This window comes from Pseudopodoces humilis, chromosome 10 (genome assembly GCF_049639895.1).
Source record: "Pseudopodoces humilis isolate 2021_Gansu_Grassland_sample_001 chromosome 10, ASM4963989v1, whole genome shotgun sequence".
NCBI classification, from domain to species: domain Eukaryota; kingdom Metazoa; phylum Chordata; class Aves; order Passeriformes; family Paridae; genus Pseudopodoces; species Pseudopodoces humilis.
The window spans coordinates 2,928,378-3,186,267 of NC_142209.1; the positions used below are offsets into that span (position 1 = coordinate 2,928,378).

The 257,890-nt window shown below is 46.4% G+C and overlaps 8 protein-coding genes and 2 long non-coding RNA genes across 23 annotated transcripts; 3 read left to right on the top strand and 7 right to left on the bottom strand.

Moving 5' to 3' along the window:
• The first annotated feature begins 324 nt into the window (after positions 1–324).
• Positions 325–82,000, top strand: ACBD6 (acyl-CoA binding domain containing 6). Its single transcript, XM_005528695.2, has 8 exons — positions 325–522; positions 6,879–6,943; positions 7,448–7,544; positions 25,847–25,932; positions 35,607–35,712; positions 42,012–42,101; positions 77,570–77,600; positions 81,398–82,000. The coding sequence occupies exons 1-8, from the start codon at positions 325–327 to the stop codon at positions 81,550–81,552; spliced, it is 828 nt and encodes a 275-aa protein (XP_005528752.2). The 3' UTR covers positions 81,553–82,000.
• LOC148183646 (uncharacterized) lies at positions 47,478–48,774 on the bottom strand. The gene is made up of 2 exons (XR_015773378.1): positions 48,681–48,774; positions 47,478–48,210 (listed from the first exon to the last, which is right to left on the bottom strand). It is a non-coding gene; the product is annotated as an uncharacterized LOC148183646 (long non-coding RNA).
• Positions 82,001–85,659: 3,659 nt separating the features above from the next.
• Positions 85,660–96,111, bottom strand: LHX4 (LIM homeobox 4). Of its 2 annotated transcripts, XM_005528696.2 has the most exons (6): positions 95,984–96,111; positions 90,500–90,671; positions 87,526–87,728; positions 87,225–87,379; positions 86,148–86,319; positions 85,660–86,057 (listed from the first exon to the last, which is right to left on the bottom strand). In XM_005528696.2, exons 1-6 carry the CDS (start codon positions 96,057–96,059, stop codon positions 85,660–85,662), a joined length of 1,176 nt encoding a protein of 391 aa, XP_005528753.2. In that variant the 5' UTR covers positions 96,060–96,111. The 2 variants fall into 2 exon arrangements, with proteins under 2 accessions (XP_005528753.2, XP_087916547.1); XM_088060421.1 differs by having other exon boundaries at positions 85,660–86,319.
• A 5,189-nt stretch (positions 96,112–101,300) lies between these two features.
• Positions 101,301–111,711, bottom strand: QSOX1 (quiescin sulfhydryl oxidase 1). The gene is made up of 12 exons (XM_005528697.3): positions 111,444–111,711; positions 109,209–109,309; positions 107,821–107,869; positions 107,614–107,716; positions 106,747–106,837; positions 106,387–106,532; positions 105,826–105,963; positions 105,572–105,701; positions 103,613–103,735; positions 103,358–103,502; positions 102,935–103,114; positions 101,301–102,579 (listed from the first exon to the last, which is right to left on the bottom strand). The coding sequence occupies exons 1-12, from the start codon at positions 111,709–111,711 to the stop codon at positions 101,846–101,848; spliced, it is 2,208 nt and encodes a 735-aa protein (XP_005528754.2). The 3' UTR covers positions 101,301–101,845.
• A 6,960-nt stretch (positions 111,712–118,671) lies between these two features.
• On the bottom strand, positions 118,672–189,933 carry CEP350 (centrosomal protein 350). 11 transcript variants are annotated; one of them, XR_001331847.2, is made up of 40 exons: positions 187,850–187,980; positions 177,503–177,588; positions 175,897–175,940; positions 174,850–174,964; positions 174,093–174,225; positions 172,517–173,133; positions 171,879–171,989; positions 169,354–169,467; positions 165,978–166,121; positions 164,515–165,170; positions 164,065–164,186; positions 161,760–162,811; positions 161,003–161,156; positions 159,647–159,810; positions 158,553–158,742; positions 157,005–157,225; positions 156,728–156,891; positions 155,975–156,085; positions 155,608–155,739; positions 153,990–154,126; positions 153,497–153,616; positions 152,886–153,052; positions 152,244–152,440; positions 151,537–151,721; positions 150,520–150,607; positions 150,017–150,163; positions 149,041–149,198; positions 145,379–145,501; positions 141,598–141,797; positions 139,691–139,902; positions 138,347–138,491; positions 135,577–135,737; positions 134,839–134,978; positions 133,950–134,032; positions 131,280–133,336; positions 130,608–131,009; positions 130,374–130,520; positions 129,151–129,273; positions 122,131–122,689; positions 118,672–121,190 (listed from the first exon to the last, which is right to left on the bottom strand). XR_001331847.2 is itself a non-coding variant. In XM_088060149.1 (39 exons), the coding sequence occupies exons 2-39, from the start codon at positions 177,573–177,575 to the stop codon at positions 122,525–122,527; spliced, it is 9,474 nt and encodes a 3,157-aa protein (XP_087916275.1). In that variant the 5' UTR covers positions 177,576–177,588; positions 189,913–189,933; the 3' UTR covers positions 118,672–122,524. The 11 variants fall into 11 exon arrangements, 10 of the variants coding, with proteins under 10 accessions (XP_087916275.1, XP_014113035.2, XP_087916276.1 ...); XM_088060149.1 differs by lacking the exon at positions 187,850–187,980 and adding an exon at positions 189,913–189,933 and having other exon boundaries at positions 118,672–122,689; XM_014257560.2 differs by having other exon boundaries at positions 118,672–122,689; positions 172,517–173,103.
• Positions 189,934–192,537: 2,604 nt separating this feature from the next.
• Positions 192,538–203,921, bottom strand: LOC102110987 (torsin-1A-interacting protein 1). Its single transcript, XM_014257523.2, has 6 exons — positions 203,507–203,921; positions 203,180–203,248; positions 200,163–200,258; positions 199,240–199,299; positions 196,049–196,108; positions 192,538–194,999 (listed from the first exon to the last, which is right to left on the bottom strand). The coding sequence occupies exons 1-6, from the start codon at positions 203,919–203,921 to the stop codon at positions 194,206–194,208; spliced, it is 1,494 nt and encodes a 497-aa protein (XP_014112998.2). The 3' UTR covers positions 192,538–194,205.
• Positions 203,922–203,990: 69 nt separating this feature from the next.
• On the bottom strand, positions 203,991–206,656 carry LOC148183647 (uncharacterized). The gene is made up of 3 exons (XR_015773373.1): positions 205,755–206,656; positions 205,340–205,627; positions 203,991–204,208 (listed from the first exon to the last, which is right to left on the bottom strand). It is a non-coding gene; the product is annotated as an uncharacterized LOC148183647 (long non-coding RNA).
• Positions 206,657–206,796: 140 nt separating this feature from the next.
• Positions 206,797–215,089, top strand: TOR1AIP2 (torsin 1A interacting protein 2). 2 transcript variants are annotated; one of them, XM_014257613.2, is made up of 6 exons: positions 206,797–206,950; positions 207,767–207,967; positions 209,977–210,306; positions 210,430–210,726; positions 211,111–211,275; positions 212,086–215,089. In XM_014257613.2, exons 2-6 carry the CDS (start codon positions 207,934–207,936, stop codon positions 212,844–212,846), a joined length of 1,587 nt encoding a protein of 528 aa, XP_014113088.2. In that variant the 5' UTR covers positions 206,797–206,950; positions 207,767–207,933; the 3' UTR covers positions 212,847–215,089. The 2 variants fall into 2 exon arrangements, with proteins under 2 accessions (XP_014113088.2, XP_005528755.2); XM_005528698.3 differs by having other exon boundaries at positions 211,111–211,209.
• A 13,493-nt stretch (positions 215,090–228,582) lies between these two features.
• LOC102111166 (ADAMTS-like protein 2) lies at positions 228,583–242,411 on the top strand. 2 transcript variants are annotated; one of them, XM_014257541.2, is made up of 17 exons: positions 228,583–228,699; positions 230,778–230,853; positions 231,379–231,481; positions 232,130–232,275; positions 232,517–232,640; positions 233,897–233,977; positions 234,283–234,458; positions 234,725–235,151; positions 235,846–236,236; positions 236,984–237,090; positions 237,273–237,402; positions 237,744–237,957; positions 238,609–238,764; positions 239,135–239,305; positions 240,921–241,097; positions 241,743–241,887; positions 242,000–242,411. In XM_014257541.2, exons 1-17 carry the CDS (start codon positions 228,668–228,670, stop codon positions 242,116–242,118), a joined length of 2,775 nt encoding a protein of 924 aa, XP_014113016.2. In that variant the 5' UTR covers positions 228,583–228,667; the 3' UTR covers positions 242,119–242,411. The 2 variants fall into 2 exon arrangements, with proteins under 2 accessions (XP_014113016.2, XP_087916598.1); XM_088060472.1 differs by having other exon boundaries at positions 228,608–228,699; positions 237,276–237,402.
• A 2,791-nt stretch (positions 242,412–245,202) lies between these two features.
• On the bottom strand, positions 245,203–247,038 carry LOC102102275 (protein FAM163A). The gene is made up of 3 exons (XM_005528699.2): positions 247,016–247,038; positions 246,420–246,534; positions 245,203–245,611 (listed from the first exon to the last, which is right to left on the bottom strand). The coding sequence occupies exons 2-3, from the start codon at positions 246,510–246,512 to the stop codon at positions 245,210–245,212; spliced, it is 495 nt and encodes a 164-aa protein (XP_005528756.1). The 5' UTR covers positions 246,513–246,534; positions 247,016–247,038; the 3' UTR covers positions 245,203–245,209.
• Positions 247,039–257,890: the final 10,852 nt, after the last annotated feature.

Here is a 257,890-nt window from a genome sequence, read left to right on the forward strand (position 1 = left end):
TGACAGTTTTTATACGGAGAGGGCAGTCAATCTTTGGGACAATCTGCCCAGGGCCGGCACCATCCCTGTAAGCGCTAAAAACCGCTGACATGGTTTAGTGACGAACACATTGGTGCTGCTGGGGGAAGGTTTGGGCTCGATGTCCTTGGAGGTCTTTCCCAAACCTCAGCGATTTTGGCATTTTCCTTCACGTCTCCGCCCGGATCCGCGGCAGCCCGGAACCCTCGTGCGCGGCGCGCGTTTCCCGCGGGCGGCGCGGCCGCGCGTACCGAGGCGCGGCGGGGGAGCGTGTTGCCGGGCGGACCGGGGCGGGCGCGGGCCGCCATGGCGTCGCCCCCGCTGTCGGCGGCGGGCGGGAGCGGCGGCGGGCCCGGCGCGGCCTCGGGGGCGGCGGCCACGGGCGCGGCGCTGCCGGGCCGAGACCTGTCCTCGCTCTTCGAGCAGGCGGCCGAGCGGCTCCCCTCGCTGCTGCCCGCCGCCAGCAAGGAGCAGCTGCTCTACCTGTACGCCCGCTACAAGCAGGTGAGGCGGGACCGGCCCGCGGGCTGAGCGCGGCCCCGGGCCGGGCGGGCCGGGCTGAGGGGCGACACCGGTGCGGTGCCCCGAGGGGCCGGGCCTGGGGCTCTCCCGGGGCCACGTGCCTGCGGGGCTGCGGCCCAAAATGTGGCAGCGGTGCCGAGGAGGAAAGTTGCGTCCCGGATGATGGCGGGAGCGGGGGTGTTTTCCTCCGGGACAACGCCGGCTGTGCTTGCTGTGGAGGTGGATGGAGTCCGGTGGGATAGAGCCCCGCGAAATTTGGGGGAAGAGTGGTTGGGAAGTGCCCCAGCGGGAAAGGAACTGGCGATGCTGACATGAGCCCGAGAAGGCCAAGGGCATCCTAGGCTGTATCAGCCATAGTGTGACCGGTGATAAATAATACAGAAAAGAGAAATTTTCAGTTCCAGCAGGACCGGGGCAGTGACTGACCTACTGTGCTGGGCCTGGGTGAGGCCGCATCTCAAATTCTGCGTTCAGTTTTGGGCTCCTCGATTCAGGAAGGACATTGAGGTTGTGGAGCATGTCCAGGAAAGGGATCAGAGCTGGGGAAGGGTCTGGAGCACAAATCTGGTGAAGAGGAGCTGAGGGAGCTCAGCCTGTAGTAAAGGAGGCTCGGGGGGAACTTTGTTGCTTTCTACAACCACCTGAGAGGAGGTTGTGGCCAGGTGGAGGTCGGGTTCTGCTCCCGAGTAACGTGTGCCAGGACAAAAGGAAATGTTCTGGAGCAGGTGCAGTTCAGGTTGGACTTCAGGAAGAATTCCTCACTGAAAGGGTGATCAGGCATTGGAAGGAGGGCGGTGATGGAATCACTGTTCTTAGAGGTGTTTAAAAAACAACTGGACGTGGCCCTTAGCGCTGTGGTCTGGTTGTCAAGGTGGTGATCGGTCTAAGGTGGGACTCGGTGATCTCAGAGGTCTTTTCCAAACCAAATGATTCTGTAAATCCATCACCCTGGTTGTTGTTCCTCTCACCCTCACTCACTGTGGGCGGCCCTGACGCTGCATCCTTTGAACAACAGGAACCAGACTCAAGTTCTGCCAGCAGAGGTCCAGGTTGGATATTAGGAAAAACTTCTTGCCTGAGAGAGTGGGAAAACACTGGAATGGGCTGCCCAGGGAATGATCATCCCTGGAAGTGTTCAAAAACCAAGAAGATGTGGCACTTTGCTGTATGGTTTTGGTGGGAATGGTGGTGTTTGGCCAAAGGCAGGACTGAGTGATCCTGGCGGTATTTTCCCACCTTAATGATTCTGTGGCATTGATTTGGCTTCAGCACAGTCTGTGGTGGTTGAAATTGGTGTGGAGAACCAATTTCAAAACTGAGCTGGTTGATTCTGGTTATAACTTTGAACACAACCCCCATTTCCCTTCAGTCCCTGTGAGCTATGGGATGCATCCTGTCAGAGCACACAATGTAACTTATTCCTGCTCCTGCAGGAGAACTTACATAAAACAAACCAAACAAAGCACCAGTTGCAAAGGACTGGAACAATCGCTTAACTTGGATAAACAGATAAGTGTTGTTACACCCGGAAGATGAAAGAGTAAAACTACAAATATAGGCTGGATGGAGCTCTGAGCAACCTGTCCTAGTGGAAGGTGTCCCTGTCCATGCCAGGGGGGTGGATCTAGGTGATCTTTCAACCCAAACCCTTCTGTGATTCTGTGGCTCAAGCGTGTGGCAAGAGGAGCTTGAGAAGTGAATCCCACTCATTTGGATGAACAGACAAAGTTGGGTGTACACATATTCCATTTGTTTCCCTCCCATATGGATTACCTGTGTCCTACTACTGCCATGTAGATAGAAGTGCTCTCAATGTTTTAGTGCAGTATTTAATTATCCTCTAAGCTGGCGGCTCCCAGGCTGTGGTTTGTGGACCAGTAATTATGTTAAAAGCAGGCTGGTCACGTGAGGTTTTGTTTTCAGACTGTGCTTAGCGCTTAAACAGGACTCCAGGTTTCTCTTTCCCTTGTAAGAAAAAGGAGGGTAGGAAAAAAAATACGAAGAGAATTTTACAATGCCCAGGATGAGAAGAAAACGGTGTCTTTTCTATATTTTTTTTGTCTGTATTCTCAGGATGCTTGTTGCAAATAACATCTTTATTTTTTGCTCTGTTTCAAATGCTTAGTGATTATCCTGGGTGGAAATGGGAAGGGATTGCTTGTTTGTCAGCTCATGATTGTGCACAGACTACAGAGGGTTTCCTGATGTTAGCTCTGTAAGACCAATAAGGAGTTTAATGCTAAAAATTGCAAAAATCAGAAGCTGTCTCACAAGAGTCAGGAAAAGCTGACAATTAACACTTTGTCAGCACGGATTTCCAGTTGCCTTTCACTGAGAAGAACAGGGCACTTCTGTGTCCTTCTCCTGTGTCCCTGACCAAGCAGGATGTGACAGCAAGTGCTTTTGTGCTCCTTGGTTTCAGGCTGTGCTTGGCTCCTGGATTTCTGTGCCTTCCCAGTTCAGAAAGGTGCCCCCCCTATTACAGAGTGCCTGGGAGTGCAGGGCTGCCACTGGCAATGGGAGAGGTTTGCTGCCACAGCCACTGCAGGATTATATGCCCTGCTACCTTTAAGTTTTGTAGCATTTTGTGCTTTAAATGAAAACAAGGGCACTTCATGCAAGTTTTCTGGATTTAATTGCAGCAGCTGTATCAGGATGCATAATGAGCTGCTAATCTATTACCCCGGTGGACAGTGGAATTGCTGGCACACAAAAGGTGCTGACTCAGATCTGTCCACTGTCCTTGATTTGGCATCCTTGTCTTTTCCCAGTTTAGTGGTTTGTGTCACTAAAGGCTTTGATTTAAGATACAGCACCGTCATAAAAAAGGTGACAGTAACAGCTGAGCTCTCTGTTAAAATACTGGATATTATTTATTTCAAACTATTTGGGTATATAGGCATTTTCCTGGAATTTTATTACCTTTTATTGGAGGCCATTTCAGGATTTTATTACTTTTCTCTCTGATTTTGTTTATGTGTCAGAGACCTGAAAATAGGGGAATTGCTTAGTTGTCATCTCCAGTGAGGTTTTCAGAAGATGTTGCTGAGTTTATGACTCTGCCCCACAACGGGAGGAACAGACTAGTCATAAGGCTCTGGACTGGGAGTGATTTTTCTTTCCTTCCACTGCTTTCTGTGTGGCTTTGGGCAAATCACTAGTCTGGGCGTTGAGTGTGTAGTGGTGAAGTGAAGGGAGCGCTTGCCCATCAAGAGGAGGATGTAAAAATCTGATGTTCAGAAGACGCAGTAAGGGATGTAGCAGTGGTGATTTAGGTAGGGGAGTGGATCCAGAACTTGCTGGGAATTATTGGACTGGGAAAACTGCCCTGCCAGGAGGAGGAGGATGTGTCTATGGAAATGCTGAGTGGTGCTGGCAAGCTGGAAATCCAGTGCTGATGGCAAAACGGGGCCTGTAGTGTCTCCAAGCGTGGGCTCAAGGATATAATACCAATTCTGCATGATGTCTTACAAGTGTTTTGGAATGTCGTGCCACGAGCCTGCCCTGAACACAGGAATTTCTGCCTGCAGGTTCCAGTGTGATGGCACTGACTTGGTTGTTACCAGTGTCACTTTCTGTGTCTCTGGGATCTGCAGTCCCTTGGCCATCATGACCCCTCCTCTGTGGCTGGTGTTTGCTTGTCCTTCCTTACACCCCATTTTCAGTCAGGGCTTTCGCATGACTTGGGGCTGAGCTGTGGGCAGGAGCAGGCAGGAATTGCTGTCTTGAAAAAGCAATTTAGCTTCCTTGGCTTGTGTACAGTGAGAGCTTAGTCCTGCTGTCCATGGAGGTTCTGTTCCTGTTATTGCTCCACAGGAAGGCTGCAAATACAATTCACCTTACAAGATTTACAGCCAGGTAGGAATATTTGGCTGGAACACCCTGTTGTATAAATATATTGGCAGAAAAATTAGCAAAGAGACATTTAACCACCACCAGGGAGGGAGAACCAGTGGTGGAGTAAGGTGTGAGGAGAATCTCAAGGTTTCTCACGGTGTGGAGCAGCAGCTGAAGGTGTTTGGGGATGGTGAGCAGCATTAACACACCTCTGAGCATCTCTCCCTCTTGTGAATGTCATTGACCTTCAGCTCTCAGGTGAAGGCCTCATCCAAGGTTTACAAATTTATTTTGGCCACAGATGGAGATGACTGCAGACACTGCCTGGATCACGTTTGTGCAGCTCAGGAGAATAGTGCCTGCAGGCAACTCTGCATGCAGAAGCAATACCAGGAAGTTTTTTATGCATTCTGGCTGTCATGTTCTTTTAATGCAGCTGATGAACTGTAAATGAGGAGAGCTGAGCATCAAGTAACCAGTCAGCACCCTAGAGACCTTCAATAATTATTTTCTGGACACAGAATGAGAAAGTCTTAATTTAAAATACTAATAGAGGCTCTTGGCTTCGTGCTGGCTATGGAGTAAAACACATTTTGAGGTCCTCTAGGGAAGTAGCAGGAGAACAGAGTCCTGCACAAAATTTTGCCGTTTTTGTCAGTATTGACATGTTTAACTCCTTCCTCAGCTGTCAGGCTCAGGTGTCCTTATATATTAAATTCCTCGTTGGTTTTACCTGCATTGTGAGTCTTGCAGCAAAAAGAGAGGAGCCAAAATCTTGTGTTTTATTCTTTCCAACAAAACCACTGCAAGCCTTTTTAATGTTCCTTAAAATAGCAAGCAGGGCACGAGTGCACTTTTTTCCCCTCTTGATGGATGAAATTTAACTACTGTTCCTTGATTTGTATTACTATCAATGTTACTAAGAGTCTTCCCCAGTGCTAGAACAGCCTTTGAGTGCCAAATCTCCAGAGAGGAAACTGCTGTCGTGTTTTGATGATGGCAGTGGAAAATTAGTATTAAAACAGATTTATTTTTTTATCTATCTTGGCCAATTTCTGCAGGTTGGCTGTTGAACTAAAGAATTGCCAAGCAGGCATTTTCCATACACATAATGAATTTGCATTTTATTCCCTAGCTTGTTTTGCTTTTTAAAACAAGTGGCCCAATCCACCTCAGAGCATAGAAAAAAAACCATTTAGACTACATGAATTGTGACTGATTTATAGAACTTAACTGTTGCTAGCCTATTCTCCTATTTCTCCATGAAATGCAATATGTTGTTTTAAAGGCCAGCTAAGATGTTCTAATTTGGATGAATTGCTCACTGGGAGACAGTCAGATGTACAGAAAATTAATTTCAGTTACAGTCACTCATATCCTCTAACACTTTAAATGAAAACATAGTGTAACTAATAAATATCTCTCAGCATGGGCATGCTCTCTTTAAAGCCTGATTAATGCTTCCATCCTCAGCATAAAATCCCCACCCTGTTAAGGTGAAGAATTGTTAGTTGATTTAAGCACTTCACCTGCCTGAACACTTGAGCATATTTCATAAAACATTTGCTGGATGCAGTTTGGTTTTGCTTGGCTAACAAAACATTTCTCCAGAAGCCTTTGCCCACCTCCAGGATGTGCCTGTGTCCCCTCCCTGGGGTCCCCGTCTGTGCTGTGCCCTGCCTTGCTGTGATAACTTCTTCGCAGGAGCTGCTGCTCTGCTTCAGCTCTCATTTCTAGCCTTTCACCCATCATCCTTGCGCTAAAAAAAAAAATTTTACATGTGGAAAACTGCCTGAATCTCACTGACACCAAGTCTGTTTTACACTGGCTATGACACTTTTTTCCATATATCTGTCCCTGGGTTCTGGCTCGTTCCCTTTCTTCCTTGTGGTTTTTTTTAATTTCACCTCTACACACACACACATTTTAATTTCTGCCTTGCTTCTGACAGATTTTTTCATCTCTGGCACTCAGACCTTGACTTGTCTCTCATGCAGTGCTTCCTGCAGCCAGGTGCCTCGGAGCAAATTCAGGAGCTGCCTGGCATTCCTTTGCTCCAAGTTTGTCCCCTTGCCTTCCTGGGGACCTTGAAAATAATTAAGCAAAGTCTGTTTACTCGAGCTTTGTGCGGAAGCAGGTGAATTTCAGCCGTAACGAATAATCATCTCTGTAGAAACCCTAATCAACAGAATTTTTCTTTATACTGGTGGAGGATGAGGCATTTGGCTGGGTAATAAACATAACATTAGTGAGAAATCACTCACTGGTTATCCCTGTGGGTAATGCATGCAAAAGAAATGAGCTGCACAACAAAATTGCTTCCCGTGCATGATGCAAAGAAAACCCAGGGATGCAGAGGTGCTAAAGCAGGGGTAAGATGGGGTTGGTGAAGTTGTTTCCCAAAAATCCTTTCTTCTGGCCTTATGACACTATTACACTGAAATCATCAGAACACAGAATTTTCCTTGCACAAGTCCCCTTTGTTTTGTTCTTTTCTCTAGGTGAAACTTGGAACCTGTAACACCCCCAAGCCAGGCTTCTTTGATTTTGAGGGAAAACAGAAATGGTAAGAGGAAATCCTTGTCATTCCTAGCAATTCTGGCTCTCCTTTTTGTTGCCTCTTGTCTCATCTGTTGACAAATTATGGACCTAGGGGATGTCAGCTCACAGAGCCACCACTGAAATGGCTTTAAAATCCTTTGTTTAACAGGGAAATCTTTGCTGCTATGCCTGATGGAGATGTGAAATACCAGACTCCTGTATTTACTGTCTTCATCCAGAACTGATGTGCATACAGCAAAAATGTGAAAATAGCTGCAGCTCTGTGAACACAAAGTGTGTTCCAGCCTGGATCAGGATCCCCTGAAAGATCTTTTCACAACAGAGCTGCACTGACAGTGGCCATTCATGGCCTCAGAGAAAAGTTGACCATTTCAAGCTGAATGAAAGATGCCTTTGCATGCCCTGAGAGGACTTTGATGAATCTGTTTGCTGTGTTCCACTGATGTCGCTATAAAAACACCTTGTGCTGTCTCTGAGGGGCTCACTGGTGTTTTGCTGTTGCTCCTAGGGAGGCTTGGAAAGCCCTGGGAGATACCAGCCCTCACCAAGCCATGCAGGAGTACATCGCTGCCGTGAAAAAACTCGACCCCAGTTGGAATCCACAGGTAGGAAACGTGGAAATGTCATTCGGAAAACAAACCAGCGTTTGTCTTCGTGAAGCTGACAATGGTTCAGCTTCTCACAGGCTTTAATTGCTGCATGGAAAACTTCATTCTGAGCAGATTAAAGTCTAAATTCGTTTTTAAAACTCTCCTTTTGTTATGACTGAAGCATGAAGAACCATCTCTTTCATTCATGATGGTCTTCATTTTACAGCGAGCGCATGCACAGGGTTGGTTTGGTTGTAGTGATCTAATTTATTTTGCTCTTATTGGTTCATGCTGTATTTAGCATGTAAAGATACTTTTTATCCTTTTCTCATCCTTCTCTTTTCAACTACTATTTAAAATGTTGATCAATAGAAAGCAATCTCCATGAAAGTGACATGAACTGAATGATCAATTCTAAAAATGTTTCCTTTTTGTTTCCATGCAGCAAATTACCAAATCTGATTATGATTAGGTACTCCAACATAACAAGTCTGTAGCTGTGTGTTACAGGGAGACTGTACTGTCATTTTAATTAATTTGTCTTTCATCTACCAGGTTTATTACTTGATTGAATCCTTAAGGATATCTCCTGTTTACAGAGTGACTTTTATACAATTTTTAAAGAGGATTGCTCTTTAGAAAAAGTATAGCTTTTGGAAATAGAGTGGAGATATTTCAGTAATAGTAAATTTCTGTAGGCATGGTAATTTCTTCACATGGTAGGAAATTTGTTCTCTGCTCCTGTGCTTTGGAAGCAAAATCTTGTGTGGGCACATTCCTATGAATCAAGAATTTGATTTTGAGTTGTCTTCTGCTGATGTTCTTGAGACTTAAGATTAATTTTTTTTTCTTCACTAATTCATTTTTCATGCCATTCATAGTGTTTTTGCAGCAAAGAAAGGTTGTCATGTAGAAAAAATCCTTTTTAATGCCCTTGGAGAAAATAGTTTTATGTGCTGTGCAGTTAGCTAAATTTGGCTGCTTTCTGGGTAAATTCTTGTCCAGGCTAAAATTCTCATACAGAAATAAAGTAATTTGTAAACATCCGTGTATAATCCTGAATGAAGTAAGTGTCAAGTGAAACACATGAATATTAATTTTTAAATGAAAAAAATAATTCAAACAAAACACTCAGTGCTTTCCTGAACAGATTTTTCAGCATGGTGAAAGGCTTAGCTTTTTTGGGTATTCACTTCCTTGCCTCAGAGAAATCCTTACTGTCAGAGTTGTGAGCTTCAGGCTAAAAAATTGTGCCAGGAAAAAGGAGCAATATGTTTTTACAAAACAAATATTTTAAAGAACCCATACAGCAAACAAAGAAAGGTTGGCAGCACTCTTCCTCTCCTCTTCCCCTAAGGTGAAGAGGTTACCTTAACAGCAAATTCTTCACAAGAATTCACCTGTCCTTATTACATCTTCCTTTTAATTCCACTTTTATAGGACCAAAATGCTCTCAGGAGTCCTCTCTGGAGCTTCTCGTGCCGTTCTCCTGGTTTCCCTTCTCCCCCCCCCAAATCCACGTTCTGGAGCCACGAGAGGGAGCTCTGTTCTTTAAAATGATGGAGACGCATCTGTCAGGGGATGGAGATAAAATAGCTACTTTAGTCTTCAAATTTCAAATTGGATTTATAGAAAAGAGCTGTGGGTACATTACAAGGTGCTTCATCACTGTCATTGTGTCTCCTTTACGTGCTCATCTGCTGGGTTCCTTCAGGTTTTTCTTACGTTCCATAGATTGTGAATTAAATACTCCAAATGCTTGGTTAAAAGCAGCATAAAGTGCACGTTACAAATTTGAAAAGTTTGGCTTTCATATCATTATGAATCATAAATAGTAATTGTAGTACAACAGCCTTCAGTTTCTTATTCTGCATCCTCGTGGATTTTGCTATTTTAAAGCTTTCTCAATGTTCCCAACTTACTTTTTCTTCAGCCGTTCATCTCATCCATTAAAGTTGTTCTTTTGTGTGATTTTAAATCCTCCTCAGTCTCCTGTTCCATATATCTGCAAAAGGGCTTTATTATTTTGATCCTTTAGTAATATTTTAAGCTTAAAACTGCTTATTTTGTTTTTCATAGGTTCATTTTTCCTTCAGCAGATTTGCTGCTGTTCTGCAGCCTTCAGGCTGTTAATAAATGTTAATAAATAGAATGGAACTAAATGCAGTATTTCTTGTGCAGTCCAAATAGATCCACTTCTTTATTCCTTTATCTTGTTTCACCATTGATTCATTCTTTCATATTGAAGTTTCTTTATTATAACACTTCTAGCATCAGAGTAACCTGCTTTAATTTGGTATCTTTGTTTTGGATGGTAAAAAAAAAGAAAAAAATCAAAGTAAAAGAGTTCTGATGCAGTGAATTTGTGTCCAGAAGCAATGAGAACTCTAACAGCAGCCCAAATCTCACCTGCTGCTTCCTGTTCCTGCACTGACTTTGGAGTACCCAGACTTCATTAGGCGACAGCTGAATGTGGAGAGGCAGCAGCCTAGCTGTTCTCTTCTCCCTGAAGTTTCTGTGCCATTTTTGACAGAATCTTTTTGACAGTATCATTGTTTTCAATGTGGTTTCGTGGTTTTTTTCACCCTTGCTGCCTGCAGGTTGTCCCATAGTTCTGGCTAATCTTCATTTTCTGAGCTTTGTCTAAAACCTGGGAAGAAATGATCATACTGCAGTTACTTTCAGCAATTTTATTTGCTGGAAAATCCTTAAAATTAACAAGTAACCTCAAGGATATTTGAGGTGAGGTCCATTGTCTTTACATCCATGAAGCCAGGGAATCTCATGGCTGTATTTGTCTAGAACCAGTAATCACAAATGCCTTTCAGGATGTTTTGCAATTCAGCCCTTCTCTGTTGGCATGGTCTTACTACGTGTTGTGGGTTGTTTTGTTCCTTTTCCCAAGAACAGCTGTTAGTAGGAGGTCAGGAATATTCTTTTCCATGCTGTCTCCATTCTCCTCTTGATGCAGTCTTCCTTCGTCATCTTCTACCTTTTAGCACATCTTTTGTTTCTTGTGAGTCATTCCTTTCAGTCTGAAGTTCCAGGCAGTGGAAAGGTAATTGCTTGGACCAGCTCAGCTCTATTTGCATATTTCAGAGACATCACCTGTCCTTCAAGTCTATTCACTCTTCCTTCAGAGCAGAGAATAATTTATGAAGCCATTCTTTTGCATTCTTCAGCCTGAAACAGAAACATTTCATGCCATCAACACCTCCCACTGCTTCTGGACCTCTACAAAGGAAGATGTGTTCCCGCTGCTTCTCTCCTCCTATGTTCACCTGTCCTCTTCCTGCTTTACTGGCAGTAAATGGAGCTTTACTGGCAATAAATGGCAGTAAAAATCTGCTTTTGGTGGCTTTGGCTGGCATGAGCGAGGTGATGACACTCACCTGCCCTCCCTTCCAGCCACCACATGTGTGTCCCTCTGGCTCTGCATTCCCACTGCAGCCTCAGCACTGGGCTCAGGGATTTGGGAAGTGTCACCTTCAGAAGATGGGTGTCAGGCACCTTCATGCAGTCACTTTGTTCTCACCTACATTGCTGCATGATCGGGCACTTCAGTGCGTGGTAGTGACTGTTTGCAGTCCCCCACACATTCCAAAATCCTCATCTCTCTCGTGTCTTGGATATCACAAATCCCCACTGGCTTCAAGCATCCAGGTTTTTCAAACCCAAAGAAGCAGAAACAGGCCAGCACTTCTTTTCTCAGTGGAGTTGAACACATCCCTTCCACCAAAATCCTGTTGGAGGTGTGACACGACACTGCAGCGGGGTGGCCGGGAGCTGTTATTGATCCGTTCTTGTAACGAGATGGTTATATGGCACAGCTCAAACAATAAAAATAAATAATAAAAAAAGCATCCAGATTTGCTCAGCACATTTAGCCTTCCATTTGCTGATTGCAATTTTGGCATCGCTCGGTTCTAAATATTTCCTTTTCCTATTTCTTATATTGCGTATTTACCAGTTCCAGTCTGAACAGCTTGTCACTACTAACTTCAGTGGCATCCTTTCCTAAACACTTAAATGCCTCTTCCTATTTGGTTTGAGTGCTGAAACTCACAGGAGGACTTGAAGATTTTCTATTTATATATCAAAGTTTAAAAAATTGGCATTTTAACTTGTTTGACTCGGCTTGACCAATAATGCGGTTAGTAAAATTTCTGCTGTGTAATGAGGAAAGTTGGAGATCAGGGATCTGAAGAGCAGAGACTTCTCTCTAAGGGAAAGAGAGCTCCACCTGAAAGAAAATAGGCATTTACAAAATATTTTTTTAGGCTTTTAAAGGTGTGAAGTCCCAGTTCTGATGTTTACAGGGGAGAAAGTTGCCTGTGTTTTTTTTAAATACTGTTCTGTGCCTTGTTTGAGTAGGGCAGGATTTAATTCTCTTTACTCTGGCCCAAATAGTGAATGGGAATAAAATCTCTCCTTTGGTGGGTTGATGTAGGAGCACCAGTTCATGCCAGGAGAGGACCCTTGGGGGAACAAAAAGGCTCATGAAACAGAAAACAAACTTCAGAGTGAATAAAATAGTAAATTCACGATTGCTGCAGGCTCAGAGCAGTCCAGTAAGCTGGAAAACCTTCAGGAGTAAAACAGATGGATTTGTCCATTGGATGTTTTTGCAGGAAGTACTGCAGGGGGCAATATTTGATAAGGTGGGTGGCCAGGTACCCTGTGCCCAGGGCTGGGCTCCATCCCTTCTGCCTTCTGGTGAAATAACCTTTCTCTGTCACATTTATATGCAATAAGCAGGTTGAAACTAAAATGTGGAAAAGAGAATTTGCAGTTCAGGGATAACAGTGAAAAGCAGGAGAAATAATTCCCAGATTTGCAGAAGAGCTGAGGTCTATGTGCTTTTGGCAGGTTGTACCAGGTGGTAACTGAATTATTTTAACAATTTATTTAAATTGATGAGCCTCTTGTATTTAAGTAAGCTTTCCAAGGCAACTTAGAATCTCTGTAGTGTAGGATCTCCAAGAGAACTGAAAAATTTCTGTAATGACTCAAATACAAGCTGTTTCCAATGACATTAAAAAAATTGGAAATCAAAACTTGAATTTTTCTTAATTTCAGATTCATTGCTCAAGTCTGCTCTGTTGATATCTGGAACGAGAAGCTTTGATCTTTTGCAGCTTACAGGTTTTATGTCTGGTCAACTTATAAGAATTAGATTAGTGTCTGGTAAATGCAGTTTCAGGCTGAAATCTGTAGATTTCTTGGTTAGTTCTACAGGCCAGCAGAATTTCTTCTGGAAATTAAGAGATGAATTAGAAAAACTGTTGTCTGTAAACAAAATGAGTGCGCCCATCGTGTTTTCCTGTTTTGTCTATCAGTCAAACAGATGTCTCCCTTGATAATCTGGCCCAGCAGCCACTGTTTGTGGTTGGGAAAGAGCAGCAGAGTGGTGTGGGCAGGATTACAAGGGGGATGGGAAGAGCAGGAAGGGAAAAGACCTGTTTGGGTCTCTCTCTGCCTGTCACCAGCAGCAGTGAGCTCACATACCTGCTTTGTTTGGGGAAATATCTCAATTTATGGCTTGCCGTGCTACGAGGTCAAAAACTTTGAAAAAATAGCAACTTTATTTCTTTTGTAGTATAGAAGCAATTTAATTGCATCGTGTAAAGTGGGCACTAATCAAATTATGGCTGTGCTCCCTAAAGCTTGCTGTCCTGTGCTAATGCAGCACACTGGGAAGAGGAGCCACAGTGCTGCAGTGGCTTTGCTCTGCACATTTTTTATATGGATCCTGCTGTGGCAATTCACCTTTAGGGAATTTAATATCTGATTTCTTGTTTGGTTTTTTTTTTAACCCAAATGTTGATAACAACAATAATAATTTCTAACAAAATATGGAAAACAAAGATCACTCTTTGCTCTACATTATTTTTGAAAGCTCTTATTTCAGTGGTGACCACACTGGAAGAAGCATATCACTGAAACAATTTGTAGACTCTAATCAAGCTCTTCCCCTTTGAAAACAAAGCAGAGCAAAGCCAAACCATCAAGCATGTATTTTTCGTTATTATTAATTTTTTAGCAGAAAATGAAACACTAGAAATTAAGATTAAAACCAGAAAATTGATCCACCCCAGGCCTCTGGCTTTGGGGCGTGTAAGACTACAGGGTCCTCTGGTTTTAGACAAACTGCTGAGTTGTTTTTTTGAACCACATTGGGGTATGTAATAGCTTTTGAGGGTTTTTATATCCTGAAAAGGTTTAGATCTTAGCACACAGAAGGATTCTTCTGCCTTTTGCCAGCTCTGTGAGGGACAATCTCTAGCATGCAAGTGGAGTTAGTGGAGGATGCAGTTATTTGCTGTGCATGGCTCCCAAAACCTTGCAGTTTGGGTACATTTCACTCCTACATGTGAGACTGGAGGTGGAGTGACCCACCTTATTTTATCCCAGTTGGAAAAAAGGCACTTTATTATCTGCAAAATTAGGCTTTAGGTGCTTTGCTTTTGGAGCATGCTTTCAGAACTAATTTTTCTTATTAGCAAGGGGATGTTTTGTAGTTCCTTTTGTGTCAGAAACAAAAATACCACCCTACAATACAAACTAAATTTCCCCATTCTTCCTCAATAAAGGTGGGTAGCATTGCTTTGCTGCATCTTCTCACGAGGAGTGTGTGCTGATGCTTTAAGTCCTTGATGTAGATAAAGCTGTGTCCATAGGTGATTTGCTACCTTTCTGTCCCTGTCTTTGCAAGTAACTCACCTGCCAGGTGTTGGGGTGCTGTGCTGGTGGGGCTGGGATTTCAGCTGTGGACAAATTTGATCAATCACAGAGTTGTTTTTTTTTTCTTCTGCAGCCTTTTATTGTAGAGCACAAAACGAAATGCCAGACCCACACTGGTATTTTCAGTTGTTTGGAATTGTGGCTCTGGCAATCTGTGCAGAAGTGAAGAAGTTAAAATGAACAAGCATCTCATAGCAGAAATATAAACAGCTGGAATATGTGTCAGCCTCCTACCCCCTGGGAGTCTGTTGGATTGTTCCCTTTGGTTTTACATCTCTGCAGAAATTTATGGTCTCAGCTTCTTTTATTTATGACATTCTGATCCTCGACCAAGCGATTGATTGAAATACAACAGTGCAAGTCTGTATTTCAGAGAGGCTGAAGCTTAGGCAGCAAACCAGCAATGCAATCGTGGATTGAAGGCTGCACTGGAATCCTGTACAGAGGTTGCCCACATTTCTATGCCCCAAAGCTTCTTCAAAGGAGAGAATTATCATGACAAGGGTTATGCCTCTTCTCTCTCCCTCCTTTCAAGGTGGCTGTTCTTGCTGAAAACATACTGGATGTTAAATATGCATTCTTACCAGCACTCTAAGGGCTGACTTTGGCTTGTAGAGATGCTAGTCCTCATTTTTCCAGCTCAGATCCAGCAGTGTCAATGCACTCTGTTGTTACTAGGCTGTGAGTAGCATAACATATCCTCTTGCAGCTACTTGGATGTAACAGTAGTGGGTTTTGATAAATCCAACCAAAAAATTGGGGGGAATCACCATTAGTGATTTTAGTTGAATATTAAATTATTTTTTTTTTAATACATCACTTAAATAATTTTCACTATCTGGTTACAGAAAGATTACAGAATATACTGTTTGGGATGTATACAGAAAAAAAAGAAAAATTAGAGGTGTAGCTCTGCCTTGCTGAGTGTGCTGCTGCAGCAAAGTGATGTGTGTGACATCCCAGTATCATGATTCCTGGCTTGCAGGTGGATGAAGACACTGCATGCTGGCCAGATACACCAGAAGCAATTGAAAAAAAAAAAGAGCAAGTAAATTTATGTATATAAAATCTCAAACTACTGGCATACAGTGATGGCAAGATGTAGCAGAGTGAGCCAAAACACTTTACTGTGTAATTTTCTGTGCAGCAGGGAATTTGTTGCTTTTTTTCTTATCAATGTAATCATTGTCCAGAAGTAACAGGTTCTGCTGTTTGGCTGCAGTCCCACAGCACCTGGTTCTTCTGTCATCCCACGGCTGTGGGATTAGAAGCACGGGATGCAGCTGAGCTCTGGGATCTCAAAACTTCACTTGAGCAATTGCTCTCCCAGCTGAGAAAGCATCTCAGTGTCAGGGAAGGATCACCAGATCAGGTGTCAGTTGCCACAGATCCTCTGCTGAAGGTTGTTGCTTCTGTGGCTGAGTTGACAGAAAATGGTTAAATACTGATATTTCCAGGGAGGGCCCAAGATCTTGGCTTAAACTGAGATGGCAAGTTTGAATTTGTTAAAATTTCAGACCAGAAGCTGAAATGACTGAGATGCAACCAGAGGTGCCCTCTGTCATTTCTGCCTTGAGGTGGCAGTTTCTGGCAAGGCAAAGAAGGTGTTTAAATGCCAAGTGCAGTTTTCATTTGTTGCAGATTTTAGCAGCAATGCTGCTGCACCTCAGCCACAAAAATGTGAATGATGAAAGCATTGAAAAGCTCTTTTTTGTGAAGTAGCTGTGTGGGGCTGGAAGCAGGAAAGAGCAGTGTTGTGACATGAGAAGTGACTCCACCAGCAATCAAAACTTTCCTGTGAGGTTCATTTCTGTCCTGAAAACTCCTCTGGCTACAACAAATTAGTGCATTATGCTTTTTGGTAGTGCTGACATGACCAAACTGAGGGCTGGGAAAGCTGCAGGATGGGCTGGCAGGGCAGGGGTGTTGAACCAAGCAGGAATATGCCATGGGCAGTTCAGGAGCTTGGGGCAGAGAGCAGAGCCTCTGGTGGAACAGGAGGTTTGGAAGGGGAGGAAAAATAAATAGGAAATTGCAAAAGGTGAGGAGAGGATGACCAGGAGGGCAAGATCTGCCTTCTCTGCCCAGATTTAGCTGGGGTTGGAAGTAGGTGATCTTTAAGGAGCTTTCCTACCCAAACCATTCTGTGGTTCTGTGATGATTCCTGCTGCTCACATTGCTTCCTCAGCAAGAGAGAGCCTTCCTGACACCTGTGGACCCCAATGTTTCCCAGAGTGCCCAGAAACACGGAAAAATCCCATCTCTTGGGATAGTCAAGTGAGGTGGTGAGTGAAGGTGGGAGGAGCAGGGACTGACTCCTCTGTTTGTGGCACCTGGTGGACATTCCAGAGGGGGGCTAAGACTTTCTCTGCTGCTCTCCTGGGAGCTGTGGCAGCCCATCCTCAAACTCCTGCTCCTGTTTTGGCCAGCAACCCACCAGGCTGGGCAGGCAGCTTGACTGCTTTAAATGGGGAAGGGCTTAACCTCTCATTTAAGAAAAAAAAAAAAGGAAAAAAAATCTGATTTTTCCAAGTAATTGAAGGTGTAAGATTCTCAGCTTGCTGTGTCAGAAGCTCTTAAAAAAAATCAGGAACTTGGGTAGAAATTGCAGCAGGTTTATCTTAATGTGGAATATGTCATACATCGATGTTTAGGCGTGGAGCTGTAGACATTTCCTTGAGTATTCAAACACAGGAAGGGTCTGTGTACCCTGCTGCTTCACATGGCAAGGCAAAGGCTGGTTTAAAAGAAGGAATATGTGTTAATTAAAAATAGCATATGCTTTTGGGTAGGAGAAACCAGCTGTAATTGTTTTATGTATAACATAAGCTGTAGCATAATTAAGCTGTTTCTTCAGTGAAAATACTGCTTTTTGAGCTAGGAAAAGGTTAAGTGGTTATGTTTAGCTTGCTCTTTACAGGAAATATCAAGGAAGTATTGAGTGTAATTACTGGAGATTAAGATTTTGTTTGGATGTTAACTCACACATTGGTTAATGTCATGTAAACACTATTTGTCTCTTAGATTGGAAAAAGTTTTCCTTTAAAAGGGCAGCTATTGTTTCCTGCTTGGATACTTGGACAGTGTTGTACCAAATTACTCGTATTCTAAGGAGAGGTGGCGCTCCTCAAACGTCTCTGGAGCATCCTGCAGGTACTTTGAGCTGAAGTAACCAACATAAAGACAGGGAAAGGCTCAGATACAGCCCCAGTGCTCAGCACTAAGGGCTGTTCCACAGGCAGCTGCATCTAGATCGTGCATCCCTCTGGCTGAGTGTTCTGGGTTGCACTGAACATTTGGAATCCTTCTTGTTCCTGCTTATGACCAGCGAAGATCTCTTCATTTCTGTGCCTGCAGACCTCATAAATCCACTCTCTGCCTTCACAACTGAGATCTGCTGCAGGAGACAAATGTCTATGGCACTGGTCAAGCAGCCTCGGAGCTGTTCCTTTTGCCAGTGGGGATGTTGGCCACTGCAGTCATGTCTGGCCCAGTGTCACTTCAGAAAGCAGAGGATGGCTGCTGATGTCATTTATTTATCAAAAATTAGGGTTACCTGCAGTTTTCAGGCTTCAGAGCCACCTGTATCATCCCAAGCCACAGAGTTGTTCAGTATTTCCAGCTTGGCTCAGAATATATTGTTCCTACAAATGTCTGTGTAAATCTCTATAAATATTTTGTATTAGATTAATGAAAACCCCCAACAATTACAGGCTGTGTTTGTAGCTTGGTTCCCTCTGCTTGGGCATCCATGGATTTTCATACAGGTGATGGGACAGAAGGGATTGATTGCTCCAGGACTGACCTGGTTTCCTTCACCTTGGAAAGGTCCAAACAACACTGCAGACTCTGGGAATCTGCAAGTTTTGTCAGAGCCCACAAAAAGTACGTGAGGAAAGGAGCCTGCTGGTGGTCTTGTGTTTGGCACCTCCATGACTGCTTTTCCTTTTAAAAAAAGAGCTCCACAAACCAAAAACTGGGAAGTCACTGCTTCAGGGCTTTTTATTAAGTATGGTATTTCCTTCCACGCATATGCTAAAATGTGTAGTGAGTCACAAAATCACAGCTCCTAGCAAACATAAGACTTGCTCAAAATTATGTTATGTGTTTTACATTTATTTCCCCTCCTCTGAATGTCTTTACTACTAATTTCCAGCTATGATTATGGTGCAGTTATTAATTAAGTCGTTACAGTTAAATGAGTAATCTGCCAGGCTTTGCTTTAGATTGCAGTGCTATTTAACTATGACATTACTTACAGTATGTTTGTTTTTATTTTTTGACTGTAATCTGGAAAATATTTTCCCTGTCTTAAATTGTTGGTTTGTTTTTTTTAAAGGGAAATTCTGTGATGAGAACTGGAAAACTTTACATAGACATTATTGGAATATTAACTAAACTTTCCCTTCAATATTTAAAACAAACCAAAAAAAACCACCTCAACCCCATGTTATCTTGCAGAGTGTGCTGCTATTTTTCACGGGCAGTTTGCTCAGATTGTTCAGATCCTCAGTGGGTTCTTGAAAAGGCTCCAGGTGCTGAGTCATGTGCATGCTGCTGCTGGGAGCCAAGAAGGATTTTGGACAGAGGAATAATAAAATATTCTGTTTATGACAGTTATTAATAGGGCTGGTGGGGAGGGTACAGCAGCCTTTTGTGAAAGGTGGCTTTGCCCTCAGCCAGGAGGGATTTGTATCTTATTTGGGTCTTACTGCCTTACCCAGTGTTGTAGATACATATTATATTGTTGGCTTTTTGCAAATATTAAAATGAATGTTATATGTATAAGGTCAGAAAACTTTGTTATATTAATATAGTTCCTTCTATTTCTGTTATTGACGAAACTTAGAAATAGTGGTATCATATACATATATGTTGAGCTATGGCATAGTATTAAAACAAAAACTACTTTTGTTTGTACAGCCCAAAGACTGAAAAAGATGGTTAGAGATCCCCCCTCCATTCTTAGATTATCTTGTCCAGATGAGGACAGCAGTGACCAGAGCTCTGGGGGAGGAATTTATTGCATTTCTGTTATCAGGGAATGTGAAACTCGGTGGAGCCAAGAAGATCGATTTATTGGGAAGGGAGTGAGTCAAAAACTAAACAAAGAAACATCCAAAACTTAAGAAGAATGTTTGAATATGTATGAGAATTTATGAATATGCAGTAAGGTTCTGTTTTTAAGGGACAATCCTTTGTCAGTAAGGTGTGCTCTCTTGGCTGAATGCAGAGACAGCCGGCCGTATCTGTACACTTTATTTTTATCTCCTAATTGTCTTTCTATTAAACTTTTAAATTCTATAAAAAATATGTGAACCTCGTTTTTCACACCAGTAAAGAGCTGGGAGAAATGCTGAGCTCATATCTTAGTCAGGAAGGAAGGATTTGATCAATTTAAACCATGTAAAACGATGCCTAATTTTATAAATACTTAAAGATGTATTTCCTATAGTAGCATCACCTCCAAAGGGTTAATATTTAGGGTTAATATTTCGCTCCCGCTGCAGGTAGCCTGAAGTTCAGCCGAGCTGTAAAGTCAGAAGGATACAGGTGGAAAATACCTTTGGAAGAGAACATTGTTTGTCCTCATTTCACGCCTCATTAGCGGCACCGCCGGAGGAGCCTCCCGCATTGTTCCGGGGACAAGGGACATCTCCTCCCCATCCCAGGGCACTCATCTTCGGACCACCTGGGGGACAAGGGACATCTCCTCCCCATCCCAGGGCTCTCATCTTCGGACCACCTGCGTTTGGGGTGGAGAACACCCTCCTCCCCTCGGCTCTCCTGGCACTGGCAAAGGAAAAGACGGCAGCAATTATGGCACACGCAATTAACGAGCTTCTAATCTCCAGCCTTGTGTGTAATTGCTGCTGTCAAATACAATTAGTCTCTACCCAAGTTCCCTTCCCAGGGGGATGGCCAGGCCAGGCACACAGGAGAGGAGGGGAGTGAGTGTCTGAAACTTTAGGAGAGTTTACATTTTCTTGTTGTCGTCCTGATAATCCTCACTCCTCAAATAGAGAAATGTTAATCCAGAGCATTAAGGGAACATGATGGCCAGCAGAGCAGGTCTGCTCTTGTGTCTGAAGTGTCTTCTGTGAGATTTCTCGCCTGAGATGATACCAGCTTAATTACAATTCAATCAGCATATGTCAGGGATTTACTGGCACTTTCCTGTGAGCCTGTCGGGTTCCAGCACATCACCTGTCCTGCCAGACTGGAGTTGCTGCACCTCTCAGGTGTAGTTCAGGGAGCTGGGACGTGGGCCAGGGTTTCTCCTACCCCTGCCAAACAAACCTCTGTGAGCACCCAGCAATTGCAGCTCCTCCAGGCATGGTGGCTCAGCACCCTTGGTTGCACTTCAAAGCCCTGCAGCAGTTTGAAAGGCCATGACAGATTTTGGTGGCTGCTGAAGGCTGCCACATTCCTGCCAAGGAGAGGGTTTCACCACTCTCCTTGCTGTGTGTCCACCTTGCAGACAGGTATGGAGCAAAGTGGTGTGTCCCTGTCCCCAGGGAATGTGCCAGTCTGACACCTGAATTGTGAATTGTGAATTGTGCAGCACAAATGCAGACTGGACTCTGCACTACGCAATTGCTGCTGCTGAAATGCTTGAGAAGCTTTGAGTAGAATCATTTTGTTTGGAGTATTCCTTGTCTGCATCCCACAAAGCTGGATGCAGCTGCTGCTCTGACTCAAGCTGCATCAGGCTCAGAGGAAGAGGAAAATAATACAATAAGTAGTGCAGACTTCTTCTGTGTGGTGTGGTGGCTCAGGTGTGAGATCCTGATACATCACTCTTGTTTAAGTTGTCTCACTTTTCTATTTCCAAGGTGTGTGATGATGAAAAACCTCAGTCTTGACCATTTTAAGGCATTACTCAGGGTAACTTTGAAGATAAGTATTTTGATGAGATGAACCTTTTTTTGCTGATGCCTTTCTCTTCTTCTTAATTATGTATTTATGAGAAGTTATTTAAAGGTTTTGGGTGTGGAAAAAAGCCAGAGCGAGATGTGAGGGAACTGGGGGGATGATAGATGTGCAGCACAGCCACGTGCCTTGCCAAATGGCTATTGCTGTATTTGCTGGGTGTCTGGCCATGCAAAACCAGCCAGGCAGAGTTCCCATGTTGCTCTGCATAAAACTGGGGTGGCCCTACATTTAACCCATGCTTGGGATCTAGCTCTTCTGTTAACTCGAAATTATGGTCTTCCATTTTTGTAAAGGCTTTACTGAAACTTGTGCTGTTCCTGCTGTTTTGTAGTATTTCTGTAGTCTTCTCTGTACCTTCCTTGTCCGAATCAGGAGTCCCTTGCCCTGCATGTAAATAGCTGTGCCCCATTCCATCCCAGCTAATCACTGAAAGTGAGTTCATTTGCATTTCTATGGCTACTTCTGGCTCTCCAGCTTGAAGTGGGTCATTGGGAGGACCCATGAATTTGCCATCTTGTTAAATCTGTTGTAGCTTTGTAGATTGGAACAAAGCTTGGGTGTGGAAATGAAAAACAAACCATGCCAGTCCTTTCTTCAGGGATAGAGCAGGAGAGTGATCCACCAAACCAACCCCCATCAGGAAACTACTGCTCCTCCTCTTAAATGATAATTTTCATCCCACTCCCCAAAAATGCCAAAGGAGAAATGGATCATTTTGCAATCACAGGAGAGTTTTGTGACAAAACCCACACAAAGAAAATGTTTGTCTCTAATTGTTTTGCATTTCCATAATGCTTACTATGATAAAACCATCTTCTCTTTCTCCTTTATTTTTCAATCATGATTAGGCTTTAATGCTGTTAAAGCTTATAAGTGAGTTTGAGTCACTGTCTTGTTGAAGAGAAGATGGAGCTGAAATTTTCAGTGAGGCATTGGACAGGGTTTTTAATGTGTCTGTCATTATATGTTAACCTCTGAACTGAGACACGACGTCTGTTTTATGGCTGACAACAATTTAAAAGTATACATCTTGACATGGTGGATAAAGGAAGAAGGGGGAGTGGGGGGAAAAAAAAAGAATTAATGATGTTAGCAAATATTAGTCCCTGTATTTCCATTTTGTTCCAAAAGTGGTTGTCAGGCTTTGAGGCTGCCTGGAGCAGCATTGCCAGTGACAGCCAGCCGGGATGCAATTGTCCCTTGGATCGAGCTGGGCTCTTATTGACAAATCCAGTGCACTGAGGCAGGGAGGAGGATGCTCCACTGTCTGTTCCTGGAGGACTGTGGTTTTATTCCTGGCATTCCTGGTGACATTTGAGAAGGATCGTTCTGGGCTTAGTGGAGTTCTCTGCACCAGTCCCTGAGCCCATCTGGAGTCAGGGGAGTTGAAGATGTCTCTTCAGCAGTACGTTTGCTGCATACTGAAGCCCCGATGTGCCCCTGATTTATGCTGGTTTTGGCCAGCCAGACCCGCCCACCAAAGTTAACTGTCACAGCAGCAGTGACTTTGACATCAGCCCTAATTGTACACCAGCCACAAAGGATCAGTGGGCAAGGGGAAAACATGAGAAATTTCACTGTTTAAGGCATGTCTTACACTTCTCTATCGTCTTTTCCCCTATTTCTTACATGCCACTGCCTGTGCTTTGGCACACAGGTACAATCCTCCAGGGTGTCTTCACATGTTGTCACAAATTCCTCTTTATTCCCACAGTTTTTAACTGGCATTTTAAGAGTAATGTCTTGTTCTTGTGGAGTCCACAGCAATTTTGCCTTTCCTACAGCACCTCTCTTGCGTGGTCCAACTGCAGATCTACAGCTCTCATCTCCCTTGGGTTCAGGTTCCAAATTATGGACGCCCTGGATTGTCCTGTTCCTTAACTATCATTACCTGTGCATCTGCAGTGCTTCTGGACAGCGCTGCCAGCAGTGAAAGAAATGGAGCTGGCTTAATTGAGAGCCACATAGTTAATTATCAGTGCCTTTTTAACAGAGGAGACAGGAAATTTGCTGTGTCAGTTTTTAATTTCATTGTGGTTTGCAGGGTAATGTGACTTTAAACTCATTAGTCATTATCTGCATTAGGTAGCCCTAAGAACCCTTTTTTGCTGTACAACTGTCAAGAGATTTAAGGAGGAAAAGGGCATCTGTGTGTTACTGATCCCTTCAGCCAGGATGAGCAACAAATAAAAATACCAGTTGCTGTCAGTGATGTCAGTAGCTGTGACGTGATTTGGAGGGAACTGCTGCTTCTTCCCCCTCTTTTTGTGTCACCGAGTTTGGAACATCGTGCTCAGATATTGCGTGGAAGTTCTGGCAGGCTGGGCAGCAAGGATTTTGGAAGTGGTCAGATGAGCTCATGGACAGGCAGGTTGTCAAAGGCAGCTGGAAAGAAACCAGTTTGTATCTGTGCTGCAACAGACTCAACTTTTTTGGGAAGCCTGGACATATTCCCCTTTGAAAGCTCAGCGAGGATGAATGGTGGAGCCTTTTCTCTGTCTTCATGGCTAAATACTGAGAAAACAGAATATGAAGAAGGTCCAGGAAAATAAACTTGTTCTACATATCAAGGACTGTGATGGAATAAGCTTGCTTCAACATTCATAAATTGAATATTGAATTACTTATTTCTGTGTGAAAGAGATGAGATAAAAGCTACTTGGACAAAGTAACTTGTATATGGATTAAAAGCCAGAGAAGTTTTTGCCTGAGTGTTTTTGGGAAAGCCTTTATCACTAAGTTTCCCAGTGACCTTATGTGTACTCAATCAACATGATTAATCCTTGGTAGAAATGCATTTGTTGTGCAAAAAAGGTGAACTTAATCCTAGAAATTTTTTTTTTTTAACAATTTCTGCCTCTAGAAAGATTAAATGTATTTTTTCAAATGTTTTTTCTGACTAGGAATAAAAGCAACAACCAAGAACTAGAGTGGGAAGAGATGAAAGAATATAGATTAAAAATTTTTTGCAGTTCCTGACACTGATTGAATGGCCATCATCCCTCAGTATCAAACAGGATAGGCTAGTAGTGAGTATAACTTCATTGTATAGGAATAACTCTTCTGTGCACTTTCAGGTGATCTGAAATTAATTTTATTTTATTAGTGGAATCTAATTGATGGACAGTAAGGTTCCCTGCTAAATAATTTTTTTAAGAGGGGCACTGCACTGTAAAGACTCTGAAGCCCTTTCCTTTGAAGAAAGGAGAACTTCATGTCACCTTCTACTCTAAATTAGAGAGAGCCTACTTGCCATGGAATAGTCACCAAAGGCAATTTCCTTTCCATGTGTTTTTATAAAGAAGCATGTCTGTGATATCTGCAAACCCAATGTTATGGCTTTGGGCTGCTACAGGAGAACTGAAAGGTGGAACTGGTTGGCTCAAGCTGGGTAGAATGTAAAAATAAATGTGCTATAGGGAACTAGTACACTGATTTAAAACAAAAGCAACCTGAGGAGCAGGAAGACAAATGTAAGAATGCATTATTAAAAATAAAAAAAATCAACATCTTTCTAGGTAGAATTCTGATGGGACAGCAATGCTTTTGGGTGTAATGGAGCTGATGAGAGGGATGGGGAATTTCTCCTATGCAGAAAGGCTGAGGGAGCTGGGATTGTTCAGCCTGGACAAGAGAAGGCTTTGATGTGATCCAGTTGTGGCCTTCCAGTACCTGAAGGGAATCTACAAGAAAGAAGTAGAAAGAGTATTTACAATAGCTGGAGTGACAGGACAAGAAGGAATGACTTCAAATTGAAAGAGAGTAGGTTTAGATTAGATTATCAGAAAAAAATTCTCCCCTGGAAGAGTAAGGAGACCCTGGCACAGGTTGCCCAGAGAAGCTGTGGCTGGCCTGGGAGTGTTCCAGACAAGGTGGCACAGGGCTTGGAGCACCCTGGTCTAGGTGTCCCTGCTCATGACAGGAGAGTGAAACTAGGTGATTTTTAAGGTCCCTTCCAACCCAAATCATTCCAGGTTTCTGTGATACAGCTACAGAGAACTTGCAAGAGGCTGGGACTTTCCTCCTGACCTTTTTCACCCTAGGTGTGACACTGCCATCACAGAAAGCCTCAGACCTGTCCACTGGCAGCAGCAAGTTGCAATTAATGGGTTGGTTTTGTAAGAAATTGCTGCTGCAAATTCCAAACGAGTTTTGGCTGCTTATCTGAAAACCAAAATACTTAATGCCGTGGAAGAGTTGAGGTTTCTGGTTCCCTGCACCCCCTAATTGGGTCAGGCTTTCAGACAGCAGGCACTTACCCCTGCTGAAAGTCTGGCATCAATGAAGAGTCAGGCAATTGAAGATCCCAGGCTGCAGGAAGGTTTTTTTGAAAAGGTAGGCCTGGGGCTCCATATCGATCAATCATTATTCTAATTGTTCATTTCTATTATGGTGGGAATCATTCAGAATCCTAGAGTTCCTGGGAGTAAATCATTTGGAAATGCTGCCCATTATAAAATTTAATTTTAAATCTATATTAAATAGATTTATAAAGGCAAGTTTTGCAATCTAGTAACAGAATATTATGCTGCCTCACAGAGGCTCAGCTTTTGGGTCCTGAGGGGCCAGGGCTGGGAATGAGAGTTGGGAATATGGTGGGAGCTGGGATGCTGGACCAATCTTTCTTTTTCTTTCAGACAACAGAGAAGAGGGGAAAGGAAAGCAAAACTGTATTTGGAGGCCCAGTCATCAGCTCATTATATCAAGAAGAAGAAATAATCAGGTGATTATCTGTGTTGGAATTCGGTTAAAAACAGTGTTTTTCTAATGTCATTTTGTTAAGCTTTTTTTTGCTTTTTTTTTTTTTTTTAATATTGCACAAGTGTGGTGGCAGCTACAGTAGGATAATAAATGACAGGAAAGAACTTTTCAGGTCCATAATCATTTAAATCAATATCTGCCTGTATCATTGCCAGGTAGTAACCTTTCCCTAGCACAAGATGTGGGGGAAGGGCAAGGCTTCCCATTTTTCAGTTATATGGCTTAAAAAAAAAGGTAATATTGGATATTTTTAATAGAAAGCTATTCAGGCACTACCTTTTCCAAATAGTTATTTCTTTACCAATACATTCATTAGGGACTGTTCAGTGAAGGTTTTAGTGTTGGACAATGTTTGCCTTCAGGGACAGTTTGTGCCTTATATCAAATTAATTTTTTTCTGGGCTCTCCAGCTAGAAAAGCCAGCTCTGCATTTACTGAACTAGAGTGGCTGCTACTTAAAACTGTCAAGGTGCAAGTAGTAAGTGACATTAGCTACTGAATAAGGACACCTGGATGGTTTTTGTTTGGTTTATTTATTTTTTTTCTGTTCCAGGCTACTAATCATGGATATAATATTAAACAGCGATATCTAAGTGATTTTGTGGAGGAAGTTTTAGAATACCGTCTTGTATTTTTAGTTAAAATGAGCAGTCAGAGAAGACTAAATTTTTGACAGTGTTTCCTGACATGTGTCACCCATTTACATGTGTATGATCCCATTTTTTAATTAATGTCTTGCATCTTTTTACATCCAGGAAGTGTAAACACTGATTTCAGGACATGCAGTCTCCAGCTGAGAACTTACCTAAAGAGTTAAAACTCTAGCACAGCATTTCTTTGACTTGTTGTCACAACCCAAAGAACAGAAATCTTGATCAGGTGGCTCCAAACCCTTTGCAAAGAGCTCAGGTAGGAATGGAGGCAGCTGTTGTAAGCAGGCAGGGTGGCAGTTGTGGTGCTTGGCAGTAATGCAGGCATTTCCCTCAGGATTGCAATCCACTTTAGAGTGGAGTACTTGGCCAGGAATGGTTTCCTTCCCCTGCTTGGAGAGCCAACACGTCTTTGACTTGCCCTGGCCCTTGAGCAGAGGTGGTCAGGTGTGACCTTGGTTTAACACACTGAGGAATGGCGCTTCTGCAGCTCCTTTTTTGGCCCTGCTCTAGCAGTGCAGGTCTCAGCCAACATCCTTGATCTCACAGTTTGACTTTGTGGTTTAAATCCTGTTCAAGCTCTCCTTTTAGGGGTAGAGCACATCCCTAAAGTGCTGTCAGAGTCTTGGGTATCCCAAGTGCTGCCTATGCCCTTTCTTGGGTTTGAAATACAGCATAATGTACAGAAAAACAGAATTTGCTCTGGTTGACCTGACCAGCCTAAATCTTTTCGTGGGTTTGTTTTTATTTCCAAGAATACAGCTGCAAATACTTTTTTCCCAAACATACCATGGGGAACATAAGTGCTGTTTGTTTAACACAGCACAGCTGTCCTTACAAATGAGGCCGTAGGCAGGTGTAGTCTCCCACACAACTGGAAAAGGGTGATTCTGCTGAAATTTGTTGAATGAAGTGTCCTGACTCTGCTGGCAGAGTGGAAACTCGTATAGTCTGTCAGCACAATTTGACTCCCAGGCATCAGTGTCTTCCTTGCAAGACAGGAATGAGCAAGTGGCACCATCATCTACCCACAGAGTTTTACAGCTTTGCATTTCCTGGTTCTTTTGTCTGTTGTTCATTCTCTTCCTGGAATAGGGAATAAACATGCAAGTATAGGCACATCTCTGGTATGATAATTCCACTAATAAGAGCATAGCCTTAAACAGCAAAATTGCTCTGATACCAAACCAATCAAGCAGATAAACCAAAGAGGGAGTGGCTCTAAACATTAGGTTTGGTGTCCAAGTTTGTCTAGAGCAAGTATTGGTTCAACTTAGAAGGGTGACTTTTGTGAGGCTGTGAGTGGTTACTTACAAAAACATAAGCTTAACATTCAGTAATACTTCATAAAACAGAATATTGCCTTAAAAAAATTAAGGCACTTTCTGTAGAGGTAGAATGTGAAATATTTTAAGGGGAAAGGAAACTGATTGGCTTGAGCCAAGATAAGCTTTCACACATTGGTAGTTTCGGGTAAGTCTCTTGCTGTCAGTTCAGTGTGTGTATGTGTGTGCTCTCTCAACACCTGCTATCTGAGAAAAGAAACTTTGATGCAGACTCTTTTGTTGACTCAGTTGCATGGTGGGGTTTGTCTGAAGCTTTGCAACAAGCTTGCAAAAATGTAAATAATAGAAATCAAACCACTTTAGTTTGTTTCCCAGCTCTGTTGATGGGATAAGTATCTTCTTGTTACAGGATCACTAAAGAAGCCCAGAATAAGTAAGAAAAACCCCTTATTTTGTATACTAAAAGCTAAAACTCGAGTCCTCATCAGCCCTAACAGATTGCTGGGAGCAATTTCTCAGCAGGTATTACTCTGCCAAACACAGCCTACCGTGTGCCCTTTAGGATTCTGCTGATCCAAAGGCAGGAAAAGGCTGCTGATTTATCTGGAGCCACAACCTCAGCTTGCACCAGAAGATAGACAAGAATCCAGGTGCAGAGTTTTGAAGGGTCACCTAAGCAGGTTCACTTGTTTTATTCTTTACCAGAACCTTTTGAACAGTTTTATCATAAATGATTAAAGCCCTTCAAGCTGTTGCTGTGTTGTTTGAAGAGCAGAGGTTTTGTTTTAAACAAAATAAACCCCTAGTTTGCCATCAGCAGTAGTTAGCAAAAAAGCAGTGGTGCCATTGATTTCAAACTGGGTGTCTAAAATTATGCCTAAATAGTACTTACATTCCTTTTGTGGAATGAAATACTTGGGGATTTAGGATCCAGATCTGTAAAGGATGGACAAAGTGAAGTTACCATACCCTGCCCTAACGTGGATTAGCAATAGGAGGAACATGGCTGGTGCCAGGGCCACTTTTTTTTTTCCTTATCACTAATTATCTCAAACGTTTCTAATTGAGAACAAGATAGAAAAATGGTCAGTCTGGCTCACAGCACATTGCACTGATTCTAAATAAATTCAAGAGCATCCACAGAAACAGGTTATACCGATCTAATTAAATCAATTTAGAAAGAGATTCGGTTAAATCAGTGCAATTTGTGTGTTCATAGATCAGCTCTCAAATCAGGAGAAGGTCTCTTGAGCTAATGAGGCGTAGCAGTTATTTACTTTGGGGTACTGGGCACTGGTCATCAATTAGAAGTCATTAATAAACCCTTGCAATAAAGAGCTCGAGTACCCCCAGTGAGTAATGGGGAGCAGTTGCAGGATGTATTAGCATAGTGCTCTGCCTCTGGGTTTCTCTGCAAATCACTTCTCTCCCCTCGGGCACTGCATAAAACTCCTGCATGCTGGTGACTGATGATGGGACTCCGAGGTTCCCTTGGAAGGAAGAATTTAGAAGTTATCAGTGATTTCAAGCTGGGTATAGTGGTGGTTTGTTTGTTTTTTTACTGCTTCATAAAGCTTTTATGTCCCTTTTCTGGTCTTATTACCAGAACAAAGCAGTAGTAGTGGAGCTCTTTTGTGATCCAAGCACTATCATTGGAGGTTCACAAACCTGGGACACGACCAGTGATCTGAAGTTGACTGATGTGTTAGCAGTATAAATCTCATCTAAGACACAATCTGAGAGATACGCCAAAAATGCCATAGCCTTGGAAATCCAGCTTTATCTTTCAGTATTTCTTTTAAAGCCGAGGCAAAGAGTAAGCAGTTTATAAGTGTTTTCAGGAAACAAATACATTGATTTGGCAGCTGGAGAATGAGAAATAACGCTGCCAAATGTCCGTGTTCCTTTCCACTTCCACTGGAGGAGCCCTCCTGCGCTCTGCCACGATCTGCTTCCTCAGGGCCTTGGCATGCCAGGATGGGAATGACATCTGCCAGTCAGCACAGAGGCCTCCCTGAGCTGTGTTTTACACTTCTCCCATCCACAGGGATGCTGAAGAAGCCCTTTCCTGGTCGAAACTACCACCCTTCCCCAGACATTTGGGAGCAACCCCAATCGTGAGTGGGGAAACATTTAGGATGTGGGTGCGGAGCGGGCACCCCTGGTGTGCAGGACCTGCCTGATGCCGTGCAATCCATCAGAATTGTATTAATCCCACTAACGAAGCCGCCATCTGGTCCTGCTGCCGGGCCGGCTCGTGAGAGCCCCCATGATGGATGGCCCTGGGAATTGATTAGTTGTTGTGTGAGACAAATGAACTGTTTTGGCAGAAAATACCAGAGGTCGCTGCATGTGGTCAGGCACAAAGGCTGCTGAATTTTAAAGAGCTGCTTCCAGCATCCATTGCAAGGATGCTGTTTCAGAGCAGCAATGGCTTTTGGGATGAGCCCAGTGCTCCAGAGCAGGGCTGGGGTTTTGTTGTCTCCCTCCAGCCCTGCTTTTGGGAACAGCAGCACTGGAAATGAGTGGAAAGCTGCAGAGACATGCGATATCTGTATTGGGAATTACAGGCTGGTGTTGTGCGTGTGGGTAGCTGCACCACACGTGTCACTCTCAAATGCTGGGCTATGGAAGAGCTTTCCTGGTTCTGTGGAGCCCAGGCAGCCCACAGAGTGCTCAGGCAAAACACCTGCAGCTGGTCCTGACAGCTGGGATTTTGGGGTTTTTCAGGTCAGTGTTCAGCAGACCAATGTTCAGCAGACCAATCTTTTGACTTCAAGATGATTGCCAAGTTTATTGCTTCCCCCCTTTTTACTGTCCCTGGAGCAGTGACCTTTGGGGCTTTGCTTTGTTGTGCAAAGGGTTCAGGACTGCCTTCCCTTTGGAGAGCACATCCTTCCGTGGTGGCTCCCACTCGGCGTTTTCCCGGCCGCCTCCTCTGCGGTGGGGAATTGGATGACACGCGTCCCGCCACGTCCCGGCAGCTCTCGGAGGGATGGCACACCAGTGTGCCGTCAAGTGGGCAACACTTCCCTCGGGACGGCCTGCCGGCTCAAAATAAACTTGAGTTATGGATTTATTCAGCTTGTAAAACCTCAGCTGGCATAAATAATTGAGAAAGCAAAGGTTTGTCTGTGGAGCGTACCTCAGGGACCTGCTCCTGCCTCCCTCCCTCCCACCACCCTTTCTTATGAAAATGATCCCAGTTGCACTGATAGATAATAACAACACCAAGCAATTAAAAGCTATGGGTGGCTGGAGAGAGGAGAAAAGGTTCAGTTAATGAGCTTTTCCTCTTCCTGTGCCCAGGAGAGCCTCCGAAGTGACGAGGCGATTAAAGCGAAGAGATAATTATAGATTATGTGAAAATGGGTCCCTTGGGGGGGCCGAGGGCCCTGACATAAACAGTGAGTGTTGCGAGCCCTCTCGGCTCCCCGCACACGTCCCGTTCCGCTCCGCCGCCGCGCCGCTCGCTCGCCAGCGCCGTGCCAAGCACACGGGCGAAGCCACCTGTTAGCGGCACCCGGGGCCACTCCACAGCAAATCCATTGGGATGTGCCTTGGACCAGCCCCAGGAAAAGGGGAAAGGATGCCCAAAAAACCTGGTCTCAGCCCTCTGCCCTGAGCTTTGCGCTGGAGGTAACCTGCGGAGGGGGAGGAAGGGGACAGGGCAAACCTGGAGAGGGTATTGTCTGCACAAGGGTAAAATAATGTGAGTTTCAGATCTCTTCTTTGACTTTTTCAGTGGCAGCCCTGGTGCTGTTTATAAAGCAAGGAGTTTTACAGCACTCCAGATAAGAAGGAAATGATCAACTGGCAGCAGATCTTTTCCATGAGCTGTTTTAAACCTGTTGGCTCAACACGTGTGTTTTGGACAGCCTATGGAGAAGGCTTGCAAAGCCTTCTAAGCCCGGGGAGAGATGACTTGGTTTAAGTTCTTCTAAATCCTTTTATTCAAGGATGGAAAAAGCTGCCCATGTGTTACTTGCAGGCAACAGGTATGCTTCAACTCATCTTTAAATCAGAATTACCGTCTCTTACTGGGGATGGGGGAGAGCACAAGGAAATAGCTTTGGGGACCATCAGCAAGAGAGAAGAGAAACCCTCTGGCCATCCTCAGGAAATAGATATAAAAACTCTACCTGCCTTTACTGACAATCAGGTGCTTTTGCTGACTTGAAGACTCAACATTGTCTTTTTATCTTTTGACTTTTTATCTCAACAATCTGACATGGAGAGAAAATTGCATCCAAGACTTCCTTTTAGCTGTAGGTTTTGCATTACTGTGCATATCTCCATTAGGCTGAGTTTCATGGATGTCCTGAATGCTGTATTTATTATGTAAATTGAGATTTTTCTGAAAATACTGATAGAAATTCTATGGGTTCTCTCCCCCATAGCATTATCTATGTCTTTGCACTGTCACTTCTGTTTTTCTCACATGTTTCTGTCTGTTTTTTGCCTGTTTCTACCACTTTCTGGGCCTTGCTGCTAACTCTTACCCGTTTTTATGAGGAGTGCAAATTCCTGCTCGGAACAGGTCTGATAAAATCATTGCATCCTTTTTCTTTTCCTGTACCTACTATGGTGGAGGTATTATTCTGTACACATACACACATGTGAAGTAAAGGAAGGGGAAAAAACGAGTTGCCAAGTTTTCAAGCTGTTTCTTATTTGTACTATGTGGTTTTCAATGCAGAGACAAGTAACAGTAATTTGTCATTATTCCATTCACACCACGCAAGAAGGATGTCTCCCCTAGTATTGGTCCCTCAAAAAATCTAAGTTTTAACTCCTCTGAGCTCTTTCCTCAATTTCCCTTCCTGGTTTTAGCTGGATCAGATTATTTTAAGTGTGTGGAGTGCAGCTTCATCTGACTACTTTATTTGTAGTCATTGTGACCGGAAAAGGCTTGTTTCTCTTTGTTAATATTTATAGAAAAATTTGATATAATATATGCTTAATTTAAGCATATATTTATATATATGCTTATATATAAGCATATATATTTTTTAATATATAAAGGAGGGCATCAGGAGCAATATATTTTAATATATTAAGGAGGGCATCAGGAGCAAAGGGATGGTTTAAAGATAGAGAAATAAATGCAGAGTAGAAGAACGAAATTTCCCAAAACCTTATCTTCGGGTGGGGAAATTGGTATTCTGGATTAATTCCATTGTGGAGACTTCTGAAAGAAAAGTGGTTTTTTGGAATGGGGATATATAGAGCATTTGCAGAGTTGGTTATTCCAGAAAACTAAATCATATCCAAATAGCTGTGTCAGGTCATTTTCCCCTTACAGACAATAATATCCTTGGGAAAAGACTTTAAAAGTCCTGTCTGGAGGCTGTGGTGGGGAAATGGGCTGGTTGTGGTAGGTGAGGGCTGCTGTGCCCTCTCTGCTGGCACAGACCCTGCAGATGCTCCCTGTGGAGCACAGTCAGGTGCTTTGTGGCTGCCACATCCCTGCTGGTACCTCTGGTGCTGCCCTGTGGGGTCTGTCAGGGCTCTGCAGCATGTGGAATGAGCAGGTGGCATCACTGCCAGGGAGGGAAGGGCACAGCCCAAGCTCATGGTTGTGACATGGAAAACCACCCAGGAGTAACTGGGGATGGCTGTGGGCCCCTCCAGTGAGAAGGGGCTGGGGTTATGGAAGAAAGAGGGATCTGTAATAAATGAGGGAGTGCAGTGGGGAACCAAGTTCCTGTACAGCGTTGTCTGAAAAGCAGCTTCTCCCAAAAGGCTGCTGTCAGCAGCCAGGGTTCTATTGGAGAGGTTGGACTAACAAGGTAGGACTGGAGGGACTTCCCAGCATATCATATCAGCCTTTGTTAGCAGGGGCAGACATGTCTTGTGACCTCCATCATGAGTCTGTCAAGCTCCATCTCGAGCACTATAAGCTTTTGCCTTTTCTAATCCCGCTGTGAGGTTCTTTTTTTCCTGGAATTCAAGGTAATTGCATTTAAAGCATGCAGTGATCTGTTTCCCAGGAGCTTGTGTGGAACGAGCGGGCAAGACCTCCAACGAATGAGTTCATGACAAACTGGTCAAGAAACTGGGAGCTTCCTGTGAAGTCCTTAGGCCTAAACACAGAGTGTAAAATCCCATGTGGCTCCCAAAAGAGCAGCAGCTGCAGCTCGGGTGTCTCTGCAGGGACTGTCTGTGTATAAAGAGGAGGGGTGGTGTGATGGAGAGCAGTGCTACTGAGGGAGGGCAGAGGAAAGTGGCTTCTTTGGAGAAAGCAGTGATCTGTCACTGGAGCAAAGTATCAGTGCTTTTTCCCACCTTTTTCTGGCACTGTGGCAGGACACGGATGCTTGAAGTTTGAAGAATCAGAGTGTAACTCAGTAGATGCATGACAATAAAATACAAAGTCAAAGTTGGATCATGGCTCTGCCTGCCCTGATGGGAGCAGAGGACATGGCCTTGCTGGCATTTCATTTTTAGGGGACTAGAGTGACACTTTGTTTGTAAACCATTGCTCAGAAACACAGATGTTATCTAGATTTTACTTTTCCTTGCTGGAGTTCTTCAGCCTGCGAGTTCAAGAGCAATGCAGATTAATAGAAGTGCTGTTGCATTTTAGCATCAGGGGATTGGTTCTCAAATTTCCCTGTTGCATTTCTCCTGCCCACAGCAGACTGACCTCCTTACTGGGTCTGACCAGCTCCAGCAAGCTTCCTTTTTTCTGAGTGACTAAAGCTGTCAGTCCGAGTTCTGCTGAACACCCAGAAGGTCTTTAGTTAAGGTGATTGAAAACTGGGGATGTCATGTGAGGCAACGACTCTGTGTTTAACTCTTGTGAAGCTGCCAAGTTCCTTAGCAGTGCTGATGGGCTCATTTGAACCATGGTTTTTATCTGGAAACTAGAAAGAGAGAGGATTATATGGGCTTTTGGCTTACTTCTGGAAAACCAGTGGCCTCTTTATTCCCTGCTAACAGTGCACTGGTATCACTGTACTTATGCCTAAAGATATTATTCTTAATAATAGAATCCTAAAAAGAATCTGTGAAGGGTCTTAACTTTGCTAGAGGTTCTGTTTGTTTGGTAGATAAGGATGGAAGTTTTACTGTGTCTGAAGCCAGAGTATTGCTTTTAGCTATACGAGGAGCTGTAGGTGTGACTCAAGCACCTGTAGCACCATCATTTGATTTTTCTGCCTGCAAGCAGTTCTGAGTGAGCACTTACTGTGTTGTATCCAGGATCCAACATGTGCTTAGCCAGGGACAGATTGTTGCAGGTGTCCTGTTTGTCCTGCTGTTTTCTCCAAGCCACATTAGTGGCCTCTGTCCAGGATGGATGGGGCTTTGGTGTGACCCAGAGTGGCTCTTACAAGAAGAGTAGCTTTAGCCTTTTCTCATGCGTGGGATTGCAGTGATTTATACCAGAACTCAAACATGGATTTTTCTGGCTAACTTCATACATTTTTTGTGCCATTTCGCAGGAATAAACTGACATTTGTCCGGACATAATACTGTTAAAAACAACCTTTATTTTTTTGGAAGCAGAATCTTCTGTTTCTTAACTTGGTGGGGGTGGGGAAAAGCACATTATTCTGCATGTGCAGTACTAGGTGCCTGTTTCAATCCAATGACAGCACTGAAATGTCTGTAACAAAGTTAGAGCATATAATGTGCATGTGGCCTTTGTGTTGTGCAGTAACATGGTGCTTCTTTTGCTTTTGTTTCCTGAATAGGGAAGAGGACAAGAACATTTTTGATTACTGCAGAGAAAACAACATTGACTATGTAACCAAAGCCATTCAATCAAAAAAAGTGGATGTGAATGTCACAGATGAAGAGGTATGGAGAAAAGATAAGGACCATCAATCTTTCATCTGTTTTGTGTATTAATTCACTGCTACTCCTTTTTAGAATTCCATGGTTAGGATTTTTGTAACAAGGTGCTGCAACAGTTGGACAAACACTTGGTCATTGAGACAGGGTAACCTGCTTGGAAACAGCTTTCCACTGGATTTCTGGTACTGTGGATGTAGCATGTGACATCAGAAGCTTAGTTTCTACATTATTTTCAGCAATAACAGCAACCACTTGCAGAGTAAGGTCTCCTGAGTACCTCCCTTGCCCTAGTTTGTACATTAAGTGTGGTCAAATTGATGTAGAAAGTGAGTGAAACAGCTTTTTTTGACCATGAAGTCTGTTCAGGTTGAAAGAGGATTTCTGACATGCCACAAGCTTTTCATCATCCTCAGATGGATGGGAAATGAGTGACACTGGCTTCCCAAAAGCAGTGACATTGTCCAGTCTTTCTCTGCTCATCAAACTCAAAACACCATTTCCCTACAAGGAGGTAATACAGGCATTGCCAGAAACCCCAAGAAAAACCAGTCTAAAACTGAATTGGCTTCATCCTTTTTTTGGCAAGTGTAAACACGTGGTGGGTGCAGTTTCCTGTTGATCCTTCAGGAGTTGTGGGTGTACCAGGTTTGTTACCTTGTTTCCCTGCTTGCACACTGCCACCTAGCCCTGCCCCTGGTCCAGCCTGAGCACAGCTCCTTCCAGCACGGTGTGTTTTGGTGAACAGATGAAGTGCTTAGACATTCATAGACTGAGACGCCACAAATTCAGTTGGGTTCTCCTGTAGCTCTAAGCAGATTTCTGCCCTCTGAGCCATGACATCCCCGGCTGGGGCTCTGAATGCTGATGGCAGGGCCTTTTATTATTAATCAGGAATTCATGTGAATTAATTTTCAGAGGAGAGAAGGGAGGGGTGTTCACAATCAGGGCTGGAATTTCACATCATAAATCCAATGAACTGAAACCATCATGTGCCACACAGCTGCTGCACCAGTGCTGTTTCTGGGCTCCATCCTCCTTCTGCAGATCACAGGTTACAGAAGGAGATGTCCAAAGCAGCCCCACAAAAAATACAGCTGGAGTCTGTTAATTAATAAAAGCTCATTTTTAGGATCACATGCTTGCAATTAAGTGCATGTTAGCATTGCTTTGTTTCCACTGGCAAGGTGCACTTTGTATTTTCCTTTCCATTCAAGTAACAAATGTGCTTGTTTTCAGACAAAGAAAATACTGTTTAAAAAAAAAAAAATCAAAATATTTTGTGGAAGCTTAAGTGTCCAAACTGTATAAAAAACTACCAGATTGTATCTTCTTTGGGAATTATCCATGATTCCCTGATGTAGAAGAAGTCTTATTTCTAACTGATGGATATTAGCAGATGGATGTTACAGAGTATGGGATTGCTTCAGCACAGGCAGGAGCCAAAAACATCTGCCTACCTGTGAAGGACTTGTGAGAGGATTCCCACTGGGACAAAATTTTCCTATAGATGAAATTCTCATAGCTTCAACAATTTTGGTTTACCTCAACAAATGCAAAAAAAATAGCATACCAAAAGGAAGAATCTGAAAGAAATAATTGTTTCATTTTATGTTATGGAACTGAAAGCATCACCAGTGTTTGGTACTCAAACATATTCTTCCCAGTGTGGGAGGTGACTTGTTTTCCTATATCATGCAGGTTGATTGAAGTTTTAGAACCCATTTTAGACTAGAGATAACCCAGACTGAGCCTTTTGTGAAGTGTATGCAAGCATAATCTTGTCATTTTTATTGACTATTTTAGTGTTACTGTGTAAATACATCCTGCCAAATCCGAAAGTTGCCTCACCTGGCTTCTGGACATAATTCACACTATCAATCCTTTGATTTAAATGCCTATAAATTTAAAATGTCAGCAGGGTACATACAAAGAGTTAACTTCTTGTGAAACAAAATCTACTGAAGCACCAAATAGGCTCGCGCTAAGCTGCAAAGACGCTCAGCTCAGCCTTTCCTTGGACAATAAAGACTTGGCTGGAGTTGTAGGGTGTTTAGATTTTATTTTTATGTGATATGGTAGTACTCCATCTAATTGTATCCCACCCCCCATTTCATGCAAACCTGGAAGTAGTCAGTGAAAGGAGAAAGGAAATCAAGAATAAAAATATAAAGTGGGGATGAGCCAACTTAGTCAAAGCAAAAGGATTTCAGAAAGGGCAGCAGAAGATTCTGGGGTTTAGATAGTTGCACTTCCAAAAACATAAGTGGAAACTTCCAAAGCATAAGTGGCCTTCTCCCCACAAGAAGTAAAGCTCTTCATGTACAACATTCAAGCCAGCATACCTGCTAACAGTTTGGATATGATAAACTTCAATTTAGAATTAAACAAAGAACCTAATGACAGTAATCATGTACAAGCTTCCATTTACTGTATCTAAATTGCCCAGAGTTCAGCAGAATCGCATTCACTTATAAGAAGTAGCACAGACTAAAGCAACCTGTTTTCCTTGTGTATGTCAGCAGGACTAATGGAATAAGAAATGGACTGTGGCTGTGAAGTCACCCCAGGCACATCCTGGGAGTGTGGCTCACTTGCTGCCTGTTTGAAAATAGTATTTCTTCAACTTGGAACAAACCAGGAGCCGCTCGAAGGCAGAGATGAGTTGCTTTTGTAATTTGTGCCAAGGGCTGTGGAGGTTGTAGCTAGATAATATTTTTTTAATTGTTGGATAAATCCCAGTAAACAAACATGTTACCTGTGTGCAGTGTTTAAGCCCTTGCCAAAACTTTAATGAAAGGCATCTGACAGGATGCTCATTTAGACCCCGATCCTTGTGCTTTTGAGACAGCAAGAGCCAAACCGGTGCCAGCTTGCCAAGAAAAGGACAGGGGGGGAAAATGGATTTGAAGAAGGGTCACTTACTTCTGGATTTATAGGCCTTCTCCCATTAGGAAAGCTTCACCAAACGTTTCAGAGCTCTGAAAGTGATTGACTTCCAAGTCAAATTTACCTGTGTAATTGTAACAACAACCCTTCCATTCACTGTTTCTGCTGTCACAGGGGGATGCAGCCATTCTGTAGATATCTGTCTTTTCTTAATTACTGCTCATAGAACACTTGCCACAAGTTAGAGTGGCTCATTGCTATCCAGCCATTACAGCTGCAAACATCGTGCCTGGAAGTGCAGCTTTATACTGTATCACATCCATTCGGTTTGGCTTTGTTCTCCCCTTTCTGTGCTCGAGCTAATTGATGTGAAAATCATTCCCATCCATTTGTCTGCCAGCTCGGTGTATGGGAGACAAATCCCTGTCCTGTGCTTTGTTTGTGAACACCCTGTGACTTGGAGCTGAGCAAAATTGATGTGCTGTTGGCTTGAGAAGCTGCTGCAGGAGCTGGCCAAGCTGGCAGCGGTTAGCCAAGCAAAGCACAGAAGATTTAAGAGGCAGGGTTAGTGCACTGGGGCTATTTTTGTGCTTTTTTTATTATTATTAAACACTTCAAAGGTGGGGGGGGAAATGCATCCTCTCAAGTAACTTCTGCAACAACTGTTGTGTTTGAATTGCAGGGAGGGAATACCTTGATGTTTGACTGCATCTAGCCAAACCTCACTGGTGCAGCGCTTTCCTACATGAAATTATTCATGTTGCTTTGAGTCTCTCTCACTGCTTAATGAAATAGTCACGTGGGAATTGTTTTGGGAAAGCTCAATCTGTGGCCCTTAAGATTTCTGCCACGTTATTTAAACACACAAACACATGCTATATGCTGATATAAAGCAGCAGCTGTGCAGACTAAAGAGTTTTTCAGCATGCAGAGGTGATATCCTCTCTATAAAGACTGTGACTGTACGTTCAGTTTAAGCTTGTCTTATCACTAAGGTTTATTTTAAGAAAAACATGGGAAACAAGTGGATTTTGTAGCTGTATAGCTGCCTAAGTATGTTAGCTAGAACTGTTGACCATTGCTAACTTGCCTGATGCTCTGCAAGTAGTTTTAAATATTACCAAAGAGCCATAAAGGTTGAAAAAGACCTCCAAGATCATCAAGTCCAACCATTTTAAATACCAAATTTGTAGCAATGTTTTTTGTTATGCAATAAGTAGGTTGAGATTATTCTGGAGGTATTTTTTCTTCCCCATCTCCTGGTGTGCTCCTGCACAGAAGGTCTCCAAAGCCCCTTACACCCCATGTCAAGGGTATAGCATGCTGCAGATATTTCTTGGGTGGAACATGTCAGCTGTTTAATAGTGCACAATTACAATGCAGAGCCATTTAAGGCACTAATTAGAAAATATTGTATCCATTTAGAGTTGCAGAGAGAATATATAGGTAAGCAGAGTGTAATTACCCAAAGTGGAATTGGCCCAAGACTTGAAATCCATACTCCTGCAAATAGCACAAGGAGATTTTTAATGACTATAGATGTTCAAGCTTCAGGGTTTTGTCTTGTTCAAAAGGCACCATGTGTAGCAGCACCAGCCTGCCAGTGTCATGGGCTGGACCAGTTGCACAGTGCTCTGGTACTCCTGAGTATTCCTGGTACTCCTAACTCACAATTAACTGTTGATTTTCCTTTATTGGTCTCAGGCACCAATAAAATAAGATTCTCCTTGTCCAGAGGCAAATGCAAACCAACATATTTTAGCCACTAATCTGTAGCAATCTGTAGTTTTGATACAAAGGATAGAAGTGACTTTATTTTATCATGCAATTGTGCAATAAATACATTGAATAATTGCAATATTATTCCTCTACACATATATCAAGACCCTGTAATCATCTGTTGAGGTATTCATTGCTATTGTGTATATTGCAGATGTGCCCCTTCCTTTTGAGATAAACATCTGTGGCTTGAAAAAAGTTGGTATTTGTCCAACTGAAATACTAAGTAATTACCAGTCCAGAGATAAATTAACGATGCTAAACATGAATTAAAGATCTCTCCATATTTACCAATTGTTTTAAGTTGTACTCTTTCCCCCTTGTAGACTTTGGTAGGGGTGCTGAGTGCAAGAATATGAATCATTAAATGGCCTGTGCATGTCATCAGTGCATCCATAGAAAGTCACTGTCAGAAAATACATTCTAATGCAAGGTTAATTAGTGTAACATTAAAATTGCATGTTAAAAAGTTAATTAGTCTCTGGGTCAAAAAGTGTGAATTTCCTGACTTAAAATCATGCTCTACCTCTGCTGCCCTGCCCAGGAATATCCAGCAGAAGCAGTGTGAGCTTTGGTCACAGGTGTCTTCTGCCCCTCCTGCTTCCTGGCACCGTGGCCAGGAAATTTGGCTCACAGTTCCCATTAGCAGATAAATGAGTTACTCACCTTGTTCCCCACTGCTTTGTGAAGAGATTTATAACCAGGCATGGGCTAATTTAAATGATTTCTTCTCTGAGGGTCTGTGACTGTTTTCTGTGGCATATTGAAAAACACAGGTTAGTCTGATGGTGTCACAGCTTGAGGGAGGTGATTCCTGCTCATCTGCAGGGTGATTTCTAAGAAATCCCCTACAAGTGTGCTGTGTGCTGTCCTAAACCAGGAGAGACTAATAGAACATTAAGGCTAATTTACTAAGTGTACATAGAAGGTTTTCTTCTTTGTTTGCTATCTCAAACTACTTTGAGTTACCTTTCTCACGGATCCTAAGCTACTTCTCATGCCCTTGGGCGTGCAGGAAGATCTGAACTTCCATTACATCCCACCCCATGGTGGCAGACACCTGTAGAAAGGGGATGGGAAGAAAACTGTGGAGGTTTGGGAGTTATGGATGCAGCAGCCTGCCCAAGAGAGGAGAGTGAGGGGTGCCTGCCCAGACACCCAGTTTTAGTCTTTTCTTCCAGCAGAGACAGGTTGAGTGTTTCAAACTTGCCAGAGGAACGAGCTTTTGGAGACATGGCATCCAGGTGACTTAGGCAGCACTGAATATCCTACCCTTGCTGTGTACGTCATTGCTCCCAGAAAAGTCAGAGGTGCCAAAATCCTAAATCTATATAGGAAAACAAATAATGTGCTGGCTCCTGTGTTTCATACATTGCTGCTTTTCCCCTCTAAATTTTTTGCTGGCTTGTGGGTGTGGTGCTAAATTAATAAAAAGTTGAACTATGTGTTGATTTTGACATTTCTAGCATTATTGTATAAGTCCAAATCACCAGTAAGTGGCATACTAATATTATTTTGGGTTTTTTTTAAAGTCTGTTAATTTTGGTATAGATGCTTACTAATTAATAGCAAGACTGATTTTCCATGGGCTTTTTTTTTTTTGCTTGGCTTTGTTGATTTTCTCCTGGCTGTTTCAGGGCCGAGCTCTGCTCCACTGGGCGTGTGACAGAGGACACAAGGAGCTGGTTTCAGTTCTGTTGCAGAACGCTGCCGACGTGAACATCCAGGTAAGAGGGAACACAGAGGCAAATTGATGTGCTACACAGCCCCCTGACCAAATGTTTCCATGAAACTTCTTCCAAAACTCCACAGCGAGTTCTCTCAGGGTATTTATCACAGAAGAGCTGCTCCATTCTGGTGAGACCCCATCTGCAGTGCTGCATCCTGCTCTGGGAAGGAAGGAAGGACATGGACCTGTTGGAGCAAGTCCAGAGGAGGCTACAAAGTTGATTAGAGGGATGGAGCACCTCTCCTATGAGGCTGAGAGAACTGGGATTGTTCAGCTTGGAAAAGAGAAAGCTTCAGGGTGACCTAATTACAGCCTTCCAGTACCTACCAGATGGATGGAGTGAGACTGTTTACAAGATCACATAGTGACAGGACAAAGGGGAATGACTTAAACTGAAAGAGAGTAGGTTTAGAGTAGATATTAGGAAAAAAATTCTTCCCTGTGAGGTTGGTGAGGCCCTGGCACAGGGTGCCCAGAGAAGCTGTGGCTGCCTCATCCCTGGAAGTGTTCAAAGCCAGGTTGGACAGAGCTTGGAGGAGCCTGATCTCGTGGAAGGTGTTGCTGCCCATAGCAGGGGTTTGGAACTAGATGATCTCTAATATCCTTTTCAACTCAAGCCATTCTGGGATTCCCTTGTAAGAATATCCAAAAAAGGTAACCTGGGAAAAAAAAAAAAATAATTTTGAGCCACTGAGATTTGCAGCCCAGATGTCTGAGCTTAGCTAGCACCAGTTTTAGGGTATCTAAATAGACCAGGTTTTGACCTAAACTGGTTCAGCAACCACTTTGCAAATGGTTTCTTCCAGCCAACCAGCCTGGGTCTGCCAGTGCTCCTGAGTCAACACTCCCAGTTTTGTCAGCTTGTTGTAATTAAGGGTTGACCTGTGTAAATTTGGTCATATTCAGAAATAATTGTCCAACACATTTCTGTCAGATTATGATTGCCTGCTCTTTACCATCATGGCACGTTTTGGCTCTGCTCTCCTTCCCAGTTTGGACATAGATACACCTTTGCTGATGAATCTTTGAGCTCTTACTGATGAGATCTTGAATAAATGCTTCAGGAATTTGTAAGAGGTGGATGTGAAGCAGAGCTGCAATCTGAAGGCTTATGGGCAGAGCTGTAATGTTCACAGGCTACAGAAAGCTGTGTTGGTATTTACACACACAGAAAATTATTGTAAAAAAGTCTGTCTTGCCCTTTCCTGGGCAGAATTTCTGGTGGGATGGATATGAGGAAGAACAGCTCTGCGGTGGCTGGTGAGATGTGTGTGTTTGTGCTTAGGTCTTTTAATGGATTTAATAGGAGTTCTTCCTTACCCAGAAGAGGGGTAGAGTGAAGCCAGTGCAAATGTGGGGCTTTGCACATCCTGTCCATCTCCTTTCAGTCAGAGCTAGTGAATGGTGTGTTGGATACAGACAGAACAGCTTTGCACTGAAATTGGGAAGGAGTGGAATCAGGCACATGCCCATTTCCTTCACCCTGGCAGCCTGGGAGATGGTTCTGGGTTCTCTCTGAAGCATTTCTTCTCTTTGACACTTGTCTCATTCTTTTGAGGTAAAGTCTGACTCTTAGAAGAAAAAGCAGGAGAGAGAATTATTGTATTTTTTTTCCCCTGAGTATTAATTTTCTGTTAAATTCTTCGCTTTTCTTTTTGATGCATTGCACATTTTCTAACCAGATTATTTTTGGCCGGTAACAAAAGGTTAATAATAGCCATAAAAAGAAAAATCAATCTTTGATATGTTTTTCCCCACCAAGGTAATAAAGGAGAATTTTTTATAAAGGTCTCTGTTTGCACGTAGGTGTGTTCCCAGAGAGAACAGACACATTTTTATTCTCAGCCATATATAAATTGCAATAACATTCCAAGACTTTGTGACTTCATTTTTTTATTTTTTTTTATTTTTTTTTTAATTTTGGCCTTTACCTGGGAAGAATTCACATCCAAAACAGGAGAAATTTTAAGAGAAACCCAAAGAAAAAGGGAGAGGGAAAAACTCTGGTTTCCTAACAGGCCATAAACACCACAGCACCTGCTATAACACATTACCAAAGGCACTATCAGTTAATGTGTAGGCTGTAAAGAACAGTGGCTTCAGTGTGAGGGGATATCTGGTGAATGGGTGATGCTGTTTTTCCAGAGTGATGTGCTCCCAGCAGAGGTTTCCTTCACACCTCTGTCCAAGCAGCCTCCACAATCCCACCTCTCCAGGTCTTCAGGAATTCTTCTGTCTTGTTTAATTTTGCAGCAGCACCTTCATGCAGGTTAGCATGAGAGATAAAGAATAAATTAGGGATTACGAGGGTCATGAGCAGATAGTGAAGGAGAGGAATGTTACAGACCACTTTTTTTTTAATTGCCTATGTTTTAGTATGCTTCTAAATAGTTAGTCAAACAGCATGACAGATTTATTGTCTTTTCCATTACCTTTTTAATAAATGATCTTCCATCTTGGCTCTTTTGCAGTGTGCTAAGGGATTTAGCTGCCCTAAGCAGGCAGTGACAGTGGTGCTCTCCTGGGTGACCTGCAGCAAGTCTTACCTGTTCACTGTGCCTGTAGATGTGCCTTAATACCTTTTTCCTGCCTTATTTTAGTTACCTTTATACTATCTATTGTCAAAGTACTGCAGTCTCTCAATCAAGAGGATCTGCAAGAGTCAGTTTATTGCTCTTTATTGATAAACAGACAGCTTTGGGAGCAGGAGGAGAGGTCTCCTGGCTCTGCTCATTCTTGTAGCATGCTCAAACCCGCTTTAATTCTGGGAATAACCCCATACCCCTGGACTGCAGTGGTCCAGTGCCTGTGCTTTTTGTTTCAACAGTGGTGCTGCAGTTTCCACAGGGTGGTTTGCTAATGTCACTGAAAAGCTGCAGCCACTGAATTCTTTGCTTGTTCATAATTAGCTCTAATAGCACATTTGAAAAGAGGTGGTAAAGCAATTGCCATGGGCGAGGGGATACAGAAAGGCAACAGGCTGCTCTGCTTTGTTGAGAAGGGGCATTTGTGTAATGGAATTACCTAAATCTCCAGTGCCAGGGGCCATGTCAAAGTGGGTGGTGGGATGATGTTTTGGAGCTCTGCTGGAAAAACCCAGAGCTTGGGACTCAGTCTGAGAGCAGCTTCCTTCACTGGAACTGTTTGCCTAAACCAGCAACATAACAGTAACATAATGTAAAGGTAAAAGGTTTTAAGCATAACAGTGGTAACATAAGATATCCATTAATATCCATTTCTAGCTTTAAAACATAAGAAGACATGAATTTTCCTTGCAGAGGATGAGCAACAAAGGAAAACCCCTTTCCTCTATGGGGAGAGTAGCACCTGGATGTGAGGTGCTGCTCAAGCAGCTTTCAGAGGAGCTCCTTTAGTGTATTTGGGGGACATAAACCATAGACTTTCCTCCTGGACTTCCTGTGGCTGCATTTTGTTTTGTTTGTGGGTACTCCATACTTCAAAATAATAATCCACGTGTTCATGTCATGCCCTTGGGAGTGTATGGGGAACTATCTGGGAGTGGTGCTAAGCAGCTCCACTTACTGTGGTAAAGCTTATCTGGCCATGTGAGCAAGTCTTAACATTAATATTGTGAGTTGTAAAGGGAACTGGATCATTAGACACACAGTATAATTAAGAGCTGTGTACATACCTGTGAGCAGCTGAATTTAAACCATATCTAAGTATTTTATGATTTTTAAACTGCATCATTGTGCAATTATCAATGTTATGGTAATAACTTTCTGTGCTGAAATTTTTCTGTAATAATGGCTAAAAGGATGAAAAAAAGCTATAGCTGATGTTCAGTTTTTATTTCTTGACTTTTCACTTTCCTGGTAAAGTGCAGATCAGTGCACTAAGACTTTAAACCACTGGTCAGCAAGTTCTCAACAGTCACTTGTGGACCCTTCAGGTGTTTGAGAAGGAAACGTGAGACCAAAGCTGAAAATCATCAGGTTAAGAAGTCTGTTGCTAGTATGTGGGGTTTATTTTATTCATTTCTATATAGTAGTAATGGTGGTGAGAAGCATCTGGTGTCTGTGCTGTCTGCAGAGAGCATTGGTTGATTTTTGGTACCAGTGTTGGATTTGTATCTTGTACTGATTCATGCAAGGCTGCTCAGTCATATTTATGAACTGAGATTATGCTTGTCAGCATATTTTGAGTTAGATTGGGGTTTTTATTCTTTTTTTTTTTTCTCTTCTAAATCACTTAGGGTAACAGGAAGAGCATGGTTGCTTCCCCAGGCTGTCTTTTTCCAAGTTCCCAACTTCCCTCCTCTGTTTGTATCCTAACACTGGTGATCAGAGTGTTCCTGGACACATGGAGCAGCCATCCCCTTGTAATACCTTCCCTGACTGGGGATAAAAAAAGAAAAAAAAAGAAAAAAACCTTTTCAAATGAAGACAATACAAACATAATAAATGGCAGGGAGGGTTCATCTCCTTCATGACTCAATCCTTTTCAAACAACATTATTATTGACTGACCTATTGGTTGCCAAAAAGGAAAATCAATTGTACTAGAAGTAGTTGCTGGGCCACAGATCACAGTACTAACCCAGCAGAATCAGGTTGATTTTTATCAACTATCCAAAGACTAATTTCCATCATTAGCTAAAAATGAAGTAGAAATTATGGATATGTCGAAGATTGCTAAGATTGGTGGTCTGTTAGTTTTGTGTGTTTGTGTGGGTTTTCTGTTTTCCTGCCTGACTCTTAAAAGGTTTGTGTCTGTAGAGGATAAAAAGAAGCAAGGAATAGTCAGGCCTGCTTGCATGCCTGGCTTTTTTTCTTTTCAGCTTTCTTAATTTGGATTTCACAGCAAGGGTCTTGTGTTGGAGGCATGTAGATATTTAAAAATTAAGCTGGTGTCAGCAAATGTGCATCCCTTCCTTGCCTCCTGCACTAAACATTAGTCATGCCTTCATGATCCTGTGCCTGTAGGGAGATGGAGAAATTGGTGTGGATGTTTTGACTGTTGTGACCAAGGACCACAGGCTCCATCTACACATCTTTCCCCCTCCCCAGTGGGATGGGGGATGCAAACACACTTGTGGGTAGGCTGCCAGCTGCCAAAGTCCTCTGCTGTTATGACCATTCTCTAAACCTGGCTGAGATTAAATAGGAATATGACAGCCTCATGGCCTTGCAGTTAATGTCCCTAGGATCAATTTCTCCCTAAATATACTAAAAGCCTGACTCAGAAAGCTGGGAGGGGCCCTGTCCTGGACCTGATACTGCAGCAGAAGCTTTGGCATGGGTACACTCACAGCAACCAAAGGATGTCACAGGCAATGCTGAATTGATCACTGCTATGGGAGGGAGCTACTGTGGCAAACACATGGGGGACACTAAACAGAGATGAAAAGCAAAGCAATGAGAGCAGATTTATTAACCACAGTAGTGTTCTTCCCTTAACCACCCCCCATCCCTGTCTCAGTATTTCCATGGTCAGTTTTGTCAAGCAGATCTCTGAAGACTCTGCAGCCTCGTACCCCTTCAGTCTTGACAGTGCTGCCAGTGGGTGTGAGAGCCATTAGCCAAAAGAAAGGAGAGGTCTGCTTAGTGACAGAGGGTAGCATTCTACATTAGAGCATTGACATGGTGCCAGTCACAGTTATTACAAGTGGCACAGCTCCACGTCTCTCCTGCAGGTCTCTCTGTGGAATGTAGGTTGGCAGCAGGTTGAATGTTAAATGGTCACCACTCAGCAGATGCTGTTTTTACCTACTGGGAGAAAAGTCCCTTTCAGCAGAAACATTTGCAAAGTATTTGCACACTAAATATATGCTGGGAAAGGCAGAGATTTATCCGCGGTTTGCTCCTTAGCTTCTGAAGCCACCTCAGGCCTCACCAATGCTAACCATCAGTTGTACAGATGAGATGTTTCCTTCTGCTTGTCCAGGCTGGGCTTTTTAGCATTGTTTCTTCCTATCTTCCAGCTTGACATGTCCATTCTTTGTTTCTTCTGCTCCCTGTAGACAGATGAATCATTGCTTCATGGCTGATGCAGCACAAGCAGTTGGCATCCTTGCACAGGCAGCCCATGTGCAGCACTGCCTGCAAAGCAGCTCACCAGCCAGGAACTGCTGCAGGCTCCTGTGTCCTGCAAAACCAGTGTTTGAAAAGTGAAATCCAAGAGCTGGTCCTGAAGAAACTCACAGTGATCTCTGCTGCTTTGCCCTCAAAATCTAAAGCTGCTTTTGGGGTAATCAAAAGGCAGGGTTTAAAAAGCCGGGACCAGGGACAGTGGCACGTTTTAGTGGCTTGTGGGCATCACCTTGTACTGAGGGCTGTGCTGTGCAGAGGGAGGCACTTCCCATGGCCTGTGCTGGGGCAGGAATGCAGTCTGGCAGAAGGCACATAATTTTAGCTCAGGGAGCCCTGTGCTTGATTCCACGCCTGACAGCACAGCTCTTTTGTGGTACACTCCCTGTCTATGCTCACAGTAGACAGAAGCCAGCAGCAGCAGCAGTGAGCTTTCAGGTCAGTGCAGGTGGCACCATGGAGGAGAAACAAGTTATCTTGCTCCCCACTGTCTTCATGTGTCCCTGTAGAGGCAAGAAAGAGTCTTACCTTGAATGCCTCCCTGCAAGGACATGGGATGGCCCCATGGCCCTTGGTCCCAGGGTCATCTTTGAAATCAGCATGTGTTAAAACACCTGTAATTCCTGAGGTCATTGTTGGAAACGCTTTAGCCCCTCATTAAGGTGTTTGGTTAACTGCACAAACAGGATGCCACTGGCAGCCAAGCTGGTTCTTCAGGTGAACACATCACCCTAGAAATGGTCTCTAATCACCCTAGGAATGGTCTCTAATCACCCTAGGAATGGTCTCTAATCACTCTAGGAATGGTCTCCAGCCTTGCTTCATTTCCTATGGCTTTGGCTTCACCTGTCCCTGCCTGAGGAACCACCAAACCATCAGCTACTCTTTGCTCAGGAGAGATTGTTCTTTGCTCAGCCTCTTGGAAAAGCTTTCCCTGTTTTGAAGAAGTTCTGCCACTCACCTTCTCCCTGAGGACTCCTCAATTTGAAAAAAGCCTCAAGGCTTTACTTTCAAATGGAATTTTGTATTCATCTGTTGTCAGCAGTTGTTTCTTCCAGTTTGTTTTAGAAACCAAAACCAAACAAACCCATACAGAACAAAAAAACAACAAAAAACCCTCCAGTTCTAGGTAAATCATTGGGGCATCTCAAATTTGAAGTCTTCAGTACAAAGTTATCTGTTAAGTTTTGGTAAATAAGATTGTTCTAATACTTTAGATGCTGGGGCAGTAACTCTTGAAGCTTATTTTGGTTAGATGTTAAGATTTTTCATGATTATAGCTCCATGGATTGTAAGTGGCAGAGCAGCACTGAAAATGGCAAAGCTAACTTAGTAAGTTCCCATTTCTCAACTGGTACATGTTACTTTTGCATCCATAAGGACAGTGTTGGTGCAGGAGACTTTCTAGCTCAGAATCGTGTCTCCAGTGACAGGGAAGAGTGAATGCTTAGGAGACAGAGTAGGGTAAGCATACAGTGATAATTTCATATATTTTCCCACAGTCCATGGCTTGTAGGCTTCCTGAACCACTGTTACTATCTTTGCACTTCTGGATTTTTCTTTGATGAATTTCTTTCATCTCTCTTTGGATCCCCTAACTTTATGCTAGTGGGAGTCTGTAGTTTAACTGTGCATTTGCTTTGCACTTGCCATGATCATTTCATGTGAGAGCCCTTTCTTGTGTAATGAGAAACATTAATTGTTCCCCCAGTTACCTCCTCTGTCCTGCTTTTGACTTTATTGGCCTCCTTGATTCCCCTTGATCACTTCTTTTTCAGGCTGAGGAGTTTTACCTGTTTAATCCTACCCCATTTGGAAGCAGCTCAGTAACTTTGCCACTTGTCATTCTTTGGGTCATTTCTAGTTCTTCCTTATTGCTCTCAGATGAAGAGAGCAGCACTTCTCCCAGCACCCAAGCTGTAAGTGCAATATCAGATATAATGAAGCAATATAGTGATGTGTTTTCTTATTTCCCCTTTTTTCCCCCAATGCCTCCTTGTTTGTTTTTTAACTACCTTAAATACTGAGCTGGTGTTACAGAGCTGTCTGTAATAACTCATAATCTTTCTACACAGTGGTAGTAATAGCTAGATCAGAGCCCCTTGCTCTGGATTTAGACTGAAGATTGTTTTTCCACATGTGCATTACTTGGTGTTTATTAGAACTGAATTTCATCTGCAGGCTTTTCACCCTGTCACCTTGAGATCCTTTTGTAGTATTTTATAGGCAGCTTTTGGTTTAAAGGACTTGGATGATTCACTCCCAGCCTGCTTCCCCTGTTCCCTTCTGTGGGCTGAAGAACCCAGGCCTTTACACAGACCCCTCAGAGGCTCCAGCTCTCAGCAACAATTGTGCAAGCTGGTTGTTTACTCCTATTCAATTTCTAATTTTGTAATCAGTTTTCAAGCAATGGCCTTCCCTCTTGCTCTATGACAGCATCATTTAATAGTCTTTGGTGAGAGGGTGTGTCCAAAGGCTTTTGGAAATCCATGTGAACAGGCATTCCCACTCGTGTGGGTGTTGTGGTTTTAAAGTATTAGCTAAAGAAATTACTAGAAAATTTATTTATTTTTTGTTGTGAGTTATGGATTAGAACAAGAGCAAAACAGGTTTAAAACTTAAAAGGAACAAAGAAAGTTTATTAACAACAACTATAAGAATAAGAAACCAGAATAAAACTTACAGAAACCTTTTTTTCTTCACTACTTAACCATTCTTTTGTTTACATGACAACATAGAGACAAAAAACTTGTCTCAATAGACAAAAAAATAGTCTCAATTTTGCTATAGTCTTTTTACCAGTTTTTGTAGAGAAAAAGAAGGGTTTTTTTGCTAATTTATGGAGTTTTTCACAAGAAAACTATTTTCTTCATGGCTTTTTATTTCTTTGATGTCAGCTGCTTGGAAATTCTGTTATCAGGTTTTTTCTTCCCATTTCACATTATTCTGAGGTGTGTTATGAGTTAATGAGTTAAGATGGGGTGTCATTTTTTAAATTAGCAAATCTAAACTACTACAGTGGGATAGCAGAAGTCTTGGTGGGTAGCAAAGGCTGGTGCCATCCTCTCCCTGCCTGTCACAGAAAAACTACTCAGTTGCTTCCTTTTGTAGCAAAACAAGTAAATCCTATCTTAGAGAAATCTAGTTTATCTAACACACTAATGGACTGTGCCACCTTAGACATTCCATGTTGCAATGAGTCTTCCCTTGTATTTTAACAATGCTCAGCTAGGCTGGAATAGAAGTTTGTTATAAAACAAAGGCCTGAAACACACCAAACACAAAGGTGTGTTGAGGCTGTCTGTGGTGTTCATCCTCAGGTTAGGAGGTGCCTGTCTACAGCTGGGTACCAGCATTGGAACAACTGTTGAACTTCCATCATCTAAATCCGTTTCTGCCGTTCCAGCCAATTAAGCATTAAAATGAGCGTGACAAATAAGTGTTTGTTTATGGGTCAGTAACTCTGGAGTATGGCAGTGACATGGCTGCTCGAGACAATCCATTTCAGTGCAGGCCTGGGCAGCCCAACATCCTCAGCTGTGTAATTGCTTTTATAGGGAAAGCGAAGTAATAAGGATAATGCAGCTATCAGGCCCCGACTCACTAGTTCAGAAACTTCCCCTTGCCAATCAAATTCCTTTGGTATTCAACCAGTTTTAGGCTTGTTCCAAAGGCATTATTGTGCTGTCAGAAAATATCCTGATGGATATATGCATTCTCTCCAGTGTTGGATGTTACCTTCTTGGTTTTGTCCACCAGCCAGCCCTCAGTGCACACTCTATGGCAACAGACAGGCATGTCTTGTCCCTCTCCCTCCCTTCCCCCTCCCCTATTATATATATATTTTTTTTTTTCAGCACTATTAGATTATTAAATGCTTAATGACTATTCCATTCCTGCTAACTATACTTTTGATGAGCCGCAGTAATAAAACTTTGTAACAGCGAAGCGTGTGTCTGGTTCTTTTATAGGAAGGGCACATTTGGGGAGCTGAAGTAATGGGGGATAAAACTCAATTAATGAATAGAAATAAAAAGAAGTAAATGAGGTAATCAAACTCAGAGAAATTAGTATTGGCAGGTCCTGAATGATGCTCTTGGATGAACAATCTTTCAAAATCCTTCCTTGTATGCCGCTGCTGTCTCTTTATTTATTATTAAAATAACATGATCCATGAGGCGCTCAGGGTGACTCCCAGCCTAGCTAATTCTAATTAATCCAGTCAGGGAGAGCAGCAGGGTAAGTGGAGCAGTCTATCGGATTGAAATTCATAACTTAATTGAGGTCAAAGTCCTGGGTTGGGAGAACAAAAGTCTTTCACTGGGACCAGGCAGATCAATAGCAATAAATATCTGGCTTGGATGCAAGTAGCTTACAGTGACGGATTATCTGACACTGGCCAGAGGTCTTGGTCTTGTTCAGGGCAAAGTCCTGTGGTATGTACAGCAGAGGCTGACTTTTGCCAGTGTTCCCTCCAAAACCCCAAACAACTCTTGAAGGACTCATGGGACCCTCAGGAGAAGGGTGTCCATACAGAAGTCCACATGAGTCATGCTGAAATTTGGTTTCTCAAGGTACAGGTGTCTCATCAGTAGCGCAAGGGCAAGTGTCACATTAGTGCTGATGGAGGCTGGAAGAAGTTGCTCAGGCTTACAGGAACTTGGAGCTAAATCACAAGCTTGTCCAGAAAAAGACCTTTAGGATCAGGGGAAGCTGAACCATGGATGGATGGGCTTTAAGCCAAGTCTGTATTTATAGCACGTTTACATAGGAGGAGAGAGGAAAGTTGGAAGTGTAAATAATCATTAAGGTGGGTTTGTAGTGTGAGAGAAAACAGCAGAGGCAGATGTGGTGCTGCCTGTTGTTCAGAAAAGCATCCAGTATCTACTGTGACCTCCAAAATGTTCTGTTCCAAGGGGTTTGCATGTGCTAAGGATGGCTGGTTTCCCAAACCCTTGCCCAAGCAAGTTTGGGTGTTGCCTGAACTCCTAAACCAGAGAGGAAGCCCAAGGTCCTGGCCTGGGATCTGTGGCCTTGCACTGTGCGCAAGCCTTCCCTGGGAGTGGGCACTGAAATCCTCATCAATACCAGCAACTGAAGAAGTTTCTCTGAACTTTGAAACAAGCAGGGTCCTTCAGCTGGAGCTCAGAATTAAAATGCAATCTTCCCCTAGGCCGTTATTAATGCGAGGTTTATGCAGATTGGACTGTTCTGCTCGTATCCTCTTTGCAGAGGACAAATACTGCTGTGGTCAGCACTCGATACATCCCAGATGGATGTTGTTCTGCCAATGCACTTCAACACAGCTTGGAAGAGAGATGGAAACCGCAGCTTGGACGCAGCCAGGGACTTCGTTTGACACACCTGCTCCTCCCATTAACACTGCATGAGTCTAAAGCATCTCCTCTTGTCCAGCTTGCCAGAAATGTTCAGAAGGCTCCACAGGTCAGGTTTCCATGTGTAGGGCAAAAGCCTTAGCTGGTCAGGTGTCAGGTTTTACTGTGATGAGCAACTGTTGGGTTTTTTGGGTGTATAAATGGTACTTCTGTACCCTCACACCCTATTGAAACTGTCTCTGGGAAACACCTCTTGTTTTCCACTGCAGGACATTTGCTTTGTGTGGACAGAATGCAGTGAACAAGGCAGCTCTTCAGTACAGACACACATCTATATAATTCTTATATATATATATAATTATTTTTTTATATATTAATATATTAATATTATTTTTTTTACTATATACTACTGTTATTACCTAATACTTGCTGTTCCACTACTTTCCTCATTCGTGTCCCATCCATGGCACAACCTCCTCCTTCTAAGCTGGTGGTTTCACTCTCCAGATTCCTGTTGGATTATTTGTATGCTCCTGCTTCATTCCTGCCCAGCCTGTTCAAGAGCAAAAAATTCCTGAGGCTGTTAAACAATGCAAACAAAACTGAGCTGGCAACTGTCATCAAGGGGAGAAGGGGCTGAGTGATTTATTTTGCTGTATATAAAAATTTAACAGAAAAATCCAAGTACTGAACAATTTGTGACTTAACAGCAAGAAGAGCAACACATCTTGAATATACAGAACTTTGATATTGCACTTTAGCTTGAGTTATGGCTCTGCTAAGGTTTAGGAGGAAAATAAATTAAAATATGAATATAAGCAATTTTTCCTCTTCATAGAGCCACACCTGTGATGCAGGTGAGAGGATTTGCTTTTTTTTTTTTTTTAATCTGAGAGAAATAACAAGATCTGTCCATTCAGAGCTGGGTTTCCACAGTTATATATGTTATCAAAAAACATAGCAGTAGATGCCCAGATCTGTAGAATATCTGTGGATTCAGTGAAGAAATTCTGTTTATGGTTCTTTTCAGAGTCAAGTTTAGGTTTCTAATCCTCCAGTTTTGCTCCAGAATCCCAGCGTGACCTTGAACAAGTCACTTGATTTCTTTCTGTCATGGTTTCCCATTTGGGAAATGGTGGGGCAAATAATCGTTTTTTATCTCATGGATATAACAAGATTATAAAAATATGGTACTTTTAAGAACCTTAGAAAACTGATGAAATGAAATTAAACAGATCCTGCAGTCCGGATAAAATGAGATGAAACAAGCATGAAACTATTAGTGAAAGAAATGTTTCTTTATCTTCTGCAAATAAAAATGCAAAGTGATTAAGTGGGTCTTTTCTAGCTATTAGCAGTAGCAGCTCTAGCCAGCTGACTTCTGCCTTGTAAATTAATTTGTGGGGTACAGTCCTGAATTTAGTATCCTCACAATAAATACCCTTAAAAATTTTGTCACCTTCTGTGATGCTCAATGTTACTGCCACGATAGTACTGCAATTAACTTGCCCTGCAGATAAAAAGTGGCCACTTGAAATGAGATGCTCTAACACAATGGTTTGCAGATTTCTTTTAATTGATTTTTTCCCCCCCTCCCTGTGATATTTCCTGCCTTTACTGTATATCCAGCAGTATTTTTGTGAAGCAGGGGAAAGGAATGGGAATAAAGTTAAAGGTTATTCTTCTCCAGGACTGGTTTGGAGGTCTGGTGGAGCAAACCCTGCATGTCCCTGCTGCTGGCAACAAGGCTGAGCACAGTTAGTGATGAGCTTTGTGTGTTTGTGAGGTGCTGGAAGAGGAGGAAAGCCCAGCTCAGACTGTGGGCATTTTCCTTCCCTGGCTTGGTGCCTGGATGAGAAAGTCTCTCTTTCAGCGTAGCTCTCAAATCCAGGTAGGGATTAATGAACAAAACAGGAAGGAAGGAGTTTGAACTGGTTGACTTTATCTAACACAGAAGGAAGACAAGCAAAGTATTTCAGAAAGCAATAGGCTGGAATGTGCTACAAAGAAACTTTGACATGTGTGCTGGGACTCAGCCAGAGGCCAGGTTACCTGTGTTCAGGAACACAATTTACTCTTCTTTTCTGTTTGTTTTTGTATTTTTTAAACTCAAGTTTTAATCACACTTGGACTGTGCAGATGAAATCTGAGTCAGAAGCCAGATCTGCCAAAGCTGCCTGGTTCCCTTCTCTGTGATGTCCTATTCCTGTTGCTATTGTGGGGATATTTTCAAGCAGTGCTCACAGATTACATGGTAATTTGGCTTCTGAAGTGCTATGAAATTGAGCATTACACTTTGAATTCCAGTGGTCAGAAGAGATTTGTAAAGTTACGGCTCAGCAATTGCAAATGATCCATTTTTCACAGCTTAATGACCAAGGGCTTGTTTTTGGAGTGATGGGAAGGAATCACATATACACCCTCACCTCCAGTGCTAATTGCAGAGTAAAAGAGGTTAATTTAAACCTTGGAGGCAGTTTTGATCTGGATCTTTCACAGCAGCAGGAAAACTCAGAGCTGTGGTGACTTTAAATCATTCGTTTTACTTCTCAGATGGAAAAGTTAAGCATGGATGTGGTCACTTTGCTCTCATCAGCTGGAAAGAAACAACTTGCTAAGCCCAGTCAGTTGGGATAAACCACAATGTAATGTGGAGTAAAAAATGGAAGATTATATAAACTAGTCATTTAGACATGGTTTAAATCATCTTTTTTTTTTGTCTGTCAGTTCAAGTGTTCCTCTTGTGCCCATTTAAATTATAAGTCAAAGCATTAAGCAAGAGCAAAGACCATCCCTATCCCAAAGAGATGATCTTGGCATCAGATGCAGTGCCACAGGTAGTGCAAATGGAAAGGCTGAGTGAATGGAAGTAAGAGAACAAAACAGAGATCAGCAGAAAAATGGTTTTCTTGGCTCATGGCTTCCCCAGGCAATGCCAGACAGCGGTGACACGGAGGGTCATGGCAGAAGGAATCTTACTGAGGATTTAAAGGATGGGAAGGTGTCATTACTGAGGACTTCTGGCAAAGGATAAACACGTGAATTCCTCGCTTAAGTCAATGGGACTTTTACTGGCATGTGTCCTAAGGCTGAGTGTGTCTTTTGCTGGGATGTTAAACCCTGCAAGTGCTGCATTTTACCAAGTCCATTGGGAGGAAGAATCAGTGATGGAGAAGAAATGGGAGACTTTTCATAGAGAAAAAGAGAAAATTGCTTCATTTGCATAGGAATGTGTCACAGCTGTACCCCATGCAGAAAATATTTCCTTCTGGGATAGGGTGGTTTAAAAACACAGTCACCCAGCTGCAAAATTGGTTCTGACTCAAGCAGACAATGGCACTCTTTTCTGGATGGATGATGCTTTCAATCTTGTGCCCAGCTACTGAAAACACCTGCTAGAGTTCTGGTCTCCAGGACATCATCTTCCAGTTAAACGTAGGAGTTGTTGTTTATAAACAAAGAATTTCTGAGCACTATTCCCAAACTGGGGGAATTGTCCACCTAGATTTGCCAGCCACAACCCATCTTGTTTGAAGTGGCTGCTTCAATGGTAGCACCTCCTGCATCATCAGATAGCATAGAAATATCTTTTCTGTCATCATTTGGTCTTTGAGACACTTGGTTTGTAGCTGGTGCTACACCTCAGTGGCTCAGCTGTGTCTCCTGGGAATCTGGAGTTGTAGCAAGTCACAGGTTGTCCAAGAGATCAAAAATACAATATTGGGGGTGCCTGGTTTTAGCAACACTCCTCATTTCCCAAATTCAGGCAGGTCAGAGGTTCTTTTATCATGTTGGCTTTCAGGTAACATTGCTGTGGAGAAGTTACAAGGCACAAAAAAAGGAGGGTTTCACCCTGTTTTGTTGGCTTAATAAATTCTCTTGAAAATGTGAGTTCTAGTTATTGTTACTGCCACTATTCTAACCCTAATCTAATCCAATGTCTGAATTGTGGTGTCCTGGCCAAGTTGGTTTTCCCTGTTCCAGCAAGCACTTTTTTGCTTCTTCTCTTTTCAAAACACTCAACCAGTTTTCACCTCCATGTCTCTCCCGTGCTCTTCGTAGCTACTGGGCAGCTGACCTACAGGTCTACAAAATATTAGGTGTTGTCTCTTTGATAACATTTAGGAAAAAGAGAGGAATGCAGGAAATATCTGATCTTTAGCACTGGGGGTTCTTTTCTGCTAAAATAAAAAAACAAAAACAAAAACCAAAATGCTAAGCAGTGTTTTAGCATAGGATTCAGAAGGTTTCAAAGAGACATCAGTTAAACCTGCCTGCTCAGTGAGAGCCAACAAGTGGATCTTTCGGATGTCTGAGTGTTCCCTGGGGGTTCACATTATTAATATCTGCCTTATGACAAGGTGGCTGTGCTGATGCCAGGCTTTTTTTCCCAGCCGGCATGATTAATTTTTCCTTCCTTTTTTAATATCTCCAAGCCAGATGCTTCTAAATGTCCTCATAGGGTGCTTTGCTGTTCTTAGCTACTCCTCCTTCCCCCCTACCCCTTTCCAACTAATTCATGTAATGGCTCTGGAGATGCATTTTGTAGCGTCACAAAAAGCAAAACTTTGAAAGCCTCCTAAGGTGATGGACTTGACACGTGCAGATCTGGCCTCCCTGCATTCCTGGTGGGCTTGAAAGCTTCCTGCCAGGTAGTCTGTCAAGAACATTTCCCAATTCAGAGTGTGCTTATTTGCCTAGCACTTTACAAATTATATCCATGCAGAAGTGCTGAAGTGCAAGTATTCCTGGTGGGGAAGGTTGACAGCGGGATGTTGCACCGACGTTTTGGAGGCAGGAAATTTTGGCTGAGGTAGAGGAGGAGCACTTGCATTATTTATGGAAAGTGCAGTGGATCTTCAAGCACTGATTTATTTTAAGGGCTTCAAAACATTGTGGTACTGAAAAAGGTCTTCTACAAATGGAAATTAGTTGTTCTTCATGGCTTTGGTTCCATAGAGCAACTGCATGGGCCTGAGTGGTACCAACGGAGAGGGAAGACCTTAGCAAGCCCTACAGCAATCAGCTTCTTCCTAAAGCATTCCTGCTTAGCAACATATCCATCAGTTTCCTCCATATAATAGATTTGTGGATCTTCTGTATTTGTCTTCAGCTGTTTTCAGTCATTAGTGCATTCACCTGCATCTCAGGAGGAAGCAAAACCCATTAAGAGAATAGTTAGTGGTTAATAAATTAGGATTAAGTTGTTTATTTTTTTGTAAGTGTTAATATTGGCTGTGCTGTGTAGATCAGTGGGTTTAATGATGGAAGTCTTAATTTAAGAAGTCTAGAAAATAGCATTTCTTAATTTCTTACAGGACAAGCTAAAATCTCCCACCCATTATATTCTGCTGTTTGGGGTGTTCTTGCAATATAACACTGACAGAAGGTATAATATAAAACAATTAATTTGCCAGTGCAAATAGAGCTGTAATTGGGGAAATCAAGTCTTCAGTTTTAGTCTGAAGCTCAATTTTTATTTTTTTTTTTTTTTTTGTGGGAAGATGAGGATACTAAGAATATCCTGAGAGTAAGGATGCTCTTAAGAGCATGTGTATTCCATAACAGACAGCTGGCCATTTAGCCATGTGTAAGGCAGCCTCAGACAGCCCTTTGGCCCACAGCACTGTGGGAATTAAGTTAAAATTAACCTGAGTTTGGAAAACAACTAGCACCACTTTATTTGTCCATTTAATTGAATTATATGACGCTGTGTAAGTATGCTGACCCACAGACGTAAATTGCTCTACCCTACCCATTTCCCTCCTTAATTCTCTCATGCTAATGGAGCTGATGGGATGTTGACTGCAGAGAGAGAGGTTGGAAATAAAAGAGGTTGGAAATAAAAAGGCACTGTTCCAGCCTGGTGCAAACCTTTCCCTTCGGTGAAATGCTCTGAGTGTCACAGCTGCACTAACTGCACCGTGATCTTTGTTGCCATTAAGCTGATTATATCCACAGAAGGATTCATCCAACTAATCCCACAATGCTGCAACCAGTTGCTTTACATTTAAACACAATTTTTTCTTTATTTTATTCTTTTTTTCCTAATAAATGAAAATCAGTCAGGCTTCACCAGACTCTCAAAATAACTCAGGCTCTTACAGGGACCACTTTTTTTTTTTGTTTAATAGAGGAAAATAGGACAAATTAATGGGCTCCATGCATTAGGGGATATGCTTAGTTTGGGAGCCTGTGGTGTAATTTGGGCTGGATGTGCTGGGAGGATGCTGTGTGTCACTGTACCTTTGTCACTGCATCATTTTGTGTTTGCCTGGGTGGCCATACCATGGAGCAGCAGCTCTGCATCCAACAGTAACTCTAATGAGGGAGATTCTGACAGGTTAAGATTGACTTAATTGATTTGATAATCAATTTATATCTAGTTCTTGCTTATTTTTCTAAGGAAAGGTTGATTTTCATTGGTTACTAGTCATTAAAATATGTTCATTTGCAGTTAAATATAGACTTTATATTTAATTCTTTACTTGCTAATCAAGTACACAGTGTCTGCCCATGTTTGCTTAATTATGTAGTTTAACCTAGTCTATTAACATTCTTAATTTTTACATTTGAATCATGATAGAAAACAGCAAATGAGACATTTCTTCTCTTTTAGACTATTAGGTTTTTTATTTTGTCTTGTGCCTAAGTGCATCTGAATGGAATTAGAATTTCATTTTTAAAACACCTTTACTAGGAAATTTTTAAATGCTTCTTAAAAATAAATTAAAATCACATCAAAAGTATGGTGTGTTTGGTTTTGAAAGGGAAAACGAAATAGAATTTTCTTTGTATTTCTGAATTACATACTACTTAAAGGAGATGATGTCTGCCATATTCAGGTAGTCAACTTCTCTCAGGTTTTGTTAACAAAAACCAGGGATTTCAGGAGGAAAAGCAAGGAGCAACTGGAGAAAGATGAGGACCAAACATATGCCACAATTCTGTCATTAAGCATTCAGTGTTGGATAAATTTTTATCCTCTCTTTTCACACTGTCTGTTGTCTACCCTGAGACTTTGGGCTCGACTTTGGCTGCCTGAGCAGCAACGCTTCCCGTGTTCCAGGCCAGCTGAGAGTGGACAGAACATCCAGTGCATTCAGCAGCATAAATCACAGAGAATTGTGCCTAGAGCCTTGCCATGATTTTCCCAAGGGGTTCTGCAGGATTCTCTGAATTCTTTGTCTTCTAAAAGCCATTCCTTCAGATTTAGTCTGTATTTATCACTCAGATGCTTTAACTTTTTTACAGTTCTCCCATACTACTGGCAAGGCTGTTGTATACAAAAGCATGTGATCATTCTTTCCAATTCCTCAGCATTTTAAAGCCAGTAGATCTGTTGTTGTCTCATACTTAATTTTTATCCATTAGGAGTCCAAAGCTGGTCTAATACCTCAAAAGGATGCTTAGGGTGACTTACCTGGTCAGTAGTTGGACTTGCTTTAGAAAGCAGCTGTCAGATGTGTGCTGCTTGAAAACACACATCCTTTTTCATTGAACATAAGGATTTTATGGAATTGTATTCTGTTGGGTCATCACTTGGGGTGTTTGAACTTTGAATCTATTAGGGAAGTATTTTTTATTTTAGAGAGGCAAAAAAGCATTGGATTTCACCCATCCTAGGCATTGATTGTCACCAACATTCTTTGCTCTCATGGAAGCTTCTAAAAAAGAATTGTTTCATGATTCCAAGTACAACTTCTTATATAAACTTGAAGGTCCCATTAAAAGCTGGTGAAACAAATTATATTAATTCCTTTGAGTTTTTTGTCTTTAACACTTAATTGTTTCATTAACCAAGAGTGGTTAAGCTGCCTGCAAGCAGAGGAGGAAAAAGACTGAAGATAATTGTGCAAAAGCAGGTGCCAGCCCAGTCATGGTGGCTCTCCATAGTCGCTGGGAGAGTCTGAATTCTCAGCTTATGGTTTTCAACTTCAGTGTTTCCTTCCCATATCACAAAGTAAAAGTAAGAGTGTCCTTAAATGCAGACTTAGGTGAAGCCAGATCTTAGAAGTGTGGAAAAGGACAGTGTGACCTGAGAGTCACAGCGCTGGGAGCTCAGCATCCCAAAACTAATCCTGGCTGTGGGTGCTTTTCCTCGTTTGACCTTGAGCAAGTCAGACAGTGGGGGTTTTTTTTGTGTGTCTCAGTCTCTGTAACCAACATGGGAATACTGTGTGTATATATCCCTGGGTCTTGCCTAGATTAATAAATCAATATTTGTAAAGTAAGGCTTGATAAATGCTAACTGTATTACCACGTGTACTTGAACCTTGTGCAGAACTTTGGGAATTCGCCTGAATTTCTGCTCTGTGAGTAGATGGAGCCCAGGTCAGGGTGGTCAGCACCACACAGACAGGTTTGGGTCATTTTCTTCCTCCCAAGGGACTGCCTGTAGCACATATCTGCAAGAAGGTCTTGAATACAACTTTTCCACTTAACATGCTCCCCCATCACCCACCGTCAGCAATGAGATTAAATTCTGTGCGACTGCAGAGGACGTTGCATGATTAAAATCCTCTTTTAGAAATTAATATGTACCATCTCTCCCCACTACTGTGCCTCCTCTCAGAGAAGGGTATTGTCTCCTGAGCACTCAAGGTGTGAAAAGCCACCCAGGGAAGCCGTCTATCTTTGAATTTTATGCTGTTGCACAGTTGCTCTGATGGGAGCTACAACTGCATAAAAATCACAGGGACTTGGGGACTTCTCCCTTCACATGGTCATGAGATGTGGGAAGAGTTTTGCAGAAAAATTAAAAGAATAGCAAAAGGAATGTGGGAACTTGAAGTTCTGTAGAAAAGGTTTCCTGAGGGGGAAAGTCAATAATCACCCATTTTCCTTAGGTAACCTTGGGTGTCCTGGGAAGAAAATAAAACAAAACTCTGTTTCCAGATATTTTCCCGACCTTGCTGCCTGTATCAGCCCAGAGAAATCCAGTGATCAGGGCATTTGTAGATCCAAGTTTAGTATTCAGTAGGAAACAGACATTGATGCAGCCCACAGAAGGGCTTTACTTGCATAAACTCTTGGTAGATGGAATTAGGTGTTCGGGGCTGCTGCATTCAGTACAAACTGAAGCTCTTGAGCCATCATTTCCAGTCTGCTTTAGGTCCTGGGAGGTTTTGTGGCATGACCAGGATGTGCAGTAGGGTGAGTTTTCCTGGACTGATTGATGGCTTTCTGATGGATCTTTTGAATATTTAAGGTGCCTAGGATACATATGTATAAAATTATTTAAATTTATATTTTATATTTTATAAAAATTAATATATTTTATATATTTATGTAAATAACTGTATTTTATATAAATTTATACATATTTATATATTTTATATATATAAATATGGATTATATATATCCATATTTAATGTGACTAGAAGCCTTCCTGTTGCTTTGAGGAAGGCTGCAGCAGAAGTGACTGACTGCTAAAATACCTCCCACTCACATCCTTGGTGTCTGCAGCACAAACCAGTAAATATTAGTCAGTGCCATGGGTATTCCCTGTTCACAGACACCTGAATGTGATTTCTGCCAGTTTTAAGCCTGAAATCCTCTATAGGTACCCTGGATCCCTGTTTAAGGTTTCAGGTCTCCTCACTGAGGAGGACGGTGATCTATTCCCATTTATCATTTGTTTATGGCACATAAAGAAAACTTTGAGGCTATTTACTTACTTCAAAAGTAAGGGGGAGAAATCATCTTCTTTAAAGACAGAAGTTGTTTTTATCTGTTAATTTTTTTTCTAACATATATTCAGGAGTTTATAAAAATATGTATTTCAGAGGGAAGAAATTTCATTTAGTGGGACGATTTTTCATTTGAGGGTGTGTAAAACTGGCTTCACCTGCTCTCACTGTTTGCTTGGCATTTGAGTTGGAAATGCTGCTGTTAGAGCACTCTTCCACACTGCCTTCAGACAGCACTTCCACTTGTATTGCCAAGGCTTTCAAAGAAGATTTCCTGTGAAATTAGGTTCCATGTTAGATTTTCATGGCTTTTTCTAACCTAAAAAAAAATAAAAAAATAAGGCAGGAACTTCTGAAAAAAGTCTTTAGAAAATATTCAAGTTGCACATGTTTTTCTTTCCTCCATCAGTAATAATGAGTTTTTTAATAAATGAGATTTTTCCTGGACTGCTTTCCCTGCCACCTTCCCATTGTGTTTGACTCTTTTTTTACCCTGTGCTGTACAGAGGGCCCAGAAGGACTCCAAGGACTTCAGATCCATTGTTGTTGTGTATTTTTGTGCTTCAAGCATCCTGATCTTGTCTCTCACTTTCCTAATTTTCTACAAGACTGGAAAATGAGGAAGACCCTGAGTCTTTTATCCAGGTCTGGGTCTGAAATGCCTGCTGGAAGGAAAACACTGATGTACTTTTATTTATTCCCTCCTTCTGTCTGATAGGATCTTTGGATTCTAGTGCAATTTGGGTGTTGTGAATGGTGGCTTTAAGGCATCTGTGTGTTTTTAGACTGTGCTTTTTCAGGTACAGACAATGAAGTTATTCAGGAGCTTTACGTGGTGCATAGAAGCTGCTCTCAGCTCACCATTCAGCCCCTCTGGCCTCAGCTCCTGCTCTCCTGACCTGCCTGAGAACAAACTGCTGAGCCTCACTCAGACTCACAGCCCTGATCCAGCTGAAAATGCCCTCCAGGAGTTTGAGGCACAGGGACAAGTGCCCCAGCTGGAGGGCACATGACATTTTACAGGTGTGGAAGCTGAGACACAGGGTTTGTCCCGTTCTCTGTAGCAGAACACCTCCCAATGCTGAGCATTCCCAGGAAAGACAGGCTGGAGCCAAGACTCTGAACACAGATTCTTTTACCACAGGGACTGGATTATGTGGCAGACTGGATTTGTGCTTGCTGCTTCATGTTCTGAGTGTGTGTTTCTGCTAAAGCCTTGCCCTGGCTGCTGGCAGGCTCCTGACTTCCAAGAGCTCAGCCCCGTTTTTCCTTCAGAAAAGAGAGGATCTGGAGGAATTTATAAGAACGCTAACTCAGAGCAGACACGTGGTTTCCAAAGTTCAATCTGGCTTTCTAAAGCTTTTAGCAGAAGGGTTGATTTGGGTCAAAATTAATGCAAACACTTGTGTAGACCATTTAATGTTTAGGTTATGGACCTGTTAAGGCAGCAGGATAATCCCTTTAGATTACCCGTGTAATTCCTAGTGAATATTTATTTTAAAGTGACTTCAGTGCCCTTAGTCATTAGTGAAGGTTCCTAATGCCTCTCACAGCTGCCAGGCTCAATGCAACAGCATTTGTCAATGGGAGGGCTTCTCCTTTTGTTCCCTGTTTTTTGGTTTGTTTGTTTTTTAACATCTCTCCAACTCTTGCCAGCTTAATCCCGTGGGCTCGCCTCTAATCACAGGGAAGCATCCGAGCTTTGCTGTGCTGACTTCCACTGGAGTGAGGCTGAGGAGGGAGCCTAATCCTGGGTTTTTCTGCTGCTGTCTGCTGAGGGTGTGGGGTGCCCGGGCTGCATGGGCTGGGGGGGAGGACGGAGAACGCGGCGGGTTCAAGGACGCGCTCCCGCTTTAATGTGCGCAGACATGCTCCCGCTCACTCCCTGATTGGCAAGGTTAACTCAGAGAGGCTGCAGCTTTTTAAACTGATTTGATTAGACCCACTACTTTATCCCATTCCCTCCCCCACCGCTTGGCCCACCACCTCCTGATCCTTTTAACACAGCCCCTGGTCCAATAACCAGCCAGTCTGATTCTTTTCCTTTTTTTCCCCCTGCTCCCTTTTTCCAATTTTCCTGCTGGATTTTGACATTTTGTAAAATAGATTATGCAACCCTACAGGGAAGATCAGTAGGCAGTGTCTTGGTTTCAGGGCTGGGTTTTATTGGGACTGTTGAGAGGCTGGGATGTGCCTCCTCTTCCTCGATCTCCTGGGCTCTGCACCTTTCCCAGCTCTCGGTGCACCTGTGTGAATTCAGGGACGAGAGACTGGAGTCTCACATACCCCAGCCTGGAAGCTCATTGCCCTCCAATTCCTCTTTTCTCTGCTAAACCAGGTTTGGGGAGAATTACACACTCAGCCCAAAATGATTTGGCATCCCAGGTCCTGTTCCACTGTGGTATGACATGTTCACTGTCTTCAAAAAGAAAGATGGGCAGCATGGATAGGGAACTCCCATATCCCACAGCACTGAAATAATGGTGTATTTTGGTAGCAAATGTTACTAGTTGGGATTACTTTGGGAGGTGGGATCACCCATAGCTCCAGGCTGACTGAGAAGTGGGATGAGCTCCAAGGGGCCCTGAGAAGCTATTTTGGCATTAATGCCCTCAGCCCTTGGGGGACAGCAGGGTTGGAGTGAGCACCAGCCCAGCCTTCAAAGGCTTTATGGTCCTGTTGCCATCTTTAACCGATGTGCTTTAGTGTGTTGTGCACTGCCAATTTACAATCCTGGCCTCTGCTTGTGATATTGCCCTGTTTGTCTTATTAAATATCCCTGGGGAATGTGGAGTCTTATGTACAAAAGTGCCTCTTGACAATTCCCCCTGGTTCTCCTATAAATAAGTGAATAAAGCCTAAAAAATTACAGGCTTTCCCCAAACCTGAGGGTCTCAATTCATAGCAAAAAATCACTGGAGAGTGAGCAGCACTGCTGAATTTTTGGTAGTACCAGACTGGTCCAGGGAAAGCTGTGTCTCATCTCGTTTTCACTTTGCCTGTTTGTTCAGCAGACCTGATCTGAAGTGGTGTGGGCTGTTCAAGCAGCTCAGTGCTGACAGGGACCAAATCCAGTGACCAGGACCGACCCTATGGAGTCACCCTGGTGAAACAGCACAGAGTACAGACAATCCCCTACACACAAGGTATTAAATCTTGACATACTGCATTACTTAAGAGGTCTCAGGGAAAATTAAAACCCTTTTGACTGGGTTTTGCAATGCAGGGAAAATTTTAGTGACATTTAAAAGGTTTCTCTTGTGTTCCTCTAATGGGATAAATAAAAAAAGGCTTGTTTTAGGCCAGCAAATGGGGGGACAATCCAATTTCCCTGATTCCATCAAGACACTCTTAAAGCATTAGCTTGTGCAGTTTTAAAAAAACCCACAACAGACTGACCCCTCTGCCTGATGGCTTTGAAAAGTGTCCTGATGTGGAGGTATTTATCCTACACCACATGCTTCATCGAGGCACTCCAGCAGTGCTTGGAAATATACTCCTTTGTTATTAAACTATTTAGGAGGGCAGCATGCACAGCAGGAAACACAAACACCAGTTTATTATTTACTGCAGCCATCCACACCGGGGCTGTGCTCAGACTAATGCGTGATGGCGTGCTCTTTAAATTCGGTATTTGGAAGGGAAAAAGGGTGGCATTAACCAGGAACATTTCTGATGGAAGGCTGAAACCTAAGCCTGCCCTTAACTTTTATGTTTTTAAGCATGATTTGGGCTCAATATAAATAAAAGATTCCCCTGTGGAATGTTATATTTGCAGTTTGTTTCCATCAGTCAGAAAGATTAATGTATCAACACTTACTTGGGAGGGGGCTCTGGGGATTGATAATGGGAGATGTGGAGCCTTTCACCTCTAGGTCACTGGTTCAGCACTGCCCCACGTCGGCTGCCACCACCAGCACCTGCCATCTGCTCCAATGGGCCGGGCCCAGTTTTAGGCCCAGCTGGTCCCAGCGGGCTCCCAGGGCTGCTTTAGTAGGAAATGGGATGGAGCTGCTCAGCCCAGCCCCAGATGTGACGGCAGCTCGGCTCAGACCGAGCACCACCAGGGAACTTGACCTTCTGCCACGCTTGTACAACCCATGAATGGAGAACCTGTTATCCCTGCCCTGTGCAGAATAACTCATTCGAAGAGCAGGACACCCCTGAACATAAATCTGTCTGTTATAAAGTTGGCTGCGGTTTTCCCTGGTTGCCTCCAGTTCCTGCTGAATTTCATTAGGAACATCTCTATTATACAGCACAAGGAGAGAGCAAGTGCTGCCTCTAGACTTTGAAAGAGCCCTTTAAAGTGAAGATCAATTTTGCATCTCACTAAATATCTAATGACAGACCAAACTGCAAGTACTTAGTTCAGCTGTATTTTAATAGCACTGTGGCTCCATCGAGAAATCCCAGTTACTGATACAGTTTGATATCCTGAGGCAGTTTTCTCCAGACATTTTTCCTTTTCCTTTCTTTAGTAGTAGCACTTCATTAATAGCTGTTTGGAAACCTGACTGTCTGTGAATAAGCAGTACCAATAAACCTTTTCCCTCACTATTTATTCCTCCTTTATTCCACTGGGAAACAGCCCCAGTGATCACAGACTGAGTTTTCAGAGTCTGACATGTAGTTGTACTTGGTGGTGCGTGAGCAAATGAAAGAGCAGCTTCATGCCTTATAAAATAACAAATGGTAAATCAGCTACTAATACAATTCACAGAGGCTGCTAAAAGGCTGCTGGATGTCACAAAAACAGCAACCCTTGGAGGTGATGAGATGGGAGCTTCTTAAGTCAACACATGCAGTTGGCTTCTCCCTGGCAATGGTCCACTTCAGGGCAGGATCCAGGCTCTGATACCTTCCCCCCTCTGGCAGACGGCTGTGAGTGTGTGGAATGTCCTCTCTAATTCCAGATTAGCCACAAAGAGGAGTCATCATCCTTAAGAAACAGGCATGCATGGAAACGAAAGGCTGTCTGGAGGCTGCAGGGCACAGCACTATCCTCAGCTGCTTTGAGATGTCTGAGCAGGGTTCCCAGAACTAAAGGAGAAGAGAAAAAAATGTGCCTTTCATGCTGAGGGCTGTGTGGCACTGGAACTCAGCTTCCCTGCTAGCCCAGGCTTTCTCAAGCTTGGCTTAATAAAGTCCAGGTCTCATCTGATGAGTTCAGAGCATGTTTCAGAATGTCTCAAGGTGGAAAGTACTGATTTTGCATAGCAAGCTGAGGAAGGTTTATGGGACTAAAAGAGTCTCCATAGTCTTTATCCTCGCTGACTTGAAGGAGAAAAAGCTCCCTGGGCTGTTAGCAGCACCTCTGCACCCGCTGCAGCACATGGTGACCTGACTTTTATTGCAACTGTGCCTCTCTGACAGTGCTCCAGCTCTGCCACTGCATTCCTGGGCATTTCAGCTGAGCCTGCCTTTGCCCAAATCAAGGGAATCAAACCCATGGGTTTGGGACAGGTACTGCTTTAGCCCACACAGGGGTGGTTTCTCTGCTTTCTTCTGGATTTCTTTCTCTCTCTTGGTCGCTCAGTTGTTGGATTTAAATGTTTCTACAAAGAGGACATCTGGAAAGGCAGAGAGGCAGCTCTGAGCCATTATAGACAGTATTTAAAAGTGCAACATCTCTTTCATCATGCAGGGCTTTAGGTTCAAGCCTACAGAGGAAAAGGGGTTACTTCCAAAGCCCTGAATCCCTTTAAATAAATATCAGCCAGCATTTGCCCTGCAGTCAGCAAGGGCTGAGATGAACCAAGCAGTGGCAGCAATGCTCTCGGCTGACTCCACCATCTCCCATCCAGCCTGCTAAATTTAGCAGCCTAATCAACCTTCCTTCTGTCTCTTTATTCAGGTGGAGCAAGTGGCATGTTGACTTGCTGCTTGGTGCTGGATCTGGCCCTGCTCTGGAGTTTGCAGCCCCTGGGCAGTGCCCTGGGCAGCCATCTGTGGGGCAGCAGCATTGATGGGGCTGCCTCCTAATCTCCCTGCTCCCATCCACACGTGCTGTCCTGATATCCGACAGCCGGTCCCATGCGGGCATCGTGCCAGCAGTGACTTTACAGGCTTTGTGGCAGAGATTATTTAAAGGAGATTAACCCTTCTAAACCCCTTAGATTTTAATTATTTCTGTATGTATTTATAAAACCTCCAGTCTGCTAGTTCCAGGGCACAACTGCCCCAGTCCCCATCCTTAACCTGGATTTGTGAATATACAACGCACCCGTATTGCAGGACAGGGGCTGGACTGGACAGGGCTCCTTGGATTGATTTATTTATTTATTGCCATTCTGGAACAATTCACATCTGGAATGAAAATTAAACATTATGGTTTCAAATTGTAAAAAGAGCTAATAATTTGAACCACTTTAAAATACTATTAGGGCATTAATTGAATTGTTTGAGTCGATGAGGCATCTCTGGCTAATTATTTCAGTTAGGGCAGCTCTGTCATTAATGCCTCCCCACTGCCCGTGTTGTAAGCACAGAGATCCCCTGTTTCTCTGAAGACAGGACTATCTGTAAGGTTGATGTACTGGAAGCCAGGAGAGGGAAGGACTGTTTCATTCAGTCTCCTAGCAAGTTTATTATATGTATAATGACATTATGAAACCCTGTAGTCTAGAGAACTGTTGTGACTAGCAGGTATTGGTTGTAGAAGGGGGGAAAAAGGGTATGCACTTCCATCCTTTCATGCTTTCTCTCCTATTAGTCATGTTACTGCTGGACTAACTAGTTTGTTAGAGTTAAGGAGTGATGGAGGGAGCGTTTCCACTCTGCACATGAGCTGTAAAATGCAAATAAAACTAGAAATACCTTATTTCTTATTTCTTTACAGCACAACCTGGCTTGTCTTGGGTGATGCACACATTCAAAAGTACATAGAATCTTAGAACGGGTTGGAAGAGACCTTAAGGCCCATACAGATCCAACCCCCAGCTATGGGCAAGGACACCTCCCACCATCCCAGATTGCTCAGAGCCCCATCCAGCCCAGCCTTGAACACTTCCAGGGATGGGGCAGCCACAGCTTCTCTGGGAAAGCTGTGCCAGGGCCTCCCCACCCTCACAGTATACCTGCCTGTTTTGTAAATGCAAGCAATAAAAGGTGAGTGTTGGAAGCAAAAAACCCCACAGCATTATGGACCCCGGTGATCTGAGAAAAAAATAGGGTCATTTTGAATGAATTCCTTAAAATCAGATGATTTTTATTTATTCTTGTCTCCTAAACAAGGAAATGAACGCAGACAGTGCCAAGGAGCCCATAAATAAATTTTGTTCTTGGAGAATCTCTTTAATATGCACACAGTCCTGCTTCTGTGGTAGTGAACATTTGACCAGTAGCAATTAATTTCTTATCACAGTCTTTCTATGAGGTAAGAAAACATTAGTGTCTCCATTAGGAAGTGGAGAACGGGAGCAAATGACGTGCCCAGCTTCATTCCCCTGCCCCACAGCTTGCCAAGAGCTGCAGGAGGGAGAGGACATTGCAGGGATGCCTCTCCTGCTGCACAGCTCAGTGTTCCCTTCCAGGCAAGATCCATCCTCCTGATCAAATGATAGACTCAGAAAACGTTCAATATCTGTATATTTCAGGATAAGTATGATGAATTTTCAGCAGCTTACTGTGAAGCATACAGCATTCCCTGTATTGGCAGGTGGGGGAAAGAGAGAAGAAAAAATAATAAAGGTCCCTGCTATTAATCTCTTCTGAAAAAGAGGGTTTCTTACAGAAAATACCATGTGATCCCATGGCATGTCGATGTGTCCCAACGGTTAATAAATCTTTTTCTCATTCAAATAGGTAGGATCTCCAGCTGAAAGTGCTGGACCCTGCATCCAGCCCCGGGGAGGGGGGAGAAGGGGAGCAAAGGGTTAAATTTCGGGGCTGTAGAAGCAGATTGTGTTTTCCTTCTATGATGTGGGCTGACAAGACATCAGTATTCTATTCATCTGTTGGGAATTAGGCTGTTAATCCAATCAATGACTCTTGAGCTAGCTGCAGCCTGCCTCCCCACTGGGGAACAATCGGATCAGACGGGAGATTGTTTAAGAGCACAGAGCGGTCCCGGTGTCAGGTGGAATTTCCAAGCGTTCCCTAGTGAATTGGGGATGGGAAAGCTGTCTCAGCCCATTTATCCTGCCCCTTAAATAAGCAGGTATCTGCCTCAGCCATGCTAAAGTGATAAAGCAGTAGAGGAGCACTAACTTTTATGCAGGGAGGGGGCAGGGAAGCACCCTGAGAAGAGCGGTTTTAGCATCCTGCCCTTTGGAATATCATCCTGTCCACAGTTTGGGATGGCATTTGCGTGGTTTGTCGGGAGCTGGCTCAGCCACAGCGCCGTGCCACTTGTTACAGCTTGAGGCATTGACTTCTCCAAACACAGTTTTTGATCCCTGCAGCTTCCTGGCAGCTTTTCTATTGCACCAACACACTTGTTTGATGAGCAGCGAGATGCCTGGTGCTGAAAGTAACAGGCACTAGCAAATATTATTTGGATAACCTATAAATATGTCCAAATACACAGCTGGGCACGGAGTGCCAGCTGCAAAATGGGTTGAAAATGCTCAACAGCAAAACATCCCTGAGAGTTTCGGTGTTGCTGCGTGAGCTGCTGCGTGGGTTCAGAAGTCAGTTTGTTCTGCAATTAATGACAGCCATGTCTGCGGTGGGATATTGAGAGCCTGTATCTGTGCCAGCAGCACTACATGCTGATCATAGGAGATGTGATAAATCCCATTGAAATTGCACTTGGAAATTTAGGTACAGCACCAGTTAGAAACTAGGGCGATGAGGGATTAGCGTAACCCTGGCACACTGAACTCCTCGGGCTGGGGGCGTTTGGGAGCATTAGCAGATGCAGGCTTCAGGAGGGAGCCAGTGGTGCTTCCTGGGCATCCTCTTCTCTCTGAGCTTTCTTAGATCTGCTTTTAACAGCAGCTTTGTGAGCAGAGGCTTCTCCAAATTAGTGCTCCTAAATGAACCACGAGTATGAGCTCCAGCAGTGAATACAAGCAGGGAGGTCCCCAGACAGAAAAATCCCCAGCTCAGAGGCTTGGCTTTAAAGGGCTTCAACATCCCTCTTTCCTTGATCATAATTTTGAATCAAACAAAAGCTAATGCAATTTTCTTTGCCTTTCAGTAGCAGATTCTGCTGTAAGGGTTCATGCCATTAGAAATGTAATAATTGCTTCTCTATGCAGATCTAATTTATCAGTGAGGCACTTAGAAGATAGGCCAAATGATAGCCTGGCAGTAGGCTCTGGAGAAGGGCCCAAGAGGTGATGATAAAAATCTGTCTAGCACCTTCCATCCTCGGGGATATCTGCCTGGCACAGTGCAGGGAATGGTCAGAATGGGAGGAAGTGAGCAGAGGAGAGAGCTGAGAACTCTTGGAGAGGGACAGCTCGGTGAGAAAGGGATCCCTGCCAAACCTGCACACAGGGGAGGTGAGAGTTAATTGAGGAACCGAACTTAAGAGGATGCCCTGCACTTGTCAGCTTGGGTTATTTGCAATCCCTAAAAAACAGCTGTTCATGACCAGTTCGTGCTCTTTGGTTTTGCCTCTAGCAGAAGTTGCTCTCTATCCTTTGTCCCATGGTGTTGGTCCTTGGGGAGTGCCTGAGCTGCCTTGGAGCTGGAGCCAAGGATGCACACGGGGATGTCTCCTGCTGAATCATCTGGTGGAGTTCAGACTGGTTATATTAGCCCCCATTGCCTGGTTTTAGTATTGAAGGGTATGAGCATGTAAATTCTGGTGTGTTGAGCTGTAGCCTTACCCTCTGTCTTCTTGGAGAGAAAATTTCAGAGAGAAAAATATGACAATGAAGTTAATGTAAGTTGTTGGGAAGTTGAAGTCTAAAGTAGAAACAAATGAGAAATAAAACCCTTTATAAAAGTGGAGGGAAGTATTTTCTTGCTATTTTTCATCTCCGGGGCTTGAGTGAGTGTGTGTCGTGAGGCTGCAGAGATTTATATTACAGCTCCTAAGCACCAGTGCTTGTTCAGGGTCTGTATTATTCCAGCCCTTTTTATTCTCTCGCCTTCTAAAGATGTAGTGTAAATATTTATCTTCCCTCTTGCCCATCGTGCTGCCCAGGACCCAGTGCTGTTAAACACTCTTATCACCTCATCGTTCTTATCTCCTGCGATCCCTGCCAGCATTTGGAGTCTGTCAATGGGAACAAGCCGAGCACCTTAAAAGGTGCCACAAATGAGCAGAAAGCAGAGGTGATAGGGGGAAAAAAAGACCTGAAAATAAAGAGCACACGTGGTACCCCTCAAAGGGCAGGGCTAGTGTAGAGCTTTGCTGCTGTGCTTTTCACATGCACGGTGTCTGTGCTTGGGGAGGTGATTGAAGGCATCAAGGTGAGGTCTCGGTGTGAAGCAGCACTCTAGGAGGTGTGGGGTCCCCTACAGACCCTTGTGCTGGTGTGGAGGGTCCAGCCCCAGCTTCATCACCAATAGAGGGTCAGGCTGGACCAAAGCTCACCCAGGTAACCAGCATGGATTTGTTTATCCTCTTTCCTTCGCTGGTGCTAAAGAAAACAGGGGAGATGGAGGAAGAGGCTGTGTCTCCCTCCAGGCCACCCCACCACTGCACACAGCCTGGAGAGCGAATGAAGCAGCTCTGAGCTATCAGTGTTTATACAGCACTGCTTTTAAAACTGTCCCATGAAACCACGGTCAGACACTGGCCAGTCAAAGTCTACTTGAAATGGCAAAGCAGCAGCAATCGTGTTACAGAGTGCACAGCATCTCAGCAGGTTTAGCCAAGCCATTTCCTTGTCTCTGCCCTTCAGTCCAGAACTTGTGTGAGGTTAAGCAGGGAACAGGAATTGCCAAGGAATGAACATGGGATGGCAACACCGATATAATCCTATCACTTCTAAAACAGAATTCACGTGCAGCAGCCATAGAAGCACTTAGCAGATAAAACAGTTGGTCCATCTGCGCTCGGTCCATCTTCTCCCATTTCTCTTGCTTAAATTTCTCAGGAGCAGAACAAAATCCTGTTATCCAATAAGTTATCCACTGGTAGTTGGATTTTCATTGAGTGACATCTGTCACAGACCATGCATGTAGGAAGTACCAGTGATTTTGTAGCATCTTTGTTTAGATGGGTTTGGTAGACATGGACGTTTGGGTTTTCATCTCCCAGCTCAGCTGTCACCCTGACACGGACAGATGTGCCAGGAGGCTGGAGAAGCCACCAGGGATGGCACAATGGCATTAGGAGGCAAGAGGAAATCTTGGAATCAGATCTGTTGTTGGTCAGTAACATGTCTGGGACTGAGCACTTCTACATTTGAGTGGTCGTGGTCTTTCTTTCCTTCCTGGTCACTTTCTGTCTGCCTGTGTGGGTTCTGCCATTTCCACGAGCTCCTCCTTTTTACAGATGGAGAATTGCTGAAAGGGCTCTGGAACAAGGGCCTACCAGTGCCCTGTAAGCCTTTACAGAAGGTGTGTTGCTGCTCTCAACCTGGCTTGTCCCCTCTTTTATGTTGAAGTTTACCGAATCAGAGGAGATTTCTTCTTTTTAACCCGTGACAGTGACATTTTCCCAGCTGATACAGAGGCATGAAAGGGCACTCCTCAGAGGCATCCTGGCTCAGTGTTGGCCCAGAGCTGCCTACCTCCTCTTCCCCACTCACCAACATCAGCTTCTTTACTCAGCACCTTCTCTTTGGTCCATCTGCTGAGAGGATCCATCTGATCACTGCCAGCATCTCTGTGTTCCTTCCAGCTGCAGAGGATGCTCTGTTCCTGGCTGGTGCCAGTGGGCTGAGGACAGAGGCTTGTACCTGACCATTTATTGTTTGGGAATCATTCATCCCTACACAGACACAGCTCAGGAGAAAGACCTAAGATGCTCAAGAGGCCGCTGCTTTCTGTTGCACGTCAGGAAATATCCCTTGCATCAAGGCCAGCTACAATTCATCTTCACTCATCTGTACAGAGTGTTTGATTACAAAACAGACATTTCCAGTGCCTGACAGGCAATATTTGTCTCACATAATTCCCACAAAGGGAGCTGTAATCCTGACTTTCACAGCCCATCTTTGATTAGTCTCCAGGTGTGACCATTTTGCTCCAAAGCTCAGCGTTGCTGTACTGGAGCAGCCGGGTACATCAGGCTGCAATTAGCCACGGTGCTCCAAAAAGCCAAATCAAAGAGGGATTGAGATCAGCAGCTTCCCGAGGGCTTTCAAGGCCTTTAGTGAGTGACCACACTGGAGCTTTTTCCATTTACCTGGATTAAAATTTGTCACAGAGGAAAATAGAAGCAAACAGCACGGCATCTGAGAAGTGTAACAAATAGCATTTGACCATTGGGCAGGCTCAAAGCAGGGGGAAAATCCGCAGTGTAAATAAAGTGCAAACCATGTTTGCATAACATTGGATTAATAGTTCTTTTTAAAAACCACACTGGGATTAAAGAGAGGCATTTCCTATGCCAGGACCTGCGCTCCCTCCTTAGCCCAGCAGATGCCAGGAAGTACATCTAAGAGGAATAAAAAACCTTGTTATCCCCAGCCAGCTGCTGAAACAGCAGTGCTTTCTGCAGGCCCTTGGAAGAGGAACAAATGTCTGTAGGATTCCTGGAGCAGTCCTGTGTGTTTTAATAGGGAGTTCTGCAGCAAAGCATTCCCGTGGGAAGGGGTTTCTGCTGCACAGCTCCAGTCCCATTCACCTGTGGGTTTTGTTGGCTGCAGTCTTGGAGGTGGTGATGCAGAGGGGAGCTGGATTCCCATCCCCCAGCCCAGACATTTGACATCCTGCCTTTCCAATAACTCATTCAGAGCACTCCCACCTCTCCTTCCCCTGCCCTGCTCCGTATTTTGCTGAACTCAGTGCTGGCCCTGTCACTCCTCAGAGCAGGCATGTGCTTAAGGAGAGCTCAGGGGCACTGGCTCACATTGGTTACCTTATTAGTGTGGAATAATCAATGGATGCTGTCCATGATTCCCTCAGTTCTTTGGTTTGTGGTACCACCTAAAGACACCAATTTGCATTCCGCTCCCCTCAGTCTGGGCAGAAATAGGCTCCTGAAACGAGGTGTCTTCAAACAACGTAGTGACACTTGGAAAGAAAAATCTGACCCTCCCACCTCTTTGCTTGGAAAAGATATGAAGTGGCTATTTAGGCCTGTTACATCTGGCTTTTTTTCCCTGCTGCTGCCGTGGTTGTCGTGTTGGTGCAGTGTCCCAGAGTAAAGTATGGTGTCTCCCACCCCAAAACACAGGTCATTCCTAATTCCTCAGCTCACAGCTTAATGTCAAACAGAATAACACACTGGGAAAGCAGGAGACTTCCAGCTATGAGTGGAATTTCTACCTGTTTTCCTGTTCTTTTTCACCTGCTCCAGAATCTGTAGCAAACTGTAGAATTTGCACCTTAATCACAAAGATGATAGTAATTAAATCTTAAGTCTCCATAGACAGATGCAAATAAATTAAGGAGGCAAAGAACTGAATTAGAGGCTAATCCTGGTTGGGTTAGTGAAAGCAAAGGGGCCAGTAATTCTTTCCTTCTGTTATTTCACCTGTTCTGGTGGCAGGGTGAGGCTGTGTCAGGGTGAGCTACCTGGAATTGCAGTGCTGGATGTGAGGCATCAACTGTGGCAGAGCCCTGGGGAGGGGACACAGGAATCTGGGATGGGGACACACTTCCCAAAGCATTGCAGCTGATGCAGTGGCTTAAATGTTCTCTGAAACAGGGAGCTGCATGCCAACACCTACAAATCACACAGTTCGCTTTGCCCTTGCACTGCAGGTGTTTCACAAGGATGAGTTTGGCAACTTGCTCTCATCCCTGAGCACTGTGCCCTTTCCTGACTTGACAGAGCTTAACCTAGGTATTGGGGTAGACCTAAATTCTGAAGGCAGGGACCTAAGATGTATTTAGGTGGAAGGAACTGAGTTTTTTTCCCTGTGTGCTCCCTTGTGCTGAAGAGCACAGTGCACTGAGCTGTGTGAGCATCCCAGTGCTTTACCCTTCTCTCAAGTAGTTGGCCAAAGCTGGGTTTGCACTCAAACATCTTGCACTAAAGCATCAGGAGTAGTGAGACTCCCAGAGTGAGGCCATAGGACTGAAATCCTTCATTTTTATGTGCTGGAAGTGATAACGGTGTGAACTGAATTATACTCACGTCATGCCGTGGTCCACGCACTCTCACGGGTGGATAGATATTGATTATCCATCAATAGGGAGTCATGGTGGATGATGATTCAAATCACAGCTGTCAGGTAGCTGGGTGTCCTGGCTGTTTGTCTAGTCAATTAAATCATTGCTGTGATTCATTCCTATTTATTTAAAACTGGGATTTCTTTGTATTGCCACGATGTTACCTATACCTCTAAAAGCAAGTCTCTCTCTTTTTCAGGATGGGGAAGGGCAGACTGCACTCCATTATGGTAAGTTGCCTCTAAGCTTGGCTGTTCCTCCTTAGCAGCGTGGATTTGCAGCTGGGGTAAATGTTCTATACACAGAAAGCAAATTTCAGGAGAAAAATGAGCAAGGAAACTGGATTTGATTAACCAGTGGCTCCCTCCACTAGCAAATCCCAGCATGGCAGGGGTAGGAGCCTTGGGAGAAGCTTGCTGCCCTCCCTTCGTTCTCCTCTGCAAATGTCACTTTAAAGCCCTTCCTTTCCCCCCAGTTAATAATGCAGAGTTCCCCTGTGCACCTCTGTGTCTCCAGGATGTTGGTGTGCCACCTGCAGACCCTGGATAGGGGATGCCAAATCCCTTGGCCTTCAGGAAGGGTCTGTGCCTGTTTGAACAGGTCAGAGGAAGGGGACAAGCAAGGTGGCCTCCACCTTCATGTGTCCTGGTTTGATCACAGCTGAGAGAGCAGCAGCTTCTCTACTACCAAAATCAGCAGAGGCAAGTCACAGTTGGTGTCCCTCCTACAATTACAGGCTAATTAGATACGTGATTTAATTGAAAGATTGTTCTATCTCCAAATGAGAAAAGTAAGAGACTGAAGTGACGTGTGCGGTGCTGATGTGCAGGGAATAGGAAAAAAAAGTATCAATTTAATCTGGATCATAATCTTTTTCCCAAAATTAAGACATAGCCAGTTATTATCTTGTACTCTCTCTTGATGCCTGTCACTGTAATTAAGAGCATACTTGTCATTCTGAAGTGTTTGTGTCTTTCTCTCTCTTCTTGATCTCTCCACAAGGACATTAACAGGATGGCAAAATTGCTTTGCAAACATCAGTCCAAAGCACAGCATTTGGACCTGGAGCTGAACTCCCAGATTCCAGGGCCCCTGAACCGAGACTGTAGATACTAAAATGTGTCATTTCATTTCTCCCTGTGGGACCTTTCCTGTAGGATTCTCAATTTTTCAAATTCCTGTCACTGTGACTGGAATGGTGAATCTGTTGCTTAGCACAGCTTTGTCCGCAGATGGACACCACTTAAAATGCCACATTGCCTCTTTCTCTTCCTTAGCCATTCCACAGCTTGGGTTTTCTCTCTCCTGGGAAGATGCTTTCCCAACTCCAGGACTGAGGGGTGTACAGTAGATTATAATAGGTTGTGCAAAAACTTAGCACACGTGTAAGTTATCCAAGAGCACTTGCTTCAAGCAAGCCCAGTATGTGAAAGGAAAATTATGTGAAAGGAGAAGGTGGATGCATCACCTGAGTTTAATTTCCATGCAGGTGGATCCCTCTGGCTGGGGACTGAGGCAGGTTGTTCAACACAAGCAAACAAAACTGATACAATGAACATTATTTCAGAAATGGTTTCTCTGATCCACCCTGCCAGTTCAGATGTTTCAATAATGACAGTTTCCCAGAATTTTCTTCCCAAAAGTTTAAGTGTTGAAACTTTTTCTTCCCCCTGAATATTATCCCCTCTCTACTCCTTGTTTGTCATCTTTAGGAATCCTCTCTGAGTCACTGGCACATGGGCTTGGTGTTCCCATGGGTGCCCAGCTGTTCCTGGGGCACATCACTGCCCCCAGGACATCCTCATTCCCTTTCTTGCTGATCTGTCCATAAATCACCCCGAGGTTGGAAGCAGCTTCTCAAATGGGTGCCTGGGTTTGATTCAAGTGGCTGTTGGCCTAAAACTGGAGCTCACTGTCACTTCCCAGTCCCATTTCAGTCAGCACTTCACCATCAAGTTGTTAATTGCAGCAGAGAGGCAGGACAGCTCCTATGAACAGTTTCATGGAGTTCAGGGAAGGGTTAAATCCCATCAGCAAGGCAGCCCCTGCTTTTTAGGGTGTCTGCATCCCTTTTTATGAGCCAGCATGGCCTGACAGCTGTCCTTGTGGTGACAGCTCTCCTGATTACAGCCGGTGTCAAACCGCATCCTGCTGGGGGTTATAAATCCCGGCTCCTTCCGATCGCCGCTGACCCCGGCTTTAATCGGGGGTTAAGTGGAGGCCAGCGGCAGCACGGCCCGCCAGGACCCACGGCTGTGTGCACGCTGTCCCTGCTGAACAGCCCCTTCTCAGCTCCTCTCCATCCACCCACCCACTGGGAATACTGAAATCATCGCTGCTGCCTCTCCCAGAGGAAATCAAGGCTTCTCCGAGCAGTGCCGGCCACGTGGCCGCGGAGTGGGCAGGTTCTGTATCCTCCTGGGCGCTCCCGCTTCCCTGCAAAGCGCCATCTGTTCGGCTCTGTCTGCGCCCTGGCAGGGCAGTGGGAGGGGATGCTGCAGGGAAAATAAATAATAAAAAAAAATTCATCATCTGAACCCTGAGGATTAATGGAGTCGGGAGGCAAACTGCGCTGAATGGAAATTCATCTTCACCCGTGCCAGTGTCAGGGCTGCCGCTCTGGCCCTTGACAAATCGAGGGTCCCAGGGTGTGATAAATCCAGCAGCTGTGCTCGTCCCCAGGGATGTCCCCAGCCTGCTCAAGGACACAGCACCAGAGGAGTAAGCCACCTTTCCCTGTGGGGACCAGCTCCCCATCCCTAGAAGCTGCCACCATACCCTCTTTGGCACCTCTGGAAATCTATTTTCTTCAGAGGGACGTGCCCCACTTCAGCTCAGCCTCACCCACACCCCCACCTGCTTCCTCACCAACCTGTTTCCCCTTTTTGACCCCTTTTTTTATCTTTTCAATATAAACTCCAATCACACACTGAATTTATTTTAATGAGACATTACTGCTTATCCTTTTGGATCAGTAGAAGACTGCAGAGTAATGCAAAAGACACTTAATCACTAAAGGAGTCAGTCGGTTGCTTTATAAAAACACCCAAAATATGAATAAAACCAATTGCTACCAACGCAAGAGGAAGCTGCCAGCTTCATGGCCTTGTAAAGCAGGTTTTGGCTTCACTAGGGTCTGAGTTGCAGAGGCTGAAGGGAAAATCCAGGATCTGGGACTTCTGCCGCTGTCAGCCAAGTCCAGCATTAAGAGTTTTCCTGATTTTCCTGGCTCTATTTTTTAGCATCCTTAGGTAAGACATCCTAGGACTGAGAAGAGCTCAGGTCAAACCTGACTCTATCTTGGCAGAGGAAATGAGGCATGCAAAAACAGTTCCTAGTAGAGGTGTGAGGAATAAAATGTGTGCCCTGTCCAGGCCATGGGCACAGTCACCTGGAGCTGGTGCTGGAGGAAGTGGTGGCCAGCAGCTATAAACCATCTGAATTTTGTCCAAAGAGAAGCAATGGACAAAAGTCAGGAGCACTGAAGCTGTAGTGCCTGGGATGTGCTGCCTGCTCCCTGGGAGATTCAGGGGGCAGGTGAGGGGCAAAGGCTCACAGATCCATCATAGATGGTGAACACATTACAAATCCCAGGTACAAAAGCAGGCAGGGAATGCTTTCCCAGGTGGCGTTTTGGGAGTCCCTGCAGTGCTGCAGTAGCACTCTGGGGCCCTTCCCAGGGTCAGTCTCCAGTCCTGGACGTGAAGAAACCTTAGCCAAGCTGTTTCCAGGCTCCCTCTGTGTCCCAGGTCCCTCTGTGTCCCTGCAGATCCCTCCCAGCGCCTCTGACTGGGCTGCGGGCTCTGGTTGCACCAGTGGCACCCCCTCAGGACTTCTGGCTTTGCATTGCTGTCACTCTGTCTTTTCTCCTTCCTTGGCACTATTAAATCCAAAGCGATCCGGTGTGTCCCGAGCGCTGTCCCAGCGATGCTGCCTCGGGCCAGCGACAGCCACCGCTCCAAACCCGCCCGTCACCGCCTCCTGGGGCCAGCATCGCCACACTAACCCTTCCCTTTCTCCCCCACAGCTGCCACCTGCGAGTTTTTGGACATCGTGGAGCTGCTGCTGCAGTCGGGAGCCGACCCCAGGCTGCGGGACCAGGAGGGCTGCCTGCCCGAGGAGGTGACGGACTCCAAAGCCATCACTTCGGCTCTGCAGCAGCACGGCACCGGCGAGCCCTGAGTCCCCGGGGCACAGAGAGGCTCTGCAATAACACCTCTATCCCCCTCCCCTCCCTGCTGCCCTCCCCAAACACCCCGGGGCTTCGAGGGGACCTTTCAAAGCACAGGGTCTGGTTGGGCTCTCCAGCACGAGGGCCAAGCGCAACCCTGAGCAGGATGGCATCAGAGTTTGGCGTGCTCTGACGTTTATCAGTATTTGGCGGGGAGGGGGAGAGGGGAGAGGGCCTGGAAGAGGCGCCAGGTATTATTTTAAGGTTTCAAACATGAGTACTGTATGGGCTGTCTCACCAGAGCAGCATGGGCTGACCAGTCAGCTCCTCCATGGGGATGCAGGGCCAGGTGAGATGCTCATCTCTCCCATTCAGGTTGAATTTTGGTTGGGTTGGTTTTTTTTTCCCCCCCCTGGGTCCAAACAAATAATATAAATAAAAGCACAGTGTTGGGATTGAGCCTCAGTGTGTTTGTTTGAGTTTTGGGGTTTTTGGGGGTTTTTTTGCAGGGGGTGATTTGGAAGCCATGAGAATGGGAGGCAGCTCAGTGCAGCCATAAGGCTTGGGAAGTTCTGCTTGAGCTCTTGTCCTGGGGAGGGAGAGCTGCAAAGACAGCAGGGTCATACAGGTGTCTGTCTGTCCCTCTGCTTCTCACACAACACGTGCTGCTAATCGGCCTCTCCAAGCTGACAGGACTTTTACCTCTTTGCTGAATCAAATGGCTTTAAACCCCACCTCTGTCAGCGGCTCCAGGGCCTCCCGCTGTGTGTCCATCCCTGGAGCGGCTCCTTCAGGGCTCAGCTGAGCACAGATAAACCTGCACCCACCCTGTCACCCCTCTGGGTCTGGCTCAGACACTTCATGATCTTCTCAGCTGGCCAAGTACCCAGAAAGGGGGGAAAAATGTGCCTCGTGGCCATCCATGCCCGAGTGCTGGAGTGATGTGGGATGATCATGGGGGTTTAATGTTTCCTTTTCAGCATCCCAGCTGTGCCCACGGGAGCTGCCAGGGGTGGGTTTGTGCCGTGGGATAGCTCCAAGCTGCAAGGGAGGCTGCTGCTCTGGGTGGCCAGAGGAGACTGTGGCTGCCCTGCAGGATATTGCCACGAGTTTGCTTTTCCCAGATGAGATTTACAGCCTGGGGGGAGCAGAGGAAATCTCCATGGCTGTGACAGGAAGCTGCTTGCCATCAGGTTCTGCAGCACATCCAGCCTCAGGAGAATAAATGGGAACATTCCCTTGGCTAACTGGCTGGGCAGCAGGCACACGTGGGTTTTGGCCCCTCACAGTGTCTGTGGCTCCTGCCAGCATTCGCTGACGCTGACAAAGTCACTGCGCTGGCTCCAGCGGCCACTAAACCACACACAGCACAGGCCAGGCTCTGTGCTGGGGACAAAACAGCTTGGACAGGTTATTTTCCATTAACTTAGTATTAAGTAAGACTCCCCCAGTGGCTTCTGCTCCCCCTGCTCCTGCGCAGGGCAGCTGCAGGCTGGCAGTGGCCGGGCTCATCACAGCCTGGCGCTTTTACATCTGGATTCAGATGAAGCAAAGATGCCAACCCCAATATTGCAGTCGACTTTGTGAGGGAGACACGGTGGCACCAAGGTTGGGGACAAGCAAGGCCACCCCTGTGCAGGGCTGTAATGCACAGCCACTGCCTGGCTTGATGGACACGCTGGGTAATAAAGAAATCTCCGTTAAAGCCGGGATGAAAAGCAGCAGCCGCGGTGCCGGTGCTTTCAGAGAGCACATTTGGGGCCTGAGCGCTCAGCCCTGAGATGTTTATAGCACTTTAGGTCTGTTTGTGAGGTTGGAGCTTTTCCAAAAAAAAAAAAAGAAAGCGGGGGTGGGGGGCGGGAGGAGAGAAAGACATATATTATTGTTTATAATCTGCTTTATTCAGCCAAACCTTTCCCCAGCAGCCTTGCGGATTGCTGTTAAATCCCTCGGTGCCTTTAACTACTGATACAGAAAGTGGTTAATGTGCATTCGCCCTAAGCTTGGCATCTACTCCAGGAAATCACTTTAATTGAGAAGCATTAAATGTTAAAATGATTAAAATACAGAAAGCCAACACACCGGTGCCCACGGAGGGGCTTGGACTCGCCCCTCCTGCCTGGCATGGCCCTTCCATCTCACCTGTGGTGGCACAGCCAGGCTGTCCCTGCGTGGTGGCAGGAAAGCTGTGCCACTTCAGGGTGCCAGCCACGGACATCCCCACCCCAAACCTCTGGGTGCCAGCAGGAAGCCAGGGCACCACGACCGGTGGCACTTGTTCCATCAGCCAGGGACGGCAGTTCCACCATCCAGGGAATCCTGACCCCAAAAATCCAGCGGTGCCGGAGCAGGCGATGCCAGTGGTGACCCACTGCCCTCCCACTGAGGAAGAAAATCTCAAAGACAGCAGCTGCTAAAGAGCATCCCGAGTTTATTTGCCATCGCTTTCCCTCGCGGCGGAGGGGGTGACTGTACACATCTCATGCCAACACACCAGAGGCAGGGTACAAAAGCAACGCCCTAAGCCCAAATCCAGGGGCAATTTGGGGAGATCATTTCTCCCCGAGACATGGCAATAAATAATTCTTTAAAATTTATTATTATTATCATTATTATTATTATTATTTGTTGGGTTTTATTTTGTTTTCCTTTTTATTCCCCCAGGAAACAAGACTCTCACTTTCTGGAACTGTACAAAATTTACACAGCGAGGGGAGGAGGCATTTGGCCTTGTCGAGGGGGGATGGAGAGCAGCAGGCACAGCTCTCCCCCGTCCCCCTCCCCACCAGCACCGGCAAGGCCGGGAGCTTGGCACAGAGCAGCACCCAAGGCTGGGGAGGGGAGAGGCACATGGATGCAGCTGGGGCAGCTCCTGCAGCACCAAGGCACCCAGCTGGGGGGCAGGGGGGGCAAGGAAGGACAAGGACAGACCAGTGATGTGCTTTCTCGTGTGGCTTTTTTTTTTTTTAATTTTTAATTTTTATTCTTTTTTTTTTTATCTCTGCTTCTGGAGCTTCCACACCTCTGGAAGGAGCTGACTAACTGGATCCACCCCCAGCCCTCCCTGAAGGATCAGCATCACCCCAGAGACAGAGAGGATGGCAGGGCTTCCCTGTGGGGCTGGGGCAGAGCTGGGCACCCCGGGCAGAGAGTGTGGAGCTGGATCTCATCCATGGGGCTGAATGCCTGAGGGTAGGGGTGTGGCTGTGCTGGGGGAGATGGGCATGTGGGTTTTGAGCAAGGGCTAGTGCTGAGTGAGCCTGGCCAGCAGCAGACCCCATGGGCCTTGTGGCATGTGCCAAAGCCACCGCGATCCTTCCTGGCCGCCTGCACTCACCCTTCGGTACCATCAGAGCCGCGGCACCAAAGCAGGAGGGGAACCCATGCCAGGAGCATCTCACGCCCCGGTCGCCTCCCCTTCCCACCACGCTGGTGCTTCTGCGGCTGACGAAATTCCCTTCCCCCTATTTGAGAGGGATTTTTTTGCGCCTCCCTCAGAGCAAAGGCTGCTCTCACCCACCTCTCCCGTGGCTGCCCTGCAGGTGCCAGCCCCGGGCATCCCGGGCCGGAGGCAATTTTTTTAAAATTCCTTCCCCTCGCGTGACCACGGTACAAAGCAGCGATGCTCCTGCGTGCCCAGGGATAAATCACGGCCACTAGGCCAGGAGCAGGCAGCTCCCGCAAATGGCCCTGCCCCGGACGTGTTCCCGGCAAAATAAACCCTTCTACAATATAGACTTCTCTTTCCGCGGAGCCTCCGGGCAGCGCCGAGTTGCGTTTCAACACCATATGGAAAAATAACTCTTGAAAATAGCAGCGGTGCTCGGCAGGGGGGGGTGCGGGATGGACTCTGCCACCCCTGATTGTCCTTCTTGCCCTCCCGCCGGGGTCCCCGTGAGCCGCCGCCTCTCTTGTGCTTACACCCGAAGGCATCCGTGCCCCCCGCCCGAGCACAGCCACCCCAGCACCGCCGCTGCTGTCCCCCCACCCCTCCAGCCCTCCAGGGCCAATTCCCTCGGGAAAATCCTGGAAAGGTCAGCGGCCGGCGGGCGCCCTCAGTGCTGCTCTTGCGGGCCGGGGGGAGCGCGGGGGGGGCCGGGGCGGGGGGCGAGCAGCGCTTAGAAAGGGGGGTGATCCATGTCGTCCAGCCAGGAGGCCGGGCTGGTGGGAAAGTCTGGGTACCCGACGCTGCTCCCCGTGGAGATGTCGGAGGTGGGGCCCCCCCCGGCCATGGCCCGCAGCGTCTGACTCACCCCCTGCGCCCCGTGGGCCACCAGCCCCAGGCTGCCGTCCATGGCGTAGTCCAGCCCGTTGAGCAAGGGCGGATGGGCCGGCAGGGACGAGATGGAGGAGGGCGACTGCGGGAGGCCGTAGGGGCTGCCGTCCCGCAAGTCCTGGTACGTCTGTCCCGTGCCCTCCATGGAGAAGCCGCCGTTCAGCAATTGTCCGCCCGCCACGTCCCCCACGGAGCCGTACACCCTGTTGTTGTGGCCGAGCTCGGAGAGGATCTGCTCTTCTGCCGGGGACAGGAGGGAGAGCGGAGGCGGGGGGTCAGCGGCGGGGGGAGCCCCGCGGCCCCCCGGCCCCGCTCGGGCGCCGCGCTCACCGCGGAAGCTGAGCTCGCTGTCGCTGATGCCGCAATCCTCGGCCGAGCTCCCCTTCTCCAGCTTCCCTCCCCCGCGGCTCCTCTTCACGCTCTTGTAGAACTGCCCCCAGCGATGCCGCCCCGCGTCCTTCTTCAGCCGCTTCTCCTTGGCCCGCCGGTTCTGGAACCACACCTGGAGCAGGCAATGGGGACGCGGGTGGCACCACGACACCCCCGCCACCCTGGCAGCACCCCTGTAACCCAGCGCCCATGAAACCCTGTGCTCCAGCATTCTGGCACCCCCAAGTCCATCCCAGCACCCCCGCATCCATCCCAGCACTCCCACATCCATCCCAGCACCCCCGCATCCATCCCAGCACCCCTACATCCATCCCAGCACCTCCACATCCATCCCAGCACCCCTGCATCCATCCCAGCACCCCTGCATCCATCCCAGCACCCCTACATCCATCCCAGCACCTCCACATCCATCTCAGCACCCCTACATCCATCCCAGCACCTCCACATCCATCTCAGCATCCCTACATCCATCCCAGCACCCCTACATTCATCCTAGCACCTCCACATCCATCCCAGCACCCCTGCATCCATCCCAGCACTCCCACATCCATCCCAGCACCCCTACATCCATCCCACCACCCCTATATCCATCCCAGCACCTCCACATCCATCTCAGCACCCCTACATCCATTCCAGCACCCCCACATCCATCCCAGCACCTCCACATCCATCTCAGCACCCCTACATCCATTCCAGCACCCCTACATCCATCCCAGCACCCCCACATCCATCCCAGCAGCCTTACATCCCAGCCTGCCAGCACCCTGGCACACCAACATCCTGCTATGCCAACACCTACACCCCCATGCAACCCGGCATCCCTAAAGCCCTGCAAACCCATGTGCCAGCACTCCTTCCCCCCTGCTCCCACAGCCCCACCATCATTCCCTCAGCCCAGCTTCCAGGCACCCACATCACCCCAAAAACCCCTGTCACCCCTAAAACCCAGCAGCCCAGAGCAGCTCCTGTGTCTCCCTTCTCTTTGGGCAGGGTGGAGAGGGGCACCCGCGGCCTCACCTGCACGACCCTCATGTCAAGCCCCGTCTCGGAGGAGAGCTGCTCCCGAACGTGCCGGGCGGGCTTGGGGGAGTTTTTGTAGGCGTTCTTCAGCGTTTCCAGCTGCTTGGCAGTGATGGTGGTCCGGGGCCGCTTCGCCCCCGCCTCGGAATCATCTGCAAGCGAAGGAAGCGCTTGCAGCCCCAAGCAGCAGCACAAACCACCGGGGAATATCTCCCCAAACCTGCCGCCCTTCCCGCAGGGAGCCACGGGGGCACCCTGCGCTCGCCGTGTCCCTCGCAGCCTTTTTGGGGGCTCCTACCGTTCTGCTTGGCAGTCTCGTAGTCCTCCTTGCAGACCAGCCGCCCGTCCTCCATCAGGTAGAACTCGTCTCCCGTGGCCAGCTGCCGGCTGCAGATGATGCAGGCGAAGCAGTGCAGGTGGTACACGAAGTCCTGGGCTTTGCGGACCACCTGAGTCGGGGGGATGCCCTGCTGGCACGCCGTGCATTTGGTCCCGAAACGCCTGCGAGGAGAAGCGGGCGAAGCCTGAGCCCCGCGGCCAGGTGAGGTTTGCCGGGATGGGGGAGCAGGAGACGGGGCAGAGTTTAAACCAGCAATCAACCTTATTATGCATGACACTTCACACGGCGGGGGTTTATCTTCCTCAGAGTGAGAGACCGGCCTAATGGAGCCGAGGAAGGTTTTGATTTTAATGATTCTTTTAACTAATGCTTATAGGCTGCCTGATTTTTTTCCCCTGCAAGGACAGTACATATTTCATCCACATTAATACCAAATAAATTAATTACACCGCCCCTCTGGCATGATGAATCCCAGATTAATGCAGAATGATGGGGCTCTTACACCATAAGGACGGCCTGACAGGGGTGTGGGGCGCCAGCAAAGCCACCAGCAGGGCTGCAGGGAGTGTGCAAGGGACGTGAGAGAAGCGTGGCAGCAAGGCAAGGGTTAAGAGTGGGAAAAGAATTGTGCAAGGAGCGTGCAAGAATGGTGCAGGAAGTGTGCAAGAAGAGAATCCACTGAATTAATGGCACAAGGGTGACATGTGCCATGAGAAGTCAAAAGGAAGTGGACATTCCGCTTTGCTTTGGGCAACAGATGCTGTGGGGCTGACCTGGGGCAGGTCCCGTGCTCCCACTGGCACCACAGGGCTCTGTGAGGTCTCCCCTGCTCCCCAGAGCAGCCCCAAACACCCCAGAGCCCACAGAGCCATCCTGCTGCTGCAGCAGCCCAGGTGACAAAGCTGTCAGAATAAATCTGCCCCCATCTCCTTTGAAGGAACCCCCAAATCCCTCCAGCCCCCTGCCCCAAGGCTGCAGGGACAGGCAGCGGCATTGGGGAGTGCCCAGGGAGTGCAGCCGCTCCGGCCACCTCTCACTGTCCCCTGAGGCCTGAACATCCCCCAGTAGTGCAAAATCAGCCTCAAGCCTCGTGGCTACCCATCCCCTCCAGAAATCCAGGGCACAGCCACCAAAGCTGGGTCTCTGACTGTCCCTGAGCCACGCAGGCGTCACCCAGGGGCGGTGGTACTGGGCACGAGTGGTGCCAGCACGATTTTTGGGGTATTGGAAGCGGAAAGTGAGAAGGAAAAACCCGGTTTGTCTCATTTTGTGGACTTGTATCCTAAAGGGAGAGTCCCTGGACATCTGCTGGGGAGACCTCAGCCCTCCTGGAGTCAGATGGGGAGGGAAGGTGGGAGAGGGAGGGAGGAAGTGGGAGAGGGGTGGAGAGGAGATGGACAAGAGAGGAGGAGGGAGGAATGATGGAATGGAGGATAAAGGGAGGGATGCAGGCAGGGTGGGAATGGAGGGAAGGAGGAAGGCAGCGTGAGAGAGGGATAGGATGGACAGAGGATGCTTTTCTGCTCCCAAGGCTGAGCTGGTGCCCTCTCTGCAGCCCACTGCCCATCCACCCCCTCTCCCAGAACGCTGTAAAAGCCATTTTAACAACTGTCCTGACATCCCAGGGTGTTTCTACATCATCTGGGGACAGAGGACCCAGGACAGAGCAGAGGACCAAGAGCTGCAATTTTGGGGAAAAAAAAAAATATATAAAAAAAAAAAAAAATCCAAAATCAATCTGATCCTTTCCAAAGCAGCTCCTGCATTGCCAAGTGCCTCTGAAGTTGGGCTGAAATCCTCACGTCACCTGCAGGTTCCCTACCCCGAGATCAATGAGCGGTTAAGGAAAGGTGAGGTGCGAGCGCCGAGCTGCTATTGATTGGCACCAAATAATCCAGGCAGGACCTCATCTGAGAAAGTCGCTGATCTTTCAACTCCAATTAACATTGATTATCCGCACCTTTTGGGCGACTATTTAAATGACTCGGAGATTAATAGGCTGGAAAATATCAGAAGTGAAGTGTTATTACCCAGGCTGGAGTGGCCGCTTTGACCGGCTCCGGGAAGGAGAAATCCAAGCTGCACCTTTGGTCCTGGTGAGGATCTGGGAGAGCCTGGGGATGGGAAGGCAGGGGAAGTCCTGTCTAGGGACTGATCCTGGTGGCTTTAGGCCGGTGGGGACAGCCTGTGGGGCTGGCTCAGAGGGGAGATGATGGCAAGAGGAGGTGGCTTTAGTCCCCGAGGGGCAGAGCTGCCTTAGGGCTGAGTCCTGAATCCAGGCACCCACCGGCCAGGATTCAACCCCTCTGCTTCACTGTAATTCAATCCCAGCCAAAAAACCTTCCCTACCCCTTGGGAAAACTCCCAAATTTCACCGGCAGCCAAGGACCAGAGCATCCTAAAGGCAAAGTCCATTTTTGTAATGGGGAACGGGTTGTCCTGTCTCATGGGAGCAGGGAAATGCCAAGGCTGGGGCATCGCACAGCTCAGAGGCAGCTGCCAAGGCAACCAAATGAGGTTTTCACGCTAATGGGAGCAAAAAAAGGATAGATTAAAAAAAAAAAAAAAAAAAAAAGGTAAAAGGTGAAGGGAGAGAAACAGCATCAGCAAATCCCGAGGAGGCGAGGGAGACACTCGGGAGGAAGAGCCTTGCACGGGTTTCTCCTGCCCTCTAGCTCCGAGCGGAGCAGGATGTCATCCCCGGGGACCTGAACACCAGCGCAGGGCAGGGACAGCAGCATCAGGGAGATTTGGAGCTTCCCCGTGCTTAAATCCCAACTCCCAGCATCCAACCGGCAGCAGCTGCAAAGCACCGACATTCCCTTCATTTCCACAACAAACAACAAGTTGTAGGAAGAATCCTGGAGAAACGACGCGTAAAATCAGGCTGTGGGCTCGCTCGGCGGGCTGATTTCGGAGGGGGGGTACTCACTTGAAGAAATCCTCCTTGCAGTAAACGCTGCCGGCCCGGGAGAAGCAGCGATCGGCCAGCTGCATCTGGCAGTCGGCGCACTTGAGGCAGGAGCTGTGCCAGTGGCGGTCCAGCACCTTGAGGATGAACTTGTCCAGGATGTGCTGGTTACAGCCGGCGCACTGGGGGATCTCTGCTCGGGGGGATGGAGAGAAGAGCAGCGTCAGCCACCGACACCACCCTGAGGGCTCCCAAAGCTCTGTCCCGGCACCTTCTGGGGGTTTTTGGGGTGAGGAGATGCCGCTTCTCAACCCCTCGGTGCTCCAGCACATCTCCCTTTGCAAATATTTGACGGATTTGAGGGATTATTTTCCTCCCTGCCTCCCGTTTTTCAAGCCGTGTCCTGCTCTCTGCCACTGGAATGGCACAACCACCGAGCAGGGGTTGCCCCGCACAGATGGAATCAGATGGATTTGGGAGGGGGGAAAAAAAAAGAAATGGAAAAGGTTTAAAAAAGAAAAAAAAAATACACTTAAAAAAAAAAAAAAGCGGCAAAAAAAGAGGGAATTTTAAAAGGGAGCTAGATTTTTAAAAAGAAAAAATATAAATAAAAAAGGCAGTTAAAAAAAGGGGGGGAAATGGAATTTTAAAATGGAGTTAGATTTTTAAAAAGAAAAAAATATAAATAAAAAAGCAGGGAAAAAAAGGGACGGGATTTTAAAAGGAAGCAAGATTTTTAAAAAGAAAAAATATTTTAAAAAGCAGCAAAAAAAAAAAAGGTAAGGGAATTTTAAAAGGAAGCAAGATTTTTAAAAAGAAAAAACAGAAAAAATAAAAAAATACGAAAACGGAAAAATATTAAGAAAAAGGAAAATTATTTAAAAATAAAAAATATACTTTAAAAAGGAAAGGAAGGTATAGAATGCAAAAATATTAAAAAAATAAATAGATAAAAAGCGAGGAAAACAAAAAAGGGGGAAGATTTTTTTAAAAGAAAAAATATTTAAGACCGAAAAAAAATCGCAAGAAGTCAAAATATTTTTATAAAAAGGGAAAGGAAGGAAAGATTCAAAAAGGAAACGGGAAAAAGGAGAAAATAAAGCAGAAACAAACAAAAAAATAGCAAAAAGAGGACAAACAAAAATCGTGAGAGAGGAAAGGAATGGTACAAGGGAAGGAAAGAGAAAAAAAAGGGAAAGGGAAAAGGGAGAGAAAGGGAAGGAAAGAGGAAGGAAAGGAAGAAAAAGAGGGGTAATAGAAAAGAAAGGCGGGGGGAAGAGGAACGAGCGGGCAAAGAAGGAAATAAAGGGGGGGAGGAGTGGGGGGAAGGAGGAAAAGAGCACAGGAAAATCTCATATTGTTACAGCCTCAAACACCGTTATTCCAAAATCCTTTGGGGTCCTGCCACGAACCTCACGTGAAGGCAGCTGATTCCATCCATTACAAACCCTCACACCACAGCTATTGCTGCCATTCGAGCCTCTGCAGCATTAACCACGAGAGAAATTAAAAATAATTAATAATAATAATAACAATTCTACGGCTTCCAGAGGTCCCTCTTTCCCTTCTTGTTTTGGGAACATCTGGACGCTTCGTTCCCTTCCCTCCAGCTGCTGCAGGTCGGCACCAGCCACGTTTTCCATGCTGGATTTGTTAAATTTGGTTTGAGAGCACCGCGAAATCCTTCTCCTGCACCTTCAGGAAACAGGTTTTGTGTCTAAATGGTTATTTATGTAAACATGTGTGGATTTCCATGCACCCATCCTGCACTCTCACAAGACAACAAAGAGCTTGTCCTTTCCAAAAAAGCAGCGACGCAGCTCAATTTCAACAAGTAAATATCTGCAGCCGAGAATACAACATCTCCCTTCAAATTTCCAAAGAAAAATTGTATTTTTTTAAAAAGAAGAGACCGGTTTTCCTTCAAAATTCGCTGTAGATGCGCAGCACCAACCCCACACACAGGCGCCTGTGGGTGCAATGATGCCTCTGTGCACACACAGGGATAACAATAATAATAATAATAATAATAATAATAATAATAATAACAGTAATAACAAAAAGGGGAACTGCCAGGGAAACCAGGAGATGTCTCTGTGGTTTGCAGAGAGAAAACATCTAAAATTCAAGCCCTGCACCCCGCTTTGTGCTTTGCCACGCCGGCAGCTCCTTCCGTGCCTCGCATTTATTGCACTCGTTTGAACTGAATTATTTTATAGAGCGAGAATAAAGTTACAAGTTGGGGACAATTGGTACATGAGGAACGAGCTGCTCCCTCTCTGTCTTTGCCCTCCTGGCTCTGTGCAGAGGATGTTTTGGGGGGTGGGGGGGACACAGCAGCGGGGTCCCCCCTCTCCTCCCGGGGACCACCCGGCGGTGCAGCGGCCTCGGTGCAAACCTCAGGTGGGAAGTTTTGGGGTGTCCCCCCCTGTCCCGGGGCCATGTTCCCGGGAGGGGACGGCACATGTGCATCCCCGGCAGCCTCCCGGGAGGGATTTGGCCCGATCCCATTAAAGGCCGTGGGTAGATCCGCAATCCCCCGGCTCCCCTCCCACGCCCGGGGGCTCTGGCCTGAGCACCGTGATTTATTAGCGGCGGGTCCATCTCCCCATTCCCCCGCCTCTCTCCCCGACGGGAAAAATTAAAGAAAGAACGATTGAAACGAAACAAACTCGGTTATCCCGCAGACCGCAAAACCCCCTCTGAAAGCGAGCGGGGGCAGCGCCGGGGGATGAGCTCCGAAACACCCCCGGCTTTGGGGCTGCGTTCTGCTTTTTTGGGGGGAAGGGATGGAAGGGATGGAAGGGATGGAAGGGATGGAAGGGATGGAAGGGATGGATGCTGGGGCTGCGTTCTGCTTTTTTGGGGGGAAGGGATGGATGCTGGGGCTGTATTCTGCTTTTTTGGGGGGGAAGGGATGGATGCTGAGGAATGGGTGCCCGGGAATGCGGGGGGAAAAGGGGATCACAAAGGCGGCCCCGGTCCGCCGGTACCGGAGCCTGCATCGAACCCGAGCAAAGCATCAGTGCTGGGCTTCCTTCAAAAGTCTTTCTGCGGGGAGGAAACCTCATTCCTTCACATGCAAAAAAACCTTGCAATTCATTTCTCTGCTGCGGGCAAACGACTTTCTCGGCGGCGATTAATCACTCCCCCCTCTCCAGCCCCTTGGCCAGAGCCTGCCGGCACACGGGCACTGTTCCCGCAGGCTTTGGCACAAGTTTTGACTTCGGTGAGATTTGCAAAACAATATTCATAAATAATATTCGGGATTTTATTTTTAACCATCCCGTCTGCAAGGCTGAGCAAGGTCTGTCGCGGGGCGGGGGGGAGAGGTAGCTCGGCTCCCCAAAATCCTGCAGGAAAAAAAGATGCTGGAAAAGCCTCTGCTAAAACAGGGAGGCTGATGGCTAAAGAGAGAGGAAAAACTGTGATTTAATAGTGATTAAAAATTGAAATGTCACGGATTTTCCTCTCACACACGATGAAATATCGAGGTGCTGCTGGGTGATGGGGGGAGACCCTGGCTGGCTCTTGGGAAGGGGTTCCCTGCCCAGGAGCAATTTCCTTTGGCTCGGAGGGGGCTGTGTTCTGTGTCACAGAGGCACGATCAGGTCCCAGATCTGTCACGACATGAAAGCAGGTGGCTGAGAGCTGGCAGGGCTCGGGCTGGGGCAGCGGGAAAACCACAGAAGGATGGTTTTCAGCAGTCCAGCCTCATCTATTTTTCTTTCTGCCAATTTTTGTGCATAAATAACTATAATAATAATAATTATTATTAATAATAGAACTCATAGATATACAAATAGCAGTAATAATAATAATAAATATAATAAATATAAATAAATAAATAAATAAATAAATATTTATCGTTGGATTCTTTCCTGCTAATTCTTGATATCCATCAGTCAGTACAGGAATGACATTGTCATGACCAAGGCAGTTTGGTGGCCCCTCTCAGAGCAGGGAGCTGTTCTGGGGCAATGTTGCTCCACGGTGGTTTAGGCACCTTATTTTTTTTTTCCTAAATCAAGGGATTCCGAGGCCACAGAAGTGACCCAGCAACCCGGACCCGGCGGCGTGACTCGGGATACGGTGGTGGGACAGACCCTGAGTGTCCCCGTCCCTGTCCCTGCACCGGCTCTATGCTCCCGACCGGGATTTTTCCTCCCCTCTGCTGCGGTGAAATTGCTTCAAGAGGCCCGTCTGCCTCCCCCAGCAGCTCGGCAAAGGGACCGAAACGGGGGATAATGGGGGATAACGGGGTCCCCCGAAGAGCCGCGGGAAGAGGCACCACCGAAAAACCCATGGAAAACGAATTCCAGCCGCTGGTGGGGCCGGGGCCCCGTGCGGGGCGCGGAGCGGGGGCTCCGCGGGGCTGCGGCCACAGGTGGGGGAACGTGTCCCGGAGCCGACACCCCCGTGCCCCCCCGTGTCCCCCGAAGTGCGGCCGGACCCTGTCCCGCGGTCCGGGCCCGTCTCGCCCCTCCTCCGCCACCGCCCGAGGTCCCTCCCCTCAACTTTCTCGGCGCCGTTGTTTGGGGGGGGGGGGGCGAGCATCACCCTGTTTCCCGGGTCCCTGGAACCGTTTGCAAACGGGGAGAAATAATAATAATAAAAAGAACAATAATGATAACAACACAGCAATGCCCTCGCAGGTGGCCGCCAGCGGAGCCCCCCCCGCGCAGCCTCAGGGCGCACCGAGCCGGGAGAGAGCTGGAGCACGGCCGACCCCCACCATCCATAGGAACCATCCATAGTGCCCACGGGATGCGCCCCCGCGTGGGGCTCGGCACTATAGGAACGGGGCTGACTGCCCCTGGGGTTCACTGAGGTCCAGCATCCCCCCTTGGGGTGCACCATCCCCCCTTGGGGTGCACCGTCCAGCCGTGGGTGCGCCTCCCAAGCCGCGCCTGTGCGCACCCCCACGGACGCGCTACCTGTAGCTGCAGGGCAGGTACGCGCCCATAGAGACACGCGAGGGATTTTTGGATAGACGCGGATGCGGCGGAATCGCTCCGGGGGCCCAGCCGGGCTCGCCAGCCCGGTACCACGGCCCCGGGTCCCTTCCCATCGCCGCCGTTCCGCCGCCTGTCGCGATAAACGATATAAGCGGGCCGGGGATGCGCGGGGGTGCCGTGGCCGTAGACTCACACACTCACACTCACACACACACTCACACACACACTCACACACACACTCACACTCATACTCACACTCAAACACACTCCCATTCACACACAGACGGAGCCGCGCCGTCCTCCCCGTCGGGGCCGGGCCCGCATCTCTCCGCTGCCCGCCCGCCCCGGGCCACCGCTCTCCCTCCCGCACCCTCCGCATTTTCACGTCCGTGAACGGTGCCACACACTGGGGAAAATAAACGGAAAGTGCAGAACCGGGAGCGACCGGGAGCGGAGGCACCTGCCCACCCGCAGGGCGCTGCCCCGCCGGCCCGGGGCCGCCTTTGCGGCACGGAGCGAAGGAAGGAGAAGAGAAAAGCGTCCTTACGTTGCACCGGCACACCGAGGATCTCGGGAAGCCCCTTGACAGCCCCTTCGGCAGCGAGCGCGGAGCTTTGCATCATTTTATTGGCCCGGGGGGCGGCGGAGGGGAGAGAAGAGGGGCGGGAGAGCGGCGGGCCGGGCCGGCGGAGCCCGGCGGCGGGAGCTGCCGTGTCCCGGTGCCGTGTCCCGGTGCCGTGTCCCGGTGCCGTGTCCCGGTGCCGGTGCCCGCCGGTGCCGCCCGCCTCCCATTCATTCCCCTGCGGGGAGCGCGCCTGACGTCACCGCCCGCAGGGGGGCGGGGGCGGGACGGGCCCCCCGCAGCCAATCAGCGCCCGCTCCGCGCCGTCGGGGGCGGGGCCTGCGGGGAAGGGGCGGGGCCGGGGCCGGGCTGTGGCCGGCGGTGCCTTTGGGGACAGAGAGGGACGAGCCCAAGGCCGCGGGCGAGCTCCGCTCTCGGGGCTCAAGGACCTTCTCCCGCTCCATGGAAGGCGTTGGAGAGTCCCCGCATGGGGCGGGAATGGAATAGAATGGAGTGGAGGCTTAGCCAAGGGACACTTCCCCGGCTCCGGCGGACACCGGCGCATCCCGCGCCGGGATGAGTTATTGCCCAGCGGCTGGCACCCGGCTTCCACAGGGCGCTGTAACACATCCCTGGGGCCCATCCCAGTGCTGCCTCCCCAGGGACACACCTGGGCATGCAAAGAGCCAGCCCAACTCGGCAGTGCTGCAGCGTGCCCAGCCTGACACCCGGCACAAGGGTGGCGATGCCAAAGTCACGGGGGAAAGGGCTCGGAGTGGCTGCGGCTTCCATGAGAATCCCCGTGAGGCTCTGCTGAGGGAAAACCCTGGGACAACGCAGGGAAACTCTTGGCGGCGCCTGGCAGCCAAGGGCTGAGCAAGGAAACTCCCTGAAATGGAGCTGAAGTTAGAGGGGGTGCCCCGAGCATCGCCCTTCCCGATGCTCACCGTGTCACCAGCTCGGTGACAACGGTGCCAAACAGCCCCGATGTGCCGGGCCGTCCCGCTCTGCTTAGAGAGCAGGGTGAGGCCCCCGAGGCACACGGCAGCTTCTGGCAAGTGAGGGAGGATGTTCACCCGGCCAAGAGCACGGCCACCCTCAGCTCAGGTGTGCCCATCCCAAGCCTTCGTTCCCACACTGTTAGGAAGAGGATTTTCCCACCTGAAAAAAAAACTGAAACCCTGCCTCGTCAGGAAACGTGCCGGTGAGACAAGCCAGCAACTGGGAAAAGAAGTGTTTCAAGATAAAATTAATAAAACTTAAGAAAAGTATTAAGCCTGATGGTTCCTTGGGAAAAAATTGAAGCTTTTCTATGAGATGCTGGGGTTTGACCCCTCGAAGCTTCATTTTTATGAGCAAATCCCCGTCCCCTTCATACCGCAACTCTGTGTAGAGAGACTGGTGTGCATTCATTACAGGAGCGAGCTCAACCCTGCAGTTCACCGAACGCCAAAATCTGCCTCCCACCGCAGGGAGGCGAACCCCAACCCCTCCCATCCCATCCCGTCCCATCCCCTAAATCACGCATTAAGTGCATTAAGCACCGCCAGACCCCCGCCGGCCCCGGCCACCTGCGCTCCGCAGCCCCTTGGGGAGGGGGCCACCGTGTCCCCCCAGCCCCCAGGCAGCCAGAGCGTGGCTCCCAACACGCAGAAAGGCAGGTCCCTAAAGCAGATTTATGGCAGAAGTTTAGCCGGAATCGCGGACAGACGGACAGACGGACACTACCCCATCGCCTGCCTTTTCTGCTGCTCTGCATTTCCAACCTATTTCCCTAATTATTCCACCGCTGCTGGGAGTCACCGCGGTCTCCCAGCTCTCTGGCACGCTCTGATTTATCTCTCAGCCGGGATAACAGCTCCCCCCACCCCCTTCTCCTCGGGGAATTAAATTTTCATTCATTTTTCTGCTTTGCCAGATTGATCCAGCCCCCTCTGCCCTGCCCTGGATCGCTCATGGAAGTGGTGAGTGGGCAAAGGGAGCCACACAACACCGAGCCTTCACCTTAGGGAAGCATCATGCTGTCAGGGGGGGAGGGAGGGGGTTGGGGGGCTGCCACCATCCAAAAAAAAAAACAACACCCCAGCAGCATCTTCCCCGTGCTCGCTCACACATCTTCCCAGTAGAGCCCTCCTGGGTTTCCTCTCCTGGTACCATTGCTTTGTTTCCCTCCATCCTTCCTGCTGTCCATCTGTTCCTTATGTTGGTGGGGGTCTTTTGGTCTCTTTAGGGATTTTTTTTTTATCACTTTGGGCTCTTTGAGTCTCTTTTGAGCTTGTTTTTCCCATCTCACAGGAAGGAGAGGGTGCTTGAGATGGGCATGAGGTGCTTGCCCAGCAAATCCTCTCTGTGCCACTAAAAATGCTGCTGTGTCCTGCTGGTGCCCAGAGAGGGGGGGTTATGTGTGGTGGGTGTGAAATGCCCACCTCCAGCCTTTCTCCTCCTCCCAGAGCTAAACCAGAGCTAAGGCTCGATGGTGAGCAGCCTGCAGAAGGGTGAATGTCGATTTTCATCAGGTTGCACTTCTGGGGCTCTTTTGGGGGGCTCTGTCCCCGTGCAGATGCCCTGCTCCTTCCTTGGCATTGCCTGGAGCCCTCTGGCCCTGCAGCCAGAGGAAGACACAAGCAGCACCAGGCGATGATGCAAAACCCACAGACGAGCAGGGATGGTGCTCCCACACCTTCCCTGCTATTAATCATTAATAAAATGCAGGTAAATCCCAGAACCTGTGACAAGATACAGACCCAGCCTCCCCTTGTGTGGCCCAGCCTTGGGCACACTGGTATTAGGGTTGGCTTGAACACTGTGTCACCGAGGGGGACATCAGTGCATTGTCCCCTGGTGCAATAAGGGGGTTTCAAGGCAGAATTGGGGGAAATGTAAAGGAATATAAGGAAATATAAGGAAAACCCACTCCTGACTCATGTCTGGGGGCTGCGAGTGCAGCTCTGTCCCAGTCAGCAAACCCCGAACGGGTTTGGAGGTGCCAGGGAGCTGAGGCTTTGTGCCACTCGTGCAGCGAGTTTGCCAGGTGTCAGCCCAGCTCCCAGAGTCCCCTCGTGTGACAAAAGCAGCTCCCCCAGACCGAGGTGGGGACGTCCTTGCAAGTCCAAAGCTGCCACAGCCACCCTTTGGCATGAAGCCACCTCCCCTCTGGGCAGCATCGGCCGTAGCACCCTGAGCCCCACCCGCTCCCCACCTCTGAATTATCCCAATAAATTCCCCCTCCCACTGACAATCCCTATTGCCAGGACCGGCCTGGAGTGAGGACAAGCACATCGAGAGCCGGGTACTCACCAGCAGCCAGGGAAAGCCTCTCCCCTCGCAGGCAGGGGCGTTGCTAATCGTAATTGAAAATTAATCGGCGCTCAGCGAACCCCCGGTGATTTTATGGCCGGAACGCGGGTGGAGAGGGGATGCCGGCGGAGAAATGTTCTTCCCTGTGCCGAGGAGGGAAAGGGAAGAGGGGCAAGGCTGGAAGGAGCGAGAAGCTGAAGGGGTGGGAAGGTGGCTGGGTGTGCGGGGGGCTGGCCACCGGCCTCGAGGAAAATTAAATTGCACTTGAGGGTAAATTGTATTAGGGAATAGCGGCGGCCTCGCGCCAGCCTGAGGCCATTTGGGTAATTAGCCCCAGGGACCCCCGGGCTCCTGGCAGTGCCGGGAAGGGGTGACCCCATCAGGGAGGGCAGCTCGGGGGCTCGGGCTGGGACCCCAGGACAGCCTGTCCCACCTGTGAGTGCGGCCACAGCAGTTTGATGCTCCCGCAGTGCAAGGCTGAGGGGAGACCAGTCCCCAAGGCATCCCGAGAGGGGGACACAATGATGGGGACACTCCGAGCCCTGCAGCAGCCCCTTTGTGCCTGCACTGGGGCTCCCCAGCTGCTGGAGGGGGACACCCCGGTGCCACAGGCCGGCAGAGCCGGGGCCGGGAGGATTGGGACTGCACCAAACAGGATTACGGAAAGTCTATTTAATAGACTCTCTTTTTCCTGGGTGCACAGCAGCTTTAGGCTGCGGGCCTGTCAAGGACGCTAATCTGGGCATCCCGCTAACCCCCTTCCGGCAGCGCCCACCTGCCCGGCCCTAATCCCCCTCTCCCTCCACCTGCTGCACCCCCTGCCCACCCCACCGAGATATTTTGGGGCTGAGGTGATGGCGGGCAGCCCCACATCGCAATCCCTCCGTCCCGCACAGAGGAGCAGCTGGCGGGGAAGGAAGGGGGTGCACGGGGCGGGGTTATTGATGCTGGGGGTGAATCCCCCAGGGAAATCAAGGAGAAGGAGGCAGCAGGGCTGCAGCGATGAGACCTTCCCCATCCATCACCCGGAGATGGGCAGGGCCGGCCCCCGGCTCGGGGGACCCGGCCCCGCTTTGGGCTGGGACGAGGCTGCTGAGCGCCGGCTTACGGGACACGGCCAAGGCCGAGGGACAGGGGTGCCAGCCCCACAACGCCTAGAAGCAAGACCACGCACAAACGTTAAAGGAAAGACGGAGAGAGACAATTTATTTCACGGGCAGGTAAGGGAGGAAGGGCTGGAGGAGCCAGAGCAGCAGCAGAGCTGAGCACCCTCCTCCCCGCCCAGCCCTTGCCTCCCACCTGGGCAAAGTGAAGATATCAAGAAAAAGGCTCCAAATCGGATTGACACCCCCCCTCCCCCTTAATAAAGTTTATTATCGGCCGGGCTCTAATCCTTTTAAATCCCCCACGCGGGGGGATGGGCCAGGATTAGGGGAGGACAGCGTAATCCCAATGAATTTGTTACAGGGGGATTTAGACAGCGCTGGGAGAGCAGATGGCCCCGGGCCTGGCTCTGGAAAACAACCATTTTCCTTAATGATTCCTAACAAGGATAAAAGGGCAGCGAGAATCGGGGACAGGCACAGGGGGCCCACGCCCACGGAAGTCCTGGTCCCGAGGGATGCTGCCGTGTGTCTCCCTGCTCCGGACCACGGGCATAGTCAGCACTGAACTGAAGCTCCACAGCTCGTGCCAACTTTTTTTTCCAGCAGCTTCCTGGCCCCCAAATAATTCCTCTGCCTCCCCCTGCTTGAGGAGAAACCAGGAGCCATCCCAGGCCTGGGGATGTACCAGCTGTACAGGGGGGCAGCTGCCCAAAGGTGCATCATCCCCAAGCAAAAGGCAGGAGAAAACATACAATAATGATAAAAAAATATTGAAAGGATTTTTAAACTAAGTGCTCTTCCCAGGGTGGGGTGGAGGCAGGAACAGGGACATCAGGAATGGGGTGTGGTAGTCCAGCATGCCCACGTGGCAGGGACCAGCCAAAACAGCAGGGCAGGCATCGGCAAAAATAATTTATTCCACTAAGACAAGCAGAGAACGAACAAGAGCATGGAGAAGGGACAAAGACAAGTGGGGAGGCCCTGGGCCATATCTCAAAGAGAGAGAACAGAAAATGCATCTGAACTCATGAGTGCTGCCCCCACCCAGCACTGGCTGCTGTTTAGGGGGGGGGGCTAAACCTCCACACTCCTGGCCCCACTAGTGGTTGGATCCCAATGGGCTGCCCTCCAGCCCAGGACTGGGCTTCCCAGTTTGAAACCAGCCCCGAGCCAGGGAGCTTCCGAGGGCAGCTGGGTGCCAAAACACAAACCACCGTTCATGTCCCGGCTCCCACACACCCAGAAACATGGCACTATGACTCGAGAGGGGGATGCTCTGACACCTCCTTCCTCCCAAAAACAGCCCTCAACCCCCCTACCCTGGCGGGGGGGGGGGGGATGTGCCAGATCCCTGCCCGCTGTGGGACAAAACGCTGTCCCAGGGGTGTCCTGCCTTAGCAGCCCACCCAGCCCCGGGAAAAACTCCCAGGCCCCCCAACCCTTCTCAGGCCATGGGGAAGCCGGGGCGGCCTTTCCGAGCGCGGGTGCGGAGGCGGAAGAAGGTGTACATGCCCAGGAGGCACATGGAGGAGAGGAAGTAGAGAGCCACGCAGAGGCTGATGTCCAGGCGGGAGAAGCCCAATCCAAGCACCCGCAGCCACGGGCTCCTCCGCAGGCCCTCCCCAACATCCTCCTCCTCCTCCTCCCGGAGCAGGACGCCGGGGGCCCGCCGGCGCTCCCTGCCCGCCGGGCCATCGCGGGGCAGGGCCATGGTGTCCCGCTTGCTGATGCGCCGACGCCGGCCCGCGGCCGCTCGCAGCGCCTGGCTCTTGAAGTGCTGCTCGCTGAAGGAATCCAGGTCCACGATGTCCTCGCCCCCCTCCCGCAATTTGGGGTTCAGCCGCACGATGCTGGGGCGCCGCGGCTCTGGGGAGCCCGGGCGCCCCGGGATTCTCGCCTCTCCCTCTGGCTCCTTTTCCTCCTCTTCTCCTCTCCCCCTCTCCTCTCGCGGGCCCTCCGTGCCCAGCCTGGCTCCCAGCCCTTCCCTGGCCGCGGGGATGGGGTCGGGCTCGGCGAAGTCCATGTAGATGTTGGCCGGGGAGAAGTGTGCCTTGAGGAACGTGACCACGGCCGGCTCCTCCCAGGCATGGACCCCCCGCTCCTCCTTGTGGCACTGGGGACACAAGTCTGGCGGAGGCCACTGCAGCTTGGGGAACTTGGGGTCCTCCGTGTCACCTCCTGCAGGGACCGGAGCCACCGAGTGGGGGGGTTAGAGGGGACACGTGATGCTCCCTCCCCCTGTATAAACACCCTGGGGAATCCAGCAGCTGCGGATGGGGACATTTGGATGAGCCACCTCGGGAGGAGGGGTTCTCTGAGGGCAAACAGCAGCTTTGGGAAGCTCCTTGTAAGGAGCATCTAAGATCCAACTGTATCTCTGGGGCAGTCTGATGCTGTGTGACCAGCTGCTGTCCCCTGGGATGGGGGACAATGACAACAGGATGTCCCCACTGCTACAGCCTGCAGCCAGCTGCCAGATCCATCCAGGAGGAGTGATGCTCCTCCACCTCACCTCCCCTTTTCTCCCCCTTACCTGCCAGGCGAGCGTTGACCTCGTTGTGGTGGGACCAGAGCCAGAGGATGGCCTCCTCCCTGCTTGCCACCTTGTCCATGGACTTGGCTGCCATGGCCTCAAAGTGCTCAGCGCACTCCTGGCAGCCGAAGAAGTGCCGGACGTAGCAGCGCATGGTGCTCAGCACCTCCAGGGGTAACTCTGGGGGAGGCAGAGCACAGGGGTGAGTCTGGACCCCCCAGTGACACCACCACAGTCCCACAGCTGAGCTAGCAACCCCACACCCCAGCTCTGTGTCTCCTCTACCCCATGGAAACTACTCCTGGATGAGATGAAGAAGGGGGAAGAAACAAGCCTTTGTCCACATGCAGCATCCCTACCCGGGCCAGAGCTCAGCTAGACACTCCCTCCCTGAGCCCCTGACACCCCCAGGGACACCAGTACCTTTGTCAGGGCCATTCTGGGCAGCCTGGACAGTCAGCAGATGGAAGATGGTCCAGAGCCCACAGGGGTAACCACGGAAGTGGCGTTCACTGCCCTGGCAGCCCACCCAGGTCACGTTGGTGGGGAGCACGGAGGGGTGGGAGGCCTGGTGGACAGATGGACACGGCATGATGGGGCTGACAGGCAGTGCCAGCTGGGGGGGAAAGGGGCAGGGGTAAGGAGAGCAGGGGTTAGGGGTCCCCATGGGCATCTTACATCTCTGTTATTCTTCATGGCCTCCTTCAAAACTGTGCGGGGCAGCTCGGGCTCTGTCCAGTTCCTCAGCCAGGCATCCAGGGTCTGCAGGTAGGTCTGCACGCAGGGGCGCCCTGGGAAGTACTGCAGAGTGGGGAGAGGGGTGAGAAAACACAGATTCCACGTTGGGAGCAACAGAGCAGCCCACAGGCACCCCTGGCTCACCAGCACAGGCACCAGGCAGCACCAGCATCCTCTCTGATGGAGAGCAGCGTGGCCTGGCAGGGTTTTGGTGCCCATCTCTGAGGGGTTGGGGGTTGCAGCTTGTCACCCCCCACCGGGTGACAAGTCCCTTGTGTGTATGCTCAGGCTTCAAACCCCAGCCCCAACTGAGGGAGGCAAAAAGCCACTCTGTCCATAAGTCTGGCAAAGCCGATCAGCAGCTGCACTTTAAAACCACTCCTGGGAGAGGAGCAGCCTGGCAGCCTGTGCCACCAACAGACAGACACACAGACAGAGGGACCGACCTGTGGGGAGGAGGAAACACCAGCACACAGGAGAAGTGATGGAGAAGCGAAAGGAAGGATTTTGCTGAGTCTGAGTTGTTCTTCCTCCCAGGCCCATGGTGAGCCACATGCAAAGACCCAAATTTGCAGGGGAATGTATCAGTTGTGCTGCAAACAGTGTCCCCCAGCTCCTCGGACAGAAGGCTTTGCTGTGTGATTCCCTGCCACCACTTTTTTCCACGTTAGGACTTTCCCCCCCTCTCCCTTCCTTTAATACCTCTTGGGAATGCAAGAGTTAAGGCTGGGACCTGCTGGCTGAGCTCCCCCAGGCTGAGCCCCGGGCTGGCAATCCTGGGGATGCTGCTCCGTCCTGTGGATGAGCAGGGCAATGGCAGTGCTGGCTCAGCGTCCCCGGGGAAGCAGCAGCACCCACCACCCACTGCTACAGCTCATCGAGGGGAAGGTTTGCAGGAAGAATTAAAAATGGAGCAAATAAAAACCATTGCTGCTGCCCACCACCCCAGCACAGTTGTCCCCATGAGCAGGGAGCTGGTGCCACAGGGATTTATTTCCCTTTCTCTGAAGTTCACATTGAAGGGAGAAAGAATGAGGGCAATGGTTGGAGGCAGGCAGAGGAGCCACATGAAGGTCTGAGGACTTAAGGCAAGTGTCTGGAGCTCTTTCCTGGGGGAGAGCAGATGGGGGTGGGAGCAGGGGGTGTCTTGCACATCAGTGAGGGCTATGCAAGGTCCAAACTGAGCGTGAGACCCTTGGTGACAAAGGAGGGAGCAAAGAAGGAGCTCATGGCCCCAGTCTGCCAAGTAGCCTGGACTGTGACAAGGACTGGGATGGAGACAGGGCTCCTGCAGGCCCAGTGGAGGAAACAGCCAAATGCAGCAGGACTCCATCACAGCAGGAAATTAAACTGCCCTGCATGTGCTGGCTCAAAGCTCTCAGTCACTTCAGCTGTGCCAGGCCTAACATAGAAGAAAAAAGGAGACCTTAAATTAGGCTTGTCTGGAGCCTGACTCGGAGTGGGAGTTCCTCTCCTGGACTATTACCAAAGGAGCCTGCAGAGACTGGCTCCCTGAGTTGAGCATCCAGATCAGAGTGACAGAGCCCTGTGACCATCTCTGACACCCCAGCAGGTGACCGCCTCTCTTCTGAAAAGACCTCCTGCCTCGATACCTCCTCCAAGCGATGGTCCCACTGCCACCAAAGCCAGCATTTAAAGCAGTCCAGCACTCCCTCTTAGCTCCCACTGGGACTCTGGGCTGACTTTGGAGTTCCACATGGATGGGGACTGCCTGGCAGCAGCCAGGGGATACACTCAGCAACCAGGACACAGGGCCCACACCTGAGACTGCCACGCTTCACTGCCTTCGAGTACTGGGACATGGTGGCTCACAGTGTGCGTTTGCACTTCATAAACAAACAAAGGGAGGCACAGTCCTCTCCTGACAGAGCTCCTCACCTTCACCAGCGTGGCCACGTAGCACTTGAAGGCAGCCAGCTGTGCTCCCGACAGCGAGGAGGCACGGACAGCCTCCACCCGCAGCGAGTAGTGCAGCGTGGACTCCAGGTCGGCCATGTACAGCTTGGAGCTGGGGAGGGCAGCACAACACAAGGCTCCGTCAGACCCTTAATCCTCACCCCGAGGGTCCTCCCAGGTCCCAGCCCTTGGCCTCCCCAGTTTTCCTAGTTGCCCAGCAGGGTGAGGGGTCTGACCGGTCGGCTCGCAGAGGATGTGACACGCCGTCGGTCTCGTTGAAGGTGCTGGCCGTGGCGTTCAGCTTGTAGGAGCCGCGGGTGATGCCCATGAGCGTGCGCAGGTAGTAGGTGTAGAAGGAGCGCGCCTCCACGTGCCTGCCAGGAAGGAGAAGCCCTAAGTGCCTCTTCCCTCCCAAACCCTGACCCCAAGGAAGGAAGCAAAGGAAATGAAGGCTTAGCCAAGCGGGTAATTCAGCCTGGGGAGGGAGTGTGGGGTGCTCCATAGTCTCCACCTGCATCCTGGAGTGGAGTTGAGCCCCAGGTAGTCATATCATGTCACCTCTGGGCAGGTGTGGGAAGGGAATGGCTCAGTCACAAGGATTTTCCCTTCTTCCAGCTCCATCCAGGGCTGGCAGTGTAGCTCAATGCCCACCAGCAACCTCCCACCAGCCTCCCCTGCCCAGCCACTGTCTCCTTCCTAATGCACCTTCCCACAAGTACAAAGGAGCACAGAGATGGGGCACAAGGCTGACACCCCACCAGCATCCCCAGAGCCACCCCGCTGTGTCCCACACTCACACAGGCAGGCGGGAGAAGGAGCCATTGCGGAGGAGCAGGTATCCAGAGGGGAAGGAGGTGACGCCGAACTTCTCCACGAGCTCCTCCTCGCTGCTCAGCACCCTCCTCACTGCGATGTTCTCATACTGCAGCATGTCCAGGGTCACCTGCAAACCCCACGGTCAGATGGGGGGTGCAGAGGGATTCCCCAGCCCCATCAGGGAGGTAGCAGAGCTGTTCAGTGCCCTGTGTAACGTTTGGCACTGGCTAAGCTAAGCAGGGAGGCTTCCCAGAGTTATCAGGCCAAAGGCACCCAGGAGTTGTCAGGCACCAGGGACACAGGCTCCAAGAGAAATGGGGGATAAAGGCAGCAGTGCCCACCTCTCTGCCCACAAAGGAGTTGCTCTTCTCAAAGATGAGTGCCAAGTACTGGTCCTTGTTCCTCTGGAAGAAGGTGCGAACCTCCTCGGCGCTGCAAGAGACAGGAGGACAGCAGCAGGTGCCTCGGCATCAGCAGGATGCTCTGCCCTCCCCCTCACAAGGGGTTTGATCCTTGACCGCTGGGATTTGGCAGGGAATGCTGGTGCAGGATCAGCCCCACTGAGCAGGCAATTCCTCCTGCTGAAGTTTCCAGCCTAGTTTTATGCTCTGGTTCACAGGCTTTGAGGAAACCCACTGGGCTTAGCCAAGGAGGTTAAAAACAAAGCACAGGCAGGGCAGGGCAGGAGGGAGCTGCATGTATGCCCAGGGGAAAAAGCAGCAAAGAATTTGAACCAGGGCTTGGGTTTTTTTTTGGTTAAGACACAGAAGCACCAGAGTACCTGGCTCAACCATTGCTTTGGAAAATCCAAAGGCTTCTTCTCATGACAATGCAGCAACTGCTTGCATCCAGCAAGGACAACTCAAATACCGAGAAAATTGTACAGAATCAAGAATACCTTTCAGGACAGGAGAAAGCTTCTAACTCAGCCTCACTCAGCATGGCATGACACTGCTATGCCCCAAAGGATTTGGGGCCCAGGAGTTGTTTGTTCTAAGTAAGGCTGATGAGCAGGTTTATTAGGAGATGTGATAATATGGCCCATCCTCATCTGGGCATGGAAACATCTCTACCCTGGCCAGGTCATCTGTGTCCCCCTGGCACATGGGTGATGCATTAGCTGCTCCTTGCTCACTCTGGGATCAGGATTTCCCCAGAAACCTGCTCCCCATGGGACAGAGGCCATCCTGGCCTCCTGCTGCCCCTACCTTGCTGGCTCCAGCGGAGGACAGGCAGGCGGCCAGGCATCCTGGCTCTTCTCAAGGTTGGTGATGATGGCATGGCGCAGCTCCTCGACAGTGGCACTGGGATCTGCAGGGGGACAGGACACCGAGGGGTCAGTCCTGGGGAAGCCAATCCCAGGGGTTGAGTCAAGGGAAGCTGCTTGAAGCTGCCCCCCAGCTCTGGATACTCACTGGTAATCCTTATCCCATCCTCTGGCTTCTTGCTAAAAGCTCTGAAGAACTGAAAGGGGAAAAAAAACCACAAGGGGAAACTGGCATGAGTGTTTGGAGTGGGACAGGAGGCAGTGCAACCCAGCAGGCTGGGGCTCCCTGTAGATCAGCTCTGCCTCAGTTTCCCCACAACAGTGCAGCATACCAACTGACATCGGTGAGCACAGAGGGAGCTCCCAGCCATGTCCCCATCTTTTGGGGCATCCCCAGAGGGGAGGGACGCAGGTATGGGCTGGGAGCCATGTCCAGCCAGGGGCTGAGCACTGGCAGACAGTGGAGCAGGTGTCTTCAGGGGTTCCAGGGAGGCAGCTGGAACTTCCCCAGTCCTGCAAATCCATCTCCCTGCTCCAGAGCTCTGACAAAGCAGGAAAAAGGGGGTTTCCCCACTCCCGGCCTCCCACAGTGTCTCCAGTAGCCAGGGCAGAGCCAGAGCAGCAACACCAGGTTGCATCAGCCAGGTGTTTGCTTTGCAGGCTGGGCTGGGAGCTGGGGCTGTTTGCAAAAGGTGCTCAGCAGGGACATGGGATGTGAAGCAAGTGGCGTTTTGGTATGGCCACATCAGCCACACAACACAGCAACATCTCCCTGCCCCAGGAAATGTTTCCATCAGAGTCCCAGGGCAGTGGGCACCTGGTGAGACCCAAGGGCAGGGCTGGGGCCAAGCCAACCTGCTTGGAAAACCCCAACTTTGACCTCACCTGGAGCAGAGCCTGTAAGCTGGGACTGAGGGCACGTCTGATAAAACCCTCATCCCTACCCATTCCACCTCAAGGCAATCCTGGTTTTAACTGCTGACTGTGGCACCTGGAGTGCTTTGGCTTCACTGCTTGTGTTGGAGCAAGGCTCTGTTTGCAGCGGGAAGCTCTGCAGAACAGTGTGTTGACACAGCTAAAGGGCTGGGCACAGGCCCAGGAGGAGGAGGAGGGGTGGCTCCTTGCCAGCCACCACAGGAGGCTCCCAGGAGTTGCAAACCTCCCGCAGCATCCCCTTGCCCTCCTCCAAAACCTGTGCCTGCAACCTCTCTCTGCTCTCAAACTGCCTTTCTTAAGTGTTTCCAACTCAGGATTCAGACTCTCCCTCATCCTAGCAGAGATCCAGCCCCTGTGTTTCGCCACAAAACATAATTTTGGTTTTCCCCCCTTCCTTGTTACTCCATCGCCCAGCAGTTGTACCGGCTGCAGCCAGGACACAGCACTGTTTTGGGGAAGGGTGAAACAGCTTCAGCCTGCAAAGCCCCAAGGGGAGTATTTTGGTGCAATACCCCTGTCAATCTGATTGGGCAAGAGAGGGATTGGCCAAAAGGCAAAGCACAGTGAAACCCAGCAAGTACCCCGCACACGCAGTCTCACCTTCATGGTGGGGAAGCCGGTTATCCCGAAATCGGAGCACACTTGCTGGTTTTCCTCGTCAGCACAGTCGATGGCTGCCAGGATCACTGCAGGCCTCCACTCTGTGGGAACAGAGGATGAGGTCAGCACAGCTCAGCATCCCCACGGCCCCAAAAACCGCCCTCCTCCCCAGGAGTGCTTGCAGAGACAGGAGGGATCTCCTGTTGTGCCAGCAGCAGAGATCCTCCTGTCACAAAATCACTGCTTGCCCCTTGCAGGACAGTGACCGATGGTTTCCAAGCGCAAACACCCAGGGCTGTGGTCTGTACTGGTGCATGGTGCCCTACTTTCCAGGCAGCAGGAACACAGGGAAAACTGTGCGAGGCGGGAGCCGGCTTTGCACGCCCTGCTCTGCCAGTGAAGGAGCAGACAGCTCTGCCTGACACTGCCTGCCTGGCTGGTTCTGCCTGTCCAGCCTCTGCCCCAGCTCCTGGGAAGAGGACACCAGGAGAAGGAGAGAGATTGCTAGCCACAGCTCAGGAAGAGCAAGGAACACTGGCTCCAGCTTGTCTCACCCCAGACCAAGGGGACAGCTGATAACCAAGAGGGAATAACCTAAAACCAGCAGCCAGGCCAGGGCACTGCAGCAGAGCCTGCCCCGGTTCTGAGCATCCACTCCCCATTTCTGACTCCCCAGTGAAGACCAGCAAGCCCCTGGGGTAAAACAGATGGACAAAAGGTGGCATAGAGGCATTTTAAGCAGCAGCAGCAAAATGGAGAATAAAGCTCTGAAATGGCTTCTTTTTAGTGTAAAGGACACAAGCTGGAGAATGTCCTGCATATCCTTAGAGTAGGACAAGGAGGGACATGGCATGCAGATGGAGCCCATGCTGCCCCAGGCAGGAGAATGCTGGAGGCAGGGACACACTGTCCCCGTCTCAGGTGACAGGACAGGTGAGCTCCTTCCCACTGCCCTGGCACTCGTGGCACAAGAGGACTGGTGACGAGCCCTGCTGCAGGGAGCCAGGCACGTTTCTGCACTCATCTGCACGTGGTGCTCGCAGGTCACCCCAGCATCCTCCCCGTCCAGCCCACTCCTACGAAAATCCAGCCGTGGGAATGGCAGCGAGGATGCTGAGCAGCACGGGGGGCGGCTTCCCTGCCCTGCCTCCATGGGCACACCATCCACAGCCCGGCCTCTGGAGCGGGGAGCCCTGGGGGAGCCCTCTTTTGGAGAGGGGCCAGGAGAGCCGGCATTACCCCGCGGGGCCCGGGCACGCACCCCATTCCTCACATCCTGCCCGTTGGGGAGCTCTGACGGCATCCCCAGGGAGGGACGGCATCCCCTCGGAGGGACGGAATGCCCGCCTGACTCATGCGGCAGCCACCGCGCTGTATCAATTAGGGCAATAACAGGGAGGAGAAGCACCCCGGGATGCCGGGGAAGGCACGATGAGTCCCGGCAGGACGAGGGGCCCAGCGGCGGGGTGTGCGGGTCCCCAGGCAGGGCTGGCACCGGCCAGGCCAGGCATCAAGGTCAAAGCCGGGAATAAACCAGCTGGGATCGGTGCCCAGCAACCTGCCATCCCTGTCCCTGCAGGCACCGGGAGGAGCGGGGCTGAGGGAAAGTCTCGGGGGCAGCGGGACCCCCCCATGCCTGGGGCGGGCTCAGCCTGAGCTTCTCCCTGCCAAAGGAGGTCCAGGGATGCTGCTAAGCCAGGCCTGGATATCGGGGGAGAAAACCTGGACACCGGGAGGGAGCTGGGCCTTCCCACCAGGCTGAAGTTCCAGGGAGGCTGGAGATGGGCAGCAGGGGGGTTTGGGGAGCTGACAGAGGGAAGGGCAGAGCGGATTGAGGGATGGCGGTGGGAAGGACACAGAGAGGATGAAGGGATGCTCACGAGGACGAGGATGCAGAGCCCGGGATGCAGGGGTGGATTTAAGAGTGCGGGCGGAGAGGAGGAGGACGACGGGGAAAGGACGCAGGAGGGACTGCAGGATGCTCCCGGTCTTGGGGGAAGCGGGACCCCCCTGCGCAGGGGCACAGCAAGGAGGATTTAGGGGTGAACAGACAGAGATGCAGTGGGAATCTGAGAGCGCAGGGGCAGAGCCACTGGGTGCTGACGGAAGAGGACGGAGACAGGGATAAGGGGTGCGGGTTAACAAGGTCAAGGCCACAGGGAGGGATCGGGGAAGCCGATGGGGCGGCCAGGCGGGGATGAGGAGAAGGGGGAGCCAGCGGGGCTGGGGACTCACCGCGGATGTCGTGGGCCAGGGCCCGCCATGTGGGCGCGAAGTGGATGCAGTGCCCGCACCAGGAGGCGAAGAACTCGACGGCCCAGGCGCTGCTGGAGCCCAGCAGCCGCCCCTCCGCCCCCGGCCCCAGCAGCTCCAGGGGGTCAGAGGCCGAGTAGAGGCGGCCGGGCCGCACCGCGGGCACTCGGAGCAGCAGGAAAAGCAGCAGGAGCGGCGGGAGAGCCGCCGGGCCCCCGCGGCCCCCGGCCCGCGCCCGCCGCCGCCACATCGCCCGCCAGGCCGGGCGGCACCGCCCGGAGCCGCCTTTAGCGCCCGGAGCCGCCCGCAGCACCGCCCCTGGGGCGGGGCCGGGGCGGGGACAAGGCGGGGAGCCTCACACCGGGAGCGGGCACGAACACCCACCCACAGCACCCGGCCACAGCACTCACCGGCGGCGGGCCCACAGCAGGCCTCCAGCCCCCTCACAGCGCTCCCCTGTCTCGGGGAGGGCCCCAGTACTCCCCTCCTCCTCCTCCCCCCCTTTGCTGCTGTCCTCTTCCGTGAGGGGACAAATGGCATCAAATTGTACGATTCTGATAAAGTGAGGACTGCCCAGGGAGGTGGTGGAGTCCATCGTCCCTGGAGGTATTTAAGGAAAGAGCGGACGTGGCACTGAGTGCCGTGGTCTGTTTGACAGGGTGGTGTTGGGTCACAGGCTGGACTTGATGATTTAAGTCTTTTCTAACCTAAATGAACCTGTGATTCTGCAATGGCAAAAGGCAGCTGGTTCAGCCCCAAAACACGTCACCGTCATGGGCACCCCGAGGTCAGATGCCCTGACATCAGCCAGCATCACTGGACACCCTGCGGATTGGGGACCCTGCAGAGATCCCTCCCCTCTCCCCAACCCTGCCAGGGATGCCCAGCAGGGATATCTATCCAGTGACACCCACAAAATCCAGCTCTACATCTAAAAAAAAGCTGCCTTCCACCCGCGGTGGCCCCTTCAATGGAATGTCTTCAAACTCAGAGTTAGATTAGATATTAGCAAAAAAATCCTCCCTGTGAGGGCAGTGAGGCCCTGGCACAGGTTGAGCAGAAAGTTGTGGATGCCCCATTCCTGGAAATGTTCAGGGCCAGGCTGGACAGAACTTGGAGCAACCTGGTCTAGTGGAAGGGTCAGCAGGATGATGGAACTGGACGTTCTTTAAGGTCCTTTCCAACCCAGACCATTCCAGGATTCTGTGATTCCATCCTCCCGGCCAGGCCCAGCCGTGCCTTTACTCACGCACGCACACGCGTCACCGGCTCCCAGACGGAAGGTGCCCGTTGCTCAGTGCCCCGGGGCAGAGCCAGGCACTGCCAGGATGGACACAGCCCCAAAATCCAGCCCTCTGCTCCCTCCCCAGCCCCTGAGGCCAGGGAACCTCTGGCGCTGGGGGTGCCCATGGCTGCTGAGGGCCTGTTGCTGGCTCTGTCCCCAGGAAGGCCATTATCCATGCTGGGCCCCACCTTAGGCATTTTAGGCTGACTCGCCATGCTAGAAAAACAAGCCTGCCAGAGCCCAGGCTCGCCGGGGCAGTGGAGGGCAGGGGCTCCACATAGGGCAAACTCCGGGAAACAACAAAACTCCCTGACACGGCCTGGCCTGGGGGGCTGGACCATGGTGTACACAACCCATGGGATTGCTCCCACCCATCTTCGGTGGGTCCAGGCTGATGGGAATGGGGCTGAAGATGGTCTGCTCCAGCCCTGTCAGCTATAATTAAGTCCTTAAGGGATTATCACGCCTCGTTGTCTAACCAGGAGGGAGAGAGACACAGCCTAGCCTGTGCAGGGCTGCTCTGAAAGATGGTCCCTCACTACTGACAGAGACTTTGCCAGGACTTGTCCTCATCCAGCTGGTGATTAAAACACAAAAATCCCCATGTTCAGGGAGATCACCACTGTTATCTCACCCTAGGTTAAAGCCTTATTTTAAGGGCTCATCGGCTTGATTAGGTTATCAAGGCAAAGGAGAGGCGCTCAGCACCAGCGTAATTGCCAGCATCTTCCCCATCCAGCTCACCCTTTCCTCCCAGCCAGCCCAAATTCCTTGAATCCTTTTTTAGATGCAAAACCAGCACCTAACACCAAGGCAGAGGGGTAAGATCCCACACCCCGGGGCTCTGGCTCTTTTGGAGGTGAGCCATGCCATTGCTCATCCCCCGGAGCCCTGGGGTGGGGATGCTCCTGTTTCCTGCTGCCCCAGGAACAGCCGGAGTGCTACCGACGACTCTACTGCCCAGCTGGCACGTCCCATCCCCAAGGCTCCCCAGGTAATAGCCTCCTTCAGCAGCAGGGTGTGGAGTCTTCCAGGCACAGACTTGCCCAAAAATCCTTTTTTCCCTTTGAATGCTGCTGCAAAGCATGAGATGAGGCTTTTCTTCCACCTCAGACTGGGAAAAGATATCATTTCAATGCAGAACACCCTGAGACAGGGCATGGGAAGCCAAAGATGAAGCAGAGGCCTTGAAACAACCCTTTTTATGTTGGATTTGAAAGCAACTAGGATGAAATGATAGCAATCAAGAAGCAGTAGAAGTCTGGGGAGTTTTAAGAAACACCCTCCCAGCATTCTCTGCCTTTTTGTCCTCTCTGGTTGCCAATGGAACCTGCAGGTAGCAAAACCAGGACACAGGTGCTGGTTGACTCTGGATGCCCAGCTGCTGAGCCCCAGCCAGCCCTAAAGCTCAGCTTTAGGCTCCCATGGCACATTTCGGAACCTGATGGGTTTTCACAGCAAAGCCTTCAGCACCTACCTCGGCATCCTTAACTTTGGGGAGAGCTGTGCTTCACTCCGCAGCAAGGCATGGGCTAAGGATGACCACTGAGATTCCTGTGCTGCACAATCTCTGTGCAGCAGCTGATCAGTGGCTTTAGTTCATTAAGCTCGTCAGTTCTGAAATCTCCTTTCCCAGACTAACACCCAGCAGGAATCTCCTTGAAGTCAGTGAGGCGTGGGCAACATCAACAGGCTGAGAACCTCAAAGGCAGCCACAATCTCGCCAAAATCATTTAAGCCCTGCAGAACTTGTTTCCTGCACCCAAAATGGGTCATTTTCAGACACAAAGCTACTCAGATCACCTCTGTGCTAGGTTAGAGAGGAGACAAGGAAAGAGTGGTTGGATTTTATGTGTTCAGCCCTTGAGTGATGGAAAAGACTACATTTCAGAAAATTGAGAAAGGTTTTTATTGTCCATTTTTAAAAGCGTGAATCTGTCTATAAAACGTTCAGAAAGGCCAGGCGAGCAGACACCCAGGACCTCCTCACTTCAGTTGTGAAGGTTCAGGGCTACAGGGAGATCCTGAAATGGACTTTCTTCCTTGAAAATTAAAGAACACGTTCCTACCTAATTGTGTGATTCCAGGAACTGACTTCACGGAAAACATGCAGCCAATGCAAGACTCATGATACAATCATGGCAACCCTGTCACTGGCATTTTAGAGGCTGTCCAGAGAGGTTTGCATGCAACACCCCTGCAAGCACCTTGGAAATACCAGCTGCAGAGGAGGCTCAGCAGTTTACATCTCTCCACACTTCACAGGATGATGAGCTCAAGGAAACCCTCCTTGAGCTGCAGCACAGCCCCACTTAAAGCGTGGTCCTTCTGCAAATAAAAGAAAAAGCCTCACTTCCCTCAGACAGCAAGGGAAAATTGTGCCACCTGCCACCTGGCTAGCATTCCAATCCAGGTGGCACTTTTTCCTTGGTGGCACAAGTCACACCTCAGCTGAGACATGGCTTCAGACAAGAGTTCTGGCAGCATCTGTGCCACAAATCTGCCAGCTTTGCCAAGACAGGGAATAACACCTGGAGAGGATGTTTGCTTCCTAAACTCTGCATTGGCTGTGCCAGGCTGACACCTGTGAAGACCAGGACAGCCCCCTAAAGACCCCACTGGCACCTGGGAATTGCTGACTCCACAAGACAGGCTTGGTCAGAAATTGTTCATTTCTACCTTTCAAGCGCAATCAGCCCGTAATAACAAGAGGCACAAAAGCAAATCCGGAGTGCATTCTCAGGATGTGATGAATGTGTTCACGTAGTTTACATCTGCAGAGAAAATACAGCAGTACCAGCCTCCTGCTATTCACCCTCTGCTGATTCATCCCTGCTCCAAAGGAGAGCAGCCATGCTGCCCTTGCTCTTTTCAGAAGAACCCAGGGAGAACAGGAGGAACTGGCACTATCATTGGTATGTCTGGGTAGGAAACGTTTTAACTGCAAATTTCAAATCTACTAACAGTCATAAATGATTACCATGACCAAAGTTGCACAGAGCAGATGCTTTCCAGTCCAGCTCATGTTCCCAGCTTTAAGGAGCAGATCAGAGGAGGCCACACCACCCAGATTTGCCACATCATTATTTGGCAGGTGGTTTAATTGCAGAGCATGAAACTGAGAATACCACAGGGATGACAACGGAGCACTCCTCTCTTGCTCTGACAGTAGTCCTGCAACGTAAGCAAGGTCTCACCTACCAAGGACTGCTGTGCCCAATCACAGGTTCACTGAGCAGTGCTGGCTCCATCAGTCCACAGAGCAACACAGCCAGACACAGACACTGGAACAGGCTCCTTGCTGATCTCCTCAAGCCAAGCCACGTGAGCAGTGGCATCCCCTGCAGCCTCTTTTATTTTGCTGGAATCAAATCAAATCAAATCTGTGACACTCCCCAGAAGTGGTGTTATTTCCACCTCCAGGAAATTGTCAGACAAAATCTGAGTTTGAGTCAGTCTAGACTTCATGCAAGAGGGAAGCCACTGGAAGCCCACATCAGAAAGGGAACACAGTCCAAGGGACACAATAGGTCTTGTACATGTGGAGCAAAGGGCTGGAAAACCGGGGCCAAGAGAAACATTCAGAGCAGGAACTAACCACCTGCTCCAGGCCATCAGCACACTTGGCAGACCAAAGAAGGTATCTGTACTCCAGGAGCCTCCTCTATGCCCCTGCCCCTGAACTCCTGAGCAGAGCTGCTCTATTCTCCTTGTTTTCCCCAAATTTCTGCAGGACCTTATTCAGGAGGAGGCATGAAGGTGCAGGGCTGGGGCTACAGGTTTTGTTTGCTCCAGTTTCCAGGTCTCACAGGGTGCCTTTCCCTCCCCCACAGGACCGGCATCCCAGAGAGTGCCCTACGCTTTCAAACTCCATTACATCTCATCTGCATTCCTGCCAGGCAATGGCCCATGCTCCGGGCTTTGTGCCAGCGCCTGGGCAGCCCCCCTCCTCTCCTTCCTGCACTCTGAAGAGCTGCTGGTGTTCAGCAGCTCCCCACCAGCTCCTTTTCTTCCCAGGGCTGTGTTAATGAGACCCTGGACATTGCAGAAGCCCTTGTGCTAGGCAAGGCACAGGACGTCTGGAGCAGAGTCAACATTTCAAGTGCTCCAGTGCTGTGCCAAGCATTTCAGCACGTGGGATGGCTGCAGCTGGCACCACACCCCCAGGGAGGCATCTGGGAGTGGGCTGTACCTGGGAAGGGAGGCACCAAACAGTCCCACTCAATCCAGAGTGCCCTTGGGAAGGCTGCTGGCCATTGCCCAACCCAGGAGTTTCACCAGGTGAAACGGCTGTCAAAGGTAACCGTCCTCCCAGGGCTCTGGGAAGAGTTGCACAAACACCACGTAGAAAGTCAGCGACAAAGTGAAGCAACGTAGACTTGCAAATGAGGAAATGAGAGCCTTCATCACGCTGATTGCTGGGCATCCTGGGCAAGGACAGCAGGAGCAATGCAGCAGTTTGCTGCGTCACCCGCCGGAGCGCCTTGGCAGCATTCCCACCGCTTGAGCCGTTTTTAAAGGAAGCCTCTTCTTCAGCTAGAGCAGCACAGATCAGTTGTTTTGGTTTTTTCAATGTGAAATGCACTCTGAGCCCCTTCCAGGGATGGATGCAAGTAGACTATTGTCCAAAAATACAGGACTTTTGGAGTAAAATTGCTGCAGGGCGAGGAAAGGCACAACATGGATGGTCTCCTGCTGCTCACTAATGAGGACACAGAAGCTGCAGCATCACTTTGCCTCAGCCCTTTGGACATCCAAGGCATCCCATTGAACTGTGTTTGGCCAGTTCAACTGCTGAGCTCAGAGGGCTGTGACATCCTCCTGTCTGTCTGAGGGCTGCGATGGTGTTCCCAGCACACTCCACTGAGGACAGTCCTACGGCACACCAGCACTGCAGGACTGCAGCAGAGCTGCTTCCATAATGGAAGCCTGAATGCAGCAAGTCCTCCTCCAGGATGAGGTATCTCTGCTAAGGAAAAGCAAAGAACAAATAACTGCAGTGGTTTAGTTCACACAGATCCCCCCCATTTAATGCAAACAGCCCTCCCAGGCAGGTGAGGAGCTGATGATCACACAGTGCCAAGCTGGAAAGACCAGTGCTGGGTTTTGGACAGGGTCTGCAGTAAATGGAAAGCAAAGCCTTTTCTGCTGGGCTGTACATTAATACAAGGCACCAAAACACAGCAGAGGTACCAGAGCAGAAGACAGGCACTGAGGAGGCTCAAGGAACACCTGTGCTCCCAGGCTCACACCTTCACGCTGACACTCCACCACCACATGCCCACACATGTGGTTTGGCACTGCCAGGGCTCAGCTGTCCTCTTACAGAGCTCCAGGACCTTTCTTGTGTTAAAAGTGATTTGTTTTGTTTTTTTTTTTTGTCCTGGAAAGAAAACAGCAAAGATTTAGAAAAGTTGAACCAATATATAAAGTTTCTAGGAAGCAATGTTTTCCTCTTGGTGTGGAAGGGATTGGTGCTGCTAACAGCAGCTCTACAGGGCTGTACCAATTTAGAAGCCTAATTGAGGGATACGAAACAAGACTGAGGCTCTGAAGAATTTAGTTCCAAAATTGTTGTTTAACATAAAAATGTTTTAAACCATGGGTTTTTAAAACGTATTTTAAATAAATGCAAAGCAATAATGCAAGGAGTAGTTTTTCTTTGACAGTGAACTCCTGCAATGATTGCTCAATGTTATTTTCTGGTGTTATCAACAGTCAGCTTTAACAATAAGGAAATTCTAATAAAGCTATGATTATAATTAAGGCAACTCTAATGGGATTTCGTAGACTGTGATTGGCATCCCAAGCACAGAATCAGACAGAAAGGGGAATATACAAGGGACAAATCTCCAGGACACCGTCAGAATTAGCAACTGCTCAGGTAATTAGAAAGCTCCATTTTATAAAAACCAGGAAACAAGATTAATTTATAAATCAGTTTATTTACAGATTTTGTTCTCTTAAAGTACATTTCAGTTACCAAATATATTTACACTGGTGTACACAGGGACCACCCTGGTTATTTTACAGTTCTTAATTACAAAAAAAACTCCACAACCCCTCCACATCCTTGGGTCTGCCTATTGTGCAAAGCTGCTGTGGATGTGAATATGAGCTGAAACTGGCCCAAACCCCAAGTTACCAGGTTATTTACACATACACAGTAAATGGGTTTCTTTTCAGCATCTCCACAACGCAGTGCACAGGGAGACCGAGCCTCCCAAAAGGCGGCTTTGCGAATGTATATCAAAAGGCTCTGCAAAATCAAGGAAAAAAAAAAAACCCTAGTAAATGTAGGTTAATTACAGTATTCCTTTTTCATCTGTATATAATTTTGCATTTAACACTTAATTTACAAATAAGTTCAATAGTTTGCTTTTCTCCATTTTAATTGGTCTGTAAACACTTCAGGTGCACTAAATACCTTGTAAGATTCAACTGTTTGTCTGCTGAAAAGTACTTTGTTTTCCTAATATTCTTAAGGTAGCAAAGAGATATGAAAGTTGGAACTGCACACAGCTCCTCGCAGAATAGTCACTTAAAAGGTCTCTGTCACTGTGCTACTGAAGGTCTTCTGCAGGTACACACTTATTCAAGTATTGCAAAAAGCTAAGGCCACTTTTTCAAGAAAGGAAAAGGAACAAGGTGGGATTTTTCAATCCCTCGTTCCACCTTGTGAGCAACAAGCTTTCTCTGAAAGGCAGAAGTACTGATATTCCAGGGCTCGGCTCACAGAGCATCCTGCTGTTAGAGAGGTACTCACACTCCGTGTTCCCACAAGCCTGGGCTTTCCCACCTGGCTCTGAGATCCTTCCACAGATAGAACAGCATATCCCGACTGATGACAGCCACTGCCCCAAACAGCTCACGGGTCTCAGCAAAATGTCCCAGCCTTGAATCTTCTGATGTGGTTGCACTGAGATAACCAGGACGCAGAAATATCTTGTTCTTAGAGGGAAGGTTGGGGAGAGAAGCAGAGAATTCAGCCTGTTTGTGGGACCCCAGGCTACCCCATAACTCCTCACTACCACCCTGACCCCTGCTTCATTGCAGTAATCATCAGTCCACAAGTACTCAACCCACTTGAGGTTTTGAACATACACTCAACTCAAAGCAACTCAACACACATGAGGTATTGAGATGGTAATTCACGTACGTTCAAGTCATTTTAGGGTTGCTCCTAGCAAGGATTGCTATCAAAAACAATCAATCAGTGATGTCTGCAAAGGAACAAAGCCATTACTCAGACACAGCTTCCTTCTGTCCAAACACCTGTTAAAAATAGTGCCTCTGTGGAGGGTACTACAGGCACACAATCTCCAACAGGCCTCCATACCCTGTCAGGCCTGACAGCACAACCTCCTCCCTCCTTCTGGACAGACCAGAAACACCCCATGAGCCCCTCACAACAGCAAAAAGCTCTGGGGATGCAGGACAACCTTCTCGACACTGGCCTACAGAACAGAACCTAACCTGACGCTCCAGGTACAAACCGACTCTGCAGGTTTCTGTCCTCTTTCCGTAATTGCTACCTATAAAAATAGCAATCCTCGCTATTGAAAGAGATACACCCAGGAAAGGGAATCTGAGGTGGTGACCCAGTGACACCATGCTGGTTAAATCTAGCAGCTTTAGTCTCCTTCTGTCTTAAGCATCCAAGGGTTTCCTGGTTCAGCATCATGACATTTTACATGAACAAATTAATCACTTGAGAAAAAAAGCTGAGCAATGCTCCACCAAAACCATTTGACTTCCAGCCAGCCAGAAGGGCCACTACTGCAGGACAGACATGCATATGCCCACTGGAGGCGTCCCTATCCACCATTACTTCCTCCTTTTTCTTCCACTCACAGAGCTCCCATGGATATGGCTCACCACTAACTCACAAGTGAGGTGCTGGCAACACTACATCTGAGAATCTGCATGGACCTCTGGTAAATCCAACATTTCCCAGTGCTGTCCCTGAAGAACTACCAGCTGTGTGTCATTGTGCAAAATGCAAATATTCCAATGATAGCTTTCAAAAAGTCCCAAACAATAAACAACCCAACAAGGGGGGGAAAAAAAAAAAAAGGTGGAAAAGAGAAACCAAACTGGAGCAGCAGCAGAGGTATGCAGAGCACGAAGCCCAGTAACCAAGCAGATGAATGAAACAGTTGAGATCTCCCCGCCATGCCTGTTGTGGGCTGCAGCATCTTTGGGGCACCTCTGAGGGCTTCCAAGTGTCTGTCTACACTCCAGTGCCTGGAGAATCTGACTTTCCTCTGGGTCTTGTCCCAGCTTAGCAAACAGGGACATCCACTATTAAGGCATCAACGTTCGACCCCAGATTGTCCATGTTCCTCCAAGAAAAACCACAAGAATGGGAAGAGCAGGTCAGGAACCAGCACTCAGCAGATGAATCCAGCACCAAATCAACCACATAACATGGTGCAGAAGTTCTGGGAAAGGAAGGGAATAGAATGAGCTGGGAATTTTCACGCAATTTTTCAGCTCAGCCCCCTCAACTCTCCATCATCTCCGAACCAGGTGCTTTGGTTTTCAAACTCCACTCCTAGACCTGTTCTTGCATCCCACTCTTGGTCATTGAGGTTTGGTTCTTCCTACCTTCACCCCCCTCATATCTGCCTCATGAAGCTGGAGGTTTTGTGCGAAGAATATGGGGCTCTGGAAGTTTCCAAACCCGATGCTCTCTCAAGTTTGTCTGTCTCAGAACACAAGACAGTGCAGCCAACTGCACAGGACACTCTCCTGTAATCCACTTAATAAATTATCTGAAAATAAATAAAAAACCAACAAGCACAAAACATGCAGACAGTCAAGCACCAGACACCGCTTTCTTTGGTGAATACACTCTGTTCTCTAAATTGTTCAAGTAACAGCTTCTCCAGTTCATTAGGTGACAGTAAGGGAGGAAGCTGAGGGATTGAAGGCCAAATTTTTTGAGGAAGTATATTCCACTCCTGCATGTCTCATGCCTGAGAAAATCCTGAGTATCCATTATCTGGGAGCAGCTGATGCTCCAGGAAGAGAAGTGCTACACGGTAGGAGGAAAGTTGTCCAAGGGCTCATCTTTCATGCTTGACATTAGGCAGGCTTTATCTTGCTCTGCCTCAGAGCAAAGCAGCAAGAATTCCCTACTTGTAGGCAGGAAGCAACATCATCTAATTTCCCTGGACTGGGCTGGCACCATGTCACAGAAGAAAGATGAAAACCAGCTTCACAGGGAAGTGAATTAAATAGGCTCTGAAGCAGAAGGAATTGATGCACATTGTTAGGGCTGCAGGAGAAGATGTGTTAAGATTATAACACTGATCAGTATGGTAAGTCTCTCTTTATGACCAAAACCTGACCAAACTGTTGCATCTCCAAATTACTCACATTTCTAAAGACAAGCTGATGGCTGACCACCATTCCAGCAAAACAGCCAATATCCCAACTTAACCCAACCCTTTGAGGGAACAAGCCAAACATGTCAAAGCCCCAGGCCAGGGCCCTGGGCAGCTGCTGACAGTTATGTGACATAACTGCATTGGCACATGAACAGTCTTGAGCACTCCTCAAAGCAGCCTCAAGTGTGGGACCAGCTTGTTCCAAACAGCAAATCTGGTGCAAGGTCTTGGCAGCCAGTTCAGGTTCTTTTCATCCCATCTCAACTGCCTGGGAACCCCACGCATGGAAGTCCAGCCGCAGCAGGTGCAGGGAGGAGAGCAGGTCAGGAGTCAGAGAGGCCTGTGACTCCGTGGTTGGCAGCTCTGAGCTCACTTCAGCACTGTCAGACAAGCAGCAGCCTCCGCTGTTTCTTGTTTATCTGGTTCAGTACATCAACAGTGTCTCTGACTAAGGCCTCGAAGATCCCATCTGCCAGCTGCATCTTTACACACAGTTCATCCTCGTCGTAGTTCACCCACTGCGCTTCTTCCTCGTGGAGTTCCTGCACCTTGGAGGGTAGAAAAGGCAATAAAAACATTACAATTCTGTTGCTTTAAAATAATATCGCCTGCAAAGTTCCAGAAAGACTCCAAAGCAGAGCGTATCTGCCAACTACATATCTGTCTTTGTAAGAGATTACAGGAAACGCCTGGAATAGCAAAACGAACACAGATCTGTTTGAAGCAGGCTATTTCACTGTATCAATGTTTTCTACTTTTCACTGTGGTATCCATTTTAAAGGCTTTCATATTCCTGCACAAGTTTTTCACTTGAAAGGACTCGGCTAATAGGATATTCCTGGCCAACAGCAGAAGCTCTATTAATTAATTAGTCCCTAATTATGTTTTTGCAAGAAGCTGATTCCATGAGGCTTAAACTGTTAAGAAATAATGGAAAAGCCTTGAACAGGGGAATGGGAAAATGAAAAGGTTTTACTGCAGTTCAGTTTATTATAAGAAAACTTTAGGGAAACAACTAACTTCCAATTCCTCTGCACAGGAAGACAAAATGCTTACATGTTAGAAGACAGCATTACAACTCATTTGCACAGAATACTCCATGCTTCGTTGGCTTTGACAGCATTACTATAATAGTATAATATTACTATTCCATTACAAATGGAATTTTGCACCAGTACATTCAAAGAGTACTTATTTCCTTCTATTACTATTACTAAGAAAATCCTCTTTTATTAGTCCCTGACAAATAGGTGGTTTAGTATCAGACTGAAATATATAATTTCATTCAGCAAATCAAGTCTTACTGAGTCTCTCCAAACTGGATGTCTTCAATTAAACATATTAAAAATCGGTCTTACTGACCATTTCAGTATTACAGACAAACCTTAACACAGCCCAAACTTTTTAGAAAAGAAGGAATGAGTGCAAACATCATTCATATTTAAAATGACAAAGAAAACCTGTTGAAAGCTCTGTCTCTGCTCAGCTTCAGCAGAAACCCCCTTTGCCCATAAATCTTACACTCTGAACTCACAATACATTTACAGTGTACGAGTGGTGCAGACACCCACGTACTGCCAAACTGAAGTTAAACACACTGAAGAATCCACTAGCCCAGGATCAGCATGCAATAGTGCTGTTTTCTGAGACAGAACATGAACTATAGCCCCAACACACTCTCTTCCTTTTGCCTGAAGCTAAACCTCCCAGAAACTGGTCTGTTTTGAAGCTGACAGCTGCTGTGGCACAATGATGATTCAATAACCCCAGTGCAGTGTGAAGCCCAAGAAAAAGCTGCTATGGGAACCCCAGGGAACTGGCACTGCTGCAGGGTCTGCAGCCATTCATAAGGCCCCAGTTAGACACGGGGCTTCAGGCTGACAGCTCCTTTTTCTCTCTCAAGAAAGCTTGGGGAGAGGGGCAGGGATCTCAATCCTGCAAACAGCTTTGGAAGAGTCACGCTGCCTGCTTACAAATCTGTGCCACCACAGCAAGTGCCTCTTTCCCACACAGCTGTCAAGGACAAGGCATTAATGGCTTCATTAGGTTTGTTACTAATAAGGAAGAAGCAACATTATTTGGAATCAAACTTTGAAGGAGTGCTGTAGGTGAAAAATAATTTAAATGGAAAGCTAACTAGCAGTAGATAATTGGGTGTGGGTTTGTGTGAGGGTGAATGTCTGAAAGAGACTCCTGAACTCTCACACAGAAATGTACTGCCTGCAACCTGTATGTGCTGGTTGTAAATTCTGATAAAGTAAACAGCAGCATGTCCTAAGTCCTCCTATCAATAAAGAGGCATGAGACAGAAGCAGCAATTTTCAGACTGATCATGTCCTGTGTGTCTGCTTCGTAGACTATTTAGATAAGGAAAATGACAGTCATGAAAAGAAGTGAGGCTGAAAAAGGATTCCCTAAAAGCAGAAGTGATTTCGGAAAAAACAACAGGGGGCTTAAAGGGGGAAGGTGAAGATGGCCTCTGCTGGAAAGATCCTGGAAATGGGGGAAGATCCTGAAGACAAAGGAGGTGGATGGAGACAAATGCCAGGGGATGCCCAAGGACCCCGATGGATGACATCCAAGGCTGGTCAGCTGGAGCAGCTGCACGACTGTGACCGATGGGATTTTCTGCCCGACCCTCCCAGGCCAGCAGTGACTTCACTGCTGAAAAGAGAAGCCAAGACTTAGAGAAGGTAACACAGGGTATGGAGGAAGTGAGGGAGTAAAGTAATCAAGCATGTTAAAAGCTCTGATCTCACTGGCCTTGAACAAACCCCAATGTCCAGGTCCACGTTAAGGTGCTGTTTATTCTGTCTCCCTGACAACCGTGATGAGACAATTTCTTTACTGTGCTCTAGGAGCTAAAAGGGATACATGGGATAAAGAAGTAAAAGTAAACTAGAGAGGAGAAGGTGCTTGATCCAGGCAGAGAAAGGCTAGATGTTTAATAGTACCAGAAAGAAAAACAGTATCAATGATTAATTTTCTCTTGCCTGTATCATTCCCCCCTCTCTCAGAGGCAGAATGCACAATTTCCTTTGGCTTTAGGAGGACTTCCTCCAGCATACTTTTGGAAAACTGCAAGAATGTGCAATTTGCAGCTGCAGGCAGGTCTTGTTTATAGTGTATTCAGGCCACGTGTGGAAACTGCTGTGCTGCTTTGCAGCCCTGGCTGCACCATCTGAGCCAAGGCAGCTGCAACTCCTTTGTCTGGGAAAGGTGTGATCCATTTGTTGTGTTACCACAAACTGCTCCTAAGTAATTGAGATGTTTTCTTTAATATTTGACAGCTATCATGGCTTGCATGGAAATGGGCTTTGCCTTGTCTTCAGTACTTTGCACTTTATCATGACAAAAGTAAAACTTCACATATTTGATACCAGGAAGCAAGAGCTCTATACCAGAAAGGAAGTGCATTTGGGTAAAGTCAGGAAAACTACAGTTTCAATGAAACTGAATTCCATCCTACACAAAAAGATAAATGGTGATGAAATGCAGAAGGCTGTCCGGTATTTTTTTTTCTGTGTGCCTTTTTTGTTGTTTTATTTTTTGGTATGCACACCTTTTATTTAAAAAATAAAAAAAACATTTTAAGAAAAGGGGCATGCACACCAAAGAAAAACCAGGTGATAAGACGGTTACATGATCCTGCTGGCCATCTAGTAAATACCACAACAGCTAAAAAAACCCACATCAAGTAATATAATCAACTTCAAAGAGTGACTTAGCATGTAATGATTTCTCGAGATTCCTGTTCAAAACCATGAATATCTCTAAAATAAACTACATTTAAGGAGTCAGTAGACTATTTGGGAGACTGAAAAGAATAAGCATCCAGATATAAAGTAGTGTCTTGGAAGAAGGCCAGCAGGAGGAAGGCAGGCAGGTGCATTCTCACAGCCCTTTGCTCTCAGAGTGCTGGAAACCTTAAGACACAGCATACAAGCAGCCTTTCAGTCTCTTCTTACTGTGCACTCCCCTTGGGTTTAGATCTGGGCTGCTGCAGCAGTGGCACCTCGAACTTTGCAATGAAGCCAGCTTGCTAAGAACAGCCCTGCTTTGTTGCAGAGTTTCTGCACAGAGAGAAACATTTTGGCTGTTAAATCAACAGGTCAGAAGATCAAGCACTTTTCAGCACTCTGCTGGCAGGCTCCTCAGGTGTGAAAACCAAACACAGAAGTTTGGCAGTATTGTGTGAGCTCTGCTTTCTCAAGCTCCAGAGAGAAGAGAAGGGGGGCTGGCAGGGACAGCAATGGCAGAATTTGTTCTTGCCCCATGCAAACAGATCGACACAGGGATTTTTGACTGAAGACCCAAGTGGAAAAAAAAAGGAGTGGAAACAACCTATTGTCAGCACCTGAACTTGAATAAGAAGATATGAGGGTTCTTGCTGTAGTTTAAAAACAGGTTTTGAAAGATGCTGGCTATACCAAAATATACATTTGATATTCTCCACAAAGCACAGGCTGCACACATGTAATAAAGGAACAACATACAGGGACAAGAAGGTAAGAAAGCAAACAGACATTCCTTTAACTTGATTTTAAACAAAGTAGCTTTTCATAAATGTGAATCTCCTGTACTTGTTTACTGAAAGCCAAGATTTGCTGTAAATGTTAGTAACTGGAGCAAATATCCAGCAGATCAGAGGGATCCCTGAAGAATCCCAATACAAATCCTTTCTGAGGACAGAGATGCCTGATAGAAAAAAAAAAAAAAGAATGCTACAAAAAGGAGAAGAGGAAGATGTTCTTTTGTCACTGGCACTAAAACATGACTCACCATGTTGGTGTCAATGCTGGGAAAGCACAGGCCAAAGTGAAAATGCAACTAAAAGTGCAGCAATTGGAGGAAGTAGCAAAGCTGAAGGCAGAGCAAGGAGGTAAAGGATTAATCCATCCTGTTATCCCTTTAGTTCCAAGCAGGTGTGACAGCCACCCCAAAAGTCCCAGTGTCACAGAGATGACCAGTGCTGCTTCTCCTGCTGTGCCCCTTCCCCACAGGGATGAACCTTCCACTGGGAATAGGGTTTAATGTGATAAACCCAGAACACCACATCCAGGCATAATCAGAGAGACAATAAGTTCAGTAAAATAGCATTCTACTGGCATTACTACAGAAGAAATAGAAGTCATGCCCAGCTCCTGGGTGAGACAGTACTAAAATACACAGTTGTGTCAACAGAAAACTGTGAAGGGATGTTTTCAGTTTAAGGTTAATTTGACTTAAAATGGAAACGAAGAAACTGGGAAGAAACTGTGCTCTAAGTTTATTAGGCTTCTGTTATTTGAATATAATGTTCATCTCTGCTTTAAAAAGACCATGTTTTATTTTAAGAGTCATTGTCTTTACAAGCAACAATAGAATGTGTAGAATCAATCAGCCCATGTATGTATTCACATGACATCCCCTACACACTGCAGTGGTGTATACTGGCTACATCTTCACAAAACTGGAACTAAATACTTTGAATTGGGATTTTCAAAGATTATTCTACAACATCCAAACCTACAAAAACCATCTCATTTTTTCTTTCAGGAAATCACTCTCTAGTACTACTTGAATACACTTTCAACAAAAAGTGGAGAATCCTGCAACTGGCCTCTCATTTTAGGGCTATCCCATGACCTACTGGGGATGGGCAGCACGTCTCACACCTGTATATCCTCTTCTGGCCTCGGATCTGTGTTACCACAGAACACATGATCTTAAGCTGGGGTTGATAGGAGACATAGAAAGCTGTCCAGATACTCCATATTACATAGAGATTTTGATAAAATAGAGTTCAGTTTCTCTTGCCTTATCTCCTTAGGTTTTCAGTTAAAAGTTCCTCTGATAGTGCCTCACATCACAGTATAAATTTGTAAGAAATGCCCCTGGAACTGCCTTATTCCTAAACCATGGCATGCTGCAACCTTCACAGATTTATTCCCAGTCTTCAGCTGAAGTTTTATTACCATATTCTTGTGAGAACAAAATAAAATTAAACACATTATTTATTAGGCCAAACTTGTCAAAGCTCCATTAATCTTTGATGTCTGGGTCTGCATGTAAATCACAGACTGGATTGTTTGAACTTCAAACTTCACCTGAAGCACTCTGGATGCCTTCAACTAGAAAAAATTTTTCCAGTCAGGAATCTTTCTTCCTAGCTATGTTGCAAAATATTAGGAAGTTGGTACACATGCATAATAGCTGTAATATTAGTTCCATTCGGGATCTAAACATAGAACTTTCTTGTGCATGCTTTAACAACCTCTATAACCCAGAATCAAGTGTATCAGGATGTATTGGGATCTAAAACAGATATTCTATTTACATACAATTAAACCCCCATGCTGGAAACCCTCCAGTGATGGGCAATTAGAAGACCACATGATCCATGACTCCGAATTACTTATATGTGCTCACTGTGTGGAATCAATTCCAGGTGTAATTAAGTGAAGCACAGTGTTAATGACGACTCATATTCCCAAGAAGAACCTTCACTATCATTATAGCCAATAAAGATGTTAATCATCCTGGCAATACAAGCCAACAAAGTAACTTTCAGAAACTATACACAGCTAAACATGCTCCATCTTAGGCAGTTTTAAGACTGAACTATCTCTGCCCCAGTGGCAGTTGCATTCACTAGTTTAATTACATTCCCTGTATTGCTGTCTCAAATTAAATAATATTATTTCAAAATAAAAATGTTTTAAATTTAAGTAAGAGGAAAAACATTCCCTTCTCAAAGAAGAAGTTTACACTCAGTCAAATATTTCAGTGTTTCCTTCTGGAAATTCCTTCTTTAAACTTTTTGGGAGTGAGTGAATTTATACTGCAGTCAAATGAGTAGGCAGAATTAAATCAAGTCACCTCCCCTCACTGGCACTGGACTTCTGACACCTCATGCACACTTTGTATTTTTTAAACAGCATGACTGAATACTGGAAATACATTCATATGCCACACTTCAGTCTGGTGGATTGGTATCTGACAGGATTTCTCATTTTCATCCACTTACCAGTATGTGATCCACCCGGTCTCGTTTCTTCCGCCCAAATTTCATCATCTTCTGCCAGTCTGTTTTGTGATTAGGCTCTTTCCTCAGGCTGAACAACTTCAGTACTTCAGCTGCAATGAAGTTCTACAGAACAATAAAGGTGAGATTTATCACATATGAGCTAAGAAATTAAAGGTGTGAACAAAACAGCTCCCCTAAAAAGTCACACTATAGAATTCCCATCAGCTGGGAGGACAATTATTAAACACAGAAGTGTGGGGGGGGAAACAAGACACCCACTGCTGTAGCAACCTTGAGAACAGACACTTTCAACACTACACAAACAGAAGATTCTGACAATTTAAGTTATGGGAAAATAGTAAAGAAAAGCAGAGTGGGAAATTGGTGTTCTTGTTCTGTGCCCCTTCTGTCCCCAGACACACGCTTTTGAAAGTCTTCTCAACTAACAGAGTGATTTAGATACAATTTCTTTCTTTTCTTTGCTTTTCTGGACAGCTAACATGCTGCATCTTCAGCAGGTTAATGAAAATTTAGTCAACCCCCTTAATTTCAGAAGAAACAGTGCAGGTGTAAGTTTTCATTTGTGTCCTGATGAGCCATCTGGAAGGTTCTTTGTGGAAAGCTTTAAGGGAGACAGGTTTTTTCCCAATTTCCAGCCCTGCAAATTTAACCTAGGTCCAGTCAGGCTCTTGTTGGTCCCACAGGCTCTGTGATTTTGTCCTTCCTTGAGCACTACTACCAGCAACATGGAGGCCTCCTCTGGCTTGTCAAATACAACCATGCCCTCACTAGTCAAATTTTGGGTTCCTCTGGCCAACTCCTGTTGTCTTCCAGAGAGCCTGGCATAGGTGTGTGTGTCTGAGTTAAAAATCTAGCTCATCCCATTTGGCCCAACCCTAACATTGGATCCATTGCAATTTAGCCATACAGAGCTCCACAGAACAGCAGCAGGCTGTCAATTTTATAAGATCAAGGTCACCTTGGCAGTTCTGCACAGAGGACTGAGGTTTAAAAAAACTAGTAGCAGTCATAAGGATAGTGAGACCAATCTGTTGAGTAATAAAGGACCATTCTGACATATTTTCTTTCAGGCTGGTAATCCCCTTTCTTTTCTCAACTCATCTCTTGCTGAATACACCTCTTACAGCCTTCTAACACTCAGGTAAATGCCAGTTCAGTGTTTTTCATCTTACTTTCCCTGCTCAGTAAAGATTTCCTCCTACCTTGATTTCATCCAGATCATTTGGATCTTTGACACGGCGAAAATAAGCAGATGTGATCCTACATGGTTTCATCCAAATGGGCTGATTCAGATTAGGATCCTCAGCGAAGATTTCCCCAAAGATCTCTCTTGTTAAATCAAATACCACCTGAACAAAGGAAGACATAAAAGTTATGGCTTCTTCTGTCCATGATAAACTTTTAAAGGACAAGATTAAAATGTCTGAAGACCATACCTTTCTATACACCTGCTTGTTTATGGTGTCTGTGTCCTGCTCCTGGAGGGGACCACTAAGATCTGTTTTAAGGCTGCAGCTTTGAAGATCATGACCCAGCTCTTTCAGTTTCCAGAGTTCCTCAGCTGCTGCATGTACCATCCCTTCCACCTCCACTGCAGTGTGAGGGACCGCCAGAGGCTCCTCGCTCGGCTTTGTTGGCACTTTCTGCAGCTCTGCCTGGGGCAGCACTGCTGGTTCCTCAGCTTGCTTCTGCTGCAGCTTACGGGAACTCAGGCCATAGTCCTCATCAAACCAGTCTTGATCATCTCCCAGCACACTCAGGAACTCCCGGTTGAGCTCCAGCTCTGCCAATCTCTTGGCAAGCTCCTCCTGGCCACTGGCACCGAACACGGGACTCTCCTGCAAACCAAGAGCCACAGAGTAAATGTGAAAGCAGTGTCACACCATTGTCTCACTAAGCTTACACTTTAAAATGCTTTACTGATGCAGTTGGCAATAAATGGCTACCAAAACAAGCCACACACAAAAACGTATGAGAACATACAGGTAGTTTCCACATCATCCAACAGAACTTGGGAGAAAATCTGATGCCACACCACATTCCTGATTCAATCATCCCCAGTCAAAGGCACAATCAACTCTTAAAATCAGTGCATGTCTGCTACTCACTGGTCTGGGACACATGTCTGGAGAGGAAAGCTCTTCTCTGTCATCTTCCAAATCAGAACTTAGGAAGAAGTTATTCAGTCCGTCTGGAATCTGCTTTTCAACCTGCTGGGGTGGGGTAGTGGTTTCCTCCTTCCCATCACAGAGCTCCTGGTTGCTGAGCTGGATTTTCTCATTCTTGATCTTCTTTATTTGCTGTAACTGATTGACTGTGTCTTTCACAAAATCTCTTAGCAGACTGTCTGTCAGCAAACTGACCTTTTCCAGTTGGTCTTTTGACTTTTCTTCCTCTCTAAGAGGCAGGCTGAGCTGTGCTTCTAACTGGTTCTTTTCTTTTGTCAGAAAATCTAGCAGTGGAGTTGCAGGCTTCTCCACGACACCAGGAGAGAGATCATCTAACTTTTCAGCACATTCCTCTCCCAGTGTCTTCTGCCTCTCCAGTTTTTCAGAGAGGAAATCTGACATATCATCCAACTGAACAGTGGAAATCTCATCCACAACACTAGAAGTGAGAGGAGTGTGGCTGGCCTCCTCTTTTACAGCATCCTTCAGGTAATCTACCACTGACTGTTCTTGGGCAAATGAACCAGTAGCTACAGAAATCTCTTTCATGCTGTTTGCTTTAGATGACAACTCCTCATCAACCCTTTCCTCAGCTGAGGCTTCTGAAACAGCTGTGTCCAGAGGAGCTTTATCCTGGGAATAGTTCTCTGTTGCATTTCTGCTCTGGCTTTCAGCTTCTTTTCCAGGTTTGGAACTTTCTCTGTCTTTCTGCTCAGCTTCATGTTGTTTCTCTAGTCTATCATCAAAGAATGAGTCTTCATCATCCTTATTTGCGTCTAAACGGCTATCGATACTTTCTGTAATGTGAGAGATTTTCTGAGGAGGAGCAAAAATACCATGCTTTTCTCTGCAATCAAAATATTTAATATCATCATAAGTTCCATTATTGTTCCCTTCAGGTTTATCCAACTCCACGCCAGCCCAAAACCCTTTGGCAAATTTAGTCAGCCCTTTGAACCGCAATGTTCCAGGCTGGACTTTACTCACAAGTACTCTGTCTCCAATGTTGAAATTGGACAAACTATCTGTTTCTTCTGTGATTGAAGCTGAGGCCCACAGTGGTGAACAAGCAGGAGCCTGTTCTTGCTCCACATCTCTGCGTTCACTGTTTTTCATAAGTTCTGTTGGGGATTTAAGTTCCAGCAGCCTCTCTGAGTGCATGCTGCCCGAGGGAGACCTGTCACTGAGGCACTCACTGATTTCTCCATCGCTGCCCAGGCTGGGGGACCTGCTTCGGCTGGCCTCGGTGTGCTGGGACTGCTCCCTCAGGGACTCCCCGTTAGCAGAGAGCAAGGATCCCTCAAAGTCATCTTTGTAGTGTTCCCCAGGCAGCGTTTCTTCAGCTGAAGGTTGTTTTCTGGAAGAGGATTCTTCAAAGTCTTCAAGGTATGATGGCTCTTTCTGACTCAAGAGCTGTTCTGAAACCAGATTGCCTTTTTCCTCTGCAGATTTGCTGAGTTTGTGAGAAGACTCATCTATGCTTGGGCCACTTACAGCATCTTTATTTGACTGTTTCTGTTCTAAGATTTCTTCTGTATCATGAAGACTTTCCACAGCTACATCTAACAGTTCCTTCTGAAAGTGTTTGTTTTCAGAGCAACGATCCAGTGAATTCTCCCATGCTTCATTTAACGTCAGCAAGACGTCAGAACTCTCCACAGGCTTAACATAAGAATCCCCACTCTCATATTCCTCTGACTTTATGTATTCCAGGTCTTCTGTAATCTCAGATTTCTGGCTAATGGTAGAAGCAACACTGGATGCATTTACCACTTTGTTCACTGACTCAAGGGATATCCTGCTAATGTCTTTCATATCTTTGAGATGAGCTGAAGAGGGGACATTATCTGAGGAATCACCAGATCCTGCTCTGGGACTCTTTGGTAACACTAAAGCCAAGGACGTTGTTCCAGAAGGTTCTCCTGTATGGACAGCTGTCACAGCCACCTTCTTGCTGTGCACAGACACAGATCTCTCGGTTCTTGATGACAGAGCGTCTTGAATAAAAATAAAAAGTGAATTTCAGCAGATTATATTACCCACAATGTTTTATTGCAAACTGCAGTCACAGGCAACTAAATATTAAGGTTTCTATGTTAAAAGAAGATATAAACTGATGACTTGGAAACATATACTTCTGGCTATCCTATGAACATGAGCAACTTCCATTCAGTTCCAGGGTTATAAAACTTCTATTTCTACTTCTGTTCCTTTAACCACTATCCCAAGGTAAGGACTCTATTATTTGTTTGCAAGCCACAAACACAATGAAGATTAGAACGGGAGATAATGAGATAATCATCAACAACAAAACAGTGAAGAGTATCTGAACTCAAGTGGTAAAGGAACAAGAAACAAAAGAAAGTAAAAAGGTTGTCAACTACATTTTCATATAAACCTCAGAAAGAGTAAACTACTGAATACACAGAGTATTCTGCAAAAGCAGAATCCTGCTAAATAAAGCTAAAAAATACAGCTCATCATCATTTTATGAAGCCTCCATCCTCTCTTAAAACCTCTTAGTGAATCAAGAAGGAAAAGGTTCAAGAATTTTAAAACTGTCAGTCTTCAAAATCTTAATCTGTAGTATGGATTCTTCCAGTTACATACCTGCGTGTTCTGAAATGGATTCCAAAGATGCTTTGGATCTCTCTGACTCAGTCAGTGATTTCCAGTTTTTAGCTGTCTCAGCCCTAAATTGGAAAAATCAAATTGCATTAATTACATTTACACCAGAGGGTGATTTCTGTCTGTTTTTTTTTTTTAATAGATAAAAATGTAAATACAAGCATGTATAATTGTAACACTACATCAACATGGCATTATAATTATAACATAAGTAGTTTGCTTTGTCAACATACTGTGACCTTAGAAAATAAGAATGGGGACAGAGAAGAGTCTGGACAATCCTGGAAATTAATTTTTAAAAAAGACTAATTAAACTTTATCTCTTTACAGAAAAAAAAAAAAAAAAGTTGGGTTGTTTCTGTTGGTTTTTTTATGTGAATGCACTAAAATTGCACCATCTGCTGGAGAAAATGATATGCTTAAACATACAGCAGAAAGTCCAGAAGATGAGTTGAATTCTCTACCCTTTAAAGCCAAAGACCAAAACCAGATTTAAGTTGCAAAAATGAACAGTTTGCCTCACACAGTGAAGTGGGCATAATGCATGACCAAAATGGAAAAAAAAAGCCCTCAAGCTGATAATCCACACAAAGTATCTGGCAGAATTCTTGCACAAGAGAAAATTATTATTTAAAAAAACTTAAAAAACTCCTAAAAATAGAGCCTGAAAGGCTGGGCAGCAGAAAAGTGCATGGTAAATATTATTTGTTTTGTGTCTGGTGACAGCAGCAAATAGGTCAGTTGGATACTGCCAATGTCGAGTGCTTTAAAGCAGAGCAGTTAGCAGCTTTCCTTGCACCCATGGTTTTGGCTAAAACATCAATCAGTTCCAGAATAATCTCAAAAAAGTAGAAGGAGAAATCCCAGCTACCTATGGAGTGGTGGTGCCTTGATTTTAGGTTTTTCAGCAGCAGGTGAGGATGGAGTTTTAATCTGAGGTTTGGCTGTTGGTGATGCCTCCAGATCTTGGCTCAGCTCTGCTTCAGTCTTCTTGATAAACTCATCGTATGACTGCACATGGAAAACAATTCCACCTGTTAATACACTAAACCACAACTACAGTTCAACTATCAAAACCTAGTAAGTGAACAAAGAATATACTTAGTTTCTTTATAAAACAATCTATTTAACTTTCCCCAGATCTACAGCTACAAATCCTAGAAATTTCAATAGTTTACTTCCAAAACCAAATTACATGATCACTAATCTTTAATCCCAGCTAGGATAGTAATGTTTATAAACATACATAACCCCCAGAATGCTGCTAGCAACCCATTACAGATAGACATTTTAAAAGGGAATGGAATTTTTGCCTCAAGGCTCTGCCTCATGATTGGAAATGGTTAAATAGCCAGGTTGGATGGGGCTTTGAGCAACTTGCTCTAGTGGAAGTTGGCCCTGCTCATGGCAGGGGGGTTGGAATGAAAGGATTTTCAAGGTCCTTTCCAACCCAAACTGTTCTGTGATTCTGTGTAATAGTCGCACTTCTATCACAGCCATGTGTCTTTCACAGCTGTTGATACAATATTCTGCCAACAACATCTACACTATAAAGATTCATCCAAGGCTAACAATCTGTTACTTTGCCCTTCTTTCTTCTGTTTCTAACCTCCAGTTGTTTGATCAAACTGGCTTCTTGGGCCTTCAGTCTCTCCTTTTGTCTCTTTTTCTGCTCCTTTTTCAGCTGGTAAACCACAGATTTCCTTTTCCGTAGTTCATCCTTCAGGGCCCTGATGCGTCCTTCGATGTCACTTTGATCAGAGGTGGTTTCTGAAAGAGTTTAGTTTTAGCCTTTACAAACTTGCACCTCACAAAACAATTCTAAGCAAAGCAATAAACAGTCATCCAGTAATTACAAAATATAGTTGAAAAGTGTCAAAGAATTTAATATCAACGTATTATTTAATATAGTAAGACTCTTAAGGTGGGATTTTAGATTCTCAACACTACTACATGTGTAAGATATAAAAAGGTGTTGCATCTTGCCTAATTTAAAAGAGATAGGCTCTGATATAACAACTTGTTCCCAAGCTTATTCACACCAACCACAGGTTTATGCTCTTCAACATTAGCTTCTTGTCATGTTGGTATTGTAAAAATTAATTTTCTGACAAATTTAGAAATACAACTCAAAGCTGCACACCAAAAATATATCTGAAACACAGGCTTACAATTATTATACCTAGTTTCAAGTTGCAGAGTTCATTGATGGGAATGTCACTTGGGACAGTGAACTTCAAACCAAGTATAAGTTTCTGGCCTGTGCAGATTTTCTGTCATCTAGACTAATTACATCTATGAAATACACAGCTGGCTGGCCAACAGCTGGAAGGGAAGTCAATTTGAACAATGCAGAGATTGTTACTCCCCAGATACTCAGTTCTAGTCTCCGCATGGTAACCCAATTCTACCAGTAACTCTGCTGATTTTCTTATTTCTGCTTTCCTTATTTCCTCTTAGTCTCTCAGACTCTACAGAGAGACTGCCTCAGTCTCTCATTAGTTGTTTTTTACCATTCACCTGACCATGTTCATTTGTTTCTTGTTCTAAATGTATACCAACATAGGGCAAAACAAGATCCTTGTCCCAGATTGGTGCTACCACAATTACCTTTAAAGTATTTGCCTGACACAGCCTCACTGGAGCTCCTCCCTGAGCTGATGTGCCCTTTCCTCTTCTATAGCTGCAGCTCCTAAGAGGATGATTTTGGCTGCTTTGTTTTTCTAATGCTCAGTATCACCTGCAATATTTTCTGGATGCTCATAAATGCCAATTACTTTACTTAGTAGTTTAGAAAATCAGTTAGCAGTATGCTTTGGTCAGCTAGCAGGAACAGCTGACATTTCCCTAATCCATCTCCTTTCTGAACATAACAAACCACCATAATGAAGGATTTAATTCTTAACAACAGCCAGTAAATTCAAACTGCTGTATTCTTTCTGCATTAACAACTGTTGTTAACCATTTAAAGAATTAAAAAAAAACAAAACTCAAACAAAAAGAATGGAATCTCACTTGCTAATCAGGAGCACTTTGTGATGCCACTGTAATTAACAGCTCCTCCCTAACAGTAAGTGACCACTATGTAATTACAGCATTTCTTGATCAACTCATAAGGGAAAGATCTGCACATGCTTTCATCTTTGACAATCTTGTCTACGCATGCATCAGACTGACAGGGCAATGACTTCAAGGTTACTCAGCAGGCCAGAACATTTGCCTCTTTACAATGGAATGATTTATTGTGAAACCAGAACCATCCTGATCGGCTTCCCACCTCTTATACCTTTCTTTAGAATTTGAAATCAAAGACTGTCAACATTTTGTTTTACACAAGTTTATTTTCATGATCACTGTTGCCTGCTCTGCATTTCATAATGGCTTCCTTATATGAGTCAGAGCTTTAAAATAATTTTATCAAGGTGCTGAAATCTTCACTGTGTTGGAAACTGCTCTCCAAACAGAATTCTAACACAGACTACTCAGTGCAAATACCCAGGTTTTTATCACAGTGAGTTACCAACCATCACAAACAACAGCCAGTACACACAAGATAACCTACTAATTCTTTTTCCACTGATGACTTACCATTAAAAAAAAGCAAGGAGGAAAATGCTATCTCATTTGCTAAGAAGTATTTCACAGTGCTCTATCAATTGCACTGTGGAAAATGAGACGTTCTAGAGACTAAAAGCACAGGAGTCAAAGGAGACTTCCCAGGTGAACAGAGTGGACAATGGTGACCCACTGGATGGTGGCTCAGGAACCCCTGCAATCCACATGACTGAGAGCACAGCAGGGAAAGGGCTGCTCTGTATCACTTCCAGTATTCCTCCCCTCAGCATTTACTGGCAGCCAGCTTGGGTACTGGATAAAGGGTATAATGAATCCATACAGGAGATTTTATAGCTCAAAATGCCACCTTGGGCTCAATTTTACTGCACACAGACCAAACCCTCCTTCAAAAATAAACCCCTATGTCCTGAAGCATCCATTGATTCTGCACACAGCAGAGAAGGCCCAAAAGTCTCTACCATATTGCCATGTAACAGAGCTGGTCTGCTTCTGGAGCTGGGTGCAGGAGGAGGGATTTTTAAATCCTAGGACCACCTTAACTATTGACTCTTCTCTTCTTCAGATGTGTTTGCAGAACCTGTTCTGCTTTCTATGAGAATATATAAAGTACAAACCTTCTTAGATTAAGATCTTCTTCAGGTGAAGAGATCGAATTACATAATGGGAAAATACTCCCACCAACCCCAAGCCTTGGCAATTTCCAGGAATTTGTCTGCCTCCCCACATCTATGTCTGCATTTCAAGTTTGTTAAAAGCAAAAGCTTTGAAAAAGCAATTTAAAGCCAACTAGGTATTACACTTACCTGACTGTGTCATAGATAAAGATTCATCAGACCAGTTGTGAGACGTCTGGTGGGACTTCACTGGCGAACGTAGCTGTCCTCCCGTTCTGTGGCTGCCTTTGCTGGAGTCTTGCCTTGATACAGATAAGCTGCTTTTAGGAGGAGACTGAAAGAAGAAAAGGATAAATAAGTAATTGCAGTTTGAAAATAAAAGATCGCTGTCATCAGGAGCCAGTTACAAGGAAAGAACAGCATGACAAGTGGACATCCCAAACAGTGGTACCTACACAACAACCTTAAGAAGAATATAATCTTTCCTAGGTAATAAAACAATATTACCAAGAACAGCAACAACTGACTACTTACTTTGAGCCTAGATTTCAATAAACCTGCTTAGACTACTTTACTACCACCTAAGTGAACTGACATGGCTCTGACTCACAAGTGTTCAATACATTTGTGTCATCTGCAGCAATAGGAACTCCTAGTAAATAAACTAATAAAGTTAACCACTTCATGTAAAGGGTGCAAGATGACATTCTGAATCAGTGAAACAACAGAGCACTATTTTTCTGAGGCCAGGCAAAAATTCAAAGAGCAAATGTTCTTCCAAAATGCTACTTAATGCTTCAACATTATCCTACAAACCTTTAAAACACCTTGGACATAACCTCTGGTACACATTAGACATTTTATTATTATCTCCTCAGAAAATCTGCCACAAAAGTACTTATTATAAGTCTAGATAAGCAGTTATTTTACTCCACAGACACTGCATTTTCTGTCTTATTGAGCACAGGGCAAAGTTATCAGGATGAAACTCATCAAAATTATCATCCAACTAGAAATAACAATTGGAATAGAACAATAAGGCAGAATTAAGCAGCGAGCAGACACAATATGAAACCCAAAGGACTGTGCATGAGGTTACAGGTCTCCTTCTTCATCCCACTTTGGGATGCATTACTTGCAAATAAGGCAAAGTGGAAAAACAGAGCACAGCTTCCACAGCCTCAAAGAATTTACACAATGGCAACAAGCTAGCCTACAGCTAATTCACGCTGCTAAAGTGGGTCAGTGTTCCACCACTTAGCACTGCATACCTGCATGACATACGCAAAATGTTTTTCTAGACTACCCACAAGTTTAAAAATATCTAAACTCTGGGCGGAAACAATATTTCCTCAAAACTTCAAAGCACACCTCTGATCACAATGATTACTCACAGTAACGTGAAATGGTATCACAAACACAGAAAGCTGATTTAGTTAACAATGTAATCTTCTACTTTGACAACTGGGATGGCTGTACTTGCCACTTCTCTGGTAGTGTGTAAGAGTACAAACAGCAGAATAGCTCACTCACCAGTTTGCCAGGCGAGGAAGAGGACTTGAAATCTTCAGAATAAGCCATTTCTTCATTAATTGTACTCTGATCTGGGCTTTCTGGCTGTCCATGGCCCATGGGCTCTAATGGGACAGACTCAGCAGCCGGACTGCCAAGATCTTCTGGGATAGAGCTTTCACTATTCAGATGAGAACAAGAAGGCACTGGAGACTCTTCCTCACTAGCTGTTTCTGAGATTCAACGAGAGGAAAAACAAAGCACATCAGAACTTGCACCATCTTATATGCAGAGGCTGAAGGCATAAGGTTGAAGGCAAACTTTCTATGCTGGCTGAAGATAAAGTAGTAACTGCTATCAGTACATGTCAAACAAGCATTATTTCACTCACTAGACACTGATGGTGAAATATTTAGCAAGAACAAGCCTGTTTACCAGAGAAGAATGATTTAAAGCTATGATTTGTGTTCAAGAAACAAGTGGATGTGGCACTTAGTGCCCTGGTCTAGTTAACAAGGTGGTATCAGTAAGAGGTTGGACATTATGATCTCACAAGGCCTTTTCCAATCCAAATGATTCTGGACATCTGTGAAAACTGCCCAACATTCTTACCAATTGCTGAATATCTAAAATAAAGATGTTTTCAGGATATTCTAACACTTTCCAGACAACGCACTCCAAAAAGACTATTAGGGAAACCTGTCCTTCCAGTTGACCATACAGAAGCAAGAGTCACTATTAGTCTGAAGAAGTCATGGAGGAGCATATAATCTGCAGGCCAGATCTTGAATTTAGAATTGATTGCTTCCTTTACAGTAGTTGTAGAAAACATTTTAATGTTATGATTTCATCATGAGTCTCTCAAATGGCAACAAACAAAATAATAATTTGGGTTTTCAATATTCCTGTTTACTAAATTCCGCAGTAGTCATGGCATTACTGAGGCAGCCATGGAGAACTATTCAGTGTTTGAGTAAAGGCTGGGGAGTAGGACTTTTCCTTCTGAAGCAGGGCTGTGTTCCAGTGCTTACTGGTAGATACAATCAGCACAAAGCAAAGCTATTTTCTCACTTATTGATAAGAATTCAGTATTCATGCTGAATTTTTGTTCATTGGAACTTACTAACCCATACAATCTTTAAAATGTCTTACAATGCCTAAAATCTACATGCCTGCTTTCAGTAACAAGTCTAATAGGGCATTACTCTGAATTCTATTTGAACATTCAAAGGATGTGCTGCCTATTTTCAGCAAAGCAGGGAAAAAAAAAAATAGATATGTTTTTAGAACAATCCCTGAAATAATTTTCTCTCAATGCAGCTCCCTGTGCTTCAGCATGATCCACTTAAGACAGAACTGTAAAGCTCTAGCTTCCAACATCTGGGAATTACATTTTTCTGCAGGATAGCATAATTTATACTAATTACATCCTGGAATACTTTACCACGTTTCAAGTAGGTTGCATTAACAACAGAGGGAAGAAAACATTCTTTTAATTTTCTAAAAACACAGACAATGGCAAAGTAGCAACTGACAGGGAGCAATCCTCACCAACAGTACTAAAGCTAACAGAGACATTTTGCTGGGGAAAATGATTTTAACAGAGTAAGTTCAGAAGACTACCAGCAAATGACCATGCCATACTGCAATACTTCTGCTTCAAAAGATAGAAATACAGTTTAAAAACTGTATGTAGAAGTGACTGATGGGCTTATGCTGCACTGTTCACTTGGGAGGATACATAGCAAAGGAGAAATATACATTTATGGTGTAAAAACAGGCTACAGAGTGCAGAAATTGAGATTCTGAAAGTGTCCAGAAAACAACCAAAATATCAGAAGAGGAAACAACTGCAAACCTAAGTAATCCTTGTGTCAAATTATGCTTCACTCTTGTCATATGTGTCACTTCCCCCCAATTCCAAATACCTTTGGGCTCAGTTCTCTGATCCCCCAGCTCTTTCTTGGCTGTCTTGGTTTTGAGCAGCTCTTTGTCCCAGGCAGCCAGAGCCTGCTTTTCCATCCGCCGTATTTCTGCTTCCTCTGCATCCAGGCGGCGTTTCCACTCCAGCAGCTCCTCCGCGTGCTGTCGGCGCTGCATCAGCTTCTGTTCCCGCTTCGTGAGGAACCTGACAGGCAGAACACAGGACAATGGCAAACCAGCCAGCCACACTCCGAGCTCCCAACACCCAGATGCTCCATTGCCACCATTCCCAGAGTTGCAGTTGTTCTGTTTGTTTTCTAGGATAATATCCACAATAACTGCTATCTCCCAGACTTCTGATGTGCTGCTGCAAAAACCCCACAAGTAGACAAGAGTTCTTTTCTCTGCAGGAAGTAATGTCTACATCACACTGTAAACAGGCTGTTTACATTTTAAAAATCTTCAAAAACCATTAAAAGTGCTACAAACTATGTGCTTAACTGAACAGAAAAAGTTCCCAATTTCAGGAAATGTAAAGTACCTGTGGTATTAAACTGGAACCTTCTAGAAAGCTGTGACCGTTTGAAAAATGAACTTTTTTTTTTTTGCTAATCCCAGTGACAGAAAAAGTTGTAACCTCAGTTGCCCCACAGATTTTTTTTCTAATGTTATTATAAGAGAAGGTGATTCTATTTTAACAGTCCTCCTGGAGCTTTAATCCTTCTTCATTTAAGTATCATCTCTAAGGATTGACACACTTGGAATGTTAATGTGAGCTGACAGCATCAAGAGAATAACAATGCTGGACTGTTTCTTCCCAGCTCCTAATATATCTAGCTAGTAGTTTAAGAAGAAATAAAAATTAAAGCTCATGCTGAAAATTCACAGGTATTTTCTTTCTTTCTGTCAAAGAGCTTGTAAGTGATCCACGAAACCTTAGAACTGACAAAACTCTCACAGGATTTTGTAGGTATGAATAGCTTTGTGTGCACATTGTTCTCTTTGCCAGCTCCTGTCTCATTTCTGAGCACTGAAGTAACCATAGCACTTAACCTTTCAGACAGTAAATTGGAAACAAGTTCAACATGAATTGCACACACTTCTGGCATGCCAAGCCTAGAGAAGAGTGTCTGTCATCAATACATTTATCTACACTGAAAACTCAAAGATATCACAGAACCACTGCAGAAAGTCCATAGTTTGCCAGCTAGAGAGAGTTTGCCACTGGTACAGAAGTTGTGGTACTGGTAGAAGGCAGACTTGAAAGACTTGTGATACTTTGTTTTTGCAAATGTCCTTATAATTTTCAAGCATCCCAAGCACTTAGCATCAAAGTTTTTAAGCTGCAAAGCAGACAATAATCTCATTTGTGCTTTTAAGCTCTTATGTTTCAAAAAACCCTTTTATTTACAGAGACTGGAATGGCCAAGTGACTACTGTGCAGGTTGTGCCTGCTAAGGGACATTTCTCGTTTGCTCACTTAGTGTTTGTTCTGCTCCCTGGAAAAGTGAGCTGGCAGTTGATCAGAAAGGTTGAGATTCAGATGAGTCCTTCTCTAAGACAGATTCAGACAAAGGGAGCAAGTTATGACACAAAAAGTTTCAGAAGCCACTTAGAGACGATCACAATCTTATTTCTGATGGTCAAAAGAAGAGGAGGTGAAAAACAGAAGCACCTCAGAAACTCTGAGCCACCTTCAAGCTGACAGATTCCATGATTTTGTGCATTATTTTATCACTTTCTGTAGACAAACATCAAGCATCATCTACACTTAGGCAAAACTGACAGGCCAGTATCATCATGAGAGCAAACTACCAACAACAATTGCATTACAAACATGACAGGGACAGTCATGACAATGTTGTGTCTTTCACCAGCACTATTAGATCCATCCACTCTTACTCTCACACACACATCATTACCAATTAGTCCAGCAGATCATGTGTCTGGAACTTGTTTTGGAGGTCATCTTACAATGACCTCAATGCAAAAACCAACTTTTTCTTCTTTCTTTCTACTGTTTGATTTCAGCGGAAAGTTTTGTAGTTTACTGGATCTTGAGAGAGGCAAGTCCAGTAGAAATAAAATGAAAGAGAAAGGCTGAAATAAATGTATTCAAAAGAACAGGACTCCTTAAAAGCAGATGTCAAATGAATTAACCCAGAAGACTACAAACAGGAGAATTAATGAAATGCCATGAAAATGATTACCACACAAAAACTACTTAATAAGAAAGATAAGTCAACAGAAGTGATGGGAGAGAAAGAGGATACCAACAAAAAACCTACAAGAAGAGGAGGATCAAAGCAGCATGGCCACAGATGCAGACCCTTTCATAACCCAGGGATATTAAAGACCAGAGCCACAAAATAGCAGGTGCATTGCCTTAATATTTACTGCAGTCTAGAGGGTTCCAGTTGCAACACCAAGCGTACACATTTATCCTCAAAAGCAGAAAAAAAAATTTGCAAAAGCACATCTGCCACCTATGCAGCTTGAAATGTGGGGGAGCAATGAGGAAGCAGCAGCACTCAGATTACAGCAGCATGATTTCAAAGTCTATTTCCCTAGTGCTAACATCACACATTTTATCCATGCATTTCAAATATTAGTATTAACCTGCTGCTCTGAACTGTACTTGTACATTTTAAGGTTTATTGACTACAAGCCCAAACAATGAGGTTTCAGCAGCTAATCTGAAGTAGAACCCAGACAGTGGGAGCAAAATGAACTGTCTGTTTGCCACTCAGAACACAGTGGGAGTAAGAGATTAGAATCCTGGAACGGTTTGGGTTGGAAGGGACATTAGAGATCATCTAGTTTCACCCCTCTACCATAGATAGGCAGGCACTCCTTTTGCTAGACCTGGTTGCTCAAAGCCCCATCTGACTTCGCCTTGAACACTTTTGGAGAGGGACAGGTTGTTTCTCTGGGCAATTTGTGTCAGTGCTTCACCAACCTCACAGCAAAAATTTATATTTAAATTATATTAGGTCTACCCTCCCAGCCTAAAACCATTACCCTTTGCCCTATCACTAAGGCCCTGGTAAGTGTCTCTTCATTTTTATTATAACCTCACTGTATATGCTGAAAAAGTACAATAAGGTCTCCCTGGAGCCTTCTCTTCTCCAGACTAAACTAGTCCAACTTTCTCAGCCTTTCTTCATAGGAAAGGTGTCCTCTCTCTTTTATTTCCTGTGGCTTCCTCCGGACCTGCTCCTACAGGTTCATGTCCTTCTTGCACTGAGGACCCCAGAGCTGGACACAGGACTGCAGATGGGGTCTCACCAGAGTGGAGTAGAGGGGTAGAACCACCTTCCTCAACCTGCTGTTTTTCCATGCAGCCCAAAACAAAGTTGGTTTTCCGGGCTGCAAGTGTACACTGCAGAGTGATACCAAATTTTTTGGTCTAAAAGCATCTCCAAGTCCTTCTCTGAAGAACTGCTCTCAATCCATTGACTCCCCAGACTGAACTGATAGCGGGGATTGTCCTGACCCAGGTGCAGGGCCTTGCACTTGGCCTTGTTGACCTTCATGAGGGTCACACTGGCCCACTCCTCAAGCTTGTCCAGGTCCCTCTGGACGGCATCCCTTCCCTCCAGCAAATCAACTGCACTGCTCAGCTTACTGCTGAGGGTGGAGTGATCCCCCTATGTCATTGATAAAGATCTGGAAACAGTGAGGTGAGTGTCAAATGTATCCATTGCTGAAGAACCTCTGGACTTTCTAGGACTGAACAGAGCATGCTCTATCAAAGAGTCTATCACTGGAGAAATATACAGTTACCTGACCAATTGGTTGTAGATATACAGCTGGAATTTGGGGTGGAGGTTGGGAAAACAGACACTGAGAGAGGCCCAGTGGTGAGACGTAAAGACAGAGAAGAAGTAGTGAACAGGAGAGCAGTGTCTACAAAATAAGGAGGAAGAGTTTAAAACTAAGATAGCAATTAAGGCAGAAAGAATGAGAAAAGGACAGCAACTGGCAAAGAATTTTAAAATTAATTGCATTTAACATTGTATAGTTAATACCCAACATATGCAGTACAAAAACTATACACTGTTATGCAAAAGGTTATAGAACATACACTTATAACACTGTTTTCTGTTAATGAAAGACAAGTTATTTTTACACTGCTGTATTTTTCTTTAAATATTGGAGAGTTTTATTACTTTGATGCAGATTTCCACAGGTGCCAGTTAATGTATCTCAGCTTGACCTCTCTCATACTATTCTCTCAAAAGAGTGTATTATTGGTACTGAAGAGCACGCTGATTTTGCAATATCAACAATTTGCTGGTCTGAAACTTCAAACACATTTTTTTCACCTGGTGAAACCTCAATAAAATGATTTCTACGGTAAGGTAGGCACCAGTGAAAGAGCAAAGAAAAAAGATTAAATAATTTACTTCTAAAACATTAACAGTTCCAGGAAAAGGGTCCAAGATATACCCACCATTCATATTCTAGCTGCTAACTGGGATTTTTTGCAACGAAGTACAGACTTGTTCTCAGAATACTCATATATTTCATTTGAAGTACTAACTGCAGAAGGATGATACTTATTGTTTTAAAAAAAAAACCTACATAACTTACAGCTCTGCTTAAAATGGTATTTCTTAAAAGTACTACCATTTTAAGCTAATTCCTAATGAATTATCAAATTTATAGAAAAATACCATGCTCCATTTAACTCTATCAACTACAATGCAAGCTAAGAAGCACACTAAGGAAAAGCAAATGAAAATAAGCATTTAATCCGTTATTGCACAGATTATCATTAATGCTGCATATGCAAGGAAAGCCAGGGGAAAGTGGTTAATTCTCTTTGACAGAGCATGCTCCTGTTCACGTGCAGGCTACACAGACTCAGCAGTTAAAATGAAAACAGAACTATTCTTTCATTCCCCTTTTAGCAGAAGACAAATATTAAAGCTTCCTGCTAAGTAAGGAAGCCAAAGGATTTCCTTTGTGGCATACAGCAAATCCAGCATAGCAGGCTTTCCCAATTCCTTCCTTCCTCTAGTTCCTTTGTATTTATCATTTAGTTTCTCCCCTTGAGCCCTACTTCCCACCCTGATTCCCCTCAAATGGCAGCTTGCTATCATTACACCCCAAACCAAACATCTTACTGTTATTTTTATGTGTTTTACAAATCAGGACATTAAAAAAAAAAGATACCAAGTCAGCACTCTTTTTCGATCAATAAGCACTGCTATCACTACCAAAACACCTGCCAAAGGTGTGCAAGAACTGTGCAAGAGGGAAATCAAGTTTTAGAGATTAATTTATACTTACATAAAATACTTTCTCCTTTGAACATATACAACAATCCAAGACTTTTAAAACCATAAAACCAAAAACACATGACCACATAGATCACACACAATTTCCACTTGTTCTGCCTAAAATTGTTCCATCTCAAATCCTGGTATCCAGCTTTTGAAAAGTATTCTCCAGGTGAGTACTCTTTCCAACTACATACAATACTAATCAAATGATGACTAAAATATCTTTAAAGGTAGAACATACTTTATATCTGCTACCATCCCTTGTAATATATAAGTCTTTATGCAATTGTAAATGTTGCTTAGAAATGAAGGTACTTTGAAAAAACAAGATTTCAAGTATATTGATAAACCCACTAGCTGATAAAAATGGCAAAGGAAGTATTGGATATACAAGTATATTTGTCATCTCTTTTAGCATTAATACTGTATCTTAAAATTCGTACGCTGTAGATTGATTTTTTTAATCACTATTTCAATTTGTTGAATTTGTTTGTGGGAAAAAATAAGATAGAGACCCTCTTTTAACAAAAAAATAAGATCAGGAGAAAAAAAAAAAAAATTTCTTGAAACCCTAGAAGTCAGCATGGCCTACAACACACAAGCTTTTCAAGTCCCCATCTTAAGTAATTTATCTATCTCAAAAGATACTTTGAGAATTTGCCACTATGATAATGGGGTGGTTTTCGTACCACTTGGAATCCTAGGAGTTTAGTTTTGGAAATATGACCTCAGAATCTTCTAATTATCAGTGATTTTGGCTGTTCAGTTTACCAGATGCCACCAGAGGAGTCCAAATAAAACAGCAATCAACTTGGGCTAGAAGGCCATGAAATTACAACATGTTTTAAGTTTTTTCCTACTTACATCAAAGCCTCCCTTACTGCTGTTGGGTTTTATTTTCATCATACTCAAACACATGGGTGGGAAATGTGCTTCTCAAATAATTGCAAGCAAACAAGCTGCTAAGGAGTCATGGACAGCTGGCCTTTACATGGCACTCACTGCTTGCTTTGTGATGTTTATCCAGCTGTGTTTGGAGTCTCAAGGGGAAACACATTCCAAAGGTCACCCACATGGACTAAAGTGCGATGACTATCTTAGTTCTAAGCTCTAAAGAATTGTTTAAGTAAAGACTATTTCTTGTGGCAACTGGCAGAAGCCAGACTTTCAATTAATTAGTCTCAAATAAGAATTTAGGGCACAAGCGATTAAAGTGTTTGGGATGTTTTGTGCACACAAACTAATCCTACACTGAAAGGATGCATAAACAATTTTTTATCTAAAACAACTTCATAGGTGAAATCAGGAGGTTCATTTCAGGTTTTCAGACCCAGGAACTGCAAACAGATTTTGCTATTTCCTCTGGAGCCTAACAAACATTTTCAACATTTTTCCAACCTGTAAACCATATATATTCTCAGTCACATACATATCACCCCCATTAATAAAGAAAATATTTAAAGAATTCATTCTAGCTGATTTTAATGCAATCAGAATTAAAATTCAGCAGCTGGACAATTAGATAGAAATCACATACCTGACCACTTCAGTGTCTTTCTGTGAGCCAGATCTGAAACTCAGTTACTAGTTTTTTGCATAAAACAATTGCTATTATAAGTAACATTTCAACTCAAAATACAAATTGACACTGTAATTCCAGAGTCTCACTCCCTATATTTTTTTACTCTTTAAGGTAAAAAGGGGAGATACAAAATACAGGCACCATTTTGACCATTTGACTTCAGGTCTCTCATTGTAAGAGGAACTCTGACAAGATGTGCTGTGAAGCCAGAACCTGTCCATATTCCTTGTACTTACAAACATCAACATCTCTTAAGCTGATGTGTTTTTACCAACTCTATCAAGTGCAAAGAATATTAAACCAAATCTTCTACAATAAAACCTTGACCACATGGTCTGCCATAACGTTTGAATCTTAGTATCATGCAAGAACCATAGCCTGTAAATTATTATATTCAAAGATTAACATAGTTTTATTCATGCTTCTAAATCAGCTGTTTTTCAGGCAATTCAGATCAAAGTGTGATATCAACACCATTAATATTTCTGATGGCCATTTTTAGTGCAGATGTGGGCCAAACCAATTTGTTCCATTAAAATATCAACATTTTGTGAAAGAAAAAAAAACATAGTTACTTTTCATCCATTCTGCTGCGCATTTTTTTAAGTTTCTGCATAATGCTGCTGGTCTCACTGCTGGAGATGGAGATTGGAGAAGGACTGCGTGTTTCTGCATCAGTTGGAAGTGGGCTGGAACCATTGCTCTGCTTGATGTCATCCTCACTGGGAAGCTCCTGCAATTAAAGGGTTAAAATAAACAAGAAGCATTAAAAGAATATTCCAAAATCCTTTAAAAGTTGTGTTAATTTAGCTTGTAATTGCTAGGTTACATGAAATACTGCTTGAGATAAGTCTGTCCACTTGCAGATTTAACTTAATAACCTCATTTTTAGCACACCCTTTCTCTCCATAATTTAACTTTTCCTCTAACTGTATCCAGAACAAAATAACAAAAACAAACACTCAAACAAAAACCACAAATAAACAAACAACCAACCATAAAGTCCCACAAAGCAACAAACCACCGGAATTCAGTTACCCAAACAGGAAACTAAGCTCTTCTAAAGTATTACTATTAAACCTGTGTCTTCTCAAAATTTTGTAAGGAGGCAACCAGTTGCCAAAAACCTCATTTTGCTACCTTGTAAAGTAGATGCAAGAAACTTAGCATAATTACACTAACACACACAGCAGGAAGTTTTGGGGTTGGTGCTTATATTTAGTACTTTGGGCCTGAAAAATAATCAAACAAAAATCAAAGCCTGAGAGATCTAAGCATCAAACTCACATTCCCAAAGTCATTAGTTCAGCTTGAGAATGAACAAACACCATCTACTGTGCATTTAAAACATTTTGTGACTTCTCCAAAGGTGTTTCCTTAAATGATGCTCTAAAGAAATTAAACATAAATTGCTGAGATGAAGGGGTGAGACCATTTCAGGCAGACAAAACTTCCAAGTGATAGGTCCAATCTAGCAGCCTTCCATTCCTATAAACACTGAAGTTGCAAGGCTGAGGAGGGAAGACTGCAGCTTCTGTGCTGAACACTCACCAGCTTGTTTTCTCCTGCAGACTTCAGTTTTTCCTGCAGTTTCATTGTAGTCTGACGGATTCGCTCGATTTCCGCCTGCTGTTTAAGGATGAGCTGCCTCTCCTTCCTAGCAGCCTTGTTTGCCTCCTGGAGACGTTTAATTTCTGCCTTTTAGGTATAAAAGATTCAGCATAAGAATACTGACAGACCTCTCTCAAGAACACACTGAAAGCTGCCACAGTGACCTTGCTATGGGCTTGACATGACTGCAATTACATGAGGAAGGAACTAGGCTGAACTTCAGTAGCAAAGAACTGGAGATCAATTAATACTTCAGAGTCTCAATCATGAGATTACAGATAGAAAAGGACCCTTGAGAAGAACGTGCTGAGTAGGACTGAAATGCAAATAAAACTTACAGGTAAGAAATGTTGCTGGTTCTCCATTCCTATATTTACAGTGTCTGAAACATTTAATGGGTACACATGGCTTTCAACAGGACTTTCCTAGAGAGCATCCCTTACCTTTTCCTGCTGTAATCTCAGCAGCAGACCACGCTGCCTCTTTCGAATAGGAGGCATCTTATCATCTTCTCCCTTGTCTCGCAAATGCCTGCAAATAAATTGAAAGGAAGAAGTAGAAATAAAGTAATAAGATTACTTAATAAATAATAATAAAGTCATATGAAAAAAGTACACAACAGGCCTTTTACTATATAAACTAAAATTTAAAAAAAAATAAATTTACTTTTCGTGTTCTGCAGAAGGGTATATACCTTAATTCTTGGTATGCTCTGTGGTGGAATATTTTGCACCAATTGGTCAGACAGGCACAGTAAAAAGGCCAGTGCTGGTAACAGAAGATTACACAAGAATGGGCAGAGGCTCTGCAGAGGTAGCTCACTCACCATTTGAAAAGCACAAAAGGAAGGACACTTGGCTCACTACCTAATAATCCTTTGTAAAATCCACAATAACAAGAAATTGTAAGAAAATGTCTGCTGAACAATGGTACTCTCATGCAGAGAAAATTGCTGATTACATCTGTAGTGTCTGTTGTTTACTAGTATCAGTGGGTAGTTCAAGTGGACTTCAGGACAAAGCCTATCTTACCTTGGAAACAAATCACTAACTGCAACATGTATCCAGATTTACAAAATGTGGCCTAAGTTAACTAAAACTACCTCATATACACATCAAACAAACAAAGGTCAAACTTTTTGACAGTTCTGTATCTTCCTGAATTAAGATGTGTAGAATGGTTGGCAGCTACCTTCTCTAACTGACAACAAACATCTGTTCTTCTACTGTTTCAGTGAAATTCTTAATCAAACCACAATCAGTGTAAATATCAAAACTGAATTTTTATATTTATATACTGGGTCCGGTTCTTTCCAAGTCCCAGTAACAACTGTACAGAATACTGATGTCAGAAGATTAGTTCATTAATACTTAATTAGAGAGCAGTAAGGTGGAAATAAAACCTTGAAAGGTAGAAGGAAATGGTCAGTCAGCAGTTATACATTTTCAGAGCTCCCTTACTTTTTCTGGTGTTCCAGCCAAGCCAGTTCAGCCTTGGTCTTCTCTTTGAGAGCCTTCTCCCGGAGCCGGAGGAGGGAGGACTGATGAGCTGCTCGCATCTCCTCCTCCTTCATGTACTGTCTGACCATCTCCATGGTAAACTTAGAGAAACTGTCTTGCCCCCCTGAGAAGGGCATGCTTAGCTCCTAGAAGGAAAGACAAAGTTGGCACTAAACCACAGAAATGCCATGGCTTTTTTTCAACTACAGGTCTGTGTGTGTATATACACAGATACACAAAAATAGATGCAGGAAGGGAAGCTGTTTTTTCTCTGAGCTTTGTGCAGACCAGCATTTTTTGCCCTGGGCTGTGTGACAGTTTTGGGAGGTCCTCACCTTGGCTGGAGAGATGAGGCATCCTCTTGTATTTCCCAGCTGTGTGTTAGCATAGTTGGAGGATTTAATCCACCAGGCTTTTAAAACCCACCTCAAAAAGTCACTCCTCCTAAGCCACAAGGTAGAGGATGTACTGCTCTGTAAGCCACCACACTTGTTTAACAGTGACATACAGCATGATTCACACATCTCTGTTTTGAGATGCTCAGAGAACCACAGGGAGGAAAAGAAACCTCAACCCTGAAAACACAGCTAAGAACAGCTCACTTGAAGCTTATCAGCTTAACTGTGTCAGATCAGTTAATTTAACTTAAACATGATTGCCTCAACTACCTTGATAGACGACAGAGCTGTTTTGTCTGGGGACACTTCCTCATCAGAATCATCACGACTGCCTCGCTTCTTCTCCAGATTATTTCTGCGATGACTCTCAGAGGGCAGCAAAGACCGGAAAGATTTTTCTTCAATCTCATCCTCTGTCATGGACTCATCAAATTTCAGGGAATACTCTGTTGCAACAGAAGCGGAATCTGAGGGAGAAATCAGGGAGGCAGCTTTCCACTCAGTCTGGCACCATGAACGCAATTTTAGTCTGTCTCATCTCACTAATGTTAGGGGGGATCAGAAAGACAGGGAGATAAGTGACGTAGAAAAAAGGGTGTTTTGGAAAGAGTGATTTTGAGTTAGGGGACATCTGTTATCCAGCTTCAAGTGACCTAACAGATTTGTGTACACAGATATAAATACAGTCTGGAGTTACTGAAACATTTAGTGCTGTGTCTGCAGCAGGTGAGCATCTGGCTAATCCAACATCTCACTGTGCCATTCTGTTCCCTCTTAAGAGACTACAATTCACCTGGGGCTCAGCTTTCTTCACACACTTTCCCCCATTTATTTCAGAAATTCATTCTGAAACAGCACCACCCTGCCCCCTCACCACCTTCAAACCCATCACACATCAGCAGTATAGCCAACCTTTTTCATCTGGCAGGGACAAAACACTGTCACTGGGCAAGGAATCATCAGCAGCAGTCTGAGCCTGCTCTTCAATACTGCTGGCTGTCTTCTCACGACGGGAAAGCTTTTTCTCATTCTCCTTAGAAGATGGAACTGAAGGGCTCTCCTGGCGGCTGCTGGTACTACTGTGTTACCAAGAGATTGTTTCTTTAAAAATACTTTACACATTTCAAAATACTTATATTACATTGCTACTGTACACACCATGATTAACATCACAACAATAAACAACATGCAGAGGGTTTGGTTTTGGTTTTAAAATGCAGTTTGGCTACTTTAAAATTCCAAGTTTCATCTAACTACTGATTGTTGTTTTTATTCTAGCTTAAAATCCATGTGGTCTGAAAGTATGCATATCCTTTGCCTGGCAGTGAGTAGTGATGATAAACAAATGCAAACAAATCTTTTTTCAGATTTTAAAAGAATGAGTAAGTTAGAAATTCTGTTTTAGAAGTTAGGAGAACTACAGAGGACAACATTTTTCCAGTTCAAGGTCAGAGAAGGATACAAGAAACTTCATGGGACCTAACTATATCAGGTAAGTGAACAGGACACAAAAAGCTTCTTACCTCTGATCATGAACTTTTGATCTTGAAGACTCAGAGTAACTATCAAACATTGGTGAGTATGTCTGTTTTGAGTCACCTGTCTCCTCTTTACCTTGTGATATAGCACCAGACTCACTTTTTCTGGAAACAAGAAGCATTTGGGGTAAATTTGCATTGTCTTAAACACAGGAATAATACAGTTTTCATGAGCTCTCATCAGTTTACTAAAGAAGTAACAGCTGAAATTTCTGCTAAAAGATTTCTTAAAGCTTAAACTAGGTTAAGTCATCCCACAAAACGTTTATATCACCTTTTTCTACTCTTTTATGTAGAGTTTCACAGAATCAGTTAATGCCACCTTTGGTGTACACCATTAAGGGCATAAAGATGGAATCCACATTCATCTTAAATGCTCCCTCATTAGGACGTCTTAACATTTTTTGCAAGAACACGTGAAGCAAAACCTAGGAAATCTTACTTCCTCCTTCCCAAGATGTGAGACATTAAGCCAAACCTGTTTGTATCAGCTCGGGCTCTCAGCTGGTTCATGAACTCTGAATGGTGCTGCCGCTGATGGTCAAACAAGGTGGAGACTGGAGCAGCTGGAGCACTGACAGTGTCTGAGATCTGGGTCCGTGCTAACTCTGTCATCTGAGTACAGCAAAAAACATGGGAATACAGTGAGCTTATCAGCATCAAAATGCCTCTGGAAGAGAAAATAATAATTCTGGCAGGCAATTTAGTGATTTTTAACAACTGTGTAAGACATGGGGTTACAATGGTTTGTAACAAAGTCAGTTCTGGTGCTAACGGTTCATACTGCCCTGTGAATACATATTCCTCCATACTCCTTTCCTTTACCCATAATAAATTACAGTGTACATTTAAAAATATTCCCAGCACACTGGTGACAGGTGTCTCCACTGCTGCATTCCAGCTAAAACAAATGGCTGTTCAGCTGAGTACCTGAACGGCAATGGAAAAGCTCCTTTGCTGACCCAGCATCAGTGACTGGGTCATCCCCACCAGCCTCTCCACCAGCTCCTCTTATGCTCAGACTTCAAACTTCAGTCAAGACTTGAAGAGATTAAAACCCTACACCAAATGAAAGCTGTCTTCTCTGTTTCTTCTCCATTGTTTCTTAACTGGTTTGTACCCACTTCAGCTCTAAAAACTACAAATGTTTCCTTGTCTTTATCCAAGTACCTCCTCAATGACCAATATACCACATCTATTTGAGGTGTCTGAGCTTTTCTGCTCCTTTAACCCATTCCTGTCTACTCAAAAATTATTTAAACTTCATATATTTGGCAGAGCCCAGAACAAGTACATCAGTATTATTCTACAGTTCCATCACTCATCATAAAACTAGCCTTGGTGAGCACCAACATGTGCACAGGCTGTGAAGAAACAGTTCTGTTCACTCTCGTCAGCCTTTTGCACTCCATCCCATAATAATGACATAATAATCACAGACACTGTGATTTCTGAACTGTGATGGAGTAAGAACATTTCTTGGTTACTGTGTTTCTTATCCATGTTTGAAGCAGCTGTTACATACTGGGAACAAGAAATATAAAAGCTGATAAACTGATATAAAAACCAGGAAACTAATAAATATTCTGTACAGCACAGGAAGAACAAAGAGAGATTCAAAACAAGGAAACTTCAAACTCTGTACCAAAGTCAAGAGCTGAAGATTCTCCCTTCACCTTTTCTTAAAATTTTATTTGTTGTTCTTCTACCTTCAGTAGTAAGCAAAATTGCAATGCTCTGCTTTTCTAATTTAATTTGCACATGAAGCAGATATAGGATCAATCCCTGATGGAGAGCAACTCTTACTAACTGAAGATGCTGTGTTCACTGTCATCAATCTACCCTAGAAGAACAAATTTCTTAACAGTTCATTAACTGGAAGATCATAAGAATATGGGACAGGGATTTAAGGCTGCTGATTGACTTCTAAGTAACGGTGCCAGAGTTGCTCCTTTGAAGTCCTATCATTTGTTGTGTTATGAAAGTGAAGAAGTTGTACCAAGAATGACACCAAACAGAAAATAACTTAAAAGGCAAAAAAGTGTTCACAGTAATACTGCAATTAACACAGCTTTTCTCTTTCCCTAGGGCCTCACCTCACGGAGCTGGTGAGTTGCATCCGTAGAGAGCTGTGCAGGTTCTGCCTGTTTGGCTGAAGCCTTGCACAGGGGCTCCTGTCCAGCCTCCTGCCGAGACTGGACCAGCTGCTGCAGTGACTCTGCATGGACCTATTCAGAAAACAGACACTTCAGCTCTTCAAAATGGTCTGGCTATAGTAACTACAGATTTATTTCTCAAAATCTGGCAGAAAAGAACTTTGAAATAGGCCCTTGAGAGTTTCTTTTAGCTATATTAAACTCTTTTGGCACTTTCATATTCTCAAATTAAGAATACCTGTAGACATGGATTTACTTATAATATTTTGCCTCTTACACACTCTGTATTTTTGAAGGGCAGCCTTACCTGAGCTGCTTTCTGCCTTGCCTCTTCCAGTTGTCTCTGACTTTCTAAAGCTTCTTGTTCAGCCTTGATTTTCCAAAGAGCCAAGTCCCGTTCATGACGCTGCTGTTGTGCCTACAGATCAGGAAAACAAGTTTTAACCATGCAAGTTAAATATAAAGACATGATTTGCCTCAGCCACTGGCTGCAACTACCTCTTAAAGATCTGGATTTACTCTGCTGGGGTGTCTCTTCCGCTGAAACAGTATTTTTAACCTACTGACCCTCTTCCTTTTTAAGGCAATGCACATTCCCCATACTCTTCCACTACAGTGCAGAAAGGAACTTAGGAGATCAATTAATTCAACAAACTAGAATAAACAATCTTGTCAACATAAGGAAACTTCAAAGAAAAATACTGTTTTTGTGGAATAAAACAAATCATCCAGCCCAAACAAATATACTGCATGGCATTGGAACTCAACATCAATCCCAGTAAACAATCATGCTTTTATGTGAGAAACACAACCAAAACAGTGATTCCAGCTAATGGTATATCAATGAGACATATTCCAGAGTAGCTACTTTCTTGGTGTCAACTTAAAATAAGAAAGGTAACATCCTAAAAAATGGCCATTATCAGAGATGCCCCATAATGCCCATGACGATTTCTCTGCACTGCTAACAAACCCTTAACTTGCCCTAACTTGATTAATTTTCTTGCAAACAAACAATAAAAGAAAAAAAAGTTAAGACAAAAAAGTATTTTCCTGTTACCTTAAGAATCTGAGCCAAAGAAACACTCTCCTGCTGGGCAAGGGAAATGCCTCGTACTCGCTCCAGATCTGAGAGCTGCCGCACGGACTCCTCAATAGCACTCAGGTAGTTCAGCTCTGCTGACAAACGGTGCTGCAGCCCCGCAGGGGAGAAACGCATGCACCCTGCAGGAAAAAACACACACTGCTCACCCTCACAGACTTCAGTGTCCCACATCAAAAACTCAAGAAAAAACACTAGCTGCTCTGGCATCAGCATGGTTTTTACAAATACTCACCGCTTGCTGAGGATGCTCCTGCTGCAGACCTGCTGGTTCCCACGCCCACGTCAGGGAAGGCCATGTTTGGCTTCAGCCCTGGGGCTGTACCTCCAGAAAAGCCAGCAGGTGACTTGACTCTTTCTGCTGTATTGCCTACAGAATCCAACTGCAGCATTTTTTGGGAGCTGGAAGATGGAGAAGAAGTTGGTGTCTTCTGGGGTCTTCCCTTGTCTGAGAAACTGACAGTGAAACAAAACCAAAAGGAGTCAATATTTCTCCTGGGCCAGCCATTTGATAAAATAAAGGAATAACCTTGTTGTCCATTCCTACACACAAACAGATCCATGCAAAGGGCACAGTCTATTCGGGATATGCCTGTTTGCATATGCTCAGTCTGTCTTCAGGAAATGGCCTCATGAGATTTAGGTTTGTCCCTAAATCCCAGTTCAGAGTTAAGTTTCTAAAGCACCCTATTTCCCCCCAAATATTAAGCCTAGTTAGCACATAGACAATTTTTTTAAAAAAAATTAACACAGTATCTTCATGTTCTACATGACCAGACAAACAGTTTCAGTGCCTCCTGTTAGGTGCCTGCCATGAGAAAGTCAGGAGGCAATCATCTGCATGTGCATTTTAAAGAGTGAACAGTTTTATTATCAGCACATGGATGCAACTGATTGTGAAAAACCACTGCCCTGAGTCTTGATTTATCTCCTAAAATGCAATGGAGACCAAAACTTGACCTGAACAATTTGTAAGATACTATGGTAACACTTTCTGAAAAAAGACATTTCTTTTTTAAACAGAGAAAATTATATAGATGCTTCTTAAATTTACTATTTCAATTTTATTAGGCTGAAGAGGATTAACAGAGGCTGTTTAAATTCTTTGGAAAGACATTCTGCTTTACTTGGCATATCTTAGGAGGTCAAAGGACCTTTCAAACCCAATCTTGGATGTCAGCAACAGTCTTCAAGAGAAGCCAATACCTCCAAACTGTTCTAAACCAACACAGAATGAGAGATCACTTGTATTATTTGATGCTTTTTAGAAAAAAGTGCAGTGAAAACTGAGTGTTTCATAACCACCTTCATTGGACAATTAGCAGAAAAACTGCCCTTTTAGCTAGCCAAAAAGAGGTTGCAACAGAAAACATATGTTTCTTTCTTTTTTAATACACTCTTTTCCAAGGATGTCTCAAAAGGCATTGATTCACAGAGCTGGATAGGCTTTGTGAGTATTAGCTGAACTCAAGTACAACCAAAATTGTCTGTGTTTCTACTGAAAAAAGAAAGGTGACTGCACAGGTTGAATAAACCCTGACACATTTCTAACAGACCTCTGCTAGAAGAGGGAACCAAAAACTGCATTTCAATGCTTAAGGTACTGAACATGACAGCACACCAGGTTTCATATTTAAAATACAGGGAAAAAATATTTCAGGCATGCACATCCTACTAACATTTGACCATTTCTTTTACTTCCCTTTTGCATATCCGAAGACACAGCCAGTAACACTTCCAAGCATCACTATATTTGCATAAAGTCTTATAACATTCCTGTTACCTCATCAGGGAGTGTCCAGACAAGTTTTCCAGTGTGCTGTCTGTATCTGGGTTCTGCTCATGGTCTTTATTAGAAATTCTGCTACTCGGTAAGGATTTCTTAGCCTGTTGGGATCCCCTCTCTAATTCAGACAGTATTTTATCTTCTTCCACAGAAAAGTGGTGAGAACTTCCATTGAAAGAGTCCAACCCTAAGAAACAAAAACAGTGTCAAAAGTTTGTTTGGTTCTACATGTGAATACCTTGCCATCACAAGCCCCAAAACAATGAATTGAGAAGTTTTTCCCTGATTAAAGAAGCCTTTGGGTTAGAAGTCTATAGATCCAACAAGCAAGAAATGTAGAATTGGTAATGAAGTTCTCTCTTGTATATTTTGTTCACGGCCAAAACTGTCACTCAGCTTTCATTTCAGCACATTATCAGCTTAAATAATGAAAATACATATTTGATTATTTACTACTAATAATCAGAATACAGCCTAGCTTTTTGAGGAAAAGGTAAAGAATTTTGAAAAAACAGGAAGAGTGATAATTTAGAATGCCTAATCCTATTTTTGTCATGTTTCTATTGGCTTAAAGCCTAGCTTTTTTTATCCATTGCTTATATACTATGAGTGCACCAAGCCTCAAGCTTCTTCATGCTTTTGTAATGTACATGTTACCATAGAAACAAATGTATTTATTAATTTGTGCACTGATGAAAACTAACTGTGATCCAAAGAAAAAGCATTCAGGCAAATTTGCTGCCACTTCACAAACATGGCCATAACTCAGAAGCCTATTGGCATTTTCTCAGTACAGAATCTAAAGATAGTTCCCACACAATATTAAAACTGACTTATTAGAAGGCTGGCTTAGAAAAGGAAACTTCAATGCTGTTAACAAGCTCTTGCTTATTTAACTTTAAATTACTGTATTTTAAAGTCAAGGCATAATCAGAGTCAAAAAGAATCTAAGAAGGAATCACTGGAGGAATAAATTGATCCATCATCCCATCAGTATTAGATTACAGTTTCCAGATATGTAGGATTGCAATTTCCCTAACAAGAAAAGCCTTCATAAAAAAGAATACTCTACAGCCAAGTACTGCACTTACGTTCCTTTTTCCCTCTCTTTTTAGAGGAAGCAGATGAGCGGGAAGACGCTGCAGACCGGGGTCCAGACGAGTGCTGAGAACCAAGCTCCACAGAGCGAGGATCAAGGGGAGACTTCCTACTGGGAATTTCTTCCTGAATGCTTGAATTACTGCTGCCAGCAACACTGAAAAGGAGCACATTGATGGTGATTAAGGACTTCCAGCTCCCATGTTATACTGTGCACAAGAAAACTACCACACTTGGAATTAGAGACAAATGACTAAACTGCACTAATCAGCCCATCCAGAAAAGCATTTTCCAGGTTTTGAGATTAAAAGCTATGACAGCTAAGACATTGGGAAGTTTGATATGATATTGAACGTATTGAAAAATGCTTCCAATAATATGAAAGACTAAAAGATGGATAACAACTATCCTCTCCAATTTTAACTCTTGAAGAGCTATTTGACTCCTTTTCTGAACAACATAAGAATGACTGCATTTTATCTGCATTTCAGATAATCTCTGGGCATACAGACATATATTTGTTGTTATACAGATATCAACTGCCAGAAATACGAGCAATTTTCAATAAAGGGTTACAAAAGACTTGCAAAAAAGAGATGCCAACGCATCATACACTAAATAATACCAACAGAAGAAAGAAGTTTTAATCAGAAAGATACAATTTTTTGCAGCCAACATTTTCAGTGTGCAAAGTGCCTTTTAACTTCGTTTCTTCTGAAGTTAAGTATCACTTGTGGCATCCCCCAAGGTGCCCAAAAGACATAAGTATAACTCATTACAAAAAAAGAAGGTCTTGGAAAATTCAGGAAGCCATGCAGTAGACATGGAGAGTCTAGGATCTACAGTCTTCAAATTTTGATCTGAACAAAAGCTTTTAAAAATTCATACAGACAGTTTGTGTATCCGTTACTAAGTAAGCACTGACAAATGCTTTCTGAAAGCAATTGCATATTTACTACAAAGTTTTGAAGTACTGAAGGCGTTTTCAGACTTCAAATAGCTTTTCTATTTTTTCTGAATTACAAGACTACACAACTGAGCATTATTGCAGCCACACAAGTCAGAGAACTAATTTTCACTGCACTACAAAGGATAAGAATCTTGTCTAAAGCTACCTGTCTGGCTAAAGAACAGCAAAAATGAGACAGGGAACAGGAATACTGGACTCTATCTTAACTATGCTGGCTGCTATATTAACTGCTAGGTCCTAATAAAGTACTTCATCAATTTGACAAGTACAGTACAGTGCAGCAGAGAAGATTTCCAGCATATGATGAAACAAATTTTGTATTAACTATTTTCCCTTGAATTCTCCATTTTTATTTTTTTAGGAAGTCTAACAGAGTTACCTGAGATCACGTGAAATCTTTTTGTCTGTTAAAGTGCTGCTTCCCTGTGATGAGACAAAATCATCCTCGTAAGAAGCCACGCTCTCTGGAGGGCTCATGGCAGGGAGCAAAGGGCGCAGAAGGGCAGAGCCTCCATTAAGCCTTTCTTCAAACACTGAAGGGTGGAGAGAGAAGGGAGAGGACAAAAATTATAACAAACACAAACATACATCAAATAGGAATTAAAATGCTTCCAACCCTGAGTTACAATGACTACCTTTCAAACACAAAATCATCAGGAGAACAGCAGTAGAGCTGTCCCATGGCAGTTTTAACAGAACATAATAAGCACAGTCTTCCTCTTTTTGCAAATTATCAAATTCTTTACTTTATTAACATACTCCAACCAAAACATTCTTGAAGAGCACAGTGCTTTAGAGTCATCTGCAGAAAATTTTATGCAATCATCTTTAAAGAATACGAAGGTAAAAAGAAAAAAAACACAAGACAAAAATCAACTTCTCAGAAAACACTCCTTCTCAGAATAAGGAGCTCCAGGCCAGAAGCAAAGTACTCATAAAAAGAGGAATAAATCTGTACAAAAAAGGAAAATGAAAGAAAGCCTCCTGCATGAGACAGCTGTAAATCATGTCTTACACAATTCACATTTGATACCTCTGAAAGCACATTCTTTAACTATGAAGTATGAAGTGCATGGAGCAGTAAGACTGGAAAAATAGCAATTCACAAGAACTTTGAGAAATGTTCCCGTTTTTACCTTTTCCGTGAAGTTGGTAATTCTTTGCAAAGATGTTGATGACACTGTGGGGGCTTCCCTTTGCCAGTTCCTCCCAGGGCCCCTTGCTGTGTGTGTCACTTGTCTGAGTGAAAAGTGGGGAGTACCTCTCAGCTGCTTTCTGAAACTCCTTTATGGGCTCAAAAGCATTTCTCTCCCGAATGCAAAAATCCTTCTCTTTTAATGTCTCCAACATTTTCAGTGGTAGCTGTTTGTGCTGGCCTCCTTCCTCTTCTGAGAGGTTTTCATCACTCAGGAGAGGCCCTTCGCTGATGGAGTCAATGCTGGACTCGTGAGGAGTAATGGCTTTGCTCAGAGGATATGCCTGGTTCTCATGCCCTGGGGAGTCCGTTTGCCTCTTGGATGAATGTCCCAGGTTCCCTTCATGCCTGTTAGCAGCAGGAGACCTCAATCCAAGGCTCACTACATCAGTAAGAGGTCTGATGGTCTCAGGGAGCTTTTTAAACTCACTAAGGTTGCCTACCCCAGGAAGGTTGTCATCAAATGCTGTATGAGACATGCAGGCACCCAACATCCTTTGAATTCTGGCTGAAAAAGTATTTTCATTTTCCTCCCTCACAGGAGGACTCACAGCCTTTGCCCACTTTCCCTCATCCTGGTTTTCTTGCATAAATTCTGAGTTCCACATGGTACCATAGTTGATACCAGCGCCAGCCAACTTTTTGGCTTCAGTTTCAATCCTGCTAGAAAGGGAAGCAGCTGTAGCTTTCAAAGCCTCAAGACGATCTAATTTGCTCTTATACTGGCTGGCAGAAAGTTTTACTAAGAGATTTTCCTGTGCAGCAGATGAATTCAGGTACGACTGAGGCATCAGGGACCCCACAGGGGCAGAATGGCTCATCCTGCCTGCCAACATCGCATCACACTCCTTTGACAGAAGGTCCATCTGCTCCAGACTCCAGTGCTGGGAACAAGGGCCTCCACTTGAGCCCAAGAGAGCTTGTGGGTGGGGGAGCTGGACTCTTGGGCTCAACCTGTCTGGCTGTACCCATGGGGGCTCCATCAAATCGCTCCTGAAATGAAAAGTCAACATTTATGTTGATGACTTGCACAAGTATCGATGTCTTAGATTAAAGCATTGTTGCCACAGATTTGATTTCAGGGCAAAATACTTTTTGGTGAAATCAGAGGGGCAGGGAATGGGACAGCAAACAGACACACAAAGTTATTGAGTAAAAAAAACACCAAACCAAACAACACAGCACTTCCCAAATCTGAAATGCCATTGATGGTGTACTCTTTGTTTTAGGGTTCCAACAAGCTGAGTTTTTTCAGTGTCACCAATAATCCTTTTCCAAAAACTTCCTCACTCCAAAAGGGAGAAATTTCTTTTTTTCTCCTTATCACCTGCCCATGTCCAGAACACCTCAAAAGTCCCCCCAAAAAACTTCTTCTCTGATTACTATGAGGGTCTCTGAATACCTTATGCAGTCCTGTGAGTCTCTTCTCTCCTCTACTATGAGCAATTACAATTTTTCTTTATGATGTTACACTAACAATATTTACTATATGGTTTAGCTTTTTATTCTACACAAAGTAATAGATGGCATTCTCAGTGAGTTTCCTTGAACTTTTCCAGAAGGGAAACAGGTCTCATTGCACTTACTAAGTCAGAGTACAGATATTGAAGCAAATATACACCTAAGAAGTAGTAATTAATTATGCAGTTAAAAATGAAGACACTTGCACAACAGGGATACTAAGGATATCAGCATTTTTAGTTCCTTACATCTTGGTTAGGCACCTTGACTTGCAGTAAGAAAATTTTGATAGTACACTGAACAATTCAAAATTGGGAAAGCTGCCTGAAAACAAATAGGGAAAGGCTAGCTCCAAGCAGAAGCAGAGGTGTTTGGTACTTCATAGAGAGTAACTAATGGCTGAATCCAAGATAATAGATTAAACAGCAACACTGAGCAAATCAAGTAAAAAAAAAAAAATCAACAGATACATTCATAGGATCAGCTTCTCTTGCCCAATGGCAGAGGAAATAAGAGTGTCTCAATATGAAATACACATCCCACTGATTACCAGCAACCACCATTCACTCAGTTACATTTATTTACACACTCGCAAACCAGCCATAGCCAAAATTTTCATATGGATTCCTGTATCAGCTTCCTCTTTACTGCGAGGAAAATGCTGTAATTGATGTAAAGAAAATTACTCTTGCTGGAACAGGAACTCAAGAGTCAAGGCTATTTTCACCTTTCAGAGGTGAAAACAGGAGCACCTTCCTCTCTCTCCCAAGGCCCCATGTGCTCACCTCAGTAGTGGCAGCTGTGGTTCCGAAAGGGACATGTCACTGCTGGAAGATGCACTCGGAGGACGCTCCTGAGCCTTGTTTTCTTTGTCAGATTCCCCAGATGGCTGATAACCAGGTCTGGGCTAGAGATGAAGACAACCAGAAAAATGCATTTTCAAAAGTGTGTCAGAGTTTAGGAGCTCTTGCCTCATTACAATTGAAAAGGCTAATATCCAGAATTCAGCTTCTCCTTAAAATAGATGATTTTCAGTCAACTTTCTAGTAGGTCTTGCTAGGCCAAAAAGCAGCCACTATCAAGTTGAAATCACTGTGTTTAAGCAAAGCTATGCATTTTGTTATTTTTTCTTAACCAATAACCACCAGAGCAGCACGAGTTACAAGTTCCCTAAATGTACAATCTCCTATTCCTGCAAACAACTGCAAGACATTGAGTTAGTGAATCAGCTGTACCTGTGTTTCCTGCACTGTAGGCAGCTGAGGTGGCTCTTCTAAAAGTGTTCGTTCCAGCAAGAGTTTGGAATAGGTTTCCTGTAACCGTTTGGCTGCTGAAGGCTCAGGAGGAGGCACATTCTTCACTTTACTAACAGCCTCCTTCTGCTTTCTGTAGAGCTCTTGGAGCCTTTTGTTCTTCTGTTCTGTTGCCTCCTTTTGTGCTTTCTTCTCTTCATTCTGCTTCTTCTTCCTCTCCTCCTGCTGCCTGATGATGTACTGACGAACCTCATCACTGTCATAGTGGCGTTTCTTAGAGATCACCTGAGGCTCCTCACTGGCTGCTACCTTGTCCGGTTTCCTTTTAGTTGGACTGTGGCTCCTCAGATTTTGAGCAGGCAAAACAGATTTTTGATTCTGCTTTTCTACATCTGTCTCTTGCTTTGTACTCATGGAATCCAATTGCAGGTCATCAAGAATTCCACGTATCTCCATGGGCAGGAAATCCTTGTTTACAGAGGCATGATCTTCTTGGTTATCACCTGGAAAAGCAGCTTCCAGTTTTCTCAGACTGGTCTCAGACCGTACTTTACTTCTTGACCTTTCAGAACTTCTTGAAGAGCTTTTACGGGTAACATCCAATCTAGAATCAGAACCTGTCCTTCCAATGCAGCCTGCTAAAAAATGAGATGTCAAATATGTCAGGTAGCAATCAAATTTGGGAAACAGCTGCAAAAAGAAGGATGAGAGAGGAGGGCAGAACTCGCTGCAAACAGCTCTTGGCTTCACTCAGTGTCACAGCCTGAATATGGCAGCCTTCGCTCAGACTGAGCTCACACCCTTTCTACTTTTACCAGCTTTACCACCTCACAGGCAGAGGAAGCAAAGCAGCTCCCAGCATGCCTTACTGTCCTGTCTGAGATTCTGGATAAATTCTGAAAAAGGCTGGTGGAGGAATCAATGAATATGATGCACATGGATGGATGACATTATACTGATGTGGAAGAACCACAATTCCTGTTAAACTGGGATGCTCAATCACTGTTTATGGATTATATACAGCACACCTGGAAAATTAATCTGGCCTGTGGACCACTGCTAGCCATTCCTTTCCCCATTGGCCTCAAGAGGCAAAGACAGATTGCAGGTGCTCCATTTTCTGGTTGCAACCTATACCTCATCTTTTCCAGATACCCCAAGCACCCATGCAGCATGTACTACCCCTCAAATCCCATGTGCAGGGATGGTGACACCAAAAAAAAGTCCATAATGCACGCAGGAACAGAGGTTATGCACATCAACCATGGCTATGAGTGAAATTTCCCCCCACCTCCCTCAAATTCCAGGTTAAAAATAGGAGTAATTTTGATAAGAAACTTCTATCTCAGAACATTCTATCTCTGACGTCTGCTCTGGTCTGCAGACATGCGGTGTTATATAATAAAGTAAAATGAAGTAAGTCCAGTGATAAAAGAACAGCTTACCAGACTTGGCAGCTTTCTCTCGGCCTGTTCTGTCACTGGATACAGCTCTTCTGTCCTGTTCTATTCTGGGAGCTGGACCTAAGATCTTTTTTACCAGCTTTTGTCCCTCTCGCCAGGAGGATGCACTTATCACATAGTTTCCACCTGCAAAATAAAGAATAAATAAAAGTCAAGCTCTAAAGGATTTGCCATGATATCAGGAAGAAGTATTCATTGCAGCCATTCATCATTTCTGTACCATTTAATTCTGAATTAGTGGTACAGCTGCAGTGACACAAACAGTCAGAACACTAATGTCCCACTGTAACACCCAAAACACAGTGCAGCACATTAAAGCCCTATAAAAACTGATTTAGAAAAGAAGAATGGGTTATGCAGGTCTAAAATACACAAATAAGCCTTGCTAGGGACAGGGGTAATATTTCTAGAGCTGTTCACCACCACTCAAATATGGAAAATAAAAAATAAAAACATAAAAGCAACTAAAATGTTGCAATAAGAGGAACAAAAATAAAGGTGAGATATAAAAACCCCTTAACCTTCCTACCAAAATAGTATTTGCTAATACCCTAGGAAAAAAACCCAAAATTACTTTAAAGGTTTTTACATGTTATTAATTGTTGAGACACATGTCTTGTGAGGAGGTTAAAAAATATCAAGCAGCAGATGTTTTACACCAATGCTAACTCACTGTCTCTTAGCAGGCACTTCTGTTCCAGCACTGAAAACAGTTAAGAATAAACCCTATTAGTTGACACACAATTCAAAGATAGAATATCTTGCAGGTGACAGAAACACAAAATGTTCTAGGATTATTTTATCATCCTATTATCATATAATTAAATTATAACAATTGGTTATGGTGGCATCTTTAACCAATATTGGGTAGATTAAATGACAGGTTTATTCAACTCACCTTTCAACACACTAACTTCCAATATTACTAATATTTTTTTTTTAATAATAAAAGCACTTTGGAGAAAAACACAGTATAAAAAAGAAAAATTAATTAGATTAATTCAGATAATTAATGGTCTGTAAATTAATCAGACCTTTCAGGGGTACTTAACTGCTAGAAAAGTACCTAACTTGAATATACAATTTGCAGTTGATTTTTAACAATTCCACTTCAGGCTCTACCTCCAAGCACTCTGCCTAAAGAGACGCAGCCACTGCAGCATGAGATCACCACAGCCAAACAAAAAAGGCACTGTACTGGGCCCAACAGCACTTTGAAGACAGGATACCAACAATGTCAAGTGAAATCCAGCACAGCAGAATAATTGTTTTGGCAATCCCAGTCCTCAGTTTCCAGCCCCCTTTCTTGTTGTTATTTCAACCAGAAGTCTGCAGCCCACTACTCAACCCTTTGTTAGCAGAACTCCTTGCCTGCATTGTAAATTACCCAAGTATTTTATAAAAGAGCTGTCACTTGAAACAAGTCACTACAAGCCTCTCTGAAACAGAGGCATCAGCCAAAGGGGTTCTCTTGCAGAACTCACTGTTCTCAATTAGTTCTGTGTGTGTTTAAAGAGCCAGTGTAAAGTGTCATCTTCCATTTCAAGTCAGCTGTTTAACTAAAACACACCAACGGGGCAGAACATGAGCCATGGCTATTAATAGCTGTGGTCATGGTAAGCAGTTCATTACTGCAGTGACTGGAGGAGGATGGATAAGAGCTGGTTCTTGTCTCCCAGGGATTTCAGGCCACCATTTTCTGCACATTTAATACATTGTAACAGGAGGTGGATTTGTATGTAATGGAAGGGCTGGAGCTTGGAGCTTTTGACTCCCTTGAAGGCAGAGGACCTCCTTGCAACGGAAAAAGCAGAGGAGTGGGCACTGATCTCCATGGTAACCAGTGACAAGACCTGAGGGAATAGCCTGAAGTTGTGTCAGGGGCGGGTTAGGTTGGATATTAGGAAAACATTCTTCATTCAGAGGGTGTTTGGGCACTGAACAGGTTCCCCAGGGAACTGGACAAAGTCCCAAGATTGACGGAGCTCAAGAAACCTTTGGACAACACTCAGGCACAGGGTGGGATTGTTGGGGCTGCCCTGTGCTCCTGGGAACTGTCATAAATATATAAGACAGCTGAGTGTGATTCCTTAAGTAGGGATTGAGCAGCATAGGAGGGAGCAAATCCATGCTTATCACTTGAAGTATTAGTATTCCTCACCACAAAATATTCACAAGCAGGATTTAGAGCATGCAGAAGCACATATTCACTCTCTAAAAATCCTTTGTAATAATTTTTAAAGCTGCTTTTTCTTTTCTTCAAAATGTTTACAGATTGTGGGTCACTGTACATAAGGAGAAATGTAAAACCTTAAGAGGGGCTCAAAAGGTGCCTAAACTTACACATATTTAAAGAAAAGAAATTGCTCTATGTGTGATTGCAGCCATAGCTACTCATATGGTATGAAAACTAAAAGAAAATATAAAGAGTATCTGGAAATCTTCCTAATTCTTTTGTTGCCAATGTCAAAGATTCACACTACTGGAAAACTAAGAAGCACTGACAGAATTCCACACATCTTTAATTTTACTTTCTTCTATAAGGCACAGCTCTAGAGTAACCTGCTTGCATCATCTTCTCTAAATAATTAAATTATATTTAATAATCAGTGGAACTGTCAGACAACAGTGGGTTTAAAGAGTTCTTAGTTGGTAAAAGAAATAAACATTTCCTTAAAAATACCAAGATTTGGAAGACTAATCAGGGAATGTGTGTTTACATTCTTTCACCAACTGAAAAAGCCAGGACTGGGTTAAGCCAGAACTGAAGGTGCAGAATAGCAACAAATTGAAACGTGGAAGAACAATAACCAGAGAAGAACCAGGAGCATCCTGTCCTCTGCCTCCCCACTGAGAAATCATCCCACAGAACACCTTTGACTGCAGCCCCTCCTCACTTGATGGGAGAGCAACTCGGCAAGTCCCACTGGCACTGACTTTAATATGATGTCTCAGCATTGCTGACTGAGCCATGGGTCAGGCTCTAACCAGCTTCAAACAGAAACAGGATCCAGAGCAGAGCTACTGCTTCTTTTTGTTTACATTACCCTGACAGATACCTAAGGATATCTCTCTCCCCACAAGAAACTAACACTCTGCAGCAGTTTCCTCAAGGTGCATACAGCAAGTAAAAAGGCAAAAAATTAAAATAAACCCCCAAAAAAGTGCACACAGCCACCAACCAACAACAAAACCATACATAACCCTCAATGCAGCACAGAGTACAAACTCACTACAACAGCAAGGCTGCACATCTAAGAAGGCTTTCAAAGCAATATGCTTTAGTTTTTCTTTCTGGAGACAAAACTCATCTCTGAAGGACAGGCAACAATCCTCCCTCTACAGCAGAAATAGTCACCTTGTTTGGACTCTGGACTTGACAATCGTGTCAGTTTTTGCACTTTCCGCACTGGTCTGGTTGCTTTCTTCTCTTTGTTTCTCTCACTAGATTTTCCTTTCACTGTTGAATCCTCTAAAAACAAACAAAAGCTGTTAAGTGATATCCCACAGGGGAGAACAGGGAATAACAAGCTTGCTTCAACATCTGAAAAACCAGAACTCAGGGAAGCACAATAGAATTCACTGACTTTCCCAGATTATATATCTAGATCAATGACTTCCAGTCCAGCTCTTTAAAATCCTCACAGCAAGGGAATTTTGATCAAGGTCTGTTTACTTATGCACTGGAAGGCAATGAAGCCACAGCAAGGCCATAACAGTTCTTTACAAAGTTAATTTTCAATTCTAAAAGAACTGTTGGGAGTTTAACATGAACAACTGCTGGTTCTCTTCTGCTACAGATACTACATTTTACTGCTCTGATGTTCCACAAAGACATGTGGTTCATGAACACACGGCCTGCTGCTTCCACGTTCATGCACGGCAGCACATTCAGCACATGAGGAACTCTGGCCACTGCTACCACTGTTTTCTGGCTCCTTTTCTCTAAAGAATGGGATTAGACAACCTAAAACAATCAAGATGCAACCCCCTCTATTGACAGATCTGAAGCTTTATTTATATGCCAATGCACACATTTACAGCTTCTAATTCAATGTTAAATTAATACACTCTCTGATGGATGTCCATAGGAAACATCAGAACAGGAGGTTATATTTCAAATATGTAGGAAAGGAATTTTAGGAGTCCTTCTCACCTTTAGCACCCTTCCCCTACACATATTCTAGCTGCCTTTAAGGCTGACAACAAGAGCAGGTAAGACAATCAATGGACTGAGTACCAGAGGCCTCAGTGATGCATTTGCATAAAGTTAATTTCCTCCTCACCTCTTTTAGCAGCAAACAGCCTTTTCCTGACTCCAGGAAAGTACAGACTGCTTCCCACCCTGCTCCTATTACAGCAATTTTGTCCTAGTATGGCCTGAACATCTTTGAGACAAAATTACTGGAAGCTTGGGGTCCATACAATGTTGTTCAGCCTAACTGCTATACAAAGATGAAGAGATCCTGTATGGTCTACGCTAACACATAAAAATCTTTTTGTTGTAAAGAACAGTGTTGCTGTAGGTAGCAGAGATATAACAGATTATTTCAGCACTAGAGAGCAAAGAACAGTTCTGATACAACTGACTGTACACACCCAAAACACCACATACTGTAAATTTAATACAGAAGTAACACATGGATAGATAATCTGACAACCTAAAAATACATTTACAGTATATATTATGTGCAGCACCAGCATTTGTTTACTAGCAATCAGCTATTCAGTATAATCTTTTCAGCTCAGAAAGGAGACACATTCCACAACAGCTGTTCTGCACATGGCATCAGAACAGGAGTGTGGATCAACACACACCCAGCTCCTTCCATTTGGAGGCACTGGACACATGATCCAAATGCCTTTTAATTGGATCTCTTCAACTAAGCTTTTAAAAAAAAATTAATTTCTATAAACAGCTTGTTATGCTTGCCAAAGCTAAAAAAATAAATGCTAGTGTAGATTAAAATCTGTGGAAATTTGGCATTAATTTCACAGACTGATCTGAACAGTGTACTTGCAAAATTATTTTACTGAAAAGGAGCATCTCTCTGAACTATTTTTTAATGAGTGATTCCATAAAAAGCCCTCAGTAACTTATTGAGTTTTACAAGGGAAAAAGACAAATTGGTTTATTAGGACACAGATATCTACAAATTTAAATCTCAATGCATTTTCCCTTTTGCTTAAATGTTTTGAGCAAAGAGAAAAGTTATTCTTAATAAGTAAGCTCTTATGCTGCACAACCAGAGGTTCTCTTGGGATTTTATTTTCCATTCCCTTCCCTTTTATTCACCTGATCTCTTCCCCCTCCCCCAACTCAGTCAGTCAGAGGCAATTCAAGCTTACAGCACTCCACCACAGCCAGCCCAGCAAATAAGAAAAGCACACTTGGGCATCCTACTTCAGCTCACCCAGAGAAAAGAGCTGCCAGTGGTACTGCAGCTTTTCAGAGTGAAAGATGAATAAAGATTGTGTCTTGGAGCAGTACATTTGAAAACAGAAATCAGAAGTGGGTTTTGTCCTTTTAACCAGGAAATAGTACTCATTCATGCAAACATGTATAAAAAAGAAACAAAATTAAACAAAAGTTATTCTAATGGAGACTTTTCTTTTTTCCCGTTTCAAAGAAATGCCATTACTTGATTCTTTTCAGAACTGGTTTTCTATTAAAAGTATTTGAATGAGAGAATGGGGAGAAGGACTTATTTTGTTGTTGTTTTCATGTTCAGTAAGTTGTTCCTCCTGCAGAGAGACATACAATATATTTAACACTCATTGCTTCAATGTTTTGTTTCCATGACTTTGTAGACTTGTACAAAATATATTTCTCTGCCTCTTGGAGAAGATTGTGTAGCTTAATCAATTCTGCTTGAGGCTCACCTTTTAACTGGAGTGCAATATCCCTGTAAAGCTCCCGACTAATACGAAACTCGTCTGCATGCCAGATCTTTCCATCTGGAGTGCGAATTCTTGTTTCAGCAGGGTTGAAACCTGAAAGGAAACAATTCAAGAGTTTAAAATAACTCCATAAAATGTAAATACAGCTTTGTCAGAGTGGAAGGGATGGGAAACTGCTAAGTAAAAAAGGAACTACGTGCATTTCTAATGCTAAATTAGAAGAAAGCAATAGACCAGTCTGCCACTTGCTTACAGTTGAAAAACAGCAGACTGGGTGAGGAAAAGACTATTAAAAATGTGAAAGGCTTTTTCAATCAATACAATGTTACTAAGCCCTGAGACCATAAAAAAAATACTGCAATCAACCCAAACACCAATACAGTCAGCTTCTTTTTAAAGTAATTCTAAGAAACAGGAAAAATTTCAAAGGAACTCACACTTCTGTAAAGTAGCAAGAATTTCCTTCTACTTGTGATCTGTGATCGAACTATATTATTCACCCCCATATTGCCCAAAACCGAGCTACAAGCCAGGTCCATGCTTTGAAATGCTGCTCAGTGGATTGAGCTCTGCTCCCTCACCCCATAAAGCCAGCAGGAAGGGGACCTGCACCTCCATACCTCTGTATGATGGAGCAATAGGCACAGCTGTCACCTTCCTGACCTTGGGAGTCACCGTGTTCTCCACATTAGTTACCACGACAGGCTGCTCAGCATATCCCAAGTGCTGCCCTCTGCCACTGAGCTCCTCAGAATGCTCCCACTGCTTTCGGATCCTTTCCTTCAGCTTCTCCAACTTGGCATCATGCTGCCGCTGTTTCAGGATTTCCAGCCTGTGAGCGCTGCAAATACTCATGGCAGAAGGGGACGACACTTTCAGTTCACTGTCTTGGGATGTGTTACTCTGAGAAGCTCTAGTGCTACTCTCATCTCCCCTGGAGCCACTGTTTTTCTCTCCTTCCAGTCTTGGAGGTGCTGCAACCCTAAGAAATGCCCCGTTACTCTGCAAGGCATCGATGGTTGGTCTGTCATTCAGGTACCTCACGACGGTCTCGTCTGCAGCACCAGGGAAGGGACTGGCAAAGCCTCTGCTGTGCCCATCCCGCTCATCCTGCTCATGTGCCAGACAGGCTGGGAGTTCATTCTTCCCTTCTGCTTCACTCAGCTCCAAACCAGACAGCAGTTGCTTGGCCTCAAGCTGGCTAGAACTGTGATAAGACAGAGAACTATATATATCCCTGATATAACAGAAGGGGAAAAAAATTCACCGTCAGAAACACAAATGTAGGACCTTCAAACTCAGCGATCAGCACATTCATCAATTAAATGAATGATGTTCTCTACCTTGGCTTCGCTTTAAAGGCAAGTTCTTTTAAAGTCTGACCACCTCACATTTAATAGTGCAAGTCTGATGAAACAGAAATAGACCTCTGTTCAAAATTTCATTTGTTGCACTCTCTGTCTGAAAAGAACTATATATAACATTTAGACTAGAAAATCAGCAAGCAGTAATGTCACCCTTCAATTTAAATGGGAAAAGCCTTAAATAACAAGTATTGAACTTTAGAGAAGCACAACTAGTACACGAGCTACTCAGTTAACAAAATTGACACAAATCCGTCTCACATGGGACAAGGAGGACCACCTCACAGCTGACTCAAGTAGTGGAAAAGAGACCAAAATTTACATGTCAGGATAATAATCATGTTCTGTGCCACCTTTGTTCCATGAGAAGCTGTTCTTGTATGAGTTTCCCACACCCACAAAAATGGAATGTATCTTTAGTACTAGCTCTAGTACTACTAGTACTACTCTTGCTCCACACTGTTTTCATAACACATTTTGGAACATATGTTGAAAAACTAGTGAAAGAAAGCTGGAAAAGCATAAGGAAACAGTCTTTTTGGTTCTTATTACTGAAACTAAATACCTATCAAACCCATCAGGTCACTAATACCACAGTCATACCACTTGATGACCCAGCCCCATTTCAAAACAGTTGAACTTTAAACTCATATTCACTGAATAAAATATAAATTTGTAATATTTACTAAAAAGTCCAACACCACATGCTGTCATGTGGGTGGGTGATGGGAGGAAGCAAACCAATTTTTGAGGAGTTGTCAAAAACACCACTATTAGCTTAAATCTAATCATAGCATGTTTTTCTTCAACAGGCAGCTGTCCCAGCACTGACCTGTATGAAGCCAATGGTTCACGAAATTCCACACGACTGCATTTTTTCACATTGCTTTCCAGAGTGGTTGCTCGAAGAGGGCTGCGTGAGGATTTCTCCTTGCTAGATTTATTTTGGCTGGAGGACCGAGAACCTGAAGCAGAAAACAAAGAATCCTCTATGTATCTACTTCTCCAGAAAGAGAAAGCTCCTGGGGCTGAATAATTGACATAGTTTCTCTTGGGTTTGAGCAGCTCTCTCTTTCAACAAGCTGATTTCAACAACTAGGAGCAAGGCAGTAAGTGCCTGAAACAATGACCATACTTAAAGGGAGATAATAATGCTTAAAGATTAATTATAAGTAATTAAATCTGTGAAGTTGGCAGTGTTGCCACTAGAGGTCAATCTGTCTGTTCTGCAGTAGCACACTACCAGAACACTCCTAGTATATAAAGTGAGGGCTTATTTCCTATAAGCAAATTCTCTTCTTCAGTCAGATAACAGAAGCACCAGATTTAGCAAACTTCTTATCAGAGTGGGAAGAGCACTGCTCACTCACAGCGTGGGGCAAGTCCTATCATCCCCTCTAATCAAGTGACTGGGATACAACACTCCTTCCTAACCTCAGGGAAGGAAACATCAGTTTTTCCTGGGCAATTAGAGTTTCAGGAATAAAGACCACAGGCAGGAGACAAGCTGGGGGCAGGGAGAACCCAAGCTTTCCCAGAATGCAGTGGTTTTATGCTGCCTTACATGTTCTCTCCTCAATAATACATACCCTTCCTGCTGCTCTTCCTGCTGGCACTAGCAGAGGGCTTCTTGGCATCCATGACTGAATCGAACACAGCCGTGCTGGTGGGAGCTATTTCCAATTTGTTCTCTATATGACGTAGCTAGAATTGGAAGATAATGCAAATTAGTACATTATTTTCTATTTTTAAGCTACAATTTTATTTCCCCCTGAATGTGACAAATTTTTCCTTTTTCATGACAAATCAAACTGCAGGCAAGAACAACTTCACAAGGCTGACACTGCAAAATTGTATAGTCTTATGGCCAGAAACTACTTTTGAGTTTTGTTTAATAAGATTATCTAAATTAGGTTTTGTTGCATAGCTTTGCTCCCTTAAGTAGGCTGTTTTGAAAAAATTAATAATAGCATGCCATCCTGAGACTTAATGCTTGGCCTGAATAAAATATTAATTCCACTTGGAAAAAATTCTGAAATACTCCCTTATAAATGGAGCATGATACAAATTCCACATGTAAAACCCCACAGTGATGCTCAGCTACTGAGAAAAAAGAGGGACAAGGCTACAGGAAAGAGCTGAATTCTATGAAAACCTGAACTGCTTGGCCTCACTAAAGCAAGGTTTTAGAAACTACTGCATCTTAAGCACGTAAGTTAATTCCCACAGAAATACAGCAACCTCAATGCTCAGAATGGAAAATTATTAAATATACTGGTGTTGCCCCAGCTTCTGACTAGTTTAGGTAAGCAGGGGAGAGCTATTTTTCCAAGTTTTCAGGAATATGTGACATCATCACTTTGTTAAATAAAAAGGTATTACTACACTCCAGACTGAGCTTGCTGTGGCAGAAGCTTCTCCTTGTGAGCAGAAAACTTTTCTCAAGATACAAAAATGTTCAACATTCACATACTCCCACAGCTTTGTGCTATTTACAACTTGTTGAAGAGACAATCACTAAGTAAAATAATACTTTGGGTTAAAGCTTTCATAGCCACTAACTGATTTGAAAATGAGTAAAAAAACTCAAACCAAAAAACCCCAAGGAAAAAAAAATTTAAAAAAAAATTACTTACAGCAGCCTTAGTCTGAGAAAAAGAAGCCCATGCTGCAGTTAGATCTTCCAAGGCAGAAACAAAGAAATTAATTTCTCATTAGTACATGAAAAACTGAAATAAAATGTTGCTTCAAAACAATATTCATATGCTTGCTAATCAATTTCTTCTCACTACACAGTTCCAGCCTATAAATCTCCTCTATGAAAGACTGTCATCAGTCAAGGCTCATCTTAACAAAGCCATGAAGTATTTAATGTAACATGAGTTTACTATGTTAGGTTGAATGCATGATGACACCTGAACTCAAATCCACCACATAAAATAGAAGATGTTTAGAAGACAAAATGAAGCTGGTTATCTACCCCAACATAAATACTTTATATTTTTCTATTATACCTAATATTCTATATTTCTATATAAAGGTTTAACTACCTTATTTTTCCCCCTTCCATTTTCTTCTTCAGTAAACTAAGCATGAATGCATGGTCACTGAAAGACTACTCAAAACCTAAGCTTCAAACAGCAGAATTGTAATCTTTCTGAACTGTACACCCTACAAACAAAACAGAAATAATGTTTGTGAACAAGCAGGAGGTACTAACCCAAGCCTTTTAATCTAAACAGACAGCACCTACTCTATAAGCAATTGAGCTCAGGAGGATGTAGTAGTGTTTTCCCCTATAAATATTTACTTCCTCAGTTCCCCTCTTCTTTTGTTTCTAATAGTTCTTAACATTTAATGGTTTATAAAACACAACATCTGTGTGTCAGAACCATGAAGGGTAGTAGTAACAGAAATGAAAGAAAAAATCTCCTTCCTTATAGTAAAAAAACTGCCAATTTCATTTCAGGCTAGATGCAACAACATAAAGGAAGAGGGTTAGGGAAGCAGTACAGAAACAACTTTGAGATGGTGCTTCCTGTCCACAGAACACTACATCTTCAAAAAGTAGGTAATTTTAAAAGAAACTGAACACAACACAGGAAATAATAAGCTATAATGCTCTCTTACAGATAAAATAATAATCTTTCTCTACTTTCAAAATAATTTCTGGAGTCCGGTTTTCTCATACTGGAGATCATATGACCAATCTTGAGCCACAGGCTTAGCACGTGACTCAGTTGCTTTACAGATGAGACCTTTCTTCCTTTCAGGAAGATTTTTTCAGGGAAGTACTGTCATTTTAAAATTTTTCTGCACCCCCCTTTCCTAAATTAGAGCAATCATAATAGTAAAAAACTAAACAATTTCTCTAGCTAAGGGAGACAAGTTCACCACTCTGGAACTGAGCAACTGTCACAGAGGCTCTTCCTCTCTCCCTTCAAGAGCCAACAGTTCCCACTTTCTGTTCCTGCACTGCTCCTCCTCTACAGCCCTTTAAAATAATCTGTCTCTGTGCCATCTTGGCAACCATATCCCAGGCTGGCAACTGCTAATGCAGATCAGCAAATACTCCGGAGATCAGAGTATAAAACTGCTATCTGTGAAAAGGAAGCCGCACGCACTTCGCTCCCAAACTGAGGCAGGAGAATGCTTTCTGGAACAACTCCCCAAAGTTTCAAACAACTCATGACAAAATATCTCCCAAAACAAGGCAATAGAACAGACAGAGAAAATCCTTACCTCTGGTTGAATCCTTGCTTTGGTTATGCCTCGGATTTTGTAGAGGCACCTCATCAGACTTGTTGCTCCACATCGTGTCAATTTACCTAAAAAATAAAAATTAGTCATGTAAGAATCAGACATATAAAGTAAAAACAAATGTATCTTAGTCTAAAGAGAGCATAACCTTGATCATTATGATGAATGTCCACCTCATCTCATGACTTCAAGCCTTCATCATGAACAAGGTCAGATAATCAACATGAAATCACAGATGTGGTCACAGTTTCCTGCAGAAACCACATAATTCCATGGATAAAAGAAGGGTTTGATTTTGTTCTCTATCATAAAGAAACATTAACTTGATAAAAGGAGGCCCAGAGGTCAATGCAATTTAGATCAGAGTAACAGGTATTGCAGCAAGTCTGACGAAGTCCTGGAATATTGCACACACAGGCCTGACAGAGACAGCATCACATGGCTTGAACCATGCTTGGGGAAAATACCCAACTCCAGCAGTGACAGAATGAATGTGTCACTGATCTCTGTAAAAGGAAAAGGCACAGCAGAACTGCATGGCAAGACACTAGAGCCAGAAAAAAAGACAAGGCTGGTGCCACTGTTGTTTTCCTGTGAACTTCAAAGGTAACACAGTGAATCTAAAATTAAAGTGTGAACTCTCAGCCACTATCACCAAAGCAGTTTTTATAAAGGAGAAAAGGAAAAAAAACCCAAATAACAAAAAAAGAACCCAGCACATGCTTATTGAGCTGTCTTCATAACACACTGACAATGCCTCTGTTATGGAAAGAAAAAATCAGGTGACCACAGAATTCCAACAGGAAGTTCTAGACCTCTGAAAGAGTCATAAAAACACATTTTCCTCTCTCTTCTTTCATGAACTCCCAGATGTAATTTTCCTTATTTTTTAATTGCTGAAATTTTTTTTTTGCTCTCACTTCTCTACACTGTGTGGCACATAAAAAAGTAACCAAATATAAAGATCAATCTTCTGGTAAAAGCAGACCAAAACTAACACTATCTACTACTTACTGAAACATATTTTTACCCATATATTTTGTGACATGGATTTTTATCATATGTCGTTTTAAGGATACTTACAGTGACCAGCAGTAAAGTTTAGTCTCACATTCAGTCATATATCTTGTATTTATAGCAGTAAGTGATCCCAAAAAACTGCTTTTATGCCCCATGAAAAACTATCAGTAATAAGAACACAAGTCTTCAAAAGAACTTTAGTTGAGACTTTATTTGATGAGTCCAAGTAAAGTGTTTGAAAGAGTGAGGAAAAGGTATCTAACCTTATATATGTAGGTACAGAAACACAAGTCCACAATAATGCAGAAATTCTAGAAAGGAAAGGTGGGTGTGTTAAGTTTTTAAGTATCCAATAGTTATGGGCATCAAGCCAAGTGTAGTTAGAAAATTCTGCTTCTAGGACAGGTGCTGAAGAGCTCATTCATGCAGAAGGGCACTTTGTGCCTCACATCACTCATTCTGTAAATCACAGCAATGCCCTGCCCTGGAAATCATCCAGCTGATCTTCTCCATCATTGGAGAAAAGAGCTGTTGGGCAAGAAATGTAGAAAATAAATATTCATTAAAATGAGGGAATTTTCCATAGAGAACTGATTTTGAGAGCTGCTGAAAATACCGTACCATATCAGTATCAGTTTCTTGCCCAAATATGTAACAAAACCTACTCAATATGTAAATTTAGCATACTTCTGGACATGCAAGCATCTATTAAAGGATTAAGTATCCATCTTCATGTAATTGCTTGGGATTTAATTCTTATCATTAGAATTATTAGTATAGATAAGAAAACTTAATCAGGGACTATAATTGTTCCTTATATTTTACATGCACAAATCTATATAGTTTATTTTAGGATGCCCTGCAAATGTAAAATTGTAACACTCTCTATGTATTCCTTAAATCTATATGAAGAGTACAAGATTAAACAATCTGCAATTGCTTGTTAATAGCTTTCATCCTGACACTAAAAACTGCCAGTCCTTTACCTAAGCTGAAGAGAACTTACTTAGACAGTGAAACACTTCAGGGAACACTTTATATAGTGCATACAATGCCCAGTGGTCATCAGCACAAATCTGTGAGGATAACAGACACTGAGTTATTCCCACAGGTGTGTGCTGATGGTCAGTGGTCAATAATTCTATCTCCTTCAAAAGCCTCTATTTCCCCTCAATTAATGGCAGTTCAACCTCTCCTCCAAGCTGGGAAGAAATCAGAAAGTATCTTGCTGTACTTATCCTAATGCACACCTGCAGTACCAGCTCCAAGTGCAAAGTTCCATCCTCACTGGCTTCAGAGCAGCCCCTGAGGTTCACTGAGCAATTTTGTTTAATTCAGATTGCTGCTAATTGAAAAAAAAAAAAAAGACACATCAGAACCAAGCACTCTGGAGCTGTCTACAGTTTCAGGAAGGCAGCGCTGCAGTAGTTTTCAGTCCTGATGTAATCATAACTCTGAAGGTTTGGGGTTTAGGTGTCCCTCTCCCAATCCTTTGGATGGGTAGCAGAAATTGATGAACTTTTCAAAACCTACGAATAAATTATGTTGATTTCCACAAACCTTTGAATTCCTACATATTACTAAAATAACTTCTCTCTATTGCTATAGCTTACATGAATAATCAGCACTCTGTAAAAAAAAATAAGGACTTGTACAATTCAATACCCTGCTTCTGCAAAAAGTTCAACCAGACAGAGAAGACTCTTTAATGTCACCAAGAGTACAGAAAGGAGTGGGGAATAAAAAAGAAAGAAATCCAGACACATTTACCATGTCTTTTTAAAGGATGTGCACGCAGGGTAATAGACCAGTTAAACACTAAAATACATTTAAATTAATATTAATATTAACATTACCATTAATATTAACTAAACAAAAAATTATATGAAGGAAATTTAAATTGTTTTTAAAGCACATTTTCCATCAATACAAAAGTTGTCTCAAAATCCCATTAATAACTTTTAGATAAAATACATAAAAACTACATTCTGAAATGATTGCTTCAAAGAGATCTCGTTCTGCTAAACTAAATGATCCATCTCTATTTAATACTGACCTTAAACAAAGAGACTGAGCTCAAAAGTTGAAATACCAAGGAACTTTTGAGGAGACAGCACTGATGACAAAAGGTTATCTGCAGGCTGGATAAGGCTTTGAGAATCTTAAGATTTTTGGGAAAAAAAGGTGGAAGTCTGCAGAATCAACATAACTAATCTCATGATTATTGGATTGCTCACTGGGAGACACAGACATCCCACACAGGTCCATTCAAGGCTGGTTTGCCAAGCCCCTCCTTGGGTGAGTGATTAAGATACAAACACCATTGTGTTCTGACATTTCAATCCCACATCAAGTGCCCATCTCATTCTTTACTCACATGTCCAAAAAAAAAAAAAACCGTACACAAGAGCAGGCACAGCAGAACTGCTACAGATGAGGACCTAAGAGGAAACATGAAAGGAAACAATATACTCGGAACTCCTGGAAGAAACTGGGCAGGGGAATGGATACAGGACCTGACAACCACTCTCTATTACAAACACTGCTCCTATAAGAAGACACTTAAGAGAACTGACAGATCAGAAAATGCATGAGAAAGCACCGGAAAGGAGGAAATGGAAACAAAGGGAAAACCACTGCCATATAAAAAAGGAACATGAGAAACCAATACATTTAATACTAAACATACCAAGGATGACATTGAGAGGTACAACGGACAGCAAAACAAGAGGTCAACATAGTTAAGAGCACAGCATTTTTAAAAAAGCAGGAGATATGAAAGTAGAATATGCTTAGCAAAGATATACAAAAATGTGAAGAGATTAGAACAAGAGTGGGAAAAAGAGAAAGAAAAATGGTGAGAGAAGCAGGATATAAAAAGGAAGAGAATGAGAAAGCTAGGAAGGTGAGAGAAATGCAATGAATTTTTGAAGAACTGGCATAGAGAGCAGCAAAAAGGAAGAAAATAAACTTGTATATTGTCCAATGTGATTTTTTTTTTCAAACAGCTTTGGTAAGGTTTTTTTTTCCTTAGTAGCACAGACTTGGTAAGAGAAGGAAAGAAGAAACTCAGAATTCATGGCACTGGAAGAAGGAAACAGGGGAGGAAGCTGCATTGTGCAGATTCAGAGAAGGAAGATAATGTGAACAAGAGATCACCCATTGCTATTTACACTAAAAATTAGTGGTTATGGAAAAAAAAAATACCAGTATGCACAGGGAACAGTATTCCTCAAGACTTTTTTTCTTATAAAAACACAAGGGATATGAAATGAAAGGGATAACACAAAAGGAAATATGAAGGTTTGCTAAGAGTATGGAATGAAACAAGTTATTAACACTGACTTCTATGGGATATTCTCACATGTTTTAGCCACATAGTGGCAAATTTTGCTACAAACTGGGTACACAGTGCACAAGGACAACATTTCATGCAGTTAAGCAAAAATAAGGTGCCAGTGCCAATAAAAGAAACCATCTTTTCCTTTCTTTATGCCCGGGTCTCTCTTTGCCTTATTCAGGCAGAAAGTCAATTGGTTTATGTGGTAAAGCAAAGTGAACTGGAAGTCTGGTACAGGCTAAAATAATTTTGCCTGTTGTATTTGCTTTATTAGTTTTATCTATGTCATACTCTAAGCAACACCCTCCATGCAAGCAGAATGAGAAGGGATGGAAACACTGATGAACAGTCAGATCAGTCTCAGCCCTGTACTGGCTTTTGCTCCCCAGGAGCAAATGTGTGAAGCTGCTCTTGCTTTTGCCTCGAGGAGAACAGTGGGACTGGGGAAAACAAGAACCATTCACCTTCTTTTTACCAGTGGAGATACCACTGGAGCTCAAGGGCACCCTGCCCCAGTGTGTCCCACTGCACCCACACCTCACACAGTGCACGTCTGTCTGGGGAGGAACTGCACACAGACACAAATAATCAGCTTTCGGGATGGGTTTTTCCTGTTTGCAAAAACATTTTTTAAGTTTCCATGTATAAATACAAAGGTGACTTCTGAATCTTGAAAGGCCCTCTGGAGCTCCTGTCTGTGCAGCTGAAGCTCTGCATTGCTGGCAGTAACAGACACGGGTGGACAGGCACAGGCAGACCCAGTCGAGCAAATTGTTTTGCTGAGCCAGTCTGCTGAAAGTGATGGAAATTATATTTAAAGATTCCAGAAACACTTTCCATGTCTTCTCAAATACCACAAAATACAATTTATTATGATATGCTTGAGTCTGAAATAAAAATAACGTTAACCTACTCGTTTTTCCGGAATCCAAGTTCTTACCATATTGCATTATCCCATTTAAATGAGAGTTAAAAATATCCATAATACATTGTACAAAGCCTTTTTTTTGGTTATGTATATGGGCTTTTGAAATGTTTTTTGATACAAGAGTGACATATTCTTTCTTTGTCCAGAGCATATTTTGAGAAAATTTTGCCTTTCAACACTATCAGATGCAGGCAATGTACTGACCTTCCTCAGGACTGAGGACAAATTCCAGCACAACAAACAAATGCATGACGTGTTTGTCCAAAAAGCTCCACATCTCCAGAATCTACAGCTGACACTGCAGAATCAGGCAGGTCCTCCCTCCACCTTCTTCCAATGCTCATTTATACAATAAGCTTTCAAATGAAATGTAAAAGAAATGAACACTAGCAATGCCCAAGGAGCTCATGAATGTTAGCTGCTCTGAGTGATCTAATTTTAGATAATATTCAATATTTTGTCTTGTAGTACAAGCAGTATATATACCAGAAGAATTCATATACCGATCGTCATTACTTTGGAAAAGAATTAAAACAAAACAAAAAGCTCCATAAGTAAAAGAAATTAAATAAAATTTGATTTGTCTTAAGCTAGATACCAAAAAGCTTTAGGGATACTAAGGCAGTACAAAAAAAGAGCAATCAAGATACACCACACACTTGCAGATAGAAGAGCCTTTAAAAATTTCAAAGCATGTGTCACTACCTCTAGCTGTTAACCAGGAAGATAAATGACATAAACACACATCCATCAAATGTCAAAAAACCCAGTAGAAAATACAAAAGTGTTTCCTGAGTTCTACGATTAAATCACTGGCACCAGTCAGCTACTAAATCTGCACCCAAACTATAATGAAGGTTTCTCTATAAATGAAACATTTCTGATTCTTTCCAACTGTGTACTGAGAATGAACACTTACCACATCCTTTTGCTATGAAAAGACATAGCAACTTGCAAAAGTGTCTCTGCTTCATCACAAGTGATGGAGAAGTGATAAAAAAATAAAACTCACCCTAAAAAGGCACTAGTGGTTCTACTGAAAGTTAAATGCATTGAATGTCTTCCTCTGCTGCATCACGTGCCAGGAGGAACTCTGAGGAAATCTATTGAAATGAATGTTGTGACAGCTAGTGTAACTTGATTCATTGTTCATGAAGAAATCAGAGTACAAAGGCACAGAGAATGCATCCATTTATTAAGGAGATGCACACAAGGGTTTGCCTATCCATTCACAAGTTCTGTATTTTCTTTGACTTCAAAGATCTTAGCATTTATGACAGAGAAGAAAATACTCCGGTTTCTAGAACCAACAAAGTACTCCTGCATTTTGTTTCCTCAGCCTTCAAACCAAGAGTTTGTTCAGTAGTTCCACCTCCAGTTACCAGAAACTGCACATTAGGAGATTTCAATTCCTGTGACCCATAATAAATCCATTCAGCAAAATGTGCTCAAATTCTCGAGGTCTGCCTCGTCTCACAAGGAACATTCCACTGTGAGGGACTCTTCTTAGAACTTATAGCCAATGCTCTCAGCCAAGTACAAGAACCAGACCTGTCAATTTCGAGAAAGACAGCAACTTTCAACCTCTCAACACAACTACAGACATACAAGCAGAGAAGCAACTTCACCTGCGACTGTGTCAACTTCAGGATGATCGCTATTTTCTTTCAAAGCAGAGTAAAGTGGATGAAAACTTCAGGGAAAATGTTCCAAATGCCACTTTCTCACCTTTGTTGCCTCTGCTCAGAATTGCATTCAGAAGGAGCACCTAAGAAGTGTCTCAATGAAACCACAAGATGTCAAAAAACCCCAAACACAAAAACCTCATGACAAGCTGAACAGTGACCACCAGCTCTGTTTCTGACCTGAAACACTGCATTACAAAGGCAGAGACCAGGACTCTGCTAAAAGACTTCCTCTTGATCTAGCTAAATGTAATAATAAGTTATTTTTTTCATATTTAAAAAACACCATCCCTTTAAAAGTTTTTCTTTTTCAGTATGAGAACTCCACCTGGTGCATTGCCATGGATGTGACTTAGTGAGAAATTCTGTCATCGATGAGAAGTGTTCTTAGGAAGCTAAACCAGCCAGAATTTCTGTTAGCATTCACCAAGTTTCAATTGACCTGGTATAATTGATTAGTTCATTTATTTGCTCTATTCTCTCTCTAGCATATTGACAAAGGTTTCAGACTTAGGCACAAAAGTAATTTTATTCTCAATGGAGCAGTCCATTAAAGCCTATTATATCATTAGCACAATGATACACATCTATCTTCCAAGTACTTACATCTATGGATAAATTTTACACTTCTGTTCTAATCCAGCCACATGCCTAATATATTGACTGCACTGGGAAAGTTTTCTTTCTGCACTCAACCACCAAAGTCCTTCTGTTATCATTACTGTAGCACTATACCTGATCTCACATTAACACTCATATTTGATTTGAATGGCATGAATTAGTTTAAGTACATCAATGGCAGAGTTAAACAGTTCTGCTGTACTGATAAAAAGGTGGCTCTCTGATGTAAATTTTCGAGGTGGAGTTGAGCAGATTTAGCAGCTCCACACTGATGAAGGAATCCAAACATTCCTTGCTACCTTCTCTAGCAATTATGTCACTCTGTCATAGATGCAATGCTCACCTGACTGCATCACAAGCCAGTTCAACTCACTAACCTGGTAGAAAATTAATAATTTTTCTTTCATGGTGACTTTTGTTTCAGTTTATCAGGCTGCTGCCAGGATAGTTAAAGTGGGAGGAAAGAAGCAGCAGCAGCACATCACACCACTAATGTTATGCTGTGCAGCTTCACTCACTTCCCAGACATGGCAATACAGAATAGATCCAGTGCTGTGTGCACTGACCCTCCTGATTTCAAACTTAACTGGAAATGCATTAATAGGACTGCAGCTTCATCTGAGCACACTAAAGTCAACGGGACTAAACACATTAATGACTATCCACAAGTCTGCTTGATACAACGAAACTTTTTAGCAGAAAGCAGCTGTATGTCTGGTAGAGGGGTGAAAGGAGACACGAAGTTCATTACATCCAAGCCAACAAAATCTTCAGTATAGATGTAGCAACCCCAAAATTAGATTCTTATCCATTTAAAGGATAAACTCTCGCTATGGTGATACAAATTACCAGTAAAGTTATTTCAAGACATAAAAGACATGATCCACATTTATCAGTAAAGTGTTCAAACCTGAGCTATGCACCAAAGCTTAGTAAAACAAACCCACACAAAGACTAAGCTAAACCAGTCTCTCAGTTTGATGCCATTCCCTCTTGTCCTACCTGTATAGTTCCCAACAAAGAGTTCCTCTCTGCTTTCCTTGCAGGTCCCTTCAGATACTGAACATGCTGTGAAGTCTCCACACAATCTTCTCTGAACAGCCCCAACGTTCTCAGCCTGTCTTCCCAGGAGAGGTTCCAGTTCCCTTACCAACTTCGTGGCCTCCTCTGGACTTGCTCCAACAGCTCCATGTCCGTTCTATGCTAGGGACACCAGAACTGTATGCAACACCCCAGGTGAGGTCTCACAAGAGCAGAGCAGAGGAGCACAATCACCTCTCTCAAGGTGCTGCCATTGAATGCTCCTTGGGTGCACGTAATTTCCACAGTAACCCCGGTCCCTTGCAGAAATGTGCCATTACTACATAAATTAAGTTGCTCTGCTTAGTGGGAGCGGGACACCTTCTGTTTAAAGTAGCGTCACTCACAGAAACCAAAACCTTCGACAGTTTACAGTGTTCACGTGGCCACACCCTCAGTTGTATTTAATTATCTCAAGCATTACCTAATGGAACTGTTGCAGCAACCAGAACGATAGCAAAGAGACAGCAAAACTTAGCCCGTCTCTGCAGACAGCCTGAGAGCACACTGCAAAGCCGTGAATCACTTACAGCTCCACGGGTTTGTCTCACAAAAACACTTTTGGTCACAGTACTTTGAGTTTTCAAATCAGTATAACAGTCGAAGCAGCTTAAGATGACCACCCCCCCTCCACCCCAAACGGCCAGAAAGGTGTTAAATTTTCAATTTCTAGACAGTGGACTGTTCACCTACACAATGAAGCTATTTGACAGACAAACCTCTACCTGCAAACTTACACAATGTGCCCGGAGATGCCTGGCTGCTGAGCTACAGCTTATATCCAGAGGCAGAAACAATCAGAGAATCAGAAAATAGTCAAGGTTGGAAGAGACCTTTAAGATCATCAAGTCCAATCATTCACCGACTACATCACTTAAACCACTAAACCAGACCCAGACACATCCTAAACATCTCTGGGGATGGTGACTCCACCACCTCCCTGGGCAACCCACTCCAGTGTCTGACCACCCTAACGATTCCACAAAAACTACACCGACAGCAGGCAATATACCACAAAAACTGCATCCACAGGGAAAAAACCAAAACCAAAACAAAACCCAACACAGTCATACTCGTATAGAAGCCTTCATGCCTCCAACAGGCACAGTGAATGGCACCGATGAAGTCAGAGAGCGCTCGGGGCAAATGTTCCCGGGGATGTCAAAAGAACTTTGAGCGGACAGACACAGCTATGCCGCAACGCCGGGGCAGGACGCCCTGGCACAGCACAGGCACGAGCAAAGCGACATTTAAACTTTAAAAGCGCCGTCCCGGTGCTCGGGGCGGCTCCGAGGGCAGCGGGGCCACCGCGGGTTCTGTTTCTGTTTCTCCGCAGAAACACCCGGGGTAGGCGGTTTCCCCCACAACGCGAAAAGACAACAGCGAAACGGAACACCCCGACCCTCTCCCTTCGTCAGCCACCCCCGGTACGACAAGCAGCGGAAAACAAATTAAAACTAGAAAGAGACTTAACGGGTGAAGAGGATGCCGCGGAGACGTCGGAGCCGGGCGGAGCGGCCGAGCCAAGTGACAGCCGACAGCTCCTCGGGCCGGGCCCGCCCCGGCCCCACCTCGCCCGACGCCCCGGCGGGGCGGCCCCGCCGGCCGAGCGCGGCCTGGGGCGGCAGCGCAGGCCGCCCCCGCCGCCTCCTCACCTGGTGGACGCCCGCTGCGCCGGCGGCAGGTCGCGGCACATCCCACGGAGGGCGGGCGGAGGGAGGGCGGCCCGAGCCCGGTGCGCGGCCCCTCAGCGGCCCCTCAGCGCCGCCATTACCGGCCCGCAACTGACACGGAGCGGCGGCGGCGGCGGCGCACAGGGAAATCTCGCGAGAACCGGCCTGCCGCCGACCTTCCCAGCATGGCGCCGTCCCGCCGGGCCCCCTCGGCGCCCGCCGCCATCTTGGGTGCGGCGCGGCAGCCCTGCCCTCCCTCAGCCTCGGGAGAGCCTGGTCCTCCAATATTTCCCTCGAAGCTTTTCTTTTTCTCCTCACAGTTCTACAAGCTCGACCTGCCGGGTCAGTCCCCTCGCGTTTTATTTGCAGAGCCCTGGGTGTTGGTGCAAGGCCAGGACTTGGCAATGCTAATTAAACCCAGCGCTGATGTTGGCATTCCTGAAGCTGCTCCAGCCGAAACTAGGGCACCGCTTTTTAGTCATTTGTGTTCATAGCTAAGTTATCTTTAGAAAAATAATTACTTTTTTTTTTTTTTTTTTTTTTTTGCAAATGAGGGCGTCTCCGATTACGCTCTCCCAAATTTAAATTTAAATAAACATTTGCAGAACTTCAGAGACATGACTGAGTACCACAGGCTTCATTTCACTTTTAACATTCATTATAGACACGGAAGAATTTGTTAGTAAACTGAATTCTAATGCATGGATTCCACCCCGAAGATGCATTAAAACCACCCACGCTTCAAAAATAGGTCTAAGATATTATCCAGCTATAGCAAAATTATTTCCACTGAAGAAGGAAAGTTATTAGAATAGGAAAAAAGAAATTCTTCCTACAATTATTTTGGGAATGCTCCCTTCAGGGCCTGTCTACAACTTCCCCAGTCTGGTTTTAAGTCATTAGTGTGATTGTTTGGTGCCAAATTTCTTGAGGGAACAGAGGGGTGGAGAATTACCTACCCCAAACACTAAAGGATCATGGTAACTACTGGAGCTACTTATTTCAATTTTTTTTTTTTTTTTTTTACTTCACTAAAAAGGATTAACCTATTTTTACATAGCCTCTCCTCTAGTAAATGGTCAGCATTTTGCATGTAAGTTATTCCAGTATGGGAACATCATAGGAAAACACCCTAAATACTGAGAGATTACAGCTATGAAGTTTAGGTAATGCCAAATTTAATCACATCACAATTACAGGATACTCATTTAGCCTTAATTTGGATCTTTTACATATACAAGCTAATTACAGAGTACATTTTCCTGCATAAGCATACTACTTTTGGAAGAAAAGGTAAGGTCGAGATGTCAGCGATTAAACCTTTGGAAATTATTTTGTTTTGCCAGATGAGGAGAAAAAAAATGCCTGAGCATGGAAAGACAAGCACAAGTCCAGTGGGAAAGAGTGGTAAGCAGTATGAAATTCCCTCCTGAGTCCTCGAAGAGCAAACTTGCTGCTCCCAAATGCAGGAGACTGTAAATAATAATAATAATAATAATAATAATGACAATTTCAGTCAATGAAAACAATATTACTGCAATGTATGGGAGCCCTGATTGCAGACTAGGGCAAATTCAATTTTTACATTCCCCATCATTGCATAGTGTTTGCTTAAAATTACTGCTTAATATTGCTGGACTGGCAGCCTATTTAAATTATTCAGCACTTTCGTAATGTACTGCCTCTTTAATTATGCTTTTAAACATAGTTTCTCTTTTCTGCTTGGAAGCAGTTAGTCTAGTTTCACGCTCCTACTTCTCCAGGCAAACCAGGCATCACTTTAGGATTTTCTCAAACATGGAAATTATTTAGTCTCAGCCGAATATAAATTAAAAGGCTTGTATTCTGTTTTTGCTCGTGTTTGTTCTCTGCCAGTGGAACCTAACTGAAACACTTTAGATTACACTTTCAAAGATTCCCTTGCAGTGAGTGGAAAGCTCTGAGGGGCAAACGTCCTCCGCGAGACTAGAAGGAGATTCTTGTGGAAAACTCAAATCAATCACCTTGTGAAATTCTCAGCGATCAGAAATAAAGAAACCGTTTACCTGCAAACAGCTCTCAGCCAAACTGAGAGGACGGGAGGAGTTGAACACTCTCCAGCTGGACGAGCTCCGTAAAGGGCAAAGCAACGCAGGGAACAGCAGCGAGCGCTGCCCCAGCACTGGAGGTGGTGGATGGAGACACGCAGTAAGTTAAAAGTAAAGAGCCACATTCTCATCTTTCACTATCTCGGTTATTGCAGCTTTAAGAGAGAGGTTTGGAAAGTTTTCCACTCCACACTGTTCTTGCACACCCCTTCTAAAATTAGAAATGGGCAGCTGGCTCCTGCAGCCAAGAGCCCCCAGACTCCCTCCCCCCTTTCCCTGATTGACTCCCAAGGGCCATGGAGGAATTTGGGGAAGGGTGCTTCCACCTGTTGGTCATGGAATGAGATTTTCCAGCCATACAATTATAAATCCAACTGTCAGGAGCTGACAATAAAACAGGACACAGGACAGCTGTGAGGACTACAGGACACCCGCCTCCCTTCTCTCTACTCCTACGACTTTGCAGTCCATCTGCCAGCAGAAACAATGCATGAAAAATTGTTCTCTTATAAAATAAAGGCATCGCTTCAGATTTCTTCCCACAGTTTTCCAACTGTACCACAAGGTCGTAACACAGAATCTGGCAAGTTGTTCATGTTTCATTACACCCCTCCGAAACCAGATTATTTTTCCTAAATACAGCATGCTGGCAATTGCACTGCAGATGGTACATATAGCTGTGTCCTGTACAGCAAATAATTTTATTTGCTGTCTTAACATGGAGCTCTTACCTTACCTTTTGCACTCAGTTTGAGCTGGACTTTTCATTCCAAACAAACGCAATTTTCAAAAACAAGGATACAAAAGCCACAAGTTTGTGGGTTTTTGTAATTTTATTTGCAGAAGGGTATGATTTTGTTGATGTGAAAAAATGGGGGAAAAAAAATTAATTCCTATTTCCAAACCTGCTTAGCATGTTCCAAACTCAGCACAGCATGACTCAGAGCAGGGTGTGAGAGACAAGGTAACAACAGCTGGGCAGTGCTTTGTTCTGGGTCCCTTTCACAACATCCACTGCTGAAGGCAGTAAGGTGATTTCCATCCTGCAGGTGCCCACAGGTGACAGCAGCAGAGGGGCCACACTCCCCCTTCCACCTGCAAGGGGCTCTCACCAGCTGCAGCTCCTTCTGCTCACAACCCAAGGAGCACTTTGACCATTTCCAGTCCTATTTGCAGAGTGCTGGAAATCTTACTGGAGTTTGGTGTGTAGCTGGTTCAGCCCCCCCTCCAAAATATCATGTTCTACTCAAAAGTTTTTTTTGCTAAAGGCCACAGAAGAAGAAAAATCCCCTTCTTGGTCTCAAGGCCAGATCTGGCATCTTTGCTCTGTAAAACCACATTTTTTCTGTCACAAACTAATTTCCTGATCTGCTGGCAGTCAGGGACACTTCAGCTTCACAAGTGAGATTTCTCAAGAAGGAGCCAAACTATTTTACAGTTTGGAAAACGTCAAATGACTCCATTTGCCCCAGGCAACAAAATAATTATACAAGGATAGCAATCAGCTGCCTGTGAGGAACACAGACAGACATTACTCTTCACCTCTGGCTGAGTAGGAGTTGCTTAATGAGATCTGCATTAAGTACCTGTGGATATTTAATGAGAACCTTTTAAGGACAAAGCCACAAACAGCTACAAAAGGACCTGCTGCTTCAAGAGCAGGAAGAGTCTTCTAATCCCCAGCCTTTCCCCCTCCCATGGAAGGGGCAACTGACTAATATCTTATTTTTCATCTTTTTCAGACTAAGCAGCACAATACATTTGGAAAGACACCCTTGTAGGCTTTCCCTACAGTTCATAACAGCAAAAAAAAAAGTGATTTTCCTTTGGCTAGCACAACATTAAGTCTTTAGTTTCCAGACATCCTATTTTATCTCTTGAACCAGGAATATACCCCTATAAGGAAGAAAAGTTTTAAAAACAGAAAATAGCCTGCATTAAATATGTTTTATTTGTATGTGTGTGAATCTCCTGTCTTCATATCACATCTCTTTTTTTTTTTTTGTGGTAGCCAGTTCTGATAATTTTTTTTTAAAGTTACTTTTCAGTAAGATTGTCTTCTCCAGTCAGTTCACAGTGCACTAGTTTGCAACACCAAAGGTACAGAACATGCAGCTAGGAGTGGAACAAGAATGAAGTCATCCCTTTTGTCAGCTGCTGACTCTTGTATAGGCTAATGAAACAAGTGAACCATATCTTATCATTAGTTCCAGCTGAAATCAGAACTGGGGAATTAGTAAAAGAACAGCAAGTAAAAGACAGTTCACAGCCATTTCCTGAAATGTTGTTCCATGTTAGACATAAGACCTGGGATTATGAAATACATGCATCTGCATCCTAGTATCTACCACTCCACTCAAGTTTCTTAAAAGTTCTACGTTTTGCAAAAGGTTGTATTTTAGGCACCTGTAGCTGGTCAAAGGTGAAATGAGCAATTTAAACATGGGGAAAAAAAAGTCTGACCATTTAAAATTCAATGGGCAAGTCTTAAAACAGCTTTTATAAAACAAATAAGTGTGTTTATTTTGAATCATTACTAAAATAGTTTACGTAATATACAAACAAATATGCTATGAGGACACATTTGAAAATAAGTCACAGTTGTTTTTTTTTATTAAAAAACATTTGTCCAGTGAAATGCTTGAAATGTAAATGCCATCTTTTCCTTCCTGAGCTATTAAATATCCAGAATAACAGCACTTCCATGTCTGTTTACTGTTTTTATTTCTGCCCATTAAAATAGTAAGCATTATCCATTGCTGGCTCTCCATAGTTTGAACAAATCCACCTCTGGTTTAAGTGAGCACAGCTGTGTGTCTCCTAAACTCTGCTCCTTTATTGCTTCAGGTGATTTTGGTTGATTCCACTTAACACCCCCAACCTTGCCTTGCACAAAGGAGCCAGAAGCTCCAGCTCCTCAATGGGTTTTCCTGGTTGAAAAGGATTATTTTGTAAGAGGACAGTTCAAGGGGCTTGTGAATGAAGGATGGGCCCAATCTCTCAGCTGTTACAAGAAAACATCCTACTGATTTGAGAGCATCTTCACACATTCCTTCATATTCAATAAAACCAAATGGACATGGACCAATAGCTCAGAGCATGAAGTAACAGCAATGAAATGGAAGTGCTGCTATTCTTTTTTATTTTTTTAAGCAAAGTACTAAACAATAGAAACAGGTACATGTTTTTAATCTGGTGTGAAGAATTCTTGACATGAGAGACTAAAAAACATATTAAAAGCATGCTCTGCAAATCTGTTCTTTGCTAGAAATGTATACAGCAAGCAGCCAGTTATACACAGATACAAGAAGAAAACTTATTTTTTTAGGATATCAAGTACCACAAATAAATAGATTCTCTCAATGCAAAAATAATTATCTTAGTAAAATGAGAAATAGCCTATGTCTTCCTAAAGTTTTGTTTGGAAAGGATACAGTATGTACACAGGGATAAACATTTTATCATTTCCATCCAGATTTTAAGACTTGCAAAACATTGAAAAAGAGTAGAGAACTCCTGCAAGCAGCCAGGCAAAGAGGTACTGAGGAATCACTCAACTGACATTAGTACTACTGACTTTATGCAACCTTTGTACCTCAGCTTTTCTCTTTCTCCAGAATTGTGCCAGGCTCATTTAAGGAAGAAATGCTTGCTGAAAAGTTCTCTACAGGTCACAGATATTTCAAGCAATTTTGCCACTTCTACAGTGGCCAGAGACAGCTGACATCTATGTTGTGATCCAATGGATCAGGAAGAAGCTTGTGCTTAGACTCACATCACTTTGTCATAATTTTCAGTTTATTTCTTATGTTAGAAGAAAAGTAAGCAATTCTGGGAGATGAAGGTGATGGTTTTACATTCTGTTACCTTGTCAAATGTGATACCAGCTTTATGCACCACCAGAGAAGGATCCTCACAACAAAGCCAACAGTGCTTCAACACAGGTTCAGAGGCAAATGTGTGACTGCTCTGACGCACAGCAATGTCCAGCTGCAGGACACCAAGGCTGAATGCATCACTGAATACAATTTACCAATAACCAGCAAATTCCTTGCTTATATGATGTAGTTTACTTAGAGAAGTCCCAGTTACTTTGGCAGAAACAACCCTGCCAGTTGGTGGAAAGTCTCTGCACAGAAAGGACTCGTTTGCTGCTGCCTGAGCTCAGCAGCCACACTAAATTCTTCCCTATTCTGCCTTGCAATATATATTTTGCGTCTTCCTCCTTTCCCAAGTGCCCTCCAGCAACTTTTACGTGCATCCCTCCAGAGGGAGGCCCTTTTCAGGTCGAACAGGCAACACAAGATGAGATATCCGGCTCCACAGTCCACTCAGCTTATCTGTGTCCATGCCATTGTAAGAAGTAGGAACATCTGAACTGGTGAACTTTGCCCAGAGGAAATCCCGGACTTTCTCCTCCACTTCTTGAAAGGTGAGGCTCTTTCTCAGCGACTGCTCGTCCAGGAGAACTGTCAGCAGAAGAGCCACATCCTTAAACGCTGCATTTTCATGGTCACAGTACTTGTAAAAGATTAAGGTGGAGCCTGCAGGCAGTGACTCAAATCGATGCACCACTGCCACCTTCTTGCCTTCAGTGAACCCAGAGCTGAGCTCTGTGTCCACCTCCAGTTTGACAGAGTCACTGTCCTGTACAGCCTTGTCCACTGCGTTGATGCTGATTGTAGTGGCATTTTGGGAGGAGGCAAAAGCGTTGGCAATCTCATTGCTCAGGCACCTCAGGGCCTTCTCAGCTTCCTGGCCAGCTGTGAGCAGCAGGATAGCAGGCTCCAGATGCACGTGGGAAGAGTTAAGACGTTTCTCAAGGAAAGCATGGGCTCTTCTCCACAGGTTGGGATCCTGACTTTGGTAAGTATTTTTTAGTTTCTCCATCTGGGCCCGAAACGCTTGCAGAATTTCAGCATCTCTCCTTGAAGAGGTTCCATCTTGAATTCCACTCCACAGGACATAAAGCAATGGGACACTAATTAACAGAATCAGTAACAAAGTCCACATCTTGTGAAATCCATTCTGCGATTCACCATCATCTATAGAGAGGGAGCAAACAAGAAGAAAATGTTTTAAAAGGCATCAGAACTCAACAAGTGAAAGGAAAATAGGAGGAAACAGTGAAATCATGCCATTCTCAATACTGGTACAGTAGCTGAAGAGCACAGAAAAGATGATCTAGTTAAAAAAAACCAAACAAACCACAAAAGAGAGAACACAGTTTTGAACTTCTTAAGCCACTTCATGAAGTGACAGCATTAAAAAAATCCCCATTTTTACATGTTCCCAGATTGACTGAGACTATATTAGATCTTCTTCAGGAAAAGGAGCTCCTAAAGTTCATCAATATTCCATTCAATTTAATAAAATCCAAAGTAAGAGCTTAAAACGGCTCTGAAAAAGGTCAACACTTTTCCTACATTTATGGTCTGCAGAAAAGATTCTGTGGAAAACCTGGCTGCACTAGAATGGTTTCTGTGTTATTTCTCATTCCTGTTCCCATAAGGATAAAATTGCTGCAGCAATTTTTGCATCTCAAACACTGGTGGGTCACCACCATCAGAAAACGTTGTGGCCTTTGGATCAATGAGCTTCAAAAAGTACACACAGCAAACAGTGCACATCAAATACTAAATATTTTGATTTGGTTTTGTATTTGAACAGTTAAATTAACACTTGTTTCACATACTGCAAGCAAAAGGCTTGATTCTGTTCCCGGTAAAATGAGTGACAAAATACACCAATCTTCCTGGAAACAGAAAGAACTGTATTCCTTTTGTTACCTTTTTACACCCCTTTATCAGGACAGCAACCCAACAATGGTTAAATAACACCATCACTATCCCTGCCTACGTTTTCATCTTGTAAACATTATAGATGAAAGACCTCAAATTCAGGTGAAAATGTTACTCATTATACAATACCCTTCCTTCCTTCATGCTGATGACACGACCTAGCAAGCAAATCATCTATTCTGGCAAGGACCCTCAGCTTAACACCAACTCCCAGAAACGGAAATACTTAGAAAGGCATGAAAATGGTTAAATGTTACACAAGAATGAAACAGAAGTGAAAGCAGAAGTCTTACTTTTGGCCAAAGGCTGTGACTGCTTCTCCGTACTGGACTGATACCGAGATTTACTTCCGCCTGTTAAGAGATTAAGAAAGGAACATGAGAAGAATACTAAGATAATAATTATGAACAATCTTCCAGCAGGGAGTTGAAATCACCAAACTGCATTATTTTCAACAAAAAGCTGTCCCTAGCTATGCTTTTACATACAAAATTCCACAAAGCTTACAGGATGGCTAACAAAGCACCCTGCTGAAGCAAACACAGTCCTGCTAAGTCAGAGCAAAGGCTGTCACCTCACCCCAGGTGGGGATGTGTTGAGTTCAGGGTTTTCAGTTCTTTTCCACATCATTCGCCCCCTCGTGCTCAACAGAATCATCTTGAACAAGGAAAATAACCTGCACCACTATTACCAGCCTGAGAAGTCTCACTCAACTGTCAGAGCAAATCTCCATCTCTGCTCTTTGCCAAATGCCAGTTCCCAAACCATCCTGACAATCTCACCTAGAAAGCCAAGTTCCCACTCTACCACAAATCACCCCCAAAGATTTTCAACTCTTGAACAATTATGCAAATAAAACTCAATTTCAATTTCAAGGTGATAAAATAGAAGAGATTTAACAACCTGTTACTTTCTGCACAAGGATCCCATGTCCCAGTTAAGTTTCCTGATGTTGCTCAAGAATTTGTGAGGCATAAAAATGGAAACTGAATTAATGGACACATTAGGTAAACAACATAATGCAAGACATAAATAGTGCCTTGGGTTGCAATGCAAGATGTAACTAAAAGTATGTATTCTATTACCACCTGTTAAAACCAGGTGAAGCAGTGTTCTTTATCTTTTCTATGATCTATCTTTCATAACTGCAGGGGGAATCTCTTCTGTTAATGGGCCATTGGGTCTCACTGCATGCATGACTGATAAAATGACATCATCCCATGGGGAGATGCTCCACTCAGGGGGAAGAGCCCAGCATTCCTACCTGGATATAATCTGAGCCTTGGAACACCACAGCCTTTCTTCCTCTGGCCCATCTACACCACCCCTGGATCTACAGAGGAAATCTACACCCTTCCACAGGGTCACTGCTTCAACAGAACCACATCTGCCACTCCAGGAGAGCTACAGCCACCATTTAATTAAACTGCTACCAACACCCTGCCCAACAGGGTGTCAGGTTGTATTCTGACCCTGCTAGTAGATTTTTTCTTGTACTACTGCTTTTTTTTTTTAATTTTCCTAGTAAGGAACTGTTATTCCTATTCTCATATCCTTGCCTGAAAGCCCTGGATTTCAAGACTATAATAATTTAGAGGGCAGAAGGGTTTTTATATTTTTCCATTTCAAAAGAAGTTTCTGCCTCCCTTAGCAGACACCACCTCTCTTTTCAAACCAAAGCAACAGAAAAAACAAATCAATGTGTTAAATGCACAGTCTTATTTCCCTCTCTCCATGTAGCTTGGGTTGGAGGCCTGCTTCATCAGCAGTCAGTTTCTTGGGATGAATTACGCTTTTAAAGCAAAGTGCAAGCTTTCAACTTCAAAATATACTTTTGGTCTATTTAAATGGGCTCACACAGCTCAGAAAGTACAAGAGGCATTATCCATAAAGCATTATGAACAACTTTCCCAAAAGACTAGTATGAACATATACCATGCAATTTTTGGTCAGCATGTTTTCTGCATTTAGCCAGTTAATTAAAAAGACAGGAGAATTTATGTCTCCTTGTGAACTACAGCAACTAGTTCAAAGCTGAAGGCTCTTTAATAATATATAACCAAATCAGGACACTGTCAATGGCACTATTGAGAATAAATTGAACAAACATACCCTGCAGTAGTTATTTAAAGACACTGAAAGAAACTTTAACCTTGTTTCTGTATGAATGTAATCGCAGAAGGTGCGAAAAGCAGCTCTGGTATAAGCTGGGGCTTAACTGGCTTAATGAACTGCCCTATTCTGTAATTTCAACCCCCTACCCCAAAAGGGCACAGCCATGGAGCTTGTCACTGGCTAAGCTTATCTCAATCTTCTAAGAGTTAACAGATCAAAATCACCCCGATTCTGTAATACGTCACAATGCAGCTCTGTTTGCACGGATCAGCTTTCATATTTAGGTGAATGAGCTGTAACTCGTACACTAAAGGAAAAAATAATTCAATAAACAATCTAAAACCATATCCTACTCTGCCTAAGAACTCTGCCTTATTTACAGCAGTTTTCATGAGGGCCCAGTAAATTTTGTCTTACTTAATTCAAAAAGTCTAACTTCTGCAGAAACCTGAAAGATTTCAGAGTTTTAGGTGATCTTCCAAAGTTCTTCACCAAAGACACAATTAATCACTCCTGCAGTACCTGGAGTGGCACAGAAAAGTACCAGATGAGAGAACTCCCTGCATCAATTCATTTTTCAAAGGCATTTCACAGATGTGCAGCTTCTGTTCCTGAAGGCACCATAGTTTTTAAAAAAAAACAACCAAAACAACAAAAAACCCCAAAAGAAACAAAAACCCCACAGGTTCTTCAGACTGAAATCTGATTTACAAAACTTCATGTACCTATACCTCTTGAGGATAGAAACAAACACCAAGATTTTACTAAGAACTCAGAACATTTTTCTTCTTCTTCTTTCAAGTACTCCTCCAAGAGAAAAAAAAAAAAACAACCCACAAAGAAAAAAAACCAAAACACTGCAAAAGTCTGAAACAGTGGGAGCTGGTCATTAGATGAGCAGGATTTTGCCAGCAAAGAAAAATGCTGTTCCTTTCCAGGAGTATAGAACAACTAATTCAATCACAGCAAGTTACCACTTCTCAGGGAAAGGATAAAAGGGAATGTTTGTGTAAAAACTAACATTCACTGCCACCAAAAGGTGAAGGTTTTGTTCCCTTCCTCAGCTTACCCCCACCATAATGCCTCTATTCCATGCTCTGCACTTACTGTCCCCCATAAGTCCAAAAAGAAAAATAAAAGAGAAAGTGGAGCATTTTCTGTGGTCATCAAGTTGAGTAACCTCACAGAAAGGCTCTGACTGGAATGTACTCCCTTCTCCAGCTTCTGTTTGAATCTGCCTCCTGAGTGCCTGTCCATCTTCCCAGACAGTGTCCCAGGGTACAAGAAAAGCCAGAAGCAGAGGAAAGGAAAATAACAGTCCTTTTCATCTCATGACAGGGAAGGACTGGGGTTCTCTTGTTTTACTTACTCTGTGGTGCAGAAGTTGAGCAGCACCCTTGATTTTTCTCAAGAAAGTCAGCCTTTCTTTCTGAAACCAAAGCACAAATGGAAGAACTTGGTTACCACGTAAGAGGTCAGAATAGGACAGAGCAGCCATACATGCTTTTAGCTCTTTTCATGAAATCCTCAAAGCTTATTAGGGCAGGTGGATATGCTGTGCTGCCAAACCAAGCCTGCAGTGTATGAACAGCCTCTTTAACCCCTCTGAGCTGGAGAAAGCTACTGTTACCTATTAGAAAGGGCTTGATTTGGCCCTTCACCCTGCTTTTGCCAATATGACAAATCAATCTTCTTATGTTTTCTTTTAAAAAGACACATAACTTCCTTCTGTTTCTAAAAATTATCTTGATTTTTTTCTCCTTGTACCTCCCCACTGCTTCTGTAATACACATTGAGAAAAATCTCTGAACAACAAGCAAAGTGCTCTCTCACCTTGAAATCTCTTGGTGTAGTCATTCTCCTTGCTAAAGTCAAAGATAACTCACCTTTTAGAAAATTAACAGTTTTATTTTTTTTTGCCTGGGGCAAATAAAGATCCACTCTCATAAGTTCTTTGAAGGCAGTTTTTTGAATTTTGGTATTACTTTTGTTTTTGTTTTGCTTTTCAAAAACCACACAGTTAGGTATTTATCAAAGTTGCAATCCGCCTTTTCTTGAACTTTAAGGTTTTGCACCCAAGCAGACTATCATCATATTATAATCAGTTTTACTTTGGCTCAGGCAGAAGTATACACTGAAACTTTATTTTTTTAAAAAAACCCACCTTTTTCACCCATTCAGATTTCAGCTCAAAAACTCCCCCTTTTCTAACAGAACTGAATAATTGTCATTTTAATACATTTAAGCAACCATTTGTTACACCATGGAAAAAGTACTGATAAAAGCTGTTACCTTTTAATGGTGTATAAATGTTTGGTTTCTCAGTTTCATTACTGTCACAAGCCTTTGCCTTTTCCCTTACTGGATTCTCTTCGAAGTAAGTACCACCTGTCAGGAGCCAAAAAAGAACAAAAAGAGGATTGGTAACCTCATAAATCTGAAGGACCAAGTTGTAGTTTCCAAACATCCATGATCTAAATTGGTGATTTTCCAAGCTGTGAACTCACAAAAGTTACTCTTAAAATGCAACAAAAAGCAACTAAGACTTGAATTGCTTATGGTAAATTTGAGTTCACTAGAAATATAGCTGTCTACACCACCATACACTTCTTTTAAAAAAATAAATTATTATTAATTCTTGGCTTAAAAACATGAACACTAGGAGCCAAGAAATTCCTTACACTAAGGGGATTCAGTGTAAATGCCATGGGAATATAGAGTTTTTCCCACAGCTTTGGGCACTCAACTTACAAACAATAATTGTGCTGTCTTATGCATCATTGGACAGAGGGGGAAAAGAGACAGAAGTAAATATAGAAAATAAGTTCCCTTTTAATGGAGTCTAAGCCATCCTTTAGTTAGGTCTCATTCTCTCCTAAGCCCTAACAGCAACCTAATTTCACCCCTCAGGTAGCTGGGAAAAATCTAAACCAACATCTTTCAGGTGTTTGCCAAATCACAGAGTCATTCAGCTGTGAAACCAAACTTATTTAATATCACTGACTAGAAAAAGTAAAGCCCTGTGGAGTATCAGAGGTCACAGAGCAAAGGTCAGGGCTGGGAAACCAAATGCAGGAAAGGATAAAAGTGCAACCCCAGAATCAAGGGGCTGGCAAGAAAAAGCTCAGGTATAGAATAAAAAGCTATGGAACAGTTGGGGGACAGAGATTGTGGCACAGCTGTCAAGCATTAGCAGAGCAAACAGCAAAGGGAAGAATACAATTGGTAATTTCTTTCTAACATTTACTCTGGGCCCTTTTACTCTTTAAACAGCCCAGGGCTCTGCTGGGGTTTAGTGTGTTTCTGTAGCTCTTTCACCAGATGCCAAGGGCAATGCACAGCTTGCCACCTAGTGTTTAGTAATTTTACTTCAACGAAGAAAACAGCCTTTTTCTAATGTCTTCTGGCTGTTTCAGCACACCAGTGTATGTCAAACATACTGAGGAGAAAAACAAAACCACCAGACCCATCCAAAACACAAAAAAAAAAAGTGAAAAAGCTGTAAGTTTTAAACTATGGTAAGTCACAGGTGCAACAGTGAAGTATTAGCAGACACTTAATGGGGCCTTATGTTTTAAATCCATCTTAAAAAACTGTTCAGTGACTGATTTCCCACAAAGCTCAGAACAAAGAGACTCATCAAATTACTTTATTTTCAGGAGTGCCAAATTACATATCCATAATATTTCACTATGTATGGAGGTTTTACAAGGAACATCTCCCTAGTAATTGTGACCAGAAGACAAAAAAAATTTCTAAATCTACAGAAGGCTACTCAGGCAGTCCCTGCTCTTAATTCCTCTCCCCTTCTTGGCATCAATCACCGCTCTTTCTGTCTCAAAGACTTCTTGGAAATTGCAGAAAAGAAAGGTCTGTAAAAGACAACTTCCATGGAGACTGCTAGCACGTATCTTCAGCTCACTGATCTAGAAGCTGACTGATTCAAGGCAGGGCTTGTTAGGCTCTTAAAACTCTGCAAGCTCCTCTTACAGCTCTTAAAGCTTTTCAGCTCCCCAAGCAAGTTGCCTAACCTGTATTTAAAACCTCTTAGTATAAGACAGGAACCAGTTTCTCAAGGTGTGGTTTTGCTTCCATTCTGTTCTCAGGGAAGCAGGGCAATCATGCTCCCCTAACAACCCAGCCTGCTAATCCCCCATCTCACAGACAAACCCCTAAACTCTGCAGGAAAAGCACAATATTGCATATACTGCACATCTACAGACAGGGGAGGCTACTAATCCTCTGCCTCTACATAAACAATTAGTCTCTTATCATACTTTTACACCTGTTGTGCCTATAATCCAATACAGCTGTTAAGAGCTGGGGAGAGTGGGGGGGAGAGTAGCCTCATTTTTAGAGCCATCTAATTAAAAACCCAACCCTCAGCTGCACAGCCATGTTTAATACACTAAGCCTATTATACCCTGTTAGCCACTATGTGGGAGCAAGACCTGTTTTACAGATAAATCTCTGTATTTGCCTAAAGAAACACTCATGACCTTGCTCTTCCTTCTTCAAGGTAAGATTTTTTTCCATGCCTCCTGAAAATTCTGCTTCTGGAGCAGAATAGAAGCGGACAATTCTTGATGATAAAACAGAGATGGGAATGGAGAACAGTCCCAGGCTAGCCCAACTGAGCACCTCCAAAATAAAGAGGAAGGAAATACAATTTATTCACAGTTTCCTGTTCAAATGACAGGCTAAATCTACATGACTGTGTTACACAGAGTTAGCACATTTCTATAGTTTAAAGAAAGACCCAGGTTTCATCAACTAAAGCAACAAGAAGATGCCACACTGTGCTAACACAGCAGCTTGTCCAGCCCAGTGTCCAGGAGCAAGTACAACTCTGTACAAAGTCCCAGCACATGCCTGGTGTTTCAAAAGGAGAAGCCACAATTATGCACTTCCTCATAAGCAACGCTGCTCCCTGTAAGGAGCACAGCCATTGAGGGATTGATTTCTGCAGCTCAGGATACCTTATTTAAATCCTGCCTTTCAAAGCCAAGCAGTGTTAGTAAAACTTGAATGCTGGGCTCAGATATAGTTCCAGATATTTACTGTATGAAAAACAGCCCCCTGAGGGTTTCAGCGTGCTCTGCACACACCAATCCTTTACAGCACTGCTTCTCCTTCCATCCCTCGTGTATGGGATAAGAGCCACAGTGCGATTTCCTCACCTGCGTGCCAGAGCCACGGTATCACCTAACAAGGAGCTAGAACCCTACAAACCACATTTCCCTAAGTTTGGGGCATTTCAGCCCCACTGCCTGCAGTGCGGACTGTGAGCTCCGGGAGCTGGAGCCTACCTGGCGATCTGTAGGCTTTTATAGGGGGTCGCGTCAGGGAGTCTGGGGTCCCAAAGTGATGCTTGTCCCCTGAAACGAGATACGGGTGAGGAGCACAGCCGGCAACTCCGCTCAAGCCCACCGGGCCCAGGCCCGACAGCCTTCCAGGAGCACCGGGAAGGCTCAGAAGCACCTTCCAGGACTCACCGGGAGCCCGCGGCACGGCCCCGTCCCAACACCCCCCGGAGGGGAACCACAAGGCGCCCGCCCGCCGCACTTCGCGCCGCCCCACCGTGCCCTCAACCACAAGATCCACAGCGGGCCGCTGCGCCCGCCCGCGCCGCTCACCCTGCAGCGCGCCGTGCTGGGCCGCGGCGTCCACCTCATCCTCGGGCTCCTCCGGCCGCGCCGCCGCCAGCCGGGGGCTCTTCCGCCGCCGCCTCAGCCCGGGGCCGTCCGGGGGAGCCAGCTCGGGGCCCTCCGGCGCAGCCGCCTCATCATCGCCGCTGCCCACCATCCCGCCCGCTGCCGCGCCGCGCCGCCTTCCCCGTCCCCGTCCCCGTCCCCGTCCCCTTCCCCGTCCCCGTCCCCGTCCCCGTCCGCCCACCGCCGCCTGCCCGGGCCTGTGGCTGCCGCCTTCCCGCGGCGGCGGGGGCGGCGCCCCGGGCCCCCCCTCCCGCGGGGCGGGACCCGGGCCCGTCGCTTCCGCCCGCGCGCGGAGCGGCCGCCGCGGCGTCACGTGGTACCGCGGCCGCTCCGCCATGGCCCCGGCACCGCCCGAGCCGCGCGCGGGGGCCGGGACCGGGACCGGGACCGGAACCGGGATCAGGATCAGGCCCGGCGGGAAGAGCCCGTGGAACGCCCGTCCGGCGGCCCCGTGGCTGCCGCCCCCCAGTGAAAAAAATGCGGGACGGCCGCGGTCCCCCCAGGCCGCCGGGGCCCCGCGGGGGCGGCCCCTGAGGGCAGCCCGGGCCCGGCGCTCCCCACACGGTTCTTCTCTGTTTGAGGTCCCATCGTAGCCAGTTTTGCATTTCTCGGAGGCAGAAAAACCTGTAAAATTAGCAGAAATAGCAACTGAGTAGCAGAGAGAGGAAACTAGGAGCTACTTCGGGGGATCCTTTGCCACTGATAAGGTTGCACTAGCCTGTTCCTTAGTGTGGGAATCATTTTGGCTAATCAGATCTGGAATATCTCACTAAGCATTTCACTTTTCTTACCCATTTGTTCAGATGCATTGCAAGTAAACGGGGATTTTAAAATGTGTTTGCATTCTTGATAAAGCATTTTTACCCAGGCACGTGGCAGAATTCCTATGAGTGGAAGTTTTCAAGATGCAGTTTGATGGGACTACAAGATCTCCTCTAGACTCCCTCCCTAGCAGCTCAAGACCACCTTGGAAATGAGTTGCTAAGCAAACAGAGACCCTTTTACAAATTCACAGAATGACAGAATTGTTTTGTTTGGAAGGGACGTCTGGAGATCATCCAGTCCAACACGCCTGCCAAGGCAGGGCCACCTGGAGCAGGTGACAGAGGAACACCTCCGGGTAGGTTTGGAATGTCCCCAGGGACAGAGACTCCACACCCTCCCTGGGCAACCTTTCCCAGTGCTCTGCCACCCCCAATGTAAAGAAATAGTTCCTCATGTTGAGGTGGAACCTCTTGTGTTTTAGTTTATGGTCGTTGCTCTTTGTCCTGTCACTGAAGAGAGTCTGGCACTCCTGTGCAATCCAACAGGAAGGCTGGGTGAGGCAAGTGCCATTCAGCCTCCACTACTGCTCTTCTCTGTACAAAGACTTCAAAGCAAAAAATATCTTAAATTCTTTACTAACACACCATAAGTGTTGCAGTTTCACCCAAAAACAAGTGAATATTTGTGAGATAAGTTATACATGCCTCCTACTGTACCAGCAGTAAATATTAACATTCTTTTCGGACCTAAAAGCAGAAGACACACATTGAGCATTGCTTTCTAAAGCAAAAATTTAAAAGAGGATGTAACAAACACCACACCAGGGGAAAAAAATCAACATAACAATATCAAGTTCCTTTTTTGTAGCTGTTTTGTGATTACTCCATGCCCTAGGCTAGCCAGTTAATTTTCCCACCAAACGACTTTTTGGGAACCGGGTTCTCAACCTGGAGAGGCTGAAATGACCCCCTGATTTTGTCCCACACTTACCACCAGTTTTGTGACACTTGTGCTTCTGCAGAAAGGGTGACTCCTCAGCCCCAGACATCTGCTGTGTTGAAGGGACTGGAAGGTTTTAGGGACAGAAGGATAGAAAATGAAGCCTTTGCCACCTGCAGCTCCTCTCTGCTGCTCCTTGGCTGTTCCTTACTGATGGAGATCAAGTCAGGGTGTGAGATTGATAGCAGCCAGGAGCAAGGCCCTCAAGGTGACCTCTGTGGATCAGCCATGCTGACTTTTTCCTTCCTGCTTTCCCTGGTTTTACAGCCTCTGCCGCACCTGGTGAGAGGTTGGTCGTGACAAGGGAATGTGCTGAGTTTGCCATGGCCACTGTCCCCTCCCAGCCTCTGTGGGTGAGGGAGGAAGCCACTGTCAGAAATAAGGTGCAGTGGGCAGCACAACTTACCTTCTCATCACTTTCCTGACATGAGCTGTCGGTATTGATGCCTGTGCACACGCTGACAGCCCTGAGTAACATGGTACACGCATTTTATTGACCCCTCTGACACTGCTTCTGTGCTCCATGGGCCAGTAAGGGTTCCTCCACACAGCATAAAGTATATTTTTCTGCCCATTTGAACCCAACCTCTTACCTGTTTTACAAGTACCTCCAGTACTAGTAAGGGGAACATTTAGTTAAAATGAAACAAACACATTAGTCCAATTCCCCCTTTCAGCCCTCTGTCCCCCAGACTGAGGAGTCACAGCTACTCTGTGCCCGCTCCTTTCCAGCACTGTTTCAGTTGTCTTTTCCTGTGTTTTGTCCCAGGCATTTGCTGCTGGGCTCCTCTGGGGATGCTGGTGAAAAGGCAGCCAGCTGAGTTCCAGGGGTGTTGCTGTCTCTGTGCTGCTGCCTTCCATGAAATGTGTCCTGGGCAGGGGGAATAGGGAAGGGGTTGGAATATACCCATGCCTATACATGCCACTGTGCAGGCACCACAAGTTAGAACAGAATTTTTTTTTTTTAAAAGAATTGCCTAAAGGAGGCCAAGGGCTGACACACACACACCCAGAGCTTTCCCCCCTCCCCTTGCAGTCTCTGGACCACTTCAGGGGACAGTGGGTGGGCTCCACATCCCTTTCCCTCCAGGCTGATGCTGAAGACCCTCCACATCCTCCCCAGCTTCTCTGCACTGGCAACGTTACATTTGCAGTCTGGGCTTTGCCGTCTACGAGTCTGAGCTGCTTTTCTCGTAGTCCTTTTCCTAAATCAGCTCTCAAACCAGTTTCCTCCTCACTCCAGTTTCCTTCCTTCAATCCGCAACGCAGTTACTGAATGCAGGAAGCCGCCGGTCACGCACTGAAAAAAAAGCGCACAACCACAAAGTCGCGGAAACACGGCCAAAAAAAAAAGAAGTTATTGTTTCCTGAACGCTCCCGAGAACGACTGTGGGAAGGAAAACTACAGCTCCCAGCAGGCAGCCGGGAGCCAGGGAAGGGCAGAGTTCACCGTCACGTTTCCAGGAGGATTCAGGGTGTGCGCTGGTGTCCTGCCACCAAAGGGCCTCTGGGACGGAGGGCGAGGGGAAAGGCCAGCTCTGGCCTTCTCTTGCCACCCCTTTGCTCCTGATCGCCGCCCTGACCGGCTCCGATCCTGCCTGGGTAAGCGTCCGGCTCCACTTTGTTCTGCTGACTTCCTTCTCCTGCTGGAGCGTCAGCATCGGGAACAGGGAGGGGACGGACGAGAGCCGGGCGGCAGGGCAGTGACTGCACCCCCGCAGCCCCGAGTGGTGTGCTGGAGACAGTGCTGGGGGGTGAGGTGTCCCCCAGCGCCCAAAAGCTGCTGAGGAGGCTGGGCTGGAGATTTCTGTACAGAAAACCGCACGGACTATTCTCCAGCGGGAAAAGTTTCTTGGGAGTTTTCCATGCCGCCTTAGCTGTGCTTGGGAAAGCCGTCAGCTGGGTTACACCAGAGAGCCCGGCTCCGTCTGTGCCCTGTGCCAAAGGGGAATCAGCTCTGGAGGGGTGCAGAGTCGGGCTGCGGCTCCGGGCTCGCAGCTCCCGGCCCGGCACTGCTGAGCCCCCGGCGTGGCTCTGCCGGATCCATCCCACACGGCGGAGACAGGAGGGTGGGAGTGACGGGAAGAGAAGGGTCATTGCTCCGTGTCTGGCCTGGCTGCGAGGTACCAGGAGCCCAAAAGCAGCCGGGGCAGCCTGCCGAGCCCCAGGCTCCAGGCCTGCCGTCCGGGAGCAGCGCTGAGTCCGTCGGGATGAGACAGCAGTGCCTCACCCCCCTGGCATGTCCCAGGATAAATGCGGTTTGCATTAACCCCTGGACTGACGGGAAACAAAATAGCTGACGACCCATGGGCTGAAGGTTCATAGTTATGGGCGACATCTGCCCATTTTCACCTTGGGAATCATGGAGGAGGAGCCTCCTTCGCCGTGAATCACGGCTTCTGTGTTTCTGCTTATCAGGTTTGTGGGCGTATAGTTGGAATTGCCCGGACCCGGACGGGATGGTGCCTGTGAGTGGGGCAGGGCTTGGTCACCCTCTCGAACAGCACGGAGATACAGCTCCGTATGAACATCGGAGAAAGTGAAACCAAACAGTGCAGAAGCCAGAACTCCAGGGGAAAAGGAAAATGGAAGAGAATCCAAGCGTGGATCTGCCTGCAGGTAAGTGGATCCTTGGCTTGTTCCATCTGCTAGGAAAATCCCTTCGCTGCAAGTTTTCAGCAGTGATATGGGGAACCTGTGCAAAAGAAAAATAAACCAGTAAAAGAATCTCATCTTTTCCAGGCCAAGGAAAGCAAGCTGCCATCATTTTTTAAAGGGTGAAAGATGAACAAGTTACTTTCAGTTTTAGATTCCGATCTGCAACAGGTTTAGACTCTGTGTCCCAAGATGGCAGCACAAGGAATGTTGAAAAGAGAGATCCAGACTGGAAGAGCTTTCTTCCTTATATCCTGGTGCTTCCCACCATCAGATGCTTAAATAATAAGCCAGTTTTCCACCACCTGTGGTTGGAAAAACTCTGGAAGAGGCAGGGCAAGGAGTAGTTTGTGCCCAGCTTGAGCAGCAGGATACATCCAAGTTCTTCATGTTTCAGTTTCCACCTTGTACTTACACTCTGTGGGAGCCTTGTTATGACTAGTACCTAGGAGTGTGTCAGTGATACAGTGATGCCGTCACCAGCTCAGGTCTGTCCTAGGTAGTCACAAGTGTTACTGTAATAATCAGCAACAAAAAAAGTAAAAATCGTGTTCTGACAAGTGACAAGTGCAGCTTCTTCTCTGTTTTCAAATTAGAAGGGAGTTCCTTGCCCTTTTTATCAGTGTTTATTCTAATTATAGCATAATAGTTTACGTCATTGTAGTGCTTGATCATTCATAAGGAATTTTTCACAAATAGTGCCTGAAATTCGAGCTGCACTTAGGTTCTGTAAGAGTCAGAATGTCACAAACACTGTTCAGTTGCAGAATCTCTCTATTGAATTATGCTCCAGTGTTTGTTTCTAATTAAATGTTGCCATAGCTCTTTGGGAGAGCAGCTCCAGGACAGAAACAGAGACAGAGCATGAGCAGAATTATCATTTACATTCAGACAGATGCTTGAAGTACATTAGAATAACTGTATTCAACAACAGCTTTAGGAATTCCTCAAATCCATTGCTGTCTGTGAAAACCCCCTATCAGTGGAAGATGTGGTAACATATCCTACCACTTGAGGAAGGAATTTCCTGCCCATCCCACCTAGGACATAAACTGGGATTGAGTTAGTTTTAGTATGGCAGCTCTAAGTTCTGTGGTTTGGATTTGTGGTTTTAGAGAAAAAATTGTTGAAAACAGAGCAGTGTTTTGGCTATTGCTGAACAGTGCTGGCACAGCATCAAGGCTTTCTGCCCCTACCCAGCAAATACCCTGGGGTGGGCAGAAGTTTGGGCAGGGACCCAAGGTGGGGAAAGGGTTGTTGAACACAATATAACATGCTCAGCAACAAAACTGGGGCACAGGAAGAAAGGGAGAAGGGGGTGGCCATTGCTGGGAGACTGATGTGGCATGAGTCTGCTTGTAGGAGGTGGTGAACAATTCCATTTGCGTCCTAATTCCCTCCTTCCCTTCACTCAACTGTCTGGATCTCAACCCAAAAGTTTTCTCACTTCTGGTCACTCTGTTCTCTCCCGTCTCACTGGGGTTGTGTCGCTCTATTGGGAACAGCGAGAAGAACAACACAGACTCTCTTAAGGAGTCGATCAGGAGAATTTCTCTCGGTTTATTGCTTCAGATCTTTTTTATAGACCGATACGTGAAAAGTACAGAAAAGAAACTCTTATTGGCTAGTAAACTAACACATCACCATCATTGGTCAGTGGGGTTCACCACCCCTTGACCCTCTCTTGCAAGAAAGCAAGGAACAGACAAACAGCACCTGCAAGGCTGTTTTCTGTCTCTGAGGATTGTTTTAAATCCTCCCCATGATTTCCCAGGCCACTTTCTCAGGCAAGACTGAGAAAGCTATGTGGCCTGCTATTCCACAGGCACTATGCTGCCTGCTTCAGAGTTAGCATCCATAGGGTTGAATGTTTCTGCAGTGCCAGAACTGGGAGTTGTATGGGTGGTGGTAAAGCACCAGGCACTCTTGACTTCTGTGTGGCTCACTGGGCTTGTGAACTCTGATCCCAACAGCTGGACCAGCCCAGGCTGTGGTGGGGAGCATAGCAGAGCATCCTGTACACCAAGAGGCCACCCTGGAAGCCCCTGGGCACCAAGAGGCCAGCCAAGAAGCACCCGGGTGCCAAGTGACAAGCAGGTGGCCTGAGACATCCTGCAAACCAGAGGAGGACTCTTCAGTGTATGAATCAGCTGCTAATGGGGGAGAGACAACACTGTTGGGTTCAGCTGGTCCCACACTAGAGGAGATAGGTGCCCAGGAAACTGCAGTATTGCTGGAAGAGTCTGACAAGACAAGAGAAGGTGTCTCAGAAAGACCCCTGGAAAAAGAGGACTTGGATGAAGGTGAGTCTCTTCCAACCCTTGAGCTTAATAACTTGGCTTAGAGGAGGCAGAGCAGAAGAAGGGGTTATTGGTTCTTGGGCCAAAAAAGACTAAGTGTAGGTCTGTGAATATTATTCCCCACAGCTGAGCTGGGCCATGAGAATGTGGAAAGCAAAGGAGACAGCCCTGTCCACCAGGAGACAACTGGGCAGTGTGAAAGCTTCTGCAAGGCAGGGGAAGATGCCTCATCAACAAGCAAGGCACGGAGCTCTGACAGTAAAATGACACATTTGGATGTGACTGGTGTGGAAGATGTCCCCAGGGGCCTCATGGCAGAGAAGAGCAGCAGTGCCACTCTCCCAGACTGGGAGCCAGAGGCACCCAGAGAGCAAGAAACACAGGAAAGTGGGTCCCAAGGCACGTTAAGGAAAAGACCAAAAGGTGAGCTGGGGGCTGCACACTGCTGCTCTTCCACTTCCTACACTTCCTATAGGCATTAGAACAACAGTTGGGTGAGATCTCTAGTAGCTGTTGTCACTTTGCTGGAGTCAAGAAGGAAACAAGGTAGAAGAAATTAATTGGTTTCTCTCTCTCTCTCCTTTGGCTTCTGTCGTGCTTTGAAAGGCGTGAAGCTACTCTGCACCCTGCATTGTCTTTCTCCTTGCCCAGCCCAAGAGGAGAGAGCCAAGACTCAGGGCAGTATTAACCCAAAGCAGTATTCACTTCTAACTCTTCCCTCAGCTGAGAGCTCCTGCTTTGCTCACTACAGCTCCATTTACCTGTTCCCTCAGCAGTGAATGGCACATTTCTTTTCTCTTGTTGCAGGGGACACAGCCCCAAACCCAGAGACTCAGCCCTCCATGCAGAACATCACCACCCAAAACACAGAGCAGGAGAAGGCCAAAAAATCCCTCCTGTGGAAAGGTGAGGAAAAGAAGCTTCCCTTGCATGTTACTCATCGACCAGAAGGCACTGATCCTCCAGGAGCAAGTAATGAAGCATATTTAATTACTCTTCTCTCTTGGGACCTTTCATAGTGTCTTCTGAGGGTTTGAGAGAAAAAACATCCCCTTAAATACAGGCTCAGTTTGAGCCTCTAGTGACAACTTCCTCTTCAGCATCAAAAGCTGGAATATTGTGGTCATCATTCTGTGAGTGCCCTGGGATGTCCTGGGCGGTCTGGGGGGTTACTGTGCTGAGGGTCCCCCTGCCCAGCCCTGCTCTGTCATGGGGCTCTGAGCAGGAACGGCGATGCTGATCTGCATCAACACATTTCTCCTGTTAGAAAAACTCTGCTTTGCCGTGGAGAGGGACACAAGCCATTGTGTCTGGAGCTTGCTGCCTTCTGTTTCCTGAGCAGAAGCATGGTGGCCTTTGTTCACTCATAGCATGGAGGAGGGCAGTGAAAGCAGTGCTTTACCTGGGTCAGACACCTCCATATGTGGTGCTCTGAATGGCCACAGACCCTAAAGAAAACGGAGGAGGGGGAAAGGGAAGAAAGCTTGTGGGCAGCTGGAACTCGGGAAGTTTCCTGCTTCAGGAAGTTTTGCACAATGCTGTAACCTTGTCCTCATCCCTGGAGCTGCAGCCCCCTCACCTGGTGTATCAGAGTGGGAGTCTCACAACACAGAGCCAGCATCCCCTTCACCTTTCCTGGCCAACTTGCTCCACTTTCCTCTTACAGGGGGGAAGGTCTGAGCGGGGGAAAAACAGCCATTGTGGCTGCTTTCCAGCATGTCACTGCAGGTCACTTGGGTCTGACTCCTGTTCCCCACCTCGTGTCTCTCCCCTGTTGAACAGGGCTTTTCATCGCGGGCCTCGCAGTGCTCGGCCTCTGCATATTCTGCTTCGGCAGCCCGACCTCCAGCTCCCAACAGCCGCGCAAGAACCCCACAGTGGAGGCATTCCTGTCCCAGTTTGACCAGCTGCAGCACAGGTTTCCTGGCCAGAGCCCCCACCTGTGGCTTCGCGGGCGCAAGTTCCTGCGGAAGCACCTGAACGCGTCCCAGCACACGCAGCCGGCCATCATCATCCTCACGGCCGCCCGCAGCGGCGAGTGGACCCTGCGGTGCCTGAGCGCCCGCGTGGCCGACTCCTACTCGGCCGCCCTGCACGGCAGCACGGTGCAGATCGACGGCAGGGATAAAGCCAGGCTCCACAGCGACCGCGCCAAGCTGGAGGTGGACTCGGAGCTGAGCTCGGCCTTCCAGGCCGGGGGCCGAGCCGCGGTGATTCACCGCTTCGAGCTGCTGCCCGCGGGGGCCACCCTCATCTTCTACAAGTACTGCGACCACGAGAGCGCCGCCTTCAAGGACGTGGCCCTGCTGCTGACGGTGCTGCTGGAGGAGGACACGCTGGAGAGCCACATCAGCCTCCAGCAGGTGGAGGAGAAGGTCCGTGACTTCCTCTGGGCCAAGTTCACCAGTACCAGGACCCCCAGCTCCTACGACCACATGGACTCTGATAAGCTGAGCGGGCTGTGGAGCCGCATCTCCCACCTGGTCCTACCCATACACCCAGTGCAGACGATCGAGGAGGGGGGCTGCTATGCCAAACCCTAGGGACAAAAGTGGCCAGTGCCCTGAGGAGGGCTGTAAAGATGGTCCTGGCTGGCTCTGGTACTGGCAGGGGCACAACTGGTGATACTTCTCTTCAATTTGTTTCTTAGAGATTCCTGGGAAGAGTTTGACAGGTACAAGTTGATCCAGGAATTTTGGGCAGCTGACTCCTGGAGGTGATAAAAGTGCTTCCTTCTGGCAGATGTGAACAGGGGTATTTTAGAGTTCCACAGGAGAACATCAGCGTGTGGGGAGGCGGGAGAGAGAACAGGACCTTGCAGGTAGTGTTTCTATCAAGAAATAGATAAATAATGTTCACAATTAGTATGACAGAAAGATGCTGTGATTCAGCAGCTGTTTCACCTCTCCCTGCCCCTCAGCTTGCTAAAGTTGAGTACATCAGTCTCACAATATACTTTGTCCAGGGAGCTGCTAGAACACAGAAAGGTCAAATTCCTCAAAAGCCAACATTTTGAAGGCATGCTTCAAAATGGAAAGCCAGTTTGCCTATCAAGGGTGTGACCAGCCCCAGCAGAGTCCCACTTGCACAGCCTGATTGACACCAGGCAAAGGCCAGATCCTCAAACAAAACTGCAATTCAGAGATCCCCCAAACATCAATTATGCAAAATTTTGGGCTGTCAGCGCTTGAACACTAGGATAATGGCAGGGATCCCATGAGGGGATCCCACATGCCACAGAACAAGCTCCAGAAACAGAGCAATGAAACAGTTGCTGTCATCCTGATAGTGTGAAGCCTCAAGGGATTACACAGGTAACAAAAATTAATAATACAATGTAACTTAATGCTACCTCTCTCTAAAACAAGTCCACTCAATCTCTTTGCCACACAAAGGCTGTGACTCTCTCCTCAGGCCGATGCTTTGGTCCCATACAACAGATTGTTCTTCACCTGGGTCTCTGATCTGTGTGCAGGGCTGAAAGCCTGTCTGCCAGCCTCCCCCAGGGGACTTCTATTGATGAATGTAGATGTTAACATCGATATTTCAAACCATGTAGGGTAGCACACCATGTCCTTGCCCTCCAAGGGTCCTTTTGCCTCCCTGCCAGGCTGATGGAGCTCTGGCATCTGCCAGAGAGAGTAGGAGCACAGCTGGGTTAGCTGGTAAAGACAAAATCTCTGCCATTAACACTAAAAATACTTGACAAAGCAGGTTAGTTTCTTTCCATGCCTCCTCTTCTGCATCCTAGGAAGAGAAATCCAAGTGCTGGAAACGCTGTGGTTCCCCAGCACACTGTGTTTTTGCAGGTGCTGTGGGGCAGAGCAGCCAGCTCAGGAACACCTGGAGGGCAGGTGCTGGTTACAGCATTTGTTATAACCCAAGGGGCAGCCCCAGGTGCCAGCCCCGTGTGCCCCTGCAGAAGGAGCAGCTGTAGCAGATCATGGCTCATTTCCCCAGCAGCAACACACACACAGAGGCCTTGCAGAGCCAGGTTTTGTATCCAAACAAGAGCAAATCCACACCACCGTGGTGATTTTCAGCAGCTGCACATCGGGGTGCTCCTTACAGCAACAGGACCCTGGTGTTGGATGGGTCTCCTGCCAACAGTGCCTTGCTGATCTGCCCCACCAAGGGCTCGGGGAGGCTGAGCCCTGCACCCTAAAAACCACAGCCTGTCTCTTTCCCCCTGCCTTGTGCCTTGACCTGTCTCAGGAGATGAGTGGCCCTTAACTTGGAGGAGAGGACAAAATGAAGGAAGAGGGAGGGTTGTTTGTTCATGTTCTGGCCAAAGCACAGACTTTTTGGTTGGTTGGGGATGTGAAGACAAGACCCCAGGGGTTTGAACCGTGGTAAACAGTGGGCTAAATGTGAGAACTACTCACTGGAGCCCAGGGCACAGTTTGATACAAGATATGGATTGCTTCCTCCTCTCCCTCTTTTCTCTTGCTGTGCACTACTCTGGTGAGAGAAAACACTGTAGCCTGCTCTGCAGGGTTAAGTTTGGGTGTTGATGTAAGAACCAGCAGAGCATTAATCATGCTATGCCAATATTTTGATGGAAATCTGTATTTTAATGTTCTCTTTCTGTTTCACATACTGTTGTTTGCAATGAATAGCCCAGGTATGCAAAGGCAACTCCCCATTGCTGAAAGTGTCACCCACCTGAGTTCTTCCAATACAGAGATATTTTTATGGCCTTTTAAAGACAAATATCTGCTTACTTCTGGAACAGGACTTCTATTTAAAAATAAACGGGAGATTGTGAAAGAAAACAGCAAAGTGAGATTGGAGTCTGACTGTATTCCATTCTTTCTTCTTAGCTATTTTCATTAAGCTAAAGAGATTATCATATTAGGTAAAGTTTTATTTAGGTCAGGGCTGTAGTTGTGCAAACAAAGTGAATATTTGCTTTTCCTGGAAAAACTCTAAACAACATTTTTCTCAGTTGTTTGGGGCAAGTATTTGCAGCTTTTTCAGCTGAGCCAAAATTAAAAATGAACCCCCAAAGAGCTGCTGGATTCAACCCAGGCTGAAATTCACTGGGGTTTGGATAATACTTAATGGTAATAAATGAAACTGAAAACCACTGACAACTGAAATGTTTTAGAAATATGAAAAGCAAATATTTCTCATTTCAACACATTGGTTCCCCTTGATATTCCACCACCTCAGCACACACAAACTTTTACTTTTGTGGTGAATTATTTTGCCCAGCTTTAGCCTAAACAGAGAGAGGTTTGGAAAAGAGAGGAGGATTTACCCTGTTAGATTGGATTTTCTTCAGTCCCCTGACAACAATACTCGTAACAATGGCACCTGCCTTCACATTAATGTCCATGTGATTGATTGCCAGAAGTAAACATCACCCATCTCCTGTTTTATGTCTGAGGACAAGATCTGGTCCCACACCAACGATTTGCGTGAAAATCCAGTGTCCCCAGGTACAGCCACGCTGGATGCAAAATCCAGGCTGCTTTCTTAAGCCTTGCACATGAATCCAAGAGCGAGTCCAAAAGGAGCAGCTGAACAAACCCAGAGGCAGAAAGGTGCACTTGGGGTTTTTTGAGTCCCAATCTCTGCAGCAGTGGTTCTGCAGGGAAGGATGTGTTGCCACGAGGCGCTCAACAATCCTAAAAATCACCTTGAAAATTACACAGGAGCACAGCTGAGGGGCAAAACCAGTCCTGGAAGGCCAGCCTGGACTGCTCCACCACAAATTCAGCGCTGATTATCCCTGTGAATATGCTGCTGTCCTGTGAGCTGATGTAACTTTGTCACCTGCAGCGTTTAAAGCCAAGTGGCCCAAGCCAGGTGTGGCACATGTGACAACCCTGTGGTGGCTGCAGCATCCCTGACCCTGTGACAGGTACATTCCTGCCACATCTCTTCTCACCTTTTTGCACCAGCACGGGCTGGAGCTGGAAGAAGGCAGGGCACAAAGAGGAGGGGTGAACCCAGTTCAGTCACATCTCTCCCGTTGAGCTTTAACCTGAGAGTTCATCTGCAGCTTAACCCTCCTGCAGCTCCTGCACAGGCTGCTCCCTCAGGGGCCACTTTCTGGCCTACAAAACCTCCATTGTAATTGAGATTTGCAGATACTGGGAGCTGGAATCTGTTTCTCTGTTTCTCCCACCTTCGACTCTGCAGGGGAAGCAGCTGGACAATGAATCACACAAAGAAGCTTGGCCTCAGCCTGTGGGACATGGACCTGGGATGAAAAGGCTCAAAGAATGCAGCTTAAAAGTGTGTTCCCCACAGAGGGAGGGGGCTAAGCCATGGCAGGCACCCCCCTGGCCTCTCACAGTTGTGCTGAGGCTGAGGAGAGGCTCTGCAGATCCCTCGTGAGGGCACTCAAGAGCTGAGGATCCTCTCGAAGCCAAAGCAGAGGCATCAGGACAGCAAGGGATGGAAACAACCTCCACACAGCTCACAGTCCTTGGAGGTCTGCTCCATCCCCTGCCCCAGCAGCCCAGGGACCACTCAGACACCTCTGGGAAACAAGAACCAGGACATGGCAATGTCCACAGGGCAGCAGACCTGGCCTCTTCCCACAATGACAGCTTGAGCTGAATGGAGCCCGTTTTCTGTGTGAACAGAGCTGAATCCTTAGGGCTGCTCAGAGCAGTAGGAAGAAGGATCAGCCACAACCCTGGGCAAAACTCTGTCTGCAGAGTGCCTGGACCACACAGGTTCCTCCTCACAGGGAGAGAAAAGTCCAATTGTTCCTGCTCCCAGGGCCAGGAGGGGCTTCTGTTCTGGGGCAAGCCCCAGGCTCCCTCCAGCAGGCTGGGCAGCAGCAGGAATACACACAGAGAATAAAGAGGTGCCTAAAGACCTCTCCACACCAGGACAGTCTCACATACATTTTTCTTAACTCTCAACCTCTACAATTATGATCCCAGGACTTTCCCCATGGGAAGGCAGCTGCTACCTGTGACAGGTGAGTTATGAGCAGAATGAATCTCTTCAGGTCTTGTTCAGGACCTGATGCAACAGCAGCCACAAATGCTGCTTCTCCATTCCAGGGGCCTGTGGTTCCCCTCCTGATTGTGTTTGGAAGATTTTTTGAGAAACTGTTGGCTGATGGAACCAAAGTCAATGAAACAAGAGGCTGAAGTAATCCCAGGCAACTTCCAGAGGGCAGGGGATGAGTGTGAATCAGTCCCAAACAGGATTGGCATCCTGTAATGAAAAACACTGGCTATGGAGAGACAGTTGGGATGAAACCAATGGGTGCTGCTACAGGGGGGATCCTCAAACTCATGAATCCTTTAAACAAAAATCCTGGTGGCAGTACAGACCTGCTCTCTGTTAACAGGACACGGGAAGCTGGAAAGCAACTGAGGAAAAGCCCCTTGTGATGGCAGCATTGAATGCAAGACCACAAAGGGCTGCTGCACGTGCCAGGCTCAGTCTGCTCACACATAACATATCCCACAGCAGAACCAGCTGGCCCAATTAGAAAGTGGCAGCTTTACTTTATGGTCTGAATAAAGACAGTAGGAAAAACAAAATTAATTGAGAGAATTGGATTGGAAATTATAAGGAGGCTGGGAGTAAGTTGTGGTGGCTTTGTTGACAAGATTTAAAATGTATTTAATCGGTTGAGCAACACTACCAAACCTTCCTAGACACTGGTTAATGTGAGGGATGTCTCAAGATGAAAAGGGAACCTTTATCTCCCATATCCTTGCTCCCACACTGACTGAGAGTAATTCAAAACCTCCTTTGCACCTGGAGGAAACAACCACACTGCCTAAACTCAGGATGTGAAATGACAAGCAGCATTTTAAACACTGTCTTTCTGCCTTCCACACTGCACTTGTATCACCCCTGTGAGCACAGGAGGCTCGGGAGTGATGAAAGGGGATGAAAGCAGGACTAGCAAGAAGGGTCAGGAGAGAGGGCCACGCAGGGGCCCTGGAAGGGAGAGCACTGGAGGCCACCTGGATTTGCCCCATCACAATCCCACATAACCTCACATGCAGATCCCCCTCTCCAAATCATCTGTGCTGCACAGCCTCCTTCTGCCTGCCAGGGCTCCTGCTCAGACACTGCTTTTGAGAGGGGCTGAAGAAGATCAGACACACTGAAACTCGCTCAGCTGCAGCCAGGCAGCCCCCCTTTTCTTCTTAGGCACAGCCTCTCCCCCACCTCCGTGCCTGTCCCCAGTTCTGCTTATCTGCAGGGCAGGAGGAACATTACACGGGGCTGCAGCAGGGCAGGACAGCCAGGAACTGACTGAAGCTTTTCTCCCCTCCCTGCTCTTGCAGGCAGAACCGTGTTCTTTGTCAGTGCTTCTTCTCCCTCATTTTCTCCGGCTGGGTCAGAAGCAGATCGCCCCCTCCTCCCTTTGCCCCTCCCTGCCAGCAAACAGCTTTGATCAGGAGTCCCCCTGCTGACATCCCTGTCTTTCCTCTCCCCTCCCTCCACCTTGAGGCTGAAACCCTCGGTGAGGGAGCGATGAGGACTCGGATCACCTCCCCACACTAATTACAGCACATCTGGCAGGCAGGACCCGGCCTGGGGACACCTGATGCCATTTCTGCACAGCCTGTGGCCACGGATCACAGCGGGCAGCTCCCGGGAGGACCGAGGTGTGCCAGCACGGGCACTGGCAGCATCTTGCCAAAAGCTGCCTTCTGACCACCAGCACAGCAGGGGCCAACCCAGAAAGGAGGGGGCAAGAGACCTGAGAGCCTCTTCCAGTGCCTAAAGGGGCTCCAAGAGAGCTGGAGAGGGATGTTTTGTTAAGGGCACGGGGGAATGGAGAGAAAGTGCCAGAGGGCAGGGTTAGATGTGATATTGGGAAGAAATTCTTCCCTCTGAGGGTGGGGAGGCCCTGGCACAGGTTACCCAGAGAAGCTGTGGCTGCCACATCCCTGGAAATGTTCAAGGCCAGGCTGGATGGGGCTTGGAGCAACCTGGGATAGTGGAAGCTGTCCCTGCTTGGAACAAGACGGTCTTTAAGGTCCCTTCCAACCCAAACCATTCCAGGATTCTGTGACTGAACCAGCAGCCCGGCAAGAGCAGCTCCCCGTGTCCCGGGGGATGCTGTGCTCGGATGATCCCTCGGACAGAGGGATGCCCTGGAAGCAGAGCTTTCCTACAGAGGGCAGGAAGGAGGAATCGGGTAGCAAAAGAGTTTTGTGCGGGAGAAAAGGAAAGGAGGGCTCCGCTTGAGAAGCGAGGGGCAGCGCGGGTGGCTTCGCAGGGACCTCTCGGGGATCGGGAAGAGTCGCACAGCGCGGCGAGAGAGCTCCGAGCCCCGGGGACGGCGGCAGCAGGGCGGTGCGAGGGGCAGGCGGGGCTCGGCGGGGCCCGAGGAGCGCCCGGCCCCCATCCTATCCCCATCCCCATCCGCATCCCAACCCCATCCCAACCCCATCCCAACCCCATCCCAACCCCATCCCTCCATCCCTCCCCCGCCGAGCGGCCGCGCCGCGGGTCGCCGCCCGCCACCCGGCAGGTTGTAAAGTCATTAACTCCCCCAGCCATGCCGGGCCGCGCTCCTCGGGCCCCGCCGCGCCCGCTGCCGCCGCTGGTGGGGCCGCCGAGCCGCCTCCTCCTCCGCGGCAGCGGCAGCGGGAGCGCGGCGTGGCCGCCGCTCCCCGCCGCCTCCTCCTCCTCCTCCTCCTCCTCCTCCTCCTCCGCGCCGCCGCCCCCCTCGGCGATAAGGTAAGCGGCGGCCCCCGCGCCCTCCCTCCCTCCCTTCCCTTCTTCCCTTCTTCCCTTCTTCTCCTCTTCTTCCCCTCTTCCCTTCTTCCCTTCTTCCCTCCCCTCGGGGAGCCGCGGCGGGGCAGGGACGGAGAGGGGTCCGACCCGCGGCCCCTCGCCTTTCCCCGCAGGTTTCAGGTTCCCGTGCTGCGAATCCCCGCGTCTCTCTCCCTCTCTCATGCTCTGCTTGGGAAGGGGGTTTCGTCGCCTCTCCCCAAAGTTGACGCCGAGGACCAGGCTTTGCCCGCTTTGCCGTGCCTGGCACTAACAAAAGCATGATGGGGGTGTGAGGATGCACGAAGAGGGTCCCAAGCATCCCCAGAGGGACCACGGGGGCGCGGCGCCTTTCCCTGGCTGCGGGTTCGCCCGAAGCTGCCCGCCACCTTCATCCCTCCACCTTCATCCCTAGCAGAAGGTTGGCTCAAGTTTAGGGCTGGAAACAAACAGATTTCCCCCTTCCCTGTCCCTCCCGCCACCTCGAGAGTGGCTTTAGGCAGCTGCTTTCCCCACTAGCCATGGGGTGCGTGCCAGGCATCAGAGCCCCGCGCTCTCCTCATCTCTTCTCTCCTCCACAAAGGACCCCCTCAACCTGGCCCTCCTCCCGTGGCACTTGTTTCACCGCAGCACCGACACCCTTGTGCCTGTCCCGTCTCCTTCCCGAGGCCCAGCCGGGGTGGATCGCCCCCGTTCCCGCGGCAGGGCCGGCAGAAATCCCGGTTTCCCGGCAGAAATCCCGGTTTCCCGGCAGAAATCCCGGTTTCCCGGCAGAAATCCCGACTTTGCGGGGCGCCGGCGGTTCCCCTGCCTCCACGGGTCACTGCCTGCATTGTGCCTCGGCGCTCCCGTTTCCTCGAGGGGAACCCGGCCGGATTTATTTGCTGCCTAAGGAATTCTGCTCTGCTAAAGGAAGAGGGGTTTGGGTTGTGTTTCCCACCCCCAGACTCATGGCTGGGATGAAGCAATCCCACATGAGCCATTTTAGGCACAGAGAAGACCAGACACTGCAGATTTACGGGGGATAACTCAGGTTTGAGGAGCAGCGGTGTCTCCTGCTCTGGGGTTCGTCTTAATTTTGTAGCTCAAGTGTTTAATTTCCACTTTGTTTTTACCTGCCTGCACATCTGCTGCCTGTTCTGTTTACCCCTAAGCTGCAGGGCTAAGTCAGAAGCTTCAGGCAGAGCAAGCCAGGTCAAGCTAAGCAGATGTGAAGTCCTTCATTCGGGACCGACCTGGATGGATTTCTCCATCAACACATGTGCACAAGCCTTGGCTGCTCGGTTCTCCCTGCCCCCAGCAGCTGTGTTTGCACAACACCTCAGACAAGGGCATCCCCAGCTGGGAGGAGGGCTCCCCAGGATAAACACACACCAGTTCTGTGTCCAGCCCTGCCCTGAGGATTCCCTTGCTCCAGGAGATCCCCACGGAGCAATCTGATCACAGGTGACGTGCTGTGAGTTGTCCCGATTGCTGGTACTGATTGTTGTCTGTCTCCAGTGCAAGGCAGGGAAAAAAATGCTCACTGGAGAATTAGGCTGTGGTTCCTCCTGCCCTCCTGTTTTCCATAGAAAACATTCTACAAAGAGTGACAGAAAACCTCAATCCATAGTTTGGGCAAGCAACTTCCCAACTAACTTCCTTCCTAACTGCACTCAATGCTTCTGAAAATCCTGGTGATAGACATGTCTCATTACTCCCTTCTCCATGGTTTTCCATCCTTTTTACCAGCTTGTCCCAGGATAAATGTGTTATCCCGCTTGCAGGGAAGGACCTAGCTTCATTTGGACCAAGTGTTTTGTAATGATGTGCAGCACCTGCCTGTGAACTTTTTGTCATGGCAGAATTATCAACAGAATTTGGTAGTTCTCCTGGTAGCCAGTTCTCCACTGGCTTCTGTTCACTGGTCTTCTAATTTGCTTTTCATCTGTGCCTCATCATACATCCAGATTTTTGTTACTTATCTGCTGCAATTCCACATCCTTAACAAGCTTCCATTTTCCCACAGATTACTGCTCCTTCTGATCCCTTAAAAATTATTCTGCATTGCTTTTTTTACCTCAGGATACCTGCCCCTATGAAAAACTCCTCAGATCTCTTGTTTCAGCTTTTCTAGGGAAAATCTGGGTTTGTGTCTGCTTCTAATATTGAATCTCATACACAGACTATCTAGTCTACATAAATAGTGTAAAACAAGGACAGGATGAGAAATAGATTTATACAAACCCACTTCTTTTGTAAAATATCAATACATAATTGCAACTGCTATTGTTTTTTCCCTCAGGGCTCTGGTAGAGCATATCACCACAGCCTTAGTCAGAGAATGGGACAGGGAACCCAAAGCACACGGGTCATTCATTCCCAGATAATAATCTGCCATTCATTCCAGGCATTCAGACATCTGAAGCTATTTAGTATTTCAGTAAGTGGTGTGGCTTTCTGCAGAGAGAGAAGCCCTTAAGTAAAGGGATTGTGGAAATTTTTGGTAGAGGACATGCAGTTAACGGCCTCGGAAAAGGTCTGGGAAGAATTTATTTCATTTTCAGCTGCTGTTTTGAGTTGTCTTACGCGCTCAGACAGGGTTGAGCAGATTTTACGACAGCTACTGTGCCCTTCAGTGGTGGGCCAGCCCCGAAGGCTGCAGCGAGAGCCTTTCCCCCCAGCTCCTCTATTAAGGAGGCATGTTTGTGGTCTCTCTTCCCAGACAGCTTTTTTTTCCAGGAGCCAGGCTCTAATGAATCTCAAGATTAGTCACAACAATAAGCAACACAGGGGACTGGGCCACCGACACGGTAATTGCAGTTATTCCCAGGTTTCTGGGAAACCCAGTGTAGCTCCGAGCTGATGCAGAGCATGACAGAAAGGCAGCAGAGAATTTATTTCATCCCTTTCAACTCTTCAGAAAGGCCGCCTGGAAATCCGATAGGATGTCAGGCCAGGCCCGCCCTTCTGTGCAGGGCTGAAGCATTTTTTGCTTGTGGCAGCCTTTGTTTGGCAGGGGGGAGAGGGGAAGCAGCTGCTGGGCCTTTGCTTGGGCAGAAAGAGATTTCAGTAGCACCGGCTTGGAGAGTGATGTTCCTCTGATGCTGGCAAACCTGGAGGCAGGCGTTTTATCCTGGAAAAGTTCCCTGCAGGTTGGGGTTCAAGCTCTGCTCCCCCAGTGAGGGGATGGGAGGGCAGCCCTCACATGGCCTCCAGCACAGGTGTGGAGGCACAGGAATTCCTTGGTTAGCCTCAGAGAGGAAAAGCTGCAGCTCTGTAACCACCAGGTGCCAAACCACAAGCACCTCGGGGGAAATTCTTGTGGGGAGCACCTGGCTGAGCTGGAATATGGTCTGTCTTTTCTAGGGATGGAAATTCTCATCACCCAAGGAATCCTATCTCCTTTAGGCAAAGCCCTTGGCCAAGCCTAGGCAGAGCCAGCCTTATAAAGGCCAGACCCATGTGCACCTCTGGTGTTTCTATCCCGCTCTTTTTCAGTGATTCTGCAGCAGAATGCAAATTAGAGCAGCTCCAGCATCTCCCACAACCAGAATAGTGCAAAAGAATTCATTTATTTATTTTTTTTTTCATTTCTCCCTCTGTGAGTAGGTGGAGAGGGAGATTCATTTGTCCAGAATTCACTCTTGGGATTTGTCGAGAGGCTTGGGAAACTGAAGCTGGGAGTTAATCTAATCTGGAGTCTGTCTCACAGTCCTTAATTTATTATCTGGACTTTTGGAAAATGCATGTATCTTCAATTAAAAACAAGAACCATTTGTGTGTCGTGGTCAATGCAGATTTATTTCTGACAAGACAATAAATTCAGCACAGATTGGAACCAGCTGCCCCAGCTCTAAATACCTGAAGTTCCCACTCCTAATTCAGGTCTAGGACTCAGATGCAGTCATGCTGTAAGGGACATGGCCAAGGGGACAGCTCAGCATTGTCCTTGCTTACACAAGAAAATAAATGCTCCTAGGGAAGCTCTGGCAAGGGAGCTTGGTCATGGAAAACCTGAGAACCAAATCAATCTACTTAAAAAGTGATTGATTCCTCCAGCACAGAGAGGAAGCAGGAACAGGGATTATGGATATGGGAGAACACATTCTAGTAAAAGAACAAGTCTCCCTGACTAGCATCTTCCAATAAATCTTCATTTGGGCTCCTACCAGTGAGGTGCAGTGCAGAGATGGACCCTGTTCTATTTGTAAGAAAGCAGCTCACAGAGGCAGGGATGCTGATCTCCACCAAACCTCAGCTGTGCTCCCACATGCCTGATCTCCTTGCACCCAGGCAGAACACCCCAAGAGCAGGAACCCTGAAAAGGAGCCTGCAACTCCTCACCATCCCAAACACACAAAGCCTGCTTCGTATCCGGGGGTAGATCAACAGAGAAGTTTTAATTATTAGCAGAATTAACTATTCCACTTCTCCTGTTTTCCTTTTGACCCTTCTCACCTGCTTGGATCACAAGATCCTCAGGGCAGGGCTACCTTGTAGGTTACAGCTACACAAGTTTTTATTGCCATTTAGGGAAAAACTGTGCAAATATTGCAGCTTTTGGTCCACATGCCTTCTATCCAGGCAGTCCATTTGCCTCATGGAAGGGGTAAGACACCAGCTTTGTTTTTTTTCCCCAGATATGGGAGAATCAGTTTTGTGCTGAGCTCTCCACTCAGACACCAGATAGATTGCTGGAATTCTCCTTCCTGACAGCTGTGAAGAGCTCTTCCACCCCAGTCTTGAGATATGTATCACAAAGAAGCATAGGAGCAGTCAGGGAAAGATTTTAGCTGAAAATACCTCACAATGAGAGACTTTTGGTTCGTTTCCTTTGTAAATGTGGAAGCTGCATAGTCAGAATTTCCATTTACAGCCTGATAAAGTACAGTGAGACAAAAATTCTCATAGGAATTTGGTTGAGATGATCATTTGGAAGAACAGAAAAAGGTATTTTTTGAAAACATGTCTGTTTCTCTTAATTTTATTTTCCTAATGAGCAGCTTAGCTGCTGGCCACAGCATTTGGTCCTTGTCAGGCAAGTCAGCTCCAGCCAGAATACTAAAGTACAACAAGGAGTTTTGTTGTCTTGTTTTTGAAATCAACTGTTGCAATCACTGGAGGGCAAAGCGTCAGGTAACACAGTGCTTCCTCCATTGTGCTCGGGCCATCAAAAAGAGGCACTATGCACATTTCAACCATTTAAGTTACAATTTACAAACATCTGCATAAACCAGCTGCATCTCCTCTGCCCAGAGGCTGTTCTGTTGGCAGGCACTGAGGAAACACAAGTTGTCAGGCAGGAATTACACAACAAAATGAAGAGCTCTTTGGCTTTATTAAAGAATAATAGGTTGGAAGAGATCATCGAGTCCAACCCATCCCCAGCACCTCAACTAGACCATGGCACCAAGTGCCACGTCCAGTCTTTTTAAACACATCCAGGGATGGTGACTCCACCACCTCCTTGGGCATACCATTCTATATCACCCTTTCTGTAAAAAACCTTTTTCCTAATATCCAACCTATATTTCCCTTGGTGCTCGTTAAGACTGTGTCCTCTCGGGATTACACCGTGGAAGAGCACAAATCCAAGAGACAGCCCAAGCAGTGAGCAGAGCACATTTAGTGATGAGCAAACCCTGCTGAGTTTTCTCTCACATCCACCAGCTCTGCTTTGCAGAGGTTTATTTACAACAGTACCATCAGCCACTAAAACCAGCGTGTTTTGCTTCCCTGAGAAGCTGTGTCATCGTGCAACAACGTGGCCTGAGAGTGACCAGCGCTTCTTCAGCCTGGGGCGCACAATTGAACCTTTAGGCAGATGATTAAGATGGGGATGGGTCTTTGTACCGTTATAAATGAAATCAGAATTTTGACAACTAGGTCCCTTGGGTTAATGGCAGTTGAATTAAAAATTAATACAATTTAGTAAATTGAATAGTAATTTGGTATAAAAGAATAGAGTTTAGTAAAAGAATATAATTTAGCAAAAAATTACAATTTATATATATAATCTGCCTGTAATTAATTATGATTAAAGCATAAGCAAAACCGACTGGGGTACAGAGAGGGTTTCTTACCCTGCCTCACATACAAAACAAAGCACTTCAAGCTAAACTTATATATTGTATGCTTATACATATTCATTAATGTTTCCTGTAAGTTTCCTCCTATTTCCCATTTTTCTGACTTTACGTCACTTTTCTTCACGGCGCATGCCTCACTTGTTGTTAGGGGGTCTTCAGTCTTCTTTTGGTGGCCTTTTGGCGAAGGCTTCTCCTCTTCCTCGTTGTCCTTTAGATAACCTTACAGGTTTGTGTGTGTGTACTAAGCGTTGTGTTATGTAAATCTACTAATTAGTCTTAGTAAATTGTATTTACTGGTTTTTAGACCCAATGCCTAAAGTCGTTCTAATTCTGTCCATCTCAAGGCCGTTTTCGTCTTGGGACATCACTTATCTTCCAAACTGCATCCTCTACCTCAATTTTAACATGTAACATCTGTAAAGGGGTACATCTGCCTCGTAACACTGATCCTTTTGATTATTTCTAATAATAACTTTAATAACAGTCACAATTTAGTTAGCACGAACCAATTCCATTTATTACAGTATGGTGCTCCGGGAAGGGTTTAGTTACTGAAGAGAGTCAGGGACAAAGACAAAACTGTGTGGAGGGTCCAGGGTTATATATGGGAAAGAGGGGGTGGATCAGAGGGTCAGGGTCCAATGGGAGCAGGGCAAAATGCTGCAGAGGCGGAGTTAGGGACAGGAACAACCAATAGGAAAACAGGGGCAGAGGATTGCACCAAACTGGGGCCAATGGGGATTGAGGGAAGGGAGAACATTCTAGGAAAAATCCATATAGGGTAAACGGGAGCTGAACAGGGATTGCATCAACTTGGCAAACCAATGGGGAAACAAACTTAACTATACATTAACATATAACAGTGAAGATCTGTGGGAGAAAGGTCTTCTCTCACCCCAACCTCAGGAAGTGCTCTTGCCTCCTTTCCAAGACTGAGGTATGGAGATTTAATTATAGCCCCTTGGGCTTCCACACAGAGCCTGTTGCTCACACTTTACCTCCCACTGAAGTAAAAAGAGGGTCCATATCTTAACAACTGGGTTTTCTTCCAGAGTAAACCATCCTCCCATTTTCTTGGCGCTGTTCTTCTGTTTTAAGGGTATTTACAAAAGGGGTCTGCACTTTGGTTGGCTCTTCACGCCCTGGTCGGCTCTCCACGCTGCTTTTGGCAGCTTTTTTTGCTGCAGACAGGTTCTCCATGCCTGCCCTCTGTCCCCCCAGCTCTACACGTGGATGCTGCCGTCATCATGTCAGGAATTCGCCACTTGTTACGTTGGGGTCGCAGTTTGGAGACAGGCACACGAGCAGGCTCATGTGAGAAACAGCTCAGGTCTATTGCTGCCCCCCTCTTTTATAGGGGGTTCAAAATTCCCATGCTTACACACCTGACTGGTTGAGGTCTCAACACCACCCAGCTCCCTGGTCAATGAAACATCTGCATTTAGGGTTGCATGGGGCTGGCTGGGGTCCCCTGCTTGGGTTCAAATCCAACCTATCATTGCCTCACCTGGGGACTCATTTACTTCTAGGCTGGTCGAGTTTGGGGCCCTGTTATGGCCAAATTTATCTGTGCAGCTTCAGAGCGGCTGCAGCTGTCACGATTTTTGTCCATTAATATTTAAGCACTTGGCATTTTAGCTGGATAAATCCCTTCCAGTCACTGTCCTGCGTTAAACTCAGGGCTGCATTCAACACTACTCACAGCTGTGTTTCAGTAAACAGCAGATTAGTTCTTGCACAGGCAAGTTTGCCAAAGTCCCTGGGAGCTTTTAGACCATCAGACGCTAAACAGGAAAATACTGCCAGGAAAAAAAGCGCAGCTAAACCATGGAATTGCTTACCTGCTGGGAATTGTGGAGGCACAGCCAACAGCAGCAAGGACCCCGCTGGGGCCAGAGGAGCTCAGGTTTGCCAAATTTAAAGGCTGAGACCCAGCAAGGTGTACTGGGAGAGGGAGCTTTCCTCCTCTGAACATGTGGGGTTTGTGGGGAGAGGCTGTGGTTCTGAAGTTCCCTTGAAAATTATTTTTTGTGAGGGTTGGGGGATGAGGAGCCTGGATTTGAGCTGCTTTAGTCACAAAGGGAAGGTTATTCATGGAAATACAGCTCTGAGGATTGACACCTGTGTACTCCCAGCTTCCCTGCACGGCCAAGAACTGCAGCTCTTCCTCTTCTCTCCTGAGCCGGGCTGGGAGTGATGCTGTGGGGCCAAGCTGCAGCTGCTGTTACTGCCACACATGTCCAGCCCTACAGCCCTCCTCTATCCCATGAGATCACAAGGCATCCTGCTTCCCATGCAGAACTCAGTCCTGGAGGGAAGTTTTGAGATCCTGATGTGGTCCCACAGGACTCAGACCCTGGCACCTTCGTCCCACTGCTGCCTGTTTAGGAGGCATCCAGGTGACAGGACAGCTGCCTGTGGTGCTGAGCAGCCAGGCTCTCCAGCTAACAATGCTCTGTTTCTGTCAGGACAGTAGTGAGGCAGCAGATGGAGCTGGTGTCTGGGATGAAGAAGTCACCAAGTGGTGGGGAGAGTGGAGCTCCTGGTCCACCTGCTCCCGCTCCTGCGGAGGGGGTGTGATGTCCCGGGAGAGGCACTGCTTGCGACAGAGGTGAGTTGTGGCCCAGCCTGAGCCCGTGGCCAGGTTTCAAGTGGCACAAGGGAAATGGGGTGCCCCAGACTTGTGTTTTGGGGCTGAACCTCCTGGGTTTGCAGGGTCAGCCATTCCCTCATCTGTGGCCTCTGGGAAAGGAAGGCAGCTGTTGTCTGTGGGCAGTGGTAGGGGAGGGTGACAGGAGCACGCTGCTGTGGGGCAGGTGACAGGTGCCCTGAACATCACTCAGCCTGACTTATCTGATGGGGAACAAGGGGTTGGTCCTCTCTTGGAGTCCTGAAGATGATGGGGTTATGGGCTGGAGAAGGCTGGCTCTGTTCCTCTTCTTTCCTTCACAAACCCTCATTGCCGTGGCTGCTCTGACCATCCCAGCCCTGATTTGTGGCCAGTTCCTGTGCTCAGGATGTGGGCACATATTGCCAGACACTTTGTGGGGACTTGATTTACTCCTGGCAGCAGCCAGCTCAGCCACATCTCAGCAATTTCACCTCTTTATTCCCTGCAGAGCTGGCAAGTTTTTTTCCCCTCTGTCATTTATCTGGCTGCCACCTGACAGCATCTGCATTTGTGCCCTACAGCTGCTACAGTCCTGGGATTGGTTAGATTGGGTTTGTGGGAGTGGGGAGTGCAGGGGAATTGCAGCTGTCTGAACTTCTGCTGTCCTCTCTGGGCTACCTTGCCACTGATTCCCCCTCCTCCAGCAGCTCTGGAGCCTGCTACTCCAGGCTCCTGGGGTGTTAATGAGAGCGGGCGTCCTCAGCACAGCGAGCTTTCCCTTCTGCGTGAATGCACTCCTGAGCAGAACAAGCTCAGACCAGGGCCCCTGACCTGCCCTCCTTCCTGCAGCAGAAAAGTTATTTTTTCTGAGCTGGCTGACAGCATGGTGAAGGTCCAGATGTGCTGCAGGACCTTCCCTCTGGCTGTGACCTCCCTGGATGTCTCTGCTGCTGCTCCTCCACTCCAGCATCCTGGAAAAGCAGTGGGGAGCAGCACAGGGAGGGAGCCTGGGGCTGTCCTGCACCCCTACAGCCAGAGCAGCCCTTTGCCTGCTTCCAGAAGAGAGATCTTTCTCTCCATTTGATGCCAGCTCTATCCTTGACTCCACAGCCAGGGAGGGAAGGGTTTGCTGTGGTGTTTTAATCCAGGGATCAAATCTGAATTAAAAAAAAAAAAAAGAAATCCCAGCCCAAAGGTTTCTGCAGCTTTAAGGTGAATGGCTTAAGTGAGCCAGGGATGGTCGCAAAACAATTTCTGCCTGAGTCTGCAGGAAGCCTCTGCTTCTGAAAGGCATGACATTTTTGAAGTCTTACTGCAAATTTAGGCTCTGCCTGTGTCATGTAAAGCATTGCTCTGGAGGGACAGCTGCAGTGCCTCCAGCCAGGCCAGCCTGAATATGCTTATGGTGTTCCTTGTATCCTCAGTTCCCAGAGCTGTTAACACATTGTCTGCTGCAGATCTTTACTCGTTGTCTAAATGACTTTGCAGATTACTGCATTGCCTTAACCTGTGGTCTCAGCCATTCTCCATATAACTTCACAGCTTTCAAGAATTTCTTCTGTCTTTGCATCAGTCCAGTATGTCCTGGATTGCTCATGCTGAGAAATTCCTATGGTTTTGGTTCATCACCCGTACCAAGCCTTCCCTGATAATCTGTTGGGGTGGCCAGTCCCCCTGACAGGCACCATCTCTCTGCCTACTGCACAGTGGATTCTGAAATCAACTCCCCCAATCCCTGGGCACATCCATAGGACTGATGGACCATCAGGTTCTGTTGTTTTTTTGCCACATCAACCCTTTTGGAGCTCAGAAGTGAACACATGGGTGTCAATACTGCAATTACTCACTGTCTGCTCAACCAACCCCAAAACAAGAACAACTTAAAATCACAACCCACTTAAAAGCACTGATGATGTGTTTCAGAGGAGATGTTGGCCAGTCTAGCTCCAGAAAGCTCTGCTCTGATAAAACACCTGCCTTGTTTCTCCCATTTAAGTCAGGCCTGACTCCTCTGTCATCCTCAGTGCCTGGACACTTCACAGACCTCCAGCTCATGTCTGGAAACTTCTGATTTTCAGGCTCCAGATGCCCCAGGGAACGAACAGCACCATGTGTGTTGGTCAAGCCAAGCGCTACCAACTGTGCCAGCAGCAGGTGAGAACCACTTCCAATTCTGACTGGTCCTTTCTGGGGGATGTGGGACTGGGGGAGTCCTACCTGGAGCTGCAAAATCATCCACCCAGTTGGGGTGGGATTGGTCCCTCAGAGGATGGAGACAAGGGATATGATCCTCTCCTGGGGTGGTGGATGGTGTGCCTTTGAGGATGTGGGAGATGGGGTCTATTCTTTGGGACTGGGAGATGGGACAAAAGGATGTAAAAGCATATTTGTTGTGGGGTGAGGGGAAGCATGAAGTTTTTCCAGGATGCATTTCCCGTTGCTGCTTTTCCCATTGCTGGAAGGAATTTTTGCAGGGCTGTTAAACACAGCTGTTTGGGAGGCCCTTGGCAATGAAGGCCTGGCCTTTCTGCCTCTCTTAAGGGACCTCCAAGTCCATCACCAATTCCTTCCATGGTGGACAGGGCATTTTCATCCTGTGAGGATGCAGAGGGTCAAGCAGCTGTCACAAGAATGGCTGTGAGATAGGGAGCTTCTTGATTGCCTTTATTCCCCCCATAGCCCTGCCCAGCCAACACAGCCAGCTTCAAACAGCAGCAGTGCTCCAGTTTCAATGCCAAAGCCTTTGGGAAGCGCTATTACCACTGGATGCCCCTCTATCCAGGTGGGTTTTCACAACTTCACACTAGGGGTGAGGGTCAGAAAACACCCACAGGATCTTCTCGGGCACAGAAGTCCTAGGGGACAAGGGATGGATGCTCTTGGCTGCTCTGGGTTGTTCTGAACAGGATGCTCATCCATTTCCTACACAGAAACTTCACGTGGGTGTCCAGTTGTCCCTTAAAGCTCAGATTGAGTTCACCTAAGATATTACCCTGTTTCTGGACTCACCTGTTTTTCCATTAGCTGCCAAGGGGACATGGAATATCTGCACCTCCAGCTGCTCAGGTAAACGGAGCATAGCTGGCCACCAGCCCACACAGCCACTGCCCCTCTCACAGCCCCTTTTTTTTTGCTCCTGTGCATTTATATGTAGCCTGGGATCTGCTGATGCACATCCCCATGCTGGGCACAGTGATGGCACTACAAGGATGTGGCTAGGAAGAGGTTTTATCAGCAAGAAGGATTTCTGCTTGGCACAGTCCCCAGCGCAGCCTCACACCGTGACCCCTTCGCCACTGTGAAATCCGTAGCCTTGGGGTGTCATCACCAAGGTGACATCAAACCATCAGCAGGGACAAGGGGAAGGTCCCCTTCCTTGCTGCCCATCTCTGGGCACCTTGACCTGCCTGGTGACCCTCTGCCCCTGCAGATGACTACACCAGTATCTCCAACAAGCCGTGTGACCTCCAGTGCACCACCCGGAGTGGAGAGAGGCAGCTGATGGCCCGAGCACAGGATGGCACCTCCTGCAAGGACAGGACCTATCAAGGGGTCTGCATCAATGGGAAGTGTGAGGTGAGGCTCTGGCAGGAAGCAGTAGAGAAATTGGGATTTTAATTGCATGGCTGAACCTCCTGGTCATCCCAAAGCCAAGGGGTCCCAGCAGGGAATTGAAACAGAGGCCTCGCATCGGATTCCTTCGTTGCAACCCCCCAGAACCTGCCCAGAAGAGCACAGTAGCATTTCCTGGGAAAGACCCTGCCCCCGTGGAGATAAGCTGGCCCCAGGAAACCCTCTCTTGTTTTGTCCTTTGCAGCCAGTTGGGTGCGATGGGAGCCTGTACTCGCCCCGGACGATGGACAGATGCAGGGTGTGTGGAGGGGACGGCAGCACTTGCCACCGTGTCTCGGGCACCTTCCGAAAGGCAATCTCACAGATAGGTACTCCCTGCTACCAGTCTGGAGACTTCACCCGCTACTTCTTACCACCAGCTGGCATGGAGGGGGACTGGCTTGAACGTGGGTAGGAGCTTTCCCAGCTGCTTGGTGGAAAGAGTTGAGGAGTGCCACTACCCCTCCTTAAATGCCTGTATTTTGTCCTTCTCACTTAATCATCAGAGGAGATTGGTTTGATGTGCTCTATATTAGGCTGGTAAGGTTTCCCTTCACCTGTTTAGAATAGGAAGCAGCTGGGGATCTATTTGTTCCTATTGATTTTGGCATCTCGCCCACCTCAGATAATGTGCAGAGATCAATGAATCTTCTTTCATTTGTGCTATGTGGTCATTTGAAATTTAAGCTGTGATGAGGGTCACAGCATTTGTTTCAGCCTGCACTTAATCTCCTGCTTTCACCAGTCCTGTGGCTGGCACCAGCCGAGGGACAGTCCCCTCTGAAATCAGGCTGAGCTTCATCCCTGCAGCCTGATGGCCCAATCCTCCAGCCACAGGAGGAATGGACTGTGGTATGCTCATTAGTAATTAATGAACTGTGGTTTGAGGATGTTTTGGAACAACATCTCACACTGGTGTTGTTTCACTAGTTTGCCTCACTCCCTGCAAACAGCAGCCTAGAGGAGCACCTTTCCAGGGCAGGAGTAATGGTGTTACCCCCTGTAGCCATATGGGTACAGTTTTGGCCTCGCATTCCAGCCCTCAGTATCTTACAGAACAGACAAGACCTGCGTTTCCAGCAGGAAAGACAAACTGCCAAACCACACAACTTTAAGAGCCTCTTATTTCCTCTCCCTTTAAAGGTCAATTTTTATGTTATTCCCGAGACAAATTCCATGGAGTCAGGAGCTGAGGGGACCTATGGTCTTTTTCCACCCTCTGTTCAGCATCAGCCCTGATCACTACGAAGCCTTTTTTCTGTGCTTTTGCCAGGAAGAGTGTGAAAGCACATTCATCCACACCCCCAAAGCCAGACTGTTTCACTGTGCAGTTCCTTCCCGACTCCACACCCAGCAGTGCTCAGACTGACATCCGTACTGGTGATCTGTTAATGGGATTCCAGAGGAAATCTGGGATGAGAGCTCACAGACTGGTACAACATGCATTTATTTAGGTCCTTGGTGCCCTGCTCTTGAAGGGCAGTGCTGCCTCCCTACAAACACACTTGTCCCATGAGCTACTTTTCCCACCCAGAACTTTTTATTCTGTCCTCGAGGTCTCCTCACGCTCTGTTCTGTTCCTCAGGTTATGTGTTCATCACCAACATCCCTGCTGGTGCCACAGACATCCTCATCATTGAGCGCAGGAAAACAGAAAACATCCTGGGTGAGCAGAGGAGCTGGCTGGGTGTGGAGACCCCAGTTCAGCTGCCTGGGAAGTGGGAGGAGGCTCTGTGCACTCCCACCTATGCTGTGAGAGAGCATTTCCTCCAGGGTAGCTACATGGGTGCTTCATCTCTCCCAAAAACAAAGCTACCACATCTCCAGTGCCAGGAGAGACATTTGGAGCCCAAGTTCGCTACGGGCAGAGCCTGGGGTTCTGTTTCTGCTGGGCTTTTCTCATTTGTGGGCTCTTTCCTCGGTGCCAGAGTTCTGCAGAATGTCCCATTTGTGTTTTCTCTCTCTTTGAAGCACTTGCGGATGAATCCGGGCATTTCTTCTTCAACGGCAACTCGGCCATTGACAACCCTCAGAACTTCAGGGTGGCTGGCACCATCTTCAAGTACCGGCGGCCCTCCAGCCTGACCTCGGATGGGCTGGAGTATATCATAGCTCACGGGCCCACTAACCAGTCTCTGAATGCCATGGTATGTGAGGAGCCGCTTTTAGGCTTTCCTGTCTTGCCTGCCTCCCCCAGATAACAGGAATATAACCTGGTTCCCAAGCCAAACCTGCCTGTGTAGGTGGGCTGAGGAAGGCAGACAGGTATGGGGGGGTCTTTCCTTTTGGATTTATTAGGATGTTGTCTTCTCTTAACAGCCATCACCAAACAGATGTGGCTAGAAAAAGGCTTTTGGGAAATTCATGCCCTTAAAATAAAAGCAGTTTTGTTTTCTTTCCCTGTTTCCTCCAGTACTATAACTTTAATGGGAAAATGCCTCACATAACTTACGACTACACTGTCCCACGGACACCGCCTCTCCGAACTGCAGCCCCTGCTCTTGCCAGGCCTCTCTATCACCCCCTACCAGAGACCAGCCAGAGCCATCCCATTCCAGCCAACTCCAGAGCTGCCCAGGACTTCAATGCCACGTGGCTCTCCCTGTCACCAGATGACACCAGCGTACAGCTTCCTCTAAGGGAAGGGCAAGAAGATTTAGACTTTGGTCCCCCGCACTTCTTCCAGACCAACTCTACCAGTCAGACCCGGGATTGGGGCTGGGAACAAAGTGAAGAGAAGGAGAAGTACAACTTTCAGATCAGACAGGTCTACCATGCAAACACAGCAGGAGAGGAAGAGGAGGAGGAAGCAGCAGCAGTTGGTGGAGAAACAGAGTTGGGTTGGTTGCTTTGTTCTTCCTTTCCCCATTTTATTGACTGAAAGCAGACATTCTGCAGTGGTCTTCTTGAAATCTAAGGTGGCTTTAGCATCAGAGTAGACAGGAGGGAAGGATGGTAAATAGTGGGGTGGAGACTGTCAGGGAGCAGCAAGGGCCAGTAGCTCTGTGAGGAAAGGGGAGGCTGCGAGAGGGTGGCCACAGTGAGGAGGTGGTAGGCCATAGGTTGGACTTGATGATCTCAAAGGTCTTTTCCAACCTAGTTCATGCTGCGGTTCTGTGATTCTGTAATACAGGTTGGGCAGGGCACTCACTTGGTGCCTGAGCTTGGCAGGCACAGGCAGTGGCAGCAACAGGGCCTAGCAACAGTCCAGTGATCATCAGGGGACAGCAAGGGGACAAGCCAAATCTGAGGTGGATCTTGGAGAGATCATATATCACTGATAAAACAATTCAGGAACAAAGAATATGTGCAACATTGCACATCCCAGGACTGAAGGCCCAGACTAGATCTTAAATGAGGCCCCAGAGCAGTGGGCAGAGTGAGGGGTTGGCCAGGGGAATTAAAGCCTGCTGATGCTCCCTGCTAGAAATTTTTAATTTTTAAGCTGAACACTGAATGCTTTTTGCCTTGTTAAATGCCACACGCTGAAGTACAAGCCATCCCATATAGTTAGAGCATGTATTTTAATTCCAGCTCTCAGGTTCAACCAAATCTCCATCAGCACGGCTGTGCCCTACAGCATGAGGAGACCCGAGCTGGAGAACAGCCGTGTGACATCCTCCAGGCTCCGGCTCTTCAGGCGCCTCTGTCACCGAGACCCTCACAACGCCGCCTTCTGCAGGGAGCTGCAGCCCCTGGCACCCAGGAACTCCACGGCCAGGCTCTGGCCCCGCTGGCCACAGGACCTCCACAAAGCTCTGGCTCGCAAGAACTCCCTGGAGGACTTGAAGGTGGAGGCGTTTGCTGGGAGTCAGGGGGAAGCAGCCAACTACAGCATGATGGCATCTGTGGAGAGCCCTGTGCTCGGGGCCAGCCCGACAGACGTCAGCCAGGCAGAGCCTCTGCGAGGCCCTGGCACTGAAAGGTGGCACCTGATTTCCTGGGCAAAACAGAGCATGGTTGGCTGGGGAGGGACGGCCAAGCCAGTCCTCTGGGAGTCTCCCTGCTGTCCTTGATGTCCCCATTCACCAGTGTCTGCCCGTGAAAGCTGCTGTAGGTGCTTCCTCCAAAGACTGATTGTTACAACTGGCCTGACATGGAGCTCCTGGAACGTATTTCAGGGTCCATTTAAATGGGTGCTGAAGGACCTGGTGTGGTTGTAAAGAAGGCCAGGAATTCATAGCATGTCACATATACCACCATGTCACACCCCTCCTGTCCCATTCCTCTGGCCACATAAGCTTCTGAAAACATTTGGCAGGAGACTGAGGACCAGCTTTTAAATATTTCTGTCAAGCCACATACAAACTTGCCCCACTACATTATATGATATGAGAGGGACCTTGCTTGAGCTTCCCTTTCCAACCCAAATCATGCCTCAAGGTGAGGTTCAAGCTGAGGCTGAGGGCACCCACAAGGCTGGCAAACCATGATATACACAAGACTCCCTATGAACGATGCTTCCTCCTTGCTAGTTGAATTTGGGAAGTGGATCAAGGCTTTGCACTCTCTGTTCATCAGTGGTCTGCCTTGCCCGAAGTGGGGGGAAATGGAAAGCAGAAACACTGGCTTTCTTTCCATCTTCAAAGACAGCAAGGAGGAATTTCCCTTTATTTCATGTTTGCAGCATTTTTTTTTCATTTTTAGCTCACACCACCTCCTTTTTCCACAGCAATGAGTTCGATGTGAGCCCTGTGGGCCATGACGACATCAGCTTGGCTGACATGTATCGGTGGAAAGTCTCAGCTTATGCTCCCTGCAGCTCCACCTGCACTTCAGGTAGGTTTGGCTTCAGGTGACTGATCACACAAAGTCCTTTTGGGCAGTTGAGGGAGAGAATCCTGGTATTTTTTTATACAGCAGGGAGCGATTCAGATGCAGTGAGCTCTCCAGTTATTTAATGCTGGTGGGAGGAGGCTCTTGGATCTGATGGAGCATGGCTGAGGGTGTTGCTGGCCCAGCAGGTATCAGCACCTCCTATGCCATGTGTGTGCGCTATGATGGAGTGGAAGTGGATGAATCCTACTGTGATGCCCTGACACGACCAGAACCTACTCACGAGTTTTGCACAGGGAGAGACTGCCAGCCTAGGTGAGTGGAAGTGACATCAGCTGGCCACAGGGAGATGTCTTCCTAAGGACCATTTTCTGCTCAAGGCATACAGCCATTTTTGGGCTGAAAGGTATGCTTAAACTAAGACGACCTCGTATCCCCTTGTAAGCAAAAAGAGGGGAAGAATTTGGCACCTAAATTGCCTGCTAAGAGCAAAGCTGGTTTCAAGGCCAGCACCGCGTTTACTCAGATGTGATGAGCAGAGCCAAAGCAGCAGCTGCTGGGTGAGGGAGCCTCAGGTGTGCAGGCACAGCCCTGCCACCCCATGCCCCTGGTCCCCCTTACCTGGGTGTTCCTTTGTGCTTTCTCTGCTCCTGGAGGTGGGAGACCAGCCGGTGGAGCGAGTGCTCCCGCACCTGCGGCGAGGGCTTCCAGTACCGCACCGTGCGCTGCTGGAAGATGCTGGCGCCGGGCTTCGACAGCTCTGTCTACGATGACCTCTGCGAGGCAGTGGGGCTGGCCAGGCCCATGGAGAGGAAAGCCTGCAAGAACAAGGCCTGTGGGCCGCAGTGGGAGCTCTCCGAGTGGTCTGAGGTAGGTTTTTCTCCCAGGGCTGGGGTAGGACCTGGTCTGAGGTAGGTTTTTCTCCCAGGGCTGGGGTGGGACCTGGTCTGAGGTAGGTTTTGCTCCCAGGGCTGGGGTGGGGCCTGGAGGAAGGTAGCTGGCAGATGCTGGGTGCTGAGGAAGCCTCTGGCCAACTGCACCCTGGGGAAACAAGGAGTGCATTTATCTGCCCTGTTCTGGCAATGCTCAGCAGACAAAGCCCATCGCAAAACATTTTTTCCAAGGTCACTTCTAAAGCAGGAGAGTGACCAAGTGAAAGTCCTGCCAGCAAGAAACTTTCTCTTCTAGAGGACCCAAACTGAGGGCCAATTGGGAAACAGTACCATGGACATACAGAAAAACTAAAAGCCCATTGCAGCCCCTTGGCTGACTTCCCATAGCCTGCTCGAGTTGTGGCCCAGTGACTTTGAACAGCAGTTTAGGCATCAGCACATTGATGAGTTGGAGCTCTAGGTCCCAAAATAAATGAACAGCAGAGACAGACACAGCTTTTATTGTCCCTGCTGGGGCCCTTCCCCTCTCTCCTAGAGCAGCAGGAGGAGAACGGGAGGGGGCACAGCTGCTTCCCCACCCTCGCTCTGTGCTCCTGAGCCCCACGCTGACTCGGTGTGGCCCTTGCAGTGCTCGGCGCGGTGTGGCACGCCGGGGACCATGAAGCGGGAGGTGCGCTGCTCCGTGGAAGCTCCCCTGTGCGACGAGTCCCGCAAGCCCAGCAGCGAGAAGGCGTGCACGGGCCCACCCTGCGACCGCCGCTGGACAGCCTCCGAGTGGGGCCCCGTGAGTCCGGGCATCCGCACCCAGCACTGGGCTGGAGGGTGGGAGCAGCTGGGCAGATGTGCTGCAGATCTCTGTCGGCTCTCTTCTGGCAGAGGCCAAGCTACAGAAGTTAAAATAATCTCTGTTTTTGCCTCTCCTCGCTGTAAGTTTTGGTTAACTGGGAGCTGAGCTCCATTCAATAATCTGGGAAGCTCACAGCACCTGGAGATTGGAAGCCCCCGACCAAATGAACCTCTAAAGCCCCTTGGGATCCAGTGCAACAGGCCCAGTGTCAGGGCTGGCCTCTGGACTCAACTCTACTGGCACCACCAACCCTGACCTCTCCAATTCCCCGCTTTCTGATGTATCTAAATGCCTTTTGCTCTCCAAGTGCTCAGGTTCGTGTGGCGAGGGGCGCATGAGCCGCTTCATCGCGTGTCGCAACCTGGAGGGCAAGGTGATCTCCAGCTCGCAGTGTGACCCGGCCACCAAGCCCCTGGCTGTCCACCCGTGTGGAGACAAGAACTGCCCTGCACACTGGGTGGAGCAGGAGTGGGAGCAGGTAAAGCCAAGCCCAGCCCCGCGTCTGCCTTTCCACCCCATATCCCACAGGATGTGTTGGGATGTGTTCCCGTGGCAGAGCACAGTTGTAGAGTGTGACCTCCAGATGTGGATATGTATCCTTATCCCAGCTCCTTTGAGAAAGAGGGAAGGAGTAGTGAATATGCCAGCTTGTTCCTGCCGTACCCCATAAAAATCCCAAAGTTTGTGGCATTTGCTGCCTTCCCAAGAGCTCCACGGGAGGGCAGCAATGCCTTAAGGAAACTGCTCTCCCACCTGGCTCCTCAGCAGAGCCTTGCTCATTCACCCTTACAGAGGACACGAGTTCCCCACCAGTAAAGAGAAAGTCTGAACAAAACCAGCTTTGCCTCTGATAACTAACAGCTGGAGGTAAACCTGAACCACAGCCCAAATCCCTGTGCTTGAAAGTCACATCCAGACCATAACTGTGTACTTGCTTCAGGGATGACAGTCCAGTGGACGTGGTCCAGGTGCTCTGTTCCACCCAACACTCAGTCTCTGCACATCTTTTTACTCCATTTCCCAAGGCCTGAAGACTTCAGGCTTTCCCATACATGCTGATCCAAATCCCAGAGTATCCAAAGAAACACACTGAGTCAGTTGTGAGGCTTGGGCTTTTTCTTTGAAGTCTTAAACAAAACAGGGATTCATATAACACTAAGGAAGAAGGTTTCTAGGAGATAGGGGAAGCAGCCAAGCCCTTTTCCCTCCAATCATGGCTAAGCCTCTCTTCTCACTTAGGTCCTTTTATAGCTGCTGACTGCATTCAGCTGAGCCTCCTCTAGCACCAGTAACAAGCACAGACTGGTTAAACCTGGCAGTTCTGTAACTCTCCCCTGCTCTGGCCCTCTGTGTGGTTCACACACAGTCCTGAAGTGCCACTTTCAGCAGTGACCTGGCTATGAAACTCATCAGAGCTCTGAAAGACCAGCTGAGCTCCTCACCGTTGCCTGTGCCAGCTTCTTTGCTGTGTTTTCTCTGCTGACGAGCTCTGAATTCTCAGGATGACTAAGGGAGGATGCAAGCCAGTTGTGCTGGCCCTGCTGTGGTGAAAAAGGACTCAAAGCAGTGAAATCTCAAACTGGCAACTGCCTGGATGGGCATCAGGGAGCAGATCCTGCCTTCTGCTGCTTTTCCTGGTGGTGTCCTGAGGGAGAGAGCCCTCCCAGCTAAGCCTGCATAGCTCTGGGTTCAGCAGTGCTTGTCTGTCCACATCACCTGCACTGCACCAGTTCGTTCCCCTTGGGCCCACACAAAGCTTGGCAGTACTCCAGGATGTAGGTTGCTACGTGCATATGCTATGTGGATTTTCAGAACATAGATACACATAAAATAAGACAGAAACAGCCTTTTGCAGTCTTAGCTTGGCTGCTCCAGGCGTCCTGTGGTAGCTGCTCTCGAGGCCAGCCAAGGTGAACTCAGCTAAACATTAATTACCAGCATCTCTCCCTGCTCCCTGGGAAATTTGGAGACACCCCTGCTCCTGTGGCCTGGACTGGTGTTAGCACAGGCATTAAGCCTTCCTTCTGAGCAGGATGCCCTCCTGCCTGAAGCTCGAGCATCATTTGTCACCAGGCTGCTCTGTTCCCTCACAGTGTGACGCCAGCTGTGGGCGCGGGATGAAGACCCGGCTGGTGCTGTGCGTGGGCCTGGAGAATGGGCTGTACAGGGAGTACCCTGAGAAACGCTGTGAGACCTCTCCAAAACCTGAGGAACAAGCTGCCTGTTTCAGGAGGCCCTGTTCAACGTGGTTCACCACCTCCTGGTCCCAGGTAGGGCTGGGAAAGGGGCAGGGGAGGCCTTGTAGCCCTGGTTGGTGGAGCAGGACCTGTGCTGAGGCTCTCTGGAAGCCTACTCTGCCAAGGACCTGCCAAGTCTGGATGGGACCCCAAGTTCTGCTCTCCTGCAGAACAGGCAGCAGGATGAGAGACTGGCACATGCAGGCTGGAGAAAGACTTGGAGCATGGGGGTTATTGCCTCAAGAAGAGCGTGCACTACTCTCCAGGCCTGCAGGATACAGCCGTGTCTCCTCCACATGCTTTGCCTTTCCCTTAATAATAACTGGTGAACCTTTAGGGTATGGGAAGACTGGGGAGCTGTGTCTGGCTTATAGCAGCCATTTTCTCCATTTTCTGTCACAGCATCAACGCTCCAGACAAAAATAGTTCTGAGCTGCAACAAAGAGATGAAAAGCAAATTCTCCCTTGTTCTGCCCAAACCCCAATTCAGGGATGCTTTCCTCCAGCAAAAAAAAAGGGAGAGTAAGTTTGAGATCAGTGTGCCAATTTGACCCAAATCTCCTCAAGAGCAGGGATACAAAGCAGGGATTGGGAGACCTCAGTAGAGCAAAGAACTTGGGAGCTATAGAAAAACAGAAAATGCCTCTCATACTCTTCGCTGTTTCTTGACCCTGACAGTGCAGCAAGACGTGTGGTGCTGGCGTGCGACTGCGGGAGGTGAAGTGCTACCAGGGGGAAGCGCTGGCTCAGGGCTGTGACCCCTCTGCCAAACCAGAGGCCAGGCAGACGTGCCAACTCCAGCCATGCCCCACAGAGGCACCAGGTACATCTGGGAGGGCAGGGAGGTGGAGGAGCCCTTGGCTTTGTCCGAGATGTCCATGCTGGGGAAGCACATCTCCTTTGTAACCCCTTCTGTGTGTGCTTCTGCTCCCCAGAAGATGCCTGTGAAGACAAAGCAACAGCCAACTGCGTGCTGGTGCTGAAGGTGAAGCTGTGCTCACACTGGTACTACAGGAAGGCCTGCTGCTGGTCCTGTCGCCTCAAGTCACCCTGAGTGCTGCCAGGCCCTACTTTCCTTCCAAGTTCAGGGGCAGCAGCCCCCTCGAGCCAGACTTTCCACTTGAAGCCACCCCACTTGGCTTGGCTGTGGAGCCAGTCCCTGTAGAGCAGCCTGCTCAGCGAGGAAGGATTCCTACGACTCAGTCATCACTGCTCCCTCTTCACCGAGAGGGCTTCACACAAGACAAACCATCAGTGCCTAGAAAACTACTGAGGAGTGAGTTGGGAGAGCCTGTCCCTGCCGTCACCGTCTCCAAGGGCACCGAGGCCAGCCTGCAGCAGGGCAGGGACAGCAGCACCCCTCTGCTCTGCCCTGCAGGCTTCCTACTACAAGGGCAACTGCCAAAACACACTGAAAAATTGTGTCACAATAAAGAGATAAACTATAAAACTGGATTTGGGATGCATGTGCCTAGGATGCAGAGCCAAGGGAGGAGCAGGGGACACAGGAGGAGCAAAAGCAGGAGCAGGAAGGGTGGGGAGGGAAAATCCCTGCACCAGTAAAGCTTCCATGCAGCACTGGATAAAGCCCTTTTGGTGTTGTCTGCCAAAAGAACAGAAACCACTCCTGGTTTGTATTTCAAAGTCCTCATTTATTTCTGACATTGAATTTGGACCCATAGCTGAGCAACAAAGACAGCGAATAATAACAGGAGGAATCTCAAGTGGAAAAAAAATCTGGGATCCCTGCCCCTACCCCATCCTGTTCTTCCACCAGCTCCCAAACCTTCTAATTCTCAGCTGCATCCCCCGTGTTTCCAGCCCTTCCAGACTCACCCATTTCCCTGTAGCCGTGCCAGAGCCAGGGTGTGTGTTGGCTCCGAGGCCAACCCTCTTCTTGGCCATCTGGCTGCTCTGGAATTGCCTCCCCAGCCTTGGCGCCTCGTTAGCCTGCGACAGGTCACGCTCAATTTGCTTGTGGCGAAGATGACAATGGAGTGGCCTTCCTTCAGCCACAAGGGTGACCCACAGAAGTGTTATTCCCGCCCTCTGGAGGTCACAGCACTGCTGTGGTGGTGGGAAGCCTTTTTGTGTGCCAAGAGGTAGAGCTGGATGCTGGGAGCCGCTGTGTCCGTGTGCTGGCTCTGTGCCCGCCAAGGGGACGGCATCACGAGGCCGTCTGGCAGAGACCACGCTGGGACATGTTAACTTCTCGTGGCTCCCAGCATGAGAAGACCTAGCTGAGCAGATGCTCTAGTGGGAAAGAATGGGATTTATCAAGTTAGCCAAGATTTTCTTCCAGTTACAGACCATGTTTTCAGGGAGGAGTGCTGGCTGGATGGGAGGCAGCAGGAGCTACAGACTACTGACCAGTAGGATCCAGAGAGCTTTGCTGCTGGTAACTTTCATCTTCCCTCCTGCCTGCCCTTAATGTGAGAGGACATTAAAACCTATCACTATTTGGAGGATGGAAAGGATGTAAAAGCGATGCAGCCAGACCGAGTCTCCAGATAATGGAAATGCAATGTCTTTTCGGGCTGGAGGTGAGGGAGATGGTGCATAACATTTGCTCAGAAAGTGTGTGTGTGTAAAATGCAGGCTGGGGCAAGGTGTTTGGTTACAAGGACCATCACCATGTTTTATCTGGCTCCTTTCTTCAGATCAGAGGTGCCAAGGCATGGGCAGGTCCAATGTGTCCATCAGCCTTTTGCCTGGTAACGTGGATATTCGAGGCTGGTGCACCCTGCGTCTCTGTGCTGAGACCTACTTTTTCTGTGTGTGAGTGGGGAGGTCAAGTCCAAACCCTTCTGTGAGCAGCGGGATGATTTCTAAATTGCAGTGGTGAAAATAAAACCCCACCATTCACGTTTCTGAGCAGTCCTCCCCTATATTGCAAAGGCATGGCAAGGGTTTCCTGCCACTGCCTCCAACAGCCTCCACAGGGATCACTGATGTCCCAGTCCCTCCTCCCTGCCATGAATGGGAAGTGCTCAGCAAAGCAGTCCTGCACTGGTTGCTATGGAAGTGCCTGGGAATGATGGAGATGTCCCTTTAGTAATTTTTCACCTAATTTGATTTATGGAGGAAGAAGAAACTTTCCCACATTCATTTCTGCAGAGAGGCAGAGTCACTGGCTGTCACTGCTGGCTGCAGTGCCGGTGAACCCATGTTTACAAAGTGTTCAAGACACATTTGTGTCTTGCACTTTCTTCTTCCAGAAGCAAAAGCAGAGGGACCCCAACCACCTGAACACCACTCTCCAGTGGGGGGGGCCCTGCAAAGGAGACATGAGCCAGTGGGCTCTGCTGTTGCTGTCACAAGCAAAATCCATCCTAAAGCCAACCTTCCTCTGGCCGTCAGAGCTGTCAGGGTGGGGCTTTGAAAGCTGAAGGTGACCAAAACCGCAGTTATTTAAGAATTCAATTCTTCCCCTAAGTAAAATCTTTCCATATTCATGGGTCCAAGTTAAAACTGCTCCTAAGGAAGCTTGTGAAGAGTAGAAGAGGTGGGAGCTTTGGTGTGGGTGAGCACTTTTGCGAGGACCTTTGCCTCCCCCGTCAGTGACCTAAATTCATGTCCTGAACTCTTTCAGCACGTGAGAAGCAGGTGGGAGAAGGTGCCCTATCTTACACTTGAACAGAAAAGCAAACTGCTAGCGGCAACTGACGCAGTACGAGGGGAGCAGGATGACCTGGATCTTCCCTTCTTCACTTGCCCATGGCCGAGGAGCGCTGCCATGGCCTGCTCGGCACTGGGACTCACCGGGGATGGCAGCTGGCATCAGCCCATCGCTCCGTGTGCGTCACCTGCGGTGGCTGTGTGGGGACACCGAAGGCCTCACTGGGCTCAGCGAGCCGGGGGTCATTAAATTAGGTTTTACTGTACATAGCCCTCGTTAGACAAGTCCCTTTGGGAGAGAGAGTAGATAATAATGACACTTATGATGGGTTCGGAGGTGGCCGGTTCAACGTTGCCCTTTGAGGTCTCTCTCGCCTTCTGGCCCGCGAGGCTTGGCCGTGCCGTGCTCAGCAGGACCCTGCTGGCCTCGGGCTGGGCTACGGGCTCCTCTCCTCAAAAACAAGCGAAAAGCCCCTTCCCTGGAGCGGGCGCCGGCTGGGGACACCCTGTGCTAGCGGCAATGGTGACTACACCTCCGTGCTGATGGCCCGCGGGTTCGGGAAGCTGTCGCGGAGCAGGCCGTGCCGGCTCACCGCGTAGCTTTGCAGGGCGGCCATGTTGAGGGGCGGCCCCATCTCCTTGCAGCACGCGGGGGTGTAGGCGACCCTCTCGCCCCCGTTGCGCACCATGTCGGCAGTCCGGATGTAAAAGGGGGAGCCGTACGGGGAGCAGGTCGGGCAGAAGGTGTGAGGCCCGTGCTGGCTGAGCTCGCTGGGCGGCGCGGGGCTGCCCTGCCCGTCCACCATGCGGGAGCTGCAGGCGTTGCACATGACGAGGTGGGAGTGCGTGGGAAGGTCGGGCTCTTCCTCTTCCTCCTCCTCCTCCTCCTCCTCCTCCTCATCGGAGTCATTTTTCTTGCAGCAGTAGTACTGTGGGAAGGGAAGGGGTTGTATGAGGGGAAGCGGAGCAGCTCTGCCACATCCCCGCTCCCCTCATCCCGCTGCCAGAGGATCCCTCAGGGGCCTCTTGCTGATCTGCTCCAGCATTCTTGGGTCCTGTGAAGCGGCAGAAGCCAGACAAAACCTGGACCCGAGCATGCTGCTCCTGCTGGGGAACTCACCCTCCTCCCCCTGCGAGGTTTGCAAGGGGAAGGAAGGGATTTCATCCTGCCGCTTGAAAACTGCTCCAAGTAAGCGCTGTGCTCTTCGTCACACGGGCATTGCTGCATGGCACAGACTTCACATTAACTTTTAAAGAGCAGGAGGTCGTAGCTAGCCCTTGTTGAAAGCCTCCTCGGTTAATTTACAAGAGGGAAAAAAAAATTATATAAAAATCTCCATCTGGTATTGCAAACCTAGCCAAGCCTGCACCTCAATTAGCAAGTGCTGCAGAGCCTCAAAAGCCTCAGGGCAGTACCCCCCACACCTAGGGGAGGGAAGGACATAACTGCATAACTGGGGGATAGGAGGTTTAAATTCCCTGCCATCGCAGGCAAAAAAAAAAAAAAAAAAGCCCATCCCAGCACCACCTTGGCCTGGGGAGCACAGAATCATAAAATATCCTGAGCTGGAAAGATCAAGTCCAACTCCTGGCCCTGCACAGGATAGCCCAAAAATCACATCATGTGCCTGAAGAGTATTGTCCAAGCACTTCTTAAGCTCTGGGAGGCTTGGGGCTGTGACCAATGCCCTGCCCATTCCAGTGCCAGGTGGGGGTGGCAAGGCAGAGGACACTCACCTGTAGCCTACAGTAGCAGAGCACAGCAATGATGCACAGTAGGATCACCGTCGCTAGGATTCCCCCGGTGATAACAACAGTTCCCGCTGTCATCCGACCGATTCTCCATCAAACTCTGGAAGGCAGGGACACAAAACTCACCTTCCCTGGTTTTGTCATCACATCATGGACGTGATGCCCACAAGTCATCCCAAAATATTGCATCCTCATTCCTCTCTCCCCAGCTGGAAAAGTATCATCCAATATTATCCTCCTCCTTCTCTTAGTGAGAGGACACCTGAGATGCAGCATCACATCCCCTCACTGCTATTGCTGCTCTGGCTTGGGCTCTTTGTCAAACACCCCACAGCCCACTGGAAAAACCTCACCATTACTGAGCCAAAAGGGATGATTTCCACCCTCCTGGCAGAAAATCCAGCTTCTGCTTCAAAATGTAGGAACAAACCTGGGCATTTCACCAGGCAAAGCCAAAAAGGAGCCTCTGAACTCCACAACAGTCTGAGCCCAAAAATTGCACCCTGGCTGCCTGTCAGGCACTTACAAGGCTAAGCAGCCCTCACCCCCATCTCTGTGCCACGGCACCTGGGGATACTCACGTTCAGTGACGGAGGCGTTGGACCTGGAAGAAGTGGAGGGAGAGGTTAGAGTGGTCTGACAGCACCCCTTGCACCTGCCTGCCTTTCCCCATTTCCCAAGAATGTGCCTTGATTTGGCATCTGTGGGAAGCCCTGCTTCACCCCCCTGTGATTTTCTTTAATTTGAAGCAGGGAAAGGATGCATTTCCCAAGCTTGGAGCAATGCTCTACAGGAACAGGGCACAGGCCTGGCTTAGTCAGCACTTGGCCTTTTCCACTTTAAAATTTATTACAAGGAAGGCGGATGCATCATCACAACGATGTTTTAGGTGCCGCTGGGAAACGAAATCTCTCCTCCATCCCCTCCAGGACAGGGGAGCTCCAGCATCCCCCCACCACCCCACGGATACTTACCCGGAAAAGGACAGGCAGGATGTCACGGTCACGCTGGCCCCGGGCTGGACGGTGGGGACAGGCAGCACCACATGGCCACGGGGACACTCAGCAGCCCTGGCAGGGAGAACAAAGAGAAAAACTCCACCATCAGCTCATCCCCCTTCCCAAAGGGGCTGCCCAGTGTCCCCATCCCCACCAGTGTCACTGCAGCGGGGCTAAATAAATTGGTTTTTTTTGAGGAGACTGCCGGAAAAGGTGGGTGCTGCAAAGCTGCGTAAAGCAAACTGCCAGGAAAGGATGATCCCATGCCCCAAATCTGCTGTTTCACCAAAACTGAGGACTTGTAGCAAGAAGTGGGTGCAGCCATCGCCTCATCACCCCCCATCGCCCTCCCAGCGATGCCCAGCGCAGCCGCATTTCATTATTGGCCCTGCATCCCTCTGTGCCTCGTCCAGAGCAGGGATAATTGATAGGGCCCAAGTGCCAGCCCATTGCAGCTGAGGAGATCTAATTACCCACTCACCACGCAGCCCTAATTAACGGAGAGAGGTGGCAGCTTCCAGGCGAGACCTTCCCAACTCTGCCCTGGCCCCTCTCTGCTGCATGTCCCAGCGGGCACAGTGTGGAACCTTCCTCCCCAAAAATCACCCACCCTCCTCGCTCTGCTGTGGTGGTTTGCACATCCTGCCTGCCACAAATTGATTTTCAGCTCATGGGAAGTTCCTGTAGGAAGCCAAAAGGTGGGCACGCATTGGATTTCCTCCTTGAGCCGCTCTCACACACAAAATAAAGGAAAAAAAAAAACCCCAAAGAAATCAATATGTCCATAACCCAGCTAATATCTCCATCCATCAGGAGACCCAGAACAGAGCTAATAATAGAGACCAACACACTCAGCTCCTGCTCCCTGTTACCAAACCGCACCCTGAACCGCTGCCAGGAGTGTGAGGGGACACGCAGGCAGCCTTTGGTGCAGTTGTCACCTCCCCAGGTGCCTTCCTTAGCAGGGAAAAGGTGACAGTGGGTGGCTGCAAATGGCAAACGCTGACCTTTGGTGACCCCAAGAGGGACACGCCGCAAGCTGGGCGGTGATGGATGATGCAGGCAGCTGTTCACGTCTAGAAAACTTCATTTCATGGGAGCTGTGATTTGATTTAGAGCTCAGAGAGCAGCATCCAATTAGCCTGAGGATTGGAGTGAGCAGGCAGCCCTGGAGAATGACCCCAGGCAAGGAGGGACCAGACTTGGGGATCCTTCGGTCACCTCTGAGGTCTGAGTGTCTCAGAGGATGGCTGGGCTTCCACATGCCCCATCTCTGGTATTCCCATTCCTGGGAATGCTGGGATCAGCATTTCACTAGCCCTGCTCAGGAACTGGGCCCTTCCTTATTAAAATAGTGAATGTTAAACAAAGGCAAAAATGAAAATGAAGCACAAGAGAAGCGCTGTCTTTCCTGTTCTCTTTGAGGGGGTGTTTTTCAAAAGGAGGAAGTTCCTGCCCTTCTCTCCTTCCCCAAACCCAGCCCACCAGCAGCCCAGAAGTTAATTTTTTCTACTGAGTTTGTGCCTATAAAATAGCTTTCTCTAGCCCACAGCTCTCTCCTACATGGATGAAGAAGGGAATGTAACACCTCTCAGGGAAGGAGCAAGAGCCACAGTCTCAGGAGTAACTGAGGTTTTGGGAATTACAAACTAAATTATGTCCAGAAAGGGGCAGGACAACTACAGCAGCCTTTTCACATCTCTGCCACCAGCCCATACCTGTTTCCATCCACCCTTCCCAAATACATCCCAACCTGCTGGGAAAGGAGCAGTTTGGGCTCCACTGGCTCAGCTCCACACAGCCCCACTGCTCCATCCCAACAAAAGGCCATACATTTGTATGGATCCTGTAAAAGCCTGGGCTGCACTGTGAGCTGAGCTGTCCTGGAGCAGGACAGGACACAGAGGCATCCCAGGGGGATGCACAAATCCAGTTCCCTGAGGCACAGTCCCATTTCTCCTTCTGGCTTAAAAAGGGAGTTGAGAGTTGTTTAAATGTTTAAATATCCCAGGTGGAGCAGATGCCTTGGCACTCGCTGCTCACCCGCTCCCGGCTGGCTCAGGAGAGGCAACAACCCAAGGGTGCTGTGGGGACCCTCTGGCACACAAATCACCTGTACAAAATCAGGATTTATACATCTTCTTTAACTGATGTTGCCTCACAGCGCAAAGTTACAGCCTGAAAAGTGACTCTGGGAACAAGTGGCATCTCAGGCTTCTATATTTATTCTCCTTCAGTGACATCCATAGCAGATTTGCATGGTTTGCAAGTCGATGGCGAGGTTTTTGCCAGCCAGCAGCACTCCCCACCCAGCTGAGACACTCCTGTCCTTACTCACCCTGGGTGTCCCTGCAGCCTCGAGCTCATCCCTGCTACCCCACGGGGGTCAAACACTCACAGCAGAGCTCAGGAGCAGGTTTAGGCTGGGGCAGGGCATGGTTACACACCACGAGCATCATGCTGAACCTTGCCATGAGTCCTGCCCCGACCCAGGCTCTGCTCTCCTGGTTTTGCTCTGCAGCTCACGGGATAATTCAATGAAATGTCTGCCTGGTAAATTATCCCGGCCGCTGCCTCACCAGAGTCATCTCCCAGGGCCTAATTGGAAAAAACCAGCATCAGGAGCTGCCTTTTCAAAACAGATTATGGCAGCAAACAACAGGGCAGCTCCCAGGCAGCTGCAACCTGCCCCGCAAGATTCAGGGGGATCAGCCCTCTGCTGCAAACCCCCAGGATGGGTGCTCAGGCAAGGCTGGGGTCCCCCAAACTCCCTGCATGTCAGGTGCTGTGTGCTGCAAAGTATGAGGGGACAAACTGAGCCACAGGGGAGCAGGGCCAAGGAGACCCCACCACACAAACGAGCCAAGCTAAATGAAATTTTACCTGGAGCAATGGCAATGTGGGATGCAGCTGGCAGCCCCCCAGTAGCCTCCCTCTGCTCCCAGTGCTCACCCCTAGGCTTCCTTCCCAAGTGACAAACCCCTGGGTCACTGTGAAGCTGAATCAGCTGAACCTGCTGCTGGTTCTGCCGGAGTTATACTGGAGTCTGCACCAGTCTGCAGACGGAAATCACAGCGGCAGTTGGGAAAACTTTTATTTTTGCCTGCTGCAGAGAACTCCAAATAAGGTTTTACCCAGCAGAAAGGGTGTTTCGTGTGACCCATTTCCTCCCCGAGGCTTTTTTCCTGCTGTGATGTGGTGCCTTGAGCCACCTGGGGTTTTCCCAGCAGTTTTGCTGCATCCAACACCCTGCTCCCAGCTACCACAAGGGCAGCCAGGTCACAGAGGTGACACTGTCCCCCAGCTGAGTGGGACTGGCAGTGAGTCACAGCCAGTCATCAAAACCAAAAAGTCTGTGCCCTGCTGCAAGACTGCTCTTGCTTTCCCTCCACCACCTGGGCCAGCTCCCCAAGGCTCCCCATTGCCTCTTCCCAGCCCAAGGATGAGAAAGACAAAATACCAACAAGGATGCAAAACCAGCTCTTTTCTTGTAAAAGCTTTGTGGAAAAGGCACAATATTAATCACAAGTAAAAAAAAAAATCAAACACCTTCGGTGGTGGAAGCTGCCAGCCAGACCCCAGCTTGCAGGTGGGCATGAAAGGCTGCACTTCTGCTTTAACACTGTGCTCCTGAAGCTCTGAGCCCAGGAGATCCCTTGTCCTGGCCACCAAACTCCTCCAAAAACCACCTTCTTGCCCATCCAGGTTCACTGCCTCCCTCACCATGCCTCATCCTGCCCTGTGGGGGCCCAGGGGAACTTCCCTGCCAACAATTTGTCCTTACAGCCACAAAGGACCAAGCATCCCCCTCTGATCTCTGTCCAGGTGTGTGATCCCTGGAACATCCTGGGACCAGCTGGCACATCTGCACTCCTCTCCCTGGGAGACCTCCCAGTGCTTCTCAGACTTCTGGAGGAAGGGCAGCTTTGCAGGCTGGGATGTCTCAGGCACGGATTATCTGGTATCTTGTTACTTGGGCATCTCATCTGCCCTATATCTCCTTAAGCGACTATTCCGATCCCATCTCGCCTGCCTGCGTGGATTAACTGCAGCCGTGGATACGACGGAGGGACACAGAAGGGGCTGGCACCCCACCCTGTCCCCAGAAACACACACAGCCAGGGCTACACCTGGATGAAGGCAAGTCTCTATATAACTACAACCCCATTTGCAGCTCCTCCTCGCTGCAGGGAGGCTTAAAACACAGGGGGGGGAGAATGGAAGCTCCCTCTTCATCCCCCCACATATCTCCTACCCACTGTGTTTGCTCCGCCAGCTCCCAGTCAGCCCAGCTCGGGAGCCAGGGCGGGTGGATGCAGTCCCAGGAAAGGTGGTGAGCAGCCCCAGACACAGGGGAGGTGTCAGACATGGGCAGCCCACAGCGGGATGCAGGATGGGAATATCCTCAGCCTGATCCACACGGCTCATCTCCAGCCGCTGTGCCCAGGGTTCCTCCCGGGGCAGCTCCTGGCAAAAGCCCCATGTGGCCGAGGCCAGGAACGTGTGCCGGGGAGCCGCTCCGCCGTGCTCCCAAAATAACCAGGGGCAAAACCGGTGGCGTGAAGCCAAGTCACACAGAGAAAGGCTTTTGGGATTATCCTGCACGTCAGATTCCCACGGGCGCTCTGGAGGCAGCCAGCACCTGGCCAGCATCGCTGCTGCAAGCACCATCCCTCCCACCACCCACACATCCCCACGAGGAGCGGCTGCAGCAGCCAGGAGCGGAGCGAGCCAAGGATGCCAGGTGTGTCCCAGGTGAGACTGAACCTTGCCAAAAAGCCAGAGAATTTTCCCTCACACGTGTGCTGAAGGGACCTTGCCTATGACCACGGTCTGAGGAGAGCCAGAGCCCAGGCTGGGTCCTGCTGTACTGTGGATTCTTGGAGGACACAGACCCAGAGAGTGAGGACTTGGATCTTACTTGCACCCCATGTTGCCCCTGTCACAATGGGTGCTTACAACGTCCAGCAAAAGACATGGATCCTTGTGAGATTGGAAAGGAACAGGAAAGGTTATTTTCTTCCACCCTGATTCCACCCTTGGTGTTTGCACCTTGCACTGCTGTGGGCATCCCATGACTGATTTAACCCTGTGGCAAGGCACCAACCCAGCACAGGTATTCCCCAGCATCAGCCAGCATTCCCAGAACTCGCCCCAGACTCTCCCCAGCAGTGGGATGGAGCCAGCCTCCCATCAAGAATGCTCCACTGTTCATTCCCAGCCCTGGGCAGGTCTCTCCAGCATTCTCATTGCTCCAAGATGAAGCCTTCAACTCCTCACACCAGTGGGCTCTTCCTGTCAGGGCAAGGACATGAAGACCTCAGCCGAATCCCTCCATTCCCTGGGGGCTGCAAACACACTCTGTGGATATCCGATCTTCTCCCTGGTTTGATTTTCTTGCTCCTCCCCCACAGGAAGGTGCATGCTCTGCCCTCCAGTGGGGCTAATTCCACCTGGACTCAGTGACACCAAATGCATCTTCATCCCGGGCACGCAGTGGAAGATGAGGATCAATTCCAGAAGCATTGTTTAGAGAAACCCCACACAGCATCCCCAACAAGATCCAACCAAGCAGAGCAGTGAGTTTCCCTCCAAAAATTTTTTTCTTCCATTAAGCCAGTTTCTCAGCAGCTTTCTGTGAAACAAGGACAGCTTCTCCTTCAAGGCACCACTTCATTGTCACCCTTCTTGCCTTGGACATCGATGCCATCTCCCCCTTCCCACTTCATTTCCACAATTCCCATGAAAATTATTTCCCCAGTTTCCCAGTTCCCACACAGATCTGCCCTATCCCAGTTCCTCACAGCCTGACACATGAAACACAACTTGTGCAAAACCTTGCTGTGTAGCAGCAAGCTCTGCTCCCGAAAGCAAAGCCCAGGGGAAAAGCTCTGGATGAGGCTGGAGCCTCTGTAATCCCATCAGCTGCAGTCCCCCTGGCACAGCACACCGGGGCGGATCCGTTGCGCCGCGGCGTCACCCAATTTACGTGTTTTGTTAAAATAAAACACAAAACAAATTCTCTGTCTCGCCCCCTGGGTTTAACCCGTGCCCTCCCACAGCCTGGGGACTGGTGGCTGAAACAGTGACAGGTATCTGAAGGGTGCTGCTCCTCAGGGACACGCATGTCCCCCTGTGTCCTGCCAGCATCTGCCCTCCTGCCTGCAAGTGTGCCAGCTAGACAGCCACTGTGGAGGGATTCAATTAGCATAGACATCATTAGGGGTAATTGCACTGTTTACCAGTTAAGAGGAATGAAGGGAAACAAGCCTTGTGGTTCTGCCCATAAGGTGAGGGGCCACCACCACCCTTCTTGACTCAGGAGGTCTTTAAATCCCATTTACGTTACAGTTAGGAAAACTATATGGATGCCTATCGGCGATTCACCGTGCTTTCCCTTTCACATTTTGCCCTTTGGCACCAGGGAAGAGACAAACGCCCAGATCACAGCTCCTCCAACAAAAAAACCAACCCTAGGGCTGGTTATAGTTTAATCCCGCTCTCACAGTAGCTGCTAATCTTCATGGTGCTTGGGAAATGTCTTTTTTTTCCAAGGGAAAGGGAGATGGAGGGTGCCAGCCCTGGGGAGGAGGGCACAGGGAAGGGCAGCCTCTTCCTCCACATGATGCAAGACCTGCTGCTCCAACTGCCAGCATCCCCCCAGCATGTTCGCTTGGAGTAGAAACAGAGATTTATTTTAATGACTCATTAAAGCCTAATTGCATTCAGGCAGCAATACAGAGAGAGGAGCCTCCCACGTGCAGCAGTACTACAGTCGGGAGGGCTCTCGGAGCCTCCCCGAAAGCGCAAGGCAGACAGACTGTCTCTTTTTGGTGGGGCCAGACATCAGGGCCAGCTGCTGGCTCTGGAAGTGTGGCTTTGTGATCGGGATCCATAAAACAACCCAGAAAACTCTCTGATCTTCTCTTCATTTGCCTTTCTCTACCCAGTGTGGCAGCTGCCACCAGCTGCTCGTCCCTGAGCTCCAGGGAGGAGACGTGACTTGCTCGGAGCTTGGATGCCCATCTCCAGGGCCTCTGGGTGACCATTTCCTAGCCTTGGGGACACCAGTGTTTGTAACTTCCCCCTGGGCTTCCAAGGACCCCATAGCAGGAGCAGGGTGGGATTTGCACAGGAGCCACTGCGGGTCACCCAGGCAGAGTGGGACATGACACAGGGATTAGCTGCTCCTCCCATCCTGAGGGCACGTGCTAAAAATCAGCCAGCCTGGAGGGGAATCAGCCCAAACCCCACCAAGAGCCCACATACTTTATCCTTCCCAGTGGAATGCAGACCCAGTGACAGCCACGCCACCCATGGGAACAGGAATGTACAGCCACTCTGACTTCCAGAGATCCCCATCCTCAGGACACATCCTGGGAACCCCTCCTGCCCTTCTCGCCAGAGTGAATTCACTGACATTGACCAGAGGTTTTCACCTCCTGGAAAGTCACCCCATGCAGGGATGGGAAAGCCATGGGTCCCCTTTCCTGCCCTGCAATTCAGACACCCACAGTACCCACAAGGATGCTGATGGTGTGCTGTGGGAGGACAGCCCATCTGGAGACAGAAACCTCACGGAATGGACAGGGTTACACAGCCACAGCTCTGCTTCCCAAGCCACCAGGAATCCATCTCTCATCCATCGGGATCCTGGATCACCAGGGAAAGCTGGAACCACACATTGCTCTGGGGTATAACACAGGCCACAGCACCTGACCCAACCCCCACTGTTGTGGTAAATCCAAGTGGAGTCATTCCAGGATCAGGTCCAGGACTGATAAAGCTATTTATTATAGCTCACCTGCAGTTGCTTTACAGGACTACTCACACTCCTTTTCCTCACTGCATCCCAGCCAGAGCAAGGATGCACAAAGCAACTGTGGGCTGGTGCTGCAGAACTAAACTCTTTGCTGGACTTCAGACCATTTTATTTTTTTTTTTTTTCTTGTTGATTTATCACACAGCAGGGCTACAAACTCATCCATCACTCAGGATGCTCCACCTCACACAGCCAGATCAGGCAGGAGCGGGGCTGGCCGGGGTGGTCACGCACACACCGCCACACGTGCCCAGTGAGAAGGAAAACCCAACTAGAAGTCTCTGAATGTCTCCTGTAAATGAAGTGTGAAACTCGCTTTCAAGAAAACAAGGGTAACAGAGCCACGATAAATATTTCATCCTGGTGGGAAAGCAGCGACAGGGAAGGTTAGGAGGGCAGAGATGCCAGGAGGGATAGGGGGCAGCAGGGATGGAGGATGGAGGGGCAGAAGGTGGAGGCAGCCAGGGCAGGGAACAAAGGGAACACCACAGCCTGACCTTATTTCTGCTTGCCACTTGCCCTGGGGGCTATCGGATTTGAGGCATGACCACAAAGCAACTCCCAGAAATAGGAGCGTATCTTGTGTTCCTGTTTGTGCCCATGGCTAAGTTGGGTGATGCTGCACCAGCTGGATCATCACACTCCATCCTAACTCTTCCCAGCAGACACACACAGCTGCCCAGCTCTGTCAGTCCATGCACCCAAAATGCCCCATGCAAAATAGCTGGAGGATGCTCTGCATTTCTCCACAGAGGAGGGTTTGCCAAGTGGAAAATCCTTCACAACTGATTTCCAGCCTCTCTTTTGGGCAGGAACATTGCAGGGCTGGGCTGCCTCTCCTAAGCAGGTCTTTGGAGCTGGCTGTCCTCAGGCCTGTGGCCAGGCTGAAATCCAGCACTTTGGAAAGAGATGGACGAGGATTTCACATCCCAGCAGAGATGGTGCTGGAATGGGATCAGACTCACCGATCACATCGAGAATGGCAGCCTACTGATGCTCTCCCCTCTTGGATTTCAACAGGTGAAAAAGTCCTTCCTAGGAAAAGCCTTCTCTCCCAGTCCCTGACAAAGCCCAGGGTTTAGGTTTTAAGGTTTAGGAACCTTAGGATCCTGCAGGAACAATGCTGGAAGCCAACCAGCAGCCCTAATACACACAGTATCCCTCAAACAGCATCACAGGGAATTCTGAGGCTTAGGCAAACAAGGGGCAAAGTTAGGGAAGGGGAAAAATACAGCCCCAGAAACAGAAGCCTCTGTCGGGGTGGAATATTCCACCACCCCTTAGAAAATCTCTCTTGCTGGAGAGACAATCAATAGTACACAAATGAAATACAGCTGAAAACACTAAATGTTTCCACATGCCCTTTTGGAGGGAATAAAATCCTCCAGGATAACCTTAAGAGAAAACAAAAGCCAGGCAAATAGCTCAAGCACAGGTCTCCTTTAATTACTGTAGCCCAGTGAGAGATAAAACAGAGATCCTTCAGAATAAACAAAAGGATTTGATTTCCTCCACTTCAGCAAAGGCAGCCACCATTTCTGTGGAGAGGTTTGGTGGTGAGGTTGGGGATTTGATGGGCTGACATGTCCTTGATGAATGGCAAAGTTTTGGGCCCCAGAAGAGGGAGCAGGAGGCTAAGCCCCTGGCTTGGGACTTCCAAAACTTCAAGTGGCTGCAAAAAAGTAGGTTTAGAGACCGAAAAACTCTGTCCTACCCACCCGAGCTGCCATCAGAGTTCACGGGGACTGAACAAACCCAGCACGGCGCTAAGTCAGACCACAGAACCCTGAGAAAACGAGTCAGGATCTTGTAGGGCACCACAACCCCGGAGCTTCGCCCAGACGAAGCTGTGGCTCAGGGACTCGGTGCAGCCCGGGGATGCAGGGAGCAGAACGATGCTGGCAGCAGGATGATGCTGGGAGCATCCCATCCGAGCATCCCAGCCCGTTGTGCTCGGCGCCCCCCACCACTCGGGCTTCCCCCTTCCCATCGCAGCCCCAATCCCTGGCAGAGCCTTTCCCTGGCCCCGACATCCCTGGAGAGCCGCGGAGCGGGGGCGGCGGGGTGCCCGAGCCCTACCTGGGCGCCCGGGCCGGGCAGGAGCGGGCGGCGGCGGCTCCGGAGCGCGGCGGCGGCGGCTGGGGCGGGGACGGGCCGGGACCGCGGGGGACGGGCCGGAGGAAGAGGAGGAGGGCAAGAGCAATAAAAGCGGGAATAATAAATAATGGGAAGAAGAATAATCACCGGAGCGGTGGAGCGGGAGCGCCCGGGCGGGCCCGGTGGCGGGGGAGGAGTTTGTCGGGGCCGGAGCTGCCGCCCCCAGCACCGCCCCCGGCCCCACGGTAGGGAAAGAGGGGGGCACCCACTCAACACACACAAAGCCTGATCCTCTCCCGGGGGAGCACACACAGGCAGCACCCCCGAACTCTTGGGTTCCTTCAGGCTATCCTCAAAGCCAAGCCCTGCAGCACCCCAGTCCCTGTCAGACCTGCAACATCCACATGCCCAGATCCTGCAGCACCCCGGGCATCCCAAAGCCACTCTTGCAGTCCCTCGAGCACCCCCACCCCTGTCAGTGTCTCACTACTGCCTTGGCCCCAAGCTGGGTGTCCAGAGGCTCTGGCTCGATCATTCAC

What these genes read in the sequence shown, in the direction of transcription:
- ACBD6 (XM_005528695.2), top strand. Translation starts at nt 325, where the DNA reads ATGGCGTCGCCCCCGCTGTCGGCGGCGGGCGGGAGCGGCGGCGGGCCC. An exon ending in TGTACGCCCGCTACAAGCAG is followed by an intron (nt 523 to 6,878) that starts GTGAGGCGGGAC and finishes TCTTTTCTCTAG; the next exon opens with GTGAAACTTGGAACCTGTAA. An exon ending in ACCCCAGTTGGAATCCACAG is followed by an intron (nt 7,545 to 25,846) that starts GTAGGAAACGTG and finishes TTTTTCTTTCAG; the next exon opens with ACAACAGAGAAGAGGGGAAA.
- LHX4 (XM_088060421.1), bottom strand. Translation starts at nt 96,059, where the DNA reads ATGATGCAAAGCTCCGCGCTCGCTGCCGAAGGGGCTGTCAAGGGGCTT. An exon ending in CCTCGGTGTGCCGGTGCAAC is followed by an intron (nt 90,672 to 95,983) that starts GTAAGGACGCTT and finishes CCCCCCGAGCAG; the next exon opens with AGATCCCCCAGTGCGCCGGC. An exon ending in TGCAAGGAGGATTTCTTCAA is followed by an intron (nt 87,729 to 90,499) that starts GTGAGTACCCCC and finishes TTCTCCTCGCAG; the next exon opens with GCGTTTCGGGACCAAATGCA.
- QSOX1 (XM_005528697.3), bottom strand. Translation starts at nt 111,711, where the DNA reads ATGTGGCGGCGGCGGGCGCGGGCCGGGGGCCGCGGGGGCCCGGCGGCT. An exon ending in ACTCCTTTGTGGGCAGAGAG is followed by an intron (nt 106,533 to 106,746) that starts GTGGGCACTGCT and finishes TGGGGTTTGCAG; the next exon opens with GTGACCCTGGACATGCTGCA. An exon ending in CCAGAATGGCCCTGACAAAG is followed by an intron (nt 103,115 to 103,357) that starts GTACTGGTGTCC and finishes TGCCTCCCCCAG; the next exon opens with AGTTACCCCTGGAGGTGCTG.
- CEP350 (XM_088060149.1), bottom strand. Translation starts at nt 177,575, where the DNA reads ATGTGGAGCAACAAGTCTGATGAGGTGCCTCTACAAAATCCGAGGCAT. An exon ending in GAACCATTGGCTTCATACAG is followed by an intron (nt 173,134 to 174,092) that starts GTCAGTGCTGGG and finishes CTGTTATATCAG; the next exon opens with GGATATATATAGTTCTCTGT. An exon ending in AGGAGCATCCTCAGCAAGCG is followed by an intron (nt 156,892 to 157,004) that starts GTGAGTATTTGT and finishes TTTTTCCTGCAG; the next exon opens with GGTGCATGCGTTTCTCCCCT.
- LOC102110987 (XM_014257523.2), bottom strand. Translation starts at nt 203,921, where the DNA reads ATGGCGGAGCGGCCGCGGTACCACGTGACGCCGCGGCGGCCGCTCCGC. An exon ending in CTCAACTTCTGCACCACAGA is followed by an intron (nt 196,109 to 199,239) that starts GTAAGTAAAACA and finishes ATCTCTTAACAG; the next exon opens with GCGGAAGTAAATCTCGGTAT. An exon ending in GTCACAGCCTTTGGCCAAAA is followed by an intron (nt 195,000 to 196,048) that starts GTAAGACTTCTG and finishes CCCTCTCTATAG; the next exon opens with ATGATGGTGAATCGCAGAAT.
- TOR1AIP2 (XM_014257613.2), top strand. Translation starts at nt 207,934, where the DNA reads ATGGAAGAGAATCCAAGCGTGGATCTGCCTGCAG. An exon ending in AAAAGAGGACTTGGATGAAG is followed by an intron (nt 210,307 to 210,429) that starts GTGAGTCTCTTC and finishes TATTCCCCACAG; the next exon opens with CTGAGCTGGGCCATGAGAAT. An exon ending in CACTGATCCTCCAGGAGCAA is followed by an intron (nt 211,276 to 212,085) that starts GTAATGAAGCAT and finishes CCTGTTGAACAG; the next exon opens with GGCTTTTCATCGCGGGCCTC.
- LOC102111166 (XM_014257541.2), top strand. Translation starts at nt 228,668, where the DNA reads ATGTCCCGGGAGAGGCACTGCTTGCGACAGAG. An exon ending in ACCAGTCTCTGAATGCCATG is followed by an intron (nt 234,459 to 234,724) that starts GTATGTGAGGAG and finishes TGTTTCCTCCAG; the next exon opens with TACTATAACTTTAATGGGAA. An exon ending in TGGTGGAGAAACAGAGTTGG is followed by an intron (nt 235,152 to 235,845) that starts GTTGGTTGCTTT and finishes TTTTAATTCCAG; the next exon opens with CTCTCAGGTTCAACCAAATC.
- LOC102102275 (XM_005528699.2), bottom strand. Translation starts at nt 246,512, where the DNA reads ATGACAGCGGGAACTGTTGTTATCACCGGGGGAATCCTAGCGACGGTG. An exon ending in TCTGCTACTGTAGGCTACAG is followed by an intron (nt 245,612 to 246,419) that starts GTGAGTGTCCTC and finishes CCCTTCCCACAG; the next exon opens with TACTACTGCTGCAAGAAAAA.